This window comes from Leptidea sinapis, chromosome 30 (assembly GCF_905404315.1).
Source record: "Leptidea sinapis chromosome 30, ilLepSina1.1, whole genome shotgun sequence".
In the NCBI taxonomy this organism is placed as follows: domain Eukaryota; kingdom Metazoa; phylum Arthropoda; class Insecta; order Lepidoptera; family Pieridae; genus Leptidea; species Leptidea sinapis.
This window is the reverse complement of record NC_066294.1, coordinates 6,838,867-7,050,695: the sequence shown is the minus strand read 5'-3', so window position 1 is coordinate 7,050,695 and position 211,829 is coordinate 6,838,867. Positions and strand designations below refer to the sequence as shown.

General features: G+C 36.1%; 8 protein-coding genes, 1 long non-coding RNA gene and 2 other non-coding genes across 12 annotated transcripts; 3 read left to right on the top strand and 8 right to left on the bottom strand.

The window, feature by feature from the left end:
• Positions 1-948: 948 nt before the first annotated feature.
• On the bottom strand, positions 949-19,221 carry LOC126973932 (transmembrane inner ear expressed protein). The gene is made up of 4 exons (XM_050821308.1): positions 19,030-19,221; positions 5,922-6,074; positions 5,188-5,268; positions 949-3,274 (listed from the first exon to the last, which is right to left on the bottom strand). Exons 1-4 carry the CDS (start codon positions 19,151-19,153, stop codon positions 3,108-3,110), a joined length of 525 nt encoding a protein of 174 aa, XP_050677265.1. The 5' UTR covers positions 19,154-19,221; the 3' UTR covers positions 949-3,107.
• Positions 19,222-19,928: 707 nt separating this feature from the next.
• On the top strand, positions 19,929-37,172 carry LOC126973926 (UPF0047 protein YjbQ). The gene is made up of 4 exons (XM_050821300.1): positions 19,929-20,257; positions 20,434-20,570; positions 24,823-24,951; positions 25,556-37,172. The coding sequence occupies exons 1-4, from the start codon at positions 20,101-20,103 to the stop codon at positions 25,628-25,630; spliced, it is 498 nt and encodes a 165-aa protein (XP_050677257.1). The 5' UTR covers positions 19,929-20,100; the 3' UTR covers positions 25,631-37,172.
• A 1,950-nt stretch (positions 37,173-39,122) lies between these two features.
• On the bottom strand, positions 39,123-68,802 carry LOC126973869 (desmoplakin). The gene is made up of 12 exons (XM_050821223.1): positions 68,633-68,802; positions 57,238-57,305; positions 53,971-54,190; positions 50,601-50,837; positions 49,407-49,611; positions 47,953-48,120; positions 45,577-45,728; positions 44,005-44,165; positions 42,548-42,704; positions 41,278-41,337; positions 39,987-40,170; positions 39,123-39,298 (listed from the first exon to the last, which is right to left on the bottom strand). Exons 1-12 carry the CDS (start codon positions 68,645-68,647, stop codon positions 39,228-39,230), a joined length of 1,698 nt encoding a protein of 565 aa, XP_050677180.1. The 5' UTR covers positions 68,648-68,802; the 3' UTR covers positions 39,123-39,227.
• A 6,787-nt stretch (positions 68,803-75,589) lies between these two features.
• On the bottom strand, positions 75,590-99,181 carry LOC126973858 (uncharacterized). Of its 2 annotated transcripts, XM_050821205.1 has the most exons (15): positions 98,998-99,181; positions 98,829-98,910; positions 98,133-98,220; positions 95,233-95,338; positions 92,617-92,698; positions 91,874-91,970; positions 90,116-90,323; positions 89,335-89,416; positions 88,342-88,432; positions 87,159-87,264; positions 86,253-86,343; positions 84,473-84,569; positions 82,244-82,469; positions 80,815-80,894; positions 75,590-79,997 (listed from the first exon to the last, which is right to left on the bottom strand). In XM_050821205.1, exons 1-15 carry the CDS (start codon positions 99,014-99,016, stop codon positions 79,242-79,244), a joined length of 2,211 nt encoding a protein of 736 aa, XP_050677162.1. In that variant the 5' UTR covers positions 99,017-99,181; the 3' UTR covers positions 75,590-79,241. The 2 variants fall into 2 exon arrangements, with proteins under 2 accessions (XP_050677162.1, XP_050677164.1); XM_050821207.1 differs by lacking the exons at positions 75,590-79,997; positions 80,815-80,894; positions 82,244-82,469 and having other exon boundaries at positions 84,526-84,569; positions 86,253-86,338.
• A 1,721-nt stretch (positions 99,182-100,902) lies between these two features.
• Positions 100,903-141,643, top strand: LOC126973849 (DNA-directed RNA polymerase, mitochondrial). Its single transcript, XM_050821189.1, has 24 exons — positions 100,903-101,184; positions 101,294-101,404; positions 101,517-102,054; positions 104,367-104,504; positions 105,067-105,241; positions 106,251-106,367; positions 108,361-108,522; positions 109,785-110,114; positions 112,177-112,317; positions 113,193-113,311; positions 114,284-114,458; positions 115,535-115,653; positions 119,926-120,141; positions 120,606-120,755; positions 121,761-121,952; positions 125,111-125,320; positions 126,408-126,562; positions 129,916-130,067; positions 132,521-132,680; positions 134,759-134,888; positions 135,654-135,782; positions 136,908-137,079; positions 138,036-138,127; positions 139,096-141,643. The coding sequence occupies exons 1-24, from the start codon at positions 101,034-101,036 to the stop codon at positions 139,220-139,222; spliced, it is 4,161 nt and encodes a 1,386-aa protein (XP_050677146.1). The 5' UTR covers positions 100,903-101,033; the 3' UTR covers positions 139,223-141,643.
• Positions 122,221-122,294, bottom strand: Trnat-ggu (transfer RNA threonine (anticodon GGU)). Its single transcript has one exon. It is a non-coding gene; the product is annotated as a tRNA-Thr (tRNA).
• Positions 132,141-132,214, bottom strand: Trnap-agg (transfer RNA proline (anticodon AGG)). The gene has a single exon. It is a non-coding gene; the product is annotated as a tRNA-Pro (tRNA).
• Positions 141,644-142,373: 730 nt separating the features above from the next.
• On the bottom strand, positions 142,374-156,548 carry LOC126973859 (katanin-interacting protein-like). The gene is made up of 15 exons (XM_050821208.1): positions 156,361-156,548; positions 156,183-156,278; positions 154,151-154,251; positions 153,163-153,336; positions 151,591-151,871; positions 150,780-150,962; positions 150,134-150,271; positions 149,766-150,033; positions 149,071-149,304; positions 148,421-148,598; positions 147,645-147,832; positions 147,343-147,493; positions 146,537-146,628; positions 144,612-144,727; positions 142,374-143,781 (listed from the first exon to the last, which is right to left on the bottom strand). The coding sequence occupies exons 1-14, from the start codon at positions 156,429-156,431 to the stop codon at positions 144,714-144,716; spliced, it is 2,169 nt and encodes a 722-aa protein (XP_050677165.1). The 5' UTR covers positions 156,432-156,548; the 3' UTR covers positions 142,374-143,781; positions 144,612-144,713.
• A 287-nt stretch (positions 156,549-156,835) lies between these two features.
• Positions 156,836-159,104, top strand: LOC126973861 (arginine--tRNA ligase, cytoplasmic). Its single transcript, XM_050821211.1, has one exon. It carries the CDS (start codon positions 156,995-156,997, stop codon positions 159,020-159,022), a length of 2,028 nt encoding a protein of 675 aa, XP_050677168.1. The 5' UTR covers positions 156,836-156,994; the 3' UTR covers positions 159,023-159,104.
• A 4,810-nt stretch (positions 159,105-163,914) lies between these two features.
• LOC126973944 (uncharacterized) lies at positions 163,915-171,202 on the bottom strand. Its single transcript, XR_007731450.1, has 2 exons — positions 170,393-171,202; positions 163,915-170,304 (listed from the first exon to the last, which is right to left on the bottom strand). It is a non-coding gene; the product is annotated as an uncharacterized LOC126973944 (long non-coding RNA).
• Positions 171,203-172,905: 1,703 nt separating this feature from the next.
• Positions 172,906-208,640, bottom strand: LOC126973908 (monocyte to macrophage differentiation factor). Its single transcript, XM_050821279.1, has 4 exons — positions 208,280-208,640; positions 203,281-203,471; positions 188,902-189,154; positions 172,906-174,555 (listed from the first exon to the last, which is right to left on the bottom strand). Exons 1-4 carry the CDS (start codon positions 208,442-208,444, stop codon positions 174,367-174,369), a joined length of 798 nt encoding a protein of 265 aa, XP_050677236.1. The 5' UTR covers positions 208,445-208,640; the 3' UTR covers positions 172,906-174,366.
• Positions 208,641-211,829: the final 3,189 nt, after the last annotated feature.

Sequence of the window (211,829 nt, the reverse complement as noted above, 5' to 3'; positions counted from 1 at the left end):
GCAGGCAGAGTTGTCCAAATGTTTATAATTTTACTTTTTTAAATGTGATTATACGAATTCCACCCGTAAGAGTTTTTTTTTTAAATTATGAACAGATCAACGTCTTTCGAGTCAGGTAGTTTATCATAAAGTATATAAATAATACTCTTTTTCCACGATGTCCTGATGAGCCTTGTGTTGTAAGTTTTTGTCTGTGGAATGGGCCGCATTAAGTGGCTACTTTGTCTGCTTCCATATTACTATTTGATTTGGTTGTACCAATGGGGACACCAAGATAATACGGTCTCTGGACTGGAAAGACTCCAGAGTAAATCTCATTTTGTAAATCATTGTAACCATTAAGAATATTTCGGTTCTCTAATTAAAAATTGTGCTGTCTCGTGAACTGACCTTGAGTAAAATGAGCATAAATTAGATATAGTTAGTATTTTGTAAGGCGGTGGGTCGGCTGAATTCGTCCGAACGTAACGTCGAAAATTTGCATTGTGTCGTGAGAGCGTAATAAAGAGAAAATATTTATCATGACATAATGTAACGCAGTGTTAAATAATTTTGTTGAAACCGCGATGACATTGACATTTCCGCCATTTTAAGTTTCATGAACCGATGTCGCGATTGCAACACAGTTGTATAACACCGCAGCTTGTCTATGGCGACGGGCATGTAATAATAAAAGCATGTAGAAACAATTATTGTAACTATATAAAATATTATGTAGCTAACTTGAATTTTATGTAATTCTAATAATTTGCAAGATGTATTATTTATGTATTATAATGTAAGTTAAATGTTGCTTTAAAAAGTTATCGCTTACGATTCGATAGATTGTTTGACGTTTATGTAAACTGCAGAATACAAAAGTTGTTTGTGAATATGTAATTATTTCTTGTGATCTAAAATCCGATCATATTGTATTTTTTATTTTCTAGATTAAAGAAAACATCTTAATGCATTACAATATGTTGTTTAATTTATCCTTAAACTATTTAGACATGCTACCGTCACGTATTTGAAGAAGCTAGAAAAGCGTTTATCACAAATTTTCTTATATTTTAAATAACAAGTTAGCAAATGTCGTTACAAGCTCGAATATAAGTACAAAATGCATATAATACTAACAGACAATAAAGACAGCACCAAAATGTGGTCAAACATATCTATTTTATAATGAAGTTAACAATAATTTTGAGAAGAAAGTTACATCAGTTCTTAATAATGCTTAATATAAATAGAATGTGGTAATTTTCAAATTAATTATTCATCAACAAAAATAGGATAAAGTACACTTTTACTGCGCACCGGATAAGTCTGGCCAAATTGGCGCACTCTGTCATGCAAAATAACCTTTGTGATGGCGAGTTGTCTGAACTGGCAATATAAGCTAGATCCACCCCACTAGCCGTGTACAGACATTATTGGCGCGCCCTTACAACCTTTCTGTCAAAAAAAAGATGGCCTCGTTCAGTTCAAAATTTTAATAATAATGAATTAAGTATACTTTACCTGTCTTATTAATATACGCAGTGTAAAGCCATGTTCAGATGACAAGCGCTCAACGCGCGTTTTGATAACGCGCGCTTACAACTACATACATTTTATTCAGGCCGTACACATGCTAACGCGCGTTTTAATAAAGCGCGCAATGAACGCTGCGCTAGCGCTCCATTCTTGTCAACGCGCGCTTGGAGATCATTAGTTTTCTATGTTTCCGTTCAGTTGAGCACGCGCCTCGTTAGAGTAAGTGTTCTGGCGCGCGCTTTCGACGTGGATATACATATTTTAGGGTTCATCTAGTTCGTCCGGAAATCGTCCGAAATGGAAACCGAAGCTTTTATAGGAATTATTGATTGATGAAATAGAGAAACGTCCTGCGATTTGGGACATGACAAGAAGCGATTATTCAGATAAGAATTTAAGAAGACGGGCTTGGAAAGAACTCGTCCTTATATTCTGTAAAGAGCATGACAATGAAGGAAACAAGAAATTGTTTATACATCCATGTCCGACAAATGTAGAACTCAAACTGAAACAGGGCGGCACGCATTTAACGCCTGACAAACGCGTACTATGCGAACACTATATAATAATATTCAACGCTCGTTGAGCGCTTGTCATCTGAACGTGGCCTAAAGCTACTCCATTTGTAAAACTTTTGTCTTTATCTTACTTTTGTCACTACAGAATTACATGTCAGGGAGAAGTAATTTTAAACTCGGAGTAACTTTACATCGCATTTATTAATAAGACAGATGAAGTATAACCACAGAGTAAGGATGGATACATACGTATTAATAAAAACAATATTATTTTTATTACAATCTCCAAATTTGTTACCTACATCCGTATTAATAGTGCGCCGACAATGGCTTGGACCTGGATTTAATTGTTAAAATTGTATTGCAATTAAAAAAAAGTGTGTGTGTAGTTATGTATGCACGCAAGAAGTTATACTTCTTTGGCCTAACAAAGCAAAAATCTTTAAAATTATTTATTCCTCGTGCCATTCTACGTTTGTAGAAAGAACAATATTCTAAAAATCTTGCAACGATGGCTTTGACAATTAATTACTAAATAACGAATACGGCTGGATGGGCTTGAACCCTTTGCCTATCCTAATAATGGACGAAGAAACCAAAAAAAAATGTCGCAAAACCAGAAAATTTTAGGAACCAACTTCACCCTGTTACTTTTGTGTTATAGTCATTCGCATTCACTCTCATCATATTTTCATATAGCACCTAAAGAAGTATAATTTAAAAAGTAAAAATGTACAGGTGAGGTTTTCGTTTTCCAAGCTTTGTGCTGTTATCATTATTTTTTATTAGAGTCTCAAAACTCATAACAATATAATTTAATAATTTTTATGCTTAAAATACTTACGCATGGTATTACGCATTTACCTAGGTTGTGCAAGTTTTATTAACGATACATTATTATACTCATGACAAACATACATTGCTCTGATATTGAGATGAATGAAGAATTGTGAGCGTTTATCGATAGAACGTCCCTAGCGCACCAATGATTTAACGCACAAAGGGCAGCGATTGTTTTACATTTGCATTGTTAACTATCTTATATTTCTAGTTAATTACTATAAAACATTTTTAAAAATCCATTTTGCTTCCGGTCGCAGTTGGTGAGGTGGGAGATTTGGGTGGACTTATTTTTGATAAGTTGGCAACTTTGGTGGCGAACTTTACGAAGCTGAGTCCTCCCGGTGGATCTGGTTCTGTTATTTTCACATTCTGCTGTATGGAAGTCTCAAGTGAACCTGGAGAGATAATATTATATTAAAATTAATCCGTTTTAATGAAGCCTTGCTTGTAGGTAGTGTTAATTGGGCGAAACGCGGGATAGTATAAAAGATGCAATTTTATTGCTTAAATTATTTTTACATCAGTCTATAACTAAAACGGTCCTTTTGGAACTAATATTCCTCCGGCATACATAGCGAATTGTAACTAGTATTTACCAGCCATTTCGTGCAATCCGCTATTACATTTTAAAACTTATCTGGCTGGGATTTTTGTATTTAGACAATTCTCCCACTGGGAAATATTCTAATAACATAACACGCAACCACACGTTGATAAAATGAATCCTAAGTTTTCCACAGTAAGGACCCAACCCAAGATTCGATCGGACGCGACCTTCATATTATATCATTTTCCAATACTTACCTTGGTCAATCTGACTCATAAAATATTGATGTCCAAAGTAAATTTTGGCAGTGCCGGCCTTAGCAATTAATAACGGTGAAGCGGGATAGTATTTGAGCTTTGTTTGAAAGATGTTTTCACATTATAGATTACTGTTACGATCAAAAGCAATGCAGTGCCGCTTTTATCTTATTTTCTTTTTCACTTGAAAACAGCCCATGGCAAAAGGCGCCTTAAAAATATTTTTTCGCATTTATTTGGGGCATATTGGCACAGTTTCATGGTGCCTAGCACATTCCTTGCTCACTACTCGGATCAGAGCGAGCGTCTCGTTCATTTTGTAGTAGTCAAACCGCCGGGGTTTGAACTTTGAGGCGAGTCAACGTTGCTTTGCACGGCCATTCTGGCAATATAATCAACTTACGATGATGAGTATACATTTATCCATATTTTCAAACATTCATATGCTCAATCAAAATTCGCCATAAAAAGTTTGGTTTCCAGCTATTATTTTTTATTTATTTTGTAGACAGTGAACGTGCTAGAGCAAGTTCACTGCTTGCTTTGCCGGCTGCCCTACTGCTACTACAGTCCGACAACTTCGTGCGCGACCGTCCCACGGGGTGACAGACAGTGGCGGGGCGAGGTACTAAAGATGTCAGCGGGTAGCGGGTGGTGTTGCGGGGAACGGCAACGTGTGAGACTTCGGTAACCACTGACAGTCAAAGTGCTTTTGTGCCTGTTTTATATTGGCCACTTTAGCGCTATTGGTCATGTAGCGAGAGTCTGCGGTACTTAAACTAGTGATGACAACCTAAGCCAAATAAACATTGATAGGAAAACTATTTACAAAAAAAAATTGTGTACTTTAACACGTTCATTCTTGAAGTATAAATAACATGGAAAACTAACGAAATTAATTGAAAATTAAAAAATATTTCAGACTATTGTTCGCTTCACTCGCAGCTATTTGTATTATACGTCAAAATTAGTTTCTGGACGCTCGCAAGTGGCGCTTCAAATAGGCACAAAAATTTGCTGTCAAGTATATGGAACAGCCTGTCCAGTGATATTTATACAGGACTGTGGCCGTAACCCACTACCCGATGACTTGTTAGTACCCCATCCCTGCCAACGTCTGTCATCCCGTGGGACGGTCGCGCAAAGTCAAACTATAGTTACAGTTGCAAAGTTTACTTAATAGAAATGAATTCGCACTTCTAGCATCAAATGTCAAGGCGACTGTCGCTGTTATACCTAACAATCTAAGGTCTATGTTAAATGTGTAATAAATACGAATAGTGGCACAATTATTTCGTTTTGCCTTTAAACACAGTTGTCAAAAAGAAGCAAAGATTATAATAAAAACATAAAGATTGTGTTGCGTAACGGAAACGCGGAATACGAGTACCGGTATGTACCTACACCAGCGAACCCGTGTCATATCACTACTATGGGCAAATGATACCGCCTAACAGTTAGTTCCATCACTTATTTCCATTAAAAATATACAATGCGAACTCACTTTGTTGCGGAGACATTGAGCTCGGCTGAAATCCCTGGTTTTCTTCCATTGAATGATTTTGCTTGTGCAGCAGGTCTAATGCTACAAACACAAATAGCACATCAACTAAATGAACACTGCTGAGTTACAAGACTGATGTTATCAATTATTTACTTAACAATTAGTGTATTTTGAGATAAAGCGCAAATAAATTCTTTGTTTAATCCCTACGTGTTGACGTCGGCATAGTATACATATCTACCTAAGAGTTTCCGACAACAATAAGAGAAAAATTCAAACAGAAGATTAGTTGCGATTGGTTAAATTTTTGCAGTATGAAATTGGCGAGAGTGAATCCCTGAGATGTTGCACTGATCACACGTATGTTGTTTTTCAATGAACCCAGCGGATACTCCCAAGGGAGTGCCGCTTGCGCCTCTCTCACACCAAGAGTAGGTCGCCTCCGATGAAGGCTTAGCGGGTGCTTGCTCAAAGCCAACCTCAAGTGGCGAAGCCATTCACCACCTTTACAATTCTTGAATATTTTTATTAGAAATTTGTGTATGTACATTATAGTATAATTATTTAATCCAATAAAAGTAACAATTGGTTAGAGTGAGAGAGGAGGAGCTTGCCTACCGCTGTCGTATACGTGAGAGAAAGGGAAGGCAGACAGACTGGCGCCGTAACGCGTTACGTTACCAAGCAGTTTACGCTCCCATAAGAAGTTATCACTTCAAAAACGGAAAACTCACCGTCTTTTAAAGATATCGTGTCCATTTTACTATCGTGTATAGTCTCCAGTTGTTGTCTAAACTTATTAGTTATTTTCCGCCGCTTGTAGTCCGCTTCTATCTGCTGTTTCGTGCGAGGAATCCGGAAACGGAAACAGCAACACACCATGACAACTAAAAATAAATAGATGCTATACTTCGACATTAATTATAAAAAATCTATTAATTGCTTCTATAAAAATGCTAAACTATAAAATTAATTTTAAGAGTACTGATGTGCCGGAGACACGTGTCTGTGGATATTCGAGGTTTCTATATCCGTATTTGTACCGTTAGTTTTACATTATGAAATTTTATAACTAAGTATGCTGAATACCCAATATGCAATTGTATACTAATAACTTTTAATTAAATTAAATTTTAGGTAAACACTAACCCCCTTATTCATAATGGTCCGCTAACTTTAAACAGCCGCTAAGAAGTGTTTTTTCTCATTCTGACTTAGGTCAATAGAAAAAGACAGAGTGAGAATTAGCAATGCTTTAAGTTAGCAGACTATTAATATGGGGGTAATTTATAAAGACTTTACTAGAACCACAGGTGATCTATGGGGTATTTCTGTAACAATTCTGAAAATTGTTTATGATATAAAAGCACCTCATCTTATGGTTATATTTAATGAATGTGTAGACAAGGGTGTTTTTCCTGATAGCATGAAGTTCAGCCAAATTATATCGTTATTTAAAGTAGGCTCTAAAGACGATCCCGCGTATCTATGAACTACATCAATCTTATCAAAACCAGTATTTAAAAGCACATGAGTAAATTAAAAGGCTTTCGTCAATTTCTCTCAAGGTTGTTCATGTTGTATTTTTTTAAATTATACTCGTGATTCTGGTTAGGCTAGAAAGCCAAGGTATTGTTTTGTCATTGGTGTTGGTTGGGCTCAAATAAATCCGGCATCCTGAATTGGGCGAAAATTACGTTAAAGTTTTAGTAACTTAAACCTACGTAGATAGAGCTATAAAGCGTTTTTAACTGACTTCAAAAAGGAGGAGGTTATCAATTCGATCGGTATTTTTTTATTTATGTACACCTGTCTGAGATTTATGATCCGATTTACTTACTTTTTATTAAGTTTGATGCAGAACAGATGCCATTTGGTCCCATAAAATTTTACATATTTTGGCCCAGTAGTTATCATTTTATGAATATTTTTATGAATTTGTTTACCTCGATGGTACGGCTTTTTTAGGAGTTTTTATTCAGGTTGATTATATATTATAACTAGCTGACTCAGCAAACGTTGTATTGCCGATATTAAAATCGCGATACAAAAGTAACTGTTGATCGTATATGGGTGAAAATTTTAAGTTGTATGTATTTTTTAATGCTGACTCTTAATCAAACAAATTAAAAAAAAATGTCACAAAAATTAAAAAAAAAAATTGATGTGGACCACCCTTAACATTTAGTGGGATGAAAAAAAGATGTTGTCCGAATTTTATATATTAGATAGATATTAACTGACACTAAAAAGTAAAAAATAAAGAAAAATTACGTTTGAGAAACCGACTTCAAAAACTGCATATCATTTCTTTCTTTTTCTTTTCTTTTCTTTTATTTCTCTGCGTATCTTTTACTAAAATTCTATCCAATGAGAGTAAATAGGTATAATAATACAAATTAAAAATTTAATAGTTTTAGTAATAGGTACCTACATACTTAAGTACATATATAATATTTTAAGCCTGATTTGTTTCATTGGGTAGGTACTTATTCTAAATTCACGATGGATGAAATTTATTCGATGGCTAATTTTTAGCAAACGGTCCTTTTTAAAAAACAAAAAATAAATTGAAACTTAATCTTGTCCACGACCAAGAGAAATGTCTACAAGCAAAAAAATAAGTACCTACTTAGTTAGATAATAGCCACGTAAAAGCATAAAAAAAAATATGGTGCTTATCAATTTTATGTTCGATCACAGAGAAGAAGGCAGTATGACTGTCGACAGCCGCGTCGGAATTTAAGGCGACACTAATCGCCGGCGACCTTGAGCGATATGAGTTCACGGCTCCTATGTAACAAAGCCAATATTTTCAAAATTTTTGCGTCAAAAATATAACATTTTAACAGGCGGAAACAGTTTAATTGCTTACAATCCTCATTATTGATTACTAATCTAATTAAATGTACCAACACAAAAAAGAAAAAGCTATAAGAAAAACTTTTATGAGAGCAGTATACTAAACAAATGCATCATGCCGAGAAAAAACTTGTTTAAATGCAAACAAAACTGGTAATTCATAAAAGCTCTTAGAGTGTTAAGTTTAACTAACATCAAGAATTAGCAACCTACAAGTAAGACTTAAGGGTATATGTAACAGGATAAAGTAGTGTTTATAGCTCCAAATGCTATATTTTCACCACAAAACTTGTCTAAAAACACCTTGTTTGTGTGTTTTCTGTTTAATCTTCGCCTTAATTACTAAGCGGAAACATTACCTGATACCGTTTTCATATTTAAGAATTCTAAAACAATATACAATCGCAATTATCAGTCTGATAAGAACTAGGTTCCTACTGCTCCGACTAAAAATCGCGAGTAAAAATCTCCAAAATTATTTTGGGTTCTCACAATTTCCTCATCCAAAAATTAACCAACAGTAACGAAATTTTGGAAACTGTATGGGAAAGAATACTTTATGACAGTAAGGGACGAGACGAGCAGGACTTTCAGCTGATGGTAATTGATACGCCCTGCCTGTTACAATGCAGCGCCCTTCAGACATCGCGGTCGTAATCTAATCGGCATCCGGTGCAAAGGAGCCTCTCACTGGTAAATGACTTGACCGATAAGTAGATGGATAGATGTCCATCCATTTAGATTTTTTCAAAGTGGTCTAACTTCTGGTGATCTAAATCTAACCAGATTATGATTATTTTGTAGCAATAGCAATTTAGAGATCTCTATCCTGTCTTTAATAATTATATTACGCTAGTTGACCCGACAGACGCTGTTCTGTATATAATAAATAAAATAATGTTTTTATATGAATTTGTCAATAATCATCACATCAAAAATTACTTCGTAAAATATGCACCCTGCTGTCGTAATGAAATTGTTTCACAGCAGAACTGTCAAACCGTGCGTCAATAAATTCTCTCATAGAAATTATGTATGGACACATCAATTAATTTAGCAGCATTTTCCTATTTATTCACGTTTTAAACCTTCTCTGGACTTCCACAAATAATTCAAGACCAAAATTAGCCAAATCAGTCCAGCCGTTCTCGAGTTTTAGCGAGACTAACGAACAGCAATTCATTTTTATATAGATAGACTAGCTGACCCAGCAAACGTTGTATTGCCGATATTAAAATCGCGATACAAAAGTAACTGTTGATCGTAGATGGGTGAAAATTTGAAGTTGTATGTATTTTTTAATGCTGACTCATAATCAAACAAATTAAAAAAAAAGTAAAAAATAATTAAAAAAAAATATCGTGTGGACCACCACATTTAGGGGGATGAAAAATAGATGTTGTCCGATTCTCAGACCTACCCAATATGCACTCAAAATTTCATGAGAATCGGTCAAGCCGTTTCGAAGGAGTTTAACTACAAACTCCGCGAGAATGAGGCGAGAATTTTATATATTAGATATCACATATTTATTTATTAAAATTCTATTGTGGACAGAAAGAAAAAAAATCTTTTAAATCTTTCGCGCCATTGCCCACTCAGAAAATAAGGACTGCGCATGTATTGTAAACGAACCTTATTTATATAAACACTAGTGGACCCAACAGACGTTGTCCTGTACACGTTTTAAATTTGAAAAATCGGTCCAGCCGTTAGGAGCAGTTCACTAACATACACATGAGCAGGAGAATTATATTATATGGGCGGAATTGAGAATCTAAACCAATCTCAAATTCACTGAAACAAACAAAAAAGTCATCAAAATCAGTCCAGCCGTTTAGGAGGTAGTTTAATTGTGAATCTAAACCATTTTCGAATCCACCTGAAGACACACACCAATCTCAAATTCACTGGAACACACAAAAATATCATCAAAATCGGTCCAGCCGTTTAGGAAGTAGTGAATCTGTGAATCTAAACCATTCTCGAATCCACCTGAATACACACAGAAAGTTTCATTAGAATCGGTCCAGCCGTCTAGGAGGAGTTCAGTGACATACACACGCACACAAGAATTATATATATAAAGATAATATGTTAATTAATGTAAACTGCTGTTTAATTATTTAGTAGCCGTAACGAAGTAATTCATTACAATATAATATATGTATTTCGCGTCCCAAGGGTTGTATTATGTAGTTCGTATTTGGTTCGAACTGTTTGGAGCAACCGCAACGGTCACCCACTGACCTCAATAAATTATTCGGGCTGAAAAGCAAACGATGAGCCGAGTTCATGTTTTATGTAGACAAAACATTTAACTAACTACGTCTCACGAAGGCCCAGAGGTTTTATACATATTATAGCTTATATTTTATTATAATACTAGCTGACCCAGCAAACGTTGTATTGCCGATATTAAAATCGTGATACAAAAGTAACTGTAGATCGTAGATGGGTGAAAATTTGAAGTTGTATGTATTTTTTAATGCTGACTCATAATCAAATAAATTTAAAAAATAATGTCTTAAAAATTAAAAAAAAAATCGTGTGGACCACCCTTAACATTTAGGGGGATGAAAAATAGATGTTGTCCGATTCTCAGACCTCCCCTATATGCACTCAAAATTTCATGAGAATCGGTCCGTTTCGTTTAAGTTAACACCGCAACATGAGAATTTTATATATTAGATAGGAGTCAATTTTGTAGAAGCTAGGAATCCATCGTGGGCCTAATGTTTTATTGTTTTTCAACTTCGTATTAAAAAAACAGACTTCAAATGTATAGGTCTTAGATTAAGGATTGGTCTGCGCTGTGCTCCAACAAGATACCGCACTACCTAAAAACACTAGCTTTTTTATTACAGCACATAAACCTTAGAATAAACAAAGAATATGCAAAGTGTTGACTATGTCACTGTCAATACAATGATAATAATTATATAATTATGCCAATATTTAAAATAGCAGTAGACTTGCCGAATCGGATATCAATACAGAACAAAATATTTAATTCTTGAAGTCTGGCTTCTACTGTGTCTAAATACCAGCGTTGAGAAGTAAAATTCCCAACATATTGCTGACTAGACACTATTTTGGTTCTTTAATGTAACCAAATAAACCTTTTAGATATTATTGTTATTACAATTTTGAAGTATGATCCTTCCCTTAAGTTAGGAAAGGTAAGGTAAGTGCGTACACTTTACGCACTTTTTTTAAAGGTACCTATGTCGCATCGTCCCGGAAACACCGCACAAGGGGAAGCTCATTCTGTCAGTACCTACTGTTAAAATCAAAATTCATTGAAATGCTCCAAAGAAACAGAAAAAATATCGCGAGAAATGAACAGAAATATCCTTTTCACTGATGAAAAAGTTTGAAAGTTGTAGAGAGACTGTCTGTGGCGCCATTCATACATTGAAATTACAAAGTTCCGTTCCTTTTCCAACTGTGGCGTTTATTTAAATAAAGCACTTACTTTTTACTATACTAATTTAAATTACTAAGTTAAATTATGCTAAGTTATATTGTCATAAATGTCATATGGCTGATTCGGACTCTTCCGACGAATCATCTTTGTCTAATACAGACAACAGAGATTAGAACAGGGAAATTAAAATTTGTATATAGTTTATTCAAATAAAAATGTTTTGTAGCCCTGAACATTTGTTTACAATCTTTGTCTCGTCTCAAAAGATAACTACGATAAACACATAATGATTGGTCAAAGACGATGCAGTCGATTTACTCAGTGTAAGTTAATTGATTAGTCCTTGTAATATTTATTTTATTCTTTGTACACGGGCCTTCGATTGAATATGTATGGGCTATTATACTGACAGAACAGGTTAAAGACAATATCATACTATTATATCGATGTATATATTTGATGGTCTTGTTACCGGGAGGTCTGCTTGATGTGTTTTTTATTATTATTATTATTTCCTTTAAAGTTAAAGTTATTATTTATTTTATTTTATGAAATGCTCACGTAATGCCTCTATTTATTTACGGTGTGTGTGGATTGATGCATCTACTATATTCAATAACTCTTGTGTTTATAAGACGTATTAATTTACTGTTTTTTTTTTTCTTTTTTTTGACTTACTCATGTAAGCCTTTAAGTTTTGGCCATTTGACTATTTTTGTTGCGTCACTTTGCATATATTGTAATTGAAATGATTTGTAAAACAACTAAATTGTAAAAATCTGGACTTAAAAGAGTGGCAATGAGTTTCTTGCTACTTCTTCTCATTAGCTCAACCCTTTACGAAGTAGCGGTAAATTCAATAAGAAACAATATTTTTATATTTTTTTTTGACATTCATAAGTGTCATTTCTGTGATCTACATGAATAAAGTGTTTTTGAATTTGAATTTGAATTTGATGGCACGGGAAACATAAACATACACCATAAACCTAAAAGGAGTTTTTCTTTCAGACGAGAAAATATTGAATAATTATTATGAATTTTTTATTGTATTATAGGTTTGACTGAGTGTCTCGCTAACACCGCTCTAAATAATTAATATTACTTAAAACTTTTTTTTTTTGCTAAAGCAGCAATCATCATCATTTAAGCCGGAAGACGTCGACTGCTGGACAAAGGGCTCCCTCAAAGATCGCCATGACGATCGGTCGTGCGCTGCCCTCATCCAACCTATTCCGGCGATCTTGACCAGATCGTCGGTCCATCTTGTGGCGGGCCTACCAACACTACGTCTTCCGTTAAGTGGTCGCCATTCGAGGACTTTACTTCCCCAACCGTCGAGCTATGTGCCCTGCTCACTGCCACTTCAGTTTCGCAACTTTCGAATGCCATTGGCGAGCAATTCAAACCAAAATACAAAAGAAAAATACTAGGCATGCCTTTTAAGTTCTGTCGTTTCCATATTTCCCGCCAATTTTGAATTTGGAACTGTTCTATATTCGAATGTGTATAAAAGTATTCGGATTAATGCTATTGTTTAGTCACAGCGTCGATTGGAATCTGTCAGGTTACGTTCGAAAATGAATCATTCTGAGGAAAATGTTCGTGCAATAATTTTCTACAACTTTAGAAGAGGCCTGACACGGCTACAGTGTTTTGAAGAGCTAACATCTGTGTTCAGTGATGAAGCTCCATGTCTGCGGGCTGTCGAACGCTGGTATTTAGAATTTCAGCGTGGACAACTAATGTTAGTGACAAATCTCGCGAAGGACGCCCAAAATCCGCCTTCACTGAAGATAACATCATTGCCTTGAGACAACTAATTCTCGAAGCTCGTCATGTGACGTATCGAGAGATAGAGGCTCTATTAGATATCTCAGGGACAACCATTCAGAAGATCTTCCATGAAGCGCTTACTGTGAGAAAGCTAGTTTGATGTTGGATACCGCATCTACTTTCCGACGATCATAAGGCGGCCCGCGTCAGATGGTGTAAGAAAACTCTGCAAAGGTTCAACCGAAGAGAGTCAAATCACATCTGCGACATCGTCAGTGGTCACGAATCTTGGATCAATGCCTACGACCCGGATTCCAAACAACAATCTACAATTTGGGTCTTTCAAGACAAGCCAAAGCCGACTAAAGTTGTTCGAAAGCACTTCAAAGAAGATGGTGGCCACGTTCGTTGGTAAAAACCGGCCATGTTGCGACTATTGCACTTGAAGATCGTAGAACGGTTAACGCAGAGTGGTATACCACAGTTTGTTTACCACAAGTCATCGCCGAATTTCGAAAATCTAACTCAAAGCCACGCATCATCCTGCACCACGACGTATTTGAAGCAGGAAAATGTAGAAATTCTTGACCATCCTCTATACAGTACTGACCTAAGCCCTAACGATTTCTTTACATATCCTAAAATTAAGAAAAGTTGTCGTGGTCAAAAGTTCCGGTCCGGTGAAGAAGCAGTCGACGCATTCATATCAGCCATTTTGAACAACCCCACTTTAGAGTGGAATAAATGTTATAATAACTGGTTTGAGCGAATGGAAAAGTGTATTAAGCTACGTGGTGAATACTTTGAATAACAATAAAAATTACTATAAGTTTCTAGGGAAAAACATACCTTTAGTTTTATGAAAAAAAAAACTCAAAATACGAGAAGTTATGCCTATATTTCACACCCAATCAAATAGTTAAAAATACGCGCCAATAGTAGGTAAAACTCTGACAAAATAACAGCTGTCTTTCTATTCTAGGTTATACAGATGAAGCTAAAATGGCCACATGAAATGAACGCACGGGTAGAGCAACCCATAACCACAAAAAAAAATACATAATTCACCTGAATAAATCATTTTGGGACAATCTGTAAGTAATCTTTTTTTTACGAAAATAACGGACGAGACGAGCAGGACGTTCAGCTGATGGTAATTGATACGTCCTGCCTATTACAATGCAGCGCCACTCAAGATTATTGAAACGCCCAAAATTCTGAGAGGCACTATAACTGCGCCTGTCACCTTGAGACATAAGATGTGAAGTCTCATTTGCAAAGTAATTTCACTAGCTACGGCGCCCTTCAGACCGAAACACAGTAATGCTTACACATTACTGCTCCACGGCAGAAATAGGCGCCGTTGTGGTACCCATAATCTAGCCGGCATCGGGTGCAAAGGAGCCTCCCACTGGTCTAATCTCGCTAGATCTAGAGCCGTCAGAACTCGTAGGTGAGTAGCAGTCCCGTAGGATGATTCAAATTTTGTTTTTTTTTTGTATATTAATATATTTATATAACATGTATTTTGTTTCTTTGAAAATTTTAATTATTTACTTTAATTTTTATATTTATTTTTATAATTAGGGTTAAGCATTTCTAAATTGGTTAGTTGTTAACAGCTAAAAAGCTTGTTACAAACTAACCAACGTATTTTAATTAAATTAAGTATTATATTAATGTAATATATAAGTCCAGTGTCCTGATGTTTGTTTCCAGTGAACTACTAAACCAATGAACGAATTCTAATAGGGATTAATTACTTCATGGAGTGGAATTTAATTCAATTTGAGAGATAGGATAATTTTTATTTCGATTTGGCACCCATAATTATTTTTATTTCCAATATTTGCTTTGCATAAACATAATATTTTTTATAAGAGAATTTATCGACGGACGGTTTGACAGCTCTGCTATGAAACAATTTCATTATAACAACAGGGAACATATCTAATATATAAAATTCTCGTGTCACGGTGTTAAACTTTGAAGTCCTCCGAAACGGCTTGACCGATTCTCATGAAATTTTGAGTGCATATTGGGTACCTAGGTCTGAGAATCGGACAACATCTTTCATCCCCCTTAATGTTCAGGGGTCCACACGAATTTTTTTTGACATTTTTTTTATTAATTTTTTTTAATTTGTTTGATTATGAGTCAGCATTAAAAAATACATACAACTTCAAATGTTCACCCATCTACGATCAACAGTTACTTTTGTATCGCGATTTTAATATCGGCAATACAACGTTTGCTGGGTCAGCTAGTTTTACGATATAATTCTTGACGTTATGAAATATTATTGACAAATTCATGACAACAGTATTTTATTTATTACGTACAGAACAACGTCTGCCGGGTCCTGTAATCCTAAAATAAATAAGGGAGAGCTCTCATTTCGTATTAAATTAACGGCCGTTCCCAATATTTAGTCTATCTCTTACTTGAGATACAAATCATAACTATCGTTGACTTTCCTGTCCTAATAAAGTTATCGACGGGAACTCACCTTATCCGTACACGCTGTCTGTCAATGCGACGACGTATAGCTTACCAGCGATAGAAGTTTGTATGGAAATTGTAATTCACGCGTCCCAATATAAGGCGATAAAAGGCATTTATTTTCTCAAAATTGATTCCTTTAGAATTCTTTTTGATGTCATTTCTAATATACGAGTACTAGATACTACTACCGCTTCGGAAACAAATGGCGCTCTGAAACTCTCCCAGCATTCTTTTTTTGCGCTCTTTTCAATAAAAATATACAATATTGTACATTCATTTCTATCGCTATAAAATAATCACAATCTAGTCCCAGGCTGTCCGATCATTTAGATAAAAATTACTCATCATACTCGGGTATATTGGGACAGCTTCAGATTATTGACAGCTAATTACTGTCAGTAGAAGGTAGTAATTTATCTCTATCTGTAGATAGTATATTGGGAACGGTCGTGAATCGCTTCGTAATCATTGTAAATTTAATGAATCGTCGCTATAAATAAATTAAGTATGTTATTTCTGTTATAACGTTATGACTGATATTTATATTAGATAGGTAGCCTTTTCAAAAATTAATTGAAAATTGTTCTTTTATTTTTAGAGTATTCATGAAATTTAATTTTAAGCGCAAATAAAATTTGATAAACATAACTTTATGAACGATGCTGGATTCGAACCCACGACCTCCGGCGTTCCGTGCCGGTGCTCTAACCAACTGAGCAAACCGTTCGTGTACCGCCTCGTTATAAAATTCTGTTTGCTTTGTTCAACTCTCAGGTTGTGGCACGGAACGCCGGAGGTTGTGGGTTCGAATCCCGCATCGTTCATAAAGTTTTGTTTATCAATTTTTATTTGTGTATTAATCCTAGAAGTGAGGGTTATCACTTTAAAAACATAACATATTGTTTAATTTTAACCGGCTAACATACACTGATAAGCTTCTTAAAATTTAAGTGTGTGTTTATTGTATTTCGAGCCATACAAGTATACTACCTAGATTTAAATTAAATAAATAAAATAAATATTCATGAATATTTATTTAAATAGCCGTATTAAAAAGCTGTTGTAAGACTAATTAATATTAATACTGTATTGCATTCTATAATATATTTATATTAAACTAGCTGACCCGACACACGTTGTCCTGTACACATGTTTTAAATTTGAAAAATCGGTCCAGCCGTTAGGAGCAGCTCACTAACATACACATGAGCCGGAGAATTATATTATATGGGCGGAATTGAGAATCTAAACCAATCTCAAATTCACTGAAACAAACAAAAAAGTCATCAAAATCAGTCCAGCCGTTTAGGAGGTAGTTTAATTGTGAATCATTTTCGAATCCACCTGAAGACACACACCAATCTCAAATTCACTGGAACACACAAAAATATCATCAAAATCGGTCCAGCCGTCTAGAAGGAGTTCAGTGACATACACACGCACACATGAATTATATATATAAAGATTATTTTAATATATATAGCTGACCCAGCAAACGTTGTATTGCCGATATTAAAATCGCGATACAAAAGTAACTGTTGATCGTAGATGGGTGAAAGTTCTATGTATTGTCTATTGCTGACTCATAATCAAACAAATTTAAAAAAAAAATGTACAAAAAAAATTTCGTTTTGACCACCCTTAAAATTTAGGGGAATGAAAAATAGATGTTGTCCGATTCTCAGACCTACCCAATATGCACTCAAAATTTCATGAGAATCGGTCAAGTCGTTTCGGAGGAGTTCAAAGTTTAACACCGTGACACCATTTTATATATTAGATATCAATTTATAATTATTTACTGTACGACTAGTTTTCATTTAGAAAAGCTGGCTGGAGCTATTTTAAAGGAGGTATACAACCAATTTCAACCAATTCCTATTTTAACTAAAACGAGTCGTTACCAAAAAATATTAATATGTGATGGAAGTATTATCGCGGTACGCTACGCCTAAGGCAGTTTTGTTATGCGCTACAACTCAGATATTACAATTGTCCGTTACGGGCATATAAACGTTCTTGCACCACATTTTTTCCAAAAACAACTGGACAGTAAACCACCGTGCATTGCAGAAGTTAAGTAAGATATTATGTGTGCAGATTGCATATTCCAGTTTCGGCTTGAAGAGAATAAACAAACAATCTTAGAGACTAAGTGTCTCTATTGAAATAAAATGAATTTAATGTAAGGTATGATGGGTAATTGTGATCTAATACCGTCAATTGAACCTCATGAGTGTTCATGATGTGTGACTTTGTCCGTAAGTGGTATCAGTTTCACACAATATATCGGCTTCGAAGTAGCATCAGGGTAGAATTAAATCTATTTGGGGCAGCAAACATACCTTATTTACAATAATAATTACTTTAAAACGAGGTGAGTACAAAATACAACATTTATTTTAATTTATCATATTCCCTGTAATAAGATTTGTTTTGTATGAATAAACTTTGGCTTACAAGGAATGTACGACAGTTTTTGCCAAAAAAAAAAATAAGTATATACAATATATTACTATTGTTTAAAAATGCATAGTAATAATTAAGTACCGCAGAAAAAAAAACATTTTTTCGACGATTTTATTATCATGGGGGAATTTATTAATAATATTTGTGAGAACAAACATGAAATATACAGCTCTTATTTGAGAACGTTTTATAATTCTTAATCTTTAAAAAAATCATGTAATCCCGTCGGATTATTCAAAAAAAACTTATCATGTATTGTAATTTCAAATACCTTGGCTATTTCGTATATTAAACACATCAAATTCTTCAGTACAAAATCATTTTTAAATAACATAGAAGTGCATTCAATATTATTTAATTATCTAGTATTCAGCCTACTTGCATTATTACGAAGATTTCAGCAGCGTTATATAAAAGCCTATGAAACGCGCCTCCGTTCCATTTTTTTTAATTTCTCTTTCAATCCATGACGATATTAAAATTAGAATGGAGAGAGATTGCAATCGGACTTATGAGCTTCACTTCAGCGCTTTGTAACAGCACTGAAGAATAATTAAGTGTGCTTTAGATAAGACCCAGCAGCTTACGTATTCAGCAGATATTTATCTTTCATCTACAATGTTCTAATTCGACAGTTTTTGTCGAATCTTTCGTAACATCACACATCTTGTAAATTTTTCTATGTTCTTATTTTGAATTTAAATATATGAACAGTTTAATTTTACTTTTTAATAATAATTGTTTGAAGTGAAGTGGTTAACTGACAATATGTTTGATATTGTGATATTGGATTTACTTACTTAGTGTCGTGATACCAGCAAGGCAAAGAAACATAATTTGCCACACTCTTACTTCTCCAAATACGAGTTTTTCAAGCCATTCGGGTTCCTCTGCGTTTTCAATTGCACCCATTAATGGATCCATAGTAATTGAATAATTCTATTATGGTCTAATTGAATAATGTTTAACTAGGACAACAATGATATGACCAGTATCGTGTCCGCAAAACACTTCGCTTGATATAAAAACTAATTGTCCCAATTCCATGCAGCGGTTAATAGCCACACCTTAACAACCCTCGACACACCCTAGCTACAAAGGTCTTGTTGAGTTTTCACTCGCTGAAGTATACAGGCATATTTATCTGAAAGTATTTTTAATTATTCTCTGAATAGTATAAAATATTAATAATTAATGATAAATATGTTTATTGGAAAAAGTAACATTTATGTAGTCTAAGTCTAATTAAATATTTGAACATTTCAAATTTCGCGCTGCGCTGAGGTGTTGCCCTTGCTAATAATTTATTATCGAATATACATTATATTGTTATTATAAAATATTTTTAATTTTATTTTAACATTAACTGAACCTTGCTTATAATATTATTTGATATACTACATACGAACACTTAATAATATATTAATATTCCAATTCATATATGTAAATGCGATAGACAATTTAAAACAATAAAGTTCGGACAAATATCAATATGAACAAAAATATCTAAAGACAGAAAATAATTCATTAAAATTACCACTACAAAGGTTGTACAAAGTGTAGTAATATTGTAAATTAACAAAAAATCCTTGCTCAAAACAACTGACAGATATGTCATGATTGAATTTGTGTAGTGGCAACTTTACATCATCGTTTGTCCCTTTCTTTACAATGATTGTTTCACTTTCTTTCCCGCAGAAACTAGGGTGTAGAATCTGTGTATAACCTCCGCTAAATTTATTAATATTTAGATTAAAAATGTATCATTTATGATACTTGTGGTTTGATTTGTGTAAAGATTGTTAAAAGTGATGTTGTGTAATATCGTTTGTGTTCTTGTGGTGTATTTGTAGCCTATATAAAAATTAAATATGGCCTCGAACCGAGGAATTCAGATTGGATCCGCGTGGTTTCAACGAAAGCTGAATCTGAGACCTCAACATCGGGGCGTGCATCTTGTTACGGAGGAAATTCTAAAGCAGGTGCCAGAACTGTCACAGTTCGCAGTTGGCCTCTGCCACATTCAAAGTGAGTATAAAATACGAATCTACTACTTGCCGCCGATAATTCTCATCATATTCCGTTTATTTTGACTAGAGTTTTTAGGTATTTAATATTTCGAATTGCTCAACTTTGTATAAAATCTTCGTGCTGTTGTTTAAATGTGTGAGTAACCAGCTGATCGAGGCTAATTAACGTTTCAGTAATGCACACCTCAGCAAGTCTAGCATTAAATGAAAGTTGGGACCCGGACGTCAGAGACGACATGGAAATGATGCTCAACAAAATAGTGCCCGAGGGTCTTCCGTACCGTCACTCGTGTGAAGGCCCTGATGATATGGTATGATCACATTAGATCTTCAATAATTTTTTCCTTTCAAAATACGTCATTAAGTTAACATAACTACTTAATCACTCGAATATTATTAATAATAACAAAAATGACAGACATTTGAAAAAAGAACTGACCTCTGTTCTGTTTTTATTACAATTTTAATATGACATTAGAGAATCCATTTCTAACCATACATCATATTTATACAAGCAAGACTCATGTATTATTCATTTAAATAAATTAGTTGTGTTTCTGGTATTACTCAAATTCAATTAACAAGTTTTGTTTTTAGAAAATGATTAGAGATGCATGTACAGCATCAACATTCTATGTTATACAAATTTAAAAATACATGTATTAATTTATAAGTGAATCAAATATTTTGTTGACCTTTTAGCATGAAGTCTAAACAGTAGAAATGTAAACTTGTCCTTGACTCTTGTTATCACTTCATGATAAAATGATAAGGGCTATCATGCAACAATATGACATGTTGCATGTACTTAACATTCCTCTTTGTGTTTCTATACTTTTAAGTAGGCCTAGTAAGGCAAGTGCACTTGTATAATTAATATTAGGTCTCCTATAATATTCTTTTTTTTTTTATGAAAATAAGGGACAAGACGAGCAGGACATTCAGCTGACGGTAACTGATACATCCTACCCATAGCAATGCAGTGCCCCTCAGGATTCTTAAAAAACCCAAAAATTCTGAGCGGCTCATTTGGAGTGGAAGTCTCATTTGCCCAGTAATTTCACTAGCTACGGCGCCCTTTAGACCGAAACACAGTAATGTTTACACATTACTGCTTCACAGCAGAAAGAGATGTTGTTGTGGTACCCATAATCTAGCCGGCTTCCTGTGCAAAGGAGCCTTCCACTGGTTAATATTATAATATGTTAAGGATTAGGCTCATAATATAGTTACTTAAATATAATAGGGAAATAATTAATATGTAATACTTAGATTAAGGATTGGTTTCCACTGTGCTCCAACTAGATACCATAGCCACAGTTGCAAAGGGTGGCAACTAATCCTACACCGAATTGGGTGCACTTGAGCCAGTCTCGAACAATGTGTGATATTGCCGTGCTACATGTTTTGTTAAACTTTGCTTATAATTGAAACTTAAATGCCGGGTTGCAAAGTAAAACTTTGTAAAATAATACTACAAGAAATAAAGACACTGGGATCACAATATATAATCATTAATTATTTTCTATTTTATTCATTTCAATGTAAAATAACATGGAGTTAATGTTTCAACATTTGAAAGATGCGATTGAGCCAGACACACAACCATCTAATAGTTGCCGTAATGAGAAAGCTATTGTTCTTAGATAGTGTGGTATCTAGTTGGAGCACAGCGGAGATCAATAATTTTTAATCTAACTTAAGAGATTACAAGCATGTTAAAATATAATTTTTAAATAAAATAATATAATTTTTTATAAACTGGGTTCGAATCCCGGTAGGTGCAAGCATTTATATGATGAATATGGATGTGTCTTTCCGAGTCATGTATGTTTAAATGTATTTATATATGTTTATAAGTATTTATGTATGTTTAAGTAAGTATATTGTATTAAATATATCATTGTCTTGTAACCCATAACACAGGCTATATATATGCTTAACTTGGGGCAAGATAATTTGTGTAAAAAGTGTGTCAATATTATTATTATTATAACAAGTTTATTATAATTGAATATATTTTAATTGAATTTTTCACCTTTTATTATAATTTATAAGTTGTCTTATTATAAATCAATTAAAATAATAATTATTTCTTTCTCTTATCATGTGAAAGAAAGCAAACACTGCTTAAAACATAGTTAATAGAAGGGATATGAATAAACAAACCAAAACTGAAGTAACAACACACCTTTGCATGACACGCCACAAGTTAGGATATCATCCTCACCATCTGGATGTGTGGCGGTCCTCCACAGTGCGGTTTTCAAGGAGCTTTCTTCCACGTACTACAAAGCTGTGGAATGAGCTTCCTTATGCGGTGTTTCCATGAAGATACAACATGAGTACCTTCAAAAAAAGTGCATACTCCTTCCTTATAGGCCAGCAACGCTCCTGTGATTCCTCTGGTGTTGCTAGAGATTGTGGGTGGCGGTGATCACTTAACACCAGGTGACCCGTACGCGTTTGTCCTCCTATTCCATAAAAAAAGATATACATTCAAAATATGCCAATATACATTTCTTTCATTAGTTCCACCCAGGTGGAAAGTATTTGAGCTTTCAGAAGGTTCAAAATTATTTAATATAATGCATATTATGCAGTCACTATTTGTACGGATACTGAATAAATTATTATGTCCGGATGTTAAATAAAAGAGTAATATCACACTTTCTCCTGAGTATATATATACATATATTGCTTTATATTTCACATTTGAAGATCGAGAGAGCACAATTGAGACGCCACTCCGAATTTTGAGTGTTTTAAGAATTGTATCACTAAATATCAGACGAAGATCTTGCTTGTCATGTCACTTCTTCTCATAAAGAAAACACTTTTGGTGTAGTAAAAATAAATTTTCGAGACATTAACCTCCTTATTATGTTAACCCATTTAGCATTGTGATTAGTTTAATTTTCATGTATGATGTAAGACTTACTATATACTAGCCTTACTGACTCAGAAAATGCATAAGGAAAATTACATAATAATCACAGATTTTTTTATTGAAATTAAATTATATTTCAAACTTGTTTTGTGTGTGTGGCCGGACCTGCGCTTTCTAGACTGACGGACTGCTAGAACATTGGCTGATTTGAAGCCTTACAAGAACATTCAAATGTAGTCTACATTTTATCCCAGACTTTTGCAATATGGAGTCTAAAATAACTGAATTCCATGCACAAAATCACAGGAAGAATCTATTGTTGAAATATATATAAAGTTGATAAAACATTAAAATAGCTTTTTGCACTTCCTTTTATAATTAACTTGCTGCCCAAATAGACTTTGTTCTGCAATTATTTATAATCTTGATGATACTCATTCTAATGCTGTCCCGGCCCGTACCTCCTCAACTGCTATGTCCCTGCAGTTTAAATCTGTAATATCTTTGAAAATATTCATTTATATTACATGATGATGTAAAGAGGCAAATTTATACATATTAAATGCACAGTGTATTTCATATAATATTTAATTGGATAAAGATTTATGCTGTTTTGCTTAAAATTGCTTCGTAAATAATCCATTATTTTTTGTAAAAAGTAAAGGATTTAAATGGTTATTGTCAATTATCCCTTAAAGATATACCATGGTGGACTTTTTTGTAGAACTTTTTAAGTTGTACAATACTTTAATATATTATTTTGATCTATCTATTGGGATTTAGCCTGCGTTTGGGCATCGTAAGCGCAAAAACTGTGTTTTTTGGTGACATCACATTAGAAATCTCTAAAATTATCAATTTTTCTCTACTTAATCATGCATGTATTAAAAGGCATTTATTTTCTCAAAATTGATTCCTTTAGAATTCTTTTTGATGTCATTTCTAATAACTACTAGATACTACTACCGCTTCGGAAACAAATGGCGCTCTGAGAGAGAAGAAGCGGCGAAAGAAACACTCCTAGCATTCTTTATTTGCGCTCTTTTCAATAAAAATATACAATATTGTACAGTAATTTTTTATCGCTATAAAATAATCACAATCTAGTCCCAGGTTGTCCGATCATTTAGATATTCAGCAGTGGAGTAATAGGATTTGCTACAGAGCCATGTTTTTATAAAACATTTAAATTTATTTATAGATAATCCCTGAACAGTGGCTGGGACTCTATTATAGAAGTGTCTACATTTACCCTTAAAGCTATTATGTATCTTATGAAGCCTACTAGAATTAGTTACAAGCAATTTCTTATTTCTAGTGTTATAATAATGAAAAATCACTATTAAGAGCAAAAAGGTGACGATTTTTGTGAACGTATATTAAATTTTTATAAATTGTACTGAGAATGAACAGTCATAATATTTATTTCTTTAAATTTTTCTTTGAGAGACTCTATTACCAAGCTGATATATAGCACGAACAGCTCTCTTTATTATATATTATACATAAAAACCCTCCTCTTGAATCACTCTATCTACTTAAAAAAACGCATCATAATCCATCACGAACTTTTAAAGATCTGAGCATACATAGGGAAGCAACTATTTTATACTATGTAGTGATGAGAGCACTAACAATGTCTACAATATTAATCTTTGTATTTTCTGTTGCAGCCAGCTCACGTAAAAGCCTGTTTTTTGGGTTCATCACTTACAATTCCAATTACTGATGGTAAATTAAGCTTAGGCACATGGCAAGGTGTATGGTTATGTGAGCACAGAAATCATGCTGGCAGCCGGAAGGTATGTTATATTTTAAATATTAATTTTTGTCCCTTTATTTTGCTTAATATGAACACATGAAGGTCAACCAATATTAAATAATCATGAAAAAAGTAGCATTATATCATAATAAAATTATTTTAACTTATGTATAACTTTAAACAAAAGTCACCATCATTTATAAAAGTCTCCGCTACATGACATCCTAAACATCAGTCCAGCAGTTGAGGAATTAATTATTAACCTCGAGTGTGCTTATAGTAAGCATATATAGCATTTGGATCACCAAAATCAGTTCCGGAAGCTATGAACAGGCTTAAAACAAACATATATATTTAAAACATCAATAATTAATGACATTAAATACATAAAACTCAAAATAAGTAACAACAAAATAACAGTTAGACTAAACTTATATTAACATTAGGAACATTAATTATTAATGGTATCATTATTTGCCCGACCAAACAGCTCTTTAGCTTGTGTACTGTGACTGTGTATAATCTTTTTAACCATGCTTTAAAATCTATTTAAGCCCACCTCTGTTGTCTTATGTGTTCTAACTACAGTAAAATAAGTTTTGTTCAACCCAATTACTTAAATTGCATTATTTGTACATTGGCAGATTGTAGTAACATTGTCAGGGTGTCCGCGCGACTCCCCCCTGTCCCCCGTGTCGGCCGCATCATGTTCCAGTTAGGAAAGGGGGGGGGTTACGACCCCCCACTCTAAGTCCCACTCGCGTCCCTCCTCGAAGAGTACGAGAAGGTAAACGTTACGCGAATTCACCTTTTATACCCACCCACCCTAGACATTAGTTCTTATTCTTATCTTCGAGCGACAATATGTACATAAGATTAATATTTTGTAAAGCTCTGCATGGCAGTTTGAACAGAATGCACGGCTGGCTGATTTACTATTCATTCGCGTTTGAACGTAACTAACTAGAGCAGTCTCATAATAAATGTAATAACTAAATATTATTTGTGAGGTTGAAATTGTATTCTTACTTTACTGAAACGGTATGTAATATGAATTGTCTGGCGTTCTGATTTAACTGCCATGTGAGATTAAAGATGAAGCAAGCCTGGTTGCAGCTCTGGCTGAACCCATATAATTGTACATAATTGAAAGTGTGACAACTTTAAAGTATAAACTATATAGAAATGTTGATTTGTTATATCGACTTGTCAATATGTACATAGTGATGTATGGACGTTGATTTAATGCTTTGTAGGTTCGATATTTGAATGGTTATGGGAATCTAATTTTAAAATTATTAATCTTGCTATGTTTAGAATATGACTTTCTGGTAAATTAATTTATATTATACTAATATTTTCACTGTTGCACTCGTTCAGATAATTTTCAAGTTCACTAAACACAATATTTTTACTATCACTCTTAGATATTTTTTATCATATCGAACATAATGTGACACCAAATTTGTAAAAGCACTGATTGTCAGTGATTTTAAGTTGGAAGGCATGACATGTATAGTATAAATACTTTGTATGTCTATAAAAGCAACATTCTTTCTACATAATAGGCTAGTAAATATTAACGGTTAGAGTGAAGTATGTCCATAGCTTTAAATGTGTCGTGACCGTATCAACGGTTCCATCAGTGGAAGGCAAAGAGCTACATTCGTACCAGTAGATAGTGGTAGTGTAAATTTTTAAGATCATGTAAGTGCCTCTAATTTATGGGGTGGTTTTTGTTTAGCTACCAGAGTGTCTCAACTTGTTCAGGAACATTGAATATCTCATTGAATTACATATTTTTATATAAAACTCATATAACTGATATAATATTAAAACTGAGTCATCACAATAGGATAATATGAACATGTTAGCAACGATGATTAAATTGTGTACAAACCTAGAAGCAAAAACATTTTGTATGTATTTTAACTGACCTAAATATTCTTAAGAAATGTAGAAGTGAGTTTTAAATTGACCGATATTTCATTTATAATTTATTTTTCAACAGATATAGCTAGAGTTCTTCATCTTTCTGTTTTATAGTTTCAATTCTTCATTGGCTAGTAAAATTTTCAGTTTAAACTATTCACATATGTATGTCTTCCTCGGTAAGTTCCATATAGCCAGGCAAATGGTTGACAGCTTATAATAGTTAGGTGACATTCCATTCACATTCCCTCGTAATATAATGTCCAAAGGCTGTACAATTCTTAGGTCGATAGTGAGATATAGGAAATCGAAATGTATAAAGTGAGGGTAGATTAATAAAATAAAAAAAGTGTGTGTGTGTACTTATGTATGCACGCAAGGAGTTATACTTCTTTGGCGTAACAAAGCAAAAATCCTTAAAATTATTTATTCCTCCTCCTATTCCACGTTTGTAGAAAGAACAATATTGTAAAAATCTTGCAAAGATGGCCCTGACAATTAATTATTAAATAACGAATACGGCTGTATGGGCTTGAACTCTTTGCCTGTCCTTATAATGGACGAAGAAACAAAAAAAAAAAATAACGAATGTCGCAAACGTCAGAAAATTTTAGGAACCAACTTCACCCTGTTACTTTTGAGTTATAGTGTTGCGCGCGCATCTTAAAATTTCACTCTCATAATTTTTTCATAACATGCCAAAAGAAGTATAACTTCAAAAAATGCTTTTGTTTTAATTAGTGTTATATAAATGCGCGCCTTTAGATCATTCGGTTCCTTTTGTATATTCTAAAGTTGCACAATCACAAGAGACCTTAGTTAGGAGTATAAATTGTAATAAAAATACAAATTCGCTTATAATATAAGTAATCCTGGCTGTGGAACAGCTAGTAACTGGTTTTAACATTGTATAAACGAAATATCATAATATATTTAGGGCACATGTAGATTGTTAAAATTGGGATTTTAAATATTATATTGAATTTTTTAAATGTTTTCCACTTTGATTATATTTTGAATCATACTGTGTCGAGCTGATAACAATTTGCAGATGAGCATTTGGTTTTGGCTTTGCAAACAAACGCACAAACTTATAGATGTGTAATACAGTCAGGGAGCTGAGAGAATTGCGGTCAATGATCTCAAATCATACTGTCTTATACAATATGAACTCACGATGTGTCGTTGTGTGAATGAGACGGAAACATCCTTTATGATGATGAGTATTAAAGGTCAATGACCTGAAAATTCTCTGCTCCATGACTGCTCTAGAATTAACTGGTTATTTCTGGTGTATTGTTCTTATTTGCTAGTTTTATTTAATAAGCAGATAGAAATTTGACAGAGTATTTTTACCATAGGGTATATAATTCTTATATGTCAGATTTTCTGAAGACCATTTTGTATGTATGTCATTTTTTTTAGGGAAGGACGATTACGTGATACGTGCTCCCGTTTATTTTGTGTGATAAAATCAAGATTTCATCGTAACCTTAAGTAAAATTTCTTTATACACTTAAATAGTCACCGTCGCCGTGATGAGTTCATGATGAGTTCAGCTGCAACTGCTATGCACGGAGGTTGAAATTAACTATAAGCAAAAAGGAATAAAAGGCATTTATTTTCGCAAAATTGATTCCTTTAGAATTATTTTTGATGTCATTTCTAATATACTAGACACTTCTACCGCTTCGTAAACAAATGGCGCTCTGAGAGATAGACGCGGCGCAATAAACTCTCCCAGCATTCATTTTTTTGCGCTCTTTTTAATCAATTATGCAATATTATACTTACTGTCAATGACAGGGCACAGTTTTAATTGAAGCCCGGTCTAGCCGGTCTAGCATTAGTTAGGTAGGTTTTTGATGGTGGCAAAATTGTCCGGTAAGGGTTATATAACAACTGCCTTAACATTTACTCTGTAACTGCGTTAACGAAATAACACACGTCAAAACGACTTTAAGCCGTGGATCATTATTTAATACAGGTTCTAATTAAATCAATATCACTTTATTCATGTAGGTCACGGAAATGACACTTATGAATGTCAAAAAAAAATCATATTGTATTTACCGCCTACGTAAAGTGTTGAGCTAATGAGAAGAAGTGGCAAGAAACTCATTGCCACTCATTTGACAACATTCTACATTTTCATTGTCTTACAAAGAAATCAATATCACTTTATTCATGAAGTCACGGAAATGACACTTATGAATGTCAAAAAAAAAATTTGTTATTGAATTTTCCGCCTTCGTAAAGGGTTGAGCTAATGAGAAGAAGTGGCAAGAAACTCATTGCCACTCTTTTTTACAACATAAACATTTTCATCGTCCTACCAATCATTTCAATTACGATATATTATGTGATATGAGTGATCTAAGTCTTGATCAGGTAGGAAATCATCACGACGGGTATCTCGGGAGTATTTATAATGGCGAAAATAAATTAACTTTAAGTGTTAAGAGCTTAAACTGATGAACGCTTGTTTTTATCATGTTTTGTAATCTAATTGGCATGATGACGCTATCAAAGAAGCAAACAAAATAGTTTAAAATATATTTGATGAAAAGCTTATAAATGGTATAAAACTCATTAAAAAGAATGTCAATGTAAGTATAATGCAACCGGCCATGTTAGCTGAAACACCAGAGTGAATGACGTCACGGTTCACCTGAAATTCCTTTAATACGCGTTTTAATTCTGATCCGTGACGTCATAAGCGGCCATAATGACACGAGCGTTTTTTCGCGCTTAATTTTAAATTTAAAAATAGAATATTCGTTATAGCTTCTTTTATAGAATACAAGATCTGTCATCTTGCCATTGGTTGGTTATCGGACAATTTTTACAATGTGTTTTTGTTTTAGAAATCATGTAATATTTATAATGTATGCGAAGCAATGGTAACACAACCGACGAATACCTTAAATGTACAAATAGCAATTAGTTATATGAATAATTTAGTTTTTCGATTATTTAATTCATGTGTTTATTTGATTAAATAAAGGAACTTCAAAGGTTGTGGGTGAAGTTAGCGAACTCACACTTGGTAGGCTGAGATCTATAGAGTGTTATTAGGTACTTAGTCATTGCTCAGACTTTACTTACGTAGAACATAGCTGAGTGTGATAAAACGCGAACTTGATATTTGCATTGGGCTGTTTTAGCTCAACATAGTTTCAGCTGTTAAATGACCATACAAACGAAATCAAACATAATGCTAAGCTAACACTCGGCCATACAAACGAAATCAAACAATGCTAAGCTAACACTCGGCCATACAAACGAAATCAAACAATGCTAAGCTAACACTCGGCCATACAAACGAAATCAAACATAATGCTAAGCTAACACTCGGCCATACAAACGAAATCAAACAATGCTAAGCTAACACTCGGCCATACAAACGAAATCAAACAATGCCAAGCTAACACTCGGCCATACAAACGAAATCAAACAATGCTAAGCTAACACTCGGCCATACAAACGAAATCAAACATAATGCTAAGCTAACACTCGGCAATACAAACGAAATCAAACAATGCTAAGCTAACACTCGGCCATACAAACGAAATCAAACAATGCTAAGCTAACACTCGGCCATACAAACGAAATCAAACATAATGCTAAGCTAACACTCGGCCAGGCCTGTCCCCCTTGTAGGTATCAAAATCACTATTCATGTAGGTCACGGAAATGACACTTATGCATGTCAATAAATTCTAATTTTATCGAAATCGTAAGTACGTGCGGCGGCCTCTGCACAGTAGGCCAGTCAGTAGGAACTCAGGGGGGTGCAACTTCCCTACATTAGCACATGAACAAAGTTTGCATTGAAAATGCTGCCACCTATTCTATTAGGTACGCTGCAACTTCACCACGATGGCAATAATTTAACTTACACGATAGATGGAGCTAGTGATAGCAAAAAACTCACTTAACTTACTTATTAAAGACTTGACTATCGTGTTGTAATCATTGAATGCCTCTCCTTATTTAAAGGTAACTAGCTGAACTTAATAAACGAAAAAGAATTTCCACCCACACAAAACAAACATCAATATGGATTCAATACGGTCTACAACCATAGTAAAAACTATAAGCATAATAGCGCCATCTAGCGACGGTACCAGAGGTGTGTCATTGAAGGTTTTTAAATTAATTTCATTTAACTGTTTTATACCAATGGTCAACAGGTTGAAAAAACTGTTAAATCGTCAACGGGTTTTGAAAAATCGGTTAATGCATTTATTAATAATTTAGGTTTATATTTCGTCAATATAATGGCAAGTAAACGTTTTCGTTCGCAAATTCGTCAACTGTTTTGAATTAAGCTGTTTTAGTGAGGCATTCAATTTCTTCATTTATTGCGAGTTACGGGCGAAGATGAATGATTGAATTTTTTAAGCTTTTTTATCTTCAACAGGTTTTTTCGTTGAAGAAAAAATAGTTAAGTCGTTAACGAATATAAAACTGTTAATAAAAACAGTTTAATGATTTAACGACCACCTCTAAATACAACCATAGTAAAAATTAAGCATAATTAGCGCCATCTAGCGACGGTACGCTAAGAGCGTAAAAATAACGCGGCGGCAGCGCCATCTCTTAGCCTGGGTACACTGATTTTACAAAATAAAAACATTAGTAGTTTCACATCTATCTCTAGTATATTGTGTATTATCTACGTAGGGACTCACGAGCGATGAGTGACGCACGCGCGAAATTTGTTGTCTAACTTGTACTTCACTGATTCGATTGATTTTTTAAAAATGTAGAAACATAAATAAAGAAAAGCAAGCTAAAGGTCGTTTCAATCCAAATTTAAATTTTTTATGCTTCTTAAAGACACTGAAACAATCCAATTGAAAGTGATTATTATTATAATGAAACTAGCTGACCCAGCAAACGTTGTATTGCCGATATTAAAATCGCGATACAAAAGTAACTGTTGATCGTAGATGGGTGGAAATTTGAAGTTGTATGTATTTTTTAATGCTGACTCATAATTAAACAAATTAAAAAAAAATGTCAAAAAAATAAAAAAAATAAATTTGCCGTGGACCACCCTTAACATTTAGGGGGATGAAAAATAGATATTATCCGATTCTCAGACCTACCCAATATGCACTCAAAATTTCATGAGAATCGGTCAAGCCGTTTTGGAGGAGTTTAACTACAAACACCGCGACACGAGAATTTTATATATTAGATTACCATTCGTAATAGCTACCTATTTATTTCCTATGTACTAAGTAGGTTTGACTATGCTGTGGTGTTCCACGCATACATTAGGTACTATCTGCAACAAATGTAGGTTTGACAACGAAATAATATTGATTTAAAATTGCGATTACATATCTATTTATATTATAATAATAATATTGACACACTTTTTACACAAATTATCTTGCCCCAAGTTAAGCATATATATAGCCTGTGTTATGGGTTACAAGACAACGATATATTTAATACAATATACTTACTTAAACATACATAAATTCATATAAACATACATATTAACATGCATAAATCACATTTAAACATCCATGACTCGGAAACAAACATTCATATTCATCATATAAATGCTTGCACCTACCGGGATTCGAACCCGGGACCTCTAGCTTAGTAGGTAGGATCGCTAACCACTCGGCTATACAGGTCGTCTTCGTCGTCGTATTATAGAAAACACTGAACTATTTTTATAAGATCACCCAACCCTAATGTCGCAAGAAGAGGAAAGAGTCACGCGATAGAAAGAGAGGCAACTACTAGGTGAATAAAAATGTAGGTCTCTGTGCGATCTGAATTACACCTTATTGTGTGACCGCAAGAGTCCCTATTTCTGTAATTGATTCTGCGGAGTGAGACTTCTGTACTTGTACTATATATATTATAATCTTTTACTCGGCTAAGTTTTACTTAAGTAAAGTCTAAGTAAGCTCTATAGATTTCAATCTTAACCAAGCGGTCAATCGAACTGCAGACTGAAAGGGTCAATAACCTAGGGCCAATTCTAATTTCCGTCACCTGCGGGCAAGTGATCACTGTCGCCTATTACGTATTGCAACACCAAATAATTTACCGTGATAAAGTGATTTTACGTGCTTTTGTAGTATCATAGCTTTTTGCCTATGAAATTATCATTTTAGAAAGCACAAGTGATTAAAATCAAACAAGGATTCCTAAAAGTTTAATGTAACATAGTCGTTGATTGACGAGTTTGAAGTGCTTTTAAAGTTTTTGTAAATATTTTTGCATTATTGAGCGTTTATGTATATAGAGGTTCGAATGTGAAAAATATGGGGCCTGTGTGCTAGGTACAACTGCCAACAAAATCTTTTATAGCACAAATATGGTGAAAATAAATAATTAATGAACGATTTTTTAGTAAATACTAGTTTAAATATAAGTTAATTACGTGGAGTGTAGTATGGATATGCTGATAGTATGATTATAGTCGGAACGCACCACAAATATACATATACAATATGTTGTTTTTAAAGTGATAACCCTCACTTCTAGGATTAATACACAAATAAAATTTGAAAAACAAAATTTTATGAACGATGCGGGATTCGAACCCACGACCTCCGGCGTTCCGTGCCGGTGCTCTAACCAACTGAGCTAACCGTTCGAGTACCGCCTCGTTATAAAATTCTGTTTGCTTTGTTCAACTCTCAGGTTGTAGCTTCATCTACAGGATCTACTATACAGCTGTTGATAACCTGCTCAACCACAATATTTGCATATTAGGAAATTGACTTGAGATGTCGCTCTTGTAAATCTAAACAATATGTTATGTTTTTAAAATGATAACCCTCACTTCTAGGGTTAATACACAAATAAAATTTGAAAAACAAAATTTTATGAACGATGCGGGATTCGAACCCACGACCTCCTCATAAGATTTTGTTTTTCAAATTTTATTTGTGAATACATCATTAGTTCAGAGGTAACATTAGCCATTACGAGCAGTAGAATAAAAAAAGCGGCCAAGTGCGTGTCTAGCAAGTATCATAATATAAAAGTTCTTGAAGTTCGTTCTAATGAACGTTTAAAAAAAAACTACTTGCTAGATCTCGTTCAAACCAGTTTTCGGTGGAAGTTTGCACTATAATGTACATCATATATTTTTTTTTGTTTTATCTCATTCTCTTATTTTAGAAGTTACAGGTGGGGCACATTTTACTACCTTAGATGTGTCTATTTTGTGTGAAAATCTTAATTCGGTTCACAGAATATATCTACTTACCACGTTTCAACAGTATAGTTTATATAGTTTCAGATAAAAGTGGCTGTGACATACAGACGGACGGACAGAAATGACGAATCTATAAGGGTTCGGTTTTTTGCCATTGGGCTACGGAACCCTAAAAATGGAGGTCTAAACCAAATCAAGGATTTTTTTGGCCATAAACCATAAAGTATATTGAAAAATAATTTAAATATTTTTCTTTTATTGTATTTTAGTTTGAGCTGATTGTCTTCTTACTAATGCTCTAAATAAATAAAACAACAAACAACCTTAGAAAATTTATACGTCTAGATAGAGTCTCTTACTGCTAGACAACCGATGAAAACAGGCCAGGAATATTAGTTTAGTGTGCGTGACAAGCTACGTCTTACACTCGCGATTTTACGACACATTGTGTAAGTGTGTGTGCATTGCTCAAAGTGTAAGTTATAGTGAAATTACTGGGCAAATGAGACTTAGCATCGTATGTCTCAAGGTCACGAGCGCAATTGTAGTGCCAGTATCTAAGGATACTTTACATATCCCGTTCTTATAGAGTGTGTTATTACCCACAATAAGACGTTGATTTGTTAATTTTTCGCGGGATAACATTTTGACCTTTTTTTTTTTTTCAATAATGTGACAATACCAAGAGGACCAAAATATTGGAAATGTCAAATCTGAAGTCCAGAGTTGACAAGTTAATATCGCTACTGCACTCTACGTATGTTCAGATAATTTGATTTCCATGCTTACAGACCATAATGCCTGTTTAACTACAACGAATGCCTTAGATAGCCTAATATTGATGGACCCATAGACTGAGAATATACTAGCGTAGATACAAACTGACAGCCCTATGAGATTTTCTTGTTTAAATATTAAAATTACTACGGAGCTCATTTCATGCGTGAGGCTGACTGTTGACGACTTGTCAATCAAAATCGGTTACAGTAAGTATGGTTTCGCTTTCTCTTGAGGTCTATTACCAAAATCGAAAGACGAAGTTTCGGTCCAAAGCGAAAGAACGACGTTCTTCGATTATTTCGTTTTAGGTACTATAGACATAACCATAAAACGTGAAGTTATACTTACGATCATAATAATGTCCAACAACGTAAAAGTGAATTTGGGAATAAGTATGGAATGTAGAAGCAAGGAGAATCATTTGTTTTTTTATCTACACCCATGCTTTAAATCCTCTATTAAAAATTCTGAAACAGTTAGCTTATTGCCAACATTAAAACACCCAATGTTCTAATAACCATTACATCATCCAAAGGAGTGTTGTAATGTTGTACTGAATTTTATAACAATACTCCTATGTTTTTTTTTATCCCTTCATGCGCAAAGAGTTTCAACATACAGCCACATTCTTATTGCTCGATTCGTGGTATCTGTATGAATTTCAAAAAAAGAACATTTTCGTTTACGCGCGCTCCACACTGCCAGAACGTCGCACGCCGTAAAAAAAAGTAGGTTATTCGAATCTCCGCCATTTTTCTTCGATATTTTTATTGTTTTGTTTACAAAAAATGAGCGATTCATTTTAAACGCTGCAAAAGAACATTATATTCGAGTGAATTTTAATTATTGCACTATACAAAATGTAAATTACTACTAAAATAAATAATTGTTTCATTAATACTTAGTTTATTTGTATATAATCAGTAATGAATGATATTAGGTAAGTAAGCTAACTGTTCCAGAATCTTTTAGAGGATTCATATTCTGGGTGTAGATAGTCTTGTATGCAACTGTTGATAATTAGGTATTAAAACACTCATGTGATACTATTATCACATTCGTGTTTTAATACCCCTTATTACACAACAGTTGCATAAATAACTAATGAAAGTGTCCGTCAAAATGCATTAAATTAGGGTGGCGCTACAGTCGCATCAGAGTAAATCTTAAAAGAAGCGTCAAATTTAAAATAATACTTATCACTCTAGCTACACGTTTTGTCATAATAACTCTATAAGGTTATATTGACAACATTATTTTGTATAACGTAAGCTGATGAAATTTTCACATTTTAACTACTTTAGTCGACAATAATATTAAATTTCTTTACTCAGCATACTTCATACCATACCCTGTGCCTACACCAGCGCCATTGCGGAAGCTTTCTGAACTATTATTTACCTCATAAGCTGGACACTTTTAAACTTTTCTCTCTTAAAAGATGATACTCCTTACCTCTACCCTACATAGGAATAAGGTTAGATAGACAAAATATCTAATCGCGAACTTTTCGTATCGACCTTCGGATCCGGAACACTTTCGTAATAGGAAAATGTACTATCCGTCAACCGAAATTTCATATTTCGATTTTGATAATAGGGGCTCCATATAGATTTGTTTGTTCATACGTTGGTATATAGGCAGTCTTTGGATGGACCTGCTTTCAGGAATTGTTCATTTGTTCAATGATTATAATTGTTTATTAGTTTACATAGTTGTTATAGTTTAAATACCGGAATATGCCATTTCATGATTTGTAATCTTAGATTAAGGATTGGTCTCCGCTGCGCTCCAGCTAGATACCGCACTACCTAAACATAGCTTTTTATTACGGCAACTATTAGATGCTTGTGTGCATCTTCAAATTTTGTAACATACGCTTCGTGTTATTTTACATTGTAATTAATAAAATACAAAATACTTACTGATGATACGTGATCCCAGTGTCTTTCTTATTTCTAGTAGTATTATTTTTACAAAGTTTTACTATTACGTAGTAAAACTTTTAGTTTCAATTATTAGCAAAGTTTAACAGAACATGTGGCACGTCAACGTCACACATCGTTCGAGACTGCGGTATCGATTTGAAGCGCAGCGGAGTCCAATTCTTAATCTAAGATTGTAATATAATTTTAAAGTAAGTTTTTTCTGTCAAAATTTGTATATCAAGTAATAATGAGCACATTGATTCAGTGGCGCGAAAGTTTTTCGTAAGTTTGTTAACTATTTATTTATTGAATATTTAAATATCTGCACATAGGAACATGAGGTTGTATTCAGAATAAATCACGATAAATGACAAATAATTTGTGTGTATATTGTTTAAGGATAATAAAATGTTATATCAATGTATTGTAGTTATTTCAATCCAACCCTGCATCAAAGTAAGTATAAAAATCTAAGCGTAACAATTCGAGATAAAGCGGCGATACATGTTTAATATTCAGTGACTTTTTAATAAAAAGGTGTGTTTATAGATTTGATAATATCGATTTTTTTTGCATTAGAATAATGTCATCATCAAAACTTGATGAAACTACCAGAATTTTGAGTAAGAAGTAAATTTTTAAAGGGTGCAATGATTTCTGGGGAATTCAAATATTTTAAAAACGGCCGCTATTGGTCAGAGCCATTTTGAAGTAGAATAATGGCGACAAATGTCATATCTGAACCAATTCACTCCGCTTTTTTGGTTTTGCAACCAACTATTAGCAAAGCCAAGGCTTTGACTTCTCAGTCCGCAATCTAGGGCTTATAAAGCGCAGGTCCGGCCTTTGGATATAGGATGAACATTTGGAGTATTGCTGTCATCTCTGGTCTGGCGCACCCCAGTATCAGCTCGAACTATTTGCAACGCAGAGCTGCTCAAATTGTCGGTGACTCAGTGCTCTATGTCAAAGGCCAGATCACTTGGCGTTGCGTCATTGTGCGTCTTCTACCGCATTTATCACGGGGAGTGTTCCGAAGAGCTGTTTCACCTGATTTCTGCCGCCGAATTTAACCTTTGCACGATATGCCACAAGCCACCATTTGGATGTGTGGCGTTCCTCCAGTACGGTTTTCAAGTAACTTTCTTCCACGTACATCCAAGTTGTGGAATGAGCTTCCTTGTGCGGTGTTTCCAGAACGATACAACATGGGTACCTTCAAAAATACCTTTCTAAAAGGAGGGCAACGCTTTTGTGATTCCTCTGGTGTTGTAAGAGAATGTGGACGGCGGTGATCACTTAACAACACGACCCGTAATCTCGCTTGTACCCAATCATACAAAAAACCTGCGCCCTTTTGTGTTTTAAAAATTCGTCCCATTTTGAAAGCGCAGACCTCAAACTAAATAAGAAAGTTAAGACAACACTGCTAACTGTGACGTGAGGTAGTTTTATTGAAATTACACAAAATAATTGTAGCGATTAATTATAAACGTTTGTTTTGATACCCAATAAAAGGGGTAAACTATAATGGCACCATCAGTTGTGCTCTCAATGTCTTCCGACAGACAAACACACTTTATCACGGATTACGTATTGATACGCCTTCTGGAATACGGACTTTAAGTCATCGGCAATAAAGCAGTTCTTACCTATTTTGAAAATGTTTGGTTGCAATTAAATGTCGTTAGTTAAATAAGATGGGTCCCAGATGTGATCCTTGGGAGACCAGTCTATACATTTATTAAAACGACTTACTGTCCTTAGTTTGAGGTACGATTCTAATACAAACGAATTGCGAATTTGAAAGTTCAAGTGAAATCCGTTCGTTCATCTTATCAACAGGGTGAGAAAAATCAGTAAGTATATTTATATTATATAAAAAGCGTTAGTGCCCCCGGTTCGATCCTCGTCCGCCACGTATCTTTCAGCATTTGAATTCATATGTTTACCTACCTTTATTCGACACTATAAAAATTCCAACGCTTTTGTTATCCCCCGGTGTTGCTAGAGAGTACGTGCCGCGGAGATGCCGACATCAGTTGACCCGTGTGAATGCTCGTTTGCTCTTCCATAAAAAAAATATGATGACAAATTGATCTGGCTGCCTTGATATGATATAAGTCATCTAGTATGAATTAAAGTATGACTAACATAATATTTAAAGTGTGGAACAATACGTATTAAAATTATTTGGTAAAACAGCTAGGAATTAAATTGGCTCCAGAAATTGCATATCTGATAGTTGAGTCTTTATGATAATTATCAACAAAGAAGAAGTCTCCAATATTAAATGTTAAAAACAGCTTTAAAGTATTTTTACCTATGTAGGTAAACCTACTATTGCTCAATTCTAAATAAAATACCTACTTGCATTTTATTATATTATTTATTAAGAATTACGTGTTATTTATATTAGGTAGGTAAATATTATGATTGTAACTTAAAACCTAAGGCTAAAAAATTTCATTCAAATTACTCCACGCTTAAAACTTTTGGTTTTGGACTTTCTTCAATTTCATTTATAGTGTTGTTGGTCTCATTACCTGAAAAAGAAGAAGAATCATTAAATGAAATATGCTTTGCATTGAATAAGGTTAAATCAGTATTTTTCTAAATTTATACACAGCAGGTTGGTCACTACGCGCACCAATATATTTGGCCCAAAATAACATCACCCTTTAAATGACGTTCTACCTAAAATCAGAGTTAAGCTTTCCAGTTTTATACTTGTAGTACTCATACTTTTTTCTGGGAAAGATATCCTATGGCCAACGTCTATAGATTTTTAACGATCTATTTTTGAATATTCAACGGATCTTTAGATAGCAAAAATTAGTATTTTAAAAAAATAACTTAAATTATCACCTAACGCGCCTAGCATTTTTCATAGAATATGAGGACAAACAAGTCACTTAGCGCTAAGTGATCACCGCCATTTACACACAAATATTATTATAGTATTGCAAAAGAGGACCCTTGGGAGGGGGATAAACCCTACGCTCGTCTGTCCGCCTACTTATATTTTATGTTAATTGAATTAAGGAGTTTATAAAATGTATAGGTAACGATCATGTCTGAATCAGCTTAATTGCATTACCTTTCACTTGCAAAAACTGAAATTGTAACATTTCTAAGAGAGATTTAAATGAATGGCTGACAAATATCTAGATTCTTAATCTCATTTGAGCTCAGTTGGTCACCATTTATTTATGATAATGTATTGTATTATACCATCACTGGACTCAGTGGGTTGTTTTTTGATTTGCACTTCTTGGAGTCCCGCATTAATTTTGTTCAAAGCTTCGCCCAATCCCGTCTTGATCATGCCAAACTCTTGCGTCACGAGCGACAGACGTCCCAACAAATAATTCAGGTTTTCATCCACTTCGTTCATTCGTGTCGTTATAAGTCCAACCTGGGAAATATATAATACATAAATTTTACAGCAATATTATTTGAGCCATTGATAAACGTGTATAAGGTTCATTTGATGGTAATAACCCTCGCGTTGTCAATTAGCATCAGAAACAGAAACATTACATAAGCAACAAAGACGAGGAAGAACGCTAATTGTACCCATATTTTTGTATAGCGCTGAAACGTGGACATTGCGAATGGTTGAAAAGAAGATAGTTCTGCAAATCTGGTGCTGGAGAAGGATGATTTCGATACTCCAGGAACTAAAAATCAAACAGCGTTTTTCTTTCATAGTTGCAATCCCTAATACTCGCCTTCTTTGGACACATATGGAGACGAAGTATGGGCATAGAACGCCTTGTCGTCCTGGGTAAACTAGAAGGCATTAGACCGCGTGGAAGGTCACTTATACGATGGACTGATCAGATCAAGTTTGCTGGGGGCGGAATCCCATGGAGAGTGTATTCGAATGACCTCTAACAGAGAGATGGCGAGAAATTCGAAAATGTTAATTAGCAAACTGAACCCTAAAAATTTTATCCAAAAACTCCAATGGGGCAAGCAGCCGAGCACATTAACCATGGTCTTCATTCACAATTATAATATGTCACTTAGTTCGTTGTGCCTTACGACATAGGTGTCACTTTCAACGCCTACTACTGTTTTCTATCTCCCGGAGCGGATCCGAGGTTGCCCAGTCAATTTTAGCTATAGCTATAGGTGTCTGTTTGTTTTTCTTTTTAAGTTTTGTTTCGCCTTTTATCTATATTCCTATATATGACTGTTTTTTAGGCTGAGATCTATAAGGTATACTTAAACTTTGCTCAGATTTTAGTTACTTACGTAAAACTTAGCTGAGTGTAATAAAACGCCAACTTGACTTTTGGATTGGGTTATCTTGGCTTACGCTCATTATTATTTTAGCTGTCAAATGACTCGAAAAACGAAATCAAAGATTAGGCTAAGCTTACACTCAGCTAAATTTTACGTAAGTAAAGTCTCAGCAAAGACTCAGAACGATAAGCTTTCTACGGCTCTCTGACATTTTGTGTCAGTCCCTGTAATTTGTTCTTAATTTATAAATCTACATTGAACTTCAACCTACCTTTTCATTTATTCCATCCATCTTCAAAACGCTTCCATTAACATATTGCTCTGTTTGTCCCTGTTGGTTAAAAGACGATTAAAGATTATTGTATTTATTTCAAGTTGTTTTATTTAGTTATTGTCCGAGTCCACATGTAACGAACGCTATGGAACGAAGGAGAAAGAGGATGTGCAGCAATTCGAGAATCCCTTCTCGGCTTGCTGCACAGATCTACATAATATATTTTGCTGAATCCTAAAATTGTTTTGATCAGCTAAATAATTATTAATTAGCGATATAATGACTATATAATTCCAAAACATTTTTAAAATCAGTTCAGTCAAGTCAGGCCTTGTTGGTAACGTAAGTACGTGCGTACGTCTGCACGGTAGGCCATCCAGTAGGGACTCACGAGCGATCAGTGACGCACGCGCGAGCTTTGTTGTCACCTAATTCACAGATCCAACCGATATTTTAAAAATGAAGAAACATAAATAAAGCAAAGCTTATTAAAGGTCATTGCGATCCAAATTTAATTTTTTTAAGCTTTCTAAAGACGCTGAAACAATCTAATCTAAAGTCATTATTATTATAATGAAATTAGCTTTGACTATGTCGTGGTATTCCAACGCATTCATTACTATCTGCAACTAAGGTTTGACAACGAGAGAATATTGATTTAAAATAACGATTACATAGGTACCTATTTATATTACAGAAAAAACTGAGCTATATTTATATGATGACCTTATACTAGGTAAGGTACAATTTTAGGTGAAGAAGTCAACCCTAATGACGTCAGAAGAGGTAAGATTCCCTTGATAGAAATATGAGTATGATAGAAAGAGAGGTAACTTCTAGGTGAATAAAAATGTAGGTTAGTAGCGCTGTGCGATCTAAATTATTGTATGAACGCAAGAGTCTTTATTTCTTTAATTGATTTTGCGGAGTGATATATTCTTTGGTCAAGTGTTACTCTACTAATATTCGTTACGTGCTACCTAATTAGCTAGCATATGTTTGACCTGACAGCCCGATAACGCGATAAATTATGGTATGTCAATGTGTGCGTTAGCAAGTTCAAACTTAAAAATACTAATACTTTTCAAGCGACTTAAGATTCGCTTTCCTTTCCTATCACCGTTAGAAATGTTCTTCTTATACTCTCGTATAGTGTAATGTCTATGGTTCTGTACATATACTTATGTAAGTATTTTTGAAATACTTTTAACCGACAACCTAACATTCACCGACGTTATTTGCATGTGGACAGTCCTGTTATACTGACATTGAGCTTGTCAAGCGCGTTCTTGCTGGCGCTGAGTTGCTGATGCATAATTCCAATTTGTCTCCAGACTTTTGACATTTCCGCCTCCATCGAGCGCGAAAGGTTTGTCAATGCTAACGAATGGTTGTCCAAGATAGCACCCTCGACTGTGTTGAGCCTAAAACAAATTAATTAAATTTATGAACGATGCGGGACTCGAACCTGCGCTCTTCGGGTTCCGTCTGAACGCTCTTACCAACTGAGCCGACCGTTTCAGTGACGCACGGATCGTTAATCTTTGTATGTCTTGTTGAACTCTCAGGCTTAATAATGGAATACTTTAAGAGCTGTAAAACTGCTTTTTCTGTATTGTAATTTTCAGCTTCTCTCGGTAATGGGTTTATGAATGGAGACTTTACAAAATAACTAGTTACCGCTCGTCTTTGCCCCGTGAATTTCATTTACATGATAACTAACCATTGTATCAGCCATTTTCGCACTTAACTCTAATTCTGTTTCTATTGTAATAATGCCTTGGTAACGTTATAAAATTTGTTATCAGCTACTGTCTCGGAAAAATATATATAGTTCAAAAATCCATTTCTTTTATACAGATCCCCTCATACATAACGCATACATCGCGATCGTCCATGCATCTATCAAAAATTGACAATATGTCGAGCGCGTGAACCAGTTACCATAACCATGTTATGCCGAGAACCAATCACGTAAATCACTATCAATCACATCATGACAAAGTATTTTATGACAAATCACATGCTAATATCGACCTAGATTCAATACCAATAACACTTTTTTTAAGGATTAATGTCATGTGACTAAATTGTATGCATTTTTGGCGATAATAATCTTTGATAATTTATACGTCTAGATGTTTTCATCGGTTCTCTAACAGCTCTTTAGACAACCGATGTAAACAGGCCAGTTTCATTTCTTTAGTGTGCGTGACAAGCTTCGTCTTACACTCGCGATTTGTATGACACTTTGTGTTAGTTAACTGTCAACCTCACGACGTTTTGACAGCTGTCACAGACTAGCTAGAGTCTAGACGTATAAATGATCTAAGCAAATAATCAATAGTATTTAAATGGTCCTAAAAATCAACCAAATGTAATAAAAGTGGGAGGTTACCAGTTACCAGGCTCCTTTGCACAGGAAGCCGGCTAGATTATGGGTACCACAACGGCGCCTATTTCTGCCGTGAAGCAGTAATGTGTAAACCTCACTGTGTTCCGCTCAGAGGGGCGCCGTAGCTAGTGAAATTACTGGGGAAATGAGACTTAACATCTTATGTCACAAGCTGACGAGCGCAATTGTAGTGCCGCTCAGAATTTTTGGGTTTTTCAAGAATCCTGAGCGGCACTGTATTGTAATGGGTACGGCGCGTCAATTACCATCAGCTGAACGTCCTGCTTGTCTCGTCCGTTATTTTCATCAAAAGAAACACAGCTGTTTACCGATCTAGCATCGTCGTATTAAGAGTTCTTCCCTGCGTCCTAATGACTTCTCCAACTTCTATAAGGATCCTGTTAATACCATATTCGATTCGTTTTTTTAATGCAACCACTTCGTCGGATGTCTGCAGCATCACATGCTCATTCTTCGAAAGTGTCTGGATCTGAAAGCATTTATCACATTGCTTGTTACTAACTCAAATAGGATCCATTAAAATACAGAGTAGTTTCAGGGTAAGTTTACACTTTTGTAATGAAATCCCAGCCTATGTTTTTACGATAATAATATAATTATAAATATTATTTAATGACCTGCAGATTATCTAGAGGCAGCCCCGGACTACGTTATGCAATCAAATCAAAATCACTTAAATCATGTAGGTCAAGTGATTTGACATCAAAAATATTTTAAGCTAACATTCCAACTTAATATATGAATCGTGTAGGTATCCGACGTTTGGCTTAGCGGCGGGACCCCGTATAAAATTTGTTAGGGGGCCCTTATAAAGGCTAAAGATTTCCCACAAAAGTAAAAAAAAATATTTTTTAATGGTAAGTGATCACGGCCGCCCACATTCTCTTGCATGACCAGAGGAATCACAGAGCGTTGCGGGCCATTAAGGAAGGTTTACGCGCTTTTTGAAGGTACCCATGTCGTATCGTCCCGGAAACACCGCACAAGGAAGTTCATTCCACAGCTTTGTAGTACGTGGAAGAAGCTCCTTGAAAACCGCACTGTGGAGGACCGCCACACATCCAGATGATATCCTAACTTGTGGCGTGTCGTGCGAAGGTGGAATTCGGCGGCAGGAATCAGGTTTGCATGAAATTAAAAGAAATATTTATTCATCATCTATCTGTCAATTTTTCCAAAATGTTTTACAAACAATTCAAATTAAATATATTCTCTCCTTGCTTTTTTTTCGGCAAGCAGCAATATTTTTATTTATTTTTGCTTACGCACGTCGATGCCCCGTATAATTGATACGGCGGTAGCTACAGTTATAGAGACAATGACAAAACACACTTGATAACTTGTATACTGTTATATTAGTTACGTTTTTGATATAGAACTTAGGGTATGTTCCGATATGCACTGCGAGCACTGCACAGTACTATCACTGTAGAAAAATTCGTTCCCTTATGGACTGCCAGTATACTGGCGCAGTACCCTAGGGAAATATATGACGTCATAAATAGTCGCCATATTCTACTGTGAGCACTGGCGTTTTCGAGGTAAGGTACTCGCAGTACTTTGATCATGTGATCAGTCAAAACCACTCGAGTTTATTTACTTTTATTATTGTAAATTCAATTTACAATTAATATATATATTTTTAATTTGACAGTACTCCAACAACAGTTTCTTTTCAATGAACTAGAAAACTTTTAATACACTCATTTGAATGCTGCGTCTAAAAATGCGGCTGACAGTATACGGGATTGCGTTCAGTATAACTGGCTATAAAGGAACGGCTTCACAGTATACTAAATTGACGTCACACTGTACAGTGGTCGCAGTGCATATCGGAACATACCCTTAGTGCTTCGAGTCAGTGCATTCTCTACAAATACCTCATTCCTTAGATTGTCGTAACTTCTCTGTATGTCGTTGTAAGCTCTTTCACTCATCGCCTTGCCCTGAGTCAGATGTTGTTGAATTTCCTGATACGTTGTGACGAGACTGTCACTCAATTCGTGCAATTTCGTTGACATCCTTGAAACAGCTGAAATAAACTTGGGTATATTAGATAATTTTTACGACTAGATAAATAAATATATTTGGTTATAAATATATGTGGTTGAGACTTCCCAAAAAGTTGTCTTAGGACACTTGTATTAGGTATATCCCGAAACTTCCACCAGTGGGATTTGCACAGGATGCCGGCTAGATTATGGGTACCACAACGGCGCCTATTTCTGATTTCTACCGTGAAGCAGTAATGCGTAAGCATTTTTGTGTTTCGGTCTGAAGGGCGCCGTAGCTAATGAAATTACTGGGCAAATGAGACTTAACATCTTATATCTCGAGGAGACGAGCGCTACTGTATTGCCGCTCAGAATTTTGTGTTTTTCACGAATCCTGAGCGGCACTGCATTGTAATGGGCAGGACGTAACTATCAATTACCATCAGCTCAACGTCAAGCTCGTCTCGTCCCTTATTATCATAAAAAAAAAAAACAAAAATTATAAAATATAAAATTTTACAATTATCACACAATTAAAACAAGTCTGAAAACTGTGTGTGTGTGAGTATGAGAGTAACTGTGTGCATGTATGCGGGTTTGAGTTTGGACCTTTAATTGGGTTCTAACTTTAGACGTGTGCTTGTCATGTCAGTCTGATCAGATAACTTTCCACTTCATCATAAGTAAGACAAGGTCAAGGACAACCAATGTAGTGAAAAGGTGACAGGAAAAAATTGAGGTAGATACTGTAACAAGGAGTTCCTATCCGTACATAAGAACTCCTTAGTATAAGGTTGGCCGTAAAGTTAAAGAAAAATTTTGATAAAATTTTATTTAATTTAAATATTGACGCGGATAAGAAAATAATCGAATAAGATAGAATAGTAATGATGAGAAGTGAAAACGGTCGGCCTTCAGCCTAATATTTAATATTTATAAAAATGTTTTATAGAAAGTGAAAGTATAAGAATATAGAAATACCAGAGAGATTTCATTGTTTTATTTTGCAACGATCCCGCGTGTGAGAGGAGGACTCACGCGCTATAGTACTCCTTTTAATAGTAAGTAGCAGAAATATTTTAGAATTGGTAAAACAATTGTGGTTGAACTTGACGCTCAAATGTCGTTACGACAACGCAGGTTGTTGTGCACACATTTACACACACACACACACACACGAACACAGGTTTAACGCGTGATGTAGGCTCCGATTCAGTTAATGTTCCATACCCCTAGGGAAACGATAGGGGACTACCAATATAGAGCACAACGCGGATAGAATAGATATATCACGTCAACGAAATCAAATTAAATCAAAATCACTTTATTCATTTAGGTCATGGATATGACACTTATGAATTTAAAAAAATATATTTTCTTATTTTTGAATTTACCGCTACTTCTTAAAGAGTTGAGAGCTAATGAGTAGAAGTGGCAAGAAACTCATTGCCACTCTTTTAAATCAATATTTACATTTTCATTGTTTTACCTACAAACCAGTTCAATTACAATTTACTTATGTAAAGGGATGCAACAAAAATACTCAAACGTCAAATAGTCAATGCCTTACACGAGTAAGTCAAAAAAGTAAATGAAAAATAATACAAAAGAGAAGTTGTTGAATATAGTAGTTGCATCATCCAAAAACACTGTAAATAAATAAAGGTATTTTGCTAGCATTTTATATGCGATTAAAAATAATAACAACTTTTAACTTTTAGGTACGAGAATAACACCACTGATCTCGTTCCCTTAGTAGACTCGAGCTGACTTTCCTTGCACGAGCGTTACTTAAGCGATAGTAACCGCGTAGTCTTATTCAATTTAGTGTAAAAAGTTTTCACTTCAGAATCCATTTTTCCTTCTCATGGCGCGACTAGAGAAATTTTAAAATTTATAATGTTGTAGACTCCGCTTTTAGGCTAACTCGACATACTTAATAGCTATACATTATTTGTTTAACTAAAACTTTTTACTTTGTGTTACTTAAAGCTAACGAAAATTTTGAAAACTAAGTAAGAACTTACTTAATAAACAAGAAAAGTAAACAATAACTACGAACAATGACCAACCATCTTGCAGTACTTTCATAATCCTTTTGACTTCTTTTTTGAAACAAGGGGCACAGCGCCGAATAATATTTGCCAGCTCTTTTAAATAAATTGTTGTAGGTGACAAATATTCTACAAAATGGGGCGAATCTGCCTAGATTCTGATGGATGATGAGATTTTTTATGCATAAAGACTGTAATTTAAACTTACTCTTCTCTTGGTTGGAAGTAGAGTTGTTGCGAACGTTGGCAATCGCTTCTAACGTGTAGTTGGTTTCCCGCTTCAGGTCTGCAAGCCGAGGCAAGTCCTTCCACATACCCTCGGCATCCGACAGAAGTTTCTGGATATTTTGTATTTCTTTCTCTTGACGCTCCATAACTACGACACAAAGTTTTCTGTACAGACCATAAGTAACTAAATAACACAAGAGTAAAAGTTACCAAGTACTAAGTTTACCAGTGGGAGGCTCCTTTGCACAGCTTGCCGCCTAGATTATGGGTACCACAACGGTGCTTATCCGTGAAGTAGTAATTACACATTACTGTGTTTTGGTCAGAAGGGCGCCGTAGCTAGTTAAATTACTAGGCAAATGAGACTGCATCTTATGTCTCAAGGTGACGAGCTTAATTGTGGTGCTGTTCATAATTTTTGGGTTTTTCAAGAATCTGAGCGGCAATGTAATGGGCACGGTGAACTTATCAATTACCATCAGCTGAACGTCCAGCTCGTCTTGTCTCTTATTTTCATAAAAAAATAACACAAGAGTAAAAATTATGATCTAGTGAGTTCCTTGCGTCTATTATTCTCAAGCCGAAGGCATATCTTTTCCAAATGGAAGAGATAGGTATTGACTTTTCAATGAACGTCTGGAGGTGTGGCAGTCCTCCACAATGCGGTTTTCAAGGAGATTTCTTCCACGTACTACAAAGCTGTGGAATGAGCTTCCTTGTGCGTTGTTTCCGGTACGACATGGGTACCTTCAAAAAAACCGCGTACACCTTAAAGGCCGGCAATGCTCCTGTGATTCCTTTGGTGCTGCCAGAGAATATGGGTGGCGGTGATCACTTAACACCAAATGACCCGTACGCTCCTCTGTCCACCTTATCCATAAAAAAAAGAACATCAAATTGAATAATTTGAACAAAAAAATATAATATTTGCTCTTTAACAGAATATTTCTTTTGAATTCCTCGCCACGCTCTAAAGTCAAAATAACATCCTCTAGGACCAAAATATCATTTTGGCCCCTTGTAACACAAATACATGTAGATCAAAAAATTACACTTTTGAATATCAAAGTATAAATACATTTTACGATTTACCTCCACTTCGGAAAAGTTAATCTTTAATAAAAAGAAGTGGCAAACAATCAGTACCTACCACTCTTTAATATCAATAATTATACCTTTATCTTTTTATAATTATTATTAAATACAGTTCGTGCAAATTGTAGCAATAAAAATATATAAACGTTTCAACTTACTTAAGTAAAAATAAAACATTAAATAAATATATAATATATAAAAATCTGTAGACTTATTGAGTATGTTTGAGTAAGTGGTTTCCCTTTCGCTCCATAGCTTTTTTCGTAGACTTGGGGGGGTTATTCTCATACATTTTCATTTACTCTATTCTTGACAAAGAAAAAATAAATACTTGCAAACCTTCAGTCATTTTGTTATGCCAAGCCTCATCAGCAAGCGACACTTCGCTGAGAGGCACAAAGTCCGTCTGAACTTTGGTAGCAGATTCATTAAACTCGTTCAATTTCAATTGATACTTGTTCAGGAGTTTCTCTGTTTCCGATATGTGCCTCTCGAATGGGTTCATATCTGTCACCATATCTAAACACACTGCTCGAAGGGTGTCCTGCAATTTGGGAAGGGCTTTATACATTACTAGCTGTGGCTGCGACTTCGTCCAGGTAAATTAGGGTTGATGAATGAAGATGCATTCATTCATAGGGTGCATTTGTATAAATACTTATTTTTGTAACAACTTGCAAACAAAAACATATTTTTTTCTCCGTGCAAAGAATTGGATCAAATATGCCTAAATATCCGTAGGAGAACCAGAATTACCGACATAGCCCAAACGAAACTGAAGTGGTATTGGGCAGGGCACATAGTTCGACGGACAGGTAGCCGTTAGGGCAGTAAAGTCCTTGAATGGCGAGCAGACGTAGTGTTGGTAGGACAGGCCTCCCACAAGATGGACCGAAGATATGGTCTAGATCGCCGGAATACGTGGACCGATCGGCGAGGAAATCTTTGGGGAGGCCTTTGTCCAGCAGTGGACGTCTTCCGGCTGGTGATGATGATGATGGTGATGCCTAAATGTTTCTCCAGGCTACGCTGAAGGCATTCGTGAAGGATTCATGAGAGTCTGTCCAGTAGTTTCAGAAATCAACGTGTACAAAAATCAGACTGACAGACCTTTACAATCGGTTTTTAGAAAAAATAAAATATGTGCAAACACGTCGTCTCTACGGTTATATTAAACTATATATTATCCTCTTGGACTTTAAAATTTGAATATTATATCAATGTTTATTAAAATATTTTATAAATACAAGGCATTGAATTCCTCTTGTGTAGAAGTTGTTAGATGCAAGAAAACAATATCTATATTATCTGTGACAAATTACGTATCTCTTAGATAGTTTAAAACCTGAATTAAATACAAATGGTATTGACTTTTTATCACGCCAGAGACTAAATTCTGAAGTTAATTGAGATAAGTAAAAAGACTAAACAAGCTTGATTAAAATATTCTTATCACGCGTAAGACCAAATAAGAAAATTTGATTAGATATGTAAAAAGACTATACAAGAGTTATTCAAAATAAACTATCTTACCTTATTAAAGCTATTTCTTAGGTTAACGATTTCTTCTTTTAAGTCATTCAGTTTAGCATCTGTAGCATCTAAACGTTTACCCATACGGTCTTCTTCTGTAGTCAGGTTTCTTTCTACTACTGCTGGCGCATTATTTAAATTCCTATTAACTGTATCGGTTAAGTATTTCAATGACTTGTATATATCTTGTAGAACTTCGTTTGTTTTCATCTCAGTCACTTTCTCTTTTTCTTCTTTCTGTAAATTAAGTCATCATGTCCTAAATGAACTGCTACAGGATTTGTTAAAAGATTTTTCAACTAAAAATCATCTTAAGCACATTCTTACCAAACATTATCTGTCACTGTGCCCATGAAATGGATGTAATAGTTTTTTTTTACTTAACTATGCCGTATTATTTTACAATTGCCAAATAAGTTTAATACTGTAACATCAGGTTTAATAGTAGTTTAAGGTTCAATACTGTATGTACCATTTAGTTTTATTGCAAGTAGCATATTGTTCCACGAAAGCTGCTGCCGTAGATTGCCATACTTACGTAGATTGGCAGATTGTACATATGAAATTTGTAATGGCTACATGAATAAAAGAATTTAAAAAAAGTTAGTTTCTAGATTTACTAATGATGAACAGAGGTTTTGAAAGACGCATTACCTACTTACGTGGCCGATAAACCATAGCGGGACAAAATCACTCTTTGACCTTCAAATTAAACACATTCTTACCAAACATTATCTGTCACTGTGCCCATGAAATGGATGAAATAGATTTTTTTACTTAACTATGCCGTATTATTTTACAATTGCCAAATAATTTTAATACTGTAACATTAGGTTTAATAGTAGTTTAAGGTTCAATACTGTATGTACCATTTAGTTTTATTGTAAGTAGCATTATTGTTCCACGAAAGCTGCTGCCGTAGATTGCCATACTTACGTAGATTGGCAGATTGTACATATTAAATTTGTAATGGCTACATGAATAATAGAATTTAAAAAAAGTTAGTTTCCAGATTTAGTAATGGTGAACAGAGGCTTTGAAAGACGCATAACCTACTTACGTGGCCGATAAACAAAAGCGGGACAACATTACTATTTCACCTTCAAATTGTCCGTGGTACTTGGTAGAAATAAATGTAGGAAGGAAGTACATAAATAGGAAGGAGTGTAAAGCTCGAGAGAGGCAGAGGATTGATGCCTTGGAGATGTGGTGCTGGAGGCGTATGTTGTGGATATCTTGGACGGCCAAGCTAATAAATGTAGCAAGATAGAAACCCGTAGGTCGACGATATGCCTTCAACGAATTCTTTCGTATTTTGGCGATTTAATGTGAAGGGGTAACGAGAGCTTGGGGAAATTGATCGGATGAGTCGGGAAAACAAATGACAAGCGAGCCCGAGGCCGATCTCCAGATGTACCAACCAAATAAAAGACTCTAGGTCCCCGAGGTTTAGTTCCGTCGTCAGGGCCGCGATGGACAGAAGCCGATGGATACAAATAGATCACTCCAGTGTGGACCACTTGTTGATGACCACGATCCTCAGACATGAAGGAACGACTAGAGAGAGAGATAAATCTTTAACGTGATAGCTGAATCATCACGCTTTAGGTTAAAGTAAACCTAAAACAATGAGGTGTCGCATTCGAGTAGCAGATATAGGAAATATCATTAAAGATTTTAAAATGGGCTGTCACCTAATTTAAAGTGAATAAGAGAAGGGATCTAAGTATGTAACGTCGTGGCCGTCCAGGGAAGTGAAAAATAAAAAGAGAATGTGAAATGCTCAGGGGAGTTGTCCAAGCTAATAACGGTAGCCAAACTTCACCACCGGACATTAAGTACCTCAAAATTAAAAATTCCACACGTATTCTTTTTTTTTATGGAAAAGGAGGACAAACGATCTTACAGGTCACCTGGTGTTAAGTGATCACCACCGCCCACATTCTCTTGCAACACCAGAGGAATCACAGGAACGTTGCCGGCCTTTAAGGAAGGTGCACGCGCTTTTTTTGAAGGTACTCATGTCCTATTGTCCCGGAAGCTCATTCCACAGACACACTTGAAAACTGCACTGTGGAGGACACACCGCCACACATCCAGATGTTAGGGATGATATCCTAATTTGGGGCGTGTCGTGCGAAAGTGGAATTCGGCGGCAGGATTCAGGTGAAACAGCTCTACGGAATACTCCCCGTAGAAGCCACTCCACAAAAAGACACACAATGATGCGACGTCTCTACGCAACGCTAATTTTTACGCCACTTTTGACAGACATTGCACAACCGCGCATTTTGCATGAAACTATTGTCCCTACTTCACTCTTCTTCAAGCTTAGAGCATATTCCTACATCAAAAACTGGCTATGCATCTCTTGACCTCTCGTATTGCGGATGTCAATGGTTAATTGGTTTTTCACAACATCGCGTGAGCCTCTTGCCCGTATGCCTCCTCTTAAGCTGAGTATCGAGTGCCCGAATCGCATGATCAAGAAGTGGTCAATAATTAATTTCAAACAAATGTCCAGCAGTGGACGTCTTCCGGCTGATGATGAATGAATGAATGAAACAGTTCAATGTCAAACAGTTTCGTCAAACATCATTTCGGAACAAACTTTAAGGAATCTATTATCCGCTCGCTAGCCAAGGCATTGACGGGTACTTCGTGTGATTCTTATGCGATCACGTAAGCATAAAAATTTTGATTCCTAAATATATATAAAAAGTTTCCCGGTGTTTGTTACCAAACTCCTCCGAAATGGCTGAACCGATTTGTATGTAATTGTGTGCATATCGGGTGGATCTGAGAATCGGCCAACATCTATTTTTTATACCCCTAAATGATTTTCGGATTTTATTATGATTCAGCATTGAAAAATACATACAACTTAAAATTTTAGCCCTTCTATGATCTACAACTATTTTTTTACCGCGATTTTCATATTATCCTATTCCATCCACAGATACGACCCTATTGGTCGCAAGATGGCAATCGAATACAATAATTATTGTAGTTCGATAAATTTTATGTACGATCTATTTGGTAGATCTGAGAATCGGTCGTCATCTATTTTTTATACCCCAAACATTTTTAATAATTGATTTTTTTAATTACTTTATATGACAATACAACGTTTGCTGGGTCAGCTAGTTTGTTTATAAAATTTCCAAATTCCAATTACTTACTTTAAATTTTAAAAATATTTTTTTACGATTAAGGTTCGATATCACTACCCGCGTCTTCCTTTATTATTATTCATTCATTTATACAACCAAGCCACATGTTCCTCTCAATAACGAAAATTTCGTTTAAGGGCACAGTCCGTTGTCTTATTTCAATATTTCTTTTTAAAAGATCTCGGTGCAAAGCTTACCTGTAGAAAGACGTTCTCAACGTTGGATAATCTCTCGTCAATGCGGGACACAATTCCTTTGAGCGGCTCTAAGGCCTTTTGTTTCTTGTCAATCGAGGCCAAATACTTCTTGAGTATTTCACCTAGTCCTCTCTCCCGTTGCTCGTGTCTCTCTAATTTGTCATCCGTTTGTCGGAACATGTTGACAAGCGATAAAATGGCGTCGCGAATATCTTGAGTTCTGAAAATGATTGAATTTCAATAAACAATATTTAAGGATTGACGAACAGACTTGCGGCCGTTCCCAATAGTCAGTCTATCTCCGGTTGTGGCCTACTTGAGATAATAATTGTAACTATCGCGACTTTTCTGTCCCAGTAAACTTATCGACGGTAACTCACCTTATCCGTACACGCTGTCTGTCAATGGGAGGACGTAGATATAGCTTACCAGCCATAGAAGTTTGTATGGAAATTGCAATGCACGCGTCCCAATATAAGGCGATAAGAATAACTTATCGGCTATATTGGGACAGCTTCAGATTATTGACAGTAGAAGGTAGTAACTTATCTGTAACTATAGATATTTTATTGGGAAGGGCCGTTAGTTGTGCAGCATACGCGCTTAAAAAGATTAGACAATTAACTGAAATAGATACGGCGCGACTAATTTAGTTATTTCCAATCGTATTATGTCCTATGGTATATTGCTATGGGGCAACGCTGCTGCAGATGAGGGCTATTCGCGCTATTTATAACCTAGATCCTAAAGAATCATTGAGAGCAAAATTTAAAGAAATTAACATCTTGACTGTTGCTTCTCAATATATTCTTGATAATGTTAAATGTTCATAGGCAGAGAATTTGCTAGAAACTGTCATAACCATAATGTTAACACCAGGAACAGACATAAACATATAATGCCTACTACTGGGCTAAGTCGAGTAAGTAAGTCTTTTGTGGGGCGATGTTTTACAACAAGATCCCAGAAAATGTTCAAAACAAAAGTATTACGTTATTCAAAAGAATTGTTAAAAAACGTTTGTGTGGTAAAGGTAACTATAACATAAATGATTTTCTTAATGATACCACAGATGGGAATGGTGCTACCGCCCTCAGGCTTTTAAATAATAAGTTTAATTGTACAATATTACTTTGTTAACATATTTTTTTAATGAAAAAAAAGCCCGCTGAATTTGTTGCGTCCATTCTTCTCAGGTCTGAGGCAGTCGTTTTGGAATGGATTGTAGTTTTTGACTTTCAATAAATGAAGTCACATCCAATTTTGAATAAAAATAGTTGAATTTTATCACTACTGTTATAAATTATTTTATAGTACCCCTCTAATATGGGCAAATGGGCAAGGTGCTGACCTGATGAAAAATAAAAACCAGCTACCCACGAACTGGAGCAATACCAGAGGTAAAGAAATATAAGGCCTTCGAATGAATTTTCAAAGTATCCTAAAAAATGAAAAATGCTGCCCAAAGTAACTGACTATATAACTGACTATACGCGGACGAAGTAGCGGGTAAAAGCTAGTAAACATATAAGTAAGCTTGATATTTTAAAACTGCATCCTCAATTTGAAAATTTATTAGTTTTTACATGTTCAAGATGAGGAAAGTCGCATATTTCGGGCACGCACTAAGCACGTAACGTACGAACTCCTACAACTCATCATGATGGCAAAAGTTGCCGGAAGAAGGAGAGTAATTCTTGGCTGCGCAACATCCGAGAGTGGACAGCAATCGCGAGTGCGGCAGAACTATTTCGCCTCGCGAAGAACAGAAAGTTGAAATTACAAAGCTGACTACCAACCTGCGCTAGTCGGAGAGGCACGCAAAGAAGAAGTTATATAAGTTCAATATTTACGGTGTGTGTGGATGATGCAGCTACTGTACTCAATAACTTTTGTATTAATTTACATTTACTGTTTTGACTTACTCGTGTAAGGCATTGACTATTTGACGTTTAAGTATGTTTGTTGCATAATGCATCATTATACATTGTAATTGAAATGATTTGTAAATCGATGGAAATGTAAATCTTGATATAAAAGAGTGGCAATGAGTTTCTTGCTACTTCTTCTCATTAGCTCAACCTAAAGGGCGGTAGCGAAGGATTCAATAAGAAAAATAATTTATTGACATTCATAAGTGTCATTTCCGTGACCTACATGAATAAAGTGATTTTGATTTGATTTGAAGAAGTACCTATAGTATGTACATATGATGCCTTCGGAGACCCAATCTTTACGATACTAGAGTAGGTGTAGTACCTACATAGCGAACAATTACAGCATTCTTAAGGCGAAACTAATTGCCAGCGATCATGAGCGATATGGGTTCACGGCTGCCGGCCCGCCAACTATGTAACAAAGCCAATATATTCAAAATTCTTGCGTGGAAAACAGTTTATATGCTTAGAATCCTCGTTATTCACTACTAATCTGAATAAATGAACCTACACAAAAAAGTACAAGCTATAAGAATAACTTTTCTGAGAGAAGTACCAATAAAATGCGTCACTCCATGCCAAAAAACTTGTTTAACTTTTAAAAAAATGTGGTAGTTGAAAAAGGCTCGGCAGTGTTAACTCTAACCAACAGCAAGCATTAGCAACCTACAAATAAGGCTTAAGGATATGTGTAACAGGATTAAGTAATGTTCATTGCTCGAAATGCTATACTTTCACCACAAAACTTGTCTAAAAACACCATGTTTGCGTGTTTTCTGCTTACTCTTCGCCAAGCTTTTGTAATAAAATAAGCCATGAATAGATGTGAGTGTAAATTATATCCCTGCCCATATAATCCTTTAAAGGCTACCATAAATCACGTTCTAATTTGAGTGCTCAGTTCAAAATAACTCTCGACAATAACTATTAATACTCGCACTACGTGTTCACTGAATAGCCTCTAATGTAATCTAAGTATTCAAATACAATGTGTCTGGGCTTTACTTATCGATATCGATTTTATTGACATTATATTACAAGGGAAATTCAAAAGCTTGGCTCTGGCCTCCCGTTCATAACACTGCAGCTTTTAGGGGAATTTTCAAAACAATTTGTTATGTTTCGGGAAACGAACACGCGACCTCACGCGTTTTTGCGAGCGCTCTTACCAACTGAGCCAACGATGTCTCACTTTCACAAATTGTTCATGTATTACGGTTGTATAGCAAGTTAATGGTACTGACATACATTTTTTAAGTGAATCCTTAACAAAAAATGCGTTAAGAGGTCAACCCTTTGCCTTCTTAGATAAAAAATAGTAAGCACTTACGTCACATTACGAGATTCGGTGCTTGAACACGACAGGAGCAGCAGGAAGGTAGCAAAGCCACATATTCTCTGCGAACAAATAGTAATAAAATTATTATAAAATTCAATTTCATAAAAATGTCTCAAGGTAATAATTTCTTGCACAGTTTCTCCTCTCTCAGCGTCATATTTGTTTCTGAAACGATTTTTTACGACAGTAAGGGATGAGACGAGCAGGACGTTCTGGAATGGTATTTGAAACGCCTGCCCATTACTATGCAGTGTCGCTCAGGATTCTTGAAAAACCCAAATATTCTGAGTGGCTCTACAATTGCGCTCGTCACCTTGACACATAAATGTTAAGTCTCATTTGCCTAGTAATTCACTAGCTACGACGCCCTTCTACCACAAAACACAAAGTAAGTGTAAGCATTATTGCTTACACATTATTGCTTCACGGCCGAAATAGGCGCCGTTGTGGTACCTACCCATAATCTAGCCGGCATCCTGCGCAAGGGAGCCTCCCACTTTATATAGTTATTATGATTATATTAAGTTTTTTTTATGGAAAAGGAGGACAAACGAGCGTACGGGTCATCTGGTGATAAGTGATCACCGCCGCCCACATTCTCTTGCAACACCAGAGGAATCACAGGAATAAGTACCTATTGTAAATATAGTGATAAGCATTGTTTTTGTTGTGAACTGGAAAACACTTAAATATCAATATACTGTTATGTAATGTTTTCAAACAACATCTTACTGAATGTTTTTCTTGGAAATATTTTTTTGTGGATTGTTTTTTTTTTAATTTTTGTTGAAATATTTTATTTGAAATATGGAAGGGAAATATGTATACAAATAATTTAAGTTTTCTTTAGTGTTAATTCCGCCAATATTTGTTTTTAAAACAATTCGACACGTGTTTTGCCTCTACACGTGGATTTCCGCAAAGTAACGCCTAATTCAATAAATTTTTTTAGGGAAAAATGTGTTTTTAAACTGTCCGAGTGAGGATGTCGCGCGTGCGACACAAGCACATCTCACCTATAACTATGTATGTAGTTACTAACCCACCTTGGCTGACACCGACTCCAAAAATAACAATAATCGTTACTAGAATTAGATTAATTAGTTAGATTGCCTAAAAATACGCAATTATTTTCATACTTTTTAGTGCATATTATATCTATTGTTTTGGAATAGTGTTTTTGAAGTCGGCAGTTTTTTTGTTCATTTTATTTATTGTTAGATTTTTAATGAATCTGAACTACACAAATAAATATTTTGTCTAAATATGTGTAGATCTACCAAATTTAGCAATACAGCAATTAATGTAAGCGCATTGCAATTTTACAGACAGAAATTGGTGAAAATGTAAGTCGTTAAGGAGTGCCATCATTTGACTGCGACAATTATTACTTGACCATAACGACGTTACGGTAGGTGACCCAAATATCTGGATAGCATAATAAAGATTTGGCCTAGTATTGTTAATTTGCTTCTAAGAATTGAAGAGTTCCGTTACTTTGTCATGGATCCCCTAATCAGAACCTAACCAAACTCCAACTCCACCAAACTACCTTTGAAGTATATCCTTTCCATTAAAAAATAATAATCGAAATCGGTTGGCGCGATTTTGAGTTATTCATAAATGGCAAATTGAAGACTTTTATGGTTTTCTCATGGTTGCCATTGTCAGATCTGGACCAAATTGCAATGGGACACGGGAAGTACCAGCTTTCAAATAAAAAAAGAGTTATCAAAACCGGTTCACCAAGTCCAAAGATTTGAGGTAACAAACATAAAAAAAACATATCGACAAATTGAGAACCTCCTCCTTTTTTGAAGTCGGTTAAAAATATAACATAAATTTACTCAAACATTCGAAGTCCATAGTAAATCTCATCATAATTAGTCGGCTAGCTAAAAAAAAGCAAAAGAGTTTCAGACGTATTAGTCATTATCATCATCAGCCGGAAGACGTCCATTTCCGGACAAAGGGCTCCCCAAAAAATGCCACGACGATCGGTCCTGCGCTGCCCTCATCCTACGTATTCCGGCGATCTTGACCTGATCGTCGGTCCATCTTGTGGATAGACCCAGACAGATTAATTGCTTTCATATATTATATAATATTAGTATATAAACATTGAATTCCAAATAATACAATATTGGTTAATAATGTGAAGTAAACAAGTTTATCCAAATAACGTGTTAGTTAATAGTGTGAAGTAAACAACGCAAGGTTGATCCGTAAGAATTTCTGATAAGGAAGACGTATTAAACGTGTTATCTCCGGTCACAATAAAATTATTAATGATTCTATAACAATAATAATATGTCCAATAGATCTGTTGAACATTATTCAAACGCATTCACCGTCTGTTTATGGCTCGAAAATCATTTAGGTAGGTAACTACTAGATTATGTTTAATTTTCGAAAGTAAATAGCCTTATATGAGGAGATCGTCATAATGGACAACGTGGCTACGAGGACGTTTATCGCAAAAAAATCCGCCTAGCGATGATGTGAGCTGTGAAAGCTTGAAATCAGTCAACTGATATCTACGAAAGGAAGACGTCATGTCTTTACAAAAGTTATATTTTTGCTTGAGGAAGAGGAAACAAACAAACTTAACTGAAAATATTATAAGAAAATAAACACCGACATCAATAACAACAAACATTTTATTACAGACTTATATTATTATGTGAATGTAATTCTATAAGAATATTTGGGGAGCCTCCTCCTTTTTTTGAGTTAATACTTCGCTAAACTACTAAAGTCGGTTAAAAATACGGAAGGAACGAAGTAAAAGTGTGCGAGTCACGGGGAGACGGTGCGGGGAACGGTGAGCACGAGCGTGCCGCCCGCTCAGGGAACAAAATCAAAGAAAAATGAGACATGTCCTCTCCGCTCGATCCATTTCCACTGAAGCTAACGGGGAGCTAACTAAGCGGGGAGGAGATGTGGAAATAACAAAATCTGATTGGTTATCAAAACGCATCTCCTCTCCTCTCCGCTTTGGTGTCAACCGGGCCTTACTCTCTGGTTTTCAAGTTTTCATTACTGTAGTCGTAGATTTGCCGAAGAAACATATGAACAATTTTCTAACCAATACATCAATTCGTTACATCCGTAGGGAAATCTTAAAATGGAAGGACGACAAGCTATCCTCACATTCGAATACGACCATCGAAAGTATATACTTAATATCATTAAATACGCATACTGTTATATCTTAATAGCTTCAAATATTCAACTGACAACGCATAACCATAATTCAGTCCGAACATTGTAAAAATTTTTATTTCCGAAAAACCAAAGCAATGAAGTATAACATAGGTACGATTTAAAAGCCCTGAAGCGGCGAAGAATGCGTTCTAAGAGGCCAAAAAGAATGTAAAAGTGTGTCAAATATTGAAGAAATAAGAGAAGTGTTTGGAATTGTTAAAGAAAATCCAGAAACTCTTAGTATAACCTAAGTAGGTATATTATATTCCGTTATTCAATAATATCAAACGGTTACATTACAAACAATAAGGATTACTTACTTATTTAAATACGAATTTTAAACACAAGTTTCCAACGCGGATGAGAAACGACAAGACGAACTGTCTTCATTTAATAACGCTTTAATATAATATAAACAGTGACTACAAATCATATCTTTACAGTAATTACCCAGTCAATACTCGTTATGCAAGTTATATATCAGCTACCTGTCTTGGCGAGCCTCAAAACATACATTAACGATTGATGTTGAAGGGGCATTAAACTTCCAAGAAGAAATGCCAACGAACACATCAATCATGTTTGAATGAATTGAGATGTTTTTCATATTTAAATTATTTATCAGTCACCACCATGACCCCTACCCCCGTTACTGTTTCTGAACACATTTATGAGTCAAAAAGTGAGTTCCTTTGTCCAATTATGTGAGGTAAATATTAGTTTTATTATTAGTCAAATAGAAGAGCTACTTCTCAAAATGGAGCGCGTGAGTCTAGTGTTTGGATTAAATATTAACCGAAGTAAAACCGAGGTGATGATTGTAGATCGAACCATCAATAACTCGCCCGACCTCACGCAGATTGGGAACTGCGAGGTTTTTGCAGAGAGATTGCAATCTTATGTATATCTTGGTGCATTAATCTCAAACAATGGAGGATGCGTAGATGAAGTAAAGCGCCTTATGGCGATAGCAAGAATTAACAAATGACAAAGACGACAAATTGAAGACAATATGGAAGAACAGAAACATAACAAAAGCTACGAAAATCCGGCTCGTCCAAAAACTTGTTTTTCATATATTTTTGTATACTGCAGAGACGTGGACTTTGCGACAAGTTGAGAAAAAGAAAATTGATGCTCTGGAGATGTGGTGCTGAAGGAGAACGCTGGGAGTTTCATGGACCGAGTTTTGCACCAACGTCGCCATTCTCCAAGAACTTGGCATAAAACAACGCCTTTCAGTGTACAGAGTCGCATTTTTAAGTTCTTCGGACACGTCTCCCGGCGCGAGTGTGAGTGCATTGGCGCCTCGTTGTGCAGGGCGAAGTGGAGGGCACCAGAGGGCGAGGAAGGTCGCCCATGCGATGGACCAGACTGTCGGCCAGCAGGGAAAAGTGGCGAATGCTCGTGGGGCGAATCATATCTGCCGCAGAAGATGTCACTTCGTGATGACCACGACCGCTCTGCCAAGAGTGTCACGAAGAAGAAAAAGAAAAATAAAAAATATATTTTTTTTAATTTTTGACTTCAATGTAATATTTGTAAGCTCCGACGCAAAAGTGGGTTGTTTGACTTATGTATCTGTTTAATGTTATCTGTCTGTCTGCATTAAGTTATAAAAATATCTTGTATTATTTTTATAATGTGTGTTATAAAAATATGTTTAGGTAAGTAATTAAAATTATATTTAGTTAGTAGAGTCATATTAATTTTTAGTCAAAATTATAACATAACCTTTACTGCATCGCCGACCGATGATGCTTTTTTTTAAATAATCTTTAATTATTTTAAAATACTTGTCCGCCTACTTACCGTGGATTGAATGTTTAATTTTAAATTTAGTTTGTGGATTGATGCAGCTACAATCGTCACTCTTTTGAGGCTAGCTTACATAAGTCGTTTGAGTAGCTAAGTAACTACAATCTATCCAAATAAATAAATCAATTTCATTTCATTTACACTATAATATAAGTATATTTTAAAAATTCTTAAGAAAAGAGTTGACAAAATGACATTAAACATATTTTTTGGTATTTGGTATCTAATAAAATAAATAATATCAACAACCAATCATATCAAAAATGAAATACTTATTATAAAGGGACTACTTATATCCTCAGAGACTTCTTGGTCATGCCGTATTAGTGCGTAGTTTCCGACGTTTGTATATAAAGGAATCATTCTACTTGATATGAACTTCCTGCATAACATGAGCCTTTTAGATAGCATTGCACTTGAAGTCCATTATCATATCAAGGGCTGGGAATTGAGGTTATTAAACTAATTAAATCTTTATTTTTATGAGCGTCGGTGATGCGAAGGCTAGTTGCCTTCACGCGGAAGGCACCGGTTCGATCTTCGCGCCATGTACGTGTCTTCTGTTATTGAATTCAATTTATACGTTTATTGGACGCTTTGAATAAAACTAATGTGAGGAAGAACAGACACTAAAAATTCAAATTTTGAGTGTGAACTAGACGAACTCGCACTGGGCTTAAAAGAGTTTGACCATCTTGAAATAGGGCGTTATTCGCAAAAAAAATGTCTCAGTTGCGGTTTTTTTTAAATTATACTTGATACACACTAGACCATTAATTGTATCATACTTCATGAGTTCAAACTAAATATTATGCGGTATAGTCAAGGTATAATAATATTTTCTTTTGTTGTTTTTATTACCTACATCTTTATTAAAATACTGTTCTTTCTACAAACGTGAAAATAGCACGAGGAATATTTGTTTTCTTGCGCCTATGAAGTATAAATTCTTGCGTGTGTACACACATATGTACCACACACATTTTTTTATGGGGGAGGGGGCAAACGGGCAACAGACCCATGTAATGTGAAGTTGTGAAGCGTATATCCCGTGAAACGTGCCTAAAGGTATTTGTAGGGTTTCCACAGCCTATTAAGGTATATTGATTTGGTTGCTCATAACGGTGAAGGGTGGTGAAATGGCGCCAATGGAAAAGCATGATCTCACATGATTAACACGCGACCTTGCATTGCATACCTACTTACACTCGCTCATCTTTCCAGAGAAGCATAAAGCATTAACCAGTAGGCAAGTACTATGTAATTAGATAATATTATGTGGTACTAGGCATTTTTCAAATCTTTTCACCATTTTCATATCATAATGTCCACTGCTTTATCAATTATTTAGTAATTATGATTAAAATTATCATGATTAAGATGGTAATCGATAGCAAATTTCAGCAAAAATAAATTAAAATAGATAAATAATTTAACCTGACATCTTAATTTAAAAAAAAATTACTTCATGTTCCCCAATTTAGCAATGTTCCATGCATACCTTCCTTACTTTGAAGTGTCATAATCCCTAAATATTCTCATCATACTGATACTAAAATCACATGGTTTGTAGGTAAAATAATACGTACTTCTATTATTTAATGTATTTTAATATTAGGCTCATTGAACACATCTTTGAAGCCTGGGAAGAGTCACAGGATGCATTAATCATGTTTTGTGGTTTTTCTAAAGCATTTGACAGCTTCCACCATGAAACTTTACTTAAAATGAAAGCATTATGGAGTAAAAAATACTGCCCTAAATCTTTTACAATGATATTTAAATGAAAGAGTTCATGATAGTCGACGTAAACGGCAAACGGTCTTCGGGTAAACATCTAAGAATAGGTGTTCCGCAGGGTTCTATTCTCGGTCCTTTTTTGTTTCTTGTATTACCTTTTGTGGTAGATGATAGCCATGAGATTGTATTGTTTGCTTATGATACTTCACTTATTTTTAGAGCCAAGCAACGAGCAGATATTAATAACGTGGTAAACAATGCACTCTTAAAGATTGATTAAGATGCGTTGGTTTGAGACGAATACAGATTATTCAGTAAAAAAACGGTTCATTACACCAAACACAGCGGAGGAACAAACCAATGTACTTATAAATGACCAGAGATTGGGACTTGTGGACGGTCTTCTTGGGTATCACGGTAGATAAAAAGCTACATAATAGCTTTTTATAAAAAATGGTCTGTCAAAAGTCATTCAAAGAAAAATTTATGGAGATAAATATAATGACTGTTCTTTCAATATACGTTCACAAAAATCGTCACCTTTTTGCTCTTAATAGTGATTTTCATTATTATAACACTAGAAATAAGGGATTGCTTGTAACTAATTCTAGAAGGCTTCATAAGATACATAATAGCTTTAAGGGTAAATGTATACACTTTTATATTAAAGTCCCAGCCACTGTTCAGCCATTATCTATAAATATTTTTAGATGTTGTATAAAAAAATTCCGAAACGGTAGTAGTATTAGAAATGACATCAAAAATAATTCTAAAGGAATCAATTTTGAGAAAATAAATGCCTTTTATGCCTATTCATCGATATTGAAAAAAATATCGGACCTTACTGACATCTGTGCTTAATTTGATTTGAATTAAGACCGATTAATAAAATTGTAGAAGTTGTTAATTTTAATATACAAAGTTAATATTGTGAACTCAACTTTATGTTCCTGTTAGTAACTAAGAATCCCAAGTAGTAATTTGTTTAATTGAGAATTAGTTTACAAAATAGCTTTTGTTATTTGTTTATTTAATGAGATGATAAACGCAAAAATTTTGTATTTTTTATATAGATATTATGTTTTACCGAAATTTCTATAAGATTGAGTTTTATTCCTTCTTTTTCATAACAGAGTTTATCAGAAGTATTTTCGTTAATAATTTGTGAAAATATGCCAAAAATAATTTTTGTTTGCTAATATAATTAATGAAAATAATTTAAATATTAGAAATTTTAATAAAAAAATACAGAATACTCTGGTTTTTATTTAAAAAAGACATATCAAAAGTGTTATTTATTGGAACTACCTGTGTCCTGAGTGCTCTATACAAACTCCTTTTTTCGCTTAACTGCATGTTCAATTAAACAATTAGTCTTAGATTAAGGATTGGTCTCCGCTGCGCTCCAACTAGATATCGCAGGCGTAGTTGCAAGGTGCAGCAACTAATACTACGCACAAGTGGGCGTACTCGAGCCAGTCTGTTAAACTTTGCTAATAATTGAAACAAAAATGCCGGGTTGCGTAGTAAAAATTTGTAAGAATAATACTAGAAGAAATAAGAAAGACACTGGGATCACATATGATCAGTATTTTGTATTTTATTAATTTCAATGTAAAATGTCACGAAGCGTATGTTACTAAATGTGAAAGATGCCATTGAGTGTCAAGATGCCACGCACCCAAGCATCTAATAGTTGCCGTTATCTAGTTGGAGCGAAGCGGAGACCAATCCTTAATCTAAACAATTAATATTTTCCTAAAGCTCATCTAATAAGCTATTCAAAAATTGCAAAAAATATTACAGTTCTTTCTAAAAAAAACATTCCAGTACCGTAGCGGTCAACTTTTTTGAAAAACGTTCGGACCTATAATTATGTCCAAATAAGAAAAATGGGTAAACACGTAAAGACTTAAAATGGAAATTGAAAACTTGAAATAAATTTTATGAAGAAGAATTTAAAAAAAATGGATTAAAAGGATGTTTCCTAAGCCGGAAATAAAACACATACCTATATGCTAATAGTCTGCCGATGCTGACATGGGAAATACCAACGTATAAACCATCAAATTAAAATAGATGCGTTAATATTCTAAGATTTGTACCAAATTTTTCCTTCCCTGTGTGCCAAATAAGTAGTGACACATTTATCTATTGGTCATATTATTTATGCTTTTCGAATCGATTTTATTTTTATTTTTTTGTTACGTAGTATTTATATCCTCTTTTCTTTCTTACTTGTTTAAATCTGACACGCACAATTAGTTAATTAGTCACCTTTTACAGATTCATTAGATACTTAGAATATTAATAGTGTCATTATTCTAAGCATAGAAATATAGAAGATGAACACTAGATTCGCCGTCAGCGTGTGTAAATGAGATAGCGATAGCACATGAGTACATAAACTGTACAGAGTACTACCTATTTTGGTAGGGTTGTCACAAAAAGTTAAGATATAAAATTTTATTTTATTAATAACAACAAAACATTTTTTTATTAGCTTTCTTAATGGGATCGATCATCGATATTAAATAATTCTAGACGCAAGATTTTTAACATTATTATACCATATATTACTATAAATTTATAAATTAACTACCTACTCTAATATTTTTTTTTGTCATTTTTGTTTTTTAATACTGTATTGTTTCTTTTAACGGTGTCGTATATTCTGAATGTAATGTAAACATTTTTTTATATAAATCTAACGGGAAACAATCAAAGACACTGTTTTAATAAACTTTTTAGACAAATTACTAGACTTTGAAGGTATATTTACACAGAAAGGGCACGTGTGGTCGCGGTAACTTGTTGACGACAGAAATAATTATAAATATTCAGTCTATCTCTTACTTGAGATAAAAATCGTAACTATCGTTGACTTTACTGTCCCAATAAACTTATCGACGGTAACTCTCCTTATCCGTACACGTTGTCTGTCAATGGGAGGACGTATAGCTAACCAGCGATAAAAGTTTGTATGGAAATTTCAATTCAAGCGTCCCATTATAAGGCGATAACAATGACTTCAGAATGACGGCTAATTACTTAAAGTAGAAGGTAGTAATTTATCTCTATCTGTAGATAGTATATTGGGAACGGCCGTCATACCTTATTTATACGTCTACTAGATAGACGATGACAGCTGTCAAAACAACGAAAAAAAATTTAGTTTAGAGTTAACCTTTATTTTGAGCACTGCATGCACACTAACACAAAGTGTAATACAAATAGCGAGTGTAAGACTTAGCTTACCCGCACACTAAAGTATTAGACCTGGCCTATTTTTATCGGTGATATACCTACCTACTGCTGCAACAGCAAGAGACTTTTATATTATCTAAGTTCTAGAGCTTGAACTCATTCTTTGTAATAAGGATGCTTCTTGAATCTTGAACATTATGGTGGTGATTACCTACTGTCATAATTAGTAATCGCATCCAACAAATACAAGGAGAGAAAGAGATCCAGTAGCAATTAAATAATCAAAATCTAGTAATAAAATAGTATCTGTTTAGATATTTAGATTTAGTAAGATTATATCAATTGAATTATGTCGTTGTTTAATTATGCTAACGATACTCTATTGACCTGTATATCTCAACTTATAGAGCGCAAAATTATACTTAACCCATTTTATTAGTTAGCAATTTGATAGTCGCTAGTAGGTACTTACTAGAAATATTTTACACTGCCTACCTACCTAGGTACTTATTATTTTGATGGATGCGGTTTAAGTACATAGGTATCTAATAATAAATTTACAAAAAAGTACATTCTTAAAGATTTCTGCTTGTTTAAGCCCTGGGTTTATATAAATATCATTTAATTAAGACTTTTTGTTAAATTCGATGGTGGAATGGATACCTACACAGTCAGTCTTACCTAATTTTAAAGTAACGGATTCTATTCTCGCTAGGAATTGCCATTGAATAGATACCATGAATGGATGGATGGGTTGTTGTTCCAGTAAGTATGTTTTGTATTTAAATATATTTTATAACGTTTAATAAATAATAAAATCGGAGCATAGTTCACAGTTCACAATAATACTAACAGTGAAGTGTTTATTGCAAGGTTTGGAGTCAGTTCCGCGCGTCTGCGTCACATTTTTAATGATAATGATAAAAACATTCAAACTTACTGTTTGTTCGATAAAAATATTGGCGTTTCAAAATGTTAACATAAATTTTATTTGTAAATCGCCACAAATTTATTATATTTAATGGTAAATACATATAAATCTTGCGTAGAGAATATTAAAAATATAATAATTATAATATTTAAATATATTGAGCGCTTTGCAAAAAGCTTTCTTCCGCGTTCAACCAAAGTGGAATGAACTACCTAGTACCTTATGAGGTCAATACGACATAGATATCTTCGAAATAAGCACATACAGTATACACCCACCAGAAGGCTGGCAATCCTCATGGGTCCTCAGGCGTTCAAGAGAGTATGGGCTGATATAAGAGTATATATGCGGTGATCACATACTATAAGTTGACCCTTACGCTCATTTGTTCCTCAAAATCATCATCCATGAAGAATAAAATTTAAATGTATATTAAATACTATAAATTATTATAATACTGTTAAATTACATTTTGTAACTCACCCAGCCAAGCGCCATCTCGTTAATACTAAATTAGACGAGGAAGCACTTTACTTTTTGTTCCTTTAAGTAGCCCGATACGTGATTTAAAAATAATCTCAGAACTGCTCCTGCGCACAGCCGACCGCGAACTGAACTGAGAGTCGAGAGATGATTGATGAATGGAATGACTGATCTGAGACCTGCGACCGTACGGGCGCTCGTAAATACTGTGTTCGGACTATTGCAGGATGTAGGCAGCGCCCATAGCCCAAGACGTGATCAATCGACATTCCATTGGATTAATAGATTGTTATTTTCGGTATCAGTGGCTAATAATTTATTTGTAATATACTATACTTTTGAAGTGCATCTATGGAATGCGGTAGCTCAAAGTCTCAAGCGCGGCACTTTGTGTTGGTGCGGCATATCTAGTTGCATTAATTATTAAGCCTTTGATAAGTAGACCAAAAACTTCAGTTTTATTATTTACCTAAACAATATGTTATTTTAAAGTGATAGTCCTCACTTCTGGGATTAATTACACAAATTTAATTTATTAAGGTTATCAATTGTAAAGTAGATCCTGTAGATGAAGCCACAACCTGAGAGTTAAACGGGACATATTCAAGATTTATCAACGATACGTTACTCGAACGGTTGTCTCAGTGGAAGAGCATTCGCACGGAACGCGAGAGGTTGCGGGTTCGAGTCCCGCATCGTTCATAAATTTAATTTATTATTTAAATTTTAGAGACTATCCCAGAACTACTTGTACAATTACATTTTTGGTACTACGCTATATCTTTACGTACTTAACCTTGATTAAAGTCAGTTATTGATCATTTTTGTATTGTATTGATTATAATAATAGTAAATTACATTTTCATTAGAAACATATCTACTTGTACGTACCTAGATATATTTTATCTGAAAGAATAACTTGAAGAAACACCTAAGTACACTAATTACCGTTACTGCCGTTCCTTTTGTGGCGTCTATTTGCTGAGAAATCATAAAACAAACTCTGATTCAGATAAGAAAGGACATTGCTCTTGATATTTCGGTTAAGTTAACAATGTTTACAACACGTGTTATAGGTACGTAGCTTACTGCAACATTATGAATAACTATCAAGTAAGTGCGAGTTTGCAGAATGCTGGGAGAGCTTCTTCCGCTTCTTCTCTCAGAGCGCTATTTGTTTCCGAAGCTGTAGTAGTATCTAGTATATTAGAAATGACATCATAAATAATTGTTCTTCTTTGCGTGCCTCTCCGACTAGCGAAGGTTGGCGGTCAGCTATGTAGTTTCAATTGTTTGTTCTTCGCGAGGCGAAATAGTTCTGCCGCACTCGCGATGCCAGTCCACTCTCGGATGTTGCGCAGCCAAGACTTTTTTCTGCGACCTACGCCTCGTCTTCCGGCAACTTTTCCCATCATGATGAGTTGTAGAAGTTTGTACCTCTCGTGCCTAAGCACGTGCCCCAAATATGCGAATTTCTATGAAAATAATTCTAAAGGAATCAATTTTGAGAAAATAAACGCATTATCCTTTTAAATCGCTGATGGAGGTTTTTGTTTTCAAGTCAATATCTTCCATATTTTTTGGCGTATCGTAGTTTCGTGGTGCTTGATCTACCACAGTTGATTTATTTCGTCATCGCGCAATTTTCCACCATCCCCCACAACCAAGCGTGTGTCACTCGACGCTTTAGGAACGAGGGTTCATAACTTATCTACGTTTTCGAACCAGCGAGTTTTTCCCGGCGCGCGGGATCCTCAAGACAGTATTCAGTCGGTTGTATTGACAACCACAGATTTCTGTGGTTTTTAATCACTCACCGCAACGCGCGTGCAATAAATTTTACTCATTGTATTCCAGTTCGTATTTTCTTATTTATTTGATCGAATTTAAAATCTCAAACATAAGAAGCATAGTATTAGATAAACAAATCAAAGGTAAACATTACACCTAGGCACCTACCTACCTAAATAGTTATTTTTTTCTGTAATCGTGCGAGTTGTAAAGTAACTTTGAACGTACAGTCAGAAGTTTTTTTATTTTTGATCATCAATGAAATTTCTTTAGAAAGGCAATAGAGCGTCACGAATATGTGGGACGTTTTTGTTCAAGAAAAGGAATAGGTTTTTGTTCAAGGGAGAGAGCGATTGACACCGATTGAGGAAGAGTATTTCTTACTCTCGGGCTTCCCTACTAGCCTTGTATCGTGCAGATTTAGCGCGCGACCGTTAGTAAGTAGAACATCTTCCCTACTCGCCTCGTATCTTGCACGTTTTTTTATATTGACACTTTAACACAAATTATCTTTCCCCAAACTAGGCATAGCCTGTACTACGAGTATGGGTACAAAACAATGAAAGGTTTAATACAATATACTTACATAAACATTCATAAATACATACAAACATCCATGACTCGGAAACAAACACTCATATTCAACATATAAATGTATGCACCTACCGGGATTCAACACGACTTCTAGCTCAGTAGGCAGGGTCACTAACCACTTGGCTATATGGGTCGTCAAAAGTACAGCCAAGTTGTGTGAAAATGCCGCCTGTCGCGTAGCTCACCCTGAGTAGATAGTTCCTGAGGTGAGATAGTGACTTAGCTGAGTGTGATATGATGCGAACTTGACTTTTGCTGTGGGCTGTCTGAGTCTTTTTTACGAAAATAAGGGACGAGACGAGCAGGACGTTCAGCTAATGGTACTTGATACGCCCTGCCCATTACAACGCAGTGCCGCTCAGGATTCTTGAAAAACCAAAAAAAAACTGAGCGGCACTACAATTGCGCTCGTCACCTTGAGACGTAAGATGTCAAGTCCCATTTGCCCAGTAATTTCACCGCCGTAGCGCCCTTCAGACAGTAACGTTTACACATTACTGCTTCACGTCAGAAAGAGGCGCCGTTGTGGTAACCATAATGTAGCCGGCATCTTGTGCAAAAGAGCCTCCCACTGGTAAAGCTTAAAGTAGCAGCATAATTTCAGCTGTCAAATGTGTATAAAAACTAAACTGAACATTATGCATAGCTTTCACTCAGCTTAGTTTTACGTAACGTCTAAGAACGCTATATAGATCACAGCGTCAGGTTAGTCATTAAGGCGAAGAGTAAGCATAAAAAACGCAAACAAGGTGTTTTTAGACAAGTTTTTTGGTGAAAATATAGCATTTCGAGCTATGAACACTACTTAATCCTGTTACACATATCCTTAAGTCTTATTTGTAGGTTGCTAATGCTTGCTGTTAGTTAAAGTTAACACTCCAGAGCCTTTTTGAACTACCACTTTGCCTTGCAGGTAAACAAGTTTTTTGGCATGGCATGACGCATTATTTTAGTACAACTCTCAGAAAAGTTATTCTTATAGCTTGTACTTTTTTGTGTAGGTACATTTATTCAAATTAGTAATGAATTACGAGGATCGTAATCATATAAACTGTTTTCCACCCAAGAATTTTGAAAATATTGGCTTTGTTACATAGATGGCGGGCCGGAAGCCGTGAACTCATATCGCTCAAGGTCGCTGGCATTTAGTGTCGCCTTAAGTACGAGTAGATCGTAGCGAGCGTAATTACCAATGTAGTACCTATTACGTATACACCGCAGCTGAAAAATGAGTACGATTTATAATGAAGCTGTTTAGTGAGCCGCGAAAGTAGCTATTTTTTAGATGGTTGTACTAACTGGATCTTCTGTACTAACGTACGTACGTAACGTACGTACTCTTTATAATGTGCCAGACAATAGAATCCAACTTCTTTCCGCGGTGTATTTAGGTTCAATCACAGGCGTTTAATGTCCGCCATTATTGAAGTTGAATATTATAATTATTTGTTGTATATCTACCCTACTCTTTAAGAAAATGTGTGTGTATACTTATGTATGCACGCAAGAAGTTATACTTCTTTGGCGTACTATAGCAAAAATTCTTAAAATTATTTATTGCTCCTGCTATTCTACGTTTACAGAAAGAACAATATTGTAAAAATCTTGCAAAGATGGCTTTGACAAGTAATTATTGAATACGGCTGTATGGGCTTGAACTCTTTGCCTAAGTTCGAAGAAACCAAAAAAAATAAGGACTTTCGCAAACGTCAGAAAACTTTTGTGTTACAGTGATGCGCGTGCATCTTAAAAATTTTCTTAACGCGGTTGGTGCCCGAGTTGAATGCAGTCGGGGACTGACATAAAGAGCGGGAACATCTCCCCCCGCTGTCCACACGCCTTGCCTCGCGCGTGTTACATTATTAAGCTTTTATGTAATTATTTAATAATAATAAAGAGGTAAATAACTCTGAATAAATATATATAAAATATGTTTATACATCTTAATACTAAAAAGTAGTTCAATTGTATTTTAAAGTCAATACAGCCAATAAGAGCTTGATCCTGAACGAGTAGCTAGGACTGCCAACCTAAGTCTACTAAGGTTTCGTTGGTTCGGCGCAGTGGTGCACCGAACGGACACTTCAGAGTTAAGTACTTATTATTATTCTATTTTCTGTTCTAATATTATCATCCCTTTTAGTACCAATTAATGATCTAATAGCGTCACCCCATGTGAATATTAAATGAGGCTAGTAAGTGTTATTTTAATATTTTAACATAAGTACATTTTATATTTTATATATTTCTCAGCTTGTTGGATATATTTTGTATATTATAATACAAAAGATGAGCTGGGAGTTTCTTGCCGGTTCTTCTCCCCATGTCAAAGCTCCTTTACAAACCGATGTAGCTTCATGACTTAATACATATATTTATAAAGTTGATAGTAGTTTACTTGAATATAAAGGTTATTAGATTTTCATATTTGCTTTACTTGTAATTTTTATACCCTATACTCTATATCTCGTAGCCATTCTAACACGCGCCTGCAGTGTAGTGCTGTGCCGTACTCGTCGCTTACCGTTACATATTGGAGTTAGTACTAAAGTTGCGATCCCGTGTTATTTTTGAAGTGAAAACTTTAGCCGCGTTGGGCACCTTTTGGTAAATCTTATGGGTTCGCGACACCGACATGCTCATGAGTGTCGCACGCGATAAATAAATAATTAAAAGAAGTAAATATACAGTGTGGAGTGGCAACATTAAGTAAAGACAAGGATAGAGCTACTTAACCGTAATAAAAAATAAATAAATGATAGAAATACATAATTTTAAATTTTAAATAACATCATTTCGAAATACCTACATATTGTAAGTAATGTATTAGCCGAGAGCTAGCGTAGACATGACACCTACTATTTTCACGCCGCGCTGCAGTCGTCAGAATTCGTAGGTGAATAGAACGCTCGTAAGGGTGATTTAAAATTTTATTTTCTATGTATTATTTATTTATTTGAAAATTTTCAATTATTAAATTGAATGGATTTATTGACAAGTTCAATGTGAATATACTGTTCATTGTAGAAATTGTGTATATGTTTGATTAAAATAAATTTTAAAAATAAGCTGGTTTAAATTTTTTTGTTTCTGAACACTATAATATTTAAAATTTTAATAAGTACTAAAAGTTCTAAGTTTTCACTTCTATCGGCAGTCTCTACAGCTGTATTTTTTTTTATTAAAATATTGACTAATCGGACTCAACATAATGCAAATTCAAATATTTTTATTCAAAATAGGATTTAAAATCACTTATTGAACGTCGAAATCTACCACCCATTCAAAAGAGACTGCCTCAGACCTGAGAAGAATGGGCGCAAGAAACTCAGCGGGCTTTTTTTTTAAATATAAAATATGGATTACAATGTAATATCGTACAATAAACATTTATAATTAAAGAGCCTGAGGGTGTTCGCTTTATTCCCAGTCCGTGGTGTCATTAAGAAAATCGTTTATGCTATAATAACCTTTCCCACACAAACCTTTTTTAACAATTCTTTTAAATTTCGTAACACATTTGTTTTGTACATTTTCTGGGATCATATTGTAGAAGCATATACATCGCCCAACAAAAGACTTACTAACTCGACCCAACCGAGTAGTAGGCATAACAAGTTTATGTTTGTTCCTCGTGTTAACATTATGAATGTCACAGTTTCTAGAAAATTCCTCAATGTGCTTATGAACATACAAAACATTATCAAAGATGAATTGAGAAGCAACAGTTAAAATGTTTATTTCTTTAAATTTTTCTCTTAATGATTCTTTAGGACCTAGGTTATAAATCGCGCGAATAGCCCTCTTCTGCAGCACAAAGATAGTATTAATATCGGCCGCACTGCCCCATAACAATATACCATAGGATATAATACTATGAAAATAACTAAAGTATACTAATCTCGCCGTATCTATGTCAGTTCACCGTCTAATTTTCTTAACCGCATATACTGCAGAACTAAGCCTATTCGCTAATCCCTCAATATGGGGGCCCCACTGCAATTTGGAATCAAGAGTAATGCCAAGAAATATAGCAGATTCCACTGGTTTTACCACATCTCCATTTAATATAATATCTACATTTTTGACATTTTGCGCGGTGAATTTAATATATTTGGTTTTATGATTATTTAACAATAAGTTATTGGCGCTAAACCAGTCCACGATGTCAGATGGAGCATTGTTTACTTCGTCATACAAAACTTGGCTTCGTTTCACTTTGAATATAAGTGAAGTGTCATCCGCAAACAATACCACCTTGTGTTTTTTTTCTACAAGGTTAGGTAATGCGATTGAATTATTAGGTTAAGATGGTAAACTTAAAGCATTGTTTAAATTTATCGACACACTCATGGTTTTGGTCACAGCACTATCGCATTCCTGAACTCTGCAATCATTTCGCGCGATATCTATATATATATATATATATATATATATATATATATATAGTCATGTCATAAATACTGAAACAAAGAAAAAAAAATAGAAGCATGCACTCTATCCATGGGAAAATTCTTCACTACCAATCGTACGGATTGTTTTAGGGACTCCAAATTATCATGGCGTTTAGAGCAAGCCGTACTCTCTAAAACTGACCATAAATCATTATCCAGCGGATTAAGATCGGGACTAGACAACGGCCAGTCTTCAGCTCTGATAAAGTCCGAAACGTACGTTTCCAACCTAGACTGCTGTTTATTCTTTCAGTTACTTCTTTGACCACCCATTTCGTACGAACACTACGTGGACGGCCAAATCTTTCTCTGTCACAAACAGAGGTCTCATTGTACCTATTAATAGCCCGGTACAAAAACATTTTACTTATTACCATGCGTATGGAGAGTTTAAAAAATTGCATTTGGCTCCATACCTACTTTGGGTAATGCAATCACAGCAATTCGGTTCTCTTTATCACCCCACTCCATTTTAATATGGCAAAATATTGTACAATGTATTGGCGCCAACATGAGAAAACTCAATGACAAAATGACAGATTCTAAATTGAAATGTAATATTTTGTTTGTTTATGGCCAGAATAAGTATTATATGCCCTATTGTAAATACTTACCTAGTAGCAACTAAGCAAGTCGCAGAAAATTTCAGGATCCAGGTAAATAATTCTCTAGTGAAGACTTTCCACTCAGATGATTCATGATTGAAAAAAATATACATTTGGACAAATATTTTTATTTTGTCATTATAATCGATTTTTATACTATCTGCATATTTTCAACATGAATATATCTTACAAAAAAAAATATTTGAATATACTCTTTATTTAAAATTACCATTGACGTAGAATAAACAACTACATTCACAATCACGCTCAAATATTGACTGAAGCAAAACTCTGCCTACGCGTTTTCTAGACAGAGTTTTCATTCATTTGTGTTTCGACCGCGCTTTGAATACAACGCCACGCGATGTCAGTGTTCAGTGAGATACTGTCCAAATAACAGCATATCTAATTTTAAACATGATGTAAGGTAAGCGCTTCTTTTATTTAACAATATTGCATAACTTGACGATTTTAATCACGTTGCTAAGTAATTACTTTTCAATTGCTAAAACGAACTTTTCTTGCCTCGTGTTTGCGTCCGACCTTCTAATGATGGTATACAATAGAATTTGAACATTACTGCCACGAAATAAGGCGTTAATTTGAATGAATGCTTTAATGTTACCTGTATAAGGTAATGTTTACGTTTGTACAACGCCGCTCGGACATTTTTTGTCGATCTTTTAATTAATTTTTGGCGATTGGGAGTCTAGTTCTTTATTGTAGTACGTCAATGAAAATAACCTTATATACACACATAAAATATAATAAACTAATAAGAAATAAATTAACTATTTGGTACTTCACGTAATTACAATGAGATAGGGCAAACTGATAACCTTTATTGAATGAAATCCACTTGATAACGTTTAGACGTTTTAACACGAGTAACATGATCGAATCAATCGGCGAGGTGCAGACGTCAGGGACAATAAACAAACATATTTTATACACGGACTAGTAAAAAAGGAAGGACTCCGCGCCGTGATATTAGCAAGTGAAGCACCTTTATGCTAGTGTGTGTGCGGTTACGGAGTATACCAGTTACACATTTTTTTCTCCCTAAGATAATCATATATCCTCAAATAGTTTTATATTATTGTTTTTACACTTTTTCACAAAGCACAACGGCATTTTTAAAATATTTTATTGCGACGCAAACTGATCTGTTACAGACAATGGCAAATCTCATAATGGCGGCCGATCGGATTGTATTAGTGTGTGTGCGTGCTATGTATTTCCACGTTTACCGGCTTGTTTTGGTGCCTCACTGTTTTACAGTAAGGTGACACGGAGTCCTTATTTTTTTACTTGTCCGTGATTTTATAGTTATTACATTATATACTAAGACTCCGTCCGGTCGCGTATCAACTGTTTTATCAAATCTAATAGATTAAGTGGTAAATCGACACAATTGAAATTTTCACACACTCGAACAACAAAATAGTATTTACAATAAAAAATAAATACATAAATAAGATAATTGCTTGATGAATTTTTTCCTTATTGACATTACAACAAATTTTGTTTGATTATAAATTTGTGTAAACAAAAGAACCAAATCGATACAATAACAGATAGGTATATATTATATTATTCCTCAAACTAACTGTTATGTTTTTAAAGTGATAACCCTCACTTCTGGGATTAATTACACAAATAAAACTGAAAACAAAATTTTAAGAACGATGCGGGACTCGAACCCGCGACCTCTCGCTTTCTGTACGAGCGCTCTTTCCAAATGAGCCAACCGTTCGAGTGACGATTCAACTCTCAGATTCTACGATTAAACGCGAGAGGTCGCGGGTTTAGGTCCCGCATCGTTCATAAAAATTTATTTAAAGTTTTATTGGTGTAACTGAACTCAGTTGAATATCTCTTAAGATGCGCTCTGGTGAAACGTGAATAAAAGATATCATTCTATCGTTTACACCATTCAGCCGCGAATACGCCCCTTTGTGTTCGTTTTAAAGACCGACAAATCACGGGCGGTTTATAATCCTCGTAGGACACATAACCATTTCGCATGCACAAGACGTCCAAACTATGAGAAATTGATACAAAGTGTGTTCATCTTTCATGATAAGCACATTTTCTGTATATTAATTCTTTTTTCTCAACACAATAACATTACAATGCTAGCAAACAGTCTTAGGGACTACACAGGCAATCGAGACTCGAGGCTAAAAGAACCAGTTCCTTTCATTTGGAACATTACAATTAAATGTTTTTCAAATTCGCAGGTAAACCTAAAAAAATGATTGCTAATCCTCAAACTGTTTCAAAACTTCATTTAATATCACTCTCAAGAATTGCTCAAATTAAAATATTTTATTAATATATTTTGCATTGATTTTGTGTTTTTTTTCTAACAAATGTATTAAAAAAACCCTCTTCAATGAGCGTGTGTATTGTCACCTCTACTCGCCTCTATTGTTGTTCCGGAAATTCGGATTGGATCAACTAATCGGGACTCGTGATAAAATTACAAACTCTTTGCACTTGTATCGAAATGTACTACCATCTATTTGATAACTTACTTGACTTGTTCCTGTATCCTCATGTATCCCCTAGCTGGGGCGGAGGGCATCCACAATGTATCTCCATCGCGATCGGTCCTGAGCATCTCTTAATTTCACTCCAGGTCTTTCCGATGTCTTTCGCTTCGTCAATGACAGTCCGCCGCCAGGTTTGCTTTGTACAACCAAGTTTGCGTTTTCCTTGAGGCTTTTTTATGATAATAAGGGACGAAACGAGCAGGACGTTCAGCTGATGGTAATTGATACGCCTTACCCATTACAATGCAGTGTGGCTCAGGATTCTTGAAAAACCAAAAAATTCTGAGCGGTACTACAATTGCGCTCGTCACCTTGAGACATAAGATGTTAAGTCTCATTTGCCCAGTTCTTTAACTAGCTTTCACGGCGCCCTTCAGACCGAAACACAGTAATGTTTACATATTACTGCTTCACGGTAGAAATAGCGCAAAGGAGCCTCCCACTGGTATTCTAGGCTTCCAGTCTAGGGCTTGCGCCGGTATATGGCTGGGATTCCTCCGGAGTGTGTGGCCTATCCAGCTCCATTGGCGGCGTTCTCAATTTGAAAAAGTTAAAATAAATGAATGTCTGAGAAAACATAACACTTTACACCCTATTAACGAATTAGCTACGACAACATAAGCGTCGTGCCTCTGTCCTTGTGCACCAGTCTTCTGTGTCGACTGACGCAGCCGGCCGTACGGAAGGTCTTGCCGCAGTCAGGACAACTGAAGGGCCGCTCATCCGTATGCGACCGACAGTGCACCCGCAGTATATCCGACGTATGAAACCGCTTCCCACAAGTTTCGCACTCGAATTTCCTCTCATTCGCGTGGTAAACATAATGTCTCCTATACTGCGCCATTATGTGGAACGTCTTTCCGCAAACTTCGCACGTTTTCTTCGGCGTCGGATCGTGCTTAGCCTTGTGTATCGACAGTCCACTCTTAAACTTGAATTTCTTTTGGCATACATCGCACGAGTACAATTTATCCGACGAATGCGAGTCCAAATGATGCACCAGATTACGGGTGGACTTGCCACAAATCTCGCAAATTTTCCAGTAGTCGTATTTCATGTGCGCCATCTTTTTCCTTCTTCTGTTCACCATCTTTGCTTCTATCTTGATCTTCGGCTTGGGCTTTTTCATTCTTTCTTTCTTTTCCACTGGCATCTTGTAGTCTTCGTCCGAATGGTCGTGGTTCACCTCGTCATTTAAAGATATATTATCATCTATTGACGTTTCTGTTTTAATTTGATTATCGCTCGTGTTCCGCAACCTTTTGTCAACTTCTTGACATTTTCGTCGGAACTTATACGCGCTCTCCAACTCTTGCAGACAAATTAGACAAATCTGATATGGCAGGGAATCGGACTGGCGGATCTGTAAGATGGAGATTTCTTAAATGTTGTTTATGAAAGGTAACAGCGAAAATTTTATAAGTACTTTTTGAAGGTTTAAAAAGCACGTGTTATATCTCGGGTATTATTTCGTATACTTAGCCAACACCGGGCCCCTGAAATATTTTTTTTACTTTTATCATATTAACTGTTATTTTGTTTAGTAGCGAACTTAGGATTCGCTGGTTACTTGGAAAAATAGACTGATATTACTTTAAAATATCAAAAATATGTGCAATAATTATTTTGTCTGTAGATTTTATGCTCATGTATTTATAACTTAGCTGATAGATTGAAGGTTGAAGGATAATTAATTTAATACCGTTTTCACAAGGATACCCTTCAAATTGAAATTGATGGTTTATGTGGTAATTACTACAGCTAATTTGCTATTTAATAAAAATAATATATGGCGCACTTTTACATGTATTATCTAGCCCCAAAGAAGGCATAATCTGGATGTACTATAGGAGCTAGAAGAAGATATATTTAACTCGGAAACAAACAATCTTTTTCACTGCTCATCATATACTTGACGACCCATATAGCCGAATGGTTAGTGACCCTAACTACTACGCTAGAGGTCCTGGATTCAAATCACGGTAAGTGCAACCATTTATTTGATGAATATGAATGTTTGTTTCCAAGTTATTGATGTTTATATGTATTTATGTGTGTTTAATTATGTATATCGTATTAATTATATCGTTGTCTTTTACCCATAGTATAGGCTATGTCTAGTTTGGGGCAACATAATTTGTGTAAAAGTGTGTCAATATTATTATTATCTATATTCTCACCTCAACACCTCCGACGAGACTCAACTTTGTAGCCAGCTCTACGCCTTCTTCATCTCTTTGCTCGAACAAATTGACGCAACCTATAGAAAGAAAAAAAATATATAATATGCCCGCAAATCAAATATTAACTTCAATGAATATATGAATCTCTGCAATGTTCACTGACTATACCAATTTATTGATATAACAATACGCAATGGCATTTATAGTTCCTCTAATTAAAGACATTTAAAGAGAATAGTGCATAGTTCGACCGACAGATGGCCGTTGGGGCAGTAAAGTCCACGAATGGCGACCACGTACCGGAAGACGCAGTGTTGGTAGGCGGACCAGGGACAAGATGGATCGACGGTCTGGTCAAGATCGCCGGAATACGTTGGATGAGGGCAGCGCAGGACCGATCGTCATGGAAATCTTAGAGGAGGCCGGCAGTGGACGTCTTCCGGCTGATGATGATGAAAGAGAATAGACCTCGGCCACTTTCTCCATGAACCGAGCGGCGGTCAAGTTACCTCTACTAACATAATATTGACGTTTGATGCACATTCAAGTCGCGAGAAAGTTCAACGCGAGACGAAACAGACAAAAATGTCGAATTGCTCGGTTTTGTGGTGCATAAACAAAAATTGGTTCAAACCAAAGCTCTTTGTACCTATCACCGGTAAGTAGAAATGTACTAGACGTAGTTTACTTAATTAATATAAATATAAAAATGTATATTTTCATTATGTGAAATGCTACCAAATCATGAGAGTTGCTGTATCTGGCGCTTTACACAACAAAATTATAATAGAACTTAGTCGTATAATATATAGGCATATTATACCGCTTTTGGCGGGAAACGATGTGATTGGTAATTTTGATAGCGCCACGCCCATACCCCCGCAAATATTAGTCGACGCAGACTACCTAGTAATACTTTGTATGGTTTGTGTAATACAGTTGTCGCTATGTGATATTTCAACGTTTTTTCGTCAGTCCAATTTAAAAATGATGAAAAGGGATTTATTCGATATCGACTGATCATAAGTTGAAAGAATGAGACTATTTTTAACAATAGAATATCTAATGTAATGCACAGTTTGCGTTCCATTCAGTTTTATCAATAATAACAATATACTTAAAACAGTCAATTGTTACAATAACTTATCAACGCTTTACTGAATTTACGACTGAGACGCTTTCTTTAAAAAAAATTTAAATGTTAAGCCTCTTGCTGCAAGACAACCAATGAAAACATGCCAGATTTATTACTTTAGTGTGCGTGACAAGCCACGTCTTACTCTCGCGATGTGTTGCGTCATTTTGTGTAAGTGTGCGTCCATTGCTCAAAATAGAGGGTAACAGTTAGCCTCAATTTTTTTTCGACGTTTTCACACCCCTCACAGTCTATCTAGGCGGATAAGTGATCTAAAGTTGAACCTCTCACCTTCCTCGTTGGAACAGGACCTACACTGATGCGTCACGACACACTCAAACTTCGGCTTGACGAGCCTCTTGACGTCAATAAGTTTCATGTCGTCGTCGTCATAATCGTCGTCAATATAATCGCAGCTGCTGTTCGCCGTTTCGTTCGACTGTGTGTAGTTCGACATCGCCTCGTAATACGGCCAGTGCTCACTAAGTATGCCTTTCTTGAGGAATTTCTGTTTCCACTGCAAACATTCATTCAGGTAAGACTTTGGTATAAAAATTCACTATATTCGGAAATATAATTCGAGATCAAAAATGTCAACAATGCTGTTGCCAACATCAAATAATAACCTTTATTATTGTGCATGTAAAAATATACTAAAATATCATTTTAACATTATTATAAGTGTAGTCTATATACATACAATTAAACTAGCTGACCCAGCAAACGTTGTATTGCCGATATTAAAATCGCGATACAAAAGTAACTGTTGATCGTAGACAAATTAAAAAAAAATGTCAAAAAATTAAAAAAAAAATCGTATGGACCACGCTTAACATTTAGGGGGATGAAAAATAGATGTTGTCCGATTCTCAGACCTACCCAATATGCACTCAAAATTTCATGAGAATCGGTCAAGCTATTTCGGACAAGTTCAATGTTTAACACCATGACACGAGAATTTTATATATTAGATATTGTGCAACGTTTTCTCTTTGTAATATAGCATTAAATACATTCAAAAATTTAAATATAAATTTATTGTGCAAACTTTACTTTGACACTGGCAATACGATAGAAGCTCTAAACATTTGGCACGTCTACAGAAGAAATACGTAAATTATGTTACAAAAAATGTTGGTCGTAGTGACAGGTATGACTGGTCGCCATATTGTTTTGTTCATTTTTGCTTTTCATTTATATATTAAATTATATTTTACATATTAACTAGCTGCCCCGACAGAGGTTGTTCTGTAGATTATTAAAATAATACTGTTTTACAGGAATTTACCAATAATATTTTAAAACATCAAGAATTATTTCGTAACAAAAAATGAAATGGTTTCACAGCGGAACTGTCAAACCGTGCGTCACTAAATTCTCTCATAGAAAATGTGTCCATACAAAAGAAATATTGAAAATAAAAATAATTATAGGTCCCAAATCGAAATTAAAACTATCCTATCTCTCAAGTTGGACCAAACTGCACTCCATGAAGTAATACCCATTAAAATCCGTTCCTTAGTTTAGGAGTCCATCGCGGACAAACAACGTGTCACGTTTTTTATATATATATTAAGATATAATAGATATGGGTCAATGAAGGTGTGTATTAATAAGATATACATGTTTATGTAGCGGTATATTGTGTATTATAAATTTCCAAAAAAGTGGAAAGTGAATATTTTGCTTTTAACATTATGAAGATTTTATTATTACAATTAATAATAGTAAATACTTTAACAGGTCACTCAACATCGAAAATGTGGCTTGATACTTAAATTAAAACTCCTAAATAAGCCTTCTTAGAGTGCCTTACCACAGGCTTAAAAGCTCGAACCAGAAAAGGAAGGCGTCTTAATATGATATCACATATAGGCAGCGAGGACGGTTTTGTAGGTGGAGCATTATTAATGTTCGAATCCAAAAAGCGAGCAGGATGTTCAGCTGGTCGTAATTGATACGCCGCGCCCATTACAATACAGTGCCGCTCAGGATTCTTGAAAACCAAAAAATTCAGAGCCGCACTACAATTGCGCCACCTTGAGACATAAGATGTTAAGTCTCAGTTGCCCAGTAATTTCACTAGCTACGGCGCCCTGCAGACCGAAAAACAGATTTCGATGATTTCGCCAGGGTTCCTTGGCGATATTACTAGACCTTACTATACACATGGACGGACTGGTTGAGAGGTAGGCTGTAGACAGATTAGATAATTGTCCGCATCCTTTATAATATTATAAAATATATAAATATTATAATTAAATTTAGTACAGAGATAGACTATAGCTTGGGAAAGGACATACTACTTTTTATCGCGAAATCACGAGCTACAAACCGAAACACAATAATGCTTACACATTACTGCTTCACGGCAGAAATAGGCCCAAAATCTAGCCAGCATCCTGCGCAAAGGAGCCTCCCACTGGTAAGTATTCTTAAAAATAAAAAATGCTACCCAAAGTAACTATTCCAGGCGGACGAAGTCGGGGTAAAACCTGGTTATAATATATAAAAATTTACCCTGAAAGTTTTGATGAGATGTGTCCATATGGTGGGCAGGTCCAACAGACTATGATCTATCGGCAAACCCAATGTCCTCAAGCGTTTTTCAACTTCCCTAAGTAAAATAAAAAATGCTGTTAATTTTTAATCTTCTGACGTTACTAGAAAGATCGCTTAGCAACAGGGGATATCCGCATTTCTTGTATAAAAAAATGACGACACTACTCAGGCCCGATTTCACCATTGAAGTAGATCGTGATTAGCACAGTTTGAACTAAGCTTACGGCTGTAAACGAGATTGGGCGTTTTTTATTAAAGTGAATATTTAACGAAAAAGAATTATTGACAGCTAATTGATATTTATTGGTTTTCTTGTAATCTTAGTTATGGGAACATTATATTTTTTTTAAAGTTGTCATAAAAAGCAAACTGATTATTGCTAAATGTTATTAATTTGTCTCAGCTTGAGCATCTTAATGTTCTACTGAGTTATAATATAATTCCTGTTGTTTTCGTAATGTTTTTTTCTACCGAGTAACGTTTTGGCCATGCGACTCTAATATCTTTTACATTAAAATGTCATCACGTAAATGCAGTATAGAACTAGAACTAAAAATCAATGCATTGAGATCAGATTAATAATAGCTTTAAGAAAAATTACAGTGCTCCATAATTTTTTTCTTTTTTGAACGCCACTTGTCTTGAAAAACCCTTAAAAAAGGAGTATTTTCAATTTAAATAATTTATTATTTCTATATAAATACATGTAACAGTTATTAAAGCAGTAAAAAGTCGAGTTCATGTTTATTCATATAAAAAAATAATTTCACGTAAACATGTGTAAAAAAAATAAAGGCAAAAAACAGCCATAGGACAGGACAAAAGTCAAGGTACAAAAAAATAAAAATAAAAACGCCCGTTTACAAATTCAGTTCGTATTTCACCAACATAAACTAAACGCAGTTATAGCATAAACGCGTTTAAGTAAATGCTGACCGCCGAATTTTGGACTTTAAACATATTTGATCACGTTCAAGAGCCGTCACTGTCGTTATCGTAATAGAAACATTGACATTAAACCATTTTGTTGTGTTCATACTTATCGGTGACAGTTTTGACAGGTACATTAAACAGATACATTTTATTGTTTATAAAATTTAAACTCAGTTAATGTCAACACGTTCAAAAGATATTGGTGAAATCGCTTTGTGTTTAATCGAGATCAAGACTTGCATTTGAACTCGTTTACGTAAAACTGAGTTTTATTGAACTCAGTTTGAAGTGTCATTGGTGAAATCGGGTATAAGTCACCTACTAAGTATGTTTCATTATTGCCTCGATAACAACAAAAATCAAAACCAAGATGGCGAATTCCAAGATGGCCGACATGCAAATTAAGAAAAATGTTTATTTTACAAAACTATTGTTTTTTTAAAGAAACATTTTGTTCGACGGCCATTTTGGATTCCGCCATCTTGGTTTTGATTTATATGTTGTTTTAGCGACAATAAAAATACATATTTATATGTCAAGCCGCACATTACACAGTCAGATGGACCGGCAGTCCGTGCGGAATACGGCGCGTAAGCCCACCATAAACACCTACAACGCTTCGGTGATTCCTATGGTGTTGCAAGATCTTATTACATATAGAAGCGGTATAGCTGCGTTTTAATTAGACGACCGTCAAACCAACCACTGCCAGAAGGTTCTGTGATTTCAACTAAGACTTAATGTTATTACTACATCTCAGAATCAGTTGAAAAATTTACTCAGTATTTCGTTACAAATATGTTACCTCCACGCAGGCGTCTCATCCTTCACGTTGACAAACAAATTGGCCAATTCTGAGCGATTGTCTATCAGAACCATCACCCATTCCTCCTGCCCTGCCGATATATACAGATATAATAAATATAATAACACCTATATTAAAAACATCCTTAAATAAAAATATTTTTATAGAGAATTCGCTTCTTTGTGTGTTTTCTACTGCATTTATTACGAAGAGTGTTCCGAAGAGCTGTTTCACCTGATTCCAGCCGCCGTATTCCACCTTCGCACGACACACCACAAGTTAGGATATCATCCCCACCATCTGGATGTGTGGCGTACCTCTACAGTGCGTTTTTAGGAACTTTCTTCCACGTACCTAAGCTGTGGAATGAGCTTCACTGTGCGGTGTATCCGGGAGACGATACGATATGGGTACCTTCAAATACAATCGCGTGCACTTTTCTAAAGGGCCGGTAACGCTCTTGTGATTCCTCTTGTGTTGCAGGAGAATGTGGGGGTGGAGATCTCTTAACAACAGATCACCCGTACGCTCGTTTGTCCTCTCTTACATAAAAAAACCCTAATCGATAAAAGATAAATGATCTAATATATAAAATTCTCGTGTCATGGTGTTTAACTTTCAACTCCTCCGAAATGGCTTGACTGATTCTCATGAAATTTTGAGTTCATATTGGGTCTGAGAATCGGACAACATCTATTTTTCATCCCCCTAAATGTTAAGGGTGGTCCACACGAATTTTTTTTAAGACTTTTTTTTTAATTTGTTTGATTAAGAGTCAGCATTAAAAAATACACACAACTTCAACCCTTGGGCCTGGGGCTTCCCTATTCTTTTTATGCCCGGGTAAACTGTAATATACTCACAAACCATACTCTTAAACTTATGTAAATACAATAAGATACTCACAGCCTATTAGAGGGTTGAGACTCATGCTACCCTCTCCAAGGTACAACTCGAAAAGCGAGTTGTACAGCCAAGATTTGTTATTTGTTGCTTTTGATTTTTGGTAATCCTGAAAACGATAATATATCATATATAGCTGTGGCAAACACACATTATTTCAGTATATGCATTTTATCATATGTAAATATTACACAAACAAGTCCCTAAATATAGAAATTCAAATATTTTTATTCAAAATAGGATGTGACATCAGTTATTGAACGTCAAAAAAAAATAACACCCATTCCAAAATGAATGCCTCAGGCCTGTGAAGCATGGGCGCAACAAACTCAGCGGGCTTTTTTTTCATCAAAAAATATGTTTACAAAGTAATATTGTACAATTAAACTAATTATTTAAAAGCCTGAGGGCAGTCGCTCCATTCCCAATCTGTTGTATCATTAAGAAAGTAATTTATGTTATAGTAACCTTTACCACACAAACGTTTTTCAACAATTCATTTGAATAACGGAATACTTTTGTTTTGAACATTTTCTGGGATCTTGTTGTAAGAGCATATACATCGCCCCACAAAAGACTTTTTCATATTTATATACGTATTAAAATATAACACCATCAGGCATAACACTAAAACACAGAAAATTCATACATTCATTACTTTCATACAAAATAAATACAATATTTATTATTTAATAAGAGTCGCGGTACGCAATAATAATTTTGGTCATATAATCTTAAACGAATTAAATGAAAACGTTGTTTTGCCCTTAGATACGTCTAGATATACTGTGACAGCTGTAAACACTTTGAAAATATAACGGCGAACTGTTAGCCAATATTTTCAGGAACTCACGCACACGAAATGTGACATACATATCGAGAGTGTAAGAACTGTCTTGTCATGCACACTAAAGCAATAAATCTGGTCTGTATAAATTGCTTTTTTATAATTGTGTGGGTGTATACAACATTTAGTATAATTATCGAAAGAAAAAAAAATAGAGGTTAACAGTCAACCTCAATTATTTTCGACGTTTTCATAGCTGTCACAGTCTATAGAGACGTATGAATGATCTAGGTTAAAAACATTAATTGTCTATTATTTATTTGAACTAGTTTAGTATCCTCCTCAATAGGTGACACTTTAAAACTAAATGTTGCCATATATAATAAATAATGAAAGTACCGCAAATGTGGAAGCCCATTTCTTTGACAGCTCTCTACTTGTCAATGTTTTCGGGAAGCCGTATTCTTCGATCATCATCGACCGTATTCGTCTGTAACCAACATGAAAAAATCACACTGAGTATATAAGATTTTAATTGTTGTAAAAAAAAAATTAAGATTAATATGGTCAACCGGCTCGGAACTCCGGAAAAACATGTACTTAAGTAAATAATTTGTGATTTTCATAATGATATGTGAGGGGATATCATTTTAAAAATAACAAATTATTTACAAAAAATTCGGGGATTAAAATTATACAAATTAAATTTGACACATTAAAGTGACACATGGTTCTCCCATTGACAGACAGCGTGTACGGATAAGGTGAGTTGCCGTCGATAAGTTTATTGGGACAGAAAAGTCAACGATAGCTACGATTTTTAACTCAAGTAGGCCACAACCGAAGGTAAGACTCAATATTGGGAACGGCCGTAAGTTGGAATGTAGTACTTTGTGGAGGGTCAACAAATCTTGCCGTTTACGACGAATATGGAGAGTGGAGTCATATGAAATTTGGCAAGACGGTCGGCATAGGAGGTAATTTGCCAAATTAAATAAAAAAAAAATTGAAGCAGGCGTTACTTTGCGGAAATTCATAATTATCCAAATGTTATGAGTTTTCTTTAGTTTACGAGACATCGACTAAGTCTCGTGCCAGATTTTGGCGAGTCAACGTGTCCTGAGGATGCCTCATGTAGAGGCGAAACACGTGACGAATTGTTTAAAAGACAAATATTGGCGGAATTAACACTAAAGAAAACTCAAAACATTTAGAAAACTTAATATAATAATTTAAATATAGTAATGTGCAACTCTCGAGATCACAATATAAAAATCGTATAGAATATACTCAATTCCTTCTAGAGATCGATAACTGTTTATTTTATTTCATTAGTTAATAAAACTTCACTATATGATGTTTTTGTCCAATATATTTGTTTAGATGACTTACTCCCACGCTCGAGGCTTTTCTCGAAACATCCAGTCGTTTTGCAAACGTATTTGAATAAACGATTCAGTTATATCTTTTGACCCTGAAAATAATTAAATAAAAATTATTCAAGGAATCAATTCAAATTACGAGCATACAAAAATTGAAGAGAAATATCGCTCATTATTTCGACGACCTGTATAGCCCAGTGGTTAGTGACTCTGCCTACTGAGCTAGAGGTCCCGGGTTCGAATCGCGATAGGTGCAATCATTTATATGATGAATATGAATGTTTGTTTCCGAGTCATGGATTTTTATCTGTATGTATGTATGTTTAAGTAATTATATTGTATTATATATATCACTAGCTGACCCAGCAATTAACGTTGTATTGCCGATATTAAAATCGCGATCCAAATTAACTGTTGATCGTAGATGGGTGAAAATTTGAAGTTGTATGTATTTTTTAATGCTGACTCATAATCAAACAAATTAAATAAAAAATAAAAAAAAATAAATTCGTGTGGACCGGACCACCCTTAACATTTAGGGGGATGAAAAATAGATGTTGTCCGATTCTCAGACCTACCCAATATGCACTCAAAATTTCATGAGAATCGGTCAAGCCGTTTCGGAGGAGCTCGGTCTCGCACACCGTGACACGAGAATTTTAGAGAAGATTAGCTTGCACCCATAGCCTGTACTATGCCTAGTTTGGGGCAAGAAAGTTTGTGTAAGAGTGTATCAATATTAAATTAAATAAAAAGATATTAAATTATTAAAAAAATATGTACAAACTCACATTGAAATTCCGATACCGTATCCTCTTGTTTTGTAAAATCCTTCTTTTTCCTGCTGTTTGATTTACTTTCACCCAGTTGTGTGTCAGACTCTGTCTCAAGCCTTTCCAAGTACTGTGGGTCAGTTTTGCTGAAGTATTCTAACATAGTTTCGTACAGCGGCCATTCTGTGAGCTCAGCGCCTTTCTTTAGTGTTAAAAGATATTTCCTCTAAAATATAAACCATCCTTTATAAATAAAATCAATTTCCTTAAAAATGGTAATTACTTTTAATGCACAAAATTTACCAATAAAAATAGAAAAAATAAAATAAAAAGTATACAGTAGGTAATATTTTTAACAATCTGTAAATTATTTAGGCTACATATATTATATATATAGGCTATATATATACATTTATATATCTAATATTACATGGTCCATTATATCTATTAGTAATCTATCTAATATATCTATATCTATTAGTTTATATCGTAGTATGTGTGGGGTAAGACTGACTGATAGAATTCCGAATGCGGTAATACGAGCGCGCTGTGGTTTGAAAGACGATGTTGTGACAAGGACTGAAAAAGGAATGCTGAAATGATTTGGACACGTGGAGCGAATGAGTGAAGAAAGAATGACGCATCAAATATATAAGGCAAGTGTGTGTCGGCAAGTGAAATGAAATGAAATATATCTTTATTGCAACAAAAATCAAGAATAGAAAAAGCAATAGGCGGCCTTATCGCTTAAGAGCGATTTCTACCAGGCATCCTGTAATGAAGTAGTTTTAGTTGAAAAGATAACAGAGGGTGGTGTTATCGATATACATATATATAATTTAAACATACACAAACAGTAAATAATACCAAGAAAAGCACTAGTAATAAACTTGTCACAGTAATAAATAGTTTGAGACTTTCTGATTTCAGTGGGAAGAGAATTCCATTATGGACAGACCGAAGATATAGTTGGTGAGAACTTAATACTGAAAATTTTTCCTTGAGATATATAGGAGTTTTAGGATCAAATAGGACACATGGGAATTTCTACGCAAGAGTTTAGGGAGCCATTTGAGTTTTTATTGCGAAATTCAGACACGTGGTGATACCTACGTAGTCCAAATATAAAACGAATACACATGTTCTGCAAACGCTCAATCTTATGCAATTGGAGTTCGGTTAAAGTGATGGGTATACATACAGGTGCAATCATAAAGTGTGACCAGGCGATTACTCCGTAACTATTACAGATATCAAAATCCTTTAAACTGATATCGAAAGTATGTTACCTCATCAGTAAACTGACATCAGTAACTTTTCAAACATCAATCGAGAAGTATATAAAATTTAAATATTAAACAATTCCATACATTTAGCATGGGATTAGAATCTCACTTATTAGTTAACGTACTTTCGGTCACATTTAACGATTACACCTGTATCACATAAATATTTAAATGAAAATTAAATATGATTTTTTTATGGAAAAGAAGGACAAACGAGTGTACGAGTCACATGGTTATAAGTGATCACCGCCGCCCAAATTCTCTCAACACCAGAGGAATAAGGAAGGTGTACCCTTTTTTTTGAAGGTACCCATAGCGTATCGTCCCGGAAACACCGCACAAGGAAGTTCATTCCACAGCTTTGTAGTACGTGGAAGAAACCTCCTTGAAAACCGCACTGTGGAGGACACATCCAGATGGTGGGGGTGATATCTTAATTTGTGACTGTCATGCGACATGCGGTCAAGCTGGCAGCTGTCTACATACTCACATTGAACATGGCTCTTATGTGGTGCCATAACCCCTTTATATCTTGTATGCAGCAGTCGAAAGGCAGGTCTTGGCTTCTCATGGCTTGTTCGACCGTCCTGTAGGGTACCAAATAATTTTTACAATAAAAAACACTAGATAGTTCAACTTTCAAAAAATGTATCATGAGTTGTGAGTGCTTTTAAACAAGGAATTCGCGTGATGACAGAGTAGATATCATATAAATTTTGGGTTGGACAAACCATGTTCACATAACATGTTTAATTATCTGAAGATTTAAGAACAAACTATGTTTATTTACCTTGTATACCTAAACTAGATTTAATTGTCTGTGACACCAAAACAACTGTGTTTTTGGCGACATTAAACGTAAACAATGCTTTTTAGGCCATAGAGTATGGAGTTTTTCAAATACTCAATAAAGTGTGTACTTATATTATCTTTTATCTTATATCCAATATTTGTCTTTTATACAATTCGTCACGTGTTTCGCCTCTACATGAGGCATCCTCAGGACATGTTGACTCGCCATAATCTGGCACGAGACTCAGTCGATGTCTCGTAAACTAAAGAAAACTCAAAAAATTTGGATAATTATGGATTTCCGCAAAGTAACGCCTGCTTCAATATTTTTTTTATATTTAATTTGGATCGTGGATGTATAAATGACAGATAATAGTTGAGGGGGTAGAAAAAAAATGATTGAATGAACAACACGAAACGTCAATAGCAAATTGTCCTTACCTCCAGAGGTTGAAATCATCTAACTTCATTAGTTTCGCTTCAGTTATACAAATTATCAACTTAAGGCGCCATTCATCACTCCCTAAAAAAAATATAAACCTTTAACCCGTATTTTAAGCAAAACTAATTGTTTGCGTAGTTTTCGTCCAATCCAGTACTACCAATCCACCTATTTTTGCTGCAAACCGCACCGTTGTTGGAACTTACGTAGGTCACACTAAAAGATTTGCGTAACTTAAAAAAACAACATGTTATAACCAAAATGTTATGTTTATTGATGTTCGAAATACTCTCCTTTACATTTTAAACATTTTCTCATGCGATCGAACCATTTTTTAAAACAGGAGGACCACAGATCTGAAGGAATGTTTTCTACGTGCTGATTGAACGCTATCACTGCCTCTTCGGAATCGGTAAAAGTGAAACTTGTCATCAAATCTTTGATTTCTGGGAAAATACAGAAATCATAGGGTACTAAGTCTATGCGCTATAGGCTATGTGCAGGATGGGTGACGAGTTGTACTTTTTCGGCAGCTAAAAATGACTTAGTTTTGTTGGCTTTGTATGAACAAGCGTTGTCATAATGTAGGAGAACGCGGCTTTTTGGTCGTCTTTCACGAACTTTTTTCAACATCCTGAGTTGGCCGGTTTTCATTTTCAAACACCCATTCACACGTTTTTCGGGTTCAAAACAGTAAATCCACGTTTTGTCTCCTGTGTTAACACCATAAACAGCAATAGAATGTCCGTGGTCGTACTTCATTAGCATCTGTGAGCACCATTCCACGCGAGTCCGTTTCTGCTCCGTCGTCAGTTCATGAGGGATCCAACGACAACAAAGTTTCCGAAATTTCAATTCTCCGTGTAAAATTTTCTGAATTTGTCTCATACCAATCCCCAATAGTCCTGGAATTGTCTCATAGGTATTTCGCGGGTTTTCTTCAATTAGCCGCTTAACAGTAGCTACATTATTTCGTTGACTTTTAAAATCATAAAAAAATCATCGCTCTAAAATATTTTCGACTTAATTCCATTTTCGGTGCGTACTTATGTGTGATAAAAAACAATTGAAAAATTGACAAAGAAGGTTGCAACGTTTCAAAAGACATAACATTCGAAATTCGTATTTAAATAGTTTCGATTAGCTAGAATTGCAAAACTTCAGACACGTCAGATATGGTATATATTTTTACCTTTTAAAGAAATATCTACCTAAGCAGCCTTCTTTTAAGATTTTTTAGATTATAGTCAGTTCACAGTTGTTGTGGATTTATAACACATTAATTAATTAGTTAACGCACACTACGACCTATTCGTCCTTACTCAAAGCAGATGTGCGAGAAAGACAGCAAGCGCCGCAACATCTAATAACTTGTGGCTGTGAGGTCAAGTACCAATCTGATAAAGCCAGAGATACCTTACAACTCGAAGGAAAGAATTGGATACTTATTTACCTACTTTATCTTATTATGTACCTAGAATGAAGTGTTAAAGTAACATACTATTTACCAGTAGGAGGCTCCTTTGCACAGGATGCCGGCTAGATTATGGGTCCAACAACGGCGTCTATTTCTGCCGAGAAGCGGTAATGTGTAAGCATTACTGTGTTTTGTTCGGAATGGCGCGCTAGCTAGTGAAATTACTGGGCAAATGAGACTTAACATCTTATGAGTCAATGTGATGAGCGCAGCTGTAGAGTCGCTTAGAATTTTTTGGTTTTGCAAGAATCCTGAGCGTCACTGCATTGTAATGGGCAGGACGTATTAATTACCATCAGCTGAACGTCCTGCTCGTCTCGTCCCTTATTTTCATAAAACAAATTACCTATGACGGTTATCAAAGCGGTAATTAAAAGCGCGACGCGGTAATAAAGCGGTATAACATCAGGTATAACATCTGCTCATCACATCAGTTATTCATATTCATTATCATCATTTATTAAATTCCTGTATCCCCTAGCTGGGTCAGAGGGTATCCACAGTGCATCTCCATCGCGATCGGTCCTGAGCATCTCTCATAATATCACTCAGGTCTTTCCGATGCCTTCGCTTCGTCAATGACAGTCCGCCGCCAGGTTTGCTTTGGACGGCCACATTTGCGTTTTCCTTGAGTGTTCCAATCTAGGGCTTGCCTCGGTATATGGTTGGGCTCCCTCCGGAGTGTTTGGCCTATCCAGCTCCATTTGCGGCGTTTTATTTGTTTGTATAACGTATTATTCATATTCAGCTCAATGAAAACTCACCTTGGGTGTTCTTTAATAGTCTATTCCTGTGTCACTTAATTGCGGTGTCTATTTTAACCACAACTATATTCCTTATCTACAATATAATAACTAATTTTGAGTAAGACTTGACGATTGAGGTCATGAAGGTTCTTGGTGCAAAATATGCAAATTATTTTTAAAGGGCGCCCTTTTAAACTGGACCACAAAAATGCTTGCAAATAACTGCTTCTCATTAGAAAAAGTATCTCAATGGTTTTTTATTCTATTAGAATAAAAAAATCTACTTTATTCTCAAGGTACCTCTCATACTTTATTTTAGATGTGCATTGAAGTCTTATATACTTATATTTAAAAAAATATTACAGTTAACATGTAAATAATTGACTACTTACAAGATTCATATTTCCAATCGAGAATTTTTGTTTTACCGAAATGTTTGTCAAATAATTTGTAATATTTCCAATCCTTATTATTTTCCCTTTTTGCTATTTTATAGGACTGAAAAAAACACATAATAAAAATTATTGACCATAGTCATAATTTTATATGGGTCTGATGGGATGAAGGGACCTATACTTAAAAGCATCACTGGCACAATGGGTAGAAGTATCGACTCTCACCACTCTCCCCCCAATCATCGCCCTAAACAAACCTATGTGTTTTCAGTTTTCCAATTCATAATATAAATACACATCAATTGTGAGTTACACCTTAACATCAAGTTTTTTGCCCAACTTCACTTGACGTTTCTGTATTTCAATGTCTGACAAATTCAACCATGGAGATGTACACAATTGACAGCGCGTTAAAATTGTTCAAATCTTATACGAAATCAGCACCTCACAGCCAAATTGAGGATATGGACCTGGATGATATGTTCCAACACGATGGTGCCACTTGCCATACAGCCAACGAAACAATAACTCTTTTGCGCGAGAAATTCAATAGGCATGTTAATTGGCCGCCACAATCATCTGATTTGACAAAGTTGGACTTCTTTCTTTGGGGACATTTAAAAGTAATAGTGTACATCTCCATAAGCCAAGAATTACTTGTTAATTGCCAATTAAACAGCTAAAGGATGAGATAATACAGCAAATTAACGACATTGAACCTCAATTAAGTCTCAGAGTCATTGAAAATATGGACCATCGGATAGAGGTATGCCAGAAGCCGTGGCGAGTATTTGGCCGGTATTTTGTTTTACACATAATTGTCATAAATCCGTGTATCATAATTAAAAATATTAAGATAATTCTCTGAAAACTTTTTGTTTTATGACATGACGCGGCAACAGGCATCTTTTTAATATAGGTGTCACGGACAGCCCTCTATGCAGAGGTTGCCTGGGGGCAGAGGAAACAGCCGCTCACGTCCTGCTGACAGGTGGCAAACTACAGGGCGAAACACCTGGTGTCACCAGGCGCTCTTAGGGAAGTCGGGTGAAGAAGTTGGGTGACTTCTTGCAGGATCTTGGCTGGTTGAAGTAGCCTCTACTGCACGCAAAATAGGCGCATATGACGTCGAGTTGCGGAAAGCGCCCGTATGAAGAAGAAGAAGACATGACGCGGCTCTATTGGTTAACTTCTTGCGCAGTACAGCATCGCGTAGTGCCCTTGGTACATAGTGCGATTAATTTAATCACAATATACACTTTCATTTAAGGACTATAGGGCAGCGTAGCTCGTGGATACGCTGCAGTGTAATCACGCATAGCACGTTTTAGCCTTAGTTTTGGAAGGTATTGGCTAAAGAATTGCAAAGAAATATATTTTAGTACTAGTCTGCTGAGAAAGGGGAGGTTGGTACTACAAGGCCTAGATTGGCCAAAACTGTAAATCCGCCACTAGTCACAAGAGACTGTGGGTTTGTTTGTCCTACTCTTCAATAAATAAGACTGCGTAGACCACAGTGTCTAAAGACGAAGGTTTTTAACCAGTGTGTGTTGACAGTGATGAATTACGTACACAGACCTGGTCGCTAACCTTGGGCCTGATGAGTAAGCTCATGGTCACTCAGAGGGCAATGGAGAGGGCTATGCTCGGAGTTTCCGAGGAGATCCGTAGGAGAACCAAAGTTACCGACATAGCCTATGTGGTTGTGAAACTGAAGTGGCTGTGGGCAGGGCACATAGTTTGACGGATGGGCCAGTAAAGTCCTCGAATGGCGATCACGTACCAGAAGACGCAGTGTCCTCACAAGATGGACCGACGATCTGGTCAAGATCGCGGGAATACGTGGGATGAGGGCAGCGCAGGACCGATCGTCATGGACGTCTTTGGGGGAGGCCATCGTCCAGCAGTGGACATCTTCCGGCTGATGATGAAAGACTGCGTAGTCTCAATGTATGAATTTACCACAGACGAATTGGGATTTGTATTTTTTAAGTAAAATAGGAAAGTTACTAGAACAATTTTTTTTCATTTCAACAACAATTTTGTTTTCACTAGTACATGTAAGCCATCACAATCTAAATTTAAAATATAAGGATTAAAGTCAAAATGTTGAAAACAATGCTTCATAAAATCAGTAAGTGTTTTTACAATACTACAACAAACAATATTCAAAATTTGTCAATTTATAGTTTAAACATTATGTTATTAGTAAATTGAGTTGTATACATACATAGATTGCTCTTAATCATTTATATTGTATCTCTGTTATTGAACTATATCATCACAAAAAACTTTATCTCAACAGGGTCAAGATAGTGACCCCATAGTACATTTTTTTACTCCAGACAATTCAAAGTGATCACTTAAGATCAATTCATCAGTGATTGCAAAGGCTTCAACAGGATCATTGATTTAAAAAATTTTGAAAGTAGATTATTTTGTAGTATGCAAGTATTGTATAGTCACCTAATCATAATTTAACAAAGGTCGCCTCGAATGCAAGTTAGAAAGTTATGCAACAGATAGGTATCGACCAGCATAAAGGAATCTCGATCTTGATATACCCTAGCTATTGAAAGCAACCGAATCTAAAAAAAAACTTGTTTTGTCCCGTTTACAAAACAATCGTTAACTAGAATGTTCAAGAACCTCTGAGACACATCTGTACTTGTATAAATAGATGCATATTTTATTGACTGTGTCATTAGGTAAGTGATTACTGAACAGTTAGGGAGATACCTACAAGGGATACAAGTATTAAGCTATTCCAAGCAGTCCGCAAGATGAATGTGGCATAAGCACAGCACTGAGTGATAAGCCATTGCCAGACTACTGATACACTGATGACAATATTTCTACCGCTGTACGTATTAATACCAGTGGCAGTTTATACTTACATCATATGTGTATGACCACTTTTTCCTGACATGATTCAAGGACATCTCTTCAGGGAATCCTTTTTGTAGCAAAATTTTACGGAACTCACTGAAATTAAATAAACTTATTTATAGATATTTTTCTTCAAATTTAATGCAGACTCATTTTCCATAAAAAAAATTGTGCAATTTTTTTACAATGCAAATAATAATGGAATTTTATTTGTACCAATAATAATGGAATTTTACTTTGCCATAGATGTGTGTGTTCTTTAGTAAAGTAATATTTTCATAGATACATCATTACTGATTCAGAATATATTACCATTATTAACTGATAGCAACTGCTGATTTTTTAAAGTATGCTGCTGTTCCCTGTATCCACTAGAATGAAGCTTTTAAGAATTGAATTTGGTGTGAAAATACCAAAACTTATCCAGGGTGAGGCATTAAGTGACAGAGAGAGACCATGCACACATAAGGTGGATATCTTGATAATTGTCTAGAGACAGCATGAGCCTCAATGTTGTCTGAGGTTTGAGTGGTTAAATAACGCCTGTGACAACAATAAAAATCTTATAGTATACCCAACTTTGTTGGAGTGATATATACACTACACATAAATTATAGCACCTATATTAGGAAAATTAGATGCACATGGATTTTTACTATGCACTGTTAAACTTTATTCGATATTTTTGTTAATTAAAAACTTACGTCCAAGGTTGTTTCTTCTTTTTAAACAGCCATGCATACTCAAATCGGAGCTTAAAAAGCTTAAGCGTCAACTCAGGAGTCCCTAAAATTCAGCATTTTTCTAAGTAAGTATAAAAATTCATCAAAATTGATTTTCAAATGACTGAATTTTTTCTTGGCAAAAACTTACAAGTAAATTTGTCGTCCATTGTTTGAGATTACTGCTTAAGTAACTAAAAATGTAAATGCCACCTTAAGCAATTATTTTCCGCTTCTGATATTAAAAATCATCTTAGAATTATTTTCGACTCCCTGAAATATATATAGTATTTAATTTATTTGCACCGTACGAAATGCCGTAGGTGTGTATTTTGTAATCGTTGTTATATTTTGATTTTCCTGACAGATTGATAAACATGGCAATCAATTGACAAATGACATGTATAAATAATATGACATTTGACGGTTGATCATAGAATATACACTATATAGAACCTTTAGGAATAGGTACAATATGTCCCAGGACTAGGTAGCCCCCGACGTTTAATGAATCATCATCATCAGCCAGAAGACGTCCACTGCTGGACAAAGGCCTCCCCCAATAATCTCCACGACGATCGATCCTGCGCTGCCCACATCCAATGTATTCCGGCGATCTTGACTGATCGTCGGTACATCTTGTAGAGGGCCTACCAATAATGAATATTTGCACAAAATTATTAATAAATAACCTTAAACTAGAGCACTTTAACCCGTATATATTTTTACTGGATTTTTTGTTTATTTATATACTTGTCAATTTCCTCCACGAATTTCTATTATATAATAATTGAATTTTTATAAATATTGAGCCACCAAGCTCCGAACTCCGACTGTTCCTTCTGAAATTCTAATTCTATGTTTGATAATTATTTATAAAATGAAATGAATTTATAATATAAAAAAAACTAGAATATGGCTTAAGAAAGCTGTCGCTGAGAAACAGTGGTTAATTCAAATAAATCAGCTGCTGGTAACGTTTACTATACACTGATAAAACGAATCTGATCACCCAAGTACTCCCGAAACATTTAATTCCTAATTACAATGTTCCGATAATACTTAACAGTAATAATTTTTAATATTCTATATTACGTAGATTTATTCACCCGAAAGTTATAAAAGCGATTGGTTTGTTTTCTGATTTTCATAATTTTGAAGAATCAAATGTTCGATAGGTTCTCGGTCCGACTAACGACATTCCATTTACAAACTTCACAAGCTAGATCGCAGTTAGTTAATACATACACGCACTGCTTTAGCAACAGATAATAACGCGCGAACGTGGTGCTATTTCCTGTGTTTTACTATTAGTGGGCGGCGCGCGGCCAATATCAGCCAAACCATCATCTAAAAGTTGCCTACACTTCTCGTAGTGATAACTTCAGTCCCCAAACAAGTATGTCATTAGTATCATCGAGCCCTCACCACATGGCAATAAAAATTTATAATAACATCACAAACGATATTAAAAATAAAGAAAAGCCTTCCCTATTTAAAATGCTTCTACGATTTATAGCATAAGTTGTTGTTGAGTTGTGACGTATTATTAAGTGTTATTAGCATTAGTTGTTAACCTTTGTGGTTTTTTTTTAGATGCTAATTTGACCTAGTTTTATATCGGTATATATAATATGATAAATAAATAAAAAAAAAAAAAAAAAAATACCTGAATTTTTTAATTACACTAAGTTTGAGAATTATTTATAATATAGTCTGTATTTTTAATATCATAAGAATGTATAAAATGTATAAGACTTATTTATTTTATGTATAACATTGCTGTGCCCTAGCAGGGCGTCACATATTGTCTACCCATTAATGTACCTACTACCCTATTGTAAAATGTGACTTGCAATAAAATATTTTGATTTGATTTGATACCAAACTATCCACTTTTTTTATCGTTACACCAGATCCATAGATTGGTGTATCATTTTAACATGATTTTATACATTTAATCTGCTAGTCAGCTGTTCAGTATTGTCAGCTGTCAAATATTCAGCCTCGTTCAACTGTAAAACATATGTCAAAGTCATACATATTTTCAAGTTTCAAGCATTTCCATTTTTCACGTGTTTTGAGTTTTCGTTATATTTTTTTCAGTGATCGGCATGGTTTTCTTGTAGCGATATAAGATTCTTGGTCATCGTTCATGTTACAGTTATGTTCAATTATATTTAAATTATGCACCGTTTAATGTCGGCTAGAAATGTGAACCAATTAAATTTATCTAGTATAAATAATCTTCAAAACACTTTAGTACACAAGACTGCAGCAGTTAATGAAATAACATGTTCTTTTTGCCGTCAAGTCCTGCTTGATTCACATACAACAGGTATTTAGGCTTTGAGTTATCACTAATCATATTTGGGAGAGTCTTATAATTAATGTTTACAAAACATAACCCATTCAGTAGAGTTGCATAACATTTATTTATATTCCAGAAAATTTTATTCTTGCACGACATCAGTCCACTAACACGGCGAGTGCTTTGAGATCACTTAAGAAAAAGGGTAAACATAAAGCCTATAAAAAATATGGAGAACTCCTTGAAGGTTTGTACTATATTTTTCCAATTCAATTAACCTTTTTTTAACATATTTTTTTTTGTTTTGATTTTAATATAGACTTTAAAATATTTAACAATTTGCCATTTTATATTTACAGTAAGTGGTGCAAATACAACAGAGTCAAAAGTTTCAATTAGTAAGCTGCATGCATCACATCTATCAAAACTAGCCTCCAGTCCCATATCGCTGGGTCAATTACATCAACTTACAAAACCTGTAAAGAAGACGAAAAGCATAGAAGTTGATCCAGAGTTATTAGAAACTGTAAAGAAGAAAATTCTGAAAAAGTCAAACCCGGATTCCAATCTTGCAGATGATAAATGTGCACTTGTGTTTACGAACCACAAAATCTCATCGTTAGAGTACAAGCTAAGAACCAAACACTATCTTGATTCGGTAAAACAGAGCTATTATAATTTTAGAAAAGCAACTCTATTTGATCAAAGGCTAACAGACCTTAGATATGCTATTAATGAAGGTGTTACACAGGAGCTTGATTTTGATGCACAATCCATTTCAGGAAATGATAAAACAACACTTAAAAGCCCACACTCCGTATTCCGAGAACTATTTGTAGAAAATAATAGCCTAAATAATTATGATCATGACTTAATGAATCAGATTACTATGCTACAGTGAGTATATTCATCTTTATTTGAATCTTCTTATGATATACATGATAAGGCAATTAAAAATTCATTCGTCAAAGTCAGTCAGTAACATTAGTGTGAATGTGGACACATGTACATATTTAAGAACTACATTTTTTCCAGAAATTTAGTTTACTCCACCCATAATTAGCAGGGAACTTGTGCCTAGGAGCTCCTAAGCACATGTACATATTTAAGAACTACATTTTTTCCAGAAATTTAGTTTACTCCACCCATAATTAGCAGGGAACTTGTGCCTAGGAACTCCTAAGCAAATGTACATATTTAAGAACTACATTTTTTCCAAAAATTTAGTTTACTCCACCCATAATTAGCAGGGAACTTGTGCCTAGGAGCTCCTAAGCACATGTACATATTTAAGAACTACATTTTTTCCAGAAATTTAGTTTACTCCACCCATAATTAGCAGGGAACTTGTGCCTAGGAGCTCCTAAGCACATGTAGATATTTAAAAACTACATTTTTCCCAGAAATTTAGTTTACTCCACCCATAATTAGCAGGGAACTTGTACCTAGGAGCTCCTAAGCACATGTACATATTTAAGAACTACATTTTTTCCAGAAATTTAGTTTACTCCACCCATAATTAGCAGGGAACTTGTGCCTAGGAGCTCCTAAGCACATGTACATATTTAAGAACTACATTTTTTCCAGAAATTTAGTTTACTCCACCCATAATTAGCAGGGAACTTGTGCCTAGGAGCTCATAAGCACATGTACATATTTAAGAACTACATTTTTTCCAGAAATGTAGTTTACTCCACCCATAATTAGCAGGGAACTTGTGCCTAGGAGTTCCTAAGCACATGTACATATTTAAGAACTACATTTTTTCCATAAATTTAGTTTACTCTACCCATTATTAGCAGGGAACTTGTGCCTAGGAGCTCCTAAGCACATGTACATATTTAAGAACTACATTTTTTCCATAAATTTAGTTTACTCTACCCATTATTAGCAGGGAACTTGTGCCTAGGAGCACATGTACAAATTTAAACACACATTATACACATGCTATCTGTTTAATATGAATTCTGAAACGTACATACTTATCTGTAATAGTAGCACAAGTAATAAATAGCACCTGTGTATGTTTTTCAATAAGAATATAAATAAATTTATTTAAATCAATCTTATTGTCGCATTGTCAATAAATTACAATAAGTTTTAATATTTTACAAGCTTATATACATTGTGATTGTCATTGGATCAAATAAAGCTATGTATAACAATAAATGACATAAGTTGACAGTCATTCAGCATTTGGCATTTCTTCATGGCAAATTAAAAAAAACATATGTGTAAGAAACTATGTTTTTGAGTGTGTGGGTGTGTCACAATTGTCAATGGTCTATGTAAGTGTCGGTTTTACGAGTATGTATTGCAAATAACTCGTGAATGTGTGCTGCTTGTGGTGCCAGGTCGACCTATTATAGCTATTAATCATTGTATTTGTTGGATTCAATTACTAATTGTTACAATAATCACCAACATCATGTTCACGAAGCATCCTTACACAAATAATGAGACCAAGCTCTAAAGGTTGATGCATCCAATATATGATAATTTATATTTATAGAGTTAATTCATTATTACTTTTTATGATATAATTTATATTATTTTAACACAGCACATATATTGAATGCAGCACCTTACTAACTATTTGTTATGTATATTACAGCCATTGTAGAATACTCTATGTGATTGAAAAGAGTGGCTGTTGACCTTCTTATATGTTCTACTCACAAGCTCAACTTTATAAATATGTATTTTAAATTCAGTAATTTAAAGTAGCCTAATTGAATAAAGTTTATTTAACTTTGGCTTTACTCATAAAGTCAGTAGTTGTATAATTTGCTAAGAGCTATGTTGTTGCGAATGTATATATATTTGGTTTTTTTTTTATGGAATAGGAGGACAAACGAGTATACGGGTCCCCTGGTGTTAAGTGATCACCGCCGCCCACATTCTCTTGCAACACCAGAGGAATCACAAGAGCGTTGCCGGCCTGTAAGTAAGGTGTACGCGCTTTTTTTGAAGGTACCCTTGTCGTATCGTCCCGGAAACACCGCATAAGGAAGCTCATTCCACAGCTTTGTAGTACGAGGGAGAAAGCTCCTTGAAAACCGCACTGTGGAGGACCGCCACACATCCAGATGGTGGGGATGATATCCTAACGTGGCGTGTCGTGCGAAGGTGGAATTGTTTTCAATTATAACTATTATATTATTCAATCTCCATTTTATGTAAATATAAATTAACTTGTTTATTTCTAGGCTGCAAGGAAATCCACACCCGTCATTAGAAGATATTTGTGACGATGTAGCATTACACAATGATATAGTAGAACATAGAGATGATTATGAACCTGACGATACTTTTAAGCATATAAAGGGCCTGAAATTAAAAAAAGCGTAAGTGACTCTCATGGTGAATTACACCTACTAAGAATTACACCTATTAAAACAATATTATGACATAATATGACTTCATCATCATCAGTCGCAAGACATCCACTGCTGGACAAAGGCATACCCCAAAGATCTCCATGATGATTGGTCCTGTGCTTCCTTCATCCAACTTATTCCTGCGATATTGACTAGATCGTCGGTCCATCTAGTGGGGGCCTACCAACACTGGGTCAGCTGGTATGTGGTCGCCATTCGTGGACTTTTCTGCCCCACCGACCATCTGTCCATCAAACTATGTGCCGTGCCCACTGCCACCTCAGTTTCAGCAATCAAATTTACACATGAATCCATTATATATAAAATTTATTATATATGCATATTTTATAAAAACTCCAGATTCTTAAAGCAGCAAATCGCCCGTGCGAAATTTCTTCCGAACGAACTTGTGGGCACCTTTTTTTTAAACTTTACTCTTAACAATGCCGACCTTTCCGCGGTGTCAGTACTCAGTGTCTGTTTTCCTTGCCTTTTTAAAAACTTAAAAAAATTAACTTTAATCTTGTAGACAAGCTGAATTGAAACAAAAACGTAAAAAACGTCTTGAAAAGCGTAGAGCTGCACAAGAGGTGAATATGAAGCAAGATATGCACGAATTAGAGCGACAAGGGAAAGAAGAAGCACTTCAGAGGACTCTCACAGCACATTTACAACTATTGTGCTCTCTCAATATGGCTTCAGAGGTATAATAAGTATAATTAATATTTTATTATGAATGGCTTTACATATGAATATATTAAATTTGAAAACAAAATTTATGAGAGATGCGGGACTCAAACCCGCGAACTCTCGCGTTTTGTGCAGGCTAGAGTTGAACAGCATATACAAGATTTATCAACGATACGTCACTAGAACGGTTGGTTCAGTGGAAGAGCGCTCGCCCGGAATGTTCGAGTCCCGCATCGTTCATAAATTTTGTTTTCAAATTAAATTTGTATGATTCATCCCAGAAGGGAGGGTTATCAGTTTAAAAAACAACAAATTATATATTTGACATAATATGTTGTAACCTGAGCAAGAAAATATGCATTATATAATAATAATGCATGTTAATTATCTCGTATTATGAAGTCCATATGTAGCCTTTGTCTGCTGCTATGAATACCAGGACTATAAACGATTGCTACTGGATTTAGGTACATAAGATCTTGTATAGGTCCCGATATAAACCGACCTTCAACAAGCTTTCGACTTAATATCTTATGTCTCAAGGTGACGAGCGCAATTGTAGAGCCGCTCAGAATTTTTGGGTTTTTCAAGAATCCTGAGTGGCACTGCATTGTAATGGTTAGGGCATATCAATTACCATCAATTACCAAGGCAACCTAACTTTTGCATACACTATGGACTGCATACTTTCGATTGGTATAGAATTTGTCTATTAAACAAACCAAAGATATATTTAAAAAAAAAATTTATGATTAATCGTATCCTAGACTGAAATATGCATATATATATATATATATATATATATATAATTGACATATAAAATTTTATAACAAAAATGTTTCATCCAATAACCAGCTCGGTGAAGGTAGTTTTGTAACGGGATCTTAGACTATCTGTGTTTATCATGTGGAAAGCCTTTAGAAGGCGTCTATAATCATATGGTTGATGCTCTTTGTATACAATAAAAACATATTATATTAAATATTGGAGATAGAATTATATAAAATGTATTTATATTTCAAGGGGCACAAAGTATTAAAACATTACAGACAACGATGTGCTAATGCGAGACATTTGGAACACCCTTGTGTGAGAGATGTTAAAATATACAATACACTTCTACATGGATATGCTTCAGTAGTAAGTATTTTGATTCGTGTTAATATAAGTGTCGTCATCAACGATTAGCTTGGCTTAAGACATCCAATTTACTTGTTTTACCACTATCGGTGAGTGACTTATCGCTCAGGCTGGATAATAGGACTTTACGCACAAACAAATCAACAATTATGAATAGTTTACAAATCAGATAATAATAAAATGAAATTCAAAATAATTTTGTGGAGCGGACAGACACGTCCGCTCGCCACGAGCTCAAGTATTAGACTGCCCGCCCGTTCCTACGGCCATGTCCGAGATCGACTCGGTTGACGTCGGCTCGCGTTCGTTAGTTTCCGAGCGTGTTCTCCGACATATATACAGGTGTCGCAAAGTTATGGGACATGAAATTAAAGTACCTTAAATATCAAAAATAGGCTATTTTACTGAAAGAAGACTTTATGTTATTTTTAAAAGTTAGTAATTCTGCATTCAAAGGTTTTCTAAAAATTACTTGCCTCGTCTGGGAACCGAACCGACTGAAATGTAAAAAAAAAACACCCCTACTTTTATGATGCCAATCGAAAGAATAGCCAAAAACTAATAACTATTCTTAAGTAAAATAGTATTTAAAAAAAAAAGGAACAACGTAAAATGAATGTTTTCCTACTTGGATTGGTACGAATGGACCGATTAGATGGCCGGCCATTTCCCTTACACCATTCTTTCAGTAAAATAGCCTATCTTCGATATTTAAGGTACTTTCCCTTCATGTCCCATAACTTTGGGACACCCGGTTATATCAACACCACGCCGTCCGCGTCGTCTCTTCCTGCTGTCAAACAGTAGTGTTTAACCATTAAGGGCATACCCCATTAGAGCGGCGATGCGCGGCGGGTCGCTTCACGTCGCTTGACGGTACCTATCGCATTACAACTGCAGTTAGAGACAGCTTACGTCATATATCAGTTCTAGTGCCAGCAACATTACAAAATGAGCGATAGTGACGAGGATTTGGTCATTATTTCTTTGTTGTGTGCAGAAAAAGAACGAATTATGATAGAGAAAAACAATAAGAAGAATTGGCTTGCTCACATAGTAACAATGACGTTCTATACTTATAGACAATGCACGTCATACTAAATTCAAAGCCGAAATATGGCACATGCCACAAATGACACCATAATAAATTTTCTATACATTTCTGCGTTTACTCCAGTTGATTAAAATATTATTGGTCAAGAGGCAGCAATGTAAACACTTTTTTCAGTTTAAGCTGCATATTTTGAATTTAGAACCCGGTTTGGACAGTGACATAAGTGGAGTAGCAGTTAGGTATTTTTTTAAACCCAGACGAAAAAGAGGGTCCCTATTTTCTGATCAAGATCTGCTTAGTCGGAGGTTTTTACGTTTTTAATCCATAATCACTCATATTATAAAGGCGAAAGATTTGTTTGTGTGTGAAAGTTTGTAGTAAGGACACACTATCAAGAAGGTGAATATCACTATTTCTTTCCTCGCCTTCTTGATGATTCTGCACGATTTCACACTTACATCGGCATGTCGAAGACAAAATTTTGATTAATGAAATGGTTTTGATCTTTGGCCCCCCTTATCTAATATTTATGTTTATCTGATACCGCAGTTGGAGGGTATTTTGCACAGGATGCCGGTTTGATTATGGGTACCACAACGGTGCCTATTTCTGCCAAGAAGCAGTAATGTGTAAGCATTATTGTGTTGCAGTCTGAAGGGCGCCGTAGCTAGTGAAATTACTGCGCAAATGAGACTTACCATCTTAAGTCTCAAGGTGACGAGCGCAATTGTAGTGTCATTTAGAGTTTATGGGTTTTGCAAGAATCCTGAGCTACCCTATTGTAATGTGCAGGGTGTATAAATTACCACCAGCTGAAGCCTTCCTTCCCACCAGCCGTCCTGCTCGTCTGGTCCCTTATTGTCATAAAAACCGGGGGAGTCTAACTAAGTACATAGAGGTACTTTCTACTTATTGATTTTTAATAATACCATATTTCAGGGAAAGTTGGACAGCGTAAGAGAATTACTCTCGTATATGAGTGAAGATGGTATAACTATGGACGCACAAACGTACGCAGCTGTGTTTGAATGTGTTGAGAGAAGCGATCTGATCGAAAAGGAGGCTGTGTTAAATATTTATCATAAGCAAATGATGGACAAGGTAATAATATGATATTTTACTTCTTAAATTATCTAAGCCTGCAGACTTCAAACTAAAATAATTTACCCAACTAAGAAAAAGAAATAACTACTGGAATATAATCCCGAAAATTGAGAAATATGGCGAGAATGAATGAAAGAAAGAATGAAATTTTCTCAATAAAAATGTCATAATTAAAATGAATAAATCTTGAACAATGAAGGTTTTGTCATGATATTCACCAGATTGAATAATATAATTTATAAATATACTTATGTAATTGTTATTGTTGTTGAGTTATATTTTGTCTAATCTCCGCGGGGAACATAAGCTATTTTTCCGCATTCATAATTGGACGTAATTCCAGAAAAACGTTCCAAACAACAATCATGTCGAAATTGAGTAATGAACACAAAACTGGTCACGTGATTCATATTAACGGACTGACAAAAAATGTCACACAATGACAGCCACTCTTCAAATCACTTAGTAGCCCAACCCACATGTATGGAATACACTAATATTTATTAAACTTTAAACACGAATTCCTTAAAATGTGATGTTTGTGGATTGGAACGTTTTTCAGTATCTACGTCGTGGATTTGGGCATTCATTTGTTAATCTCCTTCAGCCCCTTACTTTAATGTTTAGGGTGTAAATTTAAATTCAAATATTCTTCACCAAAAGATATTATATCACTTATCGAAAGTCAAAAACTACCACCCATTCGAAAAAGTATGCCTCAGACGTGGGAAAAACGGGCGCAACAAACTCTTCTTTTTTTTTAAATAAAAATATGGTTACAATTTAACATCGTACAATAACATTTATTATTTATTAGCCTGAGGGCGGTCGCTGCATTCCCAATCTGTGGTACCATTGTTATCAATGATAACTTACAATCAAGCTATGTTTGTCCGTTGCAGCCTAGCAAAACTCTCTAAGAAAAAAGCGACTCTGTCGTTTATTTGAAACGTGCAGTGATAGAAAGATTGATCTGTCAATCTTTCTATCACAGATGACAGCTATAATCTTGAAAAATCGGAGATAGCCGAAATCCACTACGTTTTAAGCAACTGTTCGCTTTCAATCATAGCCGGATTGTACTTCGTCGCCATATTTTAATTACTATTTCAGACTTATATCAAATCTCACTGCACATTTCATACTAACTAACTAAAAACTAAATTAAAATTTTTAATATAACTTTAACTATATGTACGTAACTATAATTAGAGGCATCCTCTTTGGTCTATTGATGACAAACGTATAAAATGTTTCAGGGAATACAGCTGAACGATCTTTTAGCAAAAACAAAGTTTCTTTTCGACCAGCGCGAAGTTGTGCTGAAAGCTGTGAGGCGAATTGAAGAGAACTTCACACCACACTACGAGCCGCCTCCGTTGGATTACAACTGTCCATTGCTAGAGAAACTCAAACTGGATAATATTGAGAACAGAATGGGTCTGGCGACCTCTCCAGCGAGTGGCCTGTTAACACTGGATGAAATGAAGACTCTGGGGAAAGAACAGCTTGAGTTGGAATTGAAAGGTGAAATGGATGTGAGGAATATTGCTGTTGAAGAGAACAGCTCTACTACTGTTAAGATTTATGTAAGTACTAGCTAATGCCTGTGACTTCGTCCGCGTAGATAAAGGGTTTTAAGATAATAAGCAAGTTTGGAATTGATCATTTCCTATTCCACTTCCGGTTCCTGTTTTCGCTTCCGTTCCCAACATATTATAATATTAATCTTATTTCGAGGAAGATTGCTATGCCAAACTAAACCTACTATTGGTAAAATTATAGCTCATCTTTTCAATTTTTCACCAATCCTGCGGGAAACATGAATTTTTCGGGGATTAAATGTAGCCTATGTCCGTTCCCAAGCTCTAGTCTATCGCTGTACCAAATTTTATTAAAATTGGATAAGTACATCTGACGTAAAAGCGTAACAAACAAACTGACATTCACATTTATAATATTTGTAGGGATTTATTTGAGGCGCCTACAAGATCTTCAGTTGTAACTTTAAAAGTTTATTTACAGGATAAAATATTCCCTTTTAGATTATGTGGCACTTATTTATATCTGCGATGAATAAATAATTTCGTCTTTATTACCAGAGAATCAACAACAGGCTCAGTTATAACTTGAAATAACTCATAAAGACATATATAGATAGATAGTATCTTATATATATATGTATAATGAATATGGTCTTTGTTTGAGGCTCTTTCACGCCTAAACCACTGATCGTATCGAGATGAAACTACCACCATTCGATGCGGAATTTTTCCTAGGTGGGTTTAATTTATTGTATTTGTAATAAGTTGAATAAAATTAATTAATAATTTACTTCCTTTTAAAATTCGCCCACCGAAGGGGGCGGGAACGGCTAGTATTCATATAATATACAAAGTTCGTTAGCTCATAATATATCTACATCCCCACTAGGTTCTTCATTTGGTCTGTGAAATGTTACACTGTTAGATCATTTATACGTCTAGATATACTGTGGCAGCTGTTTACCTCTATTTTGAACAATTCACGCACACTAACACAAAGTGACAAATCGCGAGTGTAAGACGTAGCTTGTGACGCACACTAAAGTAATAAACCTGGTCTGTTTTCGTCGGTTGTCTAGCAGCAAGAGGCTCTATGTAGGCGTACAAATTATCTAAGGTCTTAGTATATTTATAACCAGTCTTTCTTTCTTTTTTTATAAAAATATGGTTTCAATATGTTATGTTTTTAAAGTGATAACCCTCACTTCTAGGATTAATACACAATAAAACTGAGCTAACCGAGATGAAGCCACAACCTGAGAGTTGAACAAAGTAAACTGAATTTTATAACGAGGTGGTACTCGAACGGTTAGGTCATTTGGTTAGAGCACCGGCACGGAACGCCGGAGGTCGTGGGTTCGAATCCCGCATCGTTCATTAAATTTTGTTTTTCAAATTTTATTTGTGTATACAATGTAAAATCGTACAAATTAAATTTATTATTTAATAGCCTGTGTGCGGTAGCTCTATTGCCAATCAGTGGTATCATTCAGGAAGTCATTTATGTTATAGTAACTTTTACTTCACAAACGTTTTTTAACAATTCTTTTGAATTTCGTAATACATTTGTTTTGAACATTATCTGGGATCTTGTTGTAAAAGTATATAAAACGCCCCACGAAAGACTTACTAACTCGATATATCGACTTGATATATACAGGGTGGTTTTTTGAGATGGGCGGTGATGGCCAAGTCGGGAGCTACGAGTATTAGAGAAAAGTCGTGGAAGGAGCCATGCCCTTAGTTTATAAGAAAATAATAACTGCATATTTCGTTTTTAAAATTTCTTGAAATTTTGACGGAAATCAACCCGAATAATTTTCCAAACAAAATTACATCCTGTATTATTAGGACATTGGACTTTGTTGCTGATAAGGATAAATCTTTGCATGGGCCAGCCATCGCCTCCCTCGACCATATTTAAGGGAAGGAACGACCCGTCCCACGTCGCCACCACAAGCAGTGAAATTAGACGAAACCTGTCACGAAAATCAACCAAATACAAAAAAAATTTGCGGTGATCACTAATTATCATATGACCCATACATATTTTTTTTTATAAAAAGAAAAAAAAAGCAGCAGTTTAAATATCTGGATATGGTTTTAGCGGGAAAAGCTGAGCGTAGCGGAAAAGGAGTGGCGTGAGGTGATTCGTGACGCTTTCGTTAGGAACCTGAGTACCCTAAAGTCTAGAAGCAACGCCTCACATTCTGCCATCACTCTTTACCCGTATCTCAAGGTGCTACAGGTTAGTACACTGTTTTCCCATCTGCTATATGTATGCTATGTGCCAGAGAAGCAACAGTCAGGGATAACTGGCGTAGAATCGTTCGTCGTTCGACGTGACCACGACTGCTCTGTCAAGAGTAATCCGACGAAGAAGAATATGTAAGATAATGACAGTACCGAATTATTTTGTGCAATCAAGTCTCACTTCCAAACTATTTTACAAGTGTTTTGGATTGGATCAAATTATAACCATTTACTTTTACTGTTGCACTAGCCTCTGGAGCCCTATTACCAAAATCGAAATACGAGTTTCGGTTGATAGATCGTACTTTTTCCTATTACGAGAGTGTTTCGGATCCGAAGATCAATACGAAGTTCGCGATTAGACATTTTAGCTTTCGTTTAGTTAAATTCATATTTACGGCGCCTATTTCTGCCGTGAAGCAGTAATGTGTAAGCATTATTTTGTTTCGGTCTGAATGGCGCCGTAGCTAGTGAAATTACTGGGCAAATGAGACTTAACATCTTATGTCTCGAAGTGACGAGCGCTATTGTATTGCCGCTCAGAATTTTTGTGTTTTTCAAGAATCCTGTGCGGCACTGCATTGTAATGAGCAGGGCGTATCAAATACGTCCCGTGATTTTATAAAAAAAAAAAAATACATTGTTTGACATTATTATGATCGTATCTACAACTTCACTTTTATGGTTATGGTTCCAAAACGAATACTCACACCATATTAATTATTCTATTGACAGAACAGCGTCCGTCGGGACTTATATAAATTTCTTTGTTTTTCTATGGAGATATTAGTTACTTTGTGAAAAAAAGTTTCACTTGCATTGCGGTTTCATAAAAGCTCACAAATTTTATTATTTTACATTTATTGACAGATAGACGAGTTTGTGAACCTGATGATGGGTGAGATCAACAAACTGGTGGATGGCAGCGAGTCGTACAGCCCAACACTCAAGCTGTTGCAGAGGGATCTCGGCTCTCAAGTTTACAACAGGTGAGCAAATTACACTAATTCAAATATTTTTATTCAAAATAGTATTTAAAATCACTTATTGAACGTCAAAAACTACCAGTCATTCAAAATAGTGTGCCGGCAGACCTGAGAATAACGGGCGCAAAAAAAACAGTGGGCTATCTCATATATAAAATTCTCGTGTCATGGTGTTAATCCAACTCCTCCGAAACGGCTTGACCGATTCTCATGAAATTTTGAGTGCATATTGGTCGGTCTGAGGTCGGTAGGTCTGAGAATCGGACATCTATTTTTCATCCCCCTAAATGTAATTTTTTTTTTTGAATTTGTTTGACTATGAGTCAGCATTAAAAATACATACAACTTCAAATTTTCACTCATCAACAGTTGGGTATCGCGATTTTAATATCGGCAATACAACGTTTGCTGGGTCAACTAGTATTCTTATAAAAGAATGGCAGCGAAACAGTCACCGAACCGTGCACGTGTCTTTTTATAGTTCAAAAACAAATTAAATTGCCTTGGGTTTTATAATGAATGGGTTTTCTTAGAGAAGAATTGTTGTAACATTATTCTAGCTCTAAATATCGGTATTGCGTTTTAAAGTAAGCTTTCGCTATCGAAGTTTATAATTTGAAGTTTACGGTATTCTGATAGAAGATAATAGTTAATTAGGGTGGAGGTTCACACGAGAGTGGATTAATCAAATCAAATCAAAATCACTTCATTCATGTAGGTCACGGAAATGACACTTACCTATAAATGTAAAAAAAAAACTTATTGATTATGCTGCTACGTGGTAAAGAGTTGAGCTAATGAGAAGAAGTGGCAAGAAACTCATTGCCACCCTTTTAAATTAAGATTTACATTTTCATCGTTTCACAAATAATTTCAATTACAATCTTACATAGTGTTTAATAGTTTTGTAATGCATACAATTACGACAGTTTCATACAAATTTTATTATTATTCACTATTATTGTTGAAATTCAGGTACAAAATAGACCAGTACAAAAAGAACGGAGTCCTGCAGAAGATCGAGCAGATATACGGGAAGTACTGCGAGTGGTATTTGACGAGGAGTTCGTTGGACGGCACGCCACGCCCCTACAACAGCAGGCAAACGTGGCAGTTGTTGCTGCACCAGAATAGAGAGGGCGCTAGTTTGGTGAGACTATGATAATTTTAATTTAAATAGAACACTTGTTATTTAAATACCGAATAAAGCCAAATTCCACTTTCGCACGACACACCGCAAGTTAGGATATCATCCCCACCATTTGGATGTGTGGCGGTCCTCCACAGTGCGGTTTTCAAGGCGCTTTCTTCCACGTACTACAAAGCTGTGGAATGAAATTCCTTGTGCGGTGTTTGCGGGACGAAACGACTTGGGTACCTTAAAAACAACCGCGAACACGTTCCTTAGTGGCCGCCAACGCTCCTGTGATGCTTCTGGTGTTGCTAGACACTGTAGGTGGCCGTGATCACTTAACACCAGGTGACCTGTACCCTCGTTTGTCCTCCATTTCCATAAAAAAAATACACCCAAATTTCAATAGAGAAGACGGTTTAAAACTATCTAACACCTGGGATCCAATTATATATCTCTAGATTAAAACCCAAAACTAGACATTCCAAAAAAGAAGGGGACACTGTCAGTGAATTTTACCAAAAGCCCGCTACAAATACCACCTCAGAGGCAATAAATGGCATTGAACTTCAGAATGACATCTATGACTAAAACTTTCGTGAGTTTCTTCTTCTTTATTTATACGGCTTTACTCACGTTTCATCGGTGTGGGTACCGACTAGTTTCGGACCATTCGCCCCCCGCCATGTCCAGCCGCGCACTAAGAGCCCAAGTCCGCAGTAAGAGGTGGGACGTTATCGCGAACCCACCACACTCACCCCGATGAAGGACCTCCGAATGGTCCGAAGCCCAGTCGGTACCCACACCGATAAAACGTGAGTAAAGCCGTATTAATAAAGACGACAAGTGTGACAAATACTATTTCGGCATTATGTCCATAAACCACTAACGCACACAAAATCGGTCACGAATTATCGAGCTATCAGGTCGCCTATATGCTAGTTAATTCTAAGTCTACATTGGAAGTGTTTCTTACATTATTTCTTCTCTTTTCGCGCGCCATTTGGTTCCGACATAAAAAAGCACTCGAAAGGAACCAAATTTGAGAAAATAAATGAATTTTATGCCTTTTTCACTTGTTGATATTGTTTTAGGATGTAGAGGAGATGCCTTGGTCTATGGAGATGCGTCAGAATATCGGGAAATTCTTGTACAACATCATCATCAACGATGTCAAGATCGACGTTAACATGTTCAAGCCGAAGGCTAAGGTGTACGTATTTTAGTAAATTACATTTATTTTATGTAACTCTTATGATCTTACTTTTTTTTTATGATAATAAGGGACGAGACGAGCAGGACGTTCAGCTGATGCTAATTGATACGCCCTGCCCATCACAATGCAGTGCCGCTCAGGATTCTTGAAAAACTCAAAAATTCTGAGCGGCACTACAATTGCGCTCGTCACCTTGAGACATAAGATGTTCAGTCTCATTTGCCCAGTAATTTCACTAGCTACGGCGCCCTTCGGACCGAAACACAGTAATGCTTACACATTACTGCTTCACGGCAGAAATAGGCGCCGTTGTGGTACCCGTAATCTAGCCGGCATCCTGTGCAAAGGAACCTCCCACTGGTAACAATCTTCCCCTGTCGCTTAAACCAGGCCTGTCTCACTCCACCGTAGGTATCGAAATAGTACGTGCGGCGGCCTCTACAGAGTAGGCCAGTCAGTAGGGACTCACGAACGAGCAGTGACGCACGCGCGCTTTTTTTTAACCTACTTCACAGTCCCGACCGATATTTCATAAATAAAGCAATGCATATTAAAGGTCTTTGCGATTGAAATTTAATTTGTTTAAGCTTCCTAAAGACACTGAAACAAGCTAATTTAAAGTGATTATTATTATAATGAAACTAGCTGACCCAGCAAACGTTGTATTGCCGATATTAAAATCGCGATACAAAATTAACTGTTGATCGTAGATGGGTGAAAATTTGAAGTTTTTTGTATTTTTTAATGCTGACTCATAATCTAACAAATTTAAAAATGTGTCAAAAAAATTCGTGTGGAGACCACCCTTAACATTTAGGGGGATTAAAAATAGATGTTGCCCGATTCTCAGACCTACTCAATATGCACTCAAAATTTCATGAGAATCGGTCAAGCCGTTTCGGAGGAGTTCAAAGTTTAACACCATGACACGAGAATTTTATATATTAGCTTACCATTCAATAGTTACCTATTTATTTCCTGCAGCTAATGTAGGTTTGACAGCGAAAGAATATTGATTTTAAATTACGATTACATACCTATTTATCTTATAGAAAAACCTCAGATATTTTTATAAGATGACCTTATACTAGGTAGGTACACTTTTAGGTAAAGAAGTCAACCCTAATTTCATCAGAAGAGGTAAGAGTCACGCGATAGAAAGGGACCAACTTCTAGGTAAATAAAAATGTAGGTTAGTAGTGCTGTGCGATCTGAATTACACCTTATTGTAAGACCGCAAGAGAGACCGTATTTCTTTAATTGATTTTGCATGTGAGACTTCCGTACTTGTATTATATATATTTTGTTTAAACGCAAACTCGTCGACATGTGCAGATTTTTTTAAAATATTATGTTTGAGTAGCTTCAGCACACAACATGATCGGTGCTAAATGACAGTTCGGTTTAAAGAACTTTAATTTCTCATTAAGACTGTCGTCACTTACATGAGAACATAAAATCAGTGAGTGAGAGGCGAATTTGCTCATTGCTGCTTTCCGGTTTTTTAAGGCGGTGGTCCAAGTTACAAGATATAGTTTATTGTTATTATGATAAGATGTTTTTATTCATTGCTTTGTAAATGATATAGCAGCCTTTTTTTGAAGATGTTGAGCGAAGTCGCTTCTCTTACAGTTTTCGGAAGCTTATTGTATAGCTGTGCTCCTGCAAATGTTATATTATTTTTACCATAGTTGGTTCTAATACTAGGTAATTCAAGGTGTCTGGCGTGACGTAAACCATATTTGTTGATATTGTGTTTTGTTGTGAATGTTGTATTTGAGTGAATGAGTCTATGAGTTATCTTATATATAAGTATGCATGTGTAGTAGTTGTAAAGTTGAGTAATGTTCAATAGTTTCGTTTCTTTGTAAATAGTTTCTGTAGGAGTTAAGTAGTCATAATTATGTAAAATTTTTATTATTCGGTTTTGTAGCGTTTGGATTGGTTTTATATTAGTCTTACCTGCATTACCCCATATTTCAATGAGGTAGAGTGTGGCTTAACTAGGGCATTATATATCAATAGTCGAGCTTGTTTTGGGATACACCGAACTATTTTGTGTAGAGAGCCTACTAGAGACGAAAGTTTGTTTTTTATATTTATTAGGTGTGATTTCCATGTTAAGTGTTTATTGAGTGTCAATCCAAGGTATTTTTCTTCAAAAGTCTTTTGCAATACTTCTCCGTTGATGGTAAGATTAGGAATGTTAGGTAGTTTTTTATTTTTAGCACTAAATATCATATATGATGTTTTGGAGGCATTGATAGTTAAAAGGTTACATTGAAACCATTTTTGCAGTATATTTAAATCATCTTGTGCATTTCCCATTAGTTCTTCTAAGTTTTTGCCGAAGTAAAATAGACATGTATCGTCTGCATAAAGGGTAAGATGACCCTGCAAACCTGCTTGATGTATGTTATTTACGTACACCAGGAATAATAAAGGTGCTAGAAGGGATCCCTGAGGAACCCCGCATGTCAGCAGCTTGGATTTGCTTTGATGAGCTCCAATTTTTACAATCTGGTACCGACTTTTTAAGTATGACTCTAGGATTTTGTGTGCGGTTTCTATTATACCGATGTGTTGCAGTTTTTCTAGGAGCAGGGTGTGGCTGACGGTGTCAAAAGCCTTTTTGAGATCAATAAAGACTCCTATTGCCACTTCCCTCTGATCTATTTTGGTTTTTATTGTGGTTACTAGATCAATGGTGGCACCAACTGTATTTGATTTTGGCCGGAAACCGTACTGTTTATCATATATAAAGTTTATCTCAGTTAGGTATTTCTCTATTCTGTTATAGTTTGGACCCAGTATACAGTCAGAATTCATTGCACATTGTTATAACAAAACAAATTCAATTTAATCTTATATATAAAATTCTCGTGTCACAATGTTCGTTCCCGTACTCCTCCGAAACGGCTTGACCGATTCTCATGAAATTTTGTGAGCATATTGAGTAGGTCTGAGAATCGGCCAACATCTATTTTTCATACCCCTAAATGTTAAGGGTGGTCCACACGATGTTCTTTTTTATTTGTTTTTTAAATTTGTTTGATTATGAGTCAGCATTAAAGAATACATACAACTTCAAATTTTCACCCATCTACGATCAACAGTTACTTTTGTATCGCGATTTTAATATCGGCAATACGTTTTGTCAGATAGTATAATATAATTTTATGAAATATAAATTTCACTTTTTATTAACTTTTGGGTCACTAGATTAATGGGGCGTGCATAACAAACAGGCAATTAGGCTGTGCCTACCTCGTTATAAACCGAAATAAATATAAAACTTGTGTTAAAGTTGATTTAGTTTAATTTGGTTCAGTTATCTTAAAACCAAACTTGTATTCATAATTTTTTTTCTTTACGATAGATACTAGATACCTACGGTTAGCAATCTTTGCATATTCCAAAGCTTATCTACGATTACTTAGATCCACAGTGCCTATAGACCTACTACTAGTACTTTGCTAGAAAACCAATGCACGGCCCTTTAGGTTCTAAACGAGTACTGTCGCACATAATACAAGAAAAAGACAAATAGAAGTGTGCGTATGTTGTAATTATTTATGAGAATTATTGACGGAACGAACAGATACGCCCACTTGGTATGAGGCGATATAATGTGAATAATTTGCCCGATCCATCACAAACTTATAACGTAGCATACCTCGATAAAACACTGATATAAAGGCCTGGAGGATGTGAAGATACAAATTGAAAGTCTGAGTATGCAAGAGATTTTTTTTTATCTAAACGTTGCCAAACTAGGAACATTATCGCAACGAGCATAGTCATCGTTAGGTCGTGCGTCCGAGCACATGTGGGGGGCACAATAGTGATAATTTCTCCACCAATAATACACTTTTCAAACGGAAACAACAGTACAAATAGCACTGTTATGTTTTTTTAAGTAAAACGAGCGTTTAACCTGGTGTTAAGTGATCACCGCCGCCCACAATCTCCTGCAACATCAGAGGAATAACAGGAGCAATGACGGCCTTTTTGGAAGGGTATACGGGCTTTTTTCAAGGTATATATGTCATATCGTCCCGGAAACACCGCACAAGGAAGATCATTTCACAGCTTTTTAGTGCGTGGAAGAAAGCTCCTTGAAATCCTCACTGCGGAGGACCGCCACACATCCAGATGGTGGGGATGATATCCTAACTTGTGGCGTGTCGTGCGAAGGTGTAATTCGGCGGAAGAAGTAGGCGTGGTGGTAGATTTACTATAGTCATATATTTGTTATTTGATTCACAGTAAGAAATTGCCAGCGCTGTACAAAGTGCACCGGCCTTGGGGACGCCTGGTCCGGCTGGAGCTGAAGCCGCACCCCACCCTGACACGTCTGTGCGCGGCGGCGGCCCGGCCCACACTGAGCATGCGCGCGTGTCTCGCCCCCACCCTGTCCCCTCCCGTGCCCTGGCGCTCGCCCGCTTCCGCTGCGTACCTGCTGACGGAGACGCCGCTCATCAGGTACATCATGAAGATATTTTTTTTAATCTGTCCACTACCTGCCACTCATAGTCTAGGAAAATAAGAAATGAAATAAAAGGAAAAAACGTATAAAATTTTAATCACTTCAAAAACGGCATAAACTGACTGCCCATTAGAAAATATATGCCTCAGACCTGAAAAGAACGGGCGCAGAAAACTCAGTTGCCATCTTCTTTTTTTAATTTCGTTACTATAACCTTTATTATTTAAATAGCTTGAGGGCGGTCGCTCCATTCCCAAACTGTGGTATCATTAGGTTGAAGTCTTTTAATATATATATATAGTAGTATAAATATAGATATATAGTAGTATTTACAACATATACATCTTTAGCAATAATTATTTGGAATATTTTGGGATCGTGATGTAAAAACATATACATTGCTCAACAAAAGACTTACTAAGTCGACTTAAAGAAATTGAAACAATATCTTACTCTTCAGGATGCCAATATTTGTAATGAAACAAATGAAGCGGCTCGAAGAAGCTCCTCCACAAAATCTGTACCCGGTATTGGACAGTTTGAACCAGCTCGGAGAAGTTCCATGGGTCATCAACCAAAGAATATTGGACTTACAGCTCAAAGTATTTAGGTATGTATTTAACTTGTCAAGGATTACGTTATTAGGTTAGATTATAAGAGGAAATTCTTAAACTGCGCGCGATATTTCAGACGGCCACAGCATCTGTACAACTAACTCACAGTTAACTTAACTCCAGTTTCGCGAGACGATTAGAAAACATATTCAGGTTTAGACAATATGTTATGTTTTTAAAGTGATAACCCTCACTTCTAGGATTAATACACAAATAAAATTTGAAAAACAAGATTTTATGAACGATGTGGTGACGACGACCCAGGTGAGCAGGTTATCAACTGTAAAGTAGATCCTGTAGATTAAGCCACAACCTAAGAGTTGAACAAAGCAAACAGAATTTTATAACGAGGCGGTACTCGAACGATTAGCTCAGTTGGTCAGAGCACCGACACGGAACGCCGGAGGTCGTGGGTTCGAGTCCCGCATCATTCATAAAATGTTGTTTTTTAAATTTATTTATGTATATTCAGATTTAAATAAAAATATTTTAATTCAAACTACGATATGATATCACTTATTGGTAGATGAAGTCAAAACTACCACCCATTCGAAAAATTATACTTCAGACCTGAAAAGAATGGGCGCAAAAACTCAGCGGGCACCTTTTTTTTTTGTTTTGTTTGTTTTCAAATTAAATTTGTGCAATTAATCCCAGAGGTGAGGGTTATCACATTAAAAAAACACCAAATTGTTTAAATTTGAAAAAGCAACATCTCAAATCAACTTCCTAATATGGAATTATTGGGGTTGAGCAGGTTATCTACTGTAAAGTAGATCCTGTAGATGAAGCCACAACTTGAGAGGTGAACAAGACATACCAAAATTTATGAAACATGTTTCACTCGAACGGTTGGCTCAGGTGGCAAGAGCGCTCGGACCTAACCCGAGAGTTCGAATCCCGTATCGTTTTAAATTTCGGTTACAAAAATTATTTGTATAAATCATCCCAGTAGTGAGGGATATCACTTTAAAAATAACAATTAGTTTAATTTTTTTTAGATCCGGTGGAGATAAAAAACTGGACATTCCTCCACCTGCATCTTCCTTGGATCCGTCAGAACTATTTACTGGTTCGGATTCAGAGCCGGCTAATTCGTTCCGACGTCGGCTGGCATTCAGCCGGGCCAAGGCTGATATGCATTCTCTGTGGTGTGACTCACTGTATAAGTTGTCGCTTGCCAATCACTACAGGTAAGTTAAACTTTTATTAACACTAGAATGGTAGATAGAATATAAGTTCAAAAATTATTTAAAACCTTTGCATATACTTCTTGTTTCGGGTTCCATATTATGCCTAAAATAAACAAAGTGAGCGTTTATTGAATCAACCCTGTCAATCAAGAAAGTGTAGAGGTATTTTAAAAGTTTTATTTTACGCCAAATTATGCCGCGGTTAAAGTAAAAACACTTTATAAAAAAATTGAGCTTCTGAATAAAAAATTTGAAAAACAAAATTTTATGAACGATGCGGGATTTGAACCTACGACCTCCGGCGTACCGTGCCGGTGCTCTAACCAACTGAACTAACCGTTCCAGTACCGCCGCGTTATAAAATTCTGTTTGCTTTGTTCAACTCTTAGTATTGTGATACTTTATTGTGTCCACAATGTTAGAGTTAAACAAAGCAAACAGAATTTTATAACGAGGCGGTACTCGAACGGTTAGCTCAGTTGGTTAGAGCACCGGCACGGAACGCCGGAGGTCGTGGTTTCGAATCCCACATCGTTCAAAAAATTTTGTTTTTCAAATTTTATTTGTTCTTTAAAATATAGGGGCCATCTTAAACTGATTTAACACGACGTAAATTACAACCTTTATTGTTGTCAGTTCGTCCTTTTCCATAAAAAGACCTTATAAGGAAGAAAATACCCTTAAAATTAACCTACAAACACGAAATGACATTGTTCGACGGACATATTATTTATTTCGCCTAAGTGTTCTAATTATGCATTTATTCTCTTGAATATCAATTAAAATCACACACACTTCGAGGTTGAATATCTCTGTTTTTATTTAAAAGGTATCAGTTGAGAAAAAAAGCGTGTTTTTTTGGACTAAAGAACAGAGGAGCAGTCCATAAACAATGATAATTTGCTCATCTTCCAATGTCATTCCATAGACTCAGAAGTTGTTCCGCAGTAACACAAAATGCAGAAACACTGCGCAATTCCATGTTTACTCTTTAAACTTCGTTTAGTAAGTGCTGAGCTTTTGTTGTTAGTAGGTCTACTAAGAACGAGGACGTTGTTAAAAGCGGAATACCAAGATTTGTTTTATGGAATAGGAGGACAAACGAGCGTACGGGTCACCTGTTGTTAAGTGATCACCGCCGCCCACAATCTCTTGCAACACCAGAGGAATCACAGGGGCGTTGCCGGCCTTTAAGGAAGGTGTACGCGCTTTTTTTGAAGGTACCCATGTCGTATCGTCCCGGAAACACCGCACAAGGAAGTTCATTCCACAGCTTTGTAGTACGAGGAAGAAAGCTCCTTGAAAACCGCACTGTGGAGGACCGCCACACAGCCAGATGGTGGGGATGATGATATGCAAACAAACACACAAACAACGCGGACTGAAAATGCGAACACACGATGCGACTGACAAAATAAAGAGAGATTGTCATTCAAATTCAAGTATTTCTATTCAAAATAGGATGTGACATCACTTATTGAAAGTCAAAAACTACCACCCATTCCAAAACGAATGCCTCAGACCTGAGAAGAATGGGCGCAACAAACTCAGCGGGCTTTTTTTTCATCAAACAAATATGTTTACAAAGTAATATAGTTTAATTGAACTTATTATTTAATAGCCTAAAGGCGGTCGCTCCATTCCCAATCTGTGCTATCATTAAGAACGTCATTTATGTTATGGTAACCTTTACCACACAAACGTTTTCTAACAAATGTTTTGAATATCGTTACTAATTCTTTTGAATAAATTACTGTCAAACGTCAAAGTGTGTGTCAATTCCTCGACTATGGTTGCTTGTTTCACACAGCGCTTTCGTCTTGGCACCGATAATTACCGTAAGCACTGTAAGTTCGTTAACACCGACCAATGACATACTCTTTGCACCACCTTCGCACGACAAGCCACAAGTTAGGATATCATCCCCACCATCTGGATGTGTGGCGGTCCTCCACAGTGCGGTTTACAAGGAGCTTTCTTCCTCGTACTACAACACTGTGGAATGAGCTTCCTTGTGCGGTGTTTCCGGGACGATACGACATGGGTACCTTTAAAAAAAAGCGCGAACACCTTCCTTAAAGGCCGGAAACGCTCTTGTGATTCCTCTGGTGTTTCAAGAGAATGTGGGCGGCGGTGATCACTTAACACCAGGTGACCCGTACGCTCGTATGTCCTCCTATTCCATAAAAAAAAACTAAGCTTGGTTGTCTACTTAAACGCAACATTGGCTGAATTGTGGTGCTCCTTCCACAGAAGCCTAAATTGGAAGAATAGAATTGAACTAAAAACGTATTTATAGATCAAGCGATGAGAATGCTGAGTTATGTAATTTTTGCACATTAGGTATATCTCTGCGCAAGAATACTTGGTTGCGTGTGACCAAACTTCCGTTTTTGTAATAATACTGACAGCAAATTTTTAATTACTTACTAAGCACTGTACCAATATTTAAGTACTTTTTCTATAAGATATATAATAATATTGACACACTTTTACACAAATTATCTTGCCCCAAACTAGGCATAGCCTGTACTAGGGGTACAAGACAACGATATATTTAATACAATATACTGACATAAACATACGTATATACATATAAACATCCATATTCATCATATAATTATTTGCACCTACCGACATTCGAACCCGGGACCTCTAGCTTAGTAGTCAGGGTCACTAACCATTCGGCTATATGGGTCGTCAATAGCAAGAATAGAACTAAAAAACGTATTCATAGATCAAGAGCTGAGAATGTTGAATTATTTATTTATTATATTAACTATTTATTTATGGTGTATGTGGATGATGCTAAGCTGTTCCTAATATTTCTCTAGTTAATTATTACGGTTACTCAGTGTTCGGGCTCTTCAATGCTTTGTATATAATAATTAATAACCAACTTGTCACAATTTAAAGGGCTCGGTAAAAAAATAGCATGTAATGTTAAACTGTATATTAAGGATTCGTCCGTCATACAGGGTGCCATGCGGCTAAGAGAAGTGTTCCTCGCACGTCCGACACAGTGGCGCCAAACTTGCTAGTGCCATAGAGTAAATTATAGTCTGTTATTGACACAAGAATAATTACTAATTGTTATTAATTTATTTGTTCTCCGAACACTCAGCGCCCTAGTTGTATAATATATTATATTATGACAGGGATCGCGTGTTCTGGCTCCCACACAACATGGACTTCCGCGGGCGCGTGTACGCAGTTAGCCCGCACGTGTCTGTCTTGGGTGCGGACGCCGCGCGCTCGCTCTTGGTACTCGCGCAGAAACGGAAGCTCGGCGCTCGCGGCTTGCGGTGGCTCAAGCTGCACGCTGTCAACTTGACTGGTGCGCTCAAGAGACAAACCATACACGAGAGGTGAGTGATACCACTGGTACGCTCCTTTGAACAGGATGCCGGCTAGATTTTACCACCACGGCGCCTATTTCGGCCGTGAAACAGTAATGTGTAAACAATTACTCTCTGTCTCAATATCGGTCTGAAGGGCGCCGTAGCTAGTGAAGCTACTGGGCAAATGAGACTTAGCATCTTAAGCGCATTTATAGTGCGGCTCAGAATGTTTGGGTTTTTCAAGAATACCGAGCGGCACTGCATTGTAATGGGCAGGGCGGATCAATTACCATCAGCTGAACGTCCCGCTCGTCTCGTCCCTTATTTTCATAAAAAAATCTGGTTGTCATGTGGGCCGCGACGCAGCAAGGTTGCGGACCTGTGCGTTGTATTCGGTACAGTGCTCGTAATCTTAATTTCGGACTTCTCAAAATATTGACCCGAAAAGATTAATGGTTGCCCGGCTCACATCTTGAGTATACAGGATATTTACGTTGTTCCTTTCTTTTAAAATACTATGTTACTTAAGAAGAGTTATTAGTTTTTGGCCATTCTTTCGATTCGCATCATAAGAGTAGGGGTGTTTTTTTTACTTTTAAGTCGCTTAGATTCTCAGGCGAGGGAAGTAATTTTTAGAAAATCTTTGAATGCAGAAGTACTAACTTTTAAAAATAACATAAAGTCTTCTTTCAGTAAAATAGCCTATCTTCAATATTTAAGGTACTTTCCCTTCATGTTCCATACCTTTGGGACACCCTGCATACATGTCATGCCGTCACACTTATGAAACTTTCTATAGCAAGTACATCTAAAATATCAAAAAAATATTTGCTTTAATATGCCAAGACACATCTGCTGAACAATGATGGTTTATTAACGGCCGTTTGCAATAACGAATCTCTAGTTACGAATACATTGCTGTCACCGTTTAATGACAAGATCTTATCTATCAATAGTTATGTCCAATATAGTTATATTCCAGTGCTTTATGTCGATAGGTTATTGAAATGTAAGTATAAGCGTAAAATGATAGATTTGTCTACCTCTAGTAAGTTAAACTAAGGATAGAAAGGTTATTGAAAACGATTGAACTTGACCAGATTTAAATCCACAGATTAGAGTATGCGGAGAGTATAATGGAAAAGATCCTGGATTCAGCAGACAATCCTTTGGATGGTGAGGGATGGTGGAAGGAATCCGAAGAACCATGGCAGACACTGGCCTGTTGTGTGGAGATCGCTAATGCTGTGAGGTCGCCAAATCCTGAAGGTGAGATGAACATTTTTGTAAATTAGAGCATACTGATATCTACTACTACCGTTGACAGTATTAACTTAAGTGTTTGTAACTATTTTAAACTAGTAATTTGCTATCCGTCAGGACCTTTAATTGGCATTTTGTTACTATTAGACTTTTATTTAAAATTATTGTACACTATTGGTCTTCCAATATGAAATATATCTATATATATAAAAATGAATTGCTGTTCGTTAGTCTCGCTAAATCTCGAGAACGGCTGGACCGATTTGGCTAATTTTGGTCTTGAATTATTTGTGGAAGTCAAGAGAATGTTTAAAAGGTGAATAAATAGGAAAATGCTGTTAAATTAAATAAAAACAACAAAATTGTTTTTCCTTTGATGTGTTCATACATAATTTCTCTGAGAGAATTTATTGACGCACGGTTTGACAGTTCTGCTATGAAACAAATTTAATTACGACAGCAGGGTGCATATTTTACGAAGTAATTTTTAATGTTATGATATATTATTGACAAATTCATATAAAAACATTATTTTATTTATTATAATATACAGAACAACTTCTGTCGGGTCAGCTAGTAAATAATAAATTAGAACCTTCAATCAAATATAGTACATATTCAGCGTATCAATATATCAATGGCGTGATAGATATGGTACGAGTCAATTTTATTGGTAAGTCAGTTGGTCTCAGTACTGCTCGGGAATTCAAAAATTACACAAAAATTTGTTTGTTTCACTGTTGATGGCTTGCTTCCTTATACTGACTTAGAGGAGTGAGAGCGGTAACTATGTTCTTTCACGTGTGGTAAAATTATTAATTCTTTAAATATTCACCAACAACCTAATTTTTTAATTGTTTACCTACACCCATGCTTTAAATCCTCTATTAAAGATTCTGAAACAGTTAGTTTATTGCCAACATTAAAACACCCAAAGTCCTAATAACCACTACATCATCCAAACGAGTTTTGCAATGTTGTACTGAATTTCATAATAACACTCCTTTGTTTTTTTTTTCGATCCCTTCATGCGCAAAGAGTTTCAACAGACAGCCACATTCTTATTGCTCGTTGCGTGGTATCTGTATGAATTTCAAAAAAATAACATTTTCGTCTTCATGCGTTGTACACTATCAGAACGTCGCGCGCCTAAAAAAAGGAGGTTATTTAATTTTCGCCATTTTTCGCGAAAAATAGCGATTAGAAATAATAAAACACAAAAATAACATGTTTACATTGTTGAATGAACAAACAAATTTAGTCCCATCACCTTTGTTACGTATCTCTTCCGGGGGTAATACGTCACAACAGCCGACCAATCACAGCGCGTCATTTCATGGGACGAGGGTATAAAAGAGCGGCTTCCGGCTCATTTGATTCTGTCTCGTGCCAGATTTTGGCGAGACAACACGTCATGAGGATGCCTCGTGTAGAGGCGAAACACGTGTCGAATTGTTTAAAAACAAATATTGGCGGAATTACCTAACACTAAAGAAAACTTAAATCATTTGTATATAAACTTTACATGTCGCAGTCACGGAATAGTTCAGCCAAATGGAGGTGCCCATAAACTTAGTATGTGAACGAATGTCTATTACTGTATTTGCAATACACAAAAAACAATGATACTTTTTTTATTTTTGTTCAGTATGAAATCTGACGTCAACGATATGATATCTGTCTCGTATACCTGTAAACTAGCAATTCTTGTATATATATATAATCTGATTCTCGGAAACGGCTCCGACGATTTTAATGAAATTTTGAATAGAAGTAGTTGCGGGGGCGAGAATTCGATCTAGCGATAGGTTTCAATTAAAAAAACAAATAGTTTTATCCGTGTTTAAATCAGAAACATCTATAATAACATTAGAATACATAGGTAAATTTCGCCACTATATACAAGACTATAATAGCTCCGGAAAGCAGAAGACCCCGGTTCGAATCCTGATGTCCTTTTAGTTTTTTTTTTATTCAAGTTTTATACATTCTTAAAAATCCGAGCAAGGCTCGGTCGTCCGGATATTATTACATTATATTACACCTAGTGTAGTTGCTATTATTTTAATGTCAAAATCAATTATAAGAACAGTAAATACATATTGATACAAGTGCAGAAAATATGTAATTTATTCACGAGCTCGTAGATTTTAGTTAAAAGTAATTTAAACATTATATTCGAACGCTCACATTCACTCACACCACTCACACTACTCACATTTACTCACACTACTCACATTCACTCACACCACACAACCTACTCACCGTTTCAGTTACTCAATATGGATACGATTTCTTATTTTCTTTCTATTTAATTTTTTCTTGTAAGTTTTTCTAGTATTTTTCGTTTTTGTCTTAAATTACTTTTTCACATACTTATTGTACTGTTAATAGTATTCCTTTGAATTGGCGTATCTATTCTGTATTATTTTTATATAATCTTTTCATTTTGTTAGCTGTAAGGAATCATAAATAAATAAATAAAATATTCGTAAAGTGATAAATATTGATTTAAAAGAGTTGCAATAATTTTGTTGCCATTTCTCAATAAAAATAAACCATTTCCCAAGCGGTGGTTATTTGCACAGCTCTTATAACTATTATTGGGGCCTTTATCGCTTATATTTGTACTCTTACTTCTTACGCAGTTATTAAGGTCTTTTAACTAGTGCATCTTTGATCCAAGGTTATAACATTCACTTAGAACTAAATATAGGAAATACTAAAAACAAACTTGGAGAGAGCCCATAACACTTAGAAGTGATTTATAAAGTGACAAGTAAGTAAATAAATAATAACCCCCTTATTCATAATAGTCTGCTAATTTAAAGCATTGCTAATTCTCACTCTGTCTTCTTCTATTGACCTAAGTCAGAATGAGAAATAACACTCCTTAGCGGCTGTTTTAAGTAAGCGGACCATTATAAATAAGGGGGTAAATGTTTTCACACGTTTAGACAAATTATGTTGCTCCAAACTAGGCATAGCCTGTACTATGGTTACAAGACAACAATATATTTGTACAATATACTTACTTAAACATAAATACAAATAAACATCCATATTCATCATATAATTATTTGCACCTACCGGTATTCGAATCCGGGACCTCTCGCTGAATAGGCTAGCTGATAGCCTACGAACGGAACGCGAGAGGTCGTGGGGTCGAGTCCCGCATCGTTCATAAACTTTAGTTTCCAAAATTTTATTTGTGTATCACTAGTTTTAGTACCGCAGACTCTCGCTATATGGCCGACAGCGCCAAAATGGCGAATGTCCACCGCCGGTCCAGTGGTATATAGTAGAGCTTAGTGCTGGGGAAGCTTAAAACAGTATGTGAAGAAGGTGGTGTTTTGTAGAGTACGAGTGCGGGTTCCCGGTGCACCAGGACGGCTCCTGCAACGGACTGCAGCACTACGCGGCCCTCGGCGGAGACGCAGCGGGCGCGGCCGCCGTCAACCTGGCGCCGCACCGCGCGCCGCAGGACGTGTACAGCGAGGTGGCCGCCATGGTAACAAGACCACTACTGTCTAGTGTAGATTAGGCCTATCGCAGATGACACACTTTTTGTGCTATCGAGTCTGCGGCACGAAAAAAGGCTGCTTTGCGCGCACAACTTGTGTACGTTAGGGAGGAAATCTGCTGTCGCCGTCTCGGCAATTTTGTGGGTAGGGACCTGTCCACTCTCTGGCTCCGCGTAGATTTAGAGGACCGCGTCCGCATCTATGCGTGTGTCTACAGGCCCCATAGTGGTAACACAGAAACCGATCATCTCATGGGCTGCGTTCAAGCGGCAATTGACGACGTGCTTGCACAGATCCCCTCCGCTGAAATCGTAGTCTTGGGTGATTTCAACGGGCACAATGCCGAATGGCTTGGTTCACGTATTACAGACTACGCAGGGCGATCTGTGCATAATTTTGCATTGGCGTATGGTCTGTCCTTATTGGTTGAGTCGCCAACGCGGCTCCCGGATGTGGATAGCCACATGCCGTCCTTATTAAATCTTCTGCTAACTACACATCCCGATGCTTACCAGGTCTTTGTCGACGCCCCTCTCGGAACGTCCGACCATTACCTGGTCAGGAGTGTAGTGCCGCAGACCACCAGCGACCCGCCGCGTTTGGCACTACAAGTCAGCAGATTGGGATAGGATGCGTTCCTTTTTTGCATCCTACCCTTGGAGCAGGGTTTGTTTCCCTTCGGATGATCCTAGTGCCTGCGCCGTTGCAGTAGCCGATGTGATACTGCAGGGCATGGATATTTTTATACCAAGCTCTGTAGTACCGATCGGTGGCAGATCACAGCCCTGGTTCGATGCGTCAGTTAAAGCAGCATCTGACTGAAAAAAAACAGGCGTACCGAACTTGGGTTGCGGCGCTGGGCACAAAGGATCCGAACTGCATAGTTCTTAAGAGAAAATACAACCGTGCCTCCAGATTTTTTAAGCGGCAAATCGCCCGTGCAAAGTCAAAACACGTCAAAATCGGCGAGCAGCTTTCCAGTTATCCGACCGAAACACGCAAGTTCTGGTCGTTGTCGAAAGCTGCTCTTGGTAACTTCAGCCAGCCGTCCATGCCGCCGTTGCACATGAGGAATGAGACCCTGGCCCATACGGCAATAGAGAAAGCCGATCTCCTTTGCGCTCTTTTCGCCTTCAACTCGACTCTTGACGACAACGGAAAAACACCGCCGACTATCCTGCGGTGTCAGAGCTAAACCCCATGTGTCGTATCACCGCTCTTCGACAACACTTCCCTTAAAACCTCGCCTAGTATCGGAATACTGGGTCTCGAAATCTCGAGCGATTGCCAATTTCGTGGCCATCTGGAGGGCAAAGCCAAATTGGCTTCAAAGAAACTGGGCGTCATAAATGGTGCACAGCAATACTTCAAGCCAGCCCACATTCTAGCGCTGTACAAAGCGCAGGACCGGCCACGCGATCCACATACGCACGATCACCCAATCATTCAGCCCTCAGGCTATTAAAAAATAAGTTTAATTGTACAATATTACTTTGTAAAAATATTTTATGCTGAAAAAGACAAGCCCGCTGAGTTTGTTGCGCCCATTCTTCTCAGGTCTGAGGTCTTTGGAATGGGTGGTAGTTTTAGACTTTCAATAAGTAATGTCACATCCTATTTTGAATTAAAAAAACAAAAAACAGTCATTAAAACATGTTAATTACTATTATCATTGTAAAAGTAAAAACACAATTAAATTCTTTTCAGAAAGATTTCACAGCATAGTTATGATAGGTGATGAACTTTTGTTCTTTCGACTGAAGAGGTTCAAATGAGGAGAGGAAATATATAATGTATTGTTTGACAAATTAAATAAAATTTTGTAACCACCGTACAAACCGTAATCGTCCGAGCGTTCTCCCTAATGAGCCAACCGTTTTAGTTACGTATGATTCGTAAATCTTGGTGTGCTGAGACACACCAAGATTTGGTTCCATTTTTTTCCAAATTTAATTTAATTATTCCCCAGAATTGAGGTAAATTACTTTAAAAATAAATTTGTTATGTTTTTAAAGTGATAAACCTCACTTCTGGGATTAATTACACAAATAAAACTTTTATGAACGATGCGGGACTCGAACCCGCAACCTCTCGCGTCCTGTGCGAGCGCTCTTACCAACTGAACCAACCATTCGAGTGACGTATTGTTGATAAAATCTTTTTTGCTTTGTTCAACTCTCGTTCAACGTTGTAGCTTCATCTACAGGATCTACTTTACAGTTGATAACCTGCTCAACCCCAATATTTGCATATTAGGAAATTGACTTGAGATGTCACTCTTGTAAATCTAAACAATTTATCTTTTTATAGTGATAACCCTCACTTCTGGAATTAATTACACAAATATAACTGAAAACAAAAAGCCCCGCACCGTTCATAAAATTTTGATTTTTTTTTTTTGTGTTACTTTCAAAATAATAAATTATTTTGACAAATTCAGGTTGAGGGCATGCGAGTCCGTGATGCGGCGGCGGGAATGAAATCTGCAATAATTCTGGAGAACTTCGTGCGCAGGAAGGTGATCAAACAGACGGTGATGACCACCGTGTATGGGGTCACCAGATTTGGTGCTCGTCTCCAGATTGCTAAACAGCTCAAAGGTCCAGTATCATATTATGATGGCAGGAATAATTATAAACTTACTATGCCTACTACTCGGCTAATTCGAGTTAGTAAGTAGGTCTTTCATTCGTAGTCAATTTCAATTCATTTGAATGTAGTGTGAGGTATATGTTTCTACAGCTGCAAAATCCCAGAAAGTTAACAAAATAAATATCATATTGCTAAATTCAATATATATATATATATATATATATATATATATATGTTACGAGCAACGTGATTAACTGGGCATTATTAATAAGGACCGGCCATTATTAATAATGCCCGACGGCCCGTGGTCCATGTAATAAGTCAGGGTTTGAGATAGCTTGAATTTATCACTTGGACAAAATTTCCTATTGCAGAAATAGGCCAAAGCGTTTGAGTAAGGGTACCCGATAGATTAGGCCAAGATGCATAGTCTTAATAAACTTGCTATTATTATATCTGTCGAAAAAGAAAAACTTTACAAACTTGGAACTAAACACGGTATTTTAAACCAACTGTACTCCAGAAATCAGTTTACTTGGTATAAAGAAAAGTTCATTTCGGTCGACGATGTTCCAAAAGTTGATATTACTCTTCGAGAATGTGCTCGAAAAGACTCTCATTTTGATGGACAAGGCTTCCAGCATTGTAACTGTAGTGGTGACTGCAATTCAAAACGTTTTAAATGCAAGAAATCAAACATTCTTTGCAATTCCAATTGTCACAAAAGCTGATCTTGCAAGAATAAATAATTCTAAACTTAATACCTTTCTTGCACAGTCGTTAATTATTAGATATTTTTGTTGATTTTTCTCAGTTAACTAATTTTAAAACTATTGTTTTTAAGTAATATTTTTGTCAAAATAAAATTAGGTAACTAATGATGTTATTACATTTTTAAATGTTTATTTTTTAACTACTATGGTTCAATAGTTTATTTTTTGTTAACTTTTCATGATAATTTTGTGAGTTTAATTTCATTTATTAAACAAAAACATTACAGTTCACCTATTTTATTACTTTGCCCAAGATAGGGTGGCCATTATTCATAATGGCCGGGAAAAGTGAATAATCATGCTGTTTTAATCACATTGTCCAATTGAGTCGGGCATTATGAATACAGACCGGCCATTATTAATACTGCCCAGACTTATCACATTGTCCGTAACACATATATAAATGTAGAGCAGTTTTTTCTTCGGTTATACTGCGAAAACTACCGAACCGATCGGAATACATAAATACCATTAGATGCAGCGTGTTTCAGAGAAGGTTTTATTTTATGATAATATGTTGGTGACTGCTTACCCGGAACTATATTTTTTGACTTAGTAATAACTATGTACTCGCAATACAGATAATTCAGTCCATGAGAATTCATGCCATGAGCGGGCGTGGGGTACTTAATGACTTTATAAATGATACAAAAAAGTATTTGTACTATAGTACATAATCACTACATATTATAAAACGAAGTCCTCCACCGCGTCTTGTCTGTTCGCGATAAACTCATAAACTACATATATTGCACTGATTTTCGAACTGTTTTCACCAATGGATAGCGTGATTCTCCAGGAAGGTTTTACTATATATATAGTTAAGTATTTGTATACATTAACGATATTTGTTGGAGGTGTCCGAAAAAAGAAAGGTCCGTGATGGCATATTAGACCGGCCTTTGAAAATCATAAAAAGTGAAAAAAATGATAATAGGATGAAACATATTGGAAAAGGAAAAGAATATTACAAAAATGAAAGGAAAAACAAATTTCGGTCGATCTGAGGTCGGGAAGTGGAAAAGGGAGGGTGTTTAAGGGTTAAAAATGGCTTATCTCGAATTCCGGCAAACCTACAAGTCCTATCGGAAAAAGTCAACGTGACCTTGAGACATAAGATGTTAAGCGCAATTGTAGTGCCGCTTAGAACTTTTGGGGTTTTTTAATAATCCTGAGCGGCATTGCATTGTAATGGGCAGGGCGTATCAATTATAACCTGAACGTCCTGCTCGTCTCATCCCTTATTTTCATAAAAAAATATTAATAACACAGAATAAGCTTATATATACAGTGAGTGTTGTTCGTCTTCGCAGATATCGACGCGTTCCCCAAGGAACATGTGTGGCCATGCTCCCACTACCTCACCAACAAGACATTCGACAGCCTGCGGGAGATGTTCACCTCCACCAAGCATATACAAGACTGGTTCACCGAGTGCGCCAAGTGAGTACTAAAATAATTTTCAAATGTTATTATCATGCATAAGTACTTCACGTTCATAATAATATTTTTCAATTGATAACTTTTTTTTTATGGAATAGGAGGACAAACGGGCGTACGGGTCACCTGGTGTTAAGTGATCACCGCCGCCCACATTCTCTTGCAACACCAGAGGAATCACAAGAGCGTTGCCGGCCTTTAAGGAATGTGCACGCTTTTTTTGAAGGTATCCATGTCGTATCGTCCCGGAAACACCGCACAAGGAAGCTCATTCCACAGCTTTGTAGTACAAGGAAGAAAGCTCATTGAAAACCGCACTGTGGAGGACCGCCACACATCCAGATGGTAGGGATAATATCCTAACTTGTGGCGTGTCATGCGAAGGTGGAATCCGGCGGCAGGAATCAGGTTAAACTGCTCTTCGGAACACTCCCCGTGATAAATGCGGTAGAAGACACACAATGAAGCGACGTCTCTACTTCTTATGTGAGAGTAAACAGCTTCGTAACGTAACGCGTTACAGCGCCAGTCTGTCAGGCTTCCCTTTCTCTCACGAATACGGCAGTGGTAGGCAGGCTCCTCCCCTCTCACTCTAACCAATTGTTAATTTTATAGGATTAAATAATGATACTAATAATGTACATACACAAAATTCTAATGTACCTACATATTCAAGAATTGTAACTAAGAATAAAATATAAATTATAATCATTTAAAGATTTTATTAACTAATAACCTCTCCTTACATCATCATATTTTTTATTGCAGGGTTATCTCCGGAGTGTGCGGCGAGAGTGTGGAGTGGGTGACGCCCCTGGGGCTGCCTGTGTTGCAGCCCTACTACCGCAGGGCCCCGCCCTCCACCTCGCCCTGCTCGCCGCCGCTCGATCTTAAGCAGTGAGTCTTTACCCAGAGTTAGACAATAACAATGCATATAAAATGCTTAGATCATTTATTCGTCTAGACCATAGGTTCTCAACGTGGGCGATAACGCCCCCTTTTGGGCGTTTCAGACTTTCGGGGGGGCAGTAGAAGACCCAGAGAAAATTAGGGGGCATTGAGATGGCGCAGATGAGGCGTGGGTAGATTAAAAAATATAGCCTAAAAAGGCAAAAAAATACACGAAAATACTCTAGAAAAAAAAATATTCTCAAAGTGGGCGGTGAGCAAAATAAGGTTGAGAAACTATGGTCTAGACTGTGAAAACGTCGAAAATAATTGAGTGTGACAGTTTTATTAAGAGCAATACACGCACACTAATACAAAGTGACATAAAAATCGCGAGTGTAATACGTAACTTGTCTACCAGTAACAGGCTCTATCTAGATCAGAGATTATCAGACTTATTGCTTTTACCGCCCCCTTTGAGAATCAATTATTTTTCAGCGACCTTAACATTTTATACACTCCTAGTATAAATATTTCTAGTTTTATACCATTATAAAGGGCAGAAATAAAAACTATTTAGAGTGTCTGTGCACTCATACGTTTTAAATTCATGTCATACAAAAACGTACACAAACACCCTTATTCGAAATATTAAATAATAAATTAATATAAAGTATCTAAATGACATTACAAATCACCCATCGCTTCCCTAAACCACGCCCCCCTCTAGGTATGTAACGCCCATAAGGGGGCTTTATCGCCTTTGAGAGAGACTGATCTAGATGGATATATTATCTAACCTAAAATTATTATAAAATCTATAACTCATAGTTATCATCCGGTCTTGATTCTAATTTATGCGAATCACTTTACCGTTACTTCACCCTTACCATGCGAGTATTATAGTAGTCCGTATGGAGTGCGATCGATGGCGAATTAAGGAACTGTGGATACGTGTGTTAACATTCTGTAACGAGTTGCGTAGGTGACAGAGGGTGAAGGCGGTCATAAGTTGATATTTAACTAATTTGATTGATATTTCCATTTAAAAAAATACTGCAAGTATTATCTGCAGCTGTGGCAAATATGCCTCCGGGATTGGTATTTTTAACTATGTCTGTATATTACTTGTAGACGTCCGTGCACGATGAAGCAGCGCAACGCGTTCCCTCCCAACTTCATCCACTCGCTGGACTCCTCGCACATGATGCTCACGGGGCTGCACTGCGAGGCGGCCGCCGTCACCTTCGTGTCGGTGCACGACTGCTTCTGGACGCACCCCGACACCGTGGACACCATGAACCAGGTACGCCAGCTGCTGTGCTCGTGCCGCATGGTGAGGTAGCTGTTTTACCTTTGGTTTATCTCAGCAACGGCCCAATTTTAGTCCGCAATCGTCCAATTATACTCAGCAATGATCCAGTTATACTCAGCAATGGTCCAATTATACTCAGCAACAGCCTAATTATACTCAGCAACGATCCAATAATACTCAGCAACAGCCCAATTATATTAAGCTATGATCTAATTATACTCAGTAACTATCCAATTATACTCAGCAACTATCCAATTGTACTCAGCAACAGTTTAATTATACTCAGCAACGGCCCAATTATATTAAACTATGGTCCAATTATACTCAGCAACAATCCAATTCTACTCAGCAATGGCCCAATTATGTTCAGCAATGGTCCAATTATACTCAGCAACGATCCAATTGTACTCAGCAACAGCCCAATTATATTAAGCTATGGTCCTATTATACTCAACAATGGTCCAATTATACTCAGCAACGGCACAATTATACTATTGAACAGCGCTGCATTGTAGTGAGCAGGGGTTACCATTCAATTGCTCTTAACAAGTAAAGTAGCTTAGAATGTGAGCATAAGAATTTACTAAGTGCTGAACTGCAGCATATCAGATAGGAGGATTGGTAATGGGGCTTTCTTGATGATTGGTGGTCATCTCCAGCAGTTTATTTTAGATCAAGTTACCAACCGTAATGATCTCCAATTGCCACAGCCTGAGGAAAGTTAAAGTGTGGAGAAATCTGGTCAAAACCGTGACCAACCAGACTCTTGACCAGAGTGGACCTTCAGCTTTTAAGGACACGACCAAGAAAAAGAAAGTTAGTTACCGGCCGAAATTAATTCCACGCTTTAAAAAAAATGTTCTTATAAAAACTAGAGAGCTTCTTCACGCATAAAGACCATATTTTGTTTCTTCTGTATCACAACTTGGTTACGTGAATGGTTCCAGATTTGCCGCGAGCAGTTTGTGGCCCTCCACTCGCAGCCCATACTCGAGGACCTGTCAGATTTCATGGTCAAAAGATACAGCTATCCCGAAGAGTGAGTCATTTTTTATTGTTATTTATTTCTCTATTATTTTTACATGGATGATAAAGGATTTCATACTACTATTTTTGTTAAGCCAATTAATATTCAATTCTATTTTAATATTTTATATTGTATGGATTCATAAGTAACATCGTTTTTAAGATAATTATTAATGTATTAACCAAATATGGACAAATATTTTGTTTAAAACTGTCATCTCAATGAATTCAAACTTAACTCTACTAAACTTATGGTAGATCAGTACAGCATTAGTAGAGCAAGAACTTGAATTTGGACTGCTGCCAGACCACTGTTATCAATACTAACTATAAAAATCAGTGCTTACTCCAACCGAGAATCTAATACAGGGTGTGGTATACCTATCACAGTACCAACCCTGCAACGTGTTGAGAAACTTTCAGCTTTATAAAATATTGATGCTTTGGCAGTCACAGGCAGGCGGGTTCCACTCTGCGGTTTTATGTACAAAAATCACGGAATCCTCAATTAAATATGCGTTCGGGTGTCAATCACTTACCGCGACGAGCGTTCTGCTTTTATTCATATCATGAGTACATATTTTTATTTCTCTATTTATTTGAACAGAGTAAAAGTCCTCTCAAAAACATGTTTGTTTCTCCGTAGCAATAAAAAAATATTTTAGAAAAACAAACGTAAACGGTATCAGGTATATAAGTAGGTAATTCTTTATTTTGTCGTCGTACAGTTGAAAGATAGATTGGGCCTTGCAGTCTAGTCAAGTTATTCAAATTTATTTTAGACCAAAATTCGATGCGGGATGTGAACCCGCGCCCCTCGTGTTACGTTGCAGCGCTCTTACCAACTAAGTCAACCGTCCGAATGCCGCTTGGTCCGTAAATGTTTGATCATCTCTTGGGTTGTGGAGTGAAGTGAAGTTGAGAAACGCATCGGTGCCATTGTTAAAATTGATATCATTAATACGTCTTATTTATTTTCAGGGAACTGGAGTTAGGATCGGTGGGTGCGTCGAATAAGAAAAGGGTAAACGCCTTGCTGCAGAAAGTACCCGAGAAGGGTCAGTTTGATATCAACAGTGTTTTGGACTCCGTCTACTTCTTCAGCTAGTTGGTCTCTGGTCTCGGGTCTGTGACGTGTTACAAGGTGATTTGTGTTGGATTTTGTGTGTCTTTTGACGGCGAACAATAGTATTCTTGATTTTAAACTTTTTAACAGATTCACGATACGAGACCACTTATTGTATGATCGATTGAGCATACTTACACTTTGCTCAGACTTTACTAACGTAAAGGAGGGACCGGGACTGGGAGGCTAGATTATGGGTGCTACAACGGCGCCTATTTCTGCCGTGAAGCAGTAATGTGTAAGCATTACTGTGTTTCGGTCTGAAGGGCGCCGTAACTAGTGAAATTACTGGGCAAATGAGACTTCACATCTGATGTCTTAAGGTGACGAGCGCAGTTGTAGTGCCGCTCAGAATTATTGGATTTTTCAATAATCTTGAGCGGCACTGCATTGTAATTGTAATGGGCAGGGCGTATCAATTACCATCAGCTGAACGTCCTGCTCGTTTCGTCCCTTATTTTCATAAAACGCGAACTTGACTTTTGCATTGAACTGTTTTAGCTTAACAGCATAATTTTAGCTTATCAATGATCAAATCAAAGATTATGCTAAGCTTAATATCAGCTGAGTTTTACGTAAGTAAAGTTTGAGGAAAGTCTTAAGAACGCTCTATAGATCTAAGCCTTAATTATGTGACAAATGTTTATCGCCAGTAAATGATCTAATGTGCCCTCTGATAGTCAAGCACATAGCTTAAGATATTAATGTATACGCATGATCTAGTTGCACAGATCGCCTCGCCAGTAAAGTAATATCTGTAAAAGTTGATAATTGTAGGTGTAAGATCCATGCCAAGAAACTGTGAGATATTTGTCAAGTCATCAGCCAATAATCCAGGAACATGTTATAAACTTATAACTACGATTGTAATAATTTTTCTTGGCAGATAAATTACGAAATCAAAATTCTTGTATATGGCGTTAATTAATTAGAGAGGTGACCTTTCATAGGTTTCCATTGACTACATTAGATTAGTTATGAAATTGGTCATTGCCGAGACTTGTTGAGATGTTATACAGTGTTATAATAATCCATGACATGACACACCATTGGATTTGATTGCAATACAGATGTCGCTAGAGGAATATTAGGAGCATTTCCGGTCTTCTAATGGGTGTCTTCTGCAAATATTTCCGAAGGCACCATTTATTATATCTACTTAGAAATGCCGAATTTATCAGATTGTGCGTGAGAAATTAGTGCCTTGAGATGCGATATGAAAAAAAACCTACTCAATTCAATAAAAATTAAACAAAAAGATGAGTGGACTAATTGGGCAGTTATCAATCCATCCATCCACTTATTCAACGAGCGTAACTAAAGCGCTCTTGAAATAATGACAGAAGATAGTTCAATCGGTAAAGCAAAGTGGCGCCATCTGTTAACTTTTGTAAAAAGGTCACAGATATTATTTGGAGAATAAACGTAGCGTAACAATACTTCGGAAAATAATAATTTGATAATAATAAACAAATTTAACCATTCAAATAATAGTAAATTGTGATATGTCACGAAAACTGCTTGATTGAAAAGATCTTGCCGTTTTGGAATGCGAGAGTCAAAGCGGCTAAAAATTGTTGACATATTCGTACTTATTCGAAAACATTTGACATTTGCGTAGCGTTGAATTTGTGAAGAAGTTATAATTGACAACAACTGATTTTGTTATTAAAAAAATAGTAATCTACGCTGGAGCTTGGAAACATTCAATAGTGTTTTTTCTTTTGTTTTGTGTTCTTCTTTAGTCTGATAGAATTGCTGCAATTTTTTTAGATTTGTTTAAGTATCCCTATTGTGTAGTTTTCCCGTATGCTTTGAAATGTTATATCACATGACATATTAGTTAGAAGACACACAATAATGTTCGAATAGACTGATGTAGATAGATATTTGTATGTCAATCAATGTTTGTTAATACCATGAAACTATTGTATGCTCATAATGTCTTTTAGACTATGTATTGCGTTTGCGGGTAGTTTAAAAAAACATTATAAACTACCCACGAATATAATCAATGTTTATTTTTCAATGAAGTCTAATATTACCTACTATATTAATTGACTGACTTATTTGTTAATTAGTAATTATTGTAGAATATATATTAATACTTCTGAACGTTTTACATACTAATGCCTAAACCCGTTTCGTACAACATAACTTGATACCTGTGCTGTAACTATAGATAAGTATTACCCTACAGTAGTCTGAGTGAGTATTAAAATTCCTTGTGTTTATTTGTTGTATAATTTCAATGAATATTCACTTAAATAAGGTTTATGTTTGCTGATCCCAAATATTGTAGAAGAGAACTTCTTCTTGGAGTAGAAACTCCACGTAGTATTACACTGTAGTGCAAATGCAATCTGTGATTGGTTTTGTTTCTATTAAATTAAGGCAAAACAGTGTTGTTGTTTTATTAAAGTGATATTTTGAAATCTTATTTAAGTATTGTGGCTAGTTGCGGGCATACACGGAGGTTGGAAGATTTATATGGAGGAAAACCAAGCAGGTATTCAACATACAGGTCGCTTATTGTCATACCATAAATATTATGTAGAAATTGTAACTATATTTTATTTATTTAGTGCAATATTTTTTATTCATTCATTCATTCAGGCAATTTGGTTTAAGCCAGCATCATCTACATATTACTGATACAATATCTGAGTGGTAATGTATAGTGTAGCATAGTGTTATTGACCCCGATCACATAATTGCACTGTCACCTTGATTCAGTGGAGAAGATAGTGTGATGGGCCTGAAGTGATGCTGACACCTACTTCCTTCAAACTGGAACGAAGGTACAAGACCACTGACTGCTGCCGCACAGGTTATTGCCTTTTTTTAATGTAGCAGCTGCATAGTGAGCAGACAATATTGTCACTGCAAGAAGGAACCAAGCAGTTTTTATCTGCTTTTATATGGTAAAGTAAGGTGCACCTGTTTTCGAAATTAGACTACATAATTGAGCCAGAGTAAATGAGATTTCCAGAAGTTCAGAAGCTTCCTTGAATGTTTGAGTGGCCTCGTGTTTCCGAGGATTTTTAAATGTAAGTTGAAACGAACACTTTTGTACCTTCCAGATCTCTATCATGTTCATTTGGGACTGGTTTAAATAAAAGGAAACAAAAAATCAGAAAAATAATTTAATTGCTACAATAGTATTACCACAGTATAATCATCATTACAAGCTGAATCATTACAACATATTCTTGACAACACATTTCGTTTTATGCAAACTGTACACCAAGCGTCTCCAGATAATTAAACAGTCTAAACTATTTGGCGCATCTAATGGGTGAAATTATTATTACTACAGCGCTTTCTCGTTGAAAACATTGATTGAGGTTTTATTAATTAATTTATGGACTACCTAACTAATTGAGGGCTGATTGCATTTTTTATTATTAAATAGGCACTTACGCAACAATAAAATAAAATGAGAATTTTTCAATATAGTTTTATGAACATGTTACCTTGTCAATTATACGGATACTTAATAATGATCTTATTGATAATTACTAATCGGAGGTTTAAAACGTCGTTAAAATACGCTTGTTAAAAATGGTATTCACAATGGCATCGCGAAAAAGTTGATGTGTCTTAAGAGTTACGGAACAATAACTAAAAGTATCTGTGTTACAGAAGCACGGAGCCACAGTCCTCCTTAGGATGACTTAGGGCCCGTGCATCCTCCTCGATAGAAAAAAAATGGCCGACATCGGTGAGCTGTTTCGTATTTGACGTTTGATTTTCGATCTTAGCACAGTTCTACTATTTTAAATAATCTTTGATCTTAGTCAGTACATGATAATAAGCTGGGGTCACATATGGCTTAATGCATAACAATAATCAAATCGAAGCGATAAAAATTAATCGTTGGATGAAATTTGATAAATAAAAACTTATCGACTTCAATCCATTTGCTCCTGCTTTAACGCGTTTATAACATCATCGATAATACCCCTATGTAGCCCCAGCATTATATAATGAAAGATTTTCCGGGAAAATTTGAAATTATTTGCATTGTTTAAATTTTTGACAATTTATCTGTCTCCCAACTTTTTTATATTGTGAATTATCTACTTCCAACGACAAAAACCTCGTTTTCGTTAACATTGTACACGACAAATATTAGTTCCCGGAGGTTTAACAAGCGATTGGGTATGAATAAAGGATTTAATCGAATGTTCCATAGGTTTAAAACGTGTTTTAACTAATATAGGTAAGGTATAATAATACCTTTGAATAAGGCAGTTACTTAACACCATTATTGACGTAAACCGTAAAGAAAATGTGAAAATTTCAAAATATGAATAAACTTATAATTAGGTATTTCATAATACATTTGAAGTCAACTCCCAACCCAATAATAAATTTAACATGAGCACCGATCACAATACAATTATCAGTTATATCAATGTTTGGACGCGTTACTGTAGTTTTTCCGAATAGAATGAACACTAGTGAAGGGCCGCTCGCTCGGGTCCACAGACTGCGAGGAACCGCTTGTAGTTGTCCGCTGACTACCATCCGAAGGGCTGAAATAGTTATTTATATTATAAGGGGCCAAAGTGATATTTCGTTCCTCTGTCGGTCAGCTCAGGTCGCTCTGTGCCTTCAAGTTGAGAATTAATATAAATGAACAAAAATAATATTTTTTGTGCTTTGAAGGTAAGGTTACCTCATTATTTTTCATTAGCCCTGGCACAATTATTTATGTTATCAGGGATCAAAGTGATACTGCCTATAAACGACGAGCATTAACGTAAAACCTTAATTAGCCTGTGTTTTTTTTACCAGAAGTGAAATTTGCCAGTAAAAATTTATTACAAACATATAATATTTAGGAATCTAATAAAATATACGCTTTATAATAATTCACGCACATTGAGATAGGCACTGGCCGCCAACCTAATGCCGTCAAAGGCACGTTGGTTTCAGGCTGGTTCTTCAAAAGTCACTGTCAAAATTGGTCGTTATGATTTTTTTTTAAGTAAACTTCATATGGAGCGTTTGGGAAAGATGAAGACTGATATATTTTTGATGCCACTTGTAAAGTGATATCTATATTCAAGATATTTATTTAGCAAGTGATACAAAACAACAGTAATACCTATGGTAGCCATGACGTCACAGAACTACACATTATTCAAAATTGCTTAACTTCGCTGCGGCCATATTGTTGCGACACGCCGGAGAATCAATGCGTCTTATAATTTATTTTTATAAAAACTTTTGGACTACTTTTGTGTTCCTATATTAAAGAAGTATAACTTACACATTTTCTCTTAATGGTTTTATAGTATTAGCACACAATATAATGCCCATTATTATATTATATGTATTATAGCCCTATGTCAATTATTACCTTGGTGTAATATTTTCCAGATTAAGATCTTGAAAGCAGATCCACTGGTAAGTGAGTTTGTCTCCTTTAGCTATATCAAGGTTTCCGTTGTAAATTAGTAAATCATCCATGTATATCTGAAAAATACATTTATTATAATGATTGACACTAAAACGAACTGTTCCTAAGACTAGCCTAACTAGCCTCCTAAGGCTAGCCAACGATATCTGCAGGAATAAGAATACTTAAACATAAATAGGAACATATAAAAATATTTATGACTCGGAAAAACGATATAAACGATTTTGATTCCTGCATTCCGACACAGAACAAAAGAGTAAGTAATATAGATCAGCAGTTTACTTAGTGACATCTTTTAAAGAAATAGGAACCTACTGCAGAAAATCCGTTAAAAGTCATTTATTTCTCAAAATTGATTCCTTTAGGCCTAACGCAGACGACAGACTATCCGTGACGCACTTCTTAGTCTGTGATAATAAAATATTAGATAGAATTATATACAGTAACGCATACGACGCGCAAAAAGTCTGACACAAAATATCCCGAAGATCTGACTGACCGCGCCGCACTGTACATAAAGTGCGCCAAACAAAATATAACGTTCGCGTTAACACGCGCTAAGGCACGTGTATCATGGCGCTAAACATCGTTGTATCGAAGTTGATTCAAGAAATAGAACAGACCAGCACTGTATGATACGATACACCTTTGGCAGAGTATCATGACAAATTTAAAAAGAAAAATTTGGGATGAAGTGTACAAATTTATTTGGATATAGTTTTAGAACTGAATATTTTATATGAAACAGTCCCTTTAATAATCTTTCTGAAAGAATAGGATGAACCCAAAACTAAGTACGAAATATTACACCGCAATCTCTGTACTTCCATTGCGTGTGCCGTGTACACCCCTACATTTCTGCCGACAAAATGACCGAAAGTGTACGTCGTGTGCGTTGAGCCTGTTTAATATCTGCCAAAGACGTTTTGCACGCAATACAGACTTTTTGTGTGCCGCACACTCGATAGCACAAAAAGTATTTCACCTGCGATAGGCCTTAGAATTCTTTTGATGTCCTTTCAAACACTACCACAGCTTTCGAAACATATGGCACTCTGTGAGAGAAGAAACTAATAACAAGAAAGATATAAGGTTCATTTTGAATCGTACTCAGTTCGTAGCTGTGAAAGATTTGTAACACATTGATAAATTACTATACGCACACTCCTACAGGCTACTCGCAGTTAGGTACTTATTGGGTACCTACTCAGGACTAAGGCCAAAAGACAGGCTGTAATGTCGACGATGTGATAAGGCTTTGGCCTTGCACGTTGATAGAAGTTAGATACTGTAATTATTTAAAACTTTTTTATGCCCCTCCATGTTCGAAAGGACTTTTATTTCGATGTCGAAGGAAAATATATTCCTATGACTGGAATGTAAGCAGCACGTCCGTCGCTTAGAGCGATTGCCAACCAAATGAATATCAGATCTATCCAACTACCTGGTAGGATTCCGCGCGCCTGTAGGTATGTTTTCGTACCCAAAGCGCAAACTCACACAACTTGGTTCCGATTTCCATCGACAAAGTCTACGTCGTAAGCTCAAGAACCTCCGAACAAACTTTTTATCACACACTTCACACTGCCGAACTGCTGAATGATATTCCAGTGGTATTTCCTTATACATTTTTGAGAAAATAAATGCCTGGAAGCACTGGCCCATCTAAAAGGCGCGCAATGCACCTGTGATTCCTCATAGGGTTTGGTAGCGATAATCACTTACCTTCAGGAGACCCGCACGCTGTTAATGCTACATTCGTACAACAGCTCAGCCAACAAAGAGTCCCAATATACTATAGAAATATGTTTAATTCAAGAAGGATTCCCCAAACGATTAAATAATATACTGCATTAAACTCACACCGAATTCCTTGACCCCTCTCGTGGGAGTCTTGCCGTAATTCCAAATTTTCATACCAAAAACTGATATCGGTGCATCAAACACAAAGAATACCCTGAAATATAAAAAATTCAATATTAAACTAATGTCAAATTCTAGTTTGAAGTAAACTATAAAACGTAATTAAAGTAAAGTCGAATAAATAGGTACCAGTGTCCTGTATGATGTGTATCTGTGACTGTATGTATATGTGTATCTGAACACATCCATACATAATATATGCCACGACTCAGGGTTTATGTTTATGCAGTTTTATTCGAATCATTAATAACATATCGCACCATCATAGGTTACTAATATGCAACTCTATGCATTGGATTCAAGTACTTCATCGAGAAGGGCGCTGGCATTACGCATTAGGCTTGAACTAGGAAAGGAATAGTCTAATACTGATATGATATGGCAGAGGTATTTTTGCTGAATTAAGCTGAACAATTCGGTATTTATCTGGCGCGTCGATTCAACCACTCAACTATATTTAGTCTGGTGAGCTGTTCTTTTGCAGCTAGTTCTATTCTAGTTCTGTTCTAGGCCGCGTCAATGACACTTCATGCTGATCTATTATGATGCAAACGAGCTGAGCCAGATGTTGGTAAGTGAGACGCTCTACGACCGCCGGTATTGGAAGGCGGAATACTAAAAGCGCGTCCGCACCTATGTTACCAATGTTGACAGCATCCTCTGCTCAGAAGTTATCCTCTACTTGATTTAGACGTTAGTTTTTTCTGCAGCTTCAAGAAACCGTGATTCCTACAAACACGAGAGATACCTGTTGAGTGTGTCGGGTAGGATTGGCGCGAGCCACGAGTGCGCGGCGTCTCCAGCGCTCTCGTTGTGGCCATCGATCAGCTTGGACGGAGTGCGCACGTCGCGAGCGCGGGTGTTCAGGACGTTCACGCTAGCTGGTTGGGCACACACATCTGTAAAGATATAACCACGGTGCTAGCTCTGGGAATAACCAATAACATTAATAATCAAATTTGAATACTTCCACTCAAAAAATCAAACTTGATAGAAAAGGATAAGGTTTCCGTCAGTATGCCCAAATTAAATATTATAGGTTCTTCTTACTGGTCTCAGTCATAGATATCAGGTTTCCATGTGGATCGTAGAGTTCCACCCCAGTTAGGCCTACATAGTAGGGGTCACCCCAGGTCGAGAATATCTTCATCTGCAGCACAAACCCGGTCGGCGCCGCGAGGCTCTCCCCGCTCTCGTACGACGTCACCATCTCTGGGAACGACTCCATGTTGCTCAACCTGCCATAAACAGAACATTACAGATCACTAAACGCGAACCTAAGCCATTAGATGTATTAACGCGAATTCTATAGAAACAAAACTTTAAAAACACTTTCACAACAAGTATTTGGTTTAACTGACCAGATATACCCTCTAGATCTACCCTCATTCTGAACCGCACTTCCTTTTCATTGAGATTACTAAACAATACAGTTTATTATTCGTATTCCGACCGCAAAGAGATATTTTAACTGCCTGGACCTGGATTAATATTGGGTAAATGTGGGTTTTAAAACGAATAAAATCAGTGCTGTTTCATAGCCATGGCATGTTACAGATAATCCTGAGTCGGTGACCCATTTTCACTGCACAGGAACTCTCTAATGTTAAATCAATCATAATTTAAATACGATCTTTATTGTTTTGTTTTGTACCTTTATTTTATTCTTCTTCAAGAACTACAGTTTCAAATATCCTCCCTAAATGATAAGATTACTGATGACAGTGTGGTGCGCCGAGATCGAGTCGCTTCTTGAAGTTGTAGAACTTCTTGAGCAGATACTGGTTAAAATGGCCATCATAGCTGATGGTTTACGTATTACAAACCTGTCATCGATGGCAGACAGGTCGATGGCCTGCAGATAGTCGTAGCAGGTGTCCCCCGGCGCGCGACGCAGAAGTAGCGGCCTGCTGTTCAGTGCGGCACCATCCAGAGACACCCGCATGTGCTTGGCACCGATGTACGACAGTTCCATACTGGCGTTGTAGTTCCATATCCGAATACCTGCCAGTCAGCGTCAACAGCACCATAATAATACAATGCACAGTAAGCGAAAACGAACTTGATGAAGTGACGAGAATAGTTACACGTGAACCTAATGGTAAGTGATAGTCTATTACAATCCTGATCGCGCATGATTTTGAAAAGCCTAATTCTGAGCAGGACCGTAAATAAGCACACCACCATGTTATGGGAAGCGAATGAAATTCGGCATATGACAGGAATTATCTGTACATGCACTCGGTCACATTATCTATGCTCGTCGTCGGAGTTAAGAACGGGGAAACGGGAGAGGCTCACTACCCATTTGTACCGATAGTATTTAAAAATATAAAAAAGTGCATAAAAAAATTAGTAAACTATAACGCAAATAAAAAGTTCTTTAATATTTCTAGTGACTTTTTTACATTTTACCTACTGGCGCGGCGATATGACCGTATGATGTCAACGTTTCTGGTATAGTGCGTGGACTAACCAGTAATTTCAGTCGGCTCCTCCAGCTCTATAACAACGTGCAGGAACTTGGCTCCCGGCGTGAAATTGGTGCACCACATGTCGTTGAAGTCTGTGGAGATATTGCGTCCGTTGAACAGGCTGCCGCACTCGATGTATCCGTGCTCCAGCTTACTGGACTCGTCACTGATGTAAGTGGTGTAAGCGGTGCCGCGGGGAATGGGGATCTGATCGTTGTTGCACACCACTTCTACTCCTGATGGGAATAGCCACAGATCAAACTATATTTAATGGATAACGTTCAAAGATCAAAATCTCTCATTTAGCTAATAGCGAGTTATTATCCGTGTCATAATGATGCATTATGGAAACGACAAGTGATTGCCCCAACGTGTATTGAGCATTTTTAAGAGTTATTTACATACTCACGACATAGAAATAACAACAAGAACAATATCAAAATGCAAATTATATCAACAAATTGTTACAAAAAACTATATATCACATATCAACACTCAATTGAGCGCTCCTACCTAACATTCCATGTACCAGTTATTACGCTAAGTCGAGCTGATCTTCAGAATTACTACTGAACAAAGCCTTCCTGCTGTTATTTACATCTATTTGCAATTCTTGTACTTCCTCTATGTAGTTTTATTAATTTTTCACAGATTTTCTCGTCGGTTATAATATCAAAAATTTATACACTTTTTTTACCTGTAAGTCCAATCAAATATTTCTGTCCCCAATTTGACATGAGAGTCAACTTTAGCTCTTTGGCAACATATTTCGTATCGCATGTTCTTTTGTATTCTACAATGTCGTTTGTGCGTCCATTTTTCACGCAATCATTGGCTGTGGGCGGTCGTTTACCGACCAAACTAACTTCGCTCAATGGTTCATTGTCTTTCAGTAGCAGTTGGAAATTCTTATCGTTAGCCAGAATCAATTCCAGAATGCTGCCATTTTTTGTAAATAATATTGTCTAAAATAAAAAATTAAGGGTAATTTTTGGCTGAAATTATGAAGCCTGAATACTCATGGTCTGGTAGCCTCATAAATTGAAAGTAAAACTGCATAATTACATCTCCAAAACTAGGCAGTAGTCCTTTGACTTCCCCGTTAGCTCGTGCAATCTCGCCGTGAAATATTATCTGATCATCCAGTTTAATTTGAACTAGGCGAACACCACGATGTGAATAGATGCGTGACTTGTTGTAGTTCTAGAAAAGTAAACTATTAATTAGCTCATCCTTATCATGTTATTGCAAGAGAGCATTGGCTGGCGTGGTGATCCATAAGCTCATTTGTCTTTCTACAAGCAAAAAACATTATTGAAGTGTATATTCTCTGAAAGGAAAGCGTATTTTCGTTTTTCTGCGCCCAGGAAGTTCAAGTCATTTTTAGGCATAACAGAATTCTTACGTTCTTAAAAGTTTTTAAGGTGAAATTTCAGACAGTTTAACATTCGTAAAGAATTCAGAACAAAGTCAAATACCGAAATGCACACATTTTAAGGTAAGTCCGATCAAATCAAATAGCTTTTTAATTGTGGTTGGAAATACTGAAGGGGAAAGTTGGTAGAGACGCGCTGGACACAATCCGGTGGAGGCAGATCATCCACTCTAAATGCAACCATAATGCTGACCACGGTCCTTAGACGTGAGGGACCGACCCCAGAGAGAGATGTATCACAAAGTATCTTGTATACAGTGATGGTGTATATCTTACCCAAATCCTAAGCAGCGCTAGCTTGGTACATTTGACCAACAACAAACTGAGCGCGATGGGCACGCCCTGCGGCGCCGGCGCGCTCCACGTGTGCCGGTCGTCTTTGGTGCGCACAACGCCATCTATTAGATTCTCCAAGCGACCGTTCTTTGAATGATCTCCGCTGTAAGAATCTGTCCAAACCTAAATATTGGCGGAAAGTTAGTCAAAAAATGTGCCTTAAGAGCTTTTTGATGTTTGCATAGTTGAAAATTGAAATATACCTATATTTTGTCGAATGTCTTGCAAATGAAAACTGTGGAATGTACCTTTAAATAAATCACGTAAACCGATCTTGGCCGGTAACGCTCTTGTTATGTAGAAAAGGCAAGGAGAACAACCTCTTAGGGGAAAACAGTTGCAAAAGCGACCAGCAAAACTGGTGCTAGAGTAGCAAGAGGATTTAATTTAATTTTGCCGCTCTTGTTGACGCAGTGAAGTACGCTGAGGAGAAAAAATTAATGTACTAAGGTAATTCGGGAAGTTACCAACTGATTGGAATAATATGTATGAACGTTTGCAAAGTATGCATTCATTTATTTACAATAATACACAAATAATGACATAAATATATAATTTTAAACCTGGCGCTCCATGTGGCCCAACCCTAATACACCTTCGGACACTTTTGACACATAAGGTTGTCCTCCTTACCGCTATTCCCAATAGCTCTTGTGTTTTCTCTGGTGTTGCAAGAAAGTATAAGAGAGTGATCGTTTGCTATTTTAAACGTTTATAAAAGCAGAATTTAAAATAATTACAATATACGCGCCTTTTCAACATGGACGTATTTTCCATCTGAATCGAACATTTCAATACCATTCATTCCAACAGTATACTTGTCACCCCAATTCGAATAAATCTTAACTTCCAATAGTCTTCCTTCTGGCAATTCAGGAATAATAAATTCGGTTTTGTGTTTCTCGGTTGTATTCTTAGACATGGAGCCCACAGAATTGGATACGTTGACTTTAGGTGTTGACTTACGAAGTCGCTGTGTCGCTCTTTGGTCATATGTATATTTTGTTAATCTCGATCGTCCATTTGTGTTCTCTGAAAAGGTTTTAAATTATGATATCATATTTATATAATACTTAGAAGTAAGATGTTTACTAGTAATTAGCCCGGCGTATTGGAGCCTTGTTATAATACGTTTGCGTGACGTCAGCAAACAGCCGTTAATATGCACACAGTACTTTTGATGTGTGATTTATAATATAACGTCACGAAAATGGCGGCTCGACCAACTTGCAGGGAATATACATTAAATAATCTTAAATAAAAGTACCTAGTTGTCAAACTAATTGAATATGCAATATTCGTCCCATTTGCACAATCTCGCGGGAAGCCCATTATGATAGCAGTTTCGGTATAAGCGCTTTATGCCACACGCTTTCGAAGGCTATCGCTATGTCTAAACTCAACGTCAACGCCTCTCCCTTCGACTCAACCGCTTGCACCCATTTATGGGTGAGGTATGCAGGAATATCACCAGCCAAGCAACCCTGACGAAGCCGTACTGGCAGTCGCTGATCAGATTGTATCTATCCTCCTCATCCATTAAAATATTTACATTATCTGTTCGTTCTGTTACACTCACAAAAAAATATTGATAATTTTTAACGTTCATTTTGAAGCTTTTATACGGACTTTCGTGCGCGGTCTCTCTATAATCTCTATATCTAAGCGTCGGATTATTTTGTGTTACACGAGAGCATCAGATTTAAGACCGTTACACGATATATGTACACAGAGCAGTAGCAGTAGCAGTTCTTTACTACGCATTTTTGCGTTAGCCGTGAAAGGACTTAATTATTATTAAGTAAAAATTGGTTGGTAGTTAGGCACTCATGAAAACTATATTTTGTTGCCGCGTCAAAATTAATTATTTAAACATTCCTACCAAAATATATTGTACGCGAACGGTGGTTCGTTGCCGCAATGAAATTTATTAGTGGAACTTTTCTATCACCAGGAATAATACTGGTAATATTCTTTTTAAATGGCAATAAATGAGTACGAAAAGATGATCCAAAAAATCCAACATAATCTAACGTGTCGTAGCCTGTCCATAACAGGGTCGCAACAATGCAAAACTAGATATATGCCCTGCTCTCGGCTAGGCTCGACGGACATATGGCCGTTGGGGCAGTAAAGTCCTCGATGGGGACCATGTACTGGAAGGCGCAGTGTTTGTTATTTTGTGAATGCCTACCGCATAGGGTCGTGGAGATCTTTGACCTTTGCGCAGTGTGTGTGTGTACAAATGAGAACAGATTCATAATTACTGACTAACCACCCGCCATTTCCGCAGAAACTAAAAGGAAATATATAAATATCTTACTTGCCCCCACAATAACATCGTTAAAGTCATTGTCCAAAACATTGTTCAATTTCCTGTGCCGCGGCGTCACATAATGCGGCAATAGATCTGATAGAAAGTCATTACTGATGCCGCGTGGAGTGTCCTCAAACACCAAGTTATTGCTATTCCTTCCACGTCCATTTTGAACCAGGCCTGAACAACAAATTAATAAAAATATTGTGTACTATTATATTATACAAATTATATCAGTGTTTCGGTTTTGCTTTGTTCATTTATCTAGATACCTGCTTATATAGTTCAATATAAATAATATATTATGCTGTAGAAAATATAAAAGTTTTAGAAGGACAAAGTAAGGCAATTGATTTTCCAACTGTTTACCTGGACCGGAAGTCACTATGAAGTAGATAAGATGGCGTCCCTACTCGTCAACTACGGGCGATTGATTGGATAGTTTTGGTCATGAACAGAGGATGGATGAAAACAGAAGATGATCGGGTTTAGTGGCGTTCATTGTCTTATGTCTAGCAGACGACAAACACAAGCTAATAAGACAGAAAGGCCGTCTTAGGAGTGCATGTCGTATAAATTGAGGATGAACTGTAGAATCCCTGGTCAAAAGTGTCAAGAATTTATTGAAGTTATACTTCTTTAGGCGCGTTATGAAAAATCATGAGAGTGAAATTTTAAGATACGCGCGCATCACTGCAACATAAAAGTAACAGGGTGAAGTTGGTTCCTAAAATTTTTTGACGTTTGCGACATTCGTTATGTTTTTGGTTTCTTCGTCCATTATTAAGATAGGCAAAGGGTTCAAGCCCGTACAGCCGTATTCAGTATTTAATAATTAATTTTCAAAGCCATAGTTGCAAGATTTTACAATATTTAGCACGAGGAATAAATAATTTTAAGGATTTTTGCTTAGTTAGGTCAAAGAAGTATAACATCTTGCGTGCATACATAATTTAGAAATGTATATTATACTTATCACAAAAATGTAACTTACCATTTTTATGACTATACCGCGTTGTTCCTGCTGAGTGTGCTAAGGGCTTCGTTTCCGATTTCAAAAGAAGGCTCATGTCTAAAGAAGTCCGACGAGTAAGCCTAAAATTAATCATGAAGTTAAGGAGCGAACAGAAGCATTTCTCTGACGCTGCTGACGGCAGCAAAGAACATATTTCATACAAAGGGGAAACATTTTATTAATATTTAAACGTTAATATTCTGATGGAACCTGGACTATGGAAGAACGCCTCTCATCTAGATGCATAGAATGGTAGTTGATTGTGTGTCGCCTAATGCAATGTTGGAAATCCGAGGCAAGAATCAGATAAAACAGCTCATTGGAACTTTGGTGGATGGTCAATGACTCTGTGCAACGTCAATGATCAACTCATTATATATTTTTTAATTTTAGTAAGTAGGTACTCACGTAGACTCTGACAACTTGAAGTTTGCCAGGAAGCTTGACTGAATTGAATTCTTATTAATTAGGTACCCTTCAATTAACAAAATTTTTTGTTGGATAACAAAAGAATACATTTACATATATTAGCAAGAGTCAGCATCCTATCCAACTCCGTACCTACTTAACGTCCGGTAAGGAGCCATCCATAAGTTACGTCACAATTTTATGGATGGGGGGCTAACCAAAAGTTACATTGTGACATACAAAGTGGCAAGAAGGGTGAAAAGCTTTCTAACGTCACATGTAAAAATCTAAAATATTAAAACTGAAAAGTTATGTAAAGCAAAATTTAAAGAAATACTATTAACTCGATCTTTATTTATAAGGCTTATGCAGGTGTCGTCGGTAACTGGAAGCTATCCGATCAATAGATTAGATATATATATAGACCTATATTAATTTTATTACTTATTATAATAAAACTGAATAAAATGTGTAACGTGTAACAAACACGGGGAGGGTGGGTTAAAATCCATAAAATTCGTGTAACGTTTTTTGTGGATGGCCCCCAACGACGAACTTCGCTATGTCGTCTTTCTATAATTGCCACAACGCGAAGTGAGTGTGTTTTGACGAGTTATGACAACTCTTGTCATAATTCACGATATGGATGTATTACTTCTGCATGTCATTGGTATGTTGGACACCTCCAACATACATTACTATGCAGACGACAGCACTGGTGATGCCGTATACACGGGCCATGCAGGTCTCTCTCGGGAAATCGTTGACAAGTGCAGGGAGGAACTTGTGTCTTCCATCGAGTCCTCTCGTGAGAAGGTCGCGGAATGGGGTAAATTTAACCCCCAGAAGACTCAAGTTTGTGCGTTTACCACAAAAAAAACCCCATTTGCCGTATCACCGCGCTTCGACAACACTTCCCTTAAAGACTCATCTACTGCACGGCAATACTTGAAGACAGCCCACATTCTAGCGCTCTACAAAGCGCAGGTCCGGCCACACATTTGCTGTCATCTCTGGTCTGGCGCACTCCAGTATCAGCTCGATCCATTTGACCACGTGCAACGTAGAGCAGCTCGAATTGTCGGAGACCCAGTGCTCTGTGAACGGCTGGATCACTTGGCGTTGCGTAGAGATGTCGCTTCATTGTGTGTCTTCTGCCGCATTTATCACGGGGAGTGTTCCGAAGAGCTGTTTAACCTGATTCCTGCCGCCGAATTCCAACTTCGCACGACACGCCACAAGTTAGGATATCATCCCCGATAGATGTGTGGCGGTCCTTCACAGTGCGGTTTTCAAGGAGCTTTCTTCCACGTACTACAAAGCTGTGGAATGAGCTTTCTTGTGCGGTGTTTCCGGGACGATACGACATGGGTACCTTCAAAAAAAGCGCACACTCCTTCCTTAAAGGCCGGCAACGTACCTGTAATTCCTCTGGTGTTGCAAGAGATTGTGGGCGGCGGTGTTCACTTAACACCAGGTGACCTGTACGCTCGTTTGTCCTCATATTCCATAGAAAAAAATAGTAATTTACTCATACCCAAATTATACAGTTAATTTAAACCAATCCTTTATCTTTAAAATTATTGTAGTTTTTAATATTCACCTTGTATCTTCACTATTGAAATCAGTAATCCCATTGGATTGTCTATACGAAACAGTGTCATTATCTTTTTGTATAATATGTGTTTCTTTCATATCTCTGAAAATTCGAAAGAATGTAAGGTAATATATATTTTTTTCAATATCTAGATATTTGTAAATATCAGTAAACTTCTATTTACTTTGTAATTTCAGCAAGCCAACTTGGAAAGTCATCATTTTTATCATCGTTTACATGGTCATTTTGTGCCATACTAATCCGATAAAGGCACTAAGGTCTAACAAAACAATTTACACAATAATTGATAAATTTAAATACAAAATGAACACAGTACTCTGATGTGATAATTATTAACAATATTAATGTTTAAATAAATTTTGATTGTTTTTGTTTCACTTGACACTTTTGAATTCGTGAGACATATTATCCGTATTTGTTTGACCTTGGTTGCTATGGTTTCAAATTTACCGCGTAGGGCTGCCTGTAATCTATATCTAGCGTAGATAGAGTATAGGATCTCTGATGAAGTATCAACTGGATTCGATATGCGCTACCCACGGCCTCAATAGAGTATTCAATTACTAAAAGTACTGTGGAGTAGTTATAAGTGTTCTGTGCTGCAGGCTGCAGCCAGCTGTGCGGCGTGATGTGTCAAATCATCAAATGTCAATTTAGCGATGAGGTAACCTAAAATTATGTAGGAAGAATAGAATACAACCTAAAATTATAAATATACATTGAAAGTCGAAACGTAAACTAATATAATAAATAAATTTATTTCCAATAAGTGTTTTCGACAAATATACATATTTAATATGGACGTAAGTTTAAAGTCTTTGGAAGAAAGAACTCTAAAAGCTGAAAGAGAAGCAAAAGCTTTAGAAAACGAACTCGATAAACTAGAAAGGAATGATCTAAGTCATGTAAACGATCCACGTTTGGATAAACTGTTAACTGAAAATGAGAAGTTAAACCATCGTTTGGCTATACTTGAAAACGCTATTGAAGCTGAAAGATCACAAGTTAAATCAACAGAATGCCCTACCCTTATAACAGATATAAATTCTATAGAAGGAAGTATATGTGTTTTAGATGAATTGAAAAAAGTATTTTCTGTGGCAGTTAGTTTAGCCTACCCTGATCTAATAGAACCACCTGTTGTGTTAACACAGTCCGGTAATAACATAAAATTTGGTGACTATCAATGCAACTCAGCCATGGCAATTGCCCAGTTATTGAAAACAAATAATATTAAAACAAATCCAAGACAGGTAGCAGAAAATATACTTAAAAACACACCTACATCTCCTCTCATTGAAAAAGTGGAACTGGCAGGTATAGGATTTATCAATATATTTTTAAATAAAAGATTTGTTGAACATTTTTTGAATTGTATACTCAAATTTGGAGTGAAACCCCCACCGGTAAAAAGGGAAAGGATTGTTATTGATTTTTCTGCACCAAATATTGCCAAAGAGATGCATGTTGGTCATTTAAGGTCAACTATTATTGGTGAAAGTATTGCCAGATTATTAGAGTTTTTGAACCATGATGTCCTGAGAATAAACCACCTTGGAGATTGGGGCACTCAATTCGGAATGTTGATTGCTCATTTACAAGATAAATATCCAAACTATAAGACCCATTCACCACCCATCTCTGACTTGCAAGCTTTTTACAAAGAGTCGAAGAAAAGATTTGATGAAGATGAAGAATTTAAAAAAAGGGCATACTCATGTGTAGTACAACTTCAGTCTGGCAACCCAGATTATATATCTGCTTGGAAACTTATATGTGAAGTGTCTCGCTGTGAGTTCCAAAAGATTTACGATAGACTTAACATTACAATCACAGACCGTGGTGAGTCATTTTATCAGAGTCGGATGGATATTATTGTTAAAGAGTTGAAAGATAAAGGTTTACTTGAAGAAGATGAGGGCAGGCTTATAATGTGGAGCAATACAGAACGAGAGGGAATTCCTTTTACAATAGTTAAATCTGATGGTGGTTACACATATGATACCTCTGATATGGCAACAATTAAGCAAAGAGTTGAAGAAGAAAAAGCTGATCGACTTATCTATGTGACTGATGCTGGCCAATATACTCATTTTGTTGTGTTAGAAGGATGTGCAACAAGAGCCGGTATACTTAAAGATGGAAAGAAAATAGAACATGTTGTATTTGGAGTTGTTTTAGGAGAAGACAAGAAGAAATTTAAAACTAGATCTGGTGAGACTATTAAGCTCATAAAACTTTTGGATGAGGGTTTAAAGAGGTCCCTTGATAAATTAAAAGAGAAAGGTCGGGATTTAGTGCTTACGCCAGAAGAATTAGAAGCTGCACAGACAGCAATAGCCTATGGATGTATAAAGTATGCTGACCTATGTCATAACAGGGTCAATGATTATATATTTTCATTTGATAAGATGTTAGAGGATAAGGGTAACACTGCTGTATATCTGTTATATGCATTGACACGAATTCAGTCAATAGCTCGTAATGCTCAAGTATCACACGAAACCTTAATGGAGGAAGTAAATAAATCAGGTATAAAGTTAAATCACGAAGCAGAGTGGAAGTTAGGCAAAACATTACTGAGATTCCCTGAAGTCATTTTGAAAGTATCAAAAGATCTGTTTCTACACACGCTTTGTGAATATCTGTACGAGATCTCTTGTATGTTTACAGAATTTTATGACAAATGTTACTGTGTTGAGAGAGATCCAGCTGGTAATATTGTCAAAGTGAATTATGAAAGGTTAATGCTGTGTGAGGCTACAGCAAGAATTATGACCAAATGTTTTGACATACTTGGCATCCAAACAGTATCAAAAATGTAATTGACACTATATTTTTTCACCTGTCATTTTCAATAACTAACTTATATATAATATAATAAAACTATATTATTTTGATGTAAAAGTTTTTAATTAAGTTTCCCAAATACCTCTACAAAACTAATATAACAATTCAATGATCCAATAATTTATGGCATTTAATAAATAGGTACCTAGTAATATGTTGATTCTATAAAAAAACACATACTGCGATAAAATAATCAAGAATTGATCAATAAGTTATTGTTTCACCAACAACAGCTAAAATTCTTATATCTATTTACATTAACATAAGTTTTATAATAAATGGTAACATGAAAACTTTAATCCTATTTAATAATTATACATTTTGACATTGGCACACACAAAATTTTTAGGTTAATAAAATGTAAGCAACTAATTAAATACACAACAATAGTATGACATCTGTAAAAACAAACACTCATCAACATTAGATCCTTCAAATATAAAAAAAAGACAATAATCCGAAGTTCATAAATTTAATCCATGAAAATTTATGACCTATTCCGGTAGGATTATTTCATTTTTCAATTCCTTATCGTAATTAATTATGAAGATGGTGGCTTGGGCACGGGGAAGAGCATTGGTGTTGGACGCGACTTGCGTCAACACTCTGGCTCCTTCTCGGTTGGTGCTAGGGCTGCTTCGACTACCGAAGACAGCAAGCGTCGCAAATATGTTGGTCTCAGTGAGACATACATCTTTGTGCCGTTTGGTGTCGAGACACTTGACTCGTTGGCCCAGAAGCGCGGAGAATTTTCAAAATACTATCTACGCGCCCCAATAAGGCTACCGGAAACCCAAGCGCTTGCAGCTATCTCAGCCAACGCGGAAATGCTGCCAGTATTCTTGGTACGCTTCCACGTAATGATAGTTTTAATTTTATATGAACATAGTATTGTAAATATAATTATAAGATTTGTTTATTTTAAAATAAAAATAATGAAGACTATTAAAAGTCTACTATTACCTACATTGAATGGATACATAGCGATATTATAATAAAACTCTTAATATAATTTAATAATGGGTATTATTGTAGTCCATACACAAATTTTAAATTTTATTCTGACTTTAAAAATGGTGAACTACTAATCTCTGACAAATATGGACTTTCCAAGAAAGCTAGTTTCTATTAAAATTGGTTTAATAATAACCTGATATGGAAGACTAACTTTAATAGGAAAACTTACTCTCTTATTCAATATTAATTATGTAATCGAATTCTATTCCATGCAGCCGTTTTCTTTGCCACAAAAATAAATTCAGTTTTGTTAAAATACATCACCAAAGGAAGGACAATATGAGGCATGGCAAGGGGAGGTTTTAGAATTTCTACTTTTTGACAGTTTTGAAATTCCTTATTACACAAAAAACAATATAAAATACAGCTGGAAGAAGATCCAAATGAGGATCTTAATATTAGGGACCTAAGATTCTTCACTGACGGCCTAAAACCAAATCGGGAACAGGTTGCGACATTTTCTCCGATGATCTAAACGTAAGAATCTCATTACCCTTAGGTACCTATACGATGTTTCAGGCTGAATGTCTAGGTATCCTTGAGACAGTTCGAAGATTCGCGAATGTCAACGACTTCCCCATTCGCATATTTTCAGACAGTTTGTCCGTACTACAGGCATTGAATAGCAACTCCACCACTTCAGGTAGGATCTATGAATGTCATAACACCTTAAATCATGAGTGTAACCATACCGAAGTTACTCTACAATGGATTAAAAGTCACAGGAACTCATGTGGATATGATATGGCAGATGAGTAAGCAAGAAGGGGCTCAAATATTACTGCCGAAAAGCCAAATTCGGAAACGCTCAAGACATAAACACAAAAATCTTTGGTAAACACTAGAGGACTGTAGACAAGCACGGGAGACACTCCCCAACATTGATTCCAATACGGCAAATCCGGAAGTCTTTAGGAAGGAGAAGAGGTTGCTAAGGTTTCTGGAGGAGATTGGGTGGTAGGAATAACAAATTTATTCCCAAACACGCAAAACAGGCGCATAGTCGTCGAATTGCGGAAATTTGCCCGATTAAACTATACCATACCAAGATAAAATAATCTTCTCTAATTATATAATAGATTTGCTAACTAGATATTTACGTCGTACAGGCATAATAGGTATTTTGTCTACTTATGAATAAAGATGGCCACTTAACAACACTTCTGCAGAGGTTTCAATAAAGTTTAATGCTGTACTTGAACAGCTGTGTATATGGTCACAATATCTTACTAGATTAAAAGAAAACAAAAAAATTTTATCCTTACTATAAGTATTATAAGCTACGGCGCCCTTCAGAACGGAACACAATAATGCTTACACATTACTGTTTCACGGCAGAAATAGGCGCCGTTGCGGTACCCATATTCTAGCCGGCATCCTGTGCAAAGGGGCCTCCCACTGGTAAATGCCTAAATTTAAAATGTTCATGTGTGCTAGTTTTACAGATGTGTTAGTGAAGTGTGTAGTATTTTGCTTTTGGTCAATCCCTATGACAATATTGATATGCGGCGTCATATTCACGTATATAATATTTTATTTTCTAACACATATTTTTTAATTAATATTATAATCTTTAGAAAACAGAGTATTTACTGTGTATATAAAATGTAGGTAATAAAAATATTTTAGTGAATATGTTCTACGAAAATAAGCACCACGAAAGCAGTATATAGAAGAATCTGTATTTACCTGTGCAATGTTTCTTTATTTGGATTGTTGCTGTAAATCACAACACAATCTAACACAGAACATGACACCATTATATTTTTTAATTAATATACATTAAAACACAGGACGATTACGATAAAAAACACTAGAATTAAAATGCGGTCCAATCTGACAGGAGACTAATGGACACTAAATTGTTTCAATATGTTTTCACGGTCCATCTATTCCATCTAGGTTTTTGTTTAAAGATAGTTATCTAACTCTCACACGGGGTTCGTCTATTACGCTAGTTTACTAAGTTTATGGTTTTACTATTGCGTCGATTACAACAAAAAATAAAGACTAAGATGGCCGCCATTACACTATCCTATGCAAGTCTCACTCGCACTTGAGCACGATTTCGATTTGTATATTTAAATAGAACATAGTAACATAAACAATAATAATTGTATGATAAAAGCATTTACGTAACTGTTTTGACCAGTTGTTTTTTGCTAATACGGCAGTTACATTCGTTAACAAATGATACAATTATTTTGCTTCACGATATTGCTTTGTACACTATTCAATTCTGTCAGTAAAATCATAAATGAGCTAAATTAAAGGAAATCCTTTTGACTAGAACGAAATATTTAAAGTTAAAAATTATTTTTCTTAAATTTTAAAACCACACATATCTAAATTAAAAGAGGTTAATTAAAGTTAGTTTAGTTTTTGTTAGAATATTAAATATATATGTCGCAGGGATATGATAAAAACAGCGGTTCAACAAATATAGTGATTTGACCAAATCCCGTAGTTGGTTCCGTAAAAGTCTTTTCTTTGGTATTAAAAAGGTTTATTTAGTACGACTTAGACATAATTTGGTAAGAATTTAGTATCGTGTCGCAGGTGGGGGAAGGGGGGAGATGTCCTCTGTCCCCTGGCTCACTCCCCCACTCCCATGAAAAGGTAACGCACCATTCTCTTGAAAATCAAATTAACCTAACCTCAAAACAGATAAGTTTATCTAAAGGCCAAGTAGAAGCCCCGCTTTACGGGGCCCATATTATTTAAAAAAAACACGGGATGGCGAACCATGCCCTTCCACCTAACCTGCCCGGATCGGGGTATGACTCAAGTCTGAAGCTCGCTTTTACATCCTAAGTTCTAGTCGCGTCACTCATTGTCGTTTCACGGAACCAACCCTGGCATTTTATCAAATCTCTAAATTTGTTTAGAGAAATGATAAAATCATGTTGTTCTTTAAACATACTCCGTGATTTGATCAAATCACTTAGGGAATTGACCAAATCTCTGTTATTATCATTTCCCTGCGAAATATATATGATTAAATATCTTCTAATATTATAGGGATTCCTGGTGTAGGTACCATACAGAAGAGCAAATGAATTTGCGGTTTCAATTGACTTTTTGTCAAATTCAACTTTTTTTTATTCAGTTCTTTGTTACTCAGTTTAAGTTTTAGTACAAAGAGAATACGACATATTGCGATCAACGGCCGTATTTTCCTAAGACTGTTGCGATATTCCTATGGGTGTATTACTGCGCCCAACATCTCTAACGGCCGTTCCACGTATACTATCTACATATAGAGATAAATTATTACCTTCTACTGTCAGTAATTAGCTGTCAATAATCTCTCCCAATATACCCGATAAGTAATTCTTATCGCCTTATATTGGGACGCGTGAATTACAATTTCCTTCTATCGCTGGTAAGCTATACGTCGTCCCATTGACAGACAGCGTGTACGGACAAGGTACCGTCGGTAGGTGAGTTACCCTCGATAAGTTTATTGGGACAGAAAAGTCAAGGATAGTTACGATTTTTTTCTTAAGCAAGAGATAGACTGAATATTGGGATCGGCCGTAAGACAGATGCGTGAACTTAAGACGAGATCACGGAGATTATAGCTAGGTAAGAGATGGACTCTTTCTTGTACCAGGTGCTTTCTGAAAACAACAACCTCCCAACACCAAATTTATAAGTATCCATTCCATCTACTAGACTTCGTAAAATTGCAAAATCTTTTAATGTGGATTCTGTTATATTTCATAATAAACTCCCAAATGATATTAAAATATGACCTATTAAAAAAATTTAATGTATAATAAAAAAAAAATAAACATCTAAGGCCTATTATAATGTGAAAAGTTATTTGAATGACAAAGATAGTTGGAATTAATGTTCTAATTTTTGTTAATGAATATTGTTATACTCATTTGAATGTTAGTGTAACTTTTGTTCTTCATCCTGACTTGCACTAAATAACTTATAAAGTTTTACAGTGAATAAATAATTTTTTGACTTTGACTTTGAGTAACTTGTACACATGGACAATTTCAGTCCCACAAGTCAAAATCAACCCGCAATCTGCCAGGTTGGGTAAGAGCCACTAGCAATCAAGGGTCAGTAAGGATCAACTCTAATTCCTCTAAGGATTAAATACTTTAGAAGACTAATTTTATACAAAATTTAATCAATTTAAATATTCTGACCTACTCGAGAAGATATCATATGGCTGTACAAGTGAAAAAGAAGTTTAAAACCTCTACACAAGTGCGGTCGAGTTCATGAGGTTCTATAGGAATATAAACCAAAGTAAAACATTGGTCAGATCAGCAGTGCCTATATGATAAGTATAATTATACAAATGATTTGAGTTTTCTTTAGTGTTAATTCCACCAATATTTGTCTTCAAACAATTCGACACGTGTTTCGCCTCTACACGAGGCATCCTAAGGACGTGTTGTCACGCCAAAATCTGGCACGAGACTCAAAGTCTAAAGTCAAATTGTTTAAGACGTAATTGGCGGAATTAACACTAAAGAAAACTCAAATCATTTGTATAATTATGGATTTCCGCAAAGTAACGCCTACTTCAATAAATTTTCTAATTTTTTTATTAATAAGTCTAATCGCAAACAAATGCTAAAAGCTAGGTTAATTTATATTCAATTGTATTTAAATTAAGATTTCAGAGTGAATGAATATTCATTTATAATTAACAAATGTTAGCTCCTGTGTGTCCTATATTGAGAACAATATGGCCGTTGCGTATCACGGAGAAACAATGGATGCTCTGTGTTCATGTATCGAATGTCGACATTATTACACTCACCTTTGAACCGAAACTCCGTTGTGACAACTACAGGTTAAGTGTTGCCAGCAATTGCCTATTATTTACCCAGGGGCGTGCTTTTTTATAGGTACTTAGGCAATGACTACTTTAATAAGAACCTAAACGAATATATACCATTGGTGTTATTTTTTTATGAATATAAGGGACGGGTCGAGCACGACGTTTAGCTCATGGAGATTTATACGCCTTGTCCATTACAATGCAGTGCTGCAGATTCTTGAAAAACCCAAAAATTCTGAGTGCCACTACAATTGCGCTCGTCACCTTGAGACATAAGATGTTAAGTCTCATTTGCCAAGTAATTTCACTTGTTTCGACGCCTTTCAGACCGGAACGCAGTAATGTTTACACATTACTGCTTCGCGGTACAAATAGGGGCCGTTTTGGTACTCATAAACTATTCGGCATCCTGTGCAAAGGAGACTCCCACTGGTAAAGTAATAAGATAGCAAATTTAGTTCCATTTTTCTATACCAAAATTTCTATTGAACATCCACCCAGTAAGTTTTAGTTTACTTACTTTTAAAACCACAAAATTAACATGTCGAGAATAAATCACAACTTTAACCTCTCCGCGTTATGTGTGCGATACCTAAATATTATATTATTAAGGTAGGTACTTGTATCTACAGTGCCTACCTTGCTGGAAAGGCAATGCACGCCCCTGTATCTATCTAATATTGTATTTAGTCATCCGGTATTGTTTTTGAAACTGATATTCTTATTAAGACGGTAGGTACGTATGTACGCACACAAGAAGTTACAAAATAAGCTATAGAAATAAATAAACTTGGTATAAAAATATACCCGAGAATAAACCAAGAATATGCAAAATGTTGACTATATTCTGACAACACTGTCAATACAATGATTATTCTGAAGTTTTCCAAATGTCAAGTAGCCCTGCAAATAAACGCGGGAAACGTTATACGTGCGATTAAAGCAATATTAAGCAAAATTTCTATTTGTAATCATTTTTAACAAGGTTATACCAAGTTTATTTGTAAGACTATAAATAGTGACAATCCTAAGAAATTGCACTATCCATACAAAAAACTCAAATATTGTTATTTCATTAAGTCGGACATATTAGCGAGCTAATTAGTTTAACACTTTCCTTGGCAAAGAAGGTTATTAGGTTTCGGGTGGATATATAGTTATTAATATAGGTATTGCTTTTAATACCATCTGTACGATAGATCTAGATAATACGATCGAACTAAGACAATCCGCTCAGAAATCACATTAGAATTTAAAATCCGAGAAAAGTCTGACAAGATCTAAATTCATTTCAATCACCATAATACCACGATCTTGGTTCACTAAAATAGTTAAAGATATAGTTTGTTTTTTTATGTGCTACATACTTTATAAATATAAATTTAGACTTGTATGGCAACCACAGCGACAGACACTGAGCTGGTGAAACCATACACTCCTAAGTGATTTCATGCACATACTGAAGCAATCCTTAAACAGAAACTCCAAAGGAAAACGCAAACGTGATCTCCCAATGCAAATCTGAACGATGGTTGTCGTTGCCAAGAGAAACAGAGAGAGGAAGAGTCGCCTCTGTACCAGCTAGCAGAGATACTGGAACATAATTCAAGATAATAAATAAACTCGAAGCAATTGGTTTTTCGAGTAAGCACTGTTCAGAAATACCGAAGGCTAAGATCGCGCGGTGGTTCTCCAAGAAGATGGACTGACCAAATCAAAGACTGATCCAAATTCTCCACGGTCCGCTCTCTCTGCTCTAGATGCAACCATTATGCTGATCACGGTCCTCAGGCATGAGCGACCAACCCAGAGAGGCAGTCCAGAAACGTCCATTGTAATACAAAGGTATAATTACTCAGTTTATCATACCACTAATATAACATTATAAACTAACACTATCATAATCAATGCTTTTATTCCTACTAGTTTCCTCTAAAATAACTGCTAATGGCAATATTTTGACACTACATATGGGAAGTCTACGGATAGAGCAAAATTACAACAAGGCAAAAACAAAATTACCTTTACTAATGCCTCACAAAGATTTTAGCGTTGTTGTTAATTTGCCCGCATTGCGATTGAGCAATAAAAATATATTTAATTACTTAGGTTAAGGATTGGTGTCCGCTGCGCTCCAACTAGATACCGCAGGCGTAGTCACAAAGTGTGGCAACTACGACCAAGTGGGCTTACTCAAGCCAGTCTCGAAGAAAGTGTGATGTTGACGTGGCACATGTTTTACTAAACTTTGCTAATAATTGAAACTAAAATGCCAGGTTGCATATATTACAAAATTTGAAAGATGCCACGCACATATGCATCTAATAGTAGCCGTAAGAAAAAAGCTATTGTTCTTAGGTAGTGCGGTATCTAGTTGGAGGGCAGCGGAGACCAATCCTTAACCTAAATTTAATTATGTCTACATGCCTTCAATGACAGATGCTTAAAATATCAATATGTAAACATCATTTTGCCTTGAAATATATAGGAAATGAAATCTAGAAGACAAACATGCGAGTAAAAAAAGTAACTATATACCCATGGTCACAAATAATCGGTTTGTAAATACTTAGTATGAAATTAGTGACACTAATGTCCAAATTTGTCAGAAACATCAAAATATTTATATCTATATAAAATAATGGCCACGATAGTGACCAGAGTTACAATTAGATTCAATACACGACTTAAATATAAATAAATACCAGATCTAAAAATTCCTTTTAAAACTTCAAAAACTATTTGAAAGACTAGCACTATCGCAACCCTAGGTTACATCTAAGGAGAGATAATATTGTACAAAAGTTAAGTGAAACATCGAACAGGTATAAGTAGGTATAGAATATAGATGTATAAACATTTCTAAAAATTCTAATACACGATGATTTAAATTCTCTAAAATGGTTCGGTTTGGTCTCGAGATTCAAATATGATTACAATATAGCACATTATAATATCAATAACAATATGTTACAGAATATACAATTCCAAGGATAGATTAAACGATTCTGTTGAAATGGTCCAAGTTAACGTTTTATTGTATTTCTTCATAATAAATGAAACAGAATTATTATTATAATTAATATTAATACTGATATAAAATAATATTTTTTTCCACGTGTTGTTTTAAAAGAAAGAACAGATAAAATAAAAGTAACAAAAATTAAGGGTACAACTGAATTCAAACATGTCAAAACTGTATGCCATACATTAAAGTGGAAATGGGCGGGACATAATATGATACTTGACAAAAGCGAAAAATGGACAAAAATCATAGCAGAGTGGTATCCACGAGAATGCAAAAGAAGCAAAGGGCGACAAATAAATCGATGGGAGGATGACCTTAAAGGAGTGGCTGGCCCAGAATGAATGAGAATGGCGAGAGAGACAGAGAGAAAGGTGGAAGTCTTTGGAGGAGGCGTATGTCGAAGGACAAGCTGTTAAAAAAATCGAAAGGAATTAGTTAAGGATATGAAAAAAAATAAGTAACAGCTATAAAGCCTTATTTTAATTATTATTATTTTTATAAAATAATAAATACACTTTAATTCATATAAAATTGTTATCTAAGAAATAGAAACAGAAGACGAGGTAGACAGTTTCGAAAATGGGAAGACGAAATAAAGGCAGTAGCTAGAAGAACATGAACTAGCAAAACGCTTGACAGAACAGAGTTGAAAGAAATGGGGAAGGCCTTTGCAAGAGTTGGGCAAACAGAGAAAATTGTCGGTGTCGTCGGCTAGATTTTACTATCAACTACTGAAATAAGTGCGGAACACTTCGCTATTTTAAACTGATTTCCCTTCTCTTCTATGAGTATATGCAAATTTATTAATTGTGCTTAAATATTATGTTTCAGGTGTAACCGCTAATCGAACCACTGGATGGCGTTTCGTTCATAGACCTTGGTATGCTTGTTCAAGTGTCCAGTTATGGCCTATGTAAAACTGGCATATATAAAACTGAAATAATACATCACAAATCTTCTTATGATCTCTAGTCTCGCTACAACTGAAGAGCTGAACATAGCAAACCACGGTTTATTAACAATTCGCTATAAGTAAGTGTAGTGGCAACACCAGTCGGGCTGTCATAAGACATAAGACGCGGAAGCGTTAAGTTCGGAAGCACAGTATCTTATCTTCGCCCATAAATTTTGGCATAAATCAAAATTTGTCTGTCTATAGCGGGGTTAGTTAAAAAATCATAGAATTATGGTAAATAACCCATATAATAAATAATAAATTCTGTAAAAAGTGTTGAAAAGCTTGAGTTTGTAATGTAAAAGAGCCAGTATTCCCAACTGAACAGTATAAATATTAATAGGTTTTCAAATTTCTTTTGATTGTCATTAGCCGGAAGACGTCCACTGCTGGACAAAGGCCTCCCACAAAGATTTCCACAACCTTCGGTCCTGCGCTGCCCTCATCCAACGTATTCCGGCGATCTTGACCAGATCGTCTGTCCATCTTGTGGGCAGCCTACCAACAATGCGTCTTCCGGTACGTGGTCGCCATTCGAGGACTTTACTGCCCCATCGGCCATCTGTCCGTCGAACTATATGCCCTGCCTACTGTCACTTCAGTTTCGCAATCATTTGGACTATGCCTTTAACTTTGGTTCATTTAATTGTGTGATTTTTTGAAATATGTTTTTAATCATTTCTGATTATTTCTATATTGTTTATAAAGTATCCGCTAAGGATGTTGCGAGACATTCCCAATGAAATATCATAAGACAATATACTAGGAAGCCTCAGCCACTAAATTCTATTTCCAAAATTTGAAATACACAAAATTTTAATTTAATAGAATATCTTCTATTTCACTCACATGCAGTAAATAACATAATATCTCAGATGGTATCGAAATAACAACACGAATGTATATCAGTAAAGTAAGTTAGCGTGTAATGTAACGTTGCGTAACATACTTATCTGTAAGTCGATCGATCGTTGGTTAAGTGAGACCACGTAACTAGATCGTGTGTGATTCTGACCTCATGTTATTGTCTTCATAAAATACTTAATTTTCTCATCATATCATTTACCAGTCTAAAGTTCTTATATTTCCTTTTTTGCTGGAGTTTTTATTGGGCGAGTGCTAAATGTAAGTGTAACTCCTTCGAAACGGCTTGACCGATTCTCATGAAATTTTGAGTGCATATTGGGTAGGTCTGAGAATCGGACAACATTTATTTTTCATCCCCCTAAATGTTAAGGGTGGTCCACGCCAAATTATTTTTTTTTATTTTTTTGACATTTTTTTTAAATTACAAAATATAAAATACATGCAACTTCAAATTTTCACCCATCTACGATCAACAGTTACATTTGTATCGCGATTTTAATATCGGCAATACAACGCTTGCTGGGTCAGCTAGTATTATATTATATAATTCTTCTGTCCGTGTGTTGACAATGAACTCCTCCTAAACGGCTGGACCGACTTGAATGAAATTTTTCTGTGTGTGTTCAAGTGGATTCGAGGATGGTTTAGATTCACAATTGAACTACCTCCTAAATGGCTGGACCGATTTTAATGATTTTTTTTAGAGGGTTCCAGTGAATTTGAGATTGGTTTAGATTCTCAATACAGTCGACATATAAATCTCCTACGTGATCTCCTCCTAACGTCTGGACCGATTTTTCAAATTTAACACGTGTGTACAGGATAACGTCTGTCGGGTCCACTAGTTTTATATAAATATTACTAGTTCCGGCAAAAATGGTTCTAAGAAATGTACTTATTATCATATCGAATATGAGATTCTTACGTATAATATTCAGGCCAGAATGAAATTGGACGTAATTCCAGAAAAACGTTCCAAACCACAATCATGTAGAAATTGAGTTAAGAACACAAAACTGGTCACGTGATACATATTAACGGACTGACAAAAAATGGCAGCCCTACTGTCAGTGTCACTGTTTAAATGACATCATGACGCATGTATGTAATTTGAATCGGATTTAGTAGAAATGTTTCAGTCTTTTTCTTTTTTGATTGTTTATTAATCATAAGTTAATTTTTATTTTATATCTTTTGTATTTGTACATACTATAAGTTTCAAAAGAAAAAATCTTTCTTTATTTCTAATATTTATTAAACTGTTAACACGAATTCCTTAAAATGTGATGTTTGTGGCTTGGAACGTTTGTCAGGAACTACGTCCAATTGAAAAAAGAACGAACGGTTTGCGTCATATCTATTAATAAAATAATTTTGATAATTTATTAATACCCGGTTCCTTTCGTCACCCCGCGGCGCCCCTCACATTTAAAGCTCTGTTCAAACTGAGGCGAATAACGCGCGGAACGGAAGTCGCTCACAGTGACAGCTAACTTGTATGGACGTGTTCAAATTGACGCGAGTAGTCGCTCAAGTTGAAGCGAAACAAGAGCGAGACGCCCGCCGGGATTATTTAGTCTCACAATTCAAATTCAAATATTTTTATTCAAAATAGGATGTGACATCACTTATTGAAAGTCAAAAAACTACCACCCATTCCAAAATGAATGCCTCAGACCTGAGAAGAATGGGCGCAACAAACTCAGCGGGCTTGCTTTTTTTCATCGAATAAATATGTTTACAAAGTAATATTGTACAATTAAACTTATTATTTAATAGCCTGAGGGCGGTCACTCCATTCCCAATCAGTGGTATCATTAAGAAAGTAATTTATGTTATAGTTACCTTTACCACACAAACGTTTTTTAACAATTCTTTTGAATAAAGTAATACTTTTGTTTTGAACATTTTCTGGGATCTTGTTGTAAAAGCATAAACATCGCCCCACAAAAGACTTCCTAACTCGACTTAGCCGAGTAGTAGGCATCATCAGTTTATGTCTGTTACTGGTGTTAACATTATGGTTATGACAGTTTCTGGCAAATTCACTTATGTGCCTATGAAAATACATTACATTATCAAGAATATATTGAGAAGCAACAGTCAAGATGTTAATTTCTTTGAATTTTGCTCTCAATAAATGATGTTTCTCCACTGAAGAACCAAAAATGACACGCGGGAAGTCGCGTCAGTTTGAGAGGCTAAGCGAGCGATCGAATTGCCATAAAACGCGTTCCGCGCATTATTCGCCTCAGTTTGAACAGAGCTTAAAACTCGACACCGCACGCACTTTGATATGTTACGTAATTGCTTGTTTTGTGAAAGATACTCAATGGATCGTTATCAAGTATTTTTTATTTAGTTGACAGACAAGCCAGCATGATTATTGCCAATTAAGAAAATTAAAGTAGTTTGCGGAAATCCATAACTATCCAAATATTTTGATTTTTTTTAATTCCTCCAATATGAGTCTTCAAACAATTCAACAAGTGTTTTGGCCTCTACCCGAAGCATCCTCAGGAGATGTTGACTTGCCAAAATCTGGCACGAGACTGCCAAGTCGCTTTGCAGTTGTTTGAAGACAAATATTGGCGGAATTAACACTAAAGAAAACTCAAAACATTTGGATATTGCTAATTAATAATGTGAGCTTCCTTGAATTATCGCAAAGGGCAACGCCATTGTGTCTGGATATGGGTTTGGTTTTATGGGTTTAAATGATATAGGCACTATTGAAAAGAAGATTAAATTTCCTCGCATATTCATTCAAAAACAAGATAAAGTTACGTCCCAAAAATGTCGAGAAGCAAAAAATATGCATTTTTGAATGGTTAGGGTATAATTTCGCGCGAATTGCTTTAATTATCAGTACAAAAGTACTAGCATATATGTCGTTAAATGCAATATTCATTTATTGCACTGTCGTACACAAAACTGACAATATATATGACATAAAAAATTTAACATGTATAACTATTACAATTATTTCCCATTAAAAAGTTTATCTCTCAGAAAAATCAAGTTTCATCCATAATTTCAACGACTGTCTTACGAATTTTCGATCAGGTCACGTGTCCTGACGCGAGTTTAACATTTTATACCCATCGCAAGAAAAGTGCTCAACCTAAAGAAGATTTCACTTAAAAAAAAGCGGAGTCTTCTGGTGATAAGGGATCACATCCGCCCACGCTCTCTTGCAACACCAAAAGTATAATTGCCTGGATTTATTGAATAGCTTTTACTAAGGGACTGATATCATCCAGGGTGCTAAATAGAAAAATAGCATTAGAGTAAAAATATCAAAGAATTTTGGATAATAAACGAATATTTAAATTAATATGTAGATTAATACACAGTAAACGTTAACTTGGACCATACTTTCTACCACAACTAGAACTATTTGAAGAACACTTTCCGGCTAATAAATCCGAAATTTGATTATTACTTAAAATAATATTGCACGATTTCAGAAAAACTCTCTACAAACGTTGTAATGTAAGTGGTGCGACGAAAACACACATTATTCGTACATGATAAAAGCAATGGCGAATTCTTTGCCTGTTTCACTATACTACACTTCTGATTTCCAGAATTAGAATCACTCATAGTAATTACGTATATTAGATCAATTGGCTTAACCCTCCAACGAACTGTCAGAGTCATCGAATCGTAAAAAGGCTATCTGTAGTACTTTAGTGCGCAAATGGACTATAAATATTGCTACGTCGAATGTTCGCGAGAAGTCGATAAGTAACGGAACATAGATCATGCGAGTTGTTTACAAAAACATGTTTTTCGTGTTACTACCCTACTAATACACTCTTCGACATCATTCTGGAATGATCCTTACCGGTCCAAAGAGGCTGTGTATTTTTATTGATTCATTTCGTAAATGAGCACAATCTGGGTGACCGGTTTTTTCGAAACCTGTAATCTCCACACGTAACAATTACAATCATTGTATCTCAGTTAATATTAAAATAAAACTGTTTTCGTCACATCACTCAAAATGAATTTGTACATCGTTTTAATTTTGTCTGGACACATAAATAGGTAAAACTCTAGTAAAATGCAAAATGTCAATTGGATTATTGGCGTGAAAAGCAATTCAAGTTTGTTGGCCCTACAAAAAAGCTTGTATAAGATATTTTTTGCACTACACACGCCTTCTTGCAACATTAACCTTCCGAAAATCGGAAAGTGTCTGACACTAGATCTTTCATATACTTACACCAAAATCGAAAGTGCCGTACGGCACACCACGCCCTGACCAAGTTCTGAGCCTCATTTTGTTTATAAGATAGTTTATTTTGCATGGTCTTATAGCTTGTTTCAATAGCTTTCTAATACAATCTCTCAAATCATCATAATTATAAGCAATCTATTAATACACGTAAAATAATAAGGCATACCGCGACGCGGAGGCACTTGCCAATTTCGGAAGGTTATTGGCTTCAAAGTAGGCCTACTTCAATTTTCACTACAACTAATCAATCAATGAATAACTTCTAAGGATATAAGCCTAAATGGATCACAATTGCGTCCCACGCTAGCCGGCCAATTGACATTTGCTGCGAATCTTCTTGTTATCGCGATACAGAAATAGAGAGCTCTAATTGATACCGAATAGGGCAGTAGTTCACTGTGCCTTGAGATCGGGGAACAGGTTGCGTAGTATGGCTAGGTAGTGCACGCTGGCAGCCAGTGCTACGAACACGTGCCATATTGCGTGCGCGAACGGAATCCGGCCGTCCGACTTGAAGAAGAACACTCCGATCAAATACAACATACCTCCAAGTTTCAGATCCTGCATCGCTGGAATGTGGTGCTGTAAACAGAAAATTCAAATTGTAATAAACTAACATAATATACTTAAAAGGAGACGGGTTTTCTGGACCAAAATGTAATAAGTTGAGATATGTTTTTAAATAATAATTCACAATCTAGAAGACGAGAAATTTTAAAATGCGGTCTTCAGTGTCTTAATAATCACGAATAAAATGGGATATCGATTAATTTAATCGATTCTACGTTCGCACGACACGCCACAAATTAGGATATCATCCCCACCATCTGGATGTGTGGCCGTCCTCCACAATGCTGTATTCAAAGAGCTTTCTTCCTCGTACTACAAAGCTGTGGAATGAGCTTCCTTGTGCGATGTTTCCGGGACGATACGACATGGGTACCTTCAAAAAAAGCGCGTACACCTTCCTCAAAGGCCGGCAACGCTCTTGTGATTCCTGTGGTGTTGCAAGAGAATGTGGGCAACGGTGATCACTTAACAACAGGTGACCCGTACGCTCGTTTGTCTTCCAATTCCATAAAAAAAAAAGATTAATGTGAATGAGTATAAACAATTGAAGCCAAAACGACTTTCACCAGATGATGAAGTGCATTACAATTGGACATAATTCCTGAAAAAAGTTCCAAATCACAAACATCACATTTTAAGGAGTTCGTGTTTAAACTTTAATAAATGTTAGTGTAATCTATACTCGTACATGTGGGTTGGGCTACTAAATCATGATGTCATTTAATGAGTGAAAGTAGGGCTGCCACCTAGTACTGTAGGACCTATTTTGTCAGTCCGTTAATATGAATCACGTGACCAGTTTTGTGTTCTTAACTCAATTTTGACATGATTGTGGTTTGGAACGTTTTTCTGGAATTACGTCCAATTAACATAATGTCTTTAGAGTTTAAAAAAATGAAATATGAACATAATATTATAAAGAAATCGATATTTTATTGATATTCTTCTTTTTTTCATAAAAATTATTTATTTGCATAATGTGTGTATACAAGTAAACAAAAAAATCCTATACGAATCAACACATTAGCCAAAAAGGGCATGCAAATTACATTACTTCCATGTTTAGTATATAACCTGTTGCCCATATATAACATAACCTCACTTTTACAAAACCTCCTATAACTCTGCTTTCAGTTTTTTTTAATGAAAATAAGGGACGAGACGAGCAGGACGTTCAGGTGATGGTTTGATACGCCCTGCCCATTACAATGCAGTGCCGCTCAGGATTCTCGAAAAGCATTCTGAGCGGCACTACAACTACGCTCGTCACCTTGAGACATAAGATGTTAAGTCTCATTTACCCAGTAATTTCACTAGCTACGGCGCCCTTCATACCGAAACACAGTACAAATGTGTGTGCTTACAAATTACTGATTCACGCCAGAAATAGGCGCCGTTGTGGTACCCATAATCTAACCGGAATTCTGTGCAAAGGAGCCTCTGGTAAAAACTGGTAAAAATTCCTCAAATTTTCAGTGATGCTTTTATTTATTTATTGGTTCCCATACAACATACATGTATTAATAATTACAAAATAACGCTAATATAAGTAAATCATTATTAACATATACGTCAATTAAATGGAAACACTTATGATAGTAACACGTGATATTTAACTTAAATAAATGAAGAGTTATATAAAACAATAAATAATTTTATGTTACTATCATGACTTAGGAAAATGCATGTAACTTGTTAACTGAGATAAAATAAACATAAATTTAAAACACACAAACTAAAATTATATCCTACATACTATAAGTATAACATACAATAAAGCGAAACTGATACATATTTCAAAAAACATAATTATGAAGCACATAAAGATAAGCTAAGGCTCTAACAGGCGCAGAGTGTCTAAAACTAGGCGTCGAAAGCTACACAGACTATTAGAAAAAATATCTATACAGTTATTGATATTTGCTAAGTCATTATATGAACGAGATAATCTATTAACTGGCGCTTTATGTGATGTCCACAAGCGAGAAGTTGGAACAAAGAAAGTCCTTACATTTCTAGTCCTACAAGGATTACAGTATAGTGAAAACCTGGACAACAGTTTAGTATGAATATGATGATTTACAACTTTATACATGTATATTAGATCAATTAATTTACGGCGCATTTCAAGTGAGTCTAGATTAAAATATTTAAATCTAGCTTCATAACTATGCAGTGATTTTCTAAGTTTGAAACGGTTACACAAAATTCTCAAAAAACGTTTCTGAACATTTTCCACGGTATCAATGTGGTTTTTATAAAAAGGTGACCATGCTACTGAACCATATTCTAAAATACTACGAACCAGAGATTTATATAATATTACAACACTATGTTGGCATTTGAAAGGTTTTGAAATGCGTAAGATAAAACCTAGCATCCGATTTGCTCTTTCAGCAGTAGTATCAATGTGTTCAATGAATGATAGTTTTTTTATCAACAATGACACCTAAATCTCTAGTAAATTCTTTATGACTTAAAAGTGAATTCGAAATGTGATAGGAAAAATTTACGCTATTTATCTTATTAGTGAATGTGGCAACATGACATTTGTCAACATTTAGTTTCATTAAATTATTATGGCACTGAGAGCAGAAAGGTCACGCTGTAGATTGAAACAGTCATCAATGTTTTCAATTTTTCTGTACTTGTCCCTTGTCATCGATGGTCTCAAATAGATAGTCAATATATTCAGTTATGTTAGATGTTGTTGATTTACATGATACAAATCCGTGTTGTTCAGGAATCAGCATAGGTTTAATAAAGTTGTAAATATGTCTATATATAACGCGTTCAAATATTTTCGCAAAGCAATTAAGTATACAAATAGGTCTGTAGTTACGAGCATCTGTCTTTTCACCAGATTTGTGAACAGGAATTACATGAGCAATTTTCCACTTTTTAGGAAAAGCTCCAGATGATAGGGATTTATTAAAAATAATAGAAAGGGGTGCAGAAAGTTCAACATGACATAATTTAACGAAATGTGACGGTATTCCATCCGGACCGGGTCCTTTATTCGGATTTAGGTTTTTCATAACTCTACTTACATCATCCATGTGAACAACAATACTGCTGAGACAGTCTAAATTACTATTATGGGCGTTAGTAACAAAATCACATGACATATTAGCCTCATACAGTGTGAAAATAGTCTGCAAAAATTTGACATATCTGGTTACCATCTGTAGCAATACTGTTATCTAATTGAACAGTAGGTGGAATAAGTGAGCATTTATTTTTATTTTTTACATAATTCCAAAATAACTTACTGCTACCTTTTTTAAGACTAGACTCGATATTACTTATATAAGTGATGTAACAATCTTGCATCATTTTATTTGATCTTTTACGCAGAAAAGAAAAGGTATCATAATCCCGGGGGTTTTTATATTTTTTGAACTTTTGGTGATATTTATCCTTTTCCTTTAAACATTTAATTAAAGAGTTGTTAAACCAAACTGGTATAGATGATCTACGTTGCTGTTTGTAAGGTGTATTATTTTGAATTACATTATTTAGAACTTTATAGAAGTTAGCCAGATCATTATCTATGTCAGTAGATGAGAGAAGTGAATGCCAATTGATATTGTTAAATTCTTCTTTACATTTTTCAAAGTTACACTTCCTAAAATTAAATGTCTGACTACGTTGACAATATTTAAGTACTGGTTTAGATATACCATGATTCACACTGACCTCAAAGGCAGGATGGTGTACATCTTCTCGAGACAAGGCTTGAGATGGCTCAAGTGATACGGAAATTTGGCGGGAGAAAAATAGATCAAGCGTATGATTATTTCTATTTTTAATATAATTATGTTGTTTAAGGTTGCCAATTGACATTAAGTCCAATAAAAATCTAACTCGTGTGTCCATAATTGCAAAATTAGACTCTACAGTTTTTGATACATTATCTATATGCCAGTTTAGATTGGGCGTATTGAAATCACCTAGTAAAATTAAAGACTCATCTGTGTTTGATAGAATATCACTAGTTTTATGATAAAACATTTTTAACTTTTCTATAGATAGGTCCGGCGGCAGATATACAAGACCCAATTTAGTACTTATGGTTTTGTGCTTATCGTCACTTTTAGTAACAAGATTAAGCCAAATGCATTCAACGTTACATTCCCAAACAGTAACCCTATTGGCTACAAAACATTTTTTTATAGCAACCAATACCCCTCCACCAGTAATTTTATGACTAGTGTTAACATCACGGTCTCTTCTGAAAATATTGTAACGATCGTCTAAGAACTCATTATCCCTAATAGAAGAGTTCAGATTAGTCTCGGTTAAACATATTACACCATAGTTGTTATTTAATACATTTATATAAAAATCATATAGCTTCGTTTTAAATCTGTTTACATTCTGATAATAAATTAACATAATGTTAAAAACAACAGGAAAGGATATGAAATATATATAAAAATAAAATAAAGTGATAATTGCTTATTATCTAAGAAATGCTTTTGAGCTTATCTAAGCTGTTAATATTTATAGCTGGAGAGTGTTCGTCCTTTCTCATGTATACCTTACCGAATTTGACCCATACATACTTAAAATTCAAAACTTTTGAGGCTTTTCTTGCTTCCATATGCAGATGTTTAGCTTCAGGTGTAAGATTTTCAGCGACATATATTGGCTTTCTTTCTCCTATAATACCAAGGTCCAAAGAACAAAGCATTTCTTTTGGGTTAGCTTTATTATATCTATGAACCGCTGAAAAAATTAAATCACGATGTTTCGGTGTCATAAGAGTAACTACATTGGTGCGGGGACGATCAGATACAGTACGTTTAGCTACTCGATTGCATGAGATAACAACATCATCTGGAAGTGACACAGATATTTTATCAAATAATTTTTTTATAATTGTATTTAAATTTTCATTCTTCCTTTCTGGCACAGCTTGTATTTCTATGTTGTGGCTTCTTGATATTCGTTCCAGTTGCATAACCTTACTCAGAAGGGATTTGAAATTGTGATCGAAAGTAGAGGAGTCATTCTTTAAATCTGAGATTATATAAGAATGGGATGAAGATTCAACTTGTAGTGCCTCAATTTTTTTGGAAAAAAAATCTAATGAGTCATTGTGTTCTTTAATTTGACTTTGAATGACTCCAATTGAATTTACTGTGTCATTAAGAACTTCTGTATTACGATTGTTGCTTTCTTTTATGATATTTGAACATTCAATAACCGAATCGAGATCAGTTCGAAGTGACTGAAAACTTTTCCTCATATCAGCCAACTCAGTCTGCAAGGAATTAAGGCCATTACTGAAAGCATCAAACTTCTCCTCCTGACTGGTTAGTCTTGAATGCATTTCACTACGAAATGATTTAAGTTCCGACAGTATGGTAGAGCAATCAGTTTGATTATTAATTATACTCGATGTCGACGGCGATGTCTCTATACGTAGTGGCACTCTTATAGGTGTATTAGTGTTATCACCACCCTTCCGAGTAACAGCAGTACATGCAGGACACACCCAATTGATACGGGCTATTTGTACTGAATTTGAGGATATGCATTCAGTGTGGTATAAACCATTACATTTAGTGCATCTAATTCTTTTTTGTGTTACTAGAACACCAATATTACATGCCAAACACTCTCCAACCATGATTATTTAGCAATTGTATGGATACGGCATTGACGACGAAATAATACCAATTATTACGAAAATTGAGGGTAAATGAAAATTTTTTTTTCACTATGTGATTGTTTGCAAATTTAATAATAGTTTATCACTGTAAATACTGTACACTTTCACAATATAACATTTACCAAGGTTCACAACACTTTATACTACAAATACATTACAAAAGTCTGCAATTTAGTAAAGTTAGACACTAAAAATATAATTAAAATCTCTAAGCACAAGTTCCACTGTTGACAGTTGACAAACGAAAAGCTTTGTTAATATTAAGCTATTAATTTTATCCTTTTACATCTAGGCCCAATAATGTATGAAAGGGTATCTGACTCATTTTATGCAATGGGCTCGATTCCTGGCTAGGAATATTGATGTTAAATTTTTTTAATGCAGGTTTATCTATTGCTCATAGTTTCATTAGATTCTCGGCAAATTCTCGTAACACTGTTATACCAGAGGTCTTTCAGATTTCTGCTTTTGATATTGTCTTCGAGGTTAAGTGATGTTCTAGTCTTGAAGGTTGCGCACACACAGAGGCTCTACAGGGAAAGATTTTTTCGTAAATAATGCGATACCGTATAATATATCTGTAAGTTGAGTAGAGTGGGTTTCGTAGGTTAAAAGATATTCGCCTTGCAAAGGTTTAGGCGTATTTTTCCTATTTTAGAGTTAGAGAGGTAAAGTAATTCTAGTAAATATATTTAGTACTGAAATGGGATAGGTAGGGATAAAGATTCGGTAATATAGTGACACTTATAGTATATTTTTATATACTATTTTTTCTAGGTATGGAAGTTTTCTACTGTATATGACATAAAGATGAAAACGTCGTTATTATCACTTACCAGTGGGAGACTCCTTTGCACAGGATGACAGCTAGATTATGGGTACCACAACGGCGCCTATCTCTGCCATGAAGCAGTAATGTGTAAGCATTACTGTGTTTCGGTCCGAAGGGCGCCGTAGCTAGTGAAATTACTGGGCAAATGGGACTTAACATCTTGTCTCAAGGTGCCGAGCGCAATTGTAGTGCCGCTCAGAATTGTTGGGGTTTTTTAAGAATCTAGAGCGGCACTGCATTGTAATGGGCTGGGCGTATCATTTACCATCAGCTGAACGTCCTGCTCGACTCATTCCTTATTTTCATTAAAAAAAAATTAAATGAGATAGATCTATAACAATGTCCCTATAGATCTTTTTAACACAGTAATTTAAGTTAGATATAAAACTGCTTGTAAATTAGAAAATTGTAAATTAAATAAGCAATTATTACTATAAATAAGTTTGAGTTAAGCACACAGTTAACGGTTAATAAAGACACGTTAATTACAGTAGTACAGTAGAGAACGAAGAGGGCTAACTTAAGGCCGTAAACAGCTGACATGTCAAGGAGAATGTTCTTCATGTGAGCCCTAGTAAAGTTCAACACGATCTATTTATAGAAATAGAACCAGCGCGCTTTCAAGTGTTTCATTACAAGGGTAGAGACATTTGACAACTTTTGTCTATCGTGGTCGTAAATTATTCCAAAACTTTTTGTCTATTTGACCTAAGCGTGTCGTGAAAAATGTCAATGTTATGATCAGCCTAGCGAAGCTCTAAGAATAACAGTCTAAAAAACTAAAAGACTCGCTTTTTATAGAACACCGAACCAAAAATTTTTCGTGGTAGCTTTCGCTACGCAGCCACTAAGTGTTGGAATAACCTGCCACCACCACTTCGAAATTTGCACTCAAAGGAATCTTTTAAGAATAACTACAAAAAGCTATTATTGCAAGAGAAAAAACTAAATTAAATACATCGACTGTAGTGAGGATGGGTATCATAATGGATATATTTTATCTATATAATATTAAATTACTCATGCATCTTTTTATATATATTTTTATTATATACTTGTCTAGCTAGTGGGGATGTACGTAAATGCGTGTATGCGCATCACTACTTGATATAAATATTTTCTTTTCAGATTTATAAATTTATTAAATTCTGAGCTTTGTTTATTAGATAGAGGATACGATAAATATTTAAATATTATAATTATTTGTTTCACTCATTACTGCCAAAATAGCTTTCACGGAAAAAAAAAATATAGGAAGTTCATAATATCAGTGTTAGGAAAATACGTCCTAACGTTTGCTGAGAACTTTCCTTTTTGCGAATCGCGCTGCTGCCTGGTTTGTTATCATTCTACATAGTTAGTTTTAAAGCATTAATATCTCTTTCTTTATTGTTTTTTAAACATTTGTATTGTTATTTTTCTTTTCTTTATACAATATTAATTGTCATATCTATTGTACTTGTAAAAAATTTGGTGGCAGTTTTTCGCAAATAAAAAATTTATTATTATTATTATTATTATTAAAAACCATAGATGAAAATTATATAAATTAACAAAAATCTTAATCTGCAAATTGAAAAATGGAAATCCTCGATACAACTACGAAACTTCAACGAAATCTGGCCGTTTAAAGTGGGTCAAAATCACGCCCAAATGAGTCGGCTACAAACAAACATACATACAAAGTGAAGCTAATAAAAAGCGTATAAAAAAGCGATTCACTCGATTGTATGAATCGTGCAGTCATTGATAGATTGACGGAGATAGCCGAAATCCACTACGTTTTAAAGCAACTGTTCGCTTTCAAATTTAGTCGGATTATACTTCGACGACAATCGCTATCCTCTATGTCAAACTTATGTCAAATGACTGCACGTTTCATACTAAACTTAATTTCAATTTTTACTTAGGCACTCCCGCCTCTTATTACGTAGTATTTACATCCTCTTTGGTTATGATCGTTGATATCGTTAATTGGTGTAGATACTCTATTAAGAGGACCGTATTGTTTCACATTCGTTCTAGAATAACTATTTGAAAATATTTTATTAATCGCTTGTCATGTAAACACCTTGGAATGGAGAAATTTAAGTAAGATATTAAGTTAGGTTCCGTATATATTTTGAAAAGGCCGCAAAGGTCCAGCAACTTTCTAGTGTTGTATAGAGAAACTATCTTAAAAGAGACATTTCGTACAAATAAAAAGCGGCCAAGTGCGAGTCGGTTTCGCCCATAAAGAGTTCCGTAGCAGCAAGTATCATAATATAAAAGTTCTTAAATTTTTTTGTAACTTTGATCGGTTTTAACACATAGTAAGCTATAGGGATGAATACTTAAGTATTAATTTTAATAATAGTGTATTTTTTAAATTAAGTTATTGATAATACGATTTAGGACGTATTAAAAAAAACTACTTACTAGATCTCGTTCAAACCAATTTCCGGTGGAAGTTTGCACGGTAATGTACATCATATATATTTTCTAGTATTATCATTATTTTAGAATTTTATCATTACCTATATTAGAAGTTACGGGAGGGGGCACATTTAACCACTTTGGAAGTGTCTCTCTCGCAAACTATTCAGTTTAGAAAAAAAATATATGAGAAACCTCAATATAATTTTTAACGCAAGCAACCTATCTATAGATACCCACACGTTTTTGGGTTTGTTGAAATAAAATTTTTGAGTTTCAATTCCAAGTATAGGGTAATCCCCAAAATTTATTGTCATTGAGGTCCAAATTAAAAATTTGCCTATTCATCCCTATTTTGAATAAAATTATTTTGAAATGTATTTACAAACTGCAGTGACAGGCACTGAGCGCTAAAACGTTCATTGTCAAAACAGAAATAGACTCAGGGCCGAAGTAAAGTGGAGACAAGTATCATTCTCACTATTTTTTCATAAAATCCAGCTTCAATTTGTAATTGAGCTTTCTTTATGAACTGCAATATTGGTCTGTGGTCAATGAGACTCGAATTGAAATATTTTATCCAATGTTGGAGTTTTAAATCACTTTTCAAGCGTCAGAAATAACCACCCATTGGAAATATTATAATAATAATCCAAACCGAATAACGGGCGCACGTAACTCAATGTAATCTAGGGTTCCGTACCCGATGCGTAAGCCCCCCTATAGAACCCTATTACTATAACTCCAATCCGTAGACTCGGAATGTATTTATTTAATTACTTGTTCCCCTTCTTTTTCGTTTTTATCCTTCTAACTAGTATCTCTTTTGCAAGCTGTGACAATCGTTAAGCCGCGATTTCAATGATGAAGTACAACGCGATCAGGTTTCATCAGCGAACCCGGTTTCCGAGCGTCAACGAGATCAAAGCATTTTTTTTACCAGTAGGAAGCTCCTTTGCACAGGATGCCGGCTAGATTATGGGTACCACAACGGCGCCTTGCCTAGATACTGTGTTTCGGTCTGAAGGGCGCCGTTGCTACTAAAATTACTGGGCAAATGAGCCTTGACATCTTACGTCTCGAGATGACGAGCACAATTGTAGTGCCGCTCAGAATATGTGGTTTCCAAGAATCCTGAGCGGCATTGCACTGTAATGGGCACGGCGTATCAATTACCATCAGCTGAACGTCCTGCTCGTCTCCTCCAGTATTTTCATAAAAAAAGTTCTAAGTCGTATTTCATCAACTCAAAGTGAACGCAATTAAACCCTAAACGCGTTTACAAACAGATCGCCGAAGTTTGGACGTTTAAGATAATTGAACCCGCTTAAAGAGCAGTCACTCATCACTGTCGTCAAGATTTGAAAATACAAATTTTGAACTTTGAAGACGTAACAGAGACATGTCAAGTGTCAATAGGTACTGACAGTATTGACAATGGTTTTAAAACATTCTGTAATCTATAGCATGTAAACTCGGATTTCGTGAACGCGTACAAAATGTGCCGGTGATATCGAAATTTGTCTTTAACTGATTTCAGGACTGTCATGTAAACTGGTTCAAGTGTTCAAAGATGTGGAATGAGCTTCCTTGTGCGGTGTTGTCGGGACGATACGACATGGGTACCTTCAAAAAAAGCGCGTACACCTTCCTTAAAGGCCGGCAACGCTACTGTGACCTCTGGTGTTGCAAGAGAATGTGGGCGGCGGTGATCACTTAACACCAGGTGACCGTTTGTCCTCCTTTTCCATAAATAAAAAGTAAAACCGAGTTTATTGAAACTCGGTTCATAGTGTGGATGATGAAATCGATGCTAAGTGGGTCTGCAATTTAGCAATGATACCACATTTTGTTTAGTTTAATAATGATTAATTGTAACCTGTTGATTGCCCTTAATAAATATATAATTTACTAGCGTATAGACGACCTGACAGCCCAACGATGCGTCACCAATTTTAGATTTGTCTAAGCGTGGCTGACTGTTTAGCAAATCAAAATCGGTTACAATAACCTGCTGTGGCTGTAAAATAATAACTTGCTGTACCTCTTGGAGATGTTCTTATCATTCGGACGCCCTGTTTGTTTATACGCTAGTTTTTTGAAGTTTATATTCCAGTCAGAGCACTTTAAGAGACATTTCGCCACCTATATGTTTGGTTTAGCGAATGACTCAGTTTGTCACTAAAGACTCCTATTTAGGCTTATTCACCGCTTCGCTCGGGATTAAGTTGCCCTTCGTCAGTAAGCGATGGCGAGCCGTCACTCAGAATTCGGTGCATGTAAAACTGTTTGTTAAAAACAGATCCGAATTTTTCGATTGCCGTATATGATGTTATTTTACTCACAGACATGCTGTTTTTTTTTTGTTTTACTGAAGATAAAACGGACAAACGAGCGTACGGGTCACCAAATATTAAGTGATCACCGCTTCCCACATTCTCTTGCAATACCAGCGGAATCACAATAGGATTGCTGTTCTTTTAAAAAGTGTACGCACTTTTTTCATCCTGCAAACACCGCAAAAGGAAGCTCATCCCACAGCTTGTAGTACGTGGAAGAAAGCTCCTTGAAAACCGCACTGTGGAGGACCGCCACACATCCAGATGGTGAGGATGATATCTTAATTTGTGGCGTGTCGTGCGAAGGTGGAATTCGGTGGTAGGAATCAGGTCAAACAGCTCTTCAGAAGACTCTAAAAAATGCGGTAGAAGACACACATTGAAGCGACGTCCCTACGCAACTCCAAGTTATCTAGCCGTTCACAGAGCAATGGTTTCAGCTGATACTGGGGTGCGCCATACTAGAGCTGACACCAATACTTCATATGTGGCCGGACCTGCGCTTTGTAGAGCGCTAGAATGTCGCTTCAAGTATTGCCGTGCTCTATTTATGACATCCAGCTTCTTCGAAGCCAGTTTAGCTTTGCCTTCCAAATAACCGCGGAATTGGGAATTGCTTGAGATTGTATGTTGTTGTATGTATTATTCCCCCTTCCCACGACACGCCACAAGTTAGGATATCATCCTCACCATCTGGATGTGTGGCGGTCCTCCACAGTGCGGTTTTCAAGGAGCTTTCTTCCTCCGTACTACAAAGCTGTGGAATGAGCTTCCTTGTGCGGTGTTTCCGGGACGATACGACATTGGTACCTTCTAAAAAAGCGAGTACACCTTCCTTAAAGGCGGGCAACGCTCTTGTGAATTCTTTGGTGTTGCAAGAGAACGTGGGCGGCGGTGATCACTTAACACCAGGTGACCCGTACGCTCGTTTGTCCTCCTATTCCATAAAAAAAATGTATATTCTATAACTATAGGCTTCTTAATAATAATTTGAAATTGCCCACAATGTTTAACGTAAAGATTAATTATTATAAGGTTATCGTTCATAGATATCGTTAGAAAGATAACTGCCGACTTCTGTAAACAGGTACAAACATCACAGTACTAAGTAGATAATTGCGAACTACAAACACCGCGACATGAGAATTTTATATATTAGATAATATGATAGTTCCATGAACCGCAATTAAAAGTAAATTTTCTTTATCGATACATAATTTATCCCTTAATTTCCAAATGAATGGAAATTAATTTACGGTGCTATCTCTTGTGCTACTTTTACATTGAAGTGAATAATAATTAATAGTGTTATTGATCTCTTGCCAGGTCATATTGGGGGTAATTTGATACCTGAATATATACTGAATATATAATAAAATTTGCGTAGATAAAATTTGGTCGATAAAGTTAATGGAAACTCTAATGATCTCTTTTTGTGCAACTTTCACAGAACAACGAGGTTATCAATGTGTTTTCTTATGTTTTCCTCAGATTTCTGTCTTTTTAGGACAAATTTAGAATTTTTTGCGCCCGATGTAGGGAAACGCACTGGGGGAAATTTCACTGCGTTTTTTTTATATATAAGAGGGGTAAAACGGCAAGAGGCTCACGGGATGGGGAGAGGTGAGGCAACGACCCATGGGCATCCGCAACAACAGGTGTGTCAAGAAATGCGTTGCCGGCCTTTAAGGTGGGAGTTTGCTTTTTTCTTGAAGGTCCCTAAGTCGTATCTTTTCGGGAAAACCACAGCCGGTAATTGATTACATAATATAATATTACTAGTGGACCCAACAGACGTTGTCCTGTACACACGTCTTAAATTTGCAAAATCTGTCCAGCCGTTAAGAGGAGTTCTTATTTATATGGACGGAGAGAATTATATTATATGGACGGAATTGAGAATCTAAACCAATCTCAAATTCACTGAAACAAACAAAAAAATCATCAAAATCGGTCCAGCCGTTTAGGAGGTAGTTTAATTGTGAATCTAAACCATTCTCGAATCCACCTGAAGACACACACCAATCTCAAATTCACTGGAACACACAAAAATATCATCAAAATCGGTCCAGCAGTTTGGGAGGTAGTTCAATTGTGAATCTAAACCATCCTCGAATCCCCTTGAACTCACACAAAAAATTTCATCCAAAACGGTCCAGCCGTCTAGGAGGAGTTCAGTGACATACACACTCACAGAAGAATTATATATATTAAGATATACCACTTAAATAATATTATATACCACTTAAATTCTCAATTGGAAAATCTAGATCACACGCAACGTACACCGAAAGACTTACATATTTGAATGTAGGTACAATCTCTAGAAGACCGAATCGATATTAGATCTTTTCATATACAAAAGTTTAAAACTTTTTCAGAATTCATGACAGCTTATTATGTTATGTAAAATAATAAACGCTCATTAATGCTTAGACCTATTCAGAGATTTATTGCCAAAATTACGAGAAAAATGTAAAAAAATATAACACATATATAAAATTCTCGTGTCATGAAATTTTGTGTGCATATTGGATAGGTCTGAGAATCGGACAACATCTATTTTCCATCCCCCTAAATGTTAAGCGTTAACACGATCTTTTTTTTTTCTATATTTTTTAAATATTTTTTTTAAATATTTTTTTAAATTTGTTTGATTATGAGTCAGCATTAAAATATACATACAACTTCAAATTTTCACCCATCTACGATCAACAGTTACTTTTGTATCGCGATTTTAATATCGGCAATACAACGTTTGCTGGGTCAGCTAGTAATATTGTTTTAATTTAAATAATATTATGAATTCTTGATTTGTTTTGTATATCTCGACGTATTTGGTGCTTGGCTTTTTTGTAAGGCTTTATTTTTTTATTTTTTCTATGGCTATTTCAAACATATTTTCGCATGCGGTATTCACTTTACAAGGTAATGCATTTAGTAATAAGACCTTTGTAACTGAGCATAATTATAAATGTAATATTGTAATAACCACATGTGAGTAATAAATAAATAATTAAACAACTCAAAATCGATTCTTAAGAAGAAAACTCCTAAAGGAACGCAAGCAAATAAAGCAAAGGAGCACATACATTGGACGTCACAATGATGATAGCCGGCCCCAAGCCCATGACGAGGTAGAGCAGGAGCTCCACCATTTTGTACCGCTCGTGGAAGATCTGCTGGTAGACGATGCCGAGAATCGCTAGCAGCCAGATGGCCCAGCGCAACTCCTGCAGCATCCAGCACGAGAGGGTGCCCACCGTGAGCCAGGGGTAGTACGAGCTGGCGATGAAGATGTAGATCATGGCGCGGTCGCAGCGGTGGAGGAAGTGCTTCATCTTGCTGAAACAATACTGCCGATTACAAATCTAAACCACACCTGTCTTATTAATAAATACAATGAAAAGTTACTCAAAATTGCTTCTTCCTTCGTCGTTTAAAATTACTCCTTACTTCGTCTTTTAAAATTACTTCTCCCTGTCATATAATTCTGTGTCATGTCCAGTTTTTAGTGACCCTGCCTACTAAGCTAGAGGTCCCGGGTTCTTATCCCGGTAGGTACATTTATATGATGATTATGAATGTTTGTTTCGGAGTCATGGATGTTTATATGTATTTATGTATGATTAAGTAAGTATATTGTATTAAATATATCATTGTCTTGTACCTATAGTACAGGCTATGCCTAGTTTGGGGCGAGATAATTTGTGTAAAAGTGTGTCAATGTTATATTTATATTTATCTTAATATATATAAATTACATGACACGTTGTTTGTCCGCGATGGAATCCGAAACTAATGAACGGATTTAAATGGGGATTACTTCATGGAGTGCAGTTAAGTCCAACTTGAGAGATAGGATACTTTTTATTTCGGTCTGGGACCCATAATTATTTTTATTTCCAATATGTGTTTTGTATGGACATATTTTCTGTGAGAGAATTTATTGATGCACGGTTTGACAGTACTGCTATGAAACAACTTCATTATAACAACAAGGAGCATACGTTACGAAATAATTCTTGATGTTATGAAAATTTTTGACAAATTCCTATAAAACAGTATTTTTTTGTTATATAAAGAACAACGTCTGTCGGGTCAGCTAGTTTATTTATAATAGTGTAATGACAAAGGTAAGAAATGGACAAAAAGTTTTAAATTTGGAATAACTTTACTACGCGTTTATTAATAACACAGTATGTGTTTATTGCTACATTTAGTCTAAAAGTCTATTGCACCGGCGATATGATTAAATTTACAGATTTTTTTTAGAAATCAATTCTAAGAACTCCATCCACTTACTATTTATTCTAGTTGATTTAAATATTCTTGGCCAATAAGCAGCAATGGAAAACAATTATTCAGTTAAGTCACAGTAGACACGTGTACCAGCACGGAAGCTACCTACAAACGTTCGAAATGACACACTCACACAAACATGCGCATCGACGAGGCCCCTAAGCAGTTTTCGCGGTCTCAACGAGACGAGTGTCACACTCACGTTGTTATTTGTTTACGCGATCTTTTTAAAAATGCCAGCGTATTGCGTGGTATACGGGGCTGTTTGAACTGGGCTTCACTAAATCGGAGCTATCGTTTTTTAAACTTCTTGGTGATTTTGAAAGGTAAGAATGATTTATTGTTATAATATTATTATAATTATAAAGTAAGTAAAAGTAAATAAGTCCGTGTGATCGATTGTAGTAAATTCGTGAACATAATTCAAAATATTCAACTAATATGGCTGTGGCAATAGATTATCAATTTTTTATTAGTGTGGTTTAGTGGTTTTCCATGTTGGTTTTTTATTTATTTATTTTGGACAAAAAATAGTTAAAACCAATACAGCTAGTGCTGTCAAAATGATAATTCAAGATGGCGGCTGCATGAAATTGACAAATTTTGCGTCATGGATGTCGTTTTCATGAGTTTCCTGCATAGAGGGCAGAGACAAGGAGAATCATCTCTTAAGGGAGAAAAGTTGAAAAAGTGTCCAGCAAATGCTGTTAATAACAATTCAAAAAGCTTCCACAATGGCGCTGGTGTAGTCACAGGGTATGGTATGAAGTACAAAATAATGTAGTAAGTATACATGCTGGATCTAAGGTTTAATGGACCTATTGTGATTGGGTTGATTAAGAATCTTGTAAAATATATTTTTTACATCATCCAGGAACCGTAAACCTGTAGACCTTTTCAACCAACGACCTAACACAAGATACGTCTTAGGAACACAGATCTTATATAAATCCACAATACCAAGTAGCTAGATTCTTCATGATTATTACTTGACAAATGAGCGTTCAGATCTATTTTAACCTAGGTCCTAAGGAATCATTAAGAGTAATATTTAAAGAGATAAACACTTCATCAGTTGACTCGTAATATATTCTTATTATAAGCACATTACCGAATGAATGTTAACACCAGGAACAAACATTTGATTTGACTGAATTGTGTGTTTTGCTAATAAAGAGGTTTTATTTAATCTACTGCATTTTAAGTCAATGGTGTAAGCAATAAATAATACATTACGTCTATGGTATTGAATAGTGATTTTCATTATTATAACACTAGAAATAAGGGATTGCTTGTAACTAATTCTAGTAGGCTTCATAAGATACATAATAGCTTTAAGGGTAAATGTATACACTTCTACAATAAAGTCCCAGCCACTGTTCAGGCATTATATATAAATAAATTTAAATGTTTTATAAAAAAATGGCTCTGTCGTAAATCCTATTACTCCACTGCTGAATATCTTAATGATCAGACAGCCTGGGACTAGATTGTGATTATTTTATAGCGACTGTACAATATTGTATATTTTTATTGAAAAGAGCGCAAAAAAAAGAATGCTGGGAGAGTTTCTTGCGCCGCTTCTTCTCTCTCAGAGCGCCATTTGTTTCCGAAGCGGCGAATCAATTTTGAGAAAATAAATGCCTTTATGCCTTTATTATCCCAATTCAAAACTGTATACATATAATCACGGCTCTTTCCGGTAGGGGTAGGCGTGTACCACTTCTTTCCACTACGACCCTTACATACTTGTTTCGCTTCGTCCACTTTCATTATAACCTTTATACATGGGTCACACTAAAAATATTGCACTTCTAGCTAATCGGAACTATTTGAATTTCGAATGTTATATTTTTTGGAACGTTGCAACCTTCTTAGTAATAAAAAAAAACAATTAGCGGGAAATCATTTGTCAAATGTTTTTTTTATCACACATCAAAGTTCTACGTATGCAACGAAAATGGAATTAAGTCGAAAAGATTTTAGAGCGATGATATTTTATTTTAAAAGTTCTCTCTCTCCTCAAGACTGTTTCGCTCGTCTTCAAAATGCTTTTGGGAGAGAAGCACCTTGCTTAAGCACCGTGAGGCGATGGTTTGCTGAATTTGAGAGAAGTCGGGTTTCTTTACATGACGAATACCGTGAAGAGCGGTCTTCAGCTGCCAAGGCTGTATCTCCTGCATGTCAATGATATGACGGACGCCTCCAACATACCAATTACTTGGTTATCATCCTCACCATCTGGATGTTGTCGTTCCTCTACGATGCGGTTTTCAAGGAACTTTCTTCCACGTACCACTTACGACCAACCTATGGATTGAGCTTTTTTGCGCTATGTGTCCAGTACGATACGACAGAGGTACCTTCAAGAATGCTCGTTTTCTACCTAAAATGGCACGTCATTCTTCTGGTGTTGTAGGATAATATAGGTGATCACTGAACCTTTGCTGAACCGCCCACTCGCTTGATCTCTTCGTCCACAAAAAGAAAAAAATTACTTCTCCAGAGTGGTGTTAGCTATAGTAAAATCTATAGTTTTGACTTTAGCGTCATTTTTTCTGACTAACCAAATCGTAACGATCTAGAAACAACTACGAAGTAAGTTTGTTTTATAGTTCGATGATGTGTTAATGCTATAAATAGCCCGCAGGGGACCCAGCGTGAAACTTATTGAACATTTCCGGTACATGCGTAAAAGAAAACGAGAATGCCTAGCTCCCATATACTAACTGCCTTATTCATAATAAAACGCTTTTCGAAGGTATAAAGCTATATTAGTTAAAACGTGTTTTAAGCCTAACGAACGTTGGATAAAATTACTTATTCATATTCGTTAGATAAATCTCCTATAACTAAAACGTCTCTATTGTACGCAATGTTACCATTTCGTACAAAAAATCATGATTTACGTAATTTAATGAGGAACTGTCTTTAGAAACGGACATCTTTTCGATGTCTATGGTTTGTCAGTTGTCAAAAGTCGTTGTCAAAGTAATTTCAAAATTCAAAAATCAAAGTTTTGAATTCTGTCGGTTGTCAATCTATGACGGATATCCAACAACATTGAGCTCGAAGCTATTTATCACATTATTTAACGAACAGCTGATCGATGTCGGCCATGTTTTTTTGCGTTCGAGTGCTTAAAATAGGTTTATAGAAGGGTCCTAGCTACTATAAGTCACGTCGACTTTATCGAAGAGATAATGAGCGTTTCAGCTCTAATATGCGATTATAAATGATGGCAGTTTGTGTGGAAATTCATCATTATCGAAGATAAAACCATGAAACTTTGTATTGAGGCACTTGATAAGAAATAATATATAAATATTTGTTCGAGCGTTTTTTAAACTTTGACCTACATGGGGATCAAATAGGAGATTAAAGTTCACAGGGAAATACTATTAAAGAGACTGTCCACAATGACAAGGGATATGCGCTGTATCATAGAAGAGCGCTGCCAACAGCGGAAAGAGCAGTTTGTATGAGTATTATATGAAAATTATCCTAAAAAATAAAAAATAAATTGCCTAAAGTAACTATTCAACGCAGACGAAGTCGCGGGTAAAAGCTAGTGTACATATAAATAAAGTTGAGGTGTATCTATATATGTCATGTATAAGGGACGAGACGAGCAGGACGTTCAGCTGATAGTAATTGATACGCCTTGCCCATTACAAAGCAGTGCCGCTCAGGATTCTTGAAAAACTCAAAAATTCTAAGCGGCACCACAATTGCGCTCGTCACCTTGAGACATAAGATGTTAAGTCTCATTTGCCCAGTAATTTCACTAGCTACGGCGCCCTTCAGACCGAAACACAGTAACGCTTACACATTACTGCTTCACGGCAGAAATAGGCGCATAATGCATATTAATATTTATTCGATACGTATTCCAGATAACCAATTATAAACATTTTTGCCTGTCTATCTCTATATTATGGCTTATCTCTAGCTGCAAAATGTTTGAAGAAACTCACTGATAGATATAATAATAATAATAAAATAAAGCCATATTTATTCAGACCAACTTAGTATCTATTTACAAAGTATTATGATGTAAAATCTATGAATATAACAAATTTATTTTTATTTGCTAAACTAGTCTTAATAATATGTTCTATTCTTCTACTTAACTATTTTTTGTATGTCTGTTTGCCAATCGGCAAAGGCCTCCTCCAACCTTTTCCATTCCTGCCTATCTTGGGCAACTCTATTCCATGTAACTCCTGCTACTTGTCTAATATCATCATCCCACCTTTTCTGTGGTCTGCCCCTTTTCTTTTTCCCTTCTCTAGGGTACTATCGTGTCACAATTTTGCTCCATTTCACTGATAGATATAATAATAATAATTCCTTTATTTCAGGCTACATGGTCCATAAAATAAATACCTTATAGTCTAACATACATATGATATATAACTTAAATCTACGTCACATTTTCGCGGCGATGTGAGGCGCGGGTTCGGTAGCTTCCGGCGGTCGGCGACGTCCGCGATACTTGCAGAACACGACCCCCTTCGGCCACAGCTGCAGGTCCAGGAAGGTTGAAATATGTTCTGTCGGGACGCGAACAACAAAAGAGTTGAAGTCTACTGCGTGACGCGTCACCAACTTTTCGACACCCAACCGGAACCTTGTCTTCTCCACCAAGTACTGAACAATGTCGGAGGCCTTGGTGGTGTGGTGAAAGCGAGAGACGTAGATATATGCATTGATATATTGTTTATTTCTGTGATATAATAGGAGACAAACAGGCAAGAGGAGGCGTAATCGGAAGTGATAGCAGATACTCCATAAGGAGTGCCGCTTGCGCCTCTCTCTCCTGAAGGAAGGTCGCCTTCGATGAAGGCTTAGAGGGCACATGCCCAAAGCCAACCTCAGGTGGTGTTTAGTGGGTAGGCACTTAGGTTTTACGTGAGTCCCACATAACCAAAGGCTTAGGTTGCCTTGGTAGTCATGAGCATACACCACCTCCCTCCCGTCGATATCCCGGAGGTTAGCACTTTCCCTTTGTCTGGGCGCAAAAAAAAAGTCGAACCCCTGGATTTGACTATTTGAACTAGGACTTTTAGTTTAAGCTGCAGATGTCCTATTTATGAGTATTTTTCGCGCTGATATTTCTCTCGCCCGCAGTATAGTGACGTATATTGTTTAAGAATAATTGAATCTGAATAAGTCTTCTCTTAAAATCACTCAACAGAAGTAAACAATATCAAGGGCTACATTAATAATAAGATATTACACAAATAAAACTGAAAATAAAATTTTATGAACGATCGAGGGACTCGAACCCGCAGGGGACCCAGTGTGAAATTTATTGAACATTTCCGGTAGATACGTTCCGTGCAAGCACTCTCTCCAACTGAGCTAACCGTTCGAGTGACGTATCGTTTATAAAATCTTATATGCTTTGTTCAACTTTCAGATTGTGGCTTCGGCGCAGTTGGAAAGAGCGCTTACACGGAACGCCAGAGGTCGCGGGTTCGAGTCATGCATCATTCATAAAATTTTGTTTTCAGTTTTATTTGTGGTATTAATCCCAGAAGTGAGGGTTATCACTTTAAAAACATAACAAATGAATACTATATTACATTTAATTATAATAATTAGCACCGGCCAATTATGCTCTAGTCTAGCTCAAATCTAGATAGCGCTCCTTTAGTCGACTCGAGCCAACTACCGGAACGAACCTCACATAGTCCACCGTGACAGCTCAATCTCATTCACCCATAAAATTAAGAACTCAGTGTGCCATTTTTTTTAATTTTGTAAAATTGGGTTCAGACTTATTCGGACAGCCCTACTACAAATTATATTTGGAAGCCTTAACGAAATAATGATACCAATTAGTGAGGCTCCAACCTTGCCCGCGGTCATTAAAACTCGCTCAGAATTATTTAGAACTTAGAGGATGGATTATATTTCTAAGGCTTTTATAATTTGTATTGACATTTTTTTTTTTATGGAATAGGAGGACAAACGAGCGTACGGGTCACCTGGTGTTAAGTGATCACCGCCGCCCACACTCTCCTGCAACACCAGAGGAATCACAAGAGCGTTGTCGGCCTTTAAGGAAGGTGTACGCGCTTTTCTTGAAGGTACCCATGTCGTTTCGTCCCGGAAACACCCGCACAAGGAAGCTCATTCCACAGCTTCGTGGTACGAGGAAGAAAGCTCCTTGAAAACCGCACTGTGGAGGACCGCCACACATCCAGATGGTGGGGACATCGTAGATAAGGACTATTACACCACGGACATTTTGAGGTAGTAAGGTGAAGAGTGGGGCGATGTATATAATGCTTTTAAAACAATTACGATCCCAGAAAATGTTCAAATCAAATGTATTACGAAATTCAAAAGAATTGTTAAAAAAGTTTGTGTGGTAAGGTTACATAACGTAAGTAATGGAGCGACCGCACGCAGGCTATTAAAGAATAAATTTTATTGTACGATATAACATTAGGAGAACGGTTGACCCTAAAGGCTATCCCTGCAACTTCCCGCTAATTCCATACCTAAACGACTGTATAGCCGAGTGGTTAGCGATCCTACCTACTAAGCTAGAGTTCCCGGGTTCGAATCCCGGTAGGTGCTAGCATTTATATGATGAATATGGATGTTTGTTTCGGAGTCATGGATGTTTATATGTATTTATGTATGTTTAAGTAAGTATATTGTATTAAATATATCGTTGTCTTGCAACCCATAACACAGGCTATATATGCCTAATTTGGGGCAAGATAATTTGTGTAAAAAGTGTTTCAATATTATAAAAAAAAATATATATAAACGCTTCAAATTTTATACGCATATTCAGTAGGTCTGAGAATCGGCTAGTATCTATTTTTCATACCCCTAAGTGATAAGGGTTGTTCACCCTTAACATTTTTTTTGACATTTTTTTTAATTTATTTAATTATGATTTGGCATTCAAATATACATACAACTTCAAATTTTCATCCATCTACGATCAACACTTACTTTTATATTGCGATTTTAATATTATTCTAATCCATACACAGACACACAATAGAGTTGCAATATGGCAATCGAATATAATGATTATACATAGTAGTAGAATTAATTTTATGTACGATATATTTGGTAGGTCTGAGAATTGGTATTTATCTATTTTTATATCCTAAAAATGTTAATTATAGACATTTTTTTTTATTACTTTGTATGTCAATACAACGTTTGCTGGGCCAGCTAGTATTATATATAACTAGCTGACCCGGCAAACGTTGTTTTGCTATATAAAGTATAATTCACGCGATAGTTTTATAAGTAATAATAAGTAAGCAATTATAGCCTGTACATCATTTTGTTCTATTGTCAATAGTTTTTGCAGCGCACGCTAAAATAGGTTTTCGATTTTACACCTTGTGTTACAAAATAGCAATTTTATTACGGATCCCTAATTTTGAAAAAAAAAACGTAGCCTATAGCCTTCCTCGATAAATGGACTACCCAACACTGAAAGAATCATTCAAATCGGACCAGTAGTACCAGAGATTAGCGCGTTCAAACAAACAAACAAACACTGCAGCTTTATAATATTAGTATAGATGAAAATGGTCATTGTTTGGGGCGCTTTCACGCCTAAACCACTGATCGTATCGACATGAAACTACCATTCGATGCGAAATTCGTCCTAGGTGGTTTATAGCTACATATATTTCCAACGTTCCTTGCTTTTAAAATTCGCCTAGCGGTAACGGCTAGTAATTATATAAAAGTAAGTTAATATAAAAGTCCTAATCGCTAAAATTGTCAATCATAAATCTGTTGTCTATGTCTGTAATTCTATATTTTTGTGCAATTTTGTGACAAAATGAAGTTTTATGGCTGACTGACACTATTTAAAAAATTTCTGAAACTTTTACCTGTGTCTGTTCGTCCTTTTATAACTCAAGAACGGCTCGCGCGATCGTAATGGAAATTGGTGTAATTCCGCCAAAATCTGGCACGTCACAGACTCAGTCTCGAGCCAGATTTTGGCCAGACAACACGTCCTGAGGATGCCTCGTGTAGAGGCGAAACACGTGTCGAATTGTTTAAAAACAAATATTGGCGGGATTAACACTAAAGAAAACTTAAATCATTTGTATAAGCTTACTTATCTTATATATAAAATTCTCGTGTCACAATGTTCGTTCCCGTACTCCTCCGAAACGGCTTGACCGATTCTCATGAAATTTTGTGAGCATATTGAGTAGGTTTGAGAATCAGCCAACATCTTTTTTTCATACCCCTATGTAATAAGGGTTGTTCACCCTTAAAAAGTTTTTTTTAATTTTTGGACGAAATTTTTTGTTTTTATTTTTTTATAATGTGGCATTAAAAAATACACACAACTTCAAATTTTCACCCATCTACGATGAACAGTTACTTTTGTATCGCGATTTTAATATCGGCAATACAACGTTTGCTGGGTCAGCTAGTATGTATATAAAATTCTCGTGTCACAATGTTAGTTACCTTACTCCTCCGAAACGGCTTTACTGATTTTTACCAAATTTAATATGCATATTCAGTAGGTCTGAGAATCGGCTACTATCTATTTTTCATCCCCCTAAATGTTAAGGGTCCACCCCTAAATTTATTTTGATTTTTTTGCACGTAATTTTTTGTAATTTTTTTTTAAGATACAGCATTAAAAAATACATACAACCCTAAATTTTCAACCCTATTTTTGTATCACGATTTTTATATAATTCTGTTCCATTCACAAATCCGCTATAGGGTTGCAAGATGGCAATGGATCAATACTTACAATAATTGTAGTACGATAAATTTGGTAGGTCTGAGAATCGGTTGCATCTACTTTTTACACACAAAATTACTACTTTATATAGCAATACAACGTTTGCTGGGTCAGCTAGTATTATAATATAACTAGCTGACCCGACAAACGTTGTTTTGCCATATAAAGTATAATTCACGCGATAGTTTTATAAGTAATAAAATATTGCCTATATATATATTGTACATCATTTTGTTCTATTGTCAATAGTTTTTGCAGCGCACGCAAAAATAGGTTTTCGATTTTACACCTTGTGTTACAAAATAGCAATTTTATTACGGATCCCTAATTTTGAAAAAAAAAACATAGCCTATAGCCTTCCTCGATAAATGGACTACCCAACACTGAAAGAATCATTCAAATCGGACCAGTAGTACCAGAGATTAGCGTGTTCAAACAAACAAACAAACACTGCAGTTTTATAATATTAGTATAGATTCCTAATATTTCCCATTAAATTTTAAACGTGTTCAGTTTTTGTGGGCTTATTTTATGCAGTAAATAAAAATGGCAGTTAACATAAACAATATGTTATGTTTTTAAAGTGATAACCCTCACTTCTAGGATTAATACACAAATAAAATTTGAAAAACAAAATTTTATGAACGATGCGTTGTTTTTTTTTTACAAGAGCGACAGACTTTAGATTTACAAGAGCGACATCTCAAGTCAATTTCCTAATATGCAAATATTGGGGTTGAGCAGGTTATCAACTGTAAAGTAGATCCTGTAGATGAAGCCACAACCTGAGAGTTGAATAAAGCAAACAGAATTTTATAACGAGGCGGTACTCGAACGGTTAGCTCAGTTGGTTAGAGCACCGGCACGGAACGCCGGAGGTCGTGAGTTCGAATCCCGTATCGTTCATAAAATTTTATTTGTGAGTTAACATAAAGTCCTCGAATGGCGACCACGTATCGGAAGACGCAGTACTGGTAGGCCTCCCGCAAGATGGACTGACGATCTGGTCAAGATAGGCGGAATACGTTGGATGAGGGCAGCGCAGGACCGACTGTCGTTGAAATCTTTGGGGGAAGCCTTTGTCCAGTAGTGGACATCAGTTACCGCTGATTATGAATGTCAAAATAAATACAAAACGCGATAGTTTACAAGCCTACTGTTGCGTTGCCCGATTATTTTTAAACAAGAGCACGAAAGAAGTGCTTCTAGGAACTTTATGATGCGGAAGTGAAAAAACTGTATGAAGACCCCCTTATACATAACGGTCCGCTAACTTTAAACAGCCGCTAAGGAGTGTTTATTCTCATTCTGACTTAGGTCAATAGAAGAAGACAGAGTGAGAATTAGCAATGCTTTAAGTTAGCAGACTATTATGAATAAGGGGGTAAGTATTAAGTTGAAAATATTGTTTTTTCGAATATCAAGAGAAAAACAGTTGAATGAATAACTCTTTAGTGCATTATCATTGGTGTACAATAAACAACAAGACTCATAGTCACACTTAAAAATTGACTGAAGCAAAACTCTACCTACTCCGCCACAAAATAAGGTGTTAAGTTCAATGAATGTTTTAATGTTATCTCTATAAATTAATATGAGTTTTCGAATTTGAACATTACTGCCACGACATAAGGTGTTAACTGTATAAGTTTATGTCAACGGCGATCGGACATCTTTTATACATATATTTTTATCCAGTGGGAGGCTCCTGTGGACAGGATGCCGGCTAGATTATGGGAAACACGACACGACGCTTATTTCTGCCATAATGTGTAAACATTACTGTGTTTCGGACTGAAAGGCGCCATAGCTAGTGAAATTACTGGGCAAATGAGACTAAACATCTCATGTCTCAAGTTGACGAGCGCAATTAGTGACGCTCAGAATTTTTAGGTTTTACAAAAATCCTGACCGGCACTGCATTGTAATAGGCAGGGCGTATCAATGATCATCAGCTGAACGTCCTGCTCGTCTCGTCCCTTACTGTCATAAAAAAATGAACTTATCTATATTATCCCAACGTTTCGATATTTTTTGTCGTCAAGTTCAGTTATTCAATGCGTTTTAATCCTTTTTATTTTTATTATCTACTAATAAGATCTATCGACTTTAATGTGAATTTTTGTTTTCATTTTTTTTTTATGGAATAGCAGGACAAACGAGCGTACGGGTCACCTGTTGTTAAGTGATCACCGCCGCCCACAATATCTTGTAACACCAGAGGAATCACAGGAGCGTTGCCGGCCTTTAAGGAAGGTGTACGCGCTTTTTTTGAAGGTACCCATGTCGTTTCATGTTTCAATACTATGTTTAACTTGAGTGCACGTGAGGTTTGTCCCTGCGGGCTGGCTGCCAGTGAAAGTTATCAGCTCTACGGAATACTGATCAAGTAATCAGGTTATCTAAGTTACTCAGACCACAGAGCATGTATACTGATGTAGCTTAAATTAAGGATTGGTCTCCGCTGCGCTCCAACTAGATACTGCACTATCTAAGAACAATGGTTTTTTAGTACGGCAACTATTAGATGCTTGTGTGCGTGGTATTTTGACACTCAGTGGCATCGTTCAATTTTTATAACATACACTTCGTGTTATTTTACATTGAAATTAATAAAATATAAAATAAAGGTACTGATGTTAAGTGATCCCAGTGTCTTTCTTATTTCTTGTTGTATTATTTTTACAACGCAACCCGGCATTTTAGTTTCTATTATTTGCAAAGTTTAACAGAACATGTCGCACGTCAACGTTCCACATTCTTCGAAACTGGCTCGAGTACGCCCACTTGGGCGTAGTATTAGTTGCCGCACTTTGCGACTACGCCTGCGGTTTCTAGTTAGAGGGCAGCAGAGACCAATTCCTAATCTTAATTATGTAGATTGTGACGTTATGCGAATTGATTAAATATATAAATGTCGCGAAATTGTTATCAAAGCCAAAAATCTTACAGCCAGCAATTACTTCATATTACGAATTAGTTTTCATATTATCAAAATATTGATACTAAGTATTTGTTATAAAAATTGTAAGAAAGCTAATTACTTACAATTATTATACTATTACTGAATAAGTTTACGATGATTATGATCAAACAGTTCATAATTGGTCGAGCGACACATAATTTTCGCCAATTATCTTGAGTATCTAATCAGCAAAGTTGTGAAGAGTTAGTTTCCTTACAATGTTCCTGAAAATCCTTTTTTGCTGTGGGGTCGTGCAAATACATGAATACTAATATTATAAAGCTCAAACGGTTTTGTTCGTTTCTGCGGATCGGAAAATCGAATTATAGCTTAAGTCACCCGTCAACCCCCTTCTGGATTAGATGTGCAAATCGCGTGATGTCGGTGTATGTGTGAATGAATAAATGATACGCCCTGCCCTTTACAATGCATGCCGCTCAGGGTTCTTGAAAAACCCAAAAATTCTGAGCGGCACTACAACTGCGATCGTTACCTTGAGACATAAAATGTTAAATCTCATTTACTCAGTAACTTCACTAGGGACGGCGCCCTTCAGACTGAAACACAGTAGTGCTTACACATAACTGCTTCACGGTAGAAATAGGCGCCATTGTGGTACCTTTACACTAACCAGCATCCGGCGTAAAGGAGCCTCCCATTGGTAAACGTCAACTAGTGCGTCAAGTACTCGAATGAGAAGAATTTACAGTATTTCAACATGCTATGTATAGGCGCAATTATTTTATCTACGACGCAGCTCGTACGGAATATGAAAAACGTTTTGGTCATCCGCTCGGTCTACCGTAGCCGTGCAATATCGTCCAGTGCGCTGATGCAGGCCAGCCACGGTTGCCAGACAGCTTGTAGGAGGCTTGAAGGGCTGGAATTGTCCGCCGATGACACGATTAACTGACCAATATTCACGATTTCTGCGTGAGATCTGCAGCAGTTGGACGAGCTGAGTCTCGCTATTTTTAGGCAAATGTGGTTCCAACATGACCGGGCTGCGCGTGCCTTTCGAGAATATCTCCTGTAAAAGTACGGCACTGACGTGCTTGGGTGACGTCGAAGTTGGTCACGTCGACCACAACCTGCGATTGAGAGACGCTCAACAAGTGGAGATAATTATGAATTAAGTGTTTTGAGTAAATTTTCCTTGTTTAACAAACTACAAACAAACTGCAAGCTATGCGCGGTCGCCATCCGCCCGCTGCCCGCGCACCTTCCGCAGGTAACATGAATGAAATGGGTGTGTGTGGGCGGGGCAAAAAAAAACGGCCAATGGCAGAGGTGTCCAAGCTTTTATGATTGGGTACGTTATTATTATTATTATTTCACTTATTTATGTGCTCATTTCCTGAAAATAAATGTGTTTAATATGTTCTCACTATTTGATATCAATATACGCCTAATATAGTACGAGACTTTTTAACTTACTTGTCATTACTACAGCAGCAGAACGAATGGAAGGTGGTGGATACGGCGAACAGCAGACACAGTGCCAGGCCATACACGATAGCGGCGATAGCTTGCGGCGCGTTCAGAGACCGCGTCAGAAGCTCGCGCGCGCCCAGCGACGCAGGTGCGACGCAAAGAGCGTGCGTGCACACGTTCGCAACATGCTCCACCTGCGAAAAATAATCAATAAAAAATCTTGTCTTTCACGAGAGTGTTTGTTAACGATACGCGCTCGCCATGCGTTCGACATGATTTTCCGACACCTTTTGAACTTCAGTCTATCTCCCAACAATATTGTCTGAAGTGGACACCTATTACATTTACAATCATAGCACATGTGGAAGACCCCTTTGCACAGAATGCCAGCTAGATTATGGGTACCACAACAGCACCTATTTCTGCCATGAAACAGTAATGTGTAAAAATTACTGTGTTTCGGTCTGAAGGGCGCCGTAGCTAGTGAAATTACTGGGCACATGAGACTTAGCATCTTATGTCTCAAGGTGACGAGCGCATTTGTAGTGCCTCTCAGAACTTTTGGGTTTGTCAAGAATCTTGAGCGGCACTGCATTGTAATGAGCATGGCGTATCAATGACCATCTCGTCCCTTATTTTTATAAAAAAAAGACACTACAGATCGTTCGCATATTTTATATCGCCTCTCGCTGTAAAGTGGGCTAGCCTAAGCGCTATATTGCCATTATGCTTTCAAACATACTTTTTTTTATTAGGGGGCAAACGGGCAAGAGTGGAGGGAAGTGGTTAGGCAACCACCCATGGACACCCCGCAACACCAGGATCAAGAGATGAGTTGACATGTTCGGAAAACGACAGCCGTAGTTGATTCCACGAAGTGGCTGTGCGAGGAGAGAGGTTTATCGCATGACGCGCGGTCGTAGGAAGCCATACGTCAACATAATGCACGTGGGTTTCCGCATTCTGACGTAGAATTCGGCTGCTAGTATCAACCCGAACGCTGGCTTCCTTGTTCGAAATATTAAACATTATATTTGTGAATATGTCACAGCTTAATTGCTTTTAATTATATATTAATTTAATTCTATCGTTTTAAATATGTCAATGATTAAGAAAAATAAAAAAGTTTTTCATCAATTGTGGGTAGTAACTGTTTTAATCATAAATATGTTAATATGTTATGATTTTATTAAGGTACGATTTAAAGAGACGAAAAAAACGGTCACTTGATGGCAAGTGATAAACGATGTAGTGCTGCTCAGAAGTCCAGTAATTTTAAAAACCCTTCAAATCGAAGGAATGTTCAAGAAATAAATATTTTATAGCTCATATCAGGCTTTTAATCCCGCAGCTTATCTCCAATATCGGTATTTGCGGCAGTGAAAAATTTTCGATCCCGGATCTCGGAATTCGCGGGATCGCACTTAGAAATCAATATAATGTTAGGCATTTTCACGTAAAGGATATGGTCTCTGCCTACCCCTGCAATGATTATGTACATATTCGAATGTAAATAAACCAAAAAAGAACACACTTTTTGCGGGTAGATAAAATATTTCACCATCACACGATGCTTGGTAACTGCAGGCAGTTTGAAAATAGATGAAAAGTGCAGTTTTTGTTTGCCGTTGCGAAATATGTTAGCGCAAAGATACAGCTAGCTTTTGAAGCTAATGATGAATTCTTGTCTTCCAGTTTCTTTATCATGTATGAGTATAGGTTCAGGCGTAACAGGCGTATATACATTTTTTTATGATAATAAGGGACGAGACGTGCAGGACGCTCAGGATTATTGAAAAACCCAAAAATTCTGAGCGGCACTACAACTGCGCTCGTCACCTTGAGACATATGTTGTCAAGTCTCATTTTAGTAATTTCACTAGCAACGGCGCCCTTCAGACCGAAACACAGTAATGCTTACACATTACTGTTCACCTGCACCTCCGTTGCACCTGCATCCGGTGCAACGGAGCATCCCACAGGACATAATCCCGCATGCGGGAATTAAGCGGGATCACGCACTTAAACTTGTAATACTGCATTACGCGGGACTTGAAAATGACAATACCGAGATTGGAAGCCGTAGTCAGAGCCCATAATCTTACTTAATCTCAATCACTTCATAGTATTTGTATACCATAGACCTAGATACAAGCTTCTAGACAAACCGACAGACCGATAATTCGTGAACAATTTTGTTTTATTCATGTGCTAATGCCAAGCGTGCTTGACTGTTTAAAGTCAAAGTCAAATAAACTTTATTCAATTAAGCTTTAAAAAAAAGGGGTTGGGAATCGTCATTAAAAATAGGTAGTTTGCATTACTGATTCTTCTATATGTTGGGAAAATATAAGCTCGTGTGAAGAACATACAAGAAACTGAACGGCCACTCTTTTTTATGATTGGTCAATCCAAATCGGTTACAGTAACAGAAAACAGTAAAGCAAGATAAAAAAGGTAAGTGAATCTATCTATGATATCTAATCTCTGTTAGGTCTTTTTTGATATTACCAAAGAGCCGTTTAACTTTTATTACAGACTAGTTGACCCGTCACACGTTGTTCTGTATATAATAAATAAAAACTGTTTTTTTTTTAATTTGTCAAATTTTTTTTTATAACATCAAGAATTATTTCGTAAAATATGCTCCCTGTTGTTGTTATGAAATTGTTTTAGGTACAGCAGAACTGTCAAACCGTGCGTCAATAAATTTTCTCATAGAAAATATGTACATACAAAACAAATATCGGACGACGGGGGACGCATCAAAGGAAAAACAAAATTGTTATTTTTATTTAATTCCGAACACTTTCATATTTATTCACCTTTTAAACCTTCCCTGGACTTCCACAAATAATTCAAGACCAAAATTAGGCAAATCGGTCCAGCCGTTCTCGAGTTTTAGCGAAACTAACGAACAGCAATTCATTTTTATATATATAGATTTGGAGGACAAACTAGCTTATAAGTCACTAGATAGTAAGAGAGCATCGCCACCCGTTCTCTCTTGGAACACCAGAGGTATCACAGCAGCTAACCAACTGCTTGTGCTTTTGAAGGTACCTATGCTGTATCTATCTGGAAACCCCTCACAAGGAAGCTCATTCTTTAGCTATACGTGTAAAAAAGTTTCTTAAAAATCGCGCTGTGGAGGAACGTCATAGTACACGATGCGCTAATAGGTCATATGCTCGACGATTTGCAAAATGCAGCAAGGATAAAAAACCACACTATTCAAGGCGTACTCAGTACCGGATTGAGAAAGCGCGGGGCCTTTAGCAAACTTTTTCAAAGAGCCCTTGATCTGTATTGGAACTTGTCGGATACCAAGTATTTAACGTGGATTGTCTGTAGGAAAAGTTGTATTTTCACGTTTTTGTGACTTGATGTCACAAAAATTTAATATACCACATCTTAAGAGGATTCGCTCAAAAAATTACGGTCAGGTAGAGATATTGAGAAGGCTTAAATATGCGGGGGCCTTTTTTCGCGCGGGGCCCGTAGCAAGTGCTACTGTTTCTTCGTGGTTAATCCGGCACTGGGCGTACTGTTTAGGTATGTACACCTGCCAGCTGTGGATAACGTTTTGGCAGAAAGCCATGAGCAGAATATGAGTCCAGTACAATGACGCGTTCTGGGCTCTTATGCGGCAGTGCTGCAGCGCGTCGGGCATGTTCGCAGACCCTGGGGTCCCCGACTTTTTCGCGATAATCAGCGTTGCCTCTTTCTGGCTGAGACTGTTCCGACAACAAAATACTCGTGGCTGTCTCGGACGACATCAGAAATCCAGTGTTTAAGCGCTGGATCTGTCTTTACATGGACAAGAACAAAAAATGACTGCACAAATATGTGCAATATACATAGTTTTAGTTACTTTAATTTTACCCCCTTACCATGTCTAAAATTTTTTAAACTATGGGTCTCATTATGCATGAAATAAATGCCTTTTATTTATTTATTTATATAAGCTTCTCATCAAAAAAAAAATCGAAACGCAAGTAGTTTAAGACGGCAATGAAATAAAATTAACAGTTTATTGAATTAGGCGTTATTTTGGGAAAATCCATTATTAACCAAATGTTGTGATTTTTTTAATGTTAATTCCGATGTTTTGTCTTTAATAAATTCCAAATGTGTTTCGCCTTTACACAAGACCTCCGCAGTATATTTGAACTCGCCAAATTCTGACATGAGTCTCGATTTAACTCTCGGGTAACCCAAATGATGGAAGTTATGAGAGAAGCACCTTGTGCCATACAAAGGCCTTCGCTACAGTTAGTTCTTAGACATTCATCAGTTCTTGATAAATTGGTGACCTTCTAGGTATACCTAGAACTGGGGGTTAATTATGCTCTCCATAATTTTGGAGAGCAGGGAGTTTATAGCTATAGGCCTGTAGTTTGCCCGATCCTGTCTCCTTTTTTGGATCAGATGCACAAGTATTGAACATTTGGATAGTAAAAAAATACAATTAATGTCATTAAAAAGTACATAAGTAAATAGCTAATAGTATAGTCTACAGTGTAGACTCTACAGTGTAGACTCTACACAATGTTATACCATAGTTCCAAATTTGAATTTTCATTAAATAAATGAATATAGAGATTTTATTAAGTTATGTTAAGATGAATGATATATTGTGTCAGTTTACCTAAGATTCTACTAGTTTTCTAAAGTTTTCTTTTCACAACTGAGAGTGTATGAAAAATTTTGAAAAAGGAATTGTATATGAGTGAATACAATATAGGTAAGTATGAGAAATAAATTACATATTTCGGATGGAGGCACAGTGAAGGTTGTACAGATGTATTTAATAATTTGGAAAATCTGAAGATATACATTCATTTGATGTACAAGATTATTACTTAAATATGTTTTAATAGCATAAATCCTTGTTACTAATATTAAATTATTTACGTGACAAATATTTTTGAAATATTTTAAGATACGGAAAGTCACTGAAATATTAAAATTATTTAAATATTTATTCTAAACTACTCACAGTGGTGGGAACATAGGCTTTGTTCGATGTAGCTCTTTCATTCATCCATTTTACAGACTTCAGTTTCTCCCATGGAAGTTCACATTGGAAAAGTAATTGACTACTTCGTAATTTTGATTTAAGCTTTATGATAAATACCGAAAATAAACTCACGACGTCGCCCATGGTTTCTAATAAGCTGTAAGCACTATGTGAGATAAAACTTAAATGGTCAAAAGACCAAAACTAGGTGGCTTATATATAGCTCATATCTTCTATTTGGATTATTCTTTTGAAATATTTTACATATTGAATATTTTTAATATTTAATTAGGAAAGTTCGACTGAAACTCTCACTCTCAGCTCTATTTTCTAAACAACACTGACTACTGATAGTGACAACCATAGATAATAGAAGTGACAACTGACAACAAAGTTTAAAGTACAAAGTACAAACGACCTGTCAGTAATCAGTAGGTATACTAAAATTAAATTACTCTTATCTATGCTCCGAACGCAGACTACTAAAATATTTTAAAGATTAGTTTTTTTTTTTTTGAGAGGAGGAAATACGGTTACGTATTTACGCCCCGGAACGGGGCGTAATATGTCGGACTCGAGTGTCCGCGTAAGCGGACACCCCATACCGATTAAACCCTCCTCTGTGCTGTTAGCAGCACAGAGGAATTTCACAGCGAAGTAGGACGTGGGCCGTGGAGGCCGCAAAGACTACGCAACAACAGTCGCGGGGCGTCTCCTAAGGAGACTCGAACTTCAGACCGGCTGTGTGCTTGTGGGAAGGAGAGAGAATGAAAATGAAGATGAAATGAAGATGAAAGATGAAAAGGTGATAAGAACACACTCGCCGGCGAGTGTGGTGATGTTTTGTGTAATGTATGTAAGTGTGTATGTATGTGTTTATGATTGTATGTATGTGTGTTTGTATGTATGTACGTAGTGTAAATATTTGTGTGCATGTATGTTTGTGTCTGTTGGTGGAGTGTGTTTGTGATTGTGTAAGTGGTGTATGTCAGTCCGTCAGTCAGTCCGTGTGTGAGTGAGTGTAGTGAAGCGATTACAGGACGAGGACTAACGTCTCGTCGGGTATCAAAACAATGTGTGGTGTATCTAGGGTGCGGGCCGCTGGCCATCGTCAGAGCGACGAGTGCCAGTGGTTTGCGGTGGTTGACCGCGCCTACGCCTGCGAAGGCGGTGTGTGCGTGTCTATGTCGGTGTTTGTGTGGGTGTCGCGTTCGCGATGGTGATGTCGTCATCCGGGTCTACCGTTACGTGTCTGGGACGTCTTATTGGGTTGAGACTATGGTGAAGGGTGGTGTACCCGCATGCCTTCCTAACCAAGATGTTGGGATGGTTAGGCGCCTTGTCAAAGAAGCGTCGCGAGATCTCTTTAAAGTGTTGAGCTATCGTCGGAAGCTCTAGGTCGCGGTGAAGGTCAACGTTTCGGATGAACCACGGGGCTCCGGTTGCCATGCGCGTGAATTTATTTTGAACTACTTGCAAACGACGTAAGTAGCTCGGTCGGGTGTGCGCGAAAACGACGCTTGCGTATGACAGTATGGGCCGTACGATGGTTTTGTACAGCGTCACTTTGTGTTTGAGCGGAAGTTTGCTTCGCCCACACACAAGTGGATAAAGGCGACTGAGGACAAATCGGGCTCTATTGCATACCGTATCAATATGTTTCTTGAAGTTCATATTGCTGTTGAACGTGACTCCTAAGTATTTGTAATCCTTCACCCACGGTATGGGTGTTTCATACAATTTAATGACGTCGGTCGGTCGTTTTTTAGCGCGGATGCTATTCGCGTTACCGAAGAGTACCGCTGCACTCTTGCTGGGGTTCACTTCAATCCGCCATTTTCTGAACCAGTTGCCTAGTTCATCGACGGCGGCTTGAAGCACTTTAATGTTCCTGCTCAAGGTTGAGCGGTTCAATAGAGCGGAGCCAAAGTAGAGTGCCGTATCGTCAGCGTACTGAGCGAGCTGGACACTCGGAAACTTGGGAATGTCGCTCGTGAAGAGCGAGAAAAGAGTGGGAGAGAGGACTGAACCCTGTGGCACGCCAGACCTGATGGGTCTGGGTGAGGATAGGGTGCCCTCTACTCTATATCGGAAGGAGCGATCAGTAAGGTAGGCTCGTATGATGCGCACGAGCCTGTCTGGCACTTCCAATTGATACAGCTTGAATACTAAGCCGTTGTGCCATACCTTGTCGAATGCCTTCGCAACATCGAAAAACACGGCTGCCGTGGTAGCGTGAAGTTGACGCCGTACGAGAATGTACTCGGTGAGTCGGTGAGCCTGCTGGGGACACGAGTGAGCGGTTCTGAATCCGAACTGTATGTCGGGTATCAGGTTGAGCTCCGCGATGTAATGATTAAGACGCGCGAGAATTAATCTTTCGTAAAGTTTCCCGATCGAGTTAATTAAGCTAATAGGCCTATAGCTACTCGGATTAGCTTTAGGTTTATTGGGTTTTGGGATACCGATAACAATGGAATCCTTCCATTGTTCGGGGAACGCGCTGTTAGACAATAGAATATTAAAAATGGTAACCAATAAAGTAATAATAGTCGAGGGTAGGATTTTAAGAACCCTATTGTTTATAGTGTCGGGCCCCGGGGCCTTCTTGGAGTTAAGCTCCTTAATGATTAGCTTCACCTCTTCGTAAGAGGTGGGTTTTATTACATCGCCTGAAGGGCCCAGAGCGGAGCGACGTTCAACTTCACGATCAACTTCGTCAACGTCTGTCGGATCGGCTGCTGCATTTGGAGAGCACTGACTCTCGAGACTATCGGCGAGGCATTCAGCCTTCTCATCGTCATCGAGCGCCGGCTGCAGTCCCGGTCTGTCCAAAGGAGGCATGACAGTGGGCGGCTCCTGTTTGAACGCGCGAGGCAGCTTCCAGAAAGCCACATGTGATGGTTTAAGGTTGCCGAGCAAGCGGTCCCAACGTTCGCCGCGGAGTTCCGCGATACGTTCCCGTACCACCCGCTGTAGGTAGCGGAGGTGGCGCCTATTCTCGACCGACGGATACCTGTCGTAAAGTCTAGTGGCTCTGTGCTTCTGTGTGAGTAAGTTCCTGACCTCTGGAGGCAGGTTTAGGCGATGCGGTTGCATCGTCGGAACCTGCCTGGAGCAGGCCTTGATCCTATTCTGTATATGTGACGTCACATGAGAGATAGCACTGTGAGCCGTGTCGACCGAGTCGATGACGTCCGGTATAAGGTCAAGGTCGTCGGACTTGATAGACTCGAGATCCTTTTCCAGCAGTTGCCAGTCGATCACTGTATTCGTCGGTGGTTGAAAGTTAACCGGTGGGCCTAGATTTAGGACGACGGGCCGGTGGTCTGACTCTAATTCGTGAAAAACCTTGATTGAATTTACATTGAGCGTTACGTTCTTAAGTATCGCAACGTCTAGAATGTCGGGTCGGTGCGTGACGTTATCCGGATAAATCATCGGGTGCTGTTACTGAAAAGTTCGGCGTGTCTGTCAGCGAATCTAATAAGATTCCGTTTCTATTTGTGGCTCTACTGTTCCAGCTGGA

Bases quoted from the DNA above. Each gene is read 5' to 3' on its own strand.
- LOC126973926 (XM_050821300.1), top strand. From the start codon at position 20,101: ATGGCCTCGAACCGAGGAATTCAGATTGGATCCGCGTGGTTTCAACGA. The intron at 20,571-24,822 runs GTATGATCACAT...TTTCTGTTGCAG, and splicing joins GTGAAGGCCCTGATGATATG to CCAGCTCACGTAAAAGCCTG. The intron at 24,952-25,555 runs GTATGTTATATT...GTACATTGGCAG, and splicing joins ATCATGCTGGCAGCCGGAAG to ATTGTAGTAACATTGTCAGG.
- LOC126973861 (XM_050821211.1), top strand. From the start codon at position 156,995: ATGGACGTAAGTTTAAAGTCTTTGGAAGAAAGAACTCTAAAAGCTGAA.
- LOC126973908 (XM_050821279.1), bottom strand. From the start codon at position 208,444: ATGGGCGACGTCGTGAGTTTATTTTCGGTATTTATCATAAAGCTTAAA. The intron at 203,472-208,279 runs GTGAGTAGTTTA...TATTTTTCGCAG, and splicing joins AAGCCTATGTTCCCACCACT to GTGGAGCATGTTGCGAACGT. The intron at 189,155-203,280 runs GTAAGTTAAAAA...GTATTGTTTCAG, and splicing joins TGCTGCTGTAGTAATGACAA to CAAGATGAAGCACTTCCTCC.
- LOC126973869 (XM_050821223.1), bottom strand. The intron at 44,166-45,576 runs GTATTTGTAGAG...AAATGCTTTCAG, and splicing joins ACGACAATCTAAGGAATGAG to ATCCAGACACTTTCGAAGAA. The intron at 39,299-39,986 runs GTATAATACAAT...CTTCTTTTTCAG, and splicing joins ACCCACTGAGTCCAGTGATG to GTAATGAGACCAACAACACT.
- LOC126973932 (XM_050821308.1), bottom strand. From the start codon at position 19,153: ATGGATCCATTAATGGGTGCAATTGAAAACGCAGAGGAACCCGAATGG. The intron at 6,075-19,029 runs GTAAGTAAATCC...ATTTATTTTTAG, and splicing joins TGCTGGTATCACGACACTAA to TTGTCATGGTGTGTTGCTGT. The intron at 5,269-5,921 runs GTGAGTTTTCCG...TTGTGTTTGTAG, and splicing joins CACGATATCTTTAAAAGACG to CATTAGACCTGCTGCACAAG.
- LOC126973849 (XM_050821189.1), top strand. From the start codon at position 101,034: ATGCACCGTTTAATGTCGGCTAGAAATGTGAACCAATTAAATTTATCT. The intron at 102,055-104,366 runs GTGAGTATATTC...GTTTATTTCTAG, and splicing joins AATCAGATTACTATGCTACA to GCTGCAAGGAAATCCACACC. The intron at 125,321-126,407 runs GTGAGTGATACC...TTAAATCCACAG, and splicing joins AGACAAACCATACACGAGAG to ATTAGAGTATGCGGAGAGTA.
- LOC126973859 (XM_050821208.1), bottom strand. From the start codon at position 156,431: ATGGCACAAAATGACCATGTAAACGATGATAAAAATGATGACTTTCCA. The intron at 150,272-150,779 runs GTAAGATATACA...TTACTTTTCTAG, and splicing joins TAGCGCTGCTTAGGATTTGG to AACTACAACAAGTCACGCAT. The intron at 147,833-148,420 runs GTTTGTAATACG...TGTTTATGGCAG, and splicing joins CTGTCTGCCATCGATGACAG to GTTGAGCAACATGGAGTCGT.
- LOC126973858 (XM_050821205.1), bottom strand. The intron at 91,971-92,616 runs GTAAGGACAATT...GGTACCCTACAG, and splicing joins GATGATTTCAACCTCTGGAG to GACGGTCGAACAAGCCATGA. The intron at 80,895-82,243 runs GTGAGAGGTTCA...TTCTTTCTATAG, and splicing joins GTCCTGTTCCAACGAGGAAG to GTTGCGTCAATTTGTTCGAG.